The sequence below is a fragment of the Neovison vison genome, chromosome 6 (assembly GCF_020171115.1).
Source record: "Neovison vison isolate M4711 chromosome 6, ASM_NN_V1, whole genome shotgun sequence".
Taxonomy (NCBI): domain Eukaryota; kingdom Metazoa; phylum Chordata; class Mammalia; order Carnivora; family Mustelidae; genus Neogale; species Neogale vison.
The window spans coordinates 202,514,726-202,737,345 of NC_058096.1; the positions used below are offsets into that span (position 1 = coordinate 202,514,726).

The 222,620-nt window shown below is 45.2% G+C and overlaps 2 protein-coding genes across 7 annotated transcripts; both read left to right on the forward strand.

The window, feature by feature from the left end:
* Positions 1 to 24,062: 24,062 nt before the first annotated feature.
* On the forward strand, positions 24,063 to 60,406 carry RFT1 (RFT1 homolog). Of its 3 annotated transcripts, XM_044253389.1 has the most exons (13): positions 24,063 to 24,147; positions 28,226 to 28,311; positions 30,567 to 30,683; positions 31,789 to 31,978; positions 32,550 to 32,651; positions 35,724 to 35,861; positions 42,258 to 42,336; positions 46,018 to 46,068; positions 47,315 to 47,445; positions 48,602 to 48,746; positions 53,707 to 53,812; positions 59,381 to 59,630; positions 59,938 to 60,406. In XM_044253389.1, the coding sequence occupies exons 1-13, from the start codon at positions 24,085 to 24,087 to the stop codon at positions 60,103 to 60,105; spliced, it is 1,626 nt and encodes a 541-aa protein (XP_044109324.1). In that variant the 5' UTR covers positions 24,063 to 24,084; the 3' UTR covers positions 60,106 to 60,406. The 3 variants fall into 3 exon arrangements, with proteins under 3 accessions (XP_044109324.1, XP_044109325.1, XP_044109326.1); XM_044253390.1 differs by lacking the exons at positions 53,707 to 53,812; positions 59,381 to 59,630 and adding an exon at positions 59,238 to 59,380; XM_044253391.1 differs by lacking the exons at positions 53,707 to 53,812; positions 59,381 to 59,630 and adding an exon at positions 59,238 to 59,341.
* A 33,119-nt stretch (positions 60,407 to 93,525) lies between these two features.
* SFMBT1 (Scm like with four mbt domains 1) lies at positions 93,526 to 215,958 on the forward strand. Of its 4 annotated transcripts, none has more exons than XM_044253393.1 (23): positions 93,526 to 93,694; positions 103,997 to 104,069; positions 142,687 to 142,819; positions 161,818 to 161,972; positions 169,270 to 169,364; positions 176,164 to 176,404; positions 184,909 to 184,997; positions 187,379 to 187,625; positions 188,314 to 188,408; positions 189,107 to 189,208; positions 190,398 to 190,548; positions 192,757 to 192,839; positions 196,974 to 197,100; positions 198,319 to 198,432; positions 201,068 to 201,110; positions 202,569 to 202,633; positions 206,953 to 207,092; positions 207,812 to 207,921; positions 208,617 to 208,792; positions 212,607 to 212,785; positions 212,969 to 213,214; positions 214,096 to 214,224; positions 215,308 to 215,958. In XM_044253393.1, the coding sequence occupies exons 4-23, from the start codon at positions 161,945 to 161,947 to the stop codon at positions 215,446 to 215,448; spliced, it is 2,601 nt and encodes an 866-aa protein (XP_044109328.1). In that variant the 5' UTR covers positions 93,526 to 93,694; positions 103,997 to 104,069; positions 142,687 to 142,819; positions 161,818 to 161,944; the 3' UTR covers positions 215,449 to 215,958. The 4 variants fall into 4 exon arrangements, with proteins under 4 accessions (XP_044109328.1, XP_044109327.1, XP_044109331.1 ...); XM_044253392.1 differs by having other exon boundaries at positions 142,732 to 142,819; XM_044253396.1 differs by lacking the exon at positions 142,687 to 142,819.
* The last annotated feature ends 6,662 nt before the right edge of the window (positions 215,959 to 222,620 follow it).

Consider the following 222,620-nt stretch of genomic DNA (forward strand, 5'->3'; position numbering starts at 1 on the left):
TTCCTCCTTTGGATTTGCAGCCAAGGAAACAGGCCCATCACAGAGAGTGGTGGACAGTGTCCGGACCCCTACTCCTAGCACGCACCCAGGGCTCTTCCTCTCTGGGCTCCCTGCAGGGTATGCCCAGAGGAGGGCTGGCTTGATTGGTGCAGCTCCTACCCCATCCAAAGGCCATGAACGCTGGGGGCCCCCAGACCCCTCCACAGGAAGTCCAGGACTCAGCTAAACCACCCGGAACAGGCCTGAACCTTCCCCTGTCCCCGGGTCCACCTAACTGGGGGGCAGGATGGGGTTTTCCCCCCTCCCCTTGATCCCTGCCAGAAGTTGGTCCCTGCTCTGGCCTCTCTGCCCCTCCCTTTCTTGCTCCTCTGTATCATCATCCCTGTCCTTAAAGCTTTGGCTGCAGATGCCATCCTCATCACACCCAGAGTGCTAGCCTGGCCATGGTAGATTCACTCATGTTTCTCGAGCAGGAGGCCCACGTCAGCAGGGATGCTGTGCCTGGGCCATCGCTGGGGAATGGAGAAGCCAAGAGGGTTCTGTTGGAAGTTGGAAGGGCACTTGGGACATGGTCCAAACTGTGGCCCTATCTCAGGCCACAAAGATAGTCATGAGCAGGGATGGCAGCCTCGGGCACTGGGTAGGGGGCAAGTAAGTGCTGTGGCTTTGGGAGCAGTGCCACATGGTAGTAGAATGCTGGGCTAAGGGCTTGAGGGGCCAAGTTCACATCCTGGCTCTGACCTGGACCTGGACTTCACTGCCGATGAGCTTCCTCATCTGTGGAATGGAGATGATAAAAGTAATACTGGCTTGGTGGGCGGTTGGGCGGATAGGAGAGACCGAGCTCATGGGGTGCTAGGCGTGAGACTCAATCCAAGAGTTAGTGAGACCCAGCTAACAGTCCCCAAGTTCTGTCCTCCATGCATTGTGTTTGGTTGAAACTTGAGAAGTACTTGGGGGTAGGCCAGGGGAAGGTGCTTTCTGAGAGCATGGGGCACAGGGCTTTGCTGGGGCTCTCATGGGTTTGCAGCCCCTGGCTTGTCCCAGTCCTATACTGACCATGGCAGAACACCGGCCCACCTGAGTTCCCACCTCTGGGGAGGCTGGATGGATGTCGGTGCTGTCAGAGCCAGGAATAGAACGAAAGCTTTTCCCCGGCACAGAGACCCAAGGGAGCCCCCACCTCTTCCCCATCACCACTGGGCCTCTCCCATCCCTCCCCCACCCCACCCCACGCAACAGCACCCTCTGCTCTAATCCGCTAGGTCTCACACTAAGCTCTGACACCCGGGCTCGCCAGGCCCCTCGCCTCCTCGTGTACCCATGCCTCAGTTTCCTCCCGCAGCGGGCAGCTCACCCAGCCCAGCTTGGCTGGTGGGGTACGGGGGACAGGACCTGCGCGTGAGGGCGGCCCTCGCGGTGGGGAGGGTGCGGAAGAACGCCAGGCACACGGTCGTCCACCGTGCGACACACACACACACACACCCCATCCGCGCCCAGACCGCAGCGCGCGCCCCCGCAGGCATGTCTCGATGTTAGGGTACCGACTGGCCTCGGGCCCGGCCACGCCCCGCCCCGCCCCGCCCCGCCCCAGGGAAGCCTGTGGGAGCCGCGCCGGAGGCTCCGCCCCGCCCTGTGACGCACGCCGGGCTATAAAAGGGCCGGCTCTATTCCCGGGTCCGGCTGCCACCTGGAGGCTGTGGGCTGGCCCCGTCACCTCGGTCACGGCGCCACTTGGCGCCTTCGCCTCCTCGTCCTTCTTCGCAGCTGGATCTGTCCAGGAAAGTCCGTGAGACCTGAGTGCGCCCATTTGGTGGACGGCACAGCCAACGCCGTGGGAAAGAGGGTCGTCCAAGGCACCGCAGCCTGTCCCCTAGGAGGGAGCCTGTGAGAAGATCGTGAGGACAGGGGCTTGGACTGGGGATGAGAGATGGGGAAAGAGAGTCACAGAAATCTAGAAAAGTAATGACACGCTTTGGCTATTCTGATGAAAAATAAGGAATTAAGGAAAATAAAGACGAGTTTACAGAGGAAAGTAGAAGTCTCCTATAATTATCCCGATAATTTGATCTCCCCAGATAGATCTACTCTCCACACTGATTGTATCTTTAGAAACTGTTATGCTGGAGGCCACCATCCGGACAAACTTTCTAGAGAAGATGACAGAACACTCTGGGGCTTAGGACCCCTTAATAATTTTGCCCTGGGACCACCATGGGGGAGGGGGAGTGGTCCTAGGCTCCTGATCCAGGTTTCACCCAGGGTTTACCAATACCTCTGAGCGGGACTGTGAGCAGGGGCAGTGGGCAGTGCCCAAAGAGAAGTGGTTGGGCCAGTTGAACCAGCAGAGTGTGAGCAAGCGCCCGCATACTGGCATAGCCAGCACCCTCCATCCCAGGTCCTCCAGGGTATAAGAGGCCCCAGGGCACCAGGACACCCCTTGTCAACCCACTCACCTTCCCCCCACACGCTGCTCATCAAAACCCCTGCCTCTGCTCAAGCTGGGCTTTGTCCCTGGAATGCCATTCCGTCAAGCTCTCCACCATCTCACAAGGCCCCCTACAAAAAGTCCTCCTCCAGGGAGCCTCCCAGATGCCTGCCGCTCACCAAGGAGGTCCTCTGTTTCCCATAAGCCCTCCCTTCAAGGCTACCCCACCGGCGTGCACTGTCCAGAGCCTGTCCTGAGGCCCCAACCACGTGGCACAGAGGCTCTGGAGAAGGAAGAACTAGCAGGCAGCCTCCACACTAACTGGCTATGTGACCTTGAGCAACTCCCTTGGGGCTGCTCTGAGTGGGGGATTGAAATGTTGGGAGCAAAGGGCCCAGCCTGTGCCCAGGGCTAGAAACAGGCCGCTGGACTATCCGTGTCCAGCTCCCTCAGACTGTGAGCTCCCTTGGCTGAGACATGCCTCCACCCCAATGCCCAGCCAGTTGAAGGGGACAGAGGCAGAGGTTAGCCTCCCCGGGGAGCAGAGTCTCACCCTCAGACTGCTGCCCACCCCACCACCTTCACACGCCTGAGCCCTGTCTCTGCCCACAGGCTTCTGTGGGCAGAGGCTGTGGCCACCTTGGCCACAGCAGCTAGGCAGACAGCCAGGCTGCTGGGCAGCAGGAATGGTGAGGCCTTGGGGCAAGAAACACAGCCAGTTCCCAGACCAGCCCCTTGGGGCCTGTGAGCACTGGGCACTCATCCCAGAGCAGTGGAGGAAGGGGAGGAAGAAGCCTGGAATTTCTGGATAATGGGTGGCATTTGGGTCAAGGGCTGGGGTACACAGTCTAAGCCCTCAGGTGGGACCCTTTACACTCCCACTCTAGGCCAGTGGGGGTGAGGACTCAGGCCGGCTGAATACAGCTGCACCAGGGTTCCCAGGATGAGGACTGGAACCATAGCTTCAGGTACCGAATCCAGAATCACAGGAGCCGCCATGTGTGGGGGAGATCTGGGATCATGCTAGAGGGTCTTGCAAAGAAGATGAACTGACTTTCAACTTGGCCTCAGGTTTCACAACCTGGAAGCCTGGGAAGTTCATACTGATGTCTGCTCTAGTTCTACCATGTTGCAAAGCAGCCGTCCTGGCGTGTCCTCCGGGGTAGGGGTGTGCACACATGTGCACCGCTCCCAGCCTTGGGAGCATCGCTCCAGGGCAAGCCTGGAGGGGGTTGAGATTAGAACTCAGGAAAACATGAGTGGGTTTGAATGCCGGGCCTTAGGGGCTGCAGTGGGAGTGTTCTGGGGAATCTGACTTTGGGTTCTTGTGTATGCACGTAAGGGCCAGATGGTTTGGGGGGGGCGGTGGGGGGTAGTTGAAAGGAACAGAGTGGCAGAAAAGCCCAGCCTTCCCTCCTGTTCCTCAAGTCCCCTCCTTCCACATCATCCTTCTGAAAACCCTGGAATCTAGAGAAGAAGTCCCCAAGGAAGGCTCCATGTCCCCCCAAGGCTTTGGAGAAGGCATGTGGTGGCCAAACTTCAGTCACTGTCGGGAGTGCCATGTGTGCCTAGCACGGCCATGGTGCAAAGGAAGAAAAATAAACTTGTCCCCCCTGAGGCAGAAGCTTTGTTCCAGAAGATGGGGAGGGGAGAGATTCTTCATAGAGGCAGGGACAATCTGAGCCGTTCCAAATAGCCTCTTGTTGAACGCTTCCCTGCCAAGTAGGGGTGATGCCAACTTACAGGGGAGGCCGCTGCTTGAGGCCTCTTGGCAGGTTGGGGGCAGGGCCAGGTCCCCAGGTCTGTGTGAAGCTACAGCCTCCAGGCTTCCTGGAGGAAGAGCTGGTGACTTTAGAGGCAGGGGCATTGCATGGTTAAGCCTGGGTCCCAGGCAGCCACGTCCCCAGCTCAGTCCTCGGTGACCACCTGACCTCAGGCAGGTAGTTCAGCTTCTCTGAAATGTGATGGAATCATCATGAGAGACCTAGCTCTCCATGGTCACGAGGATGAACTGACCCAGTGAGGGACAGAGGAGGAGGACTTCTGCATCCCCTATCCCATCTGTCCCCTTCCTGGGTGTGCATGAGGGTCTCCGGGGAGCCCACATGGGAGTGCAGTTCTGAGGGGTATAGGAATCCTGTCCTGCCCTTCGGCCCAGCCACACTCTGCTCCCCCAACTTCCACAGAGAGCCCCCCTCATTGCTGTCTAATGGCCTGCACCTGGGTAGACCAGGCATTTTGATCCCATCCCACAGATGAGGAAACTGAGGCTCGGGTGAATCCTTGCTCTAGGCCATACAAGTTGCTGGAGGAGACTGAGGCAGGAGTCCAGGGCCTGGCTTGGCCACCTGGCCTGCAGAGGGTCCCTGGCCCCTTCCCCAGACAATAGATGGGTGCTGAGGTGGGGGCCGGCTCTGCTGCCCAGCCATGGGTTCCAACAGGGCCTCGGCCAAGACAGCTTCTCAGGAAACTGGAACAGGCCAGAGGTTTCCAAGACTGCTAGGGCCAGGCCCAGATGGCATCCTGGACTTTGGCCCATGTCTCCACCAGAAGAGGGGATGGAATCTAGCATGATTTAGGAGGCCAGACACCTGTTTTCCTCTGGCTGGCAGGGCTGCTCAGCGGGAGGCTCCCAGGGATGACTGCCCTCTAGAAACGCCTCTTCCCTTCCACACAGCTGCGGGGTTCCCAGCTCACAAGGCAGCCCGGGCCCCTGAGGCTGACCTCCTGAGACCAGGAGCAAGCATTAGTAGATGGACCTATCCTTACAGCTCCTGTTGGAGGGCAGTGGCCAAGCCCAGGGGGCCCTAGCAGGAGGTCGGGGTCCTCTAGGGTGATGGCGGCTGGTCTTCTTGCAGGGAACTCAGCCACTCCGCTCTGCGACCTTGGCCAAGGCACCTCCCCTCCTGGCTTCAACTCCCTTATCTATAAATGGGGCTTTTTGTACCCCTCAGAGACTCGGGGAGTGTGGACCAGAGAGAAGTCTAGCACAGTACCTGGGTCAGATGTGTCCTTCCTAGATCACTGCAACCTCCGTTATAGGATTTAATTTTGTTATTACTGGGGTATATGGGGGGATAGCCCAGGGAAGTTTCCTTTCCATTCCCTGAAGCCCTCTGCATAGAGTCCTAGGTTTTTAGAAGATTAATGCAAGCCATTTCTTCCAACTCCTCTAACAGTCTGTCATGGGAGACTAAGATCCCAACAAGCAGCGACTTGCCCAGGGTACCAGCAACAGACTTCAACTTTTAAGGCCAATTCCAGGAAACAGTGAGGAGGCCTGTGGGGCTTTCACAGGGTACCCCAAGTGTCAGTGGGGGCCTCCCGTTCCCAGTGCCTTGGACGCCATGCAGACAATGAGAAACGAAGGGGAAGGGGTTTTCCAGGTAGGCATGAGGGAGCACATCAGGAGGATAGAGTGTTTTAGCAGAGGACGCAGCAGAAGGGAAAGCCTAGAGGCAGGAGTGATGGCAATAAGCACCTTAAAATGAATAGCTCAATGAGGGCATGGCCTTCATCCATGCTGTCTGGCTTTCCTGGGACTGACAGAGCAGGGACCAGAGTGCCCTGCCCCATGCTGGTAACGGCCCAGGCCGGGTAGGGCTGGAGCCACAGGGGGGATTCCACCAGCCAAGAGGCCCAGCTTCCCTCCTCCGAGGCAGTGCCTGAGGCTGACCACAGCCTGCTCCTTGAATATAGGCTTTGGGCATGGGTCCAGGGAGCCTTCGTCAATCTTTGCCCTTCTGACCTTTGCTCTGGGAGCTCATGCTCAGCCCTTAGCAATGGGCGGCTGGGAACCTGACCCGCAGTTCGTGGGGCAGGGTGTGGGGGTGTGTAGGGGGTCTCCTGGGCCACCTCGAACACCTTTCCTCTCCTTCACTCTTGATTCATTCTTGATTTCACTCTTGATTCACTCTTGATTCTGAACCTTTGCCCCATGGTCTCAGACCCCCTGGGACCACTGTTCTGGTATGTGAGCTTCTAGGGGCCGGTAGGGTGAGACTTAGACCGTGTGTGTCTTTGTTCCTTCCCTAGCTGCAGGGTCACTCCCTTAAGGGCTGTGTCCTCTTCTCCTGGTCACTGCCAATGCCACCACACATGTGGCCCCACCCCCATGAGGGCCAAGTACACCATAGGCACTTAGCGAAGGCTGGCTTTCCTCTGGCGGCACCCCTGCACCCAGAGACCGTGCTCAGATGTGTTTGTCCACTGCACATTTCTCAGCTTCCCCAGCTCAGGGTCTGCCCTGGAGGCACCTTTCCTTCCAGCACCCCCAATGGGACTCAGGCCAGCATCTTCCTGCATGAGACCAAAGCCTAGGTGGCTGAGGGGAGGAGGAAGGGGGGACAGAAGGGAGGAGGACAAGGACAGACAGTCTACTGTGGGTCCGCAGCTCCCCAGCCCGCTCCATACTGTGGCTTCCCGCCGTGTCCAAGAGTGCCCTCGGTGCTCCCCATCGTCTTCCCCAGCTGCCTGGGCTCCCCAGAGCGGAGGTGGGTCTGGAGAGACCGTGGGCTCCTGACCCCTTGCACCCTGCACTCAGAGGTCAACCTTTTTGGGGGGCCTTCTCCCCAAAGAACTCAACCTTTCACCATATTAGGCAACAGCCAGCTGGTATGGGGCTTCCCGAGAACATCAAAATGAAATGTGACAATAGTTTCTGTTTGGGGCCCCAGTGCAGTGCCAGGAGAGAATGAGAAGTAGCCTGGGATAGCTGACTCTGTCCACAGTGCAGAGCTCAGCAGGCCCAGGGGACACAGGGCTCTGGGGAGCTCCCACTGGCCCCATCTTACAGGGTCCCCAGCCTTCAGGTTCGGAGCATCCCAAGGCCCCAGCTCCAGGGCCCGCCACCAGCCTGCATGCCTACCAGTCGGGTTCCCTGGGGTAGACTCTGGCCTCTGCAGAAGATGTGGAGCACATGAACTTGGCCTCAGATTAGAATAATAACAACAGAATAATAGAATAGAATAATAATAGAATAAGAGAATAATAATAATAACAGTAGTTCCAGCCCCCATGTATCAAGTGCCCATGACCTACCAGGCCCTGAGCTAACACTGGATGCTCTTTAAGTGACCAGCCTCTCACAAAGCCTTTAGTACCTAGATACCATCAGTACCCCCATTCCTCAGGAGGGGAAACTGAGGGCCAGGAAGACTGAGTGACATGCGCAGGACACAGCCAAGCTGAGCCTTACAGCCACTAGGCCAGGCTGCCCTAAAGCCACAGGAGTGAGAGTGGGACAGTTGGCCACTGGCCTGGGGGTGAACCAGACAAGAGATGGTGTGGAGGTACTGGCAGCTGGCCAGGGAAGGGCGGAGATCCCCCTCCAGAAGGCTTCTTCTCCAGCCACAAAGACTGGTGCAGATCTTGCCTACTTAGTCTCATGGGGCAGGTGTCCAAGGGGCCTCAGGGGGCCGGGAGAACAAGCACAGCACACTGGTCCAGGGCCTCCCCGTGGGCCCTGTGGGTCTGGCCACCACCCTCGGGGCCCACCAAGAGGGGCCATCCCGCCCAGCCCTGCCTGCTCTGATCCTGCAAGATTCTCCCCCCACAACTTGGGAAGCTGTGTGAGGGCACCCGAACCCGAGTGCCCCTCGAACACCCTGGGCCCAGAGAGGATGCCCGGGGTCTGCCAAACAGAGAAGGTGTGGGCCTGCATAGGGCCTCGCCGCCTGGGCCCTTCCCTGGATTATCTCTGGAATTTGCCTTAGAAAACTCTTGGTTGCAGCTGACTGGGGAGGGCAGAGCCAGGCCTGCCAGGCCTGCCCTTGTCACGGGACTCAGGGTCTCAGGCACACTATGGGGAAATACTGATGGCAATCGGACTTGTCACTTGCCCTCTGTTATTCTTTCCCGTTCTCTTCTCCCTACTCCCCTCTGGCTCTTGCAGATACACTGGTTAAGAGACCACGCATTCATATTTCCATCTCCACAAACGGGAACTACAAACTGACCTTGTGCTTAGTAATCAACAAGGAACCTGCAAACCTTTATTTAGTCCTACTCAGTGCAGAGAGTCGAGGAGAGGTGAAAAGAGGAGGGGGCATATTCTGCGTGGGCTAGGGCGCCCCACTCGGTGCTGGTGGCAGGTCTTACTAAATGATCACAGACCTTCTGGCTGAGCCTGGAGGGATACAGCTCAGAATCCTCCTTAACACAGTCTCAGGAAGCCATCAGGAACCAGTCACAATCAACATACCAAGTCGAAACTCATTGACCTTCCCTTCTTCAGCCCACCCCTTGCCAAGGATTGAGGCCAGGGTGAGGCCAGGGCTCCTGTGCAAAGCTATCCTTGTCCTGTCCCACCTTGCACTGCCTGTGCCCTGATTTCTTTGTCCTCATTCTGATGCCTAACACAGGACAGGGAGAGGGCAGACAGGATCGTCTGTCTTCGCATCTCAGGTTCCTGTGAGGCACTGATGGCCTGGTTAGGGACTTAGCCCCACAGTGGTGCAGAACCTTTAGACCAAAGATGTCTGGGTTGCTGATCCGAGCACCTTCAACAGCTGTCTCCATCTGGGAACCTGAGACCCTCCCCAGACACATGTCACATGTCTTCTCAGAGCTACCCTGGGGCCCAGGGAACACGGGTCCACTTGCCTGGCTTCCCGCCTCCCCCAGGACTTCACTGTGCATTCCCTCCCAGGTTGAGGACAAGATCCTGATCACTAACTTGCTTTTTGCAGTCATTCAAACACGTGAACTAGCACCTACTGAATGCCAGAGCCTGTGGCAGGGGCCAAGGGCTTCCTTGAGCGGAAACAGAAGGTCCCTGACTCAAGGAGCTTGAGGTCTGCAGGGGAAAGAGGTGTCTTCCAAGATGGTTTGTTGAGAAAGCATTAAGCTCAGGATCAGAGAGTTGGGATGTCAGTCCCAGCACTGCCACTCAGGCCTCAGTTTCCTTGTCTGTGACATGAGGATTATAGTCATAACCCAGTAACACTTGCCTCACAGACTTATTAAAGGATAAAAGATAATTTATTCCCTCTTTCAACATTGTTGAGCACTTACTAGATGCCAAGCCTTGCGTTCAACTCAAGGGATGTGATTGCTGTCTTAGAGCTGACAGAAGAAGGAAGAGCAGACAAATCACTAGGGAAAGACCACACAGAGGGAGCAGAACCCAGATGGGGGAAGCCTAGGTACTGGGAGAACCAGGAAAACCCCTAACTCCACCCAGAAAATCAAAGCAGCCTTCCTGGAGGAGGTGACTCCTGAAGGAGGAGAATGAATAGCCAGGCTTAGGGAGAAAGGTGTTCCAGGTGGAGGAAGCAGCTTGGGCAAAGGTTAAGCAGTGAAGATGGTGGACAGGAAAGTGCCTGGCAGTGGGCTTCGGCATTTGTTGAAAAAAAATGCAAGTCAGGAGAAGGGCCCAAACTGGGTGCTGGATGTGGGACAGATGAACTGGGTCGGGTGTGTCCAGGGAGCTGCATTATTTACTGCCCCAGCTATAAAATATTTACACGAGCTTCCTGATGATTTATGGTGTTTGCTTTCCTACCTCTGGGCTCCTGGCAGGTAAACCACGTGCCCCAGAGCTAAGCCCGGGAGGAGTCCTAAGGCGCTGGCGCAGAGCCCCTCACTGGGCTCGGAGGAGGGCTCTGCTCCCTTCAGCCAAGCTGTTCAGCAGCTCTGAATTCTAATGAAGCGTGAGCCCCACAGGCCTGAAGCCCTCACCTGAGTCCCCAGGGCAGAACCAAGAATCCAGGGTGACAGAGATCCAGGCTGCGGGGCAAGGCAGGCCCAGACAGTGGCCTGGAGCTCGCTGGCTATGTGGTCTTTCACAGGTTCTGGACCTTTCTCCCCCTGTGTCCTCCCCCTGTAAAATGGGGTAAATAGTGCAGTGTTTTGAGGACCCTGAGATCACATGGCACAGTATGTGAGCTGGGTGACAGGAAGCTTTAAATTCCTACATGTTTCGTTAAATGTCTGCAAAGGGTAATATTAGGACAACTTGTCTAATGTAGCGCACCTCAACTCTTATAAAGTGATTCAAAAGTGTCTTATGTGGGAAGTGGGTATACGTTGTAACCTGCTTGGGTTGAGAGCTGCGCCTGCAGAAGCCTTAGAAGGGCCTGACCTCTCTTTTCATGGGAGGGAGACCAGCCTCCTTTGCTCAATTCCTCTCTTGGATTCTTTCTAGAGGGCAGCCCAGTTTCCCATTCTTTTCTGCAAAGGAAGAAAGAACGAGCTCCAGACAGTGGGAGGTTAGTGGAATAAGGGGCTCAGGTGAACCTCTGTCCAGGCCAGGGTGATGCCTCCTCTTCCTCCAGGGAGAAGCAACAGGCAGAAGACAGAGCCCCCCGAGAGCAGGAATGGCTCCTGGCCATGGGGGCGGGAGGTCTAGGCCATGGCTGATGGGCTTTCAGGTTCTCGAAGATCAGGCTACAGGGAAAAGTGGGCACATGACCAGGTGGGCTCTAGTCTGGGACAGCAGAATGGGCAGGACATTAGCTGAGCAGGGATGCTGTAATCAGTAGATTCCTGAGATAGGCTCCTGGAGAATCATGATCCAGTCATGGATGTGGACCAGGGTCTCCTTCCGGGGCCCTCATGGACCAGCTTGATCAACCTCTCCACTGAGAAGACATGCACACTGAGGCCAAAGAGAGAAGGGATCAGAAGGCCACACCAGATCAGACTTGGGACAAGAACCCAGGGATATCATGCCCGTGTTCTAAGAGTCACAGATCTGTGGACTTCCAGAGAGCAAATGTCCTCAGGGACTACCTGGTCTGTCCCCCCATCACAGTGCACAAAAGAGGAAAGTGCACATCCTGAACCTGTTTGCCTTTCCCAGCTCTGATCTTTGTGGAAGGGGGCCAGTCTCTTCAGGCTGCCTTCCCTGCACTTTCTCTGTGGCTTGGTTTAGCCTCTGGAGTTACTGCAGGGGAAAGTGGACAGGGACAAGAAGAGAGACGCTTTGGGCATGTCTCCAGCTGTGGCTGCATCTTCTCCACAGCCTCAGCTCCCTCTGGACAGAGCCGATGAGGTTTTAGCTTCTTCTGGATGACAGGGATATTAGTCAGTAATACTTTAGTGAGAATCAGCTGATGAGTTCCTTAAGCTCACTGCACAAAGCAGAGAAGCTGGCACAGAGCTAGGGTGAGGAATGCAGATCTCCAAACGGAGAGGGGGCTGAGGAAGAACAGTCGGTTGTCCTAGGCACACCCTTTCATCCTGGACAAGTGGCCTTACCTCTCTGGGCTTCAGGGTCCAACAGGAAAAGAAAAGCCAACTAGGTATTTCAAATAGATGGAATTAAATGCAGGGAATCCATGACACAGGGGATGGAAGAGTGGAGATGTTATGGGGGAGAGGAAGCCCAGAGAGAAGGAGCCCAAAGAGAAGGACCAGCAGGAAGCCACCCCCTTCCCCAGGCTAAAGGGACAAAGGGTAAGGGGGTGGTATGCGTGTGCTACCCCCCTGGAGATCCCCTCCCCAGAGCTCCTCGGTCTGTTGGATTTTCCCCAGTAAGTTTCTCAACCAGGGTGTTTGTAGCAGCAACTTCCCCATTTTGCAGATACTTCCCTCCCTTGGCCTCAGCTCTAGGACACACCGCTCTCTGGAGAATGGCTGCCTCTTCTGCCCAGCTTGTCTGGACCTGGAGAGCCTGGGACCTGTGCCTCACCCCTACCATGTCCAGAGGGAATGCAGGGGGCCTACTAGGCTGAAATGCCAGGAACCTGTGGAGAGGGCTGAAGACTGGTGCCCTCTGAGCAGGGCCCTGGAAACCCAGAAAGTTGAAATCTCCATCCCACTGTCCAAACTTCAAACAGCAGCAGCCCCTTGGGATCTTGAGACCAATGCTCTATCAACCAGTGGACCCATAAGTATTTACTGAGCACCTACTGTGAGCTGGGCATCATCACGTCACCTTGGCTTTACCTGACTCCAGACCTGTGATGTGAGCATTCTGATATAAGCCCGTTTTACAGATAGGAAATGGAGCCTTGGAAGGGTCCTGGGTCCCTACACTAAGATGGGACTGTGCTAGTTTACGTTTATTCCCTCACAACCCTGAGGTATAGATGTGGAGAACACTTGGCATTCACCATTTCAACATCAAGTGTTTCAAGAATTCAAGAGTAACCCCAAAGGTCGGGGATTTTTCTGTCTTTTATAGCATGACTTGGAACCTTGCCTAGGTCAAAGCAGGTGTCGGGAGGCTGATTTGGAGGTTTAAGCAAAGCAAACCAGGCTGAGTTCCTCGGTAGCGCCCTGTGGGAAGGCATGAGGCATATCAGGCTCTGGGATCAGGTTACCCTCCCCCCCTCCCCACCATTACAGTTGCCTGACCTTGAGCTGGTCCCTTTATCTCCTCAGTTGTAAGATGAGATTTATAATGCTGACCTTTATGAGTTCTTGCGAAGACTATAATCGCACATGTAAAAGTCGCGATGCTCCTGGCACATAGTAGGGGCTGTGAGGTCAGTGATGTTGATTGTGGCCTTGTAGATGGCGAACCCATAAACATTCATGGCTATACGACAGGCCATGAGGCCTGAGTCAGAGGGAGCCCCAAGGTCAGGCAGGGTGATTCTAGGAGACCAGGGCAGTGAGGAGGGTCCATGCAAGTGAAATGTGAAGGTCAGACAGGCAGGAGGGGCTGAGGTGTGTGCTCAGGGGCTCAGGCCTTTGGGATCCCAAGACACCTGGGTACAAAGGGCAGCTCAGCCCCTTCCTGGGGGTATGACCTTGAACACGTTACTTCAATGGGTCCTCGCTTTCTTCTATAAATCAGAGGTCTCATCAGTGCCCATTTCCTAAAGTATGTGGGGGCGGGGAAGTGCCTGGGATATGCCTGGCCCATGCTAAGTGCTCAGCCAAGTCCATAGACACTGTTCTCCAACATCCGTGGTTACTAGCATTTTCATGGCAGCGGGACAGGAACTCCGGGGCGTGAGTAGACGCTGAGGGTCCTCCATGGTGCCAGCGATGTTTCCTGGGCCCTGAGCCCCACTTGCCTCTCAGCTTTGGCCTTCTCTGAGCGAGCATTCCTCTGGTTTCCCATCACTTCCCATCAGATTTGGGTAAGGGAGTGGCCAAGGCCTCCTGACCAGTGGCCTTCTGACAGTTTCATGGTCCCCTATGAGCTCGAGTAGGAAATGGGTCTGGATCCCCCGCTGGGAGTAGCTAGCCCCCTTGTCCTGGTCTCCACACTAATGTCGCTCTGCACAGATCTTCCCTGACACCCCTCCCCACCACTGAAGCAGGCCTCTGATCCCACCACCCGGCCTTCCAGGGTCTGGAGTTATCTCACCGACTGGGTTATTCGGTTGCGGTCCCCCTCTCCACCCTGGGAGGAATGCTTCTTGAGACAGAGTCTTATCTGTACCTTGGCCCCCAACGTGGTGTGTGGCCCTGAAGAGGTTCTTGGTAGACGTTGATGATGATGGTGATCATCATCATCATGAAGAGGGATGAAGAGGGACGACCAGGGAAAGCAGAAGGTGTGTCTCCGTGGGAGGCACAGAACCCTGGACAGAGACGAGAAGGCCTGAGTTCCCAGCCTTGTTCCTTTCCAGCTGTGTGACCCTGGGCCTGAGTCTCCCCACGCATACCATCAAGTCTTCGGGGAGAAGAGATCAGAGATCCTTTCGGGTTCCAACATTTTATGCCCCTGAGGGGTCCCCGCCAGGCTCCAGCTTGGAAGCTTCCTCTGCCAGGGGGGTAACAGGAAGTTCCAAATGCAGCCTCGTCTATCGTGAAATGTGTTCTTGGATTGACTATGTCTGAGCCATGAGTGACTAAGCCCAAAGAATTCTCCCTTTCCTCGGGGCCACCTTCCAGAGCATGAGGCTTGGGGCACCCCTTACATAAGAGCATGTGCGTGCACGCGCACACACACACACATATGCACACATACAAGTTCACACACGCACTCACACAATCTGCACACACAACTCTTACTTACACCTGCATATAAACACTCACGGTGACCTGTTCACACACACACGCCCCACAACACAGGTGAACACGCACCCACATATGTGATCTGTACATTCTTACTCAGGCACATTCACGCTCAAACATACACATGCCTAGAGGCTTACTCACAAATTCACCGGTACCTACACACACGTGCACACTCACACACACACACACACACACACACACGCTCGCATTCACTGTTACACATGCTTACTCATGCATCATGTACAAACTCATTCAGTCACACACACAGGCACATACTCATACACAGTCACACACATCCTCTGTTGCACAAACCCAACCCCCACCTGTCTGGCAGCTTGTCCTTCTAGACCCGCACAGACCTGGCCTCGTCTGGTGGCTGCGCCCTCCTCTTTTCCCTCTTGGTTCTATTTATTTTCTTAGTCATGATGAGCATATTTGGAGAAGGATCTATTTTCACCCTATCTGGAAACATATTTCCCCTTGGCCATGAGCTCTGCAGAACAGTGAAAAGGCTCTGGCTGCCGTGGTGTAGGCCAGGAGGGCTGAGGCAAAGCCAGGGTGGAGACCAGAGAGCCACAATGGCTGGAGGGCTTCCTGGGATGGTCTTACTGCCCACGCTGGGGCTGCACCTCTGAAGTTCTTTTGGGGTAGCTCTGAACTCAGGGCAGCTGCTCCCCACAGAGGCAACTGTGGCTGGGAGAGTCTGACATCCCTTTTTGCTTCTTCTGTCTGACCTGGGGGTGTCCCTTGATCCTTATCAACTTCTTTCTTTCTTCCTACTTTCCTTCCTTCCTTTCTCTTTCTTCCTTCCTTCCTTCCCTTAAGATTTTATTTATTTATTTACTTGACGGAGAGAGACAGAGCACAAGTGGGAGGAGAGATGGAGGGAGGAACCTCAAGCAGACTCTGCTGAGCACGAAGCTCAATGTGGGGCTCCATCCCAGGACCCTGAGATCATGACCTGAACCAAAGTCAGAGGCTTTACTGACTGAGGCACCCAGGCACCCCGTCAACCTCTCCTTTCTATGAGGGAGTCAAGCCTTCAGAGATTATCTTGTTCCTCACAGTTTTCAGATGAAAAAACAAAGAACATGAGTTATACTTAGTGAACATTTCCTCTGCCTCAACCTCTGTAAAGCCCTTTACATGCATCATTTCATTTCAGCCTTATAATCACCTAGAAAATGTGCTAGTATTCTCCCTTTCCACAGATAAGGAAACTGAGACTCAGAGTGCTCAGTCTGAGTGGCTCAGTAGATTGAATGTTGCACTCTTGATTTCATCTCTGGTCACAATCACAGGGTCATGAGATCGAGCCCCGCATTGGGCTCTGCACTCCGCAGGGAGTCTGCTTGAGATTCTCTCCCTCTCCTTCTGCCTGTCCCTCCTGCTCATGCCCTCTCTCTCTTTCTCTCAGATAAATAAATAAAATCTTAAAAAGAAACAAAAAAAGAAAGAAAGAGGGCACCTGGTTAGTTCAGTGGTTTAAGCCTCTGCCTTCAGGTCAGGTCATGATCTGAGGGTCCTGGGATCAAGCTCCACATGGGGCTCTCTGCTTGGCAGGGAGTCTGCTTTCCCCTCTCTCTCTGCCTGCCTCTCTTGCTTGTGATCTCTCTGTGTCAAATAAATAATTAAAATATTTTTTAAAAAAGAAAAACTGAGGTTCAGAGAGGTCAAGGAGCACGCAGAAGGCACACAGCAGTGGACGCAGAGCAAGGTCCTCCTATCTTCCTATTGCTCAGACCTCAGCAGAGCCCCACTGCTGCCAGCAGTCACCGCGCAGAGCTCCCTGGAGATGACCAGAGGTTATGTGGCTGGCCCTGGTTGGGTAGGAGTAGGTTTAAACTGAGAATCCCTGAGGGGGCATACTCAGGCAGTGCCTACCACTTGCAGTCAGCTTCCGGCTACATGGTATTGATCACACTGGTGTCAGGTGTGATGGGGCAGCCAATGGGCAGGGTAGCCCCTGGGAGGGTGCGTTACACAGACAGAGCCTCTGAAACTCGAGGCCCTTGTCCACTCTGTGCCTCCTCCCTTTTTTGGAGCAGTGTCCCTTCCCCCCCACACATGCTCCAATGTGACAGCCCTGGGAGGCTGGGCAAGGCAAGCTCTCGTGCTCCAAGCAGAGTCCCCAAGTTTGCCAGCACATAGTAGGTGCTCAGTAACTATTGGCTAAAATTAAAAAAGAATGTTAAAACGGGCAAAGGCTTTCAACAGACATGTGCCCCAAAAAAGACATGCAAATGGCCAATAGGCACACAAAAAGATGCTCAAGAACATTAGTCATTAGGGAAATGCAAATCGAAAGGACATACTGCTTCATAACTGCTAGCGTGACTATGATTAAAATACGGACAATAGTAAGTATTGGTGAGGATGGGGAGACATCGGAGCCCTTCTCTACTACCGGTGGAGACATAAAATAGTGCAGTCACTGTGAAAATCAGATTAACACGGAGTTAGCACAAACTCACACCCAGATACCTACCCAAAAGAATGGAAAACATGTATGTCCGCGCAAAAATCTTTATGCAAATGCTCATAGCAACAGTATCCATACCAGCCGAGAAGTGGAAACAACCCAGCTCTCCACCAGCAGCTAAGTGCATAAACAGAAAGTGGTCAAGCTACACGTAGGACAGAGTTCAGCCATAAAAATTACGAAGTACTGGACATTGCCCAACATGGACCATTCTTAAAAAACAAACAAAGAAACAAGCAAACAAACAAACCCACTATGTTAAGGGAAAGAATCCTGGTGCAAAAGACCTGGCTCTGTACAATTCCATTTATATGAACTTCCCAGCATCAGCAAATCCAAAGACACAAAGTTGATTCTTGGTATCCAGGAGCTGCGTAGAAGCAGGAAAGGCGAGAGCCTGCTAGTGAGTAGGGGGTTTCTTTAGGGAGTGATGAAAATGCTCTTGATGAACTCCTGGTTGACCCTGGCATAACTCTGGGCATACGCTAACACCCCCGACTTGTACGCTTTAGAATGGGGTGAATTTAATGGTCCAGAATTATTAAAATAAATTATATTTTAAAATATTTCAATATATAACAACAGAAACAACAACAAAGTCAAAAGAATCTCTACGGGGTAGGAGACGGAGGTCCAGAAAGATGGAATGCTTTGCCAGGGTCACAGGGAGAAATGAGGTCGGCCCTGCCGTTCATTGCGAATCCGGTGGAAATGTCGCTGACAGCGCCTGTGTGTGTCAGGCATGCTCATTCTGTGTGCCCAGCGGTGTGCAGAGCTCTGCACGCGTTACCTCATTTCATTCTCACCGTGACCCACGTGGTAGGAATTCTGGTTACCCCCGTTTTACAGATGAGGGTAGGAGACTCAGAGAAGTGAGCAAATGACTTCCCCAAAAGGCCTTTGACTTAGATCATTTCATCTCCAAGTGGTAGGGAAAAGGACCCTGGGAGACCCTTTGTTTGTAGTCTGTTTTGTTTTTTAACATGGCAACCGGCATCCTGAACACAACAAGAAAGACGGGGACGCAAGGAGGGGGCTACTGCTGCAGCCAACAGGCTGTTAGAGGGCAGGGAAGGGACGCTGGTCCCCAGCCTAGGATCCTGGCCTTCTGCTGCAAAGCAGCCTCCAAGAAACCAGCATAACAGAGTCTGGGACAACTCTCCATGCTGGACTGTTGTTCCAAAGAGCAGGACACAGCACCTTGCTCAGGCTAGGGGCCTCTGCTGGCTCCAGTCCAAATTCTTTGGGGTTTGGGATAAACAAGAACTGCCCCATTTCACCTCTGTGTGACATTTCTATGTTGCAGCCCTGGGTCCCAAGAGCTAGGCCCCAGGGGAGGTGCCTTCCCACTTAGCCCATGAAGAGCCCTGGGTGTCTGTGCCATGTCCAGGCCAGCTGTATGCCAGTGCAACTCCTCACCATGGATGGCTCAGCAGCAGCTTGTAGGAAACAGGAGGGGTGTGTGTGTGTGTGGCAGGGGGTCTGAGGCCCCACAGCTTGGGCTTAGTCTTGGCTCTGCTACCTGCTGGTGGTGTAACCCTAAGCAAATCACTTGACTTTCCTGAGCCTCGGTGGCCTCCTCTGTAAAACAGAGGTAATAACAGGTAAGACGATGACAGAACGAGTAGAAGTCCAGCTCGCAGGATGGAGGAGGGGATGACCCGAGGTGTCGCATGGGAAGCGGGGGCCTGATCCGACAACATTAACCATTAATTAACATTAACATAACCTTATGGGGGCTGTGGACCGCGACTCAGAAAGCCCGAAGGCTGAGTCCCAGAGTATACTCGCAGGCGTCCACGCCTTCATGTCTTCCCACATCGCGTGCTCTGCACGTGGCCACACAGTCATGCTTTTGTGTCCACACTCCCATATGAACTCACAAGCATGAGTCCGCTCATGCACACGGGCACACACCTCCTCGCCCAGACTTTATGTAACTGAAGGCAGCCCCTGGCAAGCAGGCCTGCTCACACCTGCGAGTGCATGCTCCCCTCACCATGCCCATTGAACACATGTCGCTGAATTTGTTTTCATTCACACATGCATGCCCACCCCCGTGAACTTGTTCTTCTGGGAGCCACCGGCCCAGCACGGGGGCCCAGGCCATTCATAGGACTCCACACTCCAGGGCAGTCAGAGCCAATGCCTGCGTCCTCTGACGGGCTCGGTCGGTTCCCTCCCATGAGCCCTCGCTGCTCCTGCTCCCTCAGCCCATCACAGCCCTGTGTTTGACCCAGGCCTCTTGCCCATTCAGGCACAGCCCCAAAACAGCCTCTGCAGGAAAGTTTTGCTGATGCCCCAGCCGGAAACATCTGTCCCCCCACTCCCCCGAATTCTCCAGGCCCATTTCTTCCATCCCAGCCTGCCTGGGATCACACTTGTGTTCTCCTGGAGAGGGACCCCAGGCTCTGAGAGCACAGTGATGGTGCCCCATTTGCCCTTGAGCTCCCTCCCAAGGCACAGCATGGGGTGGTGGCTTCGAAATCAGGATGACATTGAATTAAACCACACTGCATGCGTGACAGGTCACTCTCCTGTCTCTGCACAGGTGAGTGCCCAGAGGAGCTAGTAGAACCCTGGGCTTATGGCATCTCACCCTCAATGCATGGGCAGACCTGGGGTCCCCAGGGTGGCATGGTACACCCTTCCTGGCAAGGAATTTCCCCAAGGCCCTCACCCAGGCACTGCCTCCAACCCCTGCTACCCTGACCACTGACCCACAGCCCAGTCCTGACAGCAAGACCCCTTGCAGGCTGGACAAGCCTGGGACAGAGCTCAGAACTTGCTTTGCCAGCTTAAAGCAGACAGACTCTTTTCAGCTCATCGAAGGAAGCAGTTTTGTTTTGTTTTGTTTCATTTTTTAAAGATTTTATTTATTTATTTGAGAGAGAGAGAGGTAGGGAGAGAAAGCACAAGTGGGGAAGAAAGGGAGAAGCGGGCTCCCTGTGAGCAGGAAGCCCAGTGCAGGGCTCGATCCCAGGACCCTGCGATCATGACCCAGAGCCGAAGGCAGAGGCTTAATGACTGAGCCACACAGGCGCCCCAAGGGAAGCAGTTTGTACAGGGTGCCTGAAGAAGTGTCCTCAGGCAGTGCTTCTCAGAGCCCGGTCCACTGTATCAGAGCCACCCAGGGTGTTCGTTAATGCAAATTCCCAGGTCCATCCCAGCCTCTTGAATCAGAACTGCTGAGGTGGAGCCCAGGAATCAGCATTAACAAAAGACACTCTGGTTTAGTCCTAGTTGGGGTCTGAGAGCCACACTGCCAGGGGCAAATTCCAGCAGCACCATTTACTAGACCTTGGGCCAGTCTGTTACAGCATTGAGCCTCAGTTTCCTGCGTCTGTAAAATGGGGAGAACAAGGGTGCCTACACCACGGGGCTGCTGTGGGAATAAAATGAGATCATGAAAGCAAAATGCCTGATACTGAGCCTACATGGGCTCGGCAAATGTGAACTATTAGTGCTCTCACCTTCCCCCTGCCCCAGACCCCCTCCCCCACCGCCAGGACTTCTGAGGGAGAAGCAGAGCCTTGGGGTTCTCCTTCTGGGAGGGGTCCTGGGGGAGGTTCTTGGTGCAGCAGGAAGGCTTGGGAGGGCAGGGCCCTCACCCAAGACACCGGCCACCTACTGGCTGGTGCCTGGGACGGAGCCCAGCTCTGCTTCCTCCCAAGGCACATAGCTTCCTCCCTCCTTAGCAGCGCCTGGCAACCCGCCCCCCCCCACCCTGCTCTGCTTCTTGGGGAGACTAGCTGGCTTGGTGTCAGCCCTGGCACTCCCTCTAGCTTTGTAATGAAATAGCCTGCTTGGGTCAGCTTTCCTCTGCAGGGAGGCCACCTGGCACAGAGGGCAGGATGGAGGGGGGCAGCCTGGGGACACAGCTCCTTCAGTGACCACCATCTATAGTCTGGTATTCTCCAAACCAGATGACCCCTGGGGAAGAACCCGTCTTCCCTTTTTCCCTAGTGCTTCATCATTCACTTATCTCTGCATTCATTCATTCAATATCCAGATGTGTACTCCATGTCAGGCGCTGGGTCTCGACACTGATCACCAGGACTGACAACCTTTTTCTGTAAAAGGCCAGATAGGATGTATTTTCAGTTTTGGGGGCACACTATTCTGTTCTGATAGCACGACCGTAGTTGCAGACAGTATGCGGACAATGGGTGGACGGGGGTGTTCTCCGAGACCACTTTATTTCTGGACATTGGGATTTGAAGTTCGTATACTTTTCCTATGTCATCAAATATTTTTTCTTTTGATTTTTCCCGCAACCACTTGAAAATGTAAAAACCATTCTTAGTTTGAAGGCTGTGTACAAAACAGGCAATAGTCAGCAGACAGCAGTTCACCAGCCTTGAGCTTAGCCTTCTATACAAAACCCACAGATTGTGCCATACCCTGTGGGTACCAGTGCTCCTAGAAGAGGCAAGGCCTTTGGGGAGGCTTGGCATGGAGGTGAGGGAATCCTCTGAGCCCACTGGCGCTTGACCACTGCAGGCCTCCCAGCGTCCATCCCCTTGATGCCATGTATGTTCTCTGTGGTTCAGATATGGGGACTCTTAGGTCTCCTTTGGGACCAGAAGCTTTTTGAGGGCAGGAACATCTCCAAGCATTTAGGGTCAGAAAGCATCTGGGTTCAAATACCAGCTTGACTCTCCCCTTGCTGAATGACCTTGGGTGAGTCACTAACATCTCTGTGCTTCCTTGTGCTCATATGTAATACCCACCCCAAGAGCTGTTGAGGGAGGTAAAGGAGCTGAAACATACATGTACATTGCACACACGAGTGCCGTGCGTGCCACGAGTACCACGGAGTCGGTGGTCAGTGCTCACTGGCCCTCAGCAAGGTCCCTCCCACCACCACCCCAGTACCCAGTATGGCTCTGAGCAAAAAGTGCATGCTCAGTCTCTCCTTACTAAGTCCTAACCTCCAGAATGAGAGAAAAAGGTCCCCTGACTCTGTGCCCAAGAACCCCTCAGAGTCTGTATTCTGGACTCCCCTGAGGCTTTGCTCTTTGGACTTAGCCTGAGCATTTCCCTTTTGGCTTCTTTGCCCCCAGCAAAAAGATCTCCTCGTCTCTGCTAGGCCAGCCCACCAGGATGCCCAGGGTTAGGAGTATGTGGACATGAAGAGCTCTTCGTTGGTTCTGCTTCAGGGGCTAGCCATGGATAAGGCAGCTGCTTGGCTGGGGATAAAGGGAGCGGGAGCCTACCTCGTCTGCCAGCTCAAGCTCCATGGGGATGGGCAACCTGCCCAGGTCAAGCCCTTGGGCATCTCAGCCATTAGGCCAAATACATTAGGCTGACCCTTTGGCACTTTGCCCTCCTCTCTAGGTATAGTCCTGTCCCAGGTGGGTGCCTGATTTACCTTGCCCTCCAGAACAGCACGTCCCCTCCCCCTCCAAAAGCCTCTCTTACCTTATCTGGTTTCATATTTTTCATAGCACTTATCACTATGTGAAATTTTATTACCAGGATTGTTTCAATTGGTTTCCCTTCCACTAGATTTTAGGTTCCTGAAGAGCCAGACTTTTGTCTGCTTCCATTCTTGTGATTACCCTCACAGGACAGATAGATAGAAAATATCTCCTATTCAATAGATGAGCAGACGGAGGTTGCCAGGTTAGTGAGTAACAGAATGAGGATTCAGGGCCGGGTCTGTCTCATAGTCAAACACATTTTGAGCCTCTATCATTGGACACAGTTTGAGTAATTCGGCAAGATGGAGTGGGGGAGGAGAGGGGATCGGCCTTGAGCCCTGTGGTGTTTCCAGCAGCACTAGGCACGTGTAACAGGGCAGGAGGCGTTATGGAACTCCTAGGAGCCTTCCCCAATACTGCTGCAACACTCTTGCCTTCTTGAAGCTCATGGCTGTTTAGGCAGAGACACATATTCTAGACTCTTCACTGCAAAGCAGATTGTGCTAGAAGCTATAAAGGTCACAAAGTGCTTTCCAGGTGCTTAGGCTGCTGTAACAATATACAAAGGACTAGGTGGCTTAAATGACAGGCATTTATTTATTGCAGTTCTGGAGGCTGCAAAGTTCAAGATAAAGTGCTGGCTGGTTTGTAGATGGCTGCCTTCTTGCTGTATCCTCATATGGCAGAGAGAGAGCATTCCTTTCTCTCTTATGTCTTTTTATAAAGGCACTAACCCCATTCATGAAGGTACCACGCTCATAACCTATTACCTCCCAAAGGCTCCACCTCCAAGTACCATGACACTGGGGATTAGGGATTCAACGTATATTTGGGGAGGACACCAGCATTCACTCCATCGCAGGTCCTGACTGTAGTACTCAGGAAAGTCAGGACAGTGGGGTCTGGGAGAATGGGTGAGGGGCTGGATGCGCCATCAAGGAAGGCACTTTGGGCAGAGGGCAACAAGACGAAGTCTAATGAGATAAGGGCCTGTTTGAGGAATGGTAAGTGTTCCGAATGGCTAGGACCGGAGAGTGTTGGGAAAGGGCAGTGGTGGCGTGAGAGGTGGTTCAGAAAGTAGACTGTGGTCAACTCAGGGAAGGCCTAAAAGAGACTGGGAAAGTGGGCTTCCTAGGACTGCACAGTAGATAAGAACAAGGACAGAGCAGCCGATGCTGTGCGTTGTGCCTTATGTTTTACAAAGCGCTTCCCGCCCATTCCTCTGCTCTGTCCTCACAACGGGTAGCACGAAGGCAAAAGAGAGGGTTTTAGGATCTGAAGCCCAGAGTTGGCGCCACTCACATCTCGTCTTACTCATCTGACGACAGGGCCCAATTCTCAGCTCTTTAGGAAGGATGACACGCATGTGAAAATGCTGATTTAACTTCCGGTCCTTCAGTCCTTTCTGTGTAAAATAATGGTAATTCCTGTCCTGCCTAATTCTGGGGGTTGTGGTCCAGCTTTGTAAACCAAGACCAAAAGTCAAGAATCTTAATGAACAAGGCCGGGAAGTTAATATTTCTTAGCTGGGAGACTGAGAGCCTCAGGGACGGGACTTTGGCTACTTTAACAGTTTCACTTAACTCGGGACGGGAAGGGGCAGGAACAGAAACCTCACAAGCTCAGCCCAAAGACGAGAAGAAACGCGGCGCCGGCTCAGTGACGTCACTCAAGCCGGCCGCTTAATGGACCAAAACGTTTCGTGCTCCGCCTCCGCCGCCCCAAGATCACCAATCAAAGGGCGAGTCGCTCCGTGACGCTATCTCTTTGCGACGCGGCGGGTAGGCGGTGGCGTTTCCGGGTGACCGAGTCCGGGCGCCGAAGCTATGGGCAGCAGGGAGGTGCTGGGTCAGGCTGCCCGCCTGGCCTCCTCCGGTCTGCTCCTGCAGGTACTCTGTGCCCGGCCGGTCCGAGCTCCACCCGCAGCTGGGATGCGCGGGGAGGCGGCCCTGGGGCCCTTGTGAGCACGCCCCGGGGTACACCGAGTCCCGGTGTGGACGCCACTTACAGAAGGGTTGGACAAGAGGCGGTGGCGGCGGCGAAGGGGCCCCTGGGCCTGGAGCGCGGAGCGCTGGCTGGGAGACTGCAAACAAGTCACTTTCGTTCTGAGCATTGTCTCTCCCATATGGTAGTAGGAGACAGGTCGGGTGGCAGGTGGTCTAGAATATGATGCTTTTAAGGGAAGGGGTTCACTTTCTCCATGCCCCATCGCTGACCCTCGGACCCCTTTTCAGACGCTCTGACTCCCACCGAGTTGAGAGACAAAGTATGGCATACCTAAGAAAAAGATACCTGGTGTAGGAATCCTGGTTCTGCCTTGTGCTAGCTGCATGACCCAGGACAAAGGACTTTGGCCAAGACTCAGCTCCTCGTGGGAAAACTGGGGTCATACTAGTACCTAGCTCATAAATTTGCTACCAGGCTTGACTGGAGTCATAAAGATAATTGTACTTAATGCTCTTAGTATGCACTTCGTAAATATTGGCTGCATTTTCCCTCTGGCTATGTGACCTTGGATAAGTCACTTCCCCTTTTTGGCCCTAATTTTCATCATCTCTCGGATAAGGTACATGCCAGTTGGTCCAAATGGTCTCTAAAGATTCTTTTAACCTAGGAGCTGGTCATTCAAAGTCAAGGGGCTCAGTTTTTCCTGTGTTGCACTCTTGAGCCGTTTAGCCCTTACTCAGAAAAATCCTGAATCTGCCCTCCCCTTTATTTTAGAGGCAGCATTTCACTTGGATAACAGGAGAGAGAACCGGGCACACTTGAGCTCAAGTGTAATCCTTGTTACTTGGCAGATCCTGCCCTTGTGAAAAATTGCTTTACTTTGAGCATCAGTTTTCCTCATCTTAAATGAGAACAGTAATGCAGCCTCATAGGGTCATTAGCAAGATTAGATGGCATGACTGTTAAGTGCCTGGCTCATTATGAGTACTTAGTAAATGTTAGGTATTTTTATTATGGTAATAAGGATTTTAAAAATGGTCCTTATAGGGATGAAATGAAATAATCACATAAAGCATGTAGAAGAGTTCCTTGCACAAGATAAATGCTTAATAAACATTCACCTAACCCTAAAGTAGGTGAATCCTGAATTTACCAAGTCTTTTTTCTTCTATTTCACAACATAAATAACGGAGTTTGGTGTTTTAGCCATAATGCTGATTGTTCAATCTTTGATGATACCTTACCACCTGGATTGGCTTCATAAACAAACAAACCACATCTTAGCAGAAAATACAATGGACTAGGAGTCAGGTGCCTACCTGTAAAGTGAAGCTGGGTCATATGATTGTTTGTGACATTGAGTAAATCACTTTGCTCTGAGTCTTAACTTGCTTTCTGTGCATTTACCCAGTTGCTTTGAAGGGGCAAATGGGTACCAAATGTAAGAGCTTTTTTAAAGTTCTAAAGTCCTTGAGGGAGGTGGGTGGGGGACAGGCTAGATGGGTGACAGGTATTAAAGAAGGCACTTGTGATGAGCACTGGGTGTGGTGTGAACAGGATAAATCACTGAATTCTACTCCAGAAACCAATAATGCACTGTATATTAACTAAAATTAAAATATACATATATGATGCATGTAATAAATTCCTTTTAATGTGAAAAAATAAACTGTGAAGTCCTTTACAAAGTTAAATGAAGATTGTGTTGCTAATAAGGGCCACTATGTGGAGCAGATACTGTGTAGCATGAACAGCTTCAGAGCTTCATTAACTCAACTCTTCAACTAGGAGATAGGGATATAGCCTGAGACATTTTCTTAGACAATGATAACTTTTGACTCTTGTTAGCATAAATAGGTGTATGTCATTTTAAGAATACAGCCATAATTTAGGCTTCCTGAATGTTTTATAAAGTCTGTGTATGTTTAATCTCCTATGTGTGCAAATGTGCAAATACTTGAGGTAGGTTTGCGATTACACTATATTCTGCAAGAATTTGAGAGCTTATTCTCTGTCTTAATTCTGAGCTGATCATAGTGAAAGTATGAAGGTCTTTTATTTGTTTGTTTTTCAAAAATGCTTTCACCTTCACAATCTTATTTGATCCTTGTTCTCAACCCTATAAGATAGGTAGAGGAGTTAGGAGATGATGGGTTTAACAGCTAAGTGATGATTTGAGACTCGGAGCTGAGCGCTTTTTCCATTCAGCGCTCCATGAATTGGCCTCAAACGTCTAAAATTGAGTAAAGAATTTGATATATATATATATCTGCGTTTCCTAGGAGAGCTACAGAGCTTTCATCAGGTGTTCCCAAAAGGCCACCTTTGACTCCATAAAGGTTAAGACTGTGGTAGCTTGGCTTTGGAGACCTTGTTGCTCTATGACTTCAGTGTTACAGACACTATCAGTGTTAAACTGTACTCTCCATTTTTGGTCATATCTTTCCCCAGACATTTTCAAACGGTCATGGCCTATTGGCAAACTTTGATTGAAATCTTTCAAGGTGTAGCTGTTCAGGGGCGCTTAGGTGGCTCAGTCAGGTGAGCACCCAACTCTTGATTTCGGCTCAGGTCATGATCTCACAGTCATGAGACTGAGCTCCATGTCAGGCTTCACACTGTGTGTGGAGTCTGCTGAGGATTTTAAGATTCTCTCTGTCCCTCTCCCTCTGCTCCCTCCTCTTCCCTCCGCCCCCCCACAAAAGGGCACGTGCTCTCTCTCAAAAAAACAACCAGGGATGCCTGGGTGGCTCAGTCCATTAAGGGTCTGCATTCAGCTTGGGTCATGATCCCATGATCCCGGCATCAAGTCCAGCATCAGGCTCCCTGCTCAGTGGGGAGCCTGCTTCTCCTCCCTCTGTTGCTCCCCCTGCTTGTGTGCTCACTTGCTTTCTCTCTCTCTCGCTCGCTCTGTCAAATAAAATAAACAAAATATTTGTTAAAGAACTCAAATAACCAAAACCAAAAAACAACCAAACAAATTGCAGCTGTTCACACGTAACTCTGAGAGTGATTTGTCATTTGCTGGGGAGCGTACTTGAGTTCCACCTGCTGTGCTTCCTGGATGCAGAGGGGGCGCTGAGGTTTGCAGCTTGTCAGTATCCCCATTTAGCATCCCCACCTGGCATCCTGTTCTCTGTCTCCTGCAAGAATTCTTTGGTCAGGTAGTTTTCTTGAATTGACAGGTTTGAAATCTTGGTATATATCTTCTTCAATGGCGATAGCTGGACTCTTTCTCCCTTTCCCTATTTTATATTATCTTATTATTTACAGTTATCATTTAAAAGTTACCTCATTGTATGTCGGTGGTACTCAAAAATTTTTTCAAAGGATTTTATTTTGGGGGCGCCTGAGTGGCTCAGTGGGTTAAGCCTCTGCCTTCGGCTCAGGTCATGATCTCAGGGTCCTGGGATCGAGCCCCACATTAGGCTCTCTGCTCAGCAGGGAGGACCTGAGATCCCAGGAAAGTAGCAAAAATTTCCTCTCAGGAAAGTAGCAAAAATTTTTTCTTTTCTAATTGAGAATACAAGTTAAAAGAGACTAAAAGTCATTATCAGAATCCCCAGATATTACTAGGCAGAGAAGAAAGAGAAATTAGGCCCTGTGATTCCTAGAGATTCCACCGTACCCTGCAGGCTCCCACTTGCTAAGCATGTGCTATTTCTAAACAGGCTGGAGGGGGGGGCCAATGTGAAGCACTAACTAGAATTCTCTGTCTCCTGGAGCGCGTAACTTTGAACCGGAAGAAATTCACTGAATATGTCAAGGCCTCCCTCTTATCAATAAATTAGGGAGCCTTCCATGTGCCTTTGTGGGTTCTTGACCATTGCACAGGTGTGCTGAGGGACCCCAAGGAATGACATTTCAGCAGAAATGCACACAGGTGGCGCATTTCTGAGGGGGTCTCTGGCGAAGCTGCTGTCAGTACGTTATTAGGGAGAGCAGCCACATTGTTTTCATTTCACAAGTAAATGTTCCCAACATAATTTATTCTTGTGTATTTTCCCTCTTTTTCCGTAGGTGTTGTTTCGCGTGATCACCTTTGTCTTGAATGCGTTTGTCCTTCGCTTCCTGTCAAAGGAAATCGTTGGCATAGTGAACGTAAGGTAAGAAGGGATGAGCCCTGGCACTGCCCACAACCCACACCCCGAGTCAGGGCACCTTTGTGTCACCCTCGGATTTTAGAAGCACGGCCCTTTCCCAGAAGCGGAGTGTTCTAGCAGTGGGCTGAGGGAGAGCGTGCTGGGGTGGGGGAATGAGCAGGCGATGTTGCTTCTAATGGCCCCATGGAGTGTTTTCCATTAGCGGCCTCCAAATGCACATTTCTCTGCCAACTGTTCCGGTTTGGCTGCTCTGGGAACCCAGGAGAGGAGTGGGAGTAATTCCTTGCAAACCCTGTCTCAGGTATAATCCTGTGTTCTTGTCCTGCTGACAGCGAGGGAAGCAGGAAATCTACAGTGCTTGAGGATGTGCTTCATAACTGCAGGCCTGGAGCAGGCTGCCTTCCCTCCTCAGTAACTTTTATAATTGGAGAATGGAAGCTAGGGTGAGAGCTTGAGTCCCTGTCACGAGGCCCTCAGCGGCGGCTCTTAGAGAGCTGCCTTGCTTTGTCTTTAAGACTCCTTTTTTTTTTTTTTTTTTTTAATTCCTCTCCTTTCCGTTCAAGGGCACCCACACATATTCTGAATTCACAAATGACACGAAAGTATATGGAGTAATGTGAGTGCTCAGAATAGCTCAGCCTCTCAGGTGTAGCTTCATGTCCTGATAAATAAGACGGTATGTTCCAGACAGCATTTCACACTGAATACCCACCAAACAAGCTCCGGGCTCTGTTCTCAGAGCTTGCAGAAGGTTCTCAAACTTTGATGGGCAAAGGAATCATGTGGTTTACAGTAGGTGAGACTGAGGAGGGGCCCAGGAATCAGTATTTTGACAAGCTCCTCAGATAATTTTTTTAAAAAATATTTTATTTATTTATTTGACAGAGACAGAGATCACAAGTAGGCAGAGAGGCAGGCAGAGAGGCAGGCAGAGAGAGAGGGGGGGAAGCAGGCTCCCTGCCGAGCAGAGAGCCCAACGAGGGGCTCTATCCCAGGACCCTGAGATCATGACCCGAGCCGAAAGGCAGAGACTTAACCCACTGAGCCACCCAGGTGCCCCTCCTCAGATAATTGTAAGGTAAGGACCATACTTCAAGAAATACTATGAAAAGCAGGAAGAGGGGCGCCTGGCTGGCTCGTGGGTGGAGCATGTGACCCTTGATCTTGAGGTTGGAAGTTCGAGCACTATGTTAGGTGTAGAGATTACTTAAAAATAAAATCTTTTTTTTTTTTTTTTAATGTAAAAAATGTGGGCACCTGGGTGGCTGAGTCAGTTAAGGGTCTGCCTGTAGCTCAGGTCATGATCCTGGGATCCTGGCATGGAGCCTTGCCTGGGGCTCCCTGCTCAGTGGAAAGTCTGCTTCTCCCTCTGCCGCTCCCCTGACTCGTCTCTCTTCCTCTCAAATAAATAAATAAGATCTTTCAAAAATCTGTTTTAAAAAAAGTAGGAAGGAAGGGGACCCAATCTCCTCTTAGGTGCTCAGATTTGAAAACAGTTTGGGCCTCTCGCCATCTGGTTTCCTCCAGATTGACGGCCATGGTCTAGCCCGCCCCCTACTTACCATATGGTCCAGTCTCCTCATTGGCAGTGGTGGACGGAAGCCTTGGGTGGCCACATGATCCTTGGACAACCTCAGAGAGACCTTAGCCGTGGGCTGTCCCCACTCTAGCTTCATCAGCCACAGCCTGTTGATGAGGGAAAATCTCAGCTACCACTCACCCAGGTGCAGGAGGCTCTTCCTAGGTACTGCCCACCCAGCAAGTATGCAGATAAGCCTTGCTGACCTGGGTTGCGGTGACGTGTGTAACAAGTCTGTTGGCTGTCCTGAGAAAGCTTTTGGCGAGAGCTTCCGCTCAGTAGAGCCTCTGCTTCTCTTTTAAGAACTGATAGGTCACTGGTCTCAGTGTGACCAAGAGATCCGATTGCTGTGTGCGGTCATACCTTGTCCTTTTCTCCTTAGTGTCAGAGTCACACCTCTGCTATTTGCTCTGAAGCGGTAGGTTTTGGGGGCCACTGCAGCAGTGTCTATTCTGGCATAATGCTCTATAGGCACACTCTCAGGTGTCCCTTGTTCCGTCCCTAACTCTGCTGTTCGAGTGGATCAGGTTAGTATGGGGCCCCGCAGGAACTCACTGCCCTTCACATCACCACCAGTGACTTATACCCAAGACTTTTCCTTCCCGTCGCTGGCAAAATCTCAGAAATTCTCTCTGGAAAAAAAACAGAGTCATTATTGATTTCTGCTTTTCCTTTACAGGCTAACACTGCTTTACTCGACCACCATCTTCCTGGCCAGAGAGGCCTTCCGTAGAGCATGTCTGAGCGGGGGCCCCCAGCGAGACTGGGGCCAAACCTTTAACCTCTTGTGGCTAACGTGAGTTGTGGTTTGGCAGGAGACAGTGCGAAAGCAAGAGTCTTAAAGGTTAAACAGCAACATCTGCCCAAAGCTAAATTGTCTCCAGCTTTGGTTTAATGGGGGGTTTCTGGGGCCTGGGCATGGGGCAAGACGGAGAGAGTGTCCAATTGGAAAGAGTTTGTTGGCTGTTTTCTCTGTGGGTGGCCAAGAGCTCCGGGTGGGGGTTTCGGGGCCAGGTTTCTAGCCCCGTTTCTACCCTCTTGGGAGGTTGTTTCTGCCATTCCTGATGCCCATTCTGGGCCCCACTGGAACTGTGCTATCTTCTTCATTCGTAATCTTTGCTGCTGTAGTCTCTTCCAAGCTTTTAACAACCACTTAGTATTTTTTGAAAGCCTTTTAGGGCTTTCATTATATCTTTCTTCAATTTTGTTAGGTTGATTTCAGTTCTGAGCCTTTTAGAATAATCCTGAAGGTCAAATACATCAGCTAAAACTTGTAATGGCTTTTCTGCAGTTAGATCCCTGCAGAGAGGGCTGGTGCTGGCTACATGACTCCTTCTTGCCCCATGGAAATGACTGTCATGAGGCTGGGAGGTGTTTATTTTATTCAAGGCCTGACAGTTAACTACTCAGTCATATTGAAGTGCTCTGTGGTGTACGTGTGAAGGGACGCTGTGCATTGGACTGTTGCTTATTTGGGTGCAAGAACCAACTGGATACTGTCTTTTAGTCATTTGTGGTGCCAACAACAGGAACGTACTTTCCAGGAATTTTGCTTATCTCCTCAGCGTAATACACTTGATAGGAGTGTAGGTTTTGGCGTTAGATGGGGATCGGGTTCTGCTTCTGCCCTTGACTAACTGTCCATGACCTTGGCCAGATTACCCAGTGCTTGTCATCAGCCTTAGTTCCCTCATCACTTAAATGGGGATAATGACAGGATCATTGGGAGGTGTTGGAGACGTAAAGGGAGTGGATTGAGTACCTGGCGTATAGGAAGTGCCTTGATAAGTGGTAGCTATTTTTATGATTATATTTCCTTTCTGTTCGGTGCGGCTATTTTAATATATATTTATTTTTATACTTAGCATATTTAAAAAAAAAACATTTTTTCCCTTTTCTAGTGTTCCCCTGGGTGTGTTTTGGTCCTTGTTCCTGGGCTGGGTGTGGTTACGGTTGCTTGAAGTGCCCGATCCTAATGTCGTCTCCCACTATGGAACTGGAGTGGTGGTGTTTGGCCTTTCGGCTGTGGTAGAGCTTCTGGGAGAGCCCTTCTGGGTCTTGGCACAAGCACAGATGTTTGTCAGACTCAAGGTCAGTGTGCCTTCTGCTTTGATGGGAAGTGTGAAAAATAAGAGAAAGAGTGGTTTCTTAAAAATGTTTTCTAGGAGAGGATGATTTTTTTCAGATTTGCATCTAAAAATGAATTTGGAAAAAGATAACATGATTGGTTTAGTTCATTTCCTTGAAATTTGGCAGATGGGCTGGGCTGAAGTTTTACCTCTGCTATACTATTAATGCAAAATAGATTTACTAATAGGGAAGTTACTAGTTTAGATAAGAATTTAAGAGGACTGTAAAGGTTTTTCAGACTTTTCTAGTGATTCTGTACGTAATTGCATACTAACAGTAACTTTTCATCTTTCAAAATAGGTAATTTGATATGTACAAGAGAATATATAGCGTATGTGTGAATCTTAAAGCATGATAGTATACTGAAGATCCAACAAACCACCCAGCCCACTAGAGCGTTATGGGTGCTTTGTCTAACCCTGTGCCCCATCCTCACTGCCAGGGTGGCCACTGTCCCAGGCTCCTATTCGTCATTCCTGTGCGTCTTTAGCTTTTATTAATGTGAGGTGCCCCCTTTACCCTGTTCCTGCAGGTGATTGCTGAGAGCCTGTCCGTCATCCTCAAGAGTGTCCTGACAGCTTTTCTCGTGCTATGGTTGCCTCACTGGGGGCTGTACATTTTCTCTTTGGCCCAGGTAAGAGTTATAACTTTTCACCTTTGTATAATCTATGTTTCTCCATTTTATTTTTTTTCTTCTTGTTCCCATCACTGTGTGATTTACATTTGGAGTATTCATGCATGTGAGGCAGGCTGGGAGCTCTAAAAAGACAGCCTTGACAGTGCTTTTCCGTTGGCTATCCCTCCTGCTCCTGGCGTCCGCAGGGGCCTGGTGAGGTCCCTGCGCTAGACCTCGCTGTCAAACATAGCGACTCCTTTAGATGTTCTGTGGGCAAGCCCCTTCCAAACTCACCTTTGATTGTCTTATGGAGGAGGGGAGAAAGCAGCGAAGGGGTGGGGTGGGAGTCAAATTGCATATGTGTGATTTTTCCCTGGATTTCAATCAGATGTTTTCAGAATAGGAGGAAATTCTGCCAAGCCTGTTCAGAGCTTGAACTGTAATCTCACACAATGCAGAGCACAGGAGCCAAGTCCTGGCAGGCAGGCACACTCTCACTTCCAGCAGGCCCTGCCTCGTTGCCATCCCATGTTCTGGTTCTCGTTCATATCCGTAGCTCTAACGAAAGTACAACTGGAGTACGGTGTTCATTTTAAAAATGAAACCTACGATCACATAGGCACTGGAACAGCTTATAGTACAAAGCAGTTTGTAATTTTTCTTAATGTATAGGAAGATAAGTTAAAATTTTTAGTAGCGACTTATGTGAAAGTCTTCCCCGTATCTTAGCAAAAACTACAAATATTGTTGTGAAACGCAGAAAAAGTAGATTTCAAATCGGTGGTATAAGAATGAGAATTGCCTCCTAAAAGCAGTTTGCAAATAGTTGCAAATAGTTTCATATCTTAGAAGAGTTATTTGTGATAATTTTTGCCATGTTTTATTCGATCTGGGACTACAGTTTTCCACATTCATCATGTTTTTGATATCCTCTCCCTAATAGGACAGGAGGCCATGAAGATGCCCAGTTATTGGTTGACTCCTCTTGGGAAAGACACTTGTGTTAGGACTTTGTGATGCTCCCACCCAGGACACATCCTAGGTCAGCAAGGCCCATTCCCAGTTTACTTGCTTTCTTATTATAAGACTTGGGAGAGCTCTTCTCTGGCATTTTCTCTGTCAGTGTCTGTTGAGAGATCTAAGAGCCAACAGCACCTCATATCAGCAGGCGATCCCCACCATGGCTCTGGGATTCTTCTTTGTCCAACCCACTTCCAGGTTCTTCTTTAAACAGTCCCTTACCCCATGGCATCGTATGTCGAATAAAAGGGTCACTCTAGAATATATAAAGAATTCTTACAACTCATCAACAAAAAGGCACACTACCCAAAATGTAGGTAAAGGACCTCAATAAACATCTCTCCAAAGAAGATACCCAAATAGCCATAACCATATGAAAAGATGCTCCATATCATTAGTCAAATCAAACCCACAATGAGATACTACTTTGCACCCATTAGGGTGGCTGTTACCAAAAAATAAGAAAATAACAAGTGTCATTGTGGATATGCAGAAATTGGAGCCCTCACATATCGCTGGCGGGGATGTAACATGGTGCAGCCATTGTGGAAAACAGTTTGTCAGTTCCTCAAAAAGTTAAATGTAGAACTGACGTATTATGCCTAGCAATTCTGCCCCTAGGTATATCCCCAAAAGATTGAAAACGTGTTCAAAAAACTCGTACGCAGATACTCACAGCAGCGCTATTCACCACAGCCAAAAGGCCCGATGTCCATCATCTGATGAATGGATGAACAAAACGTGGCATACGTGCACAGCGGATTAGTCCTCAGCCATAAAAATGATAACGCGCATGGCACCATGAACTCGGAAACCATTATACTAAGTGGATGAAGCCAGGCACCAGGCCACCGATTGCACGCTTCCATTAATATGCGGTGTCCAGATAGGCGAGTCTGTAGAGACCAAGCAGATTTTCATTGCTGGGGTGTGGAGGACCGGAGTGTGATGGCTTAATGGGCACAGAATTTCCTTTTGGGGTGATGGAAATGTTCTGGAATAAAGTGGTGGTTGTACAACACTGTGAATGTACTAAAAGCCACTGAATGGTATGTTTTAAAATGGTTATAACACTCGGTGTTAGCCTATGTAAATTTTTCCTCCATCCAAATAGGGGAAGGATCACGTAGTTAGGATGTCCTACCTGAAGACTGCCCATGGACTGTCACTCTTTCCTCAGGTGCTGGTCTGTGGGAAGGTGCAGGGAGGTGGAGGAGGGAGTCCTGTTGTCACAGGGGCTGTTGCGTCTGGTGGCATGGCTCACAACAGAGCTGCTATGTCTTCTTACAAGGCATGAAGGGACAGTGGACTCTGCCTTTGGTACAGGAGCAGGCTTAGCATTTCCAGATTAAAAGCAGGACTGGAGGGCCCGTTCCCTTCCGAGCTAGTGTGCATTGCATTCACAGCATGGAGAGAAGGCAGAAGGGAGCCTGTGAAAGGGACTGTTTGGATACTCCTCCCAAACTGCAAACAAAACCCCAGGCTGCGGCTCCTGGCCCCAAGCCACCCTTTTGTCCTGGCTCTGTGGAGGGAAGGGTGGGCCCTCTTATCACCCCCCAACCCTGAGTCCCTCCCCCGTTCTGGAGTGGCTCTTGCCCTGCCCATGCACCCGGCTGAGAGGAGGGAGCTAAGAGCTCAGTTCTGCTTTGTAGTCCCCGTCACAGCTTATGGGTTTTGGGAAAGCCCCCGTCATCTAGGACGGGGGTCTCTGCATATAAGCACAGGACATGTGGGTCCTCGCAGGGTGCTGTCGAGGCAGGAGGGTCAATCCTTTGAGAACATGCCTGTCATTGCTGTGGTGCTGGCACTAGGGGATGTCTGTCAGGGAAATGATGTTCTGCCTGCCCAGAACTGTTCTCCCAGTCAGCTGCCGTGTTTGGAGTCCTTTCCCCAGAGATGCCGCAGTGAAGCTGGCTCTTCCCCGGAGTGGGAGGCACTGCTGACTGGAAGGCGCAGTTAATGAAGACAGTTCTCTTTATTGTTTGGCTTTTGAGGTCAGATTTCCAAGCAGATCTTAATTCTGCCTGTATTAAAAGCATGCCACTTAAATCCACTATTTTCTTTTTTCAGCTTTTATATACTACGGTTCTGGTGCTCTGCTATGTTATTTATTTCACAAAGTTATTGGGCTCTGCAGAATCAAACAAGCAACAGAGTCTTCCCATCTTCAGAATGACAGATCTGTTACCCAGTGTTACAAGAAGTAGAGTAAGTAATACACTCTATCTCTTATCATTTTAATCACAGATGCTGATTATCCTGGAAAGGAGGAAACTATTACTTTCTCACTGATTGCTGTCATCGTAAGGATGATTTCATAGCTCACATTTATTGAGTGCTTGCTGTGTGCTAGGGCAGGGTTTCTCAGCCTGAGCAGTACTGACATTTGGGGCTGGATAATTCCTTATTGTGGGGGATGGCCTGTGCATTATAGGATGTTTAGCAGCACCCTTGATCTTTACTCACTAAGTGCCAGTAGCTACCACCTCTCAGCTGTAATAACCAAAAATGTCTCCGTGGGGGACACATGACCCATGGGGGACAACACTGCCCCCCGTTTAGAACCATTGTGTAGCCACAGTGCTGAACGCTTTACCTGCCTTATGTTTAAAGTTTATACCGACTCTGTGAGGCTGACCTTATTATTTCTATTTTAGGGTTGAGGAACTGAGGTTTAGAGACTAACCCTCTGGCCAAGGGGAGGGTCAGAGTGAGGGCAGGAGCCTGGAGTGGCTTGAATGCCCACAGGGCATGGACTGTAACCACCACATGCATCTCTCTATTTGGCTGTGTCTTGGTTTTTCCCAGGACTGACTTGCAGCACAGGGAGTCCAGTGCACCGACAAAGCAGAGATGATCCCTGCATTGCTCCATTACCTAGAGCCGGGCCAGTCTTTCTGGTGACGCCCTTTCCCATTGAGGGAAATCCCATTGAGGATTCCAGGTGCTGAAGTGTAGGATCAAGGCATAACCTTTTTCTTCTGAACTCTTCAGCGCTCAGTCCATTTGACTTTTATTTCCTTACTCTGGTGGGGTCGTTGCTACTGTCTGCAGCCCCTGACTTGTGCACGTGACGTGACGGCTCACTGCCTCTGCCCAGTGCTCTGTGAATGGGGCTGACCCACTTTCCCTTTTTCCCATGCTTGTTTGCCGGCTCGGTGCGGTGCACGTAGCTGAGGTAAGGCTTCAGCCGGACTTCTCCTTATTCCTGTTTTGTGATTACTTAAGAAAGTAGGAAAGTATTTGAGGCATATATCTCAGAGCTTCTGGAATCCTGTTATACAGCTTTTCAAGAAAGACCAGATATTACGTAATAAAGAAAGATATGTTCTCATTTGTTAGATAAGAGTTCTCCGTTCTGATCAAACAGATCTCACCTTTAACCTAAATCACCGTGCAGTTTTGGGATACCACAGTGCCTCCTCTGTGGGCTTAGAGGGTATGGATTTGGGATCACTTTTGTCTGGTGCTGCTGCCACCTGCCCACAGAGCAAGTCTGAGTGTTCAGGAAAGTTCCCCTCCTGAGTTCTCCCCAGTGTTCATCTGTATCAGGCCTGGCCAGCTTTTCATACTGTTCTGGTCCCTGTGCCCAACAGTATTTTGGAAAGGAGCATTTAGTCCATTAATATAGGTAAGGGGACAGTGGGTAGTGAAAAGAGCTTTAGTGTATATTTAACCCGGTGGTGGGCTTATAGCTCCAAGCTGTGATAAGGTTTCCTTATCTGTCATGTGGGGATACTAAGAGTACCTCTCTTCTAAGGTGCTTGTGTGTGTAGGATGAAATGGGGCATGGCTGACACAAGTGGATGTCCATAAGTGACAGCTGATACATCACCCCTGTGCTGCTGCTGCTCTAGCAGGGATAGGTCCACTGGCATAGCCTAGCAAGGCAGTGTCTGATGGCATTGGGCTGGGAACTCAGTGGTTTAATCTGGCATTCTGTCCTGCAAGTTTCCAGGCTCCAACTGCTGGTACAGAAGCCTTGACTGTGAGAAGGGATGTGTATCTGTCTTAGACAGTGGCACCGTCCCTGCTGATAGATAGAACACAGCCCCATGCTGTGTTGGGGGATACAGACATGTAGGAAGGTGATTACTAGGCCTCGGGGAGTTTCTTGTGCATTTGGGGGGCAGTGAGTACAGATATAAAGCCTATAGGACTCTCTCCAAACCTCAGGGTCCTTATTTTTAAGGTGAAATTATTGGGTCTACATGACCCATGAGGCCCCTTTGAAGACTTAAGGAATTGTGAAGGTATTTGAACTTGCACAAAGCTGTTTACAGTAGCTACCATTGACTGCATGGTTACCATGTGCCTGATGCTATGCTGAGCACTTGACATGGACTTGTGTGTTGAGCCATCCTGGTAACCCTGTGAGGTACTGTCTCCATTTTGCCAGTGAGAAAACTGAGATTCAGAGGAGTCAAGTGACAAAACCAACATCACCCACCTGACTTGGGACCCACTTCTCTCTAACTTGTGTCTGTGGACTAGCCTTAGTCTGTGGTTCAATCTCTCTGCTCTGCAGTCTTCCAAAAGAAATTGGCTTATTGCCCAAAGTAGTTATTTGTAGTCTTAACGATTGGGAAGTTCAAGGTAGAACAATCCATGACTCAAGTTTATTTTTTGTAAAAGAGGAAGGAAGTGAATTGAATCTGAATGCACTGGATGACTTTCCCACCAGCGGTGTGCCCACTTTCACTCTCGGGAGCAGCTTTGTGCCCCGGGGGCTCCCTCAGACAGCTCCTCAAGCAGTTACACCCAAACCGCTTTGACCAAATGGGGAGATTTGTTTCTGTACTTGTAGAATTCCATCTTCTGTAGAGACTTACTTAGCCTTAACATAAATAAGTGATACCTCGAATTAATGGCTGCCTTTTCTTTTATATTCTTTGACACTTCTGAGTGATTTCATAGGAGAGATCTGCTAATATTTAAGTAAAGCCGAGGAATTTAACATAGCGAGCATGTATTAAGCAGTACTCTGTGGTAAGCACTGTTCCAGGTGTCCCGAGTAGGGGCCCTGCCCTCAGAGCTTGCCTTGTGGAAGGAGATAAGGTGTGGACTCAGCTAACCACTGCCAGACAGTGTGTGTGGAGTGTTAACAAAAGAGAAGCACAGACAAAGAATCTGAATTCCCTGGGGAACATTGAGGAAGGCTTCCTGGAAGAAGCTGCTTTTGAGCTGGGCCTCGACACGTGGCCAGGCAGAGGTGAATGCGAACGTGTGGTGGTGATGCGTGTGTGTGGCTGGAGGAGAAAGGACATTTGCTTGGGGCCGTTACATGCCCATCGCTGTGTTGGCATTGGGATTGCGGGGATGACCATGGAACTTAGGTTGGCTGGACAGTGGGGGTGAGGCGAGGAAACAAAAGTTGGAAGGAGGTTCTGGCCTGCTGGGCTAGGAGCAGTGGTGGTGGCCTTGGTGCCCTGGAGTGTGGGCTTGAGTCTAGGGCAGTAGAGCCTGATGAAAGGTTTGGGAACAGTGCTGTGATCCAGTTGCCTATGTTGAGGCGCTTACCATCTGCTTCACATTTATTGAGGGTCTTGTTTCTCTCATTCAGTCCTTAGACCAGCTCTAGGAGATGACTCCTTATCCCATTTTGTGGATGGGAAAATGGAGGCCTAGCAAAATTAAGTGTCTTGCCCATAGCTTTCGCACTCAGAAGTTGGGAGCTGCACCTTGAGCCTCAGTGTCTGAGCTCTATTCCAAAGGCCAGACCCTCCCAGGAGAAGGATGGGCTAGAGAAAAGTTTGGAGATGAAATAACTCACAAGGAGGCGGTGGCACTTGTCCAAACGAGAGTGATGAGGACAGTGGGTGGACATGGGAGTATGGACACAGCTGGGGCAGAGTCAATGGCCCCAGAGCAAGAGGGAGGGGAAGGGGTCCTGTGTGGGATGTGGAGGTGATACAGGGTAGGACACAGGACCATGGCTCTAGACCCCCGGCTGACTCTTGTCAGTGGAGGCACATGGCTACTGGACCGTCCTGAGGCTGAAGAGTTTGGGAAGGGGAACACTGACTTAGTCCATCCTGGGTCCCCAAGTTCTGACTGCAGACCTTCCCCCTAGGGCACTGCCCATCACCTTTTGCCATCCATGCCTCCGTTTCTCTACTAGTACAGCGAGGCAGTGGAATGGCTTGTTGATGAGAGGATCCCAGAGAAATGCGCAGCCATGAAGACCAGCTAAGCAGTAACAACCTAGCTCTTGTGAAATAGGCTTCTTTTGACCTCCCAAATGACAAATCCGTTCTAAAGAAAATGGTAAAAACCCAAAGAATATGCTTCTTCTTTCCTACTACTTAGCAGACACCTCGGAGAAGCAGACAATCTCTGATCACACTTCCTGCCTCTATGCCCTGAGCATTTGGGAGATAAGCACTTAGTGTGACCGTTCCTTCTAAACTGTGGGCCCATTTAAATTGAACCCATTAGGAGAATGGAATGCTCCCGTATGAGCTTTCAGGTTAGACACACTGTCAAGATTACACTCTGGTAAACCTTTTTTTTAGAGAGCTCCATCCATCACGTTCCCAAACCCATTCACAGCCTCTGGCAAGTGGGCGCCACGGGAACCCCATGGCCAGCTGTAACTGTACATTTTCTTGGAAGAGAGCACAGGCACTGCTGCACAGATCCTCCCCAGGGGACCACCTTGTGTTGGGGTGTAGAGTGCGACAGAGATAGAGGGTTAGAGGGTGCTGTCCTCCACTACCCTGGAGCAAAGGGCTGGATGGGTGCTGGGGATGATGCGGTTCACAGTGCCCCCTAGTGGTGGTAAATACTCTGGCGCTCTTTGTTCTGGGGAAAGGAGATGCCTAATTTTCTCCTACAGCAAGAGGGGAGATTTACCCCTGGACTAGAGCTCCCAGTGGCATCTGCTCCAGGTCCAGTGATGCTCTGAGGGCAGCATGGTTCGGGAGGATTCAGGCCCGTCTTCACAGTGTCTGGAAGAAAGGCTCTGAAATCAAGGGGTGAAGAGATTTGAAGGTGGAAAATGAACCTTGTTTTCAAGGGATTCTCTGGACTTACTCTGTCCTAACTGGTAGCCTCCAGCCACGTGTGGCTATAGAGCATTTGGGATTGAGATGGGCTGATGTGCAATGCAAGCACTGGATTTCAAAGTCTTAGTATGGAAAAAACGTGAAATGCCTTTAATACTTACTTATGTGTTGAAATGCTGGTGTTTGGGGTTAAATAAATATACTAAAATAATCTTACTAAAAAATTAAAATAATCTTACTTTTTTTTTTTTTTTTTTTACTGTTCACTGTGACTGCTAGAAAATTTTAGATCCTATGGGTAGCTTGCATTATATTAGCAGACAACAGTGCTCTATTCAGCGGGGTTTAGGCCGAGGTAAGGGGACCATGTGACTAGGACAGGTTCTACATCTATCCTTCAGCCAACTTCCATAGCTGTAACTGATCTCTTAGAGAGGTAAAATGGGCTTGGCCTTTGTGACTCAGCCCTTTCCTCCGAAAGAGCCCCCTGAAATTCTACCTTTCAAAGTCATCACTTTGAGTTAATAAGAATTTTTCAAAATGCAGGTGCTCTGAGATTAAAAACCCAACACCTAGATTAAACATTCTGAGATCCAAGGATGCCTCCGTGAGAGAGGAGGGGCCTTCCGAGGGGACTGCGGGAGATAGACAGAAGTCTCATTCGGCTGGGTGCCTTATTCCTCCGTTTTGTGGTCAGCAAGCTGCCTTTGAGATGGCCTCTCTCTTACAGGTTGACCTCTGCCCTTCTGAGTGTTTGCTTTCTTCTTACCCTCCTTGTCCTTAGGAAGTGGACAATTTGGGAAGAGCCATATCAGAGCTCTGGGCTTGTATTTTCTTTTCCTCTGTCACACCAGTTCTGAGCAGTTTGGCTGGCCTAGGAAGCCTGGTTTCCTTTTGAAACACACAAACAAAGCTCATATACTTTGTGTAAAGGGACCCTGAGTGGCTAAATATAGCATTAAATTAAATATAGCATTAAATGTAGTGGGGTGTATGGAGCAGAATTTGTTCTGCACCATGGCATGCTTCAGACATTTTTAAAGGCAAGAAATGACTCTGAGTTGTGTGTGTTAGATACGGCTGGCTTACCGTCTGGGCCACAAGGGGACAGCTCAGTTCCTTAGGGGTCTCAGATAATGACTCTTGGGCAGGATCCTTACATGGGCGCTGTTTCTACCTAGAGACTTTGTCTTTGTGTCAAGCAATGGAAACCCTTTGCCAGGGTTCATTGGTTCCCTTCTGTGTGCTTAGTATTTTTTTTTTAAAGATTTTATTTATTTATTTGACAGACAGAGATCACAAGCAGGTAGAGAGGCAGAGAGAGAGAGAGAGGAGGAAGCAGGCTTCCTGCTGAGCAGAGAGCCAGGTGTGGGACTCGATCCCAGGACCCTGAGATCATGACCTGAGCCGAAGGCAGAGGCTTAACCCTCTGAGCCACCCAGACGCCCCTGTGTGCTTAGTATTAAGTGAAAAATGAGTGGGAACTCTCCAAGTTGGGATTTAGGGAACAAGATGAGTTTGCCTCCCGTGGAGGCTTCTTGTACTCTAGACTTGGAGTGTCTGGGAGCTTTTTCTTTTGTTTTGTTTTCTCTTCTAGGCTTTTGTAAATTGGAATGAGGCTAAATTGACTTGGAGTTTTTTCAAACAGTCTTTCTTGAAGCAGATTTTGACAGAAGGTAAGTAAAAGTCACTCTAAGCAGTCAGGACACCATAGTATAAGGGAGGGGATTCCACAAAACTGCAGATTACCTAGACCCAGACTTCCTACTTTCTAGAGCCCCTGTGGGGAGAGGAATCTCAGAAATGGAAGCTTTTGAAATAGGGAGAGGGAAACAAACATTGATTCAGTTTGATAGTGAGGGACAGTGCTGTTGTATAACTTCTATGAGGTCCTACAGTAATGAGGAACAACTTACCTCTTCTTTCTTTCTTTTTTAAGATTTTAATTATTTATTTGAGAGAGAGAAAGTGAGAGAGAGCATGAGAGGGAAAAAGGTCAGAGGGAGAAGCAGAATCCTTGTGGAGCTGGGAGTCCGATGCGGGACTTGATCCCGAGACTCTGGGATCATGACCTGAGCGGGAGGCAGTTGCTTAACCTACTGAGCCACCCAGGTGCCCTGAACAACTTACTTTGAATCCAATTCTAATTCTCAAACGTTTTATCATTTGAAGAAGTGTATTATGAAGTTTTATATCAATTAGAGAAAATTTGGAAAATAAAGAAAATTATCCATAATCTCATTATCCTATTCTTTTTATACATTTCTTCTTTTTTTAAAGATTTTATTTTATTTATTTGACAGAGAGAGAAGGATCATAAGTAGGCAGTGAGGCAGGCAGAGAGAGAGGGGGAAGCAGGCTCCCCGCCAAGCAGAGAGGCCAATGTGGGGCTCGATCCCAGGATCCTGAGATCATGACCTGAGCCAAAGGCAGATGCTTAACCCACTGAGCCACCCAGGTGCCCCTACATTTCTTTTTTTGAACATCACTTTTAAGAACAGGATTCCCTCATTTATTTTCTTAAATAAGATTTACCTGTGTGGTGGTTTGGCCAGACTTCCAATATCTTAAGGCTTTCCAGTTCAACAGTGACAGAGCTCTCCACATGGAGGGCTGACATGGAGCTGAAAGTTCATCTAGTTTTTCTACATATGTGTATTGGTTTATTTGTGCCCAGCTTTAATTCAAAGAACGGGATTTGAAGCATCTAGAAGTGCATAAAGGTAGTGGTTTCTCTCCATATAAATTTCATATGTTTATGTCCATATATCTATTACCAAATATATTTTTAAACCTTTGCAAAAATTATTATTATTATTTTTTTTTTTTTTTTTTGAAGAGACCAAAGGGGAGGCCACATGTGCATGAGCTGCAGGACAGGGAAAGAGAATCTTAAGCAGGCTCCTCCCTGAGCACAGAGCCAGATGCAGGGCTCAGTCTCATGTCCCTGAGAGCAGGAGCTGAGCCAAAATCAAGGGTCAGTCCTTTAATTGATTGAGCCACCCAGGCGCCCCTCAATCATTATCTTTTTATTATAAAAATAGTATAACTTCATTATAAAAATTTTGGAAACTAGAAAAAAGTTCCCTACAATTCTAGTATTCTAATACAACCGTCATTATTATTACCTTATTATTTCCTTTTCTCCCCTCTCTATCTTTATTTTTCATTAATTATGCTTCCAAAGGAAAGGAACTCCCCTAAGCCTCACATGCCCCATCTGTGAGTTAAGAGATAGGACCAGGAGGGGTCTGAGGGCTCTTAAGCCTTGAGAGTGTTAGTTCTAGCCCAAGCCTGTAACATTGCCATTTCAAAGTGGAACTTTGGGGGAAACCAGGACCCCTGGGGGAAATAAGGGTCACAAGCCTTTGGAGAACTGAGTGAAGGTGCCTTAATTATATGTTTCTTGGGAGCAGGATCTGCCATTTACCACTGTCTCCCCAGTACCCTGCTGGAACTGGCATACAGTTGGTGTTCAACAAGTATCTTTTGATAAAGGTGTCTGTAGTGAAATTGTATGTTGTGATAGTTTATATTGTTAGAACAGGAAAATCAGTAGAGGGAATTTGGAAAGGTCATTTGCTTTATGCACTTTCTTTTCCTTCCAAAGTTTTAGGAGCAGTTTAAATGAGTTGAGGAGTGGACCCAGTCCAAGCAATGTCCCGAAATTGACTGTCTGGACCATAGTAGCTCGACGCAGCAGGTGTCAGTGAGCTAGGTCTCAATGTGGTGCCCATAGCTCACTCGCCCCGCGGCTGGACCCCTCCGGCCTGACTGGCAGAGGGCTGTTAGGAACCATCTCCAGCTCCATCACTGTAAAATATGGAAGTGACTGGACAAGAACCCTCCCCCCCACCCCCAAATTCTTCTTATGTAAAAACTACAATGCTAAAAAAAAAGTTGAAATCGTTCATTGTAATAGCAAAAATATAGATGCTTTTACCTTCTGCCCCCACATTTCCTGAACACTGTGTGCCAGGTGCTGAGAATACACAGATGAATGAATTATAGGCCACAGCCTCAAGGAGCTCATTCTCTCACTCAAGACTGAAGACTTTTGTGTGGTTAGTTATGAACCAGGGCTGTGAGGTCTGTACTTGGAAACATTAGTGTCTCTCAAGTGCCATTGCATTTCCTGGAGCTCTGCTAGGAAACCAGGGACAGAGAAATGAGGGAGATGTGTTTCCTGCCTCCAGGGAGCTTACAGAGTGTGGGAAGAGAGGCCAATTTTACCAGAGCACAGGGAGGTCCCTACAAAGAAGCCAGTCTAGGTAGCCAGCAGTGCTAAGAACAGAGGCTGGGAGCAGGAGGGGCTCCAGACCTGGAGGGGCTAAAACCTGATCAGGTAAAGCAGAGGATGACAATGTAATGCCAGGAGGTGAGGATGAGTTTGCTGAAGAAAGGCCAAAAAGATAGTCTGGGGTCAACTTATAAAAGGCCTTAAATGCAGAGTTAAGGAGCCTGGACTTTTTGTAAACACCAAAGAGCAATTTAAAGGTATGGAAGCAGGGGTTGCCTTAAGATCTGTATTGCTGAAACTGGGACTGTTAGCAGTGAGGATGGATCAGGGCAGGGCAGAGATGTGGACAGGAGCGAGTACCGTACTGTGAGCCATGCCCGAGAGGACCTGCAGAGGCAGTGCTAGGAGAGTGCAGGGAGGCTGGGACCGAAGGGAGACTTCGGAGAAGAGCCTCACTTCTTCTGGTCTCTGAAGATTGCTTTCCTTTTTGAGCAGGTTGCGAGGAGGTGAGAATTTGCCCATTAGGGCTGTGGTCACTCCAGAGCTCTGTCTCCACAGTGGGTTGTGTTTTCCACTAACAGATAATAAAATGTGTGGACGGTGCGGGAGGGGCTCTGGACTGGTGTCTTCACCTTGAAGGCATTAGCCTGTCTTATATTTGAATCATGAGCTTGGGCTCCAAAGCCTTTCCAGTCTCCATAGAGCTTTCTCCACCCAGGGAGGCAACTTGACACATTTGTGCATATGATCATGGACCTCTCATTTCACAGAACTTATACTTAAAATTTGGAACAATCATTTTCATTATTAACATTTTTTTAATTCTCCCTTCCCCGCTTTTTAAGTTATTAGACTGGTTTTATTGACTTTGTTTCGTTTTTAATTTAACTGGTTTGGATATTTGCTGTCAGTAAGTGCCCCACCACTTTCCCAGTTGTTACTATTTTGAAATTATTTGAAATCAACATTGGGACAAGGAAGATATCTTTAATTGATTATATAATTTTTCTCCTTTGAGAGTATCTGCCAGCTGGAGAGTTGCTAGACAATAAGAAAAAAGAAAACAAGAAAATTACGTCCTCTTAAAATGCTAATTATTTTACTTCTCTGTTTGTAGGCGAGCGATACGTAATGACGTTTTTGAACGTGTTAAATTTTGGTGATCAGGGTAAGATGAAATTTCTGTAGTGAATACCATTAGTAGATACTTTCTAATATTTTTTCCAGCAGTTTGACGCATTTAATGAAAAATAAGCCTGATGATGATAAAAGATGGAGACCGTAATAAAATGATGCCTAAAGATTGAAAATCACAGGTATCTGCAGATATCTACAGTGTACTGACTACCCGCTCTCGTGTGACTCGGGTGGCAGGTCCTCTTTAGAGGTCCCCTGGTTTCTGCAGAGCAGTGGTGCCCATTGGAGGGTTGGGGTGCTAAGAGAAAAGGGAGCTTCATTATCACAGTCACAGATCTGCCCTGTGTTTGTGCAGCTAGCTAGGTCTTGATATTTTCTTCTTATTTATTAAGGATTTTATGTATTTATATTAAAGATTTTATTTATTTATTTGAGAGAGAGACAGTGAGAGAGAGCACAAGCAAGGAGAAGGTCAGAGGGAGAAGCAGACTCCCCATGGAGCTGGGAGCCCGATGCGGGACTCCATCCCGGGACTCCGGGATCCTGACCTGAGCCGAAGGCAGTCGTCCAACTAACTGAGCCACCTAGGCGTCCCTTATGTATTTATTTTAGAGAGACATAAGCAGAGGGGAGGCAGAGGGAAAGGGAGAGAGAGAGCAAATCCTCAAGCAGACTCACATCTGAGTGTGGGGCTTGATCCCAGGACTCTCAGATCATGACCTGAGTTGAAGTCCCGACACTTAACCGACTGAACCACCCAGGTGCCCCTCTTCATATTTATTTTTAACTGTAATACTAAAATAGAGGAAAGAAACATTTTCAAAGTCAACTTTGCATTAATGATTTTTTAAAAGATTTAGTTATTTCTTAGAGAGAGTGAGGGGAGGGGCAGAAGGAGAGAATCCTCAAGCTGACTCCCTGCTGCGTGCAGAGCCTGATGCAGGGCTGGGTCCCCAGACCCTGAGATCGTGACCTGAGCCAAAACCAAGAGTTGGATGCCCAATGATTTTTATAAAGAGGTGCGGGTGACGGGAATGTTCGGTATTTGACTATATCAGTGTCCGTACCCTAGCGGTGATATTGGCCAATACTGTCACAAGATGTTACTGTTCCGGAAACTGGGTAATGGATCTGTTATGTTTTCAAACTTCATGTGAATCTATAATTATCTCAAACAGTTTAATTTAAAAAATTAAGTCAGAAAAAATGTTAATGGTGTTGTGAAATTCAAATAGAAAAACCAGAAGGATTGTTGTTTCTTCCTTTTTGTCTTCTAGGTGTATATGACATAGTGAATAATCTTGGCTCTCTAGTGGCCAGGTTAATTTTCCAGCCAATAGAGGAGAGTTTTTACATCTTCTTTGCTAAGGTGCTGGAGAGAGGAAAGGATGCCACACTTCAGAAGCAGGTAGTCTTGGTTCTAATGTCACTATCTCTCAGGTGAATTCTCCAGTGGCGGGATAAGCAGACTGAAATGTAGAGCAGTCAGTTTCCCTCTGTTTGAAATTTCCTTCTAGGTCTCATTCTTCCGTCTGAATGGAATGATGGCAGGACCCTGAGCTCACTTCTTTCACAGTCTCCTCCCTTTGCCCTGGCTGGCCCTTTCCTTCTTACCCTTACTCCTTCTCTATGACCTCATTCTTGATCCAGAACTTTCTGCAGCTGTCCCCAGTGTTGCACAGATCCCCCTTTCCATGGTCTAGGCTTAGCTGGAAGATTGAGATTGCCTCCTCCATCCTCAGATTCTCAAGATCCAAACATGAGCTGAGGATGCCAGGGCTGGAGCAAGGCTTGCATACAGTGTGGGGAAGAGAGGACCTGCTCATTTCATTTCGCTCACCACACCAGTTGGTTAAGCTTCTTAAAGACTGCGAAGTGCCCAGACTGCACTCTGACCGTGAGAACCTACCTACTCTGATTGGCAAATGCAGAAGAGATTTTAATCCAGGCGTATCTGGTTGTAGAAACTTCCCTTTTCTGAAACCGTTGAAAATGTCTGACTTATCTGAGAATTAAAAGGAAGCTAAGCTGGCCTCTTACATGTCTTAGAAGACACTTTGCAAAATACAATTTATGCACAGTATCTGGAAACAAACTAATCTGGTTCTCGGTTGATTTAGGAGTATTTTCCTCAGCATACTTCGACAAGAACATCAGGATTTGGAAACGTTTGTCAGGAGAAGCACTCTGACGAAGCAAGCCAGCTAGCAACCTAAAATTTAAGAATTTTTTAATTCTTTTTAAGAATTAAAATTTTTTCTCTCTATTTAAGAATAAATATCAGAGAGGAAAGTGAATGTTTCCTAAGCGACCTTTGAAAACGTACCCCAAATGAGCTGAAAACCACACCTCTCCCACACTACCTAAGGAGGAACAGATTGGCTTTTCCCCTTCATTTCCTTCGTGCTAATTGACGTGAAAACACACACAGGCTGCAGAGAAGCAGGGATGCCTCTCAGCAGTTGAAAGAGTGATCTGTGAGACAGCAGAGAGAGAAGGGCAAATGTAAAGTTTTTCTTTAGGTCATGATTCATCCAACTTCCTTCCCTCTCCCCTGGCCCCAGGAGGATGTTGCTGTGGCCGCCACGGTTTTGGAGTCGCTGCTCAAGCTGGCCCTGCTGACCGGCCTGACCATCACCATTTTTGGCTTTGCCTATTCTCAGCTGGCTTTGGATATCTATGGAGGGGCCATGCTTAGCTCTGGATCAGGTATGCACAAGAGTTTTGCCAGATTTGTTCTTATGTGCGAACAGAAAAGAGTCTTACGAAATTCAAAAACTTGGGTGCATACAGGTTGGTGTCTGTCGGTGTCCGTGCCTGGGCCTCTGAGACCATTGCCCTCACATGAGGTCAGAAACAGCTCAGTGCCGTCCGGGGCTTTAGCACTGTCTGTTTGGGCCGTCAGTCCCCCAACCTCACTTGGAGAAGTCATTATGAATCCTTGGCTTTCCTCCCAGGCCTAAAATGTGTTTTGCTGGGTACCTCCCTGCGCACCCTCTGGAGTGAGGGAAGAAGGCAGAGAGCAGGCTCTAATGAGTCTCTGCTTGATATTAAATATGTCTGAAGGTAGCAAATGCCGCATAAATCTCCAAGCCTGATGCATGAGCCTTTGAAGGGTAACTCAGAGCCATTTGCAGAGAATAAAATTGATCTCAGCAAGCAAAACGGGATATTTAATCCAGTGACTCTTGGTTTTTGAAGGACAAAAGTATGAATGTGTCTAACTTAGAAACTCCTGGTACCCTTGCCACTGAGCCTCTCATGGCACTTGCTAGGCCCTGGGGACTTCACCAGTTTCAAATGTGCTGGGCCATAGGCTGGCAGTCCGTTTGCAGTTTCATCTTGGGTTCAGCAAAAATGCTTTCAGTTCCTCGTGTCACTAGACAAGAACTCTGAAGACATCTTTCTGCTGCTCTGTCTCAACATAAAGGGCTTTTTCAAATGTCGTTTTACAAGTTCGCTGACATGTTTCGGTCTCCGCCATAATGGGCCCAGACTTTGGTATTAGAGGACGAAGGGCCGAGTTTCTACCCAAGAGCAAAGGTCATTCAGTTTGTAGAAACACCTGTTATGAAACCATGATGTGGTTGCAGCTGCCTGGGGCTCGTGCTGTGAGACCTGCGTTTCCATCAGGCGGGCAGGGAGGCTCACCAGGAAACCATCAGTAAGTCGTGTGCAGACACTGGGCACTCAACCGTTTTTGCAGCAGCACAGCCCCTCCAGAAAGGTGATCCCCAGGGAACAGCCTTCATTGTCACACAGTCACAGGACGTGGTCATGAGGAGAAGGCTGTCCCATCAGCACAGTGTTCACCTGGTGGCGTACTTAGTCATAGAAGGCCTAGAAGCAGACTGCTGTGACTGTGTGGGCCTTTGGTGCGAGTGAGAGGCTGGTACCAGTTTTCAGCATTGGCAGAAAGAGTTACCAGTTAAAAGGGTCAGTGGTAGTTGATTTTTAAGGTAGTAAATTCTGTTTCTAATGGCTTATGTCAGAGCCATTAATAATTTTAGACTCAACACAATGAGCACTGAACAAGGTATAGAGTTGTTGAATCACTGTATTGTACACCTGAAGCTAATACAGCACTGTAAGAAGAAGAAGAATTTTAGACTCAAAAAGATACTCTCTTGGTATCATCTTCTGAAAGAGGAAAGTCTTAAGAACGATCTGGTTTCTCAGTCTCTGGAAAGAATGTGCTGTCTGCGGGGCGCCTGGGTGGCTCAGTGGGTTAAGCCGCTGCCTTCGGCTCAGGTCATGATCTCAGGGTCCTGGGATCAAGCCCTACATCGGGCTCTCTGCTCAGCAGGGTGCCTGCTTCCCTCTCTCTCTCTCTCTGCCTGCCTCTCCATCTACTTGTGATTTCTCTCTGTCAAATAAATACATAAAATCTTAAAAAAAAAAAAAAAAGAATGTGCTGTCTGGTGAGCCAGGACCACTGTCACCTCTGGCCCAGGGCTCCATCATTGTCACTGTCCCAACAGGGTCTTCTAGCATTTGTCTCCTTATTATAGCTGCCTCACACTTTGACCAAACTTTGGGCTCTCTGTAACCCACAGTGGCTCCTGGTAGTCCATCCCCTCTGGGCCCCTGCTGGCTTCCTTCCCTCATCTCCACGCCACCCTGCATCTCCTTGCCCTGTTCCTAACTCCTCAGACTAGTGCTGTGGATCCAAACATCTTTCCTGTGCTGGAAAGATGAACGCTGGCGCTCTCCCCTGCTAGTCTTCATTCACCTAAATACTCCACGCAGCTTGGGGCACCTTGGGGGCTCAATCAGTGAAGCCTCTGACTCTTGATTTTGGCTCAAGTCATGATCTCAGGGTGGTGGGATTGAGCCCTGTGTGGGTCTCTGCACTCAGCATTGGGTCTTCTTGAGATTCTTTCCCTCTCCCTCTTCCTTCCCCTGCCTCGTGTGCTCGCTCTTTCTCTAAATAAATAAATAGAATCTTAAAACAAAACAAAACCAAAAAAAAATTTCATAAAACTTGACTGTCTCTAGCCTGAGTTTAATAAGAAAAGAATGGCAACTTTCTGTGGCTCAACCGAATCACCTGAGTTGTGTTTTTTTTTTAAGATTTTATATATTTATTTGGTAGAGAGAGAACACAAGCAGAGAGGCAGGGAGAGGGAGAGAGAGAAGCAGGCTCTCCGCTGAGCAGGGAGCCCGATTCGGGGCTCAATCCCAGGACTCTGGAATCATGACCCAAGCTAAAGACAGCCGCTTAACCAACTGAGCCACCCAGGTGCCCCCACCTGTGTTTTGAAAGTGAAACTTGCAACACTGCTGTCTTCAGTTGTCCCAGTTGCGTATCAGTCATTGTCCTCACCTGGGAAGTGGACTTACCTATGACCTGAACTGGCCTCTTTGAGCCCCTATCCCCCGTGCTGTCATCTCCATGTGTGGGACCTGGACGCTGCATCGGTGGGGACCAACATCTGGTGATCTGCAACCTTTCCTTTACCCAAGAAAGTTCTTTCGGGACTCTTTCCAGTCAACTGCCCATCCTCCATCTCAGAGGCAGCCACTCTTCTGATTTCTATCACCAGAATGGTACCGCTTTTAGAATTTTTTTCACTTGAGCGAGAGAGCAAGTCTGAGCAGGGGGAGGGGCAGAGGGAGAAGCAGACTCCATGCTCAGCTCAGAGCCCGTCATGGGGCTTGATCCCGTGACCCCAAGATCATAACCTGAGCCAAAACCAAGAGTCAGACACTTAACCGACTGAGCCACCCAGGCACCCCAGATTAGTGTTGCTTTTAAAAGGGAATTCCTTGTCCCAGATCCTTGTTCCAGTGAAATCATACACCATGGACACTTTGGTGTTTGGCTTCTTTCTCTCAAGATACATTTTTGGGGATTCATCCATATTTTTGCATGGATCAGTACTCTTTTCCTCTTGGATTCTTTCTCTGAGAGGTATTTCTTTATATGGATGCCCATAGTTTATTTATTCTTTCTCTTGTTGATGGTCAGTTTGGACTATTATAGGTAAAGCTTCTATGGACATTTTTGTACAAGTGCTTATGTGAACATGTACATTTATTTTTGTTGGTTGTATATTTAGGAGTGGGATTGCTGGGTCATAGGTTGTTTTTTTTTTTTTTTTTTTTAAAGATTTTATTTATTTGACAGAGAGAAATCACAAGTAGGCAGAGAGGCAGGCAGAGAGAGAGAGGGGAGAAAGCAGGTTCCCTGCGGAGCAGAGAGCCCGACATGGGGCTCGATCCCAGAACCCTGGGATCATGACCTGAGCCGAAGGCAGAGGCTTTAACCCACTGAGCCACCCAAGCGCCCCATAGGTTGTTTTGTTAGAAGTTACTTGGCTGCCTCTTGGTAATGGCCCTCCCAAAAGAGAGGACCCATTCCATTTTATTTTATTATTTTTTTTATTTGACAGAGAGAGATCACAAGTAGGCAGAGAGGCAGGCAGAGAGAGAGAGAGAGGAGGAAGCAGGCTCCCTGCTGAGCAGAGAGCCTGATGCGAGACTCGATCCCAGGACCCCGAGATCATGACCTGAGCCGAAGGCAGAGGCTTTAACCCACTGAGCCACCCAGGCACCCTGACCCATTCCATTTTTAAGGCTCCCAGTCTTTTGTTAGCAGAATTTTTCATCAGCTATAGGTCTGCATCACCATGTTTTAGAAGAAAATGTCATGGTTATTCTGATTCTCTCTGCAGATTTGTAGGTGTGTTCTGTCTCTAGTGTTTTGCTGCTCCCAAGTCCTGGGCTTCTCCCCATGGTATTGTCTTCAGGGCCCCTTTAGCCAAGTTCTCTTGCTATGCGGGGCCCTTGAGTACTCAAACCACCAGACCTCTTCATGCTAGTTTAAGAAGCAAGAAGATTGCTTCCTGGGCAGATAACATTTTGTTAAGCGAGACATTTGTAGATCTATTCCTTTTTTTTTTTTTTTAAAGATTTTATTTATTTATTTGAGAGAGAGCGCACACAGCAGGGGAGAGAGAGAGACAAGCTGCTTCCATGGTGAGCAGGGATCCCAATATGGGACTCGGTCCCAGGACCCCAAGACCATGACCTGAGCAGAAACCAAGAGTCAGACACTAAGCTGACTGAGCCACCCAGGCCCCCTGGAGGTTTATTCTTTTTTTTTTTTTTTTTTTTAAAGATTTTATTTATTTATTTGACAGAGAGAAATCACAAGTAGATGGAGAGGCAGGCAGAGAGAGAGAGGGAAGCAGGCTCCCTGCTGAGCAGAGAGCCTGATGTGGGACTCGATCCCAGGACCCTGAGATCATGACCTGAGCCGAAGGCAGCGGCTTAACCCACTGAGCCACCCAGGCGCCCCTGGAGGTTTATTCTTAATTGCCCTTTCATTGTTTTTTTTATTATTATTATTATTATTATTATTATTAACATGTATTATTTGCCCCAGGGGTACAGGTCTGTGAATCATCAGGCTTACACATTTCACAGTACACTCCATATCACATACCCTCCCCTAGAATTGCCCTTTCTTTTTCAACTGTTTATTTTAATCAGTGCCATGGAGTACTAGAAGTCCTTCCAGGATTAAGACCACAGGCTCAAGTGTGTGTCTGCCTATTGATGACACCAGCCGGGCTCCTGACCCAGCTCTGGTACATGCAGACCTCCTGTCTGCGCTCTAGAGTCTAGAGAGACTCAAGAGTCTCAGAGGGTTGTTTCCTTATAGGTCCTATTTTGCTGCGTTCCTACTGTCTCTATGTCCTCCTGCTTGCCATCAACGGAGTGACCGAGTGTTTCACATTTGCTGCCATGAGCAAAGAGGAGGTCGACAGGTAGGTACCCAGAAAGACCTGCCTTTAATCACGGCCTTGGGCCAAACTGAAGTAACTTGCCGGTCTTCTTTCCTTTCATCCTGAACATGCGTTCCCAGAAAGCCTTGTAGAGGTAGCGCCCCCTGCTGGTGTGGCACCGTTGCTGGGTGGCCAGTGCTGGCTCGGGAGCCATGCGGCGAGTTCTCCCCACGCAGGACTGGGGTGGCAGCTGCCCTTCACCTCCCTTCAGAGGAGGGAGAAACCTGGGCCCTGAAGGGCTGTGTTAGCCTAGGTTTGCAGCGACAGGCACAAGACAAGCTCCCCTCCTCTGCCTTCGTGCCCAGCGCCCCAGTGGGTTTTCATGGAGCTTCTTCAAGATATAGCATCCTACCCCCGAGAGTCTCCTAGGGCCTGGAGAAGCTCAGGCATCTGTGTCCTTTCTCCTCCAAGAAAGGCCCAAGTGCACATATACATTTTGCCACCATTTTTTCCTATCCGGTGATCCCACATCAGGACCTCTGCCCTGGTACGTCAGAGAGTGGTGCCTGACACTGCTTGTGTGCCTGTCACGGTCCCCTGTGGAGCTTGTTAGACGCGCGGATCCCTGTCCTCCCTTCCTCCACCCCATCTCCTAGCCACCTGCAGACCAGCAACCCCCTCAGGGATTCTTCGGGAACTGGCTTAGAGCTTCCGACCCACACCCAGGGCGTGTCCCAAACGCCAAAAGTGGCATGGAGGCGCCGCGGCTGGCAGATGAGGTTGAGGAGAAGGATAGAATTGACAGAGGAAAAGGAGAGGAACTGAAGGCAAAGACAGCAGAGGGGTGGCTAGAGGGAATCGGGCAGTCCTTGTTATCCCTTTGCCCCCTGACGCCTGGGTCTCCTGGGGGCTTTCGTGCCGTCTCTGTAAGGCCTTGAGTGCCTAGACCAGCTGTACTAGCACTGAAGGGCTTGGGCCAAGGAACCTCATCACAGCCCCAGGAGATTTCCGATGATAGGGCCTTAGAAACCTCGGGCCCAGACCAGCTTATCAGTAAAACCGCTCGGAGCCCTGTGACTCTCTACAGAGGCCGGTGGGCGTGACTGAGTGGAGCTTTCACAAAGCAGTAATGCCCCAGGTACGTGCGGGACGCACTGATGGATTTTACTTCCGTTTTATTTCATTTTTCAGACTGCCATGTCATGACTCATTCCCTGAGTCAGTTGATTTCCCTGCCCACTTTTAGCTCCCAGCCCATAGTTTTCAAATATTTGTCCAGATAGGGTTTTTACGTCAGAGAGTTAAATACATAGCTGGCAAACTACTTCGAGGCCATCCTTCCCACCCCTTATTTTTTTCATGGATGAAAAGGCCGATTAAGTTTGATTTTGAGATAATGTGTTTTTATTTAAAAGGTGCTTCAAACAGGAGATAATTTTTAGATACAATGTGAAATGTGCTAAAGGAGGCGCTGAGCCCTTGTGGAAAGAGCTCTGGACTAGGAATCTACCTCTTTGAAGGGAATTTTGAGGTAATAATTTCAGCGTTAGTGTGGAGGGGGAGAGTCAGCATTAAGCCTGCTTAAAATGTTAAAAATGGATCTTACAATCAAACCACGAGGGAATAAAGACCAGTGGCTAGTTGCTTTCTTTCCTCTTACATAGCATTGAACCAAAAGAAACAACTTTTTAAGTTAGTTGTAATAGGATTTTGATGATACGTAAACATCTGGAAAATTATTTTCATGATATGAGTAGTTAACATAGAGAAAAGACAGACCCAGAGCGCCTTCTAATGTACTTTTCATCTGCAATAATGCACTTCCCCGAAGAGTTAAATGTGACTTTAAACATGGTCTTCCTATGTGTATTAACCACAGTAGCCTAGGTCCTGTCTGGGCCCCTGGCCCAGCCCCCAGCTCTGGTCTGAGCACATGGCACCTGGGCTCGTCACAGACCCCAGCATTTTTTCATCTCTGTGAATTTAACCAGACTACCAAACTACCAGACTACCAAACTACCAGACTACCAAACTCTGGTAAGGATTTTTATGGTGGGATTGGGTGGCTTCATTAAAGGCCATCATTGATTTACATTTCAGATTCTGAATTGAAAAAAAAAAAATACCATATTGATCAAATGATGGGCTTTTACTTAACTTCAGGTCAATCCATGTTTTTCTAAATAAAAATAGGGCATTTGATTGGATGTGAAATATTAGAACATCCTTTGAATTCCAAGTTGCTTTTTTGTTAATAACTGCATAATATATATCGAATATGATTGACGGGTTTTTCAACCCGCCCCATTGAAGAATTTTTTCTGTTTTGTTAAGGATGTCTCAGTTTCTTTTGTTCATTTGGCAAGTGCTTTTTGAGCCTCTACTCTACTAGGCCTCATTTTAAGTCCCAGGAATATAGCAGTAAAAAGATAGATGAGATCCCTGCTCTCCTGGAGCTGACTTCGGAGAGGCAGACAGCAAACAAGTAAATAAATAAGGAAATACTGCACCGTATGGATAACTAAAACTAGGTTATGCAGTGAGAGTGGGGCTCTTTTAGGTTGGGAGGCCCCTCTGGGAAGATGGCAGTTGGGCTGAGGCTGGATGACCAAGCAGAGTCTGCCAGGCACAGAGGTCAGCGATGCAAAAGCCCAAGACTGTCTGATTTGCTGGCCTGTGAATGCGCACCTTGGAACTGGACTCTATAACTCAAGAAGTGAAGGGTGAGCGCGATCTTCTCACTTGGCGGTGAGAGACTGGCGCCTTCCCTTCCGTGGGTGCCGAGGCTGATGGATGGCGGGTCTTGATGTGTTCAGTCAGCACCCACTGGGGGGCACTTTGGTTGCTGCCATGGTCAACATCCTTGACCGGCCGTCTCTAGATAAGCCTGATTTTAATCCCAGTATCTTCTTGGGGCCATGGAAAAACTAAGCGTTGACTGTTTTATAAATAAATAATAACTGACTATTTATGTTAACCGAACCTTAAAAAATAGTCATTTTTGTCACTAATTTTGCATTGATTTTAAAAGTGACTTTTTTTTTTTAGTTTAATAAGCATTTATTCCTTTAGGTAAACAGGCTATACACACCAAATATATATGGTTTAGGATCTCTTTCTGAGTGGAAAGGAATTTAGGTCTCAAGAAGTTTTGAGCCTAAGTTTTCTGGAAATCATTTAACTGAGCTTAAGACCCCTGGAAAAAAAATACAAAAACTGGTTCAAGGAAACCAGCAATTAGATTTTGAAATCAAACTGCGGGTTGGGTCAGCAAACTTAGAATTGGGGCAGTTCCTCTTTTGTGTTTCCCACACACAAATTCACCCTGGGAAACAGAAACCTTGTCTACTGAAGATAAGATAGAAACACAGTGTGGTGCTATGCTTGACTTCAAGATGGGTGCCGCTGATGGGCCAGCAAGTTTATGGTGGAATGGTAAGGATTTTGAGGGGTTGAGCAACAATGAGAAAAGTGACTGTAGACAACACCTAAGGTTAGATCTGAAACTATAAACTGGTATTGACACCAACTACATTATTTTTCTCGGTAGCCTGTAGGAATGGATAGGGTGAACTCACCTTTTAAGTACTTTTAAGTAAAGCCAACCGTATTTTTTCCCCAAGGTGGCTTGTGGGTTCATAATGATCACAGACACCACAGATAAAGCATTGAAAATTCTGATCAAAGCCAACTTTAATTTTTTATCTTCACACTTAAAAGGTTATCTGATAGCCACCAATTTCTTAATCCTAATATTGGTTTCTAGCTTACAAATCTCAGGTAAATTCATCTGCTTTACCTCATGTTCAGTTTCCATCAGTTTTAATATACACCAGTATAAATATCATTACTGACTATTTTGTGTGAAATTCAGTATTCTACAGATCCCATGGAGTTGTGGGATAGAACCAGGAGCCTTTGTCTTTTATGTGAACTTCAGTGGTACTGTGGAAATCAAAGCAATTTTGCTTACCTTTATTTATTTTCATTTTTAAGAGAACCCTCTTGCAACAGGTTTATTCAATTTTTAAAAAGTGGTATTTTAATTGCACCTTTAAATTTCTTTTTTTCCTCAAGTGGATTATGCTTTTAAGGCTCTAGATTTGTGAGTTCTGGAAAGTTCCACAGCTGCAGAGCCCTATTCTAGTGAAAAACAGTGGACCCCATTATCAGCTCTTCCCAAATGGCCACACCAAAGAAGCCACACTGTTGAATTAGCATAAGTTAACTACTGATTTCATTCATTATTGACATTTTACTTGGAGCTGGGTGAGGATGACTTTGAAAGTTTGTGCATCTATAGTCCCCACTCCAAGGATTTGAGATGGTTTCTGGGGGGAAAAAAGACCATACATCTCTGTTCTTTTTTGGAAAAGAGGTCAGATAACTAACCCGTTTGGGATGGCCCCCACCCTCAGTGGCTTGTTATGAAGTTGGCTCTTCTGATCATTGATCAGTAGTTAGGGAAATACACACCTCCCCTGTTGGGGGATAGTGTGTGTGTGTGTGTGTGTGGTAGTAGTAGTAATAGTAGTAGTAGTAGTAGTAATAATAGTAGTAGTAGTAGTAGTAGTATCACCCCCTCTGATAAAGTGTATCTCCATAGCACCTTGGGCTTGGTCAGCCCAAGAACTAGTACCTGGGCATTCAGCAGACACAGTGGCTTTCTTACCACCTCCTCATTTTTGGAACCTGAGTGGCCTCCCTAACCTAGTAGACAGGGCTGGGGGACCTAACAGTTTGCTTCCCTCAACAACTGTGTACTGAGAATTGCCTGCTGCTCACTAAGCAGAAACCAGATGGTGGAAAATTTTGTGCATGGCTATACCACAAGCCTTTTGGAAGACTACAGCAGCTGTTTCGTCTTTGCTGAAACTCGGTTTCCCTTGGTGAGGACTGAAGGTAACTAAGCTAACTAAGTGGAAGGGTAGCGTAATCTATCCAGTGAGGAATCCAGAGAGCTCTGGACACAGAAAAGATGTATAAGAGTCTGAAGGTCACTGTCATGGTTCCGGCCTTACTCCCTGTGTGCATGTCATTTTGAAAGCGGGTTACTTACTTTAAGTGAGCTCCACAGGCCAAGGTTACAGGGTTTCTCCATTTCCCCAAGGGAAATGGTGTGCATTTCCCTAAATTGAGGGACCAGAGTCAGGTCACTCCTTAGGCAAATTGCCCAGCCTCCCTGTGCCTGGTTTCCTTGTCTCTGAAATGCTGCCAGATCTCACAGGGCAAGGGTCACATGTGTTCACTCATCAGCATAGGCCTGTGCTCCTGATAGGCTGTCACAGAGTTTGCGTTCACGTATAATTATTACCCGTGTCATATTCTTGTGCCTCACATTCAATACTTGGACTGATCAGGATTTTTATGTGTTTGGATCACAAAATGTCACTTAAACTAATCAGTTATCCTTAAAAACCGTAATACCTTGAGTTAGTTGTTCATTTCCTCACTCTTCTCCATACAGTGTTCACAGCTAAGAAAACCAGCTGGGTTACTGCTGCTCAGAGGTGCTCTCTGGGATTCCATGGTCACAGCCGCTCATTTTGGAGCAGGCTTGTTCGGGACAAGGTACCCACGCCCCCGCTTTGCCGCTCTCCCTCTCCCCAGGTACAATTTCACAATGCTGGCCCTCTCGTCTTCATTCCTGGGGTTATCCTACCTCCTGACCCGATGGTGCGGCAGCGTGGGCTTCATCTTGGCCAACTGCTTTAACATGGGCGTTCGCATCACACAGAGCCTTTGGTTCATCCACCGCTACTATGGAAGGAGCCCCCATAGGCCTCTGGCGGGCCTGTACCTGTCACCCGCCCTCCTCGGGGCATTTGCCCTCAGCGGTGGGATTACCAGTGTTTCTGAGGTGAGAGCCCCTGCAGGCCCCCACCCCATACTTTTGCAGTCTGCCCATTGTTCCCTGGCTCTGCTCTTCCTGGACCAGCTGGGCAAGTAGCTGCCTCCTCATCCCCCTTCCCCAAGCCTTGAAGACAGCATATCTTGATAGATGTGGCCAAACTGAGTCACCGGTGGGAACAGAGTTAGCCCCTGGGTATGCAGCCGTCACACCTTTTATCTGACTCCAGGCTGAAGCGGCTGGGCCTCTGCTCCCTGGGCTTGCCCCGATGTCCAGGCGGAGGGGCCCGAGTGGTGACGGTGGTATCTCTCCGCAGGTGTTCCTCTGCTGTGAGCAGGGCTGGCCAGCCAGGCTGGCACACATTGCTGTGGGGGCCTTCTGTCTGGGAGTGACACTTGGGACGGCGTTCCTCACAGAGACCAAGCTGATAAACTTCGTGAGGACTCAGTTCAGTGGGTCCAGACTGGCCGACAAAACCTCGTGACCTCAGAGGCATGGACACCTGTGGCACCTGGATCAGCTGTGGGGCGGTTTTGTGGGCAGAATGCATTAGCCGTGCAGGAGAGCCCTGCTGCGGGGTCTGCAGTGGGGGAGGACTGACCGCAGCGGGGGAGAACCGACCCCGGTGGGCAAGACGTCGGAGAGAAGCCCCAGCCTGAATGCCATCCGTTTGAAGCCTCAAACAGGAAGGAGGAGTTCCAGTTCTAAGAAGTTCTAAGGAGTTCCAGTTCTGGTCTAAGAAGACCAGAGACTCTTTAAAAATAGATACATTATTTTTGTCACCATTTTGTTCTCCTCAACATTTTTCTTTTTGGTTAATGTATTCCTTTTGGGCGTAATTGACCTAAGGAGCTCCGTAAGGCAACAAACTCTATCTTGGATATGATAGTTAACAATAATCTGGGCCAGAAAGAGAGAGGTAGCCATTTTACATGTCACAGGAACATGCCACCGTAAAAGCAGGAAGGAGACCTGATGTTGTGCACTGAATGAGACCAGAGGTGGCCCAGTTGTGGCTTCCCCCATGCAAACCCTGTGGTCTGGGTTTTAGAGAGGGAATGACATTTCTCAATGAGAAATCCAGGAAATGAACACAAAGTTTTTCAGGTTGCCTTTTCCAGAGTTAGCTAGGGAGAGTCTCTCACCTCATTGTCATTGTGCGCGCCCTTGACTGCGTGCCTTCCCAGAGCCGGTGCAGGTTGGCACCAGACCCCCGGCCTGCCACCTGACAGAGAAGGCTCTGAAGGAAGCAGAGATCTGGTGTGAGCTACCTCGGCCCCTGAAAGAAACACCACTCATGTGGGGATTGCACGGACGGCAGCCGACAGTGAAGTGGTGTATAATTTCCCCTCAAACAAAATGGGGTAATTGGTATATGGCAAGCCCTTCCCACTGACCCATTGCTTCCTGCACTGGTCAGTAGACCTGAATGCCAGCTTCAGGACCACTGAGGCAAGCCTGGGGGCCTGGCTCCAGCCAGCAGTGTGAGCCCAGGCCAAGGCCCACCTCCCTGCATCCTGCACCCAGCAGGCAGCGTCGTTGGGCATTGTTCTGAGGTGACAAGGCATCTTTCTTCTTTCGATAATGAATTCCTTTTGGGTGGGATTCACCTTTGCAGCTATGTGCACAGACAGTGGGATGATAACAGTTATCATCCGGGCCTGATGTCCCAAACTTGCTGTTTACACCCAGAGAGCAGGGCACCTTGCATCAGAGGGAGGTTTGGCCAGAATGCACACATTTAAATCCGCTGGCCAGGAGCCAGAGCCGAAGGGCCAAGGGTCAAGACCCATCAGCACACTGAGACTAGCCCCCAGGCACTGGGGCATTTTACATATTCAAAGGGAGAATGCTTCCCGCTAGTTGGAAAAATAGCTACACGTGGGGTATCATGACCAGTCAGAGACCCTCCAGAAGCATGGCCGTGGTTATGGTCTTATGAGGCTCGGTCAGGCTGCCTCAGGAGAACCGATTGATGGTGGGGAGCCCCGGGGTTGGTGGGGGCGGCCCACTGAGGCGGACCTCCCTCCCTCTCATGTAGTTTTGTCTCTTGATGCACAGAAGTGAGCCTTAGCCCTCACAAGTGAAAGATCCCCCCGGGGCTCCAAGCACCCCGGAATGGACCCCTTCTCAGGAGGAGACCCCCGGACCCAAAAACCAAGCCGAGTCCACTGGTCAGATGCAAACAGCACGAGGTTTATTGAGTAGACACAGGTACCTGCGGGCGGTCAAGTCTTAGGAGGACTCGCGCACCAGCCCTTAGTTCAGGGCCTTTTTATGGGGTTTGGGGAAGCGAAAGCATACGTACAGAAGCGGAAGCATGGTTACAAAGTTTTCATTGGCTGGTTTGAATGTAAAGGCATACTTGGCGCGCGGGAATACCCCTGATTGGTTCGCTCAGCATCCTTCATTTACATAGTGGGAAGTTACTTTCATTGGTCGTTAACAAAAGGGAAACAGACAGTATTGGCTAGATTTCAATCCTTCATTAGCATGTAGACTGACCATCGGCATTGGCCAGACTACAATCCCTTATTAGCATGTAGACTGACCATCGGCATTGGTCAGACTACAATCCCTTATTTGCATGTAGACTGACCTTTCAACATTCCTTGTAGTATCTTATCACTTTTTACAACATGGGAGGAATGTTTAAGGGAGTGGGAGAAGGGGGTGTTGGCTAAGCAAAGAGAAGGGGGAAGGAGGGGGAAAGGGAGGGAGAAAACCCTTTTCACAAGTTCCTTCCCTGCCGCCCTGGAGACCCACTGCCTCCCCCAGAACCCTGTTACCCACCCCATGCCCACTCCACCCCAGACCCCAAGCGTGGCCCTGCAACTACCTGCCTCAGAAGTGCTGGTGGTGAGTCAGAAATGTAGGTTCCCGGGACCCATTCCAGACCTTTGCAACCATTGTCTCTGGGGGCAGGGCTCTGGGATCAGCTTTTTTAGCGAACCAAGGTTGGCACAACCCATCGCCCTCACCTGCATCAGGGCCTGAGACCTGTTGTCCACTATGTCCGTCCTCTGCTCCAGGAAGAGTCGCTGTTGCCTGGACATTGCCAGCCCCCCAGCTCTCGGGAGCAGGCCCACTCAGGTTTCTGCTCTGCTCTGCTCTCCGGCGTGGAGAGAGGCTGTGCCTGACGGTGCCCGCCCGGCCTTGCCTTGTCCTAAGCCGTCCCACCGGTGCTTCTGTTCGCACGGGGCCGCTGTAGGCAGGAGCAGCTCCTCTTGAAAGATGGCCAGCTGGGCCAGCAGACTGGGGCTCCGTCCCACATCCTACTTCCCTGTTTATAGGAAAAGCCCCATGGGAAACGGGTGTTTACTTACCACTAGCACCTGCCCTCCTGGGCTGTCTGCCCGGAGGTAGCGGGCCCTCTGCACTTCACTGACCTCTGCCGCCACCCCCTGGCCGCCTCTGGGAAGTGCAGTTGGGCCTGAGCTCTGCCTCTGGAGCTCTCCCTTGCTGACTTCCCTTGAAGCCACACGGGTGCCCCAGGGAGCTTGCATACACGTGTGCTGAGCTGCCTTGCTTTCCCCAAAGGGCTTCTGGGGGGATTCACGCGTTTGGCTTTAAGTACCACTTAAGATATCATGAGGCTACTTCTCCATGGAAACAAGTCTGTAAAGCACATCCTTTTATGAAACGAAGAAGCTTTGATGGTGGAAATAGCGGCATTCCTTCTGTGCTGCTCTGGCCGCGCCTTCGAACTGGTAACTTCAGATTGGGCCTCTTGGGTCGCTCTGTAAGGGGCTGCTGCTGCCTTGCCAGTTCCTGCTCGCTCCTGGCTCGGAAGTGCTGTGCGCTCTGTCCCACTCCCGGCCACCCGCCAGCCTGATGCCGGCAGGGCACGCCCTCCTGCCTGCCTCCTTTCATCATAAGTTTGTGTTGCCAGTTTCGTGTCAGTCTCCTGATTTTAAAACAAATCAATTATTTTTGCGTCTCTTCCTTTCAAAGAAGAAAAAAAATTCCAAAAGAAAGGTAGGCCAATGGCTTGAGTACGTGAACCATCTTTATTCCTTATGGTAACTTTTCTCCGCACACGGATGCTGTGCCTGGGCTGTCGGTCCTGACTCACAGGGGGACCGTTGCCTGGCCTCTGTGAGGGAGCCTTCTGTGTCCGGGGCAGAAAGGCCTGGCAGCGCGCCCCTGTTCTTCCCTTACCGCCCTGAGGGCTGTTTCTTTTCGCTTAACTGTGCACTCCTCTCTCCTGTCTTCTCTGTCTGACCTGGACCTCATCTTTGTCTTTTTTTTTTTTTTTAATTAAGCAGCCATTCCTTGACATGTGAGTTCATATATCGGGTCAGTAGGGCAAGTGTGTTGTTTTAGTGTGATTTGGGGGGAGCCCACAGTACCTTTATCAGGTGCTGGACCTCTCTCTTTATCAGGTGCTGGACCATGTATTTACTTCGGACATTGGACTTGTGAGCTGATCAGATGCTATTGTTTTCTTCTGCCCTGCTTGCTGTGCCTGGGTGAGGGAGCTTTTAATGTCAGTGTTTCATTTGCTAATTAACTTTCAAAGGTAGGGGGGAAAGATGCTTTTTTGGAAGAGTTTGAGGGGAAGGAAGGACTTCTGTTGATTTGCACCATCTCTTTGACCCGTGACCATTGCATTATCAGTCTTGCTATTTAGTGTCAATTCCTTTTTAACCAGAATCATCTGGGTCCATCGCAGTAACGTTGGAAAACTGGGCTCCTAGTATCGTTCAGTGTCCTTTAGGGGCCTAATGAATAAGACTTATACTTTTTTTTTTAAGATTTTATTTATTTGTTTGGCAGAGAGAGATCACAAGTAGGCAGAGAGGCAGGCAGAGAGAGAGAGAAAGAGAGAGAGAGAGAGAGGAGGAACAGGCTCCCTGCTGAGCAGAGAGCCCGATGCGGGACTCGATCCCAGAACCCTGAGATCATGACGTGAGCCCAAGGCAGAGGCTTAACCCACTGAGCCACCCAGGTGCCCCAATAAATACTTCTTAGTGAACAGAAGTTGCTGCGTTCCCCTGTCCCAAAGTGCAGTCGGTTTTTTGCCCAGCAACTTCTCCATCATCCCTGGGCAGTGCGGCTTAGGTGGAAGGGGCTGGAGGTGAGGTGTAGGGAGTTCGGTCTTTCCCTCGTGACTACATCCTCCCCAGAGTCAGTGCACCAGCGCCCTCATGGAGACCCTGCTCCCAGCTTGTCAGAGCTCGTGCTGTACACGGTGCCCCGCCATTGAACACAGCCAGTGTACACATGCACAGAGTTGTGGTTGGCGAATTGGCACACTGTGTTGTTGCTGGGTCAGGTTCCTCAGGAGTTGAGGGCCCCTGGATGCTGCACCCGAGAGGCCCAATGAACACGGGGCCCTGGGAGCCAGGGAAGGAGGGAGCGGTGCCCGCGAAGCCACCTGGCTGAGAGGCTGGAGGCCTGGCGCGGGCACCAGGGCAGCTCCCGGGCCTCTCTGCTCTTTCCGGCCTCATGCTGGGGTGATTCTCGCCTCTCCTGGGGCCCAGACAGCCGGGTGGAGGGGTGCTTAGGCTGGTGGGCGGTGCAAGGAGTCATCCTCAGAACGGGGTGCTGCCTCAGGGCAGGGGCCTGGGCTTTGCCACTGATGAGACCTTCTCTTTCACCTTTTCTTTTGTCTCCAGCCCCCAGTCCTCTCAGCTTTAACCTCTGTTCCCAGTGCAAAACGCCTGCAGGACAAAGAGAGCTGGCGCACATTATCCCTATAGGGCTGAGTCCGTGGGTCAAGGTCATAAGTGAACCAGTGGCTGAGCCGCCCATGGGGCAGCTGAGCCCGGTTCAGTCCGCTCTCACCCCACCGCTCTGGGTGGGGGCCAGGCAGGGTGGTTCGTGCCATCCAGGGTTGCCCCTCAGCCTCAGGAGCTGCGTAAGGGCCCACGGTAGAACAGCTGACTTGCGAAGGAATCTTCTAAAGCCCCATTGGTTTGCCTCACCTCCTCCCTCCCTCCGGTGGATGTGTCCCACAGTTATGACCCTGTTGACCCCGCTGTGTCAGTGTTGCCCTGGCTGACAAATGCATTTGGCCGAGGCCACCTGGTTCACAGCGCTTGGTGGGAAAGGAGCCGAGAAAACCGGGGGGTGGGGGTGGGGGTCTCAGTCCTCGCATCTCATCCCTACCACCCTGTCACAAACCGGGGCCTTGAGGCAGGGTTCTGAGGCCGTCCGAGCCGGCAGCGAGCCGGGACAGATTAAGACATGACTGCATTAGTCACACCGGACGTGACAGCTGAGCAGCGTGTCTCTGGTTCGTGTCTGAGACCCTGACACCCTTTCCAGTGATGCGGAAGTAACAGCGTGTGGCTTCCACAAGCCTGTGTGGCAGGGAGAAGCTGTCCGGAGTGAAAGCATGACTCACTGAGGGCAGCACGGGTTTTGTTCCAGGCTCATCTACTCCTCGCTCACTTCTTTGCACCTGCTTTTGAAAAATCACAAAAAGTGACACAAGAGAATGACTTATGGGAGACCAAAGGGCCTCTCCCAGATGGCCTTTTCACTTCCACCCCATGCCCAGGCAAACTGTGGGACACCTCAGGTGACCCAGGCGCCTCCCTCCTTCCCATAGGTGTGCAGACCGCCCCCCCCCCCCCAGCTGGTTAAATCTCCCCAGTCTCGGACCACACTCCACGCTCTTATCCAGGCCTCCTCAGGGCCTAGCATGGCTGTTCGGGGCCGGGGGGCGGTGGGGGGGGCGGACGATGAAAACACAGGAAAAGCAAACCTCTGTAGCCATGACAAAAATGGGAATGTTTTTCTCCGCACATAATCTCAACCAAACTAGGGAATGTTGCGAAAATAGCTTTCTGTTTCCCCTAGGGCATTCACAGTTTTATGAACAAACCAGATGAGCAGAGTGCATTTTTATGTTCCTGAACTAGAGCCCAAGATTCCTTCTTCCCCGTGTAGGGCATGTGATCCCCGAGTAGTATCTCTCCAGCGACAAGAGGATGTCTTGCAGGCGTGCAGATGTCAGGCCGTGGGGGGCAACAGAAGGGACAGAGCCCCTTGCCATTTTTTCTTTTGTATCCTTGAGTGAAATCCGGCAGCACTCCGGCTCCCTGGCGGGGTGATGGCATCACGCCCAGGCACTCTGGCGACTTGGCCTTGCCTCCTCTCAGCTCTCCTGCAGCAAACCTGCAAACACAGGGCTGAGAGCCAGGCTCTGGGGGCAGGACCCCAGAGGTGTCCTGCCTGCGCCGTTTCTTCCATCTGCACGGTCACTGAGGGAACCCAATGGGGACTTCCGGCTTCGGAAGTGCTCAAGCAGGGTTTGGTTTTCTAAAGGGCATGGGCAACGCACACGTGCCGTCGGCTATACTGCAGCCTAGCTGTCCTTGCCTAACTCACTGGGTGACCTTGAACACGCCCCTCTTGCTCTGCCAGTTAGGGAGCACTGACCACGTGCCGGGTACTGGGCGACCACACACCTGATGAGCGTCAGTGGTTAGATCTTCACAGCAGCGCCGTCTGTTGTCCGCGTGTTGCAGGTGACGAAGCTGAGGCACAGGGAAGTCGCTTGATTTCACTGGGCCACCCACTAGGAAGAAGGTGGCGGAACTGGGGGGTCTGCCCAATTCCTGAGCCCTGCCCGCGGATCCCATCCTTCCTGATGCTAAGGCCTGGTGCCATCTGTGGTGGGAACGCCTGAGTGTGAGTGGGGAGTAGGGGCAGGCACTGTCCTGCTCCTGCTCTGCTCCCCCCCGCCCCCTGCTCCAGAAAGAGCAGTGCTGTCTTTTATTCATTTTGAAATTTGGCCATTAATTTAAGAATTTGCTTGAAAGAAGAGTTCTTTTTGTTAAAAAAAAAAAAAATGTGGGATGCCTGGGTGGCTCAGTTGGTTAAGCAGCTGCCTTTGGCTCAGGTCATGATCCCAGCATCCTGGGATCGAGTCCCACATCGGGCTCCTTGCTCGGCAGGGAGCCTGCTTCTCCCTCTGCCTCTGCCTGCCATTCTGTCTGCCTGTGCTCGCTCTCTCTCCCTCTCTCTCTCTGACAAATAAATAAAATCTTTAAAAAAAAAATGAAAAAACCCACTTTGAAATCTACAGGATTTGATGTTTTGAAGCACTTGCCTGACCTTCTCAGGCTCATTTCCCTACAACACCTGCCTCAGCCCCTCAGCCTTCATCCCATCTTAAAGAATCTGAGGTTGTCGCTTTGCCAGGCATCAGCATTAGCTCGAATAAGAAATATTCAAGAGAAATCAATCTTAACCAAAAAATGGTGTTGCGTTACAAAGAAAAAGCTCCCCTCGCTCAGTCTGTGGGTGTCCTTCACCCCAGGAGATGCCACCGAGGAGTGGGAAGGCGGCTGACTTTGGGAGTCCCAGGCCACTTCCTCACTTTGCAGGAGAGCTTGCCCGCTGTGCTCAGCTTTCTCTTCTGTCACTAGCCACCCTGCATGGCCCAGGGAAGGTGACAGAACAGAGGCAGGCCAGCAGAGGCAGCTCTGAGAGCCGTGGGAAACGGGCCTCAGCAAGGCTTCCTACACACCCCATGGGCTCACCTCTCTGCCTGCTTTCCCTTGTGCTCCGCATCCTTTCGCCAGGTTTACCCCCCCCAACACTCTTTTTACCCCCTCCATGCCCACCCCGGCCCCACTCTTCCACCCTGTGGACCCAACTCAGAGGCCTATTTCAGGCTGAGCTCGCAGAGGAGAGAGAAGCAAAGGCATTACACACTCGGGAGCTCACTGCTTTTCCTCGGCTCTGTCACCCACAAAAAGCATTCATACGGGGCGTGTGGCATGGGAAACCCAGTTCCCTGTCCCTTTCCTCGGTTCCTACGGGGGCTGACTCTAAGGGTGCCCTGGGGAGCCTGGATACTGTCCGACCTCCATCCCTCCCACCTTTCCTCACCTCCCCAGCTGCTCGGCCCTTGCCCTCCATCAGGCCCAGTTGCCCGTGCATTTGCCCTCCCAGGCCGCTCTGTCCCCATCCCACTCCTTTCCCTTTCTTCCAACAACCCTGTGCTCTTTCTCCCTTGAGAATTAGGAAGGCAGGTTGTGGTGGGGGCTCCTCCAGAGAGGGGCCTGGAGGCAGATCCAGCCCCACTTCAGACTGTGTGACCTTGAGCGAGGCACTTTCCCTCTGAGCCTCAGTCGATTCATCTGAAAATGGGCGCAAGAGCACGTGCCTCCTGGGGTGTAGCCAGAAATGAAGGGAGGCTGTAGGGCCCTGAGCAGGGGTGCCTAGCACCAGCCTCGTGTCTGCCCTGTGAGTAAAATGGTAAGTCTGCCCCACAGAGTTCATGAGGAACTGTAGCTCTGGGGACATCGGTTTCACCCCTGCCTGCTTCCCCCTCCCCATTCCCAGTCCACAGAAGTTACATGCATGTGGTTGAGAGTCTTTTCTTCCTCAAGCAGGAACATTTCTTTCCCCTTTCCTTGAAGGTGAAGCTACACTTGAAGAGGAAATGAAAGCTCCTCTTCAGCCCAGCTTGCCCTGAGGAGCTAGTGAGGGTGAGAACATGGGTTGGGACTGTGCAGAGCCAGGTCTTACACCCCCTAAATCTTGGCAGACGCTGGTGGCCAGGCCTGGGGAGGCAAAGCCACGGCTTCCGGAGGGGGCCTCCAGCGGCCAGCAAATGCCTCTCCCCGGCTCAGCCTGAGCGGCTTCCCAGAACAAGAGGGGATGCTTCGGAAGCTGGTTAAGTGATTTTCAGCAATTTCAGAAATAGCCTCCGCTCGTTTAGACTTCCCCACAGCCTTAGATTAAACCAGAAAGAAAAAGGGCCCCTGGTGATTAGAAGAAAGCGTGGCTTTGTCCTAGGCGGGCCAGCCGCTGTCCGCTGCTTCTGAAGGAGAGGGAGAGGCCTGAGTCGGTCCTGCCATGCGGGCGGGCAGGCAGCCTGCCACAGGCCCTGGCTCCCCATGGCCTCAGCTTTAGGCCCGGGGCCCTGGCACCCCTACACGGCGTCACTCACCAGTTTGCCACGTCCTCAGCTCGAACCCGCTTATCACAGCTGATGCAACACTTAGGGAGTTCTTCCTCCTCGCCCTAAACAAAAACAAGCATTGTCTCTGCAGTCAGCGTATCAGACTTAACCTCTGAACTCTCTGTTTGCTTCTGTTTTTCCTTCGCTGAATGGGGATGAGGGTGCCAGGTTCAGATCAACTAGCCTTCTCTTTCCAGAAGCAGCTGGGAGGAAGAAAAAGGCCAGTTCTTGGGGTACCTGGTGGGTGCCGTCTTGAGTGCTATTGTTAAGGTGGGGTTTCCTAAAAAGGGTCATGTGTCCACAGCTAGAACTCACAGATAGCTTGCAGAGAGCAGGCATATCTGGGCCAGGTGCTGATCTTTGGGGAAGGAGAAAGGCTGCTGACATTGAGTGTCTGGGGCATATCTCAGTGGTGGGGGTCTGTCAGGCCTTCTTCGTCCTCCTCTTCCTCCTCCTCAAAGAGCTGTGACCTGGGCGTGCCTGGTTCTGACCCACACAGCCCATTGCTCCAGGTTCCCCCATTCCCATCTGCCTCCATGGGCCACCCCTCCAGCCTCTGCCAGGGCTCCGGTCCCCTTTGCAGCCTGGGAGATGAGGTTTTGGCCCTGGAACCTGCTGTTGTTCCGGATAACCAACAGAGCCTGAGAGCCTGAGAATCCCATTCTAACTCCAGCCCTGCCTTTGTCTCTACGTAAGAGCCTAGGGGTTAACTTGACCTCTTTTCTATCTCCAGAAGATTCTCATCTCTGCTCCCTATTGCTCCAGCACCATCATGGGAGCCCAGAAAAAGTCACTGTACAGCAGTTCTTGGGGCTGGAGTGGAGAGCTGGAGAGCGGGTGTGCCTGTGCGTTCTGAGGCTCCCCCTCAGACGGGGGAGGTGGACCAGAGTCACACGTCTGCATGCACTGTCTTGCCTGATAACAAATGGTTTTATCTCCTGATACATAGTATCAGGAGTATGTATTTTATGTATGTATCAGTATGTATTTTATATACTTCTTAATATTAAATTGTAAATTATAAATTATCCTGTGTGCCTGTGTAGCTCAGGCGGTTAAGCGTTCGACTCTTGGTTTCGGCTCAGGCTCTGATCTCAGGGTCATGGGATCGAGCCCCATGTCAGGCTCTGAGCTCAGCAGGAAGTCTGCTTGTCCTTCTCCGTCTGCCCCTTCCCACCTTCTCTGAAATAAATAAATAAACAAATAAGTGAAATCTTAAAAAAAAAAAAACTGCCCCAGGCAGCCAGTGCCCTGCAGATGGTGTAAAAGGCCACATCCTGTCGCTGCCTCTTTCACCTTACATGTGGCACGCACACCGTGCCCTGCTCCTCCTGACCTCTGCGATGCCCATCCTTTTACCATGTGTCCGCACCTGAAGGTGGTCTCCGGCTTTTTGCTCTGTTGTAAACTGCACGGGAGTCGGGATCCTGACATGGAGACCTCTCCATACCGGACCCGCGTCTGCATTTTACCTGCGCACAAACCTGGGCAGCACACTTGCCGTATCAGAGCAGGTCACTGCCTCCCAGCAACAATCAGAGCCTTATCGGAGCCCGAGGAAGTCCGGGATGGAGAGAAGGCGACCCAGCTCGGGCTGAGCTCATGACTGACCGGCCAGCCTGGAGGCCTGGACTCAGGACCTGCTGGCCAGTGGGCCAAGCCCCTCCTTTCACAGGCCTCATGTCTGGAAAGGGTTTCACGTGATGCCAGGCACAGTAATGGTCAGCATTAACCAGGGTATCACAGCAGCCTGTCATTTGAGTCACTCGACCAACAGTCTTACTGCTGATGCCAGGAACAGCCAGCAATGAGGACATGAAGCTCCAGGCTCCGCTGCCTCCTTGGCCACAGCTGAAAGGCGAGTGTGCGTCTGTTGCAAAGAATGGCTTCCCGGAAAGTGTCAGGAAAGTCACTGATGCCCCAGGTCTCCTCTGATTAATCTGAATAATCAGCCTGACTGCACGGGGAACTTGGGGACAAAAGACACCAGTAAGGAGAAAGGAACGGAACAGCCTAGCCTCTCTGCCTGCTACTCCCCCTCTACCCTGGGGAAGACGTGCTCTCCGCGGGCTGGTTGCTGTGAGCCCTTGTTTCCCTGCCCAGAGGCATGGAGTGCATCCCATTAAGCTCCAAGCCCATTTTTGCAGCCTCTGTAGGTACTTAGAGAGCTGCCCAGTCCATAGGTTGAATGCCTGATCTTGAGAAAGTCACCCCAAGCTCTCGTGTTTTCGGCCACAGACCTGAGCACAGATCACCGCTACACTGTCTCCTGATTTCATGATTTACTCCCTCTTGAGCCTCAGCCTGAACTCTATCTAAATGCTACCTATTTTTTATTTTCAATTTTTCTTTTGATCAAAATAATCCGTGTCCAAAGTTTAAAAGTGGAGCAATATTACAAGGCTGGTAACCCAAAAGTGGCAGGATCCACCCCCCCCAACTCTGAGCTTCCCTCTCCCTGGCCCCTCCTTTCGGTCCTTCTGGCTGGTTCTTCTCTTTCCCTTCCCATTTCTAAATAATGTGCTTATATTGCTATTTCTTGATTTTTTTCCCCAGTTAGAACATAGACCTCATAGTATGGAGAAATGAGCAAACTTTATATACTTCCCTCCCATCCTTCCAAAGGCACAGTCTGGGGCAAATGGACAGTCAAGTGTTTATATGTTTTAAAACTACGTAAATATTGTTCTCTGCTAAACCAAATAGTATACTATTTCCTTTCCGCTACAATCCATTGTTTTTCCTCAAACTACTAATTATTATCTCTTTTCTTTCCATTTGCGACTGCCGCGTCTCCTCCCCCTCCTCCTCCTCCTTCACGCTCCACCCTACAAAGTCAGAAAACTCTGTGCAAACACCATAAAGACCTAAACCAGGAGAGAGCCCCCAGCCTGAGGCTGCTGCAGCCCCGAGAGGTGACAGCCATGTGAGCAGGACCACACGGAAGGTTTAATAGGACTGCACGTCCTATTAAGGACGTCCTATTAAGAGGGCAGAGGCAGTTCCTCCTGCTTGTCCTGAATGTTCCTTCCCCCATGCCCTTTCCATCCCTACTCCAGGTAGACCTGACCACAGGCTGGGCCACACTTTTCTCTGACCACCCTCTGGCTACCTGCCCTTAAACGTGCTCAACCAGGCCGAAACTGTGAAGAGTCATGGCTCCAGATCCAGTACTGAGTGTTCAGCACAAACGAAGTGACCTGCCTGGCCCTGGGAACAGCTGGCATCCGGGGTAGGAGGTGACCAATGACAGCCCAAGCCCCAGAGAAGGACTCAGTGCCCGTGAGGCTCCTGCCCAAGTTCCCTGCACGCCTCCAGGGTCACCAGCACCACCACCCCCCATCCCGGACAGGGCCATTCTTCCCCACTCCCAAGTCTCCTTCATCGGGGTGCTGAGCTCTGACCCCACTCCCAGTGAGCTCTGATCTTTGTTGCTCAGAGTTGGCTAAGGTCAGCTCTGGGGAAAGTGTGGAGGGCCCAGCCATCCAGTTGTTTCCACAGAGGCAACCCTCAGCCACGGTTGCCTGAGTCCCTAAAAGCACCACACACCCTTGAAGGGGACAGAGAGAGCCTCCTAAGTCCAGAGCTCTTGCCGGAAACCCCTGTGCCTCACATCAAAGAGGCCTGTGCATTGTCCGGGGCCACTGACGGCCACTGTCCGGCTTACCTCGGAGGCGACACACCAGAGTGCTGTCCATGTGGTTGTGCCAGTGCGAAGCCACATCTCAGGGGGTCTGCCCCTGGGCCGGGACCACCCCTGGGAGAAGCACCCCAGGAACAACGCCGGGACCAGGGAACCTCCTCGGCCTCAGCCATCAGGAAACAAGGAGTGAGCATCAGAGGCACTTGGGAAATTGAAGACACAGACATCCCTCCAAGCAGCTGCACGCTTTCTAAACAGACAACTCACCAGGATCTAATCTGCAACTCAGATTCAATTGGCTAAGTAGGGAAGAAGAAAGTGTGTGGTTGTCATGGCAACACCAAATTGCCCAGGACTGGTTGATCTCTAAGGTGGAGAAGGGAGGGGAACAGAGCCAAGCTTCTGTTTCACTGGCAGGGATGTTCTGGGGAACGGGGGCCAGGCTGGACCCACTGGCGTTCTTCCTGTCCCCCCAGCTCGGGACTGCGGGCCTGAGCTGCGTGCTGTGGGGCCGAGGGGGGCTGGCTGGTTTAGGGTCCGCACTTGGGGGCTGGGCTCAGGTGGCTTGGCGTCTGTGCATAGCAGCTTGGACTTGGAGCCCCCTGCTCCGCCTGACCCCAGTCCTGGGCCTTCCTGCCCATGCTTGTGCCCTTGGGCCTGCTCATGGAGGGCACAGCCCCCGAGTCCAGTCTGGATGATCGAGGAAACAGCAGCTTCATCAGAGAGCGCAAACCACGGCCTCACGGAAGAGGATATGGGGCCAATCCTTCCACTCAGCAGCACGCCAGGCTGCCAGTCTGGCCCTTCCTCCTCACCAAAAATGACATGGTGCCAGCCCAGTGGGTTGCCAGTGTGGACCATGCCAACCTGGGCCCAGGCCTGAGACCCACCTCATTGCTGCTCAACCTTTGACCATCCAGGGCCCCTAGGAGGAGGTCCTGGACCTCAGCAGGCCTCCAAGGCCCCGCTATGGCTGTGTATCATCTTTGGGGTTGCAGGGCCTGGCCATAGGAGGGGCTCCGTGGACACTCCGTGCAGGGATGAATGAGTGAATGCATGAGCGGACAGCTGGATGTGTGAGGACCGGGAGCAGAAGAGACGGGAGGCCAGGTTGGGGTGACTAGCTGGCGTGAAAGCCTCAAACTAAGCTGAGAGGGGACTGTATGTCAGGCTCCCCGTCCCCAAGTTCTGCCCTAGTCCTGGAGAAGCTCCCGTCTTCCAGAGGGACCACTGGGGTCCCTGGCAGATGTGGCCTTGTCACTTGATCCCCCCTCAGAGAGACCGAGACCCCAGGGACCATCCCCCAAAGCCTGGCTCACCTGGGCCCTGGTGGAGCCTCCCTGGGACCCTGCAGACATGATTGCTTTGCTACATGGCCTGTGGGTTCTCCCTCTTGTCCAATTAGTGCTAATTGGGAGCAGGAAGTTGAGGGGGTGGCTGGAGCTCTGATGTCCTGGGCAGAACCTTGAAGCTTCCTGCAACAGGCCCTTCCCCAGAGCTGCAGGGTCTCCTGTACGACCCCGGCAGGAAGGCTCTCAGCCGCTGCAGCTTGGGCTATCCTGGTCACTGCCTAGCCCAGGTGCCAGCTGCCCCCAGGGATGGGCACACCCACCTGGTCCACACTGCATCTTGTGTCTGGCAGGAGTCATGACTCTTCGTAGTTTCAGATGATGGAAATGAAGGGCAGGAGGTCTCAGGGCCTGGTGCGGAGGGACTGGGGTGGGGGGAGGGTCTCCTGAGGCTGAGGTCTCAGTCTCCACCCACGGCTCAGGAAAGGCAAGGAAAGACTTGCTTGTCTGCCCAGGCACACACTCTTGCCTCCCTGGAGAGGTGGGATTTCCCCTTATGTTCTCCTCCTCCCCCATGTCCCTTGCCCCCTTTCTCCTGGGGTTTGGGGCAGAGATGGGGGTGTCCAGAGGCAAAGCACCTTTTGGCTCAGGGCCCTACGCCAAGTTCTCAACTCCAGTGATACTTCCCCACTGACGGGCACTGGCCACAGCCTGATGTCAGAGGCTGCAGTCAGGGAAGGCCCCACTCCAGCTGGGCAGGGACACTCCCCATTCCAGAGCTAAGGCTCTCCTAAACCCTGGAGCATGTGCACTGACCGCCATCTGTGAGTGCTTTCATGCTGGGCACAGGCAGGCCTCCCTCGTGACAGACTCAGACCCCGTCGCCCTAGGACCACCCAGAGCCTCAGGCTGGGGGGCTCACATCTGGAAGCAGGGATCTCAGAGCTCCACGGTGCTCAGAGATTAAGAGTCCTGGGCGCTGGCTCCACGGACCAGCCTCAGTTTCAGCCCCTGTGCAACGGGCCTGTTCCTGTGCAGCAAGCAGGCACTTCAAGAAGGCAGAGAGGGGGAAGTGGGCTCCTCTGAGGCTCCGGAGCTGGGGAGAGGCCCATCCACCAGTGACCACTAGAGGGCGGAACTCTCCCATGTGTTTCCTCCAGAAGGCGAGTGAGCGGAGCAGGGCTGGAAGGAAACAATGGCCTAGTGGACCCCTGGATGTGGACGTCCTCTGCCGCAGGACTGCTGTTAGGTTCCAGCGGACACTGGGACACTGGCCAGGAGTCCACTTGTGCCCCAGACCCCACAAGACCTCCCTGCGCCTTCAGGCATTCACTTCCGGCCAGCCCAGTCCTGAGCCTGCCCCGTCCCTTTCCCTTCTTAGAACATCAGCAGGAGAGGCCCTCCAGCCTCCTCTGGGCATGTTAAGGAAACTGAGGCAGGCAAGGCAAGGACGTACCTGACTGCATCCTGTCAGTTGGGTTGGAGTAGACATTTCCTGAGAGGTGACCATGAGCCAGGCACCCACCATAACTCCTCGGGGCGTTGATATTGGAATCACCCTGCTTTTGCAGATGAGGAAACTGAGGCTCAGACAGGTCCCATAGCAAGGGTGGGAGACATAGCAATGTCTCGAGCAGAGACATCCTCCATCATCCTCCTCGAGCAGAACATCCTCCATGTTCTCCCGACGAGAACATGGGCATGCACGCAGGGCCTGGTGGCTGTGGCTGGAATAGGGTGCCAGGCTCCTGCCATCTGTCCTTGTCCGAGCCTGACCGACAGCGAGGCCAAGGACCGCTGTCTCTGGGGCCCGTGCTCTCCACGAGGATGCCCACCTTCTCTCCCGGGCAGGAGGAGCCGTGAAGAAGCTGCTTTATGCCTGAGCAGCGCCTCTCAGGTAGGGCCACTCGGTGATCTCAGGAAGTGGGTGCCCTTTAAGGGCACCGAGGGCAGGTTGCTGACCTCGTGAGGCCCTGCCTGCAGCCATGGAGATCAAAGACCTGCTTCTGGGCCCTTTGCTTGGCCTGGCTCTCCCAGCCAAGCTTGGAGCTCTCTGACGAGGGCAGGGGAGGGGTGATTCCTGTCTCAGACAACCCCACTTCTGCCCTGTGACAGAACGAGAAGGCCCCGGGCCCTAGAGCTGCTGCTGGGCATCATATCCCCGGTGAGAGCCCGAGCAGTTGGAGGCTGAGGCCGGCTCTCCCACTATTGCCAGGGAGCACCAGAGATCGAGGGTGTGCTGGAGGCCTGTTTGTGGAGCTGGTGCTGGGCTGAGGCCTGTAAGGCTCATGAACAAAGCTGATGTGAATAGACCCAGCTCAGCAGCTGGGTTGGAGTGCAGGGTCCGGGGTCCGATGGGAGAGGTAGCTCTGGAACCAGATCTTCCTCTGTAGCCCAGATGCGGGCCCCGGTGTGTTGAGACCTTCAACATCAAGCAGGCCTCTCAGGGAGAGTAGATGCACAGGCAGGTACAAATGAGGGACTTAGGGGAACCCTGCCCTCCAGCCATGTATCTGGGGAATAAAACCCCTCAGACTGCAGAGCGCACCCACATTAGTGCAAAGGTCCCCTCAGCAGCTCCAGGCTCCAATGGAACCACTGTACCCATTTTACAGATGGGTACCACTGTACCCATTTTACAGGACACCCAGCCTCAGGCCGCACCACCCTTTTGCCAACAGCTTCTTAACCAATCTCCCTGGCTTTAGTTTTCTCTTTTTCTTCCTTAGTTCCAGCTTTCAAAAAAAAAGTTTAAATTCTAAAAGTAATTATTTGGTTTTTATTATGTGAAAATACATGAACATACCTTCCTTTTTAAAAAGTAATACCAAAAAAATTAGGGGCACCTGGGTGGCTCAGCCACTTAAGCATCCAGTTCCTGGTTTCATTCAGGTCATCTCAGGATCTTGGGATCAACCCCTGCATCAGGCTCTGCACTCAGCATAGAGTCTGCTTGAGATTCTCTCTCTCTTCTCCCCCTCTGCCTCTCTCCCTGTTCACACACGCCTGCACCCACATGCATGCACTCTCCCTCCCTCTCTTTCTCTCTTTCTCTAAAATAAACAAATCTTTAAAAAAGAAACAAAAGAATTTTTAAATAATAAAACAAAATGTAATACAAAAAGATTAAATCAGAAGAGTCCCATGGCCTGTTCCCCACAAGTTCATGGTTTGCTAGAGTTAGTAGTTTAGTATTTCTCTGTAAAATGAGAATAATACTACTTGTACTACCCAGCCAATAGGTTTATTACATAAAAACAGGTAGTGCTCGTTAGTATGTGAGTTTCACATACATAGCTGATTTTTCCAATGTCCTATGAAGGTGCAATGATTGCAGGTCCACTGGTGCTGGGCCTGGGTGGTGCCGAGTGCCCTCGTCCTATAGGTAGCCCATCAGTAAGGGAGTCAGGCCCCGACTCCCTCTCTCCGTCCCCTCGTGTTGGCTTAAGACTCAATCCTTCTTCAAAAGTTCACATCTCGAACTACTTTTAGGGCTTATTTTCTCCTTTCTCCCCACCCCTCCACAATTAGATTTGTGTTGGGATGGAAGCAAATAGGGAGGTGGGAGAAGCCTGTGCCCCCACCCTGGATAAGGAGACTTATTGCACTAACACTAGGCCAAAACATTTCATTTCAATGTGAATTTTCATCATTACTAATGAATTTGCTCATCTTATTATTTATTTGTATGTATGTGTATAGGTTGGTGATTTAATATGCATATGTATTGTGATAATCAAGAAGATCAACATATCCATGACTTCACATAGTTACCTGTTTTGTGTGTGTTTGATGAGAACTTAGGATCCCCTTTCTCAGCAAAGTTCAAGTACACGATACAGTGTTGTTACCCACAGTTACCATATTGCAGATCAGCTCTCCACAATTCCTCGCATTGCTGAAACTATGTATATCTTCATCAATGTCTCCCACTCTATCCCTCCCCCCACCCAGACCCTGGTAACCATTCTACTCTTTGTTTCTGTGAGTTTGGCTATCTTAGATTTCACGTGTAAGTGAGATCATACAGTTTTTGTTTTTCTGCATCTGGTTTAATTCACTTGGCATAATGCCCTCCAGGTCCACCCACTTTGCCAATGGTGGGGTTTCCTCCTTTTTTATAGCTGAATAATAGTCCTCCGTGTGTGAGTGTGCATGTGTGCCTGTGCACGTACCACAATTTCTTTAACCACTTATCCACTGGTGTACACTTGGACTGCTTCCATGTCTGGCTATTATGAATAATGCTGCAATGAACCTGGGAGTACAGACATCTCTTTGAGATCTGGAATTCAATTTCTCTGGGTAGATGCTGAGAAGTAGCCTTGCGGGTCATGTGGTAGTTCTGTTTGTGTTCCCACCAACAGAGTGCTGGGGTTCTCTTGCCAATACTTGTTTCCTTCCTTTCTCCCTCCTTCCTTTCCTTCCTTCCCCTCTTCCTTTCTTTTTTCTCTTCCTTCCTTCCTTCCTTTCTTTTTTCTTCCTTCCTTTTTTCTTTCTTTCTCTTTCTCTCTCTTTCTTTCTTCTAATAGCCATCCTAATAGGTGTGCGGTGATATCTCATTGTGGTTTTGTGGTGATGGTGAGCATTTTAAAAAAAATTTTATTTATTTATTTATTTGACAGAAATCACAAGTAGGCAGAGAGGCAGGCAGAGAGAGAGGAAGGGAAGCAGGCTCCCCGCTGAGCAGAGAGCCCGACTCAGGGCTCGATCCCAGGACCCAGGGTCATGACCTGAGCCGAAGGCAGAGGCTTTAACCCACTGAGCCACCCAGGCGCCCCGATGGTGAGCATTTTTGCCTATGCCTGTTGGCCATTTGTCATCTGTATGTCTTCTCTGGAAAAATGTCTATTCAGTTCCTTTGTCCATTTCTTAATCAGGTTATTTTGTTGTTGTTGTTGCTTTTGTTTTTGCTGTAACGTTGTTCGAGTTCATTGTCAGTTGCAAGGTTTGCAAATATTTCCTCCCATTCCGTAGGTTGCCTTTTCGTTTTGCTAACTCATCTTTTCTTATTTAGCAACCACTTTTTTTTTTTAAGATTTTGTTTATTTGAGAAAGAGAGCGAGCGAGCGAGCGAGCGCATGCCAAAGAGCTCAAGCAGGGGGAGGGGCAGAGGGAGAGGAGAAGCAGACTCCCGTTGAGCGGGGAGCCCAGAGCCCAAGGGCAGATGCCCAACCAACTGAGCCACTCAGGTGCCCCTTTAGCGACCACTTGTATTTCCTCTTCTGTGAAGTCTGTTTATATCGTTGGTCCAACCCCATTACGCTTTTATCTGTTTCTTACTGACGCTGCGTTAGGGATTTTACTCCTTTGTTACATGTGTGCAAGTATTTTCTCTAGTCTCTCACTTGCGTTTTAACGTCGTTCATGGTGTCATTTGTCACACACACGTATACTCTTTCTAAAACATGTGCCTGACCTTGTCTCTGCCTTGCGCAAATTCCTGGCAGTCTCCCCAGAGGGTAGTGCATGCCTGCTGCCTGTCAGGGGAGCACAGGGACCGAGAGCCTACTCCCTGCTTCCTCCCTGCGCAGCCCTCCCTGAGCCTCGGAGTGCACAGCTGTAAAAGGGGCTAATGACAGTCCCCACTTCATGAGGCTGCCCTGGGAAGGTCACAGTCCCAATGAGCCCTGGGTACCATCATTGTCAGTATCATTGCCATTCCCCGCATCCGGGCCCTTTGTGATCAACCCCCCAAACCCCTCCCAGTCCTATCTCCTGCACCGGGGCCAGGGGAACTCCTCACTGTTCCCTGCACTTGCCCACATCGCCCATCCAGACCTTGTCTTCGCCTGTCTCATTCTTCTTCTCTGTCCCTCCCTGCCCCAGGCCTCTCATAATTTCTTAGTCTACCCTCCCTAAATTTCCATCCCCCTCCACTGGATGAGACCTGGCCCCTTCACCCCACCCCACTCCAGAACCCTTCCCACTTCTCTCCCTTTCCAGTGGTCCACCCCATGCCCTTGGTCCTCAGCTACTGTGATCTGGGGCCCAGCGGGTCTTCCCATTGATGGCGCTCTTCTCAGGGACGGAAGCTAGGTGCCTCTCACCCCTGTTAGCCTCCCCTGCTCCCTGGCCCACAGAGGATCTCACCGCGGCCTGCAGCCTATCCTGCTCTCCTATCTCCCCCAGAACCAAGGAGATACCTCTCACACTCAACTCACGTGGAAAGGCAGGGGCAGAGCTGGGAAGATCACCCAAAGGCCTGACCTCTGCCCAACTGCAGGGCACGTGCCCAGATTACAGAGTGGGAGACACCTGGCCCCACCCCCAAGGTCTTTGTGTCTACTGAGGCAGGAGCTGCCTGGTGGTGAGCCCTGTCCTGAAGCACAGCCTGCAGACTCCTGAACTTGGCTCCTTCCCTGAGTCCGGGAGACCCTGGAGATTGGGGTCAACTGTTTGACGGGCCCTCTCCTCTGGACTGGATCTGGACAACACCCCAGCCCCAAGTTCTCCCTGACACTGACAGCTGGGCTGGCTGAAGATGTGGCTGGCCTGGTCCTTGCTTGAGCCTAAAGTGACCCACTTGGGAAAGGTCAACCTTTCCTGGACCTCTGTCTCTGGAAGAGCGATCTCATTCTCTCGGCTTTACTTCCTGCCTCCAGAATATGGGGTGAAGGGGGACCTGGGGCAGGAGGTAGAGAGGTGATGGGCAGGTGGGTGCTTCGGGCAGCTGAAAGGTGGGGCCCAGGTCCTGGGAACTCTGTGTGGATTTTACTGTCCCCATGCTAGGTGCTGAGGGAGGCTGAAGTATCCTGGACCTATCTCAGGTGTTTCTGCAGACCCTCCCCGAGAGCATTGCCCTTCTTCTATGCCCTCCAGCAAAGAGCACTGGCGCTTTCTGGCCAGCCACCAGGGGCTCCAGGGCAAGAGAGGGCAAACCAAGAAAAGCCCATTCTTAGGAAGCCTGGGCTCACTTTCCTTTGCCCAAAGAAGTCTCTGAGTGGAAGAGGGTGTGTAGAGACGGGGAACAGCGTGGCGGGGTGAGGGGAAGGCCTCCTGCCTGGCTGAGGCACTTTGGGGGTTATGTTAGAGAATGTCTGGGCAGGTGATTTTTCTCAGCGCTTCTGCTTCACAATCTGTAAAGGGGGCAGCATGCTGCCTAAGTCCCAGGGCTGTGGTGAGAACCGAATGAGCCAGCGTGCAAACAGACCACCCACACGTATTGGGGGTGGAGCACAAGCCCTCACTCGTCCAAAATGGCCCAAGGTTTAGGTTTAGTGGATAGATGCCCAGTAATGGTGACTGGAATCCCAGGGTCAAACTGTCTGTGGGCCCATGCCTACAGGCACCCGTGCACACCTGTAAGTCCATGCCTTAGCTGGGGGGTTCTCCTGGGGTGTGGGTGTGTGTGCGTGTGTGCGTGTGTGTGTGTGTGTGTTTGTGTGGTCTGTTCCAACGAGCAGAAACCACGTCTTGGCACAGGTGTGGGGGTACGTCCCTGGGGATCATTTCTTCCACAGAATTGGTGCTCAGAAGGCAATAGGTAGGGGGGCAATCTGGGAAGGCTGGTGCTTGGGTGGAGGGAAGAGAGGACAGGCCGAGCTTGAGGAAAAACAGGGCAGAAAAAAACACAGACAGGTGACCCCGGAGAGGGTGCAGTGGCTGAGGTCTGTTGGGGTCCACCCTTGTGGCCTCCTGCCCCAGAGTGGGCCCACAGGAGTGGGTTGTGCTGAGCACCCCACCCCAGCAAGGTTGGCCACAGCAGGCCTTCATGCCCTACCCCAGCCGGGCAGTCTGAGGGCCTCACGAGAGCCCTGGGGCCCAGCCCTGAAAGGTGGCCCAGCTCACTAGAGGGCAGGATGTGGCCCACTGGCTGCGATCGGCCAGTGTGGCCGTGGGAAAAGCTTTGCAAGCCTCCGTGCTGTCCGCTCTACTTACCCGTTAACGAGATCAGTCACCAGCCGGTGAGCTAGGCGTTCGTTTGTGACTGATACCCGAACGAGGAGGATGAATCCCCAGCCAGGGTCCTGCAGGACGTGTTGGACGCAGGGAGTCCTAGCGTGCAGGTAGAGGCCCAGCCCACTTCTCCCCGCAGCTGCCCCGTGCCCAGGGCACACACTAGACATTTATTTCTCCTACTGAGGAATAACCTACATCTACATGCAGTAAAGAACAGTAATCATGACTGTACGACCTGACGAACAGACACCTGTCGTAACCGTGACCCTGAGCAAGGGTCACTGTTCTAGAAAAGTCCCTTGTGTCCCTTGCCAGAACCTACCCCAGAATTAACCACTATTCTGACCTCTATCATGAGAGGCTGTTTTTGCCTTTGTAGACTATCAGGTAAATGTAGTTATACGGTATGTTCTTTTTTTGGCCTGTCTTCTTCTGGTTAGCATAATGTTATTTAGATTCATCTTTGTTCTTGTCCGTGACATTTGTTCACTCCTTTTTACCACTGGGTAGTGTTGCATTGTACGGGCGTACCACCGTTTGTTGATGTATGCTTCTGCTGGCGGGCATTTGGGTGGTTTCCAGTTTTCGGCTATTGTGGATAAGAGCTCTGTGAATACTCTTGTGCAAGTCTGTGTGTGAGGACACATTTTTACGTCTGTGTTTTTATTTCTCCACCAATGAGTGGAGAAACTGGATCACAGGGTAAATGTGTGTTGGACTTTATAAGAAAACGCCAATAGCAATGTATGCAAATTTCAGTTGTTTCTCATCCTTGGACGTCCTTCTGCTCCAGACCCTCAGGAGCCTCAAAGACCCCACCTCCATGCCCTATCTGGAGATGAGCCTGCCTGTTAGGAGTGGCAGTCATCCTCCAGGGACCCAGAATCCTACTGCAATGAGGGGGGGGGGGTCTGGCTGATGTGGGCAGGTGCAGGCTGCTCCCTCTGGGAGGGAGAAAGGAAACTCACATTTGGTGATCACCAACCACAAATCAAGCACCCCATGAAGGCCTTAAGGTACATGCTTTTATCAAATCCTCTGGTTGCTGGGGTCCTGTTAGGAAGTGCACACAAGATATTTGCTGTTTGAAGACAGCCCGTCTTCCAGGCTCCCTGTCCCTAGCAGCCCTTCCCCTGCCACCATGTTGGATCTAGTCCATGACCCACCACAAAGGCGCTGAGAAGGTCTGTAGAACCTCTCTCCAACCTGTTCACCCCACCCCTTTGCACAGACAAAGAGCAAGGCCCTTAGAGAGAAGGTATTGTGCCCCTACACTTATAAGCAGAGCTGGGCGACGACTCAGGTTTCCTGCTTCCTTCTCAGGAGAGGAAATCAGGCTTCCTCCCTTGGAGAGAAGCTCTGTCTATACCCCCTGTCATGGAGCCAACCCTAGGGAGAGCGTCCCCCAGCTGAGAGCCCCTTTGGGGGTAGGGCATGTGAGGACTCAATCCAGCCTGCTCAGGCACACAGCAGGTGTCAAGGAGAGGAAGGATGGATGAGTGATTCAGTCTGGCTCTGCTGCTTGGAAACATGCTAGAAAACCCCTTCTCTGAAATAGTCACGAGTGTGTTCACAGCTCAGTCCCAGATCTTGGAGCTGAAAGAACCCCAGACATCTTTGAGCGCCGTGTTCTGCTTTCAACAGCCTGGGTGCTTCCAGCCGAATTTTAAGGATAAAGGAATTGATACCAAGATGTTAAGTGACTGCCTCAGGTTTTGCACTCCAGACCTGACTGGATGAGGACGGTGGAGAGTGGAAATTGGAGGCCTTAGGAGCCAGACCTGGCAGGAATAAAGAGCACACATCTCAGGAATTACAAAGTAAGTAATGAGAAAATTAGGATTCAATTGACCATACTTCATTTTGTACAAAGCCACTGGGTAAAGCAAGGTCCATTGGCATTTTTCCTGATTTTGTCTGTATTATGCAGAAATCTATTTCCTTCTAAATCCCTGATAAGCAGGGACTAAATTGGGGGCCTAGAGGTGGCATCATGTTTTTGGCTGGTAAGCCCCACTGGGTAACTGTGAGGCTTTTTTCATCAGGGAGATTAAGCTGCCCTGTTGCTATAAGGGGCATCAAACAAACATATTAAATGTTCTTGTTAACATTTTATGGATTCACACTGATATTCTAACAATCATTATATATAGGCTAACCTTAATAAAAAAGGAAAAATGGCAGCATGGGAAGGGGTGGGGAGTGGGACACAAGGTCGATGACAGGTGGGGACCTTGGTCTCCAGTTACAGCAAGCAGGCAGAGTATGGAGAGAGGACCCTGAACATCAGGGGGATTCAGGCTAAGTTTGCTCAAGCCCCACAGGTGGCTTTGAGGAGAGACTGGAGGGTCCAGGGTCATATCTCCCTTTACCTTTTCCTCTCCTGGTGGGCTTGAGCTGCCAACTCCTTTCCAAGGGTCCAAGAGTGAGCTCTCTTCACGAATCTCTCAACTTTGACCCTCCAGGAGGGCCATGACAGGCCTGGAGAATGCTTTATGGCTGAGCTGGCTCTGTTCCCAATTCCCTCCTGGCTCTTGGGCTTTAAGTAGCCAGAGATAGGAGTCCTTGGCCAGCACAGGGAGACTTGGTGTCCTGGTTTCAAATGCCAGCCCCTCAGTCCCAACCTGACCCCCAGGTCCTAGAGCTTGCTTCTCTGGGGTGAAGCCTGGGTGACTATCTTTTTTTTTTTTTTTTTAAATTTTCTTTTCAGCGTAACAGTAGTTGTTGTTTTTGCACCATACCCAGTGCTCCATGCAATCCGTGTCCTCCCCAATACCCACCACCTGGTTCCCCCAACCTCCCACCCCCCGCACCTTCAAAGACCTCAGATTGTTTTTCAGAGTCCATAGTCTCTCATAGTTCACCTCCCCTTCCAATTTCCCTCAACTCCCTTCTCTCTCCATCTCCCCATCTCCTCCATGCTATTTGTTATGCTCCACCATTAAGTGAAACCATATGATAATTGGCTCTCTCTGCTTGACTTATTTCACTCAGCATAATCTCTTCCAGTCCCATCCATGTTGCTACAAAAGTTGGGTATTCATCCTTTCTGATGGAGGCATAATACTCCATAGTGTGTATGGACCACATCTTCCTTATCCATTTGTCCGTTGAAGGGCATCTTGGTTCTTTCCACAGTTTGGCAACCGTGGCCATTGCTGCTATAAAACACTGGGGTACAGATGGCCCCTCTTTTCACTACATCTGTATCTTTGGGGTAAATACCCAGTAGTGCAATTGCAGGGTCATAGGGAAGCTCTATTTTTAATTTCTTGAGGAATCTCCACACTGTTCTCCAAAGTGGCTGCACCAACTTGCATTCCCACCATCCCCTTTCTCCACATCCCCTCCAACATATGTTGTTCCCTGTCTTGCTAATTTTGGCCATTCTAACTTGTCTAAGGTGGTATCTCAATGTGCTTTTAATTTGAATCTCCCTCATGGCTAGTGATGATGAACATTTTTTAATGTGGGTGACTACCTTTTCTGAAAGTGTTACCCAGAGCAAATATGGGTAGAGGACTGCAAGGAATGGGGACTAAATGCCCCATTAAAGACATACATGTTAAATATAACTGTGTGTATATGTTTATGTATTTAAATATATAAGTATGTGTGCATGTATATATACATATATTTTTGATATGTTTGACTGTTAACAAGGCATTTATTATATACTGAACATATTGAGCACATGCTATATATTATTATATAATCATCATATATTATATATTATATAATTCATTATATTTTTATTTACACATTACGTAGCTCACGTTACATATACATATTCTTTTAAAATTTCACATTAAATTTTATTATACATTATATTTTTCTAAAAATGTTATCTTACTAGTTATTAATTACTCATTATTTGTTCATAGTAGCCCTACACTGGAAAGAACCCAAATGCCTATCAAAAAGGGAATGGATAAGCAAATTGTGGTATATCCATACAAGGAATACTACTTGGCAAGAAAAAGGAACCAGCTACTATCACATGCAATAGCATGAAAACATTTCAAAATGATGCTATATAATAGAAGACAGGCGAAAGAGAGTGCCTACTATATCATTCCATTTATATAAGATTCTAGAACATGCAAACTCATATGTAGTTTAAAAAAGTAAACCAGGGGCGCCTGGGTGGCTCAGTGGGTTAAAGCCTCTGCCTTCAGCTCAGGTCATGATCCCAGGGTCGTGGGATCGATCCCTGCATCAGGCTCTCTGCTCGGCAGGGAGCCTGCTTCCTCCTCTCTTTCTGCCTTCCTCTATGCCTACTTGTGATCTCCCTATCTCTGTCAAATAAATAAATATAAAATCTTTAAATATATATATAAAAATATATATTGGGATATATATATATAACATATATATATGTTTTATAATGTCTGTGATATTTTGCTTAAATAGTATATATGTATAAAATAATAAAACGGAAGTAAACATACTGAAGGGTATGTATTCAAAATGTCACCAGTGTGAATACAATATTTTGAAGACCGGTAATATAAGGAGATGCTGGGGCACCTGGGTGGCTCAGTGGGTTAAAGCCTCTGCCTTTGGCTCAGATCATGATCCCAGGGTCCCCACATCAGGCTCTCTGCTCACCCGGGAGCCTGCATCCCCCCTCTCTCTACCTCCTGTCTGCTACTTGTGATCTCTCTCTCTGTCAAATAAGTAAATAAAATCTTAAAAAAAAATATATATATATATATAAAATATATATATATATATATATATGGAGCTGCTGAACTTCTATTCCTTGGGAATTCTGTATGATTGAAATAATATTATTTAACCTGAAATAGAGGGGTGGTTGATCAGTAGAGGGGAAAAAAAAAAAAGGAATCACCTGGGCACCTGGCTGGTTCAGTAGGTAGAACATGTGACTCTTGATCTCAGGGTCACAAGTTCAAGCTCCATGTTGGGCATGGACCCTACTTTAAAAAACTAAATAAAATAAAAAGAAATCATCTTCTGACACACTGAACAACATGGGTGAATCTCAAAAACAGACACAAAAAATTCATTCCATGATGAACTTTTAATTTTTATCTATCTACAGAGACAGAAATCAGATCAGCGGTTGCCTATGATCAGCACAGTCCGTGGAAGGGGATGAGAGGAACTTTCTGGGGTGATGGTACGTTCTGCGTCTTGATCATGCTGGTGGTTACCTCTGGCAGTGCTCAGAGAACTGTACACCTGTAAAATGGGTGCATTTTACTGTATGCAAATTATACCTAAACAAACAAACAAAAAGGAGTATTTTGAACAGCCTCACTATGGTGCCCACGCAATGCACCACATAGGTCGTATCCGACCCAAGGGTGACCAGTTTCCGTCCTCTGTGACAGTCACTATAGACTTTTCTCACAAATTTTTATTTTATTTTATTTATTTATTTGAGAGAGAGAATGAGCTGCACGAGGCAGAGGTAGTGGGAGAAGCAGACTTCCCGCTGAACAGGGAGCCTGATGCATGAATTGTCCCAGGACCCTGAGGTCATGCCCTGAGCTGAAGGCAGATGCTTGACTGAGTCACAAGGGCACCCCTACATTTTGTTTGAAGTAAGCTTTATGGGGTGCCTGGGTGGCTCAGTGGGTTAAAGCCTCTGCCTTCGGCTCAGGTCATGATCCCAGGGTCCCAGGATCGAGCCCCACGTCGGGCTCTCTGCTCAAAGGGGAGCCTGCTTCCTCCCCTCTCTCTGCCTGCCTCTCTGCCTACTTGTGATCTCTGTCTGTCAAATAAATAAATAAAATCTTTTAAAAAAATATGTTTTTTTATGTTCAGTGTGGGGCTTGAACTCATGACCCCGAGATCAAGAGTCACATGTTCTCCCTAAGCCAGCAAAGTGCTCTTCTCATACGATTTTTTAATTGAGGTCTTAGTCACATACCATAAATTGAACCCTTTTAAAATGTTCAATTTTGTCTTTTTTAGTTTATCGTAAAGTTGTGCACCATCACCATGTCTGATTTCAGAACACATTCCTGCCCCAAAGAGGAACCCCAGCCCTGTTGCCCTTGCACTGCTGAGTGTCCTTGTCACCTGTTCAGGACCTGTGAGCTCTTATTAACAGATTAAGAAGTTGAAGGTGCAAAAATACATGGCCGGGTAATATAAAATTGAGAACATTGTGTCCGTTCATTTATTTTTCCTCCATCAATTGAGAAAAGAGGGGTGTCGTGGCAGAGAGGGACCCTGAGAATGAATGGGGCATGGCTCTGGGCTTGTAGTACTCAAGGTTGGAAAATGGGGTCTGGGCCTGTGCCTTTCTCGAGACAGGCAGCTGGGGGAAAACAAGCTAAGTGGCTTAGGTAGACAGAGAAAGGAATGGAGAGATCGTGACAGGTCTCCTGGAGGAGTGGCTTTGGGACTGGACCAATTATTTCTCATATCTCTGTTGTTTACAGTTTGCAAAGAATATTTACAAACATTATGTCCTTGGATTCTTGGGCCCCAGGGAGACAGGTGGCTTCATGCCCATTTTACGGAGATGAGGGAACTAAGGCCCAGAGAGGTGAAGACTCCCATAAAGAAGGTTCTATAAAGAAGTGATGATTAAATCTGGACTTGACGGAAGCCTTTTCCATTCCAAAACAGGATAGGAGAGAGGGATGCCGGGTGGGGGGCATTTGCAGGAGCTGAGACCGAGGAGGTGGAGCAGGGCGGGTGCTGAGGGGGGGAAACACATGTCAGTGGCCTGTGCCCCCCAAGCAGCAGGACCAGCAAGTGGACCAGGCTTCTGTGACGTGAGCAGTGACTTGATGGTGGTAATCACTTGATCACTTGGGTAATTCGCCACGGGGAGTCATTATGGGACTTGTCTCCCTTGGGCTGGGTAAAGGGCGCTGCCTGCCCAGTGGCGGTAGGAGGACTACTGATGGCTGACAGCAGGGCCTGGCATTCTCTGGAATTATGTTTTTCTGGAGTTGAAAACAGCCCCTAGCCCTGGCCGAGGGCTCTACTGGTGCCTAGGGTCCAGGCCTGGCTCTCACGTTCTCATCCAGAACAAGGTCCTGGGCGGATACAGCATGGGAGAGAACAAGTCTGCCTGGGAGTAGCAGACAAGGGTTCGAGGGATAGGGCATTCATATGGGGTGGTTGAACACTCACCCCGTGGTCACTGAGGACGGGGGGTAAAACCTCTACCCAACAGAGCCAGTAGGAAATAGAGACAGCATTGAGAATGGCCCAGGCTCTCACGGTGTGCCAACCTCTGGTCTTAGATGCCACCAGTTGACCAGTGGACCCCTTCTCATCCACCCACTGCCTGCAGGGGAACTGCCCTCAGGGGAACTGATATCTTTCTGTGGGATTAGACGAGGTGATAGAACTCAAACAAATGACAAATACAGATTAAATTATAAAAAGGAATTGTGAAGGGACCCCTGAGGGGCTCTGGTTGGTTAAGCCTCTGCCTTCGGCTCAGGTCATGATCTCAGGGTCCTGGGATGGAGCCCTGCATCGGGTTCTCTGCTCAGCAGGAAGCCTGCTTCCCCCCCGCTCCCCTGCCTACTTGTGATCTCTTGCTTTGTCAAATAAATAAATAAAAATCTTTAAAGGAAAAAAAAAAGGAATTGTGAAGAAACAATTAGGAAGGAGGAAGGGAGGGAAGGAGGTTGAGAGAAAGAGAGAGAGAACCTGTTTATGTGGGATAAGTAGGGATGTCTTCTCTGAGCTTACCTTGCTAAACAGATACCAGAACAATGTGAAGGTACCAGCTGTGTGAATGTGGGTGGGGGAGGTGAGAGGAAGAGTGTTCCAGGCATTGGGAACAATGTGTGCAAGGGCCCTGTGATGGAAAGGACCTGGACATACTTATGGGGTGGAAAGGAGACAGACATAGCTGAACTTCGGCAAGCAAGGCAGATGAGCGGTTACTGGTAAGCGAGGAGGGTGGGCAGGGCCTGTCTCATAGGCCAAAGTAGGTCTTTTGGACATAGCAGTGGCAAAGCCCTGGGAGGCTTTGGAGCAGGGGGGGGTGCCATGACCAGAAGTCCGTTTTCTTCGTGCTCTTCTGTGCAGGACTCCCACCTGCATTTCCAAGCAGCAGGAACCGGCATACCTGGTTTGTGGCCTAGCTCTGCCTCTCACTAAGTGACCTGGAAGTTTCCAGTTTGCTCTTTGTCTACAGGGAACAGCACGATCTATCCTGAGGGATGGTGCAAGGGTGAAAGGAGATTTCATGCGTGTGCGCCCACACCCACACCTACACCCGCCAAGCACAAGGCTGACTCTCAAATGGTAAGTTTTAAATCTTCCTCCACTGTAAAGATTTCTTCAGATCTTCCTCTTCCTCAGGTGTCATGAAGTAGAGGCTGGAATCAACAAGGAACCTGATTTCTGAGTTTTAAAATATTCAAATAAATTGAAAGATAGTACATGTCCCAGTTGGGAAAATGACATATTATGGGATATTCTATTTAAATTAATTCATAGGTTTAATGCAACTTCATGCAAAAACCTCAGTTTTGCTTTAGAACTAAAAATATCAGTAACAACAACTGACATTTCTTGAGCATTTACTATGTGTCTAACATAGCTTGTCAGGCAGGTGTTACTTTTATCCTCATTTTATATATCCCCTAGACCTTGATGGGATAAGTAATTTGCCAGGGTCATGGGGCTGGATGGTTCTATCTTCTAGGAATTCTTAATTCTTCTAGGTTAACTAGGATGTGTATGGACACAGAAGCCGGTGTGTTTACCAAGTGGTATCTTGAATAACAGAAAACTCTGTGAATGGGAGGACAGCCCTGTTAGATGTTATAACCTATGCTAAAGAACCAATATTTAGATCCATATAGTATCTGCTCAAAGTGAGGTCTGTGAAAAGAAATGAAGAAACAGATTGACCTGAATCAAAAGCCTACTGTAAAAATAGATTTTACTAAACAAAGGGTAGGGAAAATTTATTTAATAAATGATGATGCACAAGCAATAAAAACTGATTGGTGCTGGGGGTGGGTTAAGCCCATATTTTATTCCACACAGGAAAATAAACTTGGGATGGATAATCATTAAAGAATTAAATATAAAATGAAATTTTAGAAAATTAGCGGAAAACAGACCATCAGATGGGTGGAAGAAAGCTCATTTTGTCAACATACAAGCAATAAAATCACAAAGGACTAGAATGACAGATTGAACATTAAAGTAAAACAAAAAAAAAAAAAGAAAAACAGACTGGGAAATATTTACCTCATCGATGACACAGGAATAATATTGATAATCTAAAAAATGCTTATTTGACGTTGGAGGAACTTTTAAGTCCCCAGCAGATGAATGGATATGAACAACCAGACAATAAATGATGAAAAAACATTCATTTTTAAAGTCATCTAAGGAAGACTAAAGTAACCTTGAACTACTGACATACTAGTAAAGTAGGAGGGGACAGAAGAGATGGTGCCCACTGCTTAGTGATGTCTATTATGCTCCTTACACTCATCGGTGGGAGGCAGCAGAGTGAGCCGGGTGGTGCTCGGGGAAGGTCCTGTGGCACTGTGAAGCAAGACTTCCCTGCCTTCCACCTGGCAACTGCCAGGAATTTGTCCCGAGTGCAGAATTAAAGGACATATTAGCAAACAGTGGTAAAGAACCCAAATATACCACATTGGGAGACTTGAGTAAATGTAGGAGGATCCCTGCACACCTTCAGAATGAATCATGTGAAGAGAAGAAAATGTGAAGTGATAGTAGCAAACACAAGAGAAAAATGCGTGGCTGGTTGCAACTTTGTAAAGACATGTATATAGGTGGAAGGTTTTATGGGTTCCCTAGTATTATGGATACTTTGTACATTTTTCTTGCTCTAGTTGTCATGTTGTCTTTTAAGTGATGGTTAAAAAAAATTTCAAATTCAGCCAGCAGCGTGACTTTGGGCAAGTTTGTCCGTAAAGTGGGGTATTTCTCAGCGCGTTTGGCACCTCTCGTTCTTGCGGTGGGGCCTCTCCTTCCTTAAAGGAAAGAGTCATCAGCGCCCAGTCGGAGACCTCCTCCCTGGGCCGGGGAGTCGGGGCACTCCTGGGTCTCGGCTGCTGGAGGACTCCCTTCCGGAGGCAACTTCCCATAGCAAGAGGGGAGGAGGAGGGTGTCCCACCGGCATCTGCACTCGCAAGGGAAGGGGCGAGCTGGGAGAACGTAACCGCTGTTGGGCACCTAGGGTTGCAAGGAATCCTTGCAGCCACCTTTGAACTTCCGTTCCGGCTCCGGGACCCCGGTTCTCCTGCCCGAATTCGGCAGCCGTCTTATGCCCCCTCGCTAGGGCCCCGAGCGGCAGGAAAACTCGGATTTACAGGGCGCCTCCTGCGGTGGCCTGAAGACACCCAGTGCGCCTGGGGGCCCGAGGCTGACTTCGCAGACACCGGGAACTTGGGTGCCCTTCCAGGTCTCGAAGGACGCATCAGATCCCCGACGTGGGCCAGGCGGGTGGACGCAGCCCTCTCTGGCTGCAACACGCGCCCATCTGGGCTCAGCAGCCGCTCGGTCCGTTCCTCCGCTCATGCCATCTTGCCCGAGGCGGTCACGTGCGGACGACAGCGGCGCGCTTCGCCCCAGCCCCGGGACCGACCCGTGGACGCCAGTGGGTTCCGTGCGGCTCTGTGCACACCCCGAGGTGAGGCGCGAGAGCCCTTCCCTCGTGGGTCGGGTAAGGGACAGGGCGGGCGTTGGGTCCCTGGAGCGCGTTTCCCTCTCGGGACCCGCCCGCACCCGGCCGCCTTGCCGTCGGGGGCCGGAGGCGCCGCCGCTTGCCCTGCGCCGCGGCCTCGGGGATGTCCGCGGCAAGTTGTGGCTCGGGGCACGAGGGGCGGGGGTGGCTGGCGGCGCCGAGCACCCCCTCCCCGACCCCTCACTGCCCGAACACCTCGCATTCCGCGCGGCCCCAGCGGGTCTGGAAGACTTGCGGGCCCGCTCGGGGAGGCCCGGCCCGGGGGCTCCCGGCCCGGGGGCGCCACGCGCGCGGCGCGAGGGGCGCGGGCTGCCGGGAGGAGCGCGGATGGGGGGGGCGCGGGCGCATGCGCCCTGCACCCGTGCCATATTGGAATGAGTCGGAGCGCGGAGCGCCGCCGCCGCCGCCGCCTCCGCCGGAGCGCGGGTGGAGGGGGGCGGGGAGAGCTGCCGGCCGCCCCGCTCCGCCGAGCCCAGCAGGAAGGAGGGCGCGAGCGGGCGAGCGCGGGTGGCGCGAGCGGAAAAAGCGCCCGCGCGGGGAAGCGAAAAGAAGGAAAGAAAGAAAGAAAACGAGCGCGAGAAGGGGAAAAGCCAGCGATCGAGCGAGGGCGCGCGCGAAAACTCCCGGCAGGTAAAAAAGCGGGGCCGCCAGCTGGGCCTTCCCGCGCGGCGGCCTGAAGGGGCGGCGGCGGCGCTGGGGCGGGGGACCGCGCGGCGCCCCCCTCGAGGGGGCCGCGCAACTTTGCCAACGAAAAACCGCCGGGAGCCGGCGGGCGGCGGGCGCGCGGGCTGAGGCGCCAACGGGCGGCGGCGGCACGTTGGGGGCGGGGGCGGGGCGGGGGGGGGTGCAGCGCGGCGCCCGCGCGCGCCCTCGCGCGCCCCCGCGGCCCCGCGCGCTGGCCGGGCGGGCTGCAGGAGCGCGCCTGGGCGCCTCGCCGCGGCGGCAAGCGGCGGCTGCGGCGGCCCGCGGCCCCGGGCGGGCGGCGCAGTGCGCGGCCGCCCCGGGGGCGTGAAAGGAAAGTGGCCGGGCGGCGGTACCGGCGGGCGCCCAAGTTCCCCGGCGCGCTGGGCCCGCCGCGCGCCCCTCCCGGCGCGTCCCGCGCTCCCGCCCGCCGAGCCCCCGCGGACCCGCCCCCCGGGCTCGCTCCGGGGCCGGGGCGCGAACCCGCAGCGGGGGTCGGGGGGCGCGCTGCCTGCGCGGCGGTCGGAACTTCGGGGGGCCGAGGTGGCCGCTGCGCTGTTGCAGAGCGTCTAGCGGCCGCCGCAACCGGTTGCTTCGGGCCAGCGTGGTGGAGTGCGCCGGGCCTCCCCGGAGCCGCGCGCGAGCGGGTAGTGGGCTCGCCCGGCACCCGCCGGCCGACCCCGGCCGGACCCGCTCGCTCGGGGCCCCGACTCGCGCTCGGGAGGGCCGCGACCGTTTCGATTTCTGTTCAAGTCTCGTTTTAAACCGTGAAGACGAGACGGTGGAGAGGCGAGCAGAGAGTCCTGTGAAGCAAGGCCTGCTCTGGTGGGGAGCAGAAACGCCTTGTGAGAACAGAAATAAATTCCCGCGGAAAGGATGTATGTTAAGTTTTAAGCGAGATGTCAGCTGTTCACTGGGATCGGAAACTGAGCCGCAAGGCACAGGTCACCTGCAAGTCTTGTTCTGTGCGGAGAGTTGGGTGGGACACCCCGGGCAGAGGCAAGATTTCTATTTAGTGGGGGTGATTCCCCGCGAGTTGGTCACCCAAAGCCTTGCTGGTGAATGGCCCCTAGCGATGTTTTCCTGAGTCCTACTTAGTGACATAGTTTTGAGAACCAAGTAACCATCAAAGAGATTTGAAAGGAAAGAAGATAGATTTTGCCAATCCCTGCATATACCTTTTCCTCCTGAACCACATTTTAAAGATGTCACACTTGATTGCATCGCAGGAAAAATACGTGCCTGAAAATGTAATTGATCATTTGCCAACTGTCTAGAAAGGGGGAAGATGAGTGTGTCTTTGTGAGTGCACTTTGGGGCCTGTTGGCCTGGTATTTTGAGGAGCGTGTTGAATCCTCCTCCGCCATGGGTAGATCCAGAGTTCATATTTGTTTATAAGGTCACAAAAGTAACGGCCCGGTGGAAACGGGAGTGGCTCAAGCTTAGGACAGTGCTACGGTTGTCATTGACTGGCTGCCTTATCTCCGTATGGTTCTTACCCTGAAGATTTAGTTTTCCTTATTTGCAAAATCAGAGAATGAATAGCTCATCTTTCTGCATGCTTTCAGATGTCAATTTGGCAACTTTTTAAAATGAGAGATTAAAAAAATCACAGTCTGTATTTTGACAGGTTCTACATAAAAGCGCTCACAATAAATATACATCTTAATTAAAATACATTTGGAAAAAAAAATCTTAGTTGCTACATCTAGTGTTATTTTGTGTCTCTTGTTTGAACAAAGACATTTACAAATGTATTTCAATGTGTTTTAAAAATTATGTATGTGTTTTTAATTGAGGTCTAATTTACAGGAAGAACTTACATGACCTGTATGTCCTAATAACCACACTCAGATCAGGATGCACGGCAGTTTCAGCCTCCCAAAGGGCTCCCTTTACATTGCTCTCATTCAGCAGGCACCTCTTCCCTCCCCAAGGTGACCACTTCTGGCACCACTGGTGAATTTTTTTTTTACATGACAGGGCCCTTTTAAGGGTGAGGGGCAATATTAAGCTGAAGGACAACAGGTGTGTAAACCTGGAGTTATGGTCATTTTTGCCATGACTCTAAATGCTTTTATAACAGTTTTTACACTTTTAACTACCTGGAATTGTGAGCTTCTTAGCCAGAAGGCTACTTGTCAGCTGAGGCAAGGCTTTGCAGATTTGGATCCATGGTTCTTGGGCATCCTTGTGGTCACAGACCCAGTACCGATGTGTTACTTCCCATTTTTGGAATACTGGTGTACTTCCAGACAGCAGGTTTGGAGGCTGGATCATGAACTTTCCCAACAAGTCAGTGTTTAAGGTGTTAGTAGATGAATCAGTTTCTTAAAGCCTAGAATTTGCTGAGAAAATTGAATGAAAATTGATTTTTTAAAGTTCAGTGAATTAAAGAATGTGGGCATAAAGCTTTAACAACCTTTTAAGTGACAGCAATTAACTTGATTTATATATGCAGAATATTTGCCTGGTTTATCAAGTCATTAAAACTCTAGTGGTGAAAGCAAAAACAAAAAGTAACTAAAAATTATGCCAGGTGTGGTTAGTTTTTTTTTTTTTTTAAATTTCAACATGGTTAGGATACCTTTTTATATTGGCCCTCTAGGAAGCTGGTTTTTTTATATTCTCCACTGAAGCAAGTACTTCCAACAATTTGCTTATTCTTCCCAAATACCTTTTAATGTAGTCCTATATGTTTTCTTGTTTCTGCTCCTGAAGGGGAGGAGTTAGAAGTTGTCATTGAATTCTTGGTAATTCTTCGCAATGGCCTGTGTTTTTTACTGCAAGGACACCTGTGTGATGCAGAGTTGGGAACAGTGTTAAGGCCTGTGGTAGGGATTTATGGGGGCATAGTCCGCAAAGTTCAAAGATTTTCTTTTGTGAAATGGTTTCTGCTGAATAATTCTGTTTTCTTTGATTAAGCCAGTCAGTTGATTAGCCAACAGCTAAGCTGGATTTGGTTATTCTACTCCCAAGATTCACAGCACCATTAGCTAAGATAGTAATCCATCAGTTAGTTAAAATTGATGCACTGGTTTTGTGTGTGTGTGTGCACGCGCGCACATCTTTTTAGATTCCTTAACTTTTGCATTGTCAGATATTTCACTTAAAATTTATTAAATTTTGAGAGATGCAACTAAAGATGCAACATGAGAAACAAAATGCATATAAAAGGGCATTATCTCTTTTGATATTTGTTTCTTTGAAAATTTTGATTTTTCTCTTTAAAATTCATTTTCCTGTCCATAACCTTGCTGGTTCTGTAGGGTATTTTTGCTTTCATGATGGTAACTAGACTGGGCTTAGCTACAGAATGAGGGTGTGGATGCAGACATCATTTGACTCTGAAGTCTATAGAACAGGTGACTGTCTAAACTTCATTGACCTTTCCATTAAAACTTCATGTTATGTTCATATTAAATAAATGAATACAATCCAGAAAGCAGACCATTGTGTAGGCAGGTATTTTGAATGTCAAAAAAAAATTTTTTTTTAAGATTTTATTTTATTTGACAGAGAGAGATCACAAGTAGGCAGAGAGGCAAGCAGAGCGAGAGAGAGAGAGAGAGAGAGAGAGAGGAGGAAGCAGGCTCCCCGCTGAGCAGAGAGCCTGATGCGGGGCTTGATCCCAGGACCCTGAGATCATGACCTGAGCCGAAGGCAGCGGCTTAACCCACTGAGCCACCCAGGCGCCCCATTGAATGTCAAAATTTTTATATTAAAGATTTTCTATCTTATGATTTCCTATAACTTTGTAATTGCAGGGTTGTTTTCTTTTAGTAGATAGTATTTATTATCTAACTGGGATGTTTTGTAATTGAAAAAAATATTTCTCGTTATGCATAGTTGTTAAATTGGATAAAAGTCTCTAGGGATTTTGGTTACTGGGGGAGATTTTGAACCATTAGGCTTTAGGGAGCATGATTTTGATATGACAGTTTCTTCAAGTGGTACTAGCCCCACTGGAAAATGATTTAAAATAAAAAGGATGTGGTCAGGTTCTTGCAAGTTCATATTTAAATTTTACAAAAGTGGGAGAGGGGATAAGAACAAAGACAAGTTAGTAGTAGAAAAACTATGATTTCACTGCAGAAGTTTTAACAAGTTTGAATGTAAACCTTTGCCTTTAACTCAGAGGCACCTGAAGATTTGTATCTGATTAATTTCTAGTCTCTTATCCAAGAGGATGTTTTTAACTTTATTCAGCTCTCTTAATCTTTTGATGACCACTCAAGGACATAATTAAAAAACAAAAGATGTAGCCTGTATGTTGTGCTACAAGATAATATGTTTCAAACTTTGCGGTTTCATAGTTGGTAACTTCAGAGTCAAGCATTTGGCTGTGCAGGGAGAGGCTACAAGGCGGCATTTCTCATAGTGTCCAGTGCTGCCTGCAGGTTCTGTTTTGACATTTCTCCTTAATTTAGAGATGGGTTACTTGCTACACTGATTGATTTGGGGTGGATAAGGCAGTTGAGATTACGTGTTTGGTCGGGGAGGACGTTTGGAGAAGGTCTTCGATGAGCGAGGGAAGGGAGTTTGTTGCAGTAGCAAGTGCAGGACAGTCACGTATTTGGAATGACAACAAGAGATGGGCGGAGAAATTGAGCTGTTATTAAAATACCTCAAGTTTTTCCTGCTGACATTCAATTTAGTGTTAACCAACAAGTATTTTGATTTGAATCCCAAACTATTAATTATTTTTACCCTGAATGGTTAAAAAAAAAAAAATTTGAGGGGCTGCTGTGTAATATCTGCTTGGTGGTAAGACTTCCTGTGAGTTGCTGGTAGTTTTTCATTCTTTTCACGTTAATTTGCTCCCCAGATTAGAGTGCTTTCTGGTCTCAGAGTTTTTGCTAGTGTTCTTTCTTATGGGTCATTTTTTTGTAAATCATACTTTCTCCATGTTGAAAATAATACATAGTAATTTGGGATCATAATTTTAAGATACCATTTTAGCTCATTTTTACTTGTGTCAAAATAAATAACATTCTTGGAATGAGATGGTGACAACACAGAATCACTTAGCATGTCACCTGTCTAGAACATAGTGAACAGTGAGGAATTATATGTAACATAAAATTTCACATTTTATTTATTTATTTATTTATTTATTTTTAAGATTTTATTTTATTTATTTGAGAGAGAGAGACAGTGAGAGAGAGCATGAGCGAGGAGAAGGTCAGAGGGAGAAGCAGACTCCCCATGGAGCTGGGAGCCTGATGTGGGACTCGATCCGGGGACTCCAGGATCACGCCCTGAGCCAGAGGCAGTCGTTTAACCAACTGCGCCACCCAGGCGTCCCTATTTTATTTATTTTAAAAAAAATTTTATTTGATAGAGAAAGAGAGATAGTTAGAGGTAGAATACAAGCAGGGGAGAGGGGGAGAAGCAGGCTCCCCACTGAGCAGGGAGCCCAGTGATGCAGGGCTTGATCTTAGGAGCCCGGGATCATGACCTGAGCTGAAGGCAGATGCTTAACCGACTGAGCCACCCAGGCATCCCAAAATGTCCCATTTTAAAAATGTACAACTCAGCAGCATTAACTACATTCACAGTGTTGTTCAGTTGCCACTGCTTTCCATTTCTAGAGTGTTTTCATCTTCCCAAACTGAAATTCCAAGGCCATGGACAGTAACCCCCCCCCCCCTTTCCTTCTGCCTGCCAGCCCCTGGCAGACAGCATTGTACTTCCCGTGTTATGACGGACAACTCTGGCTGCCTCAGGGTCGTGGAGTCCTGTGTATCTGGGTTCTGGTGAGTGGCTGTTTCACCATAATGTCCTCAGGGCTCGTCTGTACCGTAGCATGTGCATCAGAATTGCCTTGTGAAGAAATAAGTTTTTAAAAAGATTTTTGGCAGCAGGTGAAATAGAGGTCCCAGAACCCTGTGCAGGAGGGCTCTTTTCTCTCCCTTGGAAGAGTCTGGAGGCTGCCCGCAGAGCTGTGAGAACCAGGTGGCTCTTCCTTAGACGCAGTCCTGGCACACTTGGCTGTGGGGACGTCAGAGAGATGGAAGCGGCGTGGGCCAGCAGGGTGGGGGACGGGAGCAGGAGAGCAGGGTCGCTGCAGTCTGGAGTCTCACCTGGGTGGGGACGGAGAGACTTGTGTGTCCTGGGACTACATCTTCCCGGGTAATCACAGCTGTTCATCGTGTTGGTCCGGGTCGGAGCGTCTCCCCAGAACAGGGAGCCCAGAAAGTTTGTGCTCAGATCGTCAACAAGCCTTCCGCTCTGAGCGGCGTGAGTCGGCGGTGACTCATTCGCCAGCTGTCCCGGTGAGTTGAGGTTTTGCCATATTGAACATCTCACTTCTAGTTTCGTGGAAAACTAGTGAAGGTTTAAAGAGGCTCAATAACCTACATAATAATGATTTTACATAATTAATGCTTCAGATTTTAAGTTTATTGCATTGCTTTCACTTTGCATTTGTGTCATTCAGATAGCCAGTCTCAAGACCGGGAAGGCAGGTCTGACAGAGCTGAGGATTACGAGTGGAGCAGTCAGTAGTCCCAGAATGGCCAAAGATGTGGACGTTTTTTCTTTCATTATTTTTCTTTCACTATTTTTCTTTTCACTATTCTTATTTTGTAGTACCTGGCCTGTGTTCATGGAGTACGCATGGGGTGACTCTCCCGAATGCTGTCCGTTACTCGGGGAGGGCGGGTCCTTTGGGGGTACCTCTGGATTCCCACCCCATCACTATTTTCTTTTTTTTTTTTTAAAGATTTTATTTATTTATTTGACAGAGAGAAATCACAAGTAGGCAGAGAGGCAGGCAGAGAGAGAGAGAGGGAAGCAGGCTCCCTGCTGAGTAGAGAGCCCGATGCGGGACTCGATCCCAGGACTCTGAGATCATGACCTGAGCCGAAGGCAGCAGCTTAACCCACTGAGCCACCCAGGCGCCCCCGTCACTATCTTCTTGACGAGGCTGCTTTTGACTATTTTTCTTGAAACCCTTGAAAAATTGATAATGTTGTGAAGCCTGGGTTTTGTTTTTGTTTTTGTTTTTTGGTGCCTTAACTTCTCAATTCTTAAGGAAATCAGAGTGGTTAGTTGCTGCTTAGAATTAGGAAGGTTTTTCTGAATGTGTCCATTTCTTTGGTGATTGATACTCTCCCTAGCACACTAATGAGCACCTTTTACTCCATTCTCTCCCTAGTGTGTGTCATGCTCCTGAATTGTCAGTTAAATATTGTGAAGAGACCAGTTTATATATGAGTCAGTTTGTTAATTTTTAAAATAAGCATTGGGGTGTGTAAGTAAACTGTTAGATGAGACGTAATTTGTAAGTAAGCTCCCTGCCCAGTGTGGGGTTTGAACTCACAGCCCTGAGACCAGGCGACACAAGCTCTTCCAACTGACCCAGCAGCCGCCTCCATTTTGTTTCTTTTTTAAAGCTAATTTCCCAGCTCTCAAGCATGAGTTATATTTGCATTTAAAATATGCATAGTTATTATTATTTTTAATACAAGTAACATTTTACACAAATTGGAAAACAAACTTAGATCTCCTAGATGTTATCGGGGCCCTGTTTTCCTTATGGGGAGATAGAGGCTCCTGGGTGAACTGAGAGCCGCTTTCAATGACTTTTGCCAGACCCTGTTGCCTGTGGAGGCATGACAAGGGGCTGGGTAGGCCTGGCTCTGGCCTTCCCTGCTGGGGTGGGTGTCCCTTCTCTGCAGTGAGTGCTGGAGGAGAGGATTGCGTGACTCCTGCTGCCTCCTTAAGGCATTACAGGGTTCTGAAGACATTGTCCCAATCCTTTACTCTGATTTTGGCTTCCTGTTAACTTGTCTGAAAGGAGCTTTTTCCAGAACATCTCTACTAGTGAAATCTTAAGTTTTGGTGTGCTGTTCTTCTGTAGCTTCCTCGAGGGGCTTCTGTATTCCCCTGTCTTATCTTGGACCTCATTGTGATTTCCTTTTTCTCTCAGAGTTCCAGCCCCTTCAGACCTGGACCCATTGTCCAGTCTTTCACTCGCTTCCTAGCCAGTACCCTTAACCTTGCCCTGTTGTCCTTCTGCAACCTCTGCTTCGTAGACTACCACCCCCAAGCTGTCTGGCCTGTGCTCTCTCTGATCTTGGACACAGGCTATCTCGCATTTAGGGTCCCCTCTTGAAGTGGCCCTGTGCGTGCGTGGCCCCTGGGGTCCTGTCTTGAGGAAGAGCCTTTTCTTTTTGCCTTCCGTGACTTTTTCAGACCTTCTCTTGTTTCTCTGTTTACATCTGTCTTGTGGATTCATCCGTGTTCACCTTCCCCTAGCCCTTGTGCCTTCCTAACCCTTTCTGCTAAGCTTTATATCCACATGTCTGTTGCTGTCTGGATCTCCAGTTTGGTTGCCTCACTGGGCCCTCAAAAGACACCGGTCCCTGACAACCCATAGCCCCTCATTCTACCCTGAAGCTGCTGCTCCTTTAGCAGGCCTGTCTTCCCAGGTCTCTTTCTTGATGTTCCTCTTCAGTGATGGTGTTTGTTTTGTGTCCCCCACCGCTGGCAGCTCTCTTGTGGAACGCAGAGTCTTCTTGAATTACCAGCCTCCGACTTAGGAATATTCATGCAAATCTGACTCCTTTGCTTTGAGACATTTTTAAAGCTAAGGAACATTTTGTTCAAATGAATCTTTCTAGGAAGCGCAGTGTGTAACGTAAACACGAGTAGAGGTGTCCGGGAGAGGAAGGGAGTGAAGGGCCAGTGTCCGGTCCTGCCCTTAGCCAGCCTCCCAGTGCTGCCCTCCACCTCCTCCTCCTCGAGGCAGGTTTGGCATCTGGCCCCTGGACTCTGTGCGTGGAGCTCCTGCAGTTACTGCCAGTACTGTCCTGAGGGCACTCTGTGTATTTGAAAATCACTTTATCTGTTTTGCACCCCACCTCTTTCCCATTGGTTTTCCTTTGGAAAGTTTTAATTGTGACTGATAAATACAAAATTAGTGCCAGTGATGAATCTTGCCAAGGAAAAGGAAAGCCACTTTGGAAAGTGAAACTGGGTATTAAAAAGAGCCAGCTCCATTAAATGCTGAAAACTTCACAAGTACCCAAGGGCTCCTTTCAAAATTTAGTCTCTCCTGACTGTACCTTTCTGTCTTTAAAGCTGCATTTCAGTAACATGAACATTCAAGATAAGCTTCGTTTAATTTTATGTTTTTGTTTTGTCCCTTCACCAGTATAGCAGGTTTATTTAACCCATAATGTAACTAAAATATTTGCAGTGAAAAGTATAAGCCTGTTCTCTTGACTCCAAATGTCCCCCCGCCCCCGCCACAATCTTCCCTGCTCTCCAGTCCATCTGACAGACTGTGGCCAGAAGAACTTTGTCAACAAACGTGATTGTATAATGTAAAACTTCCACTGCCAGTAGGGTGAAGTCCAGACTCCTCAGGAAAGCAGGCAGAGCCGTCAAAGAGCTTCCCTTCAGTAACCGTCCCACTCACCTCCCTCTCTCTCGCTGACACCCTGCTCTTCATGCATCCTTTTCCCGGGAGGTCCCTTTGTCTAGAGTGTCCTTCCAGTAACACAGCACTTCCAAAATGTCAGTCTGCATGGACCACGTTCACACTTTTTTGCCATGTTTGATTACTATAATCATTCTTGTAATATTTAACAAATTGACTTTTAAAAATTGATCTTTTTAAAAAAGAAGATTTTATTTATTTATTTGAGAGAAAGTGCACACGGATGGAGGGGCAAAGGGAGGGGGAGAAGCAGAGTCCTTGCTGAGCAGGGAGCAAGACCACAACCATGCGGGCTCCAGCCCCGGACTCCCGAGATCATGACCTGAGCTGAAGACAGATGCTTAAGCAACTGAGCCACGCAGGCGCCCCTAAAAATTAGACTTTTAACTTAAAAGTATTATTACATTTAGAAATGAAAAATAGTGGGGCACCTGGGTGGCTCTGCGGTTAAAGCTTCTGCCTTCGGCTCAGGTCATGATCCCGGGGTCCTGGGATCGAGTCCCGCATCGGGCTCTCTGCTCGGCAGGGAGCCTGCTTCCTCCTCTCTCTGTCTGCCTCTCTGCCTACTTGTGATCTCTGTCTGTCAAATAAAGAAATTTAAAAAAAGCTTAAAAAAAAAGAAATAAAAAATAGTGAAATATAAATAATAGTAAATCTAATCAGTTTATGAAAATACAATTCTTCAATAAGTTTCTCAATAAAACCCTTTCCTTGTATTTAAAAAATTTTGAAACTGTGAACCTGATGATAGATGATATCAAAGAGTTGTTGATATTTTTTCTTTTTTCTCTTTTTTTTAGGTGTACTAATGGTGTTGTGATTACGTAGGAGAATGCCCTTTCTACGGGGGGACAGCAGCTGAAGAGTGTAGAGGTGAGGGGTCGTCATGTCTCTGACACTTCCAGGTAGCTCCGGAAGTACGTGTACATGCCCGTGTGCAGACACAGAGAAAGCTTTCAGTGCATTGTTAATCATTTCTTTAATCCAAGTAGAGAGTATTTGGAGTTTTTTCTCCATCTCTGAAAATTTTGATGAAAGCCTGTATTGGTTGGGGAGCATAAAAATGACTGCAAGAAAGTTGGTATTCAAAAAAGTCTTTAACCCCAGCTCACGATGGGTAACAGACGGACAGACAGACACACACACACACACACACATACATAGACACACACACAGATAAAGTTCTTTTTGAAAGATTATTAATTTTAAAGTTGGGCTACAGTTGACATACAGCATTGTATTGGTTTCAGGTGTACAGCACAATGGTTCAGTATTTGTATATATTGGGGGACGGCCTCCGCGGTAAGTCTGGTTAACATCCGTTACCATACACAGTTAACAAAAGCCTTTTTTCTCTTGTGATAAGAACTCTTTTATTCTCTTAGCAAATACGTGGTACAGTGTTACTACCTATAGTTGCCGTGCTGTATGTTAATCTCTAGGACTTAATTTTAAAACTAGAAGTTTGTGCTTTTGAAGTTCTTAATAAAATTGTATTTAACCAATACCTGTGAAATTGCAGTTGCAAGTTTTATGTGTTAACTTTTTTCCTCCGTTCCACCATAAAAATCCTACGTAATATACTTTAAAAGAAGGAGTCTTTGTAGCACCTACATTTTCTTGTGTCCCACTAGTGGCTTGGGTGTTGCCCAGAGGGGAGTGCGCTGAGGAAATCCCTGCTTGCCCTCTACAGGACTCTGATTCCGGTCTTGTGTGAGGTCTTCCTTCCTGGACTCCTCCAGGCCCTATTACCCTTTGCCCTGGGTGCTCGCTGGCATTGTACGTGCTCCACTCTTATAAATATCACAGCTATAATCATTTGTCCCGTGTTTCTCATCTCCACCAGGCTGTGAGCTCAAGGTCAGAGACCCTGTGTACAGTACCTTGCACACAACCTAGCGGAGAGTGGAGAGCGGAGCAGCTCTGGCTGATGAGGGCACAGAAGCGATATTGCCACACGGCGGTTTGTAATGTTCTTTCTCCTTGAAGATGGATTGTGTTCTAAACAAGAAGCTATTATGTTTAATCAGATTCCGTCTTGTCACTCCCAGGCTTCGAGGCTGCCAGTGACTTTCCACAGTCATTAGAATAAAATCCAAACTCCTTTTGTGGCCTATAATGCCCTTTGTGGTTTGTCCCCGTCCTCTCTGCCACTTTCCCACCACTTTCCCACAGCACAGCCTCGTGGGTTCCCTGTCCCTCCGAGCACACCACGCTTGTTACTGTTTGTTCCTTTTCACCAGAAGGGGTTCGGCTCAGGGATGAAACCTTCCTTCAACATCCTTACCTCCACTCCAGGAGCTACGTTCTCGTTAGTGTTTGGTTTTCTTTGTGGCACTTACCGCTATATGAAATTACCTTATTTCAGCTCATTTTAAAATTTAAATTAAAAAATTTCAATTTATAATATATGCTTTGAAGCCGTACTCTAGAGAATATGAAAATCTACTCTGAGGATGTTTTTCCTTATTGTTCCTTGTGACAGAACTGGACAATGCCCTGATGCCTTGTTCTTGTGTTTACTCTTATAAACTTCATGAAGACAGGAACTGGGTCTTTTTTTTTTTTAATTAAAGTTTTAATCTTAATTCCAGTGTAGTTAACAGTGTTATATTAGTTTCAGTTGTACAATAGAATGATTCAGCACGTCCATACAACACCTGGTGCTCATCACGCATGTCCTCCTTGATGCCCATCACCTGTTTGTTTCAACCATTTCGCTCCGCCTCCCACCTCCCCTCTGGTTACCGTCAGTTTGTTCTCTTGAGTTAAGAGTCTGTTTCATGGTTTACCTCTCTCTCTTTTTACCTTTGCTTGTTTCTTAAATTCCTCATTTGAGTGAAATCATACAGTATTTGTCTTTTTATGTCATAAAAATGACATAAAAATAGTCATTTTTATGCTCCCCAACCAATACAGGCTTTCATCAAAGTTTTCAGAGATGTAGAAAAAATTCCAAATACTCTCTACTTGGATTAAAAGAAATTTGTCAATTTCTCTGACTGACTTATTTAACTTAGCATAATATTCTCTAGCTCTATCCATGTTGCAAATGGCAAGATTTCCTTCTTTTTGCAGCTGAATAATATTCCACTGTTTATATACACCACATATTCTTTCTCCATTCGTCTGTCGATGGACACTTGAGCTGGCTTGCATTATTTAGCTCTTGTAAATAATGCTGCAGTAACATAGGGGTGCATATATCTGTTTCTTTTCTTTCTTTCTTATTATTTTTTTTAAAGATCATATTTGTTTATTTGACAGAGAGAGAAAGAGCAGGCACAAGCAGGGAGAGTGGGAGAGGGAGGAGCAGACTCCCTGATGAGCAGGGAGCCCGAGGTGGGGTCCATCCCAGGATTCCGGGATCATGACCTGAGCCCAAGGCAGACGTTTAACCAATGAGCCACCCAGGCGCCCTATGTGTTTCTGTTTCAATTAACGTTTTTGTATTTTTTGGGGTAAATACCCACTAGGGCAATTGCTGGATTGGAGGGTAGTTTTATTTTTAACATTTTGAGGAACTTCCATGCTGTCTTCCCACAGTGGCTGCACAAGTTAGCATTCCCACCAACAGGGTACGAGGAGAGACTGGGTCTGTCTTAATCAGCATGGTACGCCTGGTACTGAGAACAGAGCATGGCAAATACATATATGTTACATGGGGGTGTGAATAAACAACCAACTTGTAAATGATCTAAGGAGTAATTTTTTTTTAAGCCTGGACATTTTTGTACAGTATTACAGTTCAGTTCTGGATGTTCAGAAATTTTTTTATGAGGAGTCAATATTTTGTCATATTTTGCTGCTTGGAGTGTCTGTTTTAGTTAATCTTTTAGGTTAGCAACATTTCTTTCGTTTTCATTAGCATATTAACTTATGTCATTATTTTTGCCAAGGCACCTGCACATTTATACATCCTTAAGAAACACATTTCTGCTAGTAAAAATCCAGGTGAAGGGCATTAGCTCCAGGCATTTGCTTCACTTCTCATGGTGGTGGGTGCAGAGACGGCTGTCAGCAGCCCCGTTCTCTGTGCGTGTGGGGTGGGGCAACAGCGCTCGCCATTTGGTTTTCCCTGTGTGACTGGTACATGAGCCGCAGGCGGGGCTTCCGAATCAGACCCAGTGGATCCACTGTCCTCCCGCTGTTCATTGAGTCAGTGTTCTGGGGGTCCTGAGACCAGGGAAGGCATCCGCAGAGGTGGAAGAAGGTTGGACACGCTTACTTGGGCTTTGCCTGCAACCTCCCTCCCCAGTCCTGTTTGGAAATGGGGAAGTTTTGGAAATTTTGAAGCTATGGGGGGAACCCTCTAGTTTATGATTGAATTAACTTTTGGCTGGGGTGAGTTTAGGAAATTCGGACTCTTCAGTAATACTAAAGTTCTTTGTTGGTTTAGCAATAAGACAATCTTAGATGAAACTGTTTCTCATAAAATGTGATTGGAACGTAATAATAACATGAAATGTAACTGAACTTCAGTTATGGATTTATTAATATATTTGAATCATTTAAACTTTGGTTACAACAAAGGGAAACATTTAAGAGATTTATGCATCTTGGTTGGGGAAGCAAGAGCAATTTTTTTTCAGCATTATGTCTAGAAATTGAACATTTGTGGTTTTGAAGGAGGAGGGTAGAGTGGACCTCTCTAGATCTACCTTTGTTTAAATAAATTCCAAATATTTGCCACAAAGAATTTAGAGATAGGTAAGAAATGTAAAATTGCTATTAAGAGGCAACACTTTTCCTTCCACTGCTTTGATTTTGTCATAATCCTAGACTTAAATACTTACTGATTTTTTTGAAAATAGGGAGATGTGTACATAGTAAAATGTTTTTGAATTGTGCAAAAGAGTGTATTCCTTAACTGAGACCCCCAGTCCCTCAGTCCCTTCTGTAGGTCACTCTTATTGTTAGTTTCTTTTTTTTCCCAGAAAAATTCTATTTGTATAAAAACATATAGTTCCCCACCGACTTAAAAAAAACAATTGATGGTACTCTTCATTTTAAATACTTTAGATAGGGCGTCTGGGTGGCTCAGTGGGTTAAGCCTCTGCCTTTGGCTCAGGTCATGGTCTTGGGATCCTGGGAGTCTGGGTGGCTCAGTGGGTTAAGCCTCTGCCTTTGGCTCAGGTCATGGTCTTGGGATCCTGGGATCGAGGCCTGCATCGGGCTCTCTGCTCAGCAGGGAGCCTGCTTCCCGCCCCCGCCCCCCCCCCTTTACCTGCTTGTGATTTCTCTGTCAAATAAATAAATAAATAATTCTAAAGAAAAAATTAATAGAATACCTTAGCTATATCCAAGTACACAAAGCTTGGCCTCATTCTTTTAATGATTACCTAGGAGTCTATTGTATGGATGTACCTTTTTTTCTTTTCTTTTCTTTCTTTCTTTCCTTTTTTTTTTTTTGTAGGCTGGGGCTTGAACTCACAACCCTGAGATCAAGGGCCACATGTTCTACCTTAGTAGGTATGTGCCAGGCGCCCCCAGGGTGCAGCTTAATTTATTCAGTCGGTTTCCTGTTTGTATACATATTGGGTTATTTCCAGTCTTTTAATGCTACAACAGTATTGTGGAAATTATCCCGAATAACAACTGAATGTGCTTGGATTAAGATGAGCTGTGTAATACTTAAGGTTTTTTTCTGAGTTAGTGTATTTGTAGAGACCATTTTCCAACCACTTCCTGTCCCCCAAATGCAGAGAAGAAGCAAGTGGATGCAGTAGAGTCAGCGGACTTGGAGATTGAGTCACACAGAGGCCTTCTGCCTGCTGGCCACTCTCCGCCTTCCCCTGCAGGCAGCGTCTGCAGACGCCCCTGCACCAGTGAGGCATGGACCGGTCTTGAAGTCCCAGCCCTGAGTGCAGCCTGCCTGTTACAAATGTAGATAATTGGTTTTGTATTTTGGTTTTGAGAAAATTGTCGCATCATAGATTGACTAACAAGTTATATCACTTTCTGGATTTTTTTTTTTTGTGTTCTTTTGCTTGTTTGGCAGATATATAGCTAAATTAAAAAAAAATACCAGTTGTTTTTTTTTTTTTAAGATTTATTTATTTATTTGACAGAGGGATCACAAGTAGGCAGAGAGAGAGAGAGAGGGAAGCGGGCTCCCTACTGAGCAGAAAGCCCGATGTGGGACTCGATCCCTGGACCCTGAGATCATGACCTGAGCGGAAGGCAGCGGCTTAACCCACTGAGCCACCCAGGTGCCCTACCAGTTGATTTTTATTTGAGCTACTTGGTAAGGAATTTTAAACACGGTGCTGTGGGTCCAGTGCAGTGATTTCTGAGGAAACTGAATTTGGAATTGTGATGCATTCTGTAGTTGAACCCTACAGTGTTCTATATATCTCAGTAATCCGAGTTCTTACCTTTTTTTTTTTTCCCAAAGATTTTATTTATTTATTCGAGAGAGAGAGAGCACAAGTAGGCGGAGTGACAGTCAGAAGGAGAGGGAGAAGCAGGCTCTCTATTGAACAGGGAGCCCAATGTGGTGCCCAATCCCAGGACTCTGGGATCATGACCCGAGCCTAAGGCAGTCGCTTAACCGATTGAGCCACCCAGGTGCCCCTAGTTCTTACCTTTTATTAGAAGAACTTCAGAACACTGCTCAGAGCATATATTTGTGTCCCCATCAGTATCTCCTCTATGTGCTACTGTCACTTCTAAAATGCATGACAGTTGATGGTAGTATATTCTTTCTCTCTGTGGTCATCTGTTCCTACCCTGTGACCCTTGTCGTGTGCTCAGAGGACATGCATGCGAAGCCGGTGGTGGGCAGGTGTGCGCGAGTATCTGTGAGCACCAATGTTCTTTCCTGCAGGGTCCCTGAGCCACTGAGGGTGCTGCTGGCTGTGCCTGAGCCAAGTGTGTGTGCTCTGCTGGGCCCTTCTCTCTGCTGCTTATTTTGTGTTCTAGGGAGTAATTTTGACCAGTGGAGTCAGGCAAAAGCATGTGACTTGTATTCTTGGGCTTGTGGCAAAGAAGGTGTCATACAGTATCAGTCACTATGTCAGAAAGCAAGTTTTAAGGTTTGAGAAGGTGCTTTCAAGAAAGGGTATGAGAGGAAGTATAGAAATCAGCAGACAGGGTTAGTCAGGTAAGACCACAGGACAGCCTGGCATGTTGGACCATCCAGTGTTGAAAGAGCGGGTAGAAGAAGCAGTGGCTTGAAGGCATGTTTTCACTTGAAGAATGTGGAGTGTAAGGGATTGCCTGTGGGTAGTGCCTGGTGCATTTATACGGGACTCTGCTTTAATGACCTCTCAGATTCTTCCACTCCTTCTTGTTGAGAAAGGTGCTCCTGATTGGCTGGTTTGCGCACTAGGACGAGTCAGAGGGACTGACTTGAGACAGATGGTAGGCATTGAATTTCTTTCTCTTGTGGAAGCAGCAGTACCCTTCCCTGGGGGCAGCAGTGTTATTGCTGCATTAGAAAGTTGTATTTTTTTTTTTCAGTAATGAATTGGAGATATCATGATCTGATACCACAGAAATTCATTTAGCAAACGCCAGATAGCCATGAAGTGAAGCCCTGGTGCCAGGAGTTTGAGGAATGCAGAGTAGAGTGAGGTCTCTGCCCTGGAGAAGCTTCTAGTGCTGTGGTAAGACATGCCACAGAATACTCCCGTGTAAGTGCTGTCAGAAAGGTACAGAATGCCTACAGTGGAAGATATTTCTACAAGGGTGTGGGAAGGGTTATCTTGTAGGGTATTGTTTTAGGAAAGAATTTTTGTTGGACTTCAGGCAGTGAGTGATTGGTGAATACTTGTGTTGTTAGTGTAAGACTTTCTAATAAGCTAAATTATTGTTAATATTTTTTTAATGGAGAAAAGGTCTATTGTAAAATAAGAAGATACGCTGAACTTCTCCTTTGCACATCCCCTTCCAATCCTTTACCTTTAGTGCTCCTTCCTCCTAAAGCTGTTTAAAGCTGGTGGGGTTTCTACTAGCTCTTCTCTCTGAGAGCAGTAGAGGAAACAAGAGCTAGCTCTCATGATCCCTGGGCTGTTAACATCTGCAGCTTAGGCCCAGGTGGGGATCCACCTGGAGCTGCAGTGTGTAATAGTCAGGACACGGGGATGGAAGGAAAGTGCTCTATCTCTGGCCATGAGCATGCAGCTTGGCAAGATTAGAGTATATCCTAGGAGAGCCCCAGACTGTTCACGTTATCTGTTGAGCTCCCATATTTGCTGTTTAATTGCTGAGGGGGCTTGTTATGTTGAAGGCTTACATGCGAGTCATTTGCAGTTTTGATTTATGGTTCTCTGTTTCTGTGAATCTTTTGTTTCCAATACAGATTAACCTTAAACTTTTTTTTAAAAAAGATTTTATTTATTTATTTCTTTCACAGACAGAGATTACAAGTAGGCAGAGAGGCAGGCAGAGAGAGGAGGAAGCAGGCTCCCTGCTGAGCAGACAGCCTGATGCAGGGCTCGATCCCAAGACCGGGGATCATGACCAGAGCCGAAGGCAGAGGCTTAACCCACTGAGCCATCCAGGCGCCCCAACCTTAAACTTTTTATTGTTAATTTTTAAAATAGGCTAGTTTTGGTAGAATGGTAGCAAAGAGACCATTATTATGGTTATTATTATGACATTATTATGTCAGCCTACTGGAGAACTTTGGTAGGGTAGGTTGTAGAAGAAATGCAGTCCCCTTTTTTTAAAGCTCACTACTCTCCTATTCATACTTCTAAGCTGTTGTTTGAGAAGTAAATACTACCTTGACAGTTTGCCTTTTTTTTTTTTTTTTTTAAAAGTAGGCTCCATGCCCAATGTGGAGCCCAGCATGGGGCTTGAACTCTTGACTCTGATCAAGACCTGAGCTGAGTTCAAGAGTAGGATGCTTAATTGACTTAGCCACCCAGGTGCCTTGGCAATTTGCTATTTTATGTGGTGATATTTATAATGTTAATGGTCAGAAAGTTAATTTCTCATTAAGTAATTTTAATCTTCATGCTTTCTTAGAAGTGGTGAATTGCATTTGGGGGCAGAACTTTTTTCTGAAGGATTGCAAATATATCATCTCTCCAGACATCCTTTTTGGAGGTAGTCTTTCCCCCCAACAACACAGCCCAACAACAGAACAGCCAAGTCCATTTCTAAGTGCTAGAGTAATTGCTATAGAGCTCATGTACCAAAGCTGATCGTATTTCTTTTTCGGTTTTAACTAGTCTCACTTTTGTTTGTGGATGGTTCCTAACTCATTCCCGGTCTTGTGTAGAATAGACCCCATTAGCTGGGAGGCAGACGAGTGGAGATTGTCAGGGCTGCACACTGGTGGCAGCTGTCAGCAAAGCCCAGTATTACGTTGGGGCTGGACATCCAACATAAGGTTCTTTTGACTTACCAAAGTTATCAGAATTATCAAGAAAAACTTAAAAGTTTGTTCAGGATGCACACTCTTATGGAGATAAGGAAGTAAAAATATGTTTCAGAAATATTTCCATCTACCATTAAAATGTGTTCTGGTACTTGAAGAAGGACCAAGCCTCGTTTATATCTGGGCTTTATAACCTTCATCCCAAAACGGTGAGAAGGGGACTATTAGATTTCTTCTAGGTTTAAAATTCCTCATGGCTCTCTAGAAAATTTACATATGATAATTTTCCTCTTAGAAATATAGTTAATAGGAGCGCCTGGGTGGCTCAGTTGGTTAAGCGACTGCCTTTGGCTCAGGTCATGATCCCCGAGTCCTGGGATCACGTCCTGCATCGGGCTCCCAGCTCCACAGAGAGTCTGCTTCTCCCTTGACCTTACCCCTCTCATGCTCGCTCCCTCGCTCTCAAATAAATAAATAAATAAAATCTTAAAAAGAAAGAAATATAGTTAATAAAGTAATACTTTTTCTCTAATCGGATCAGCTAAATAGAAACCAAATTTATAGGTAATGTAAGTTCTATACTTCTATATTGCTTCTTTAATATTTCTATGAAAATATTAATATTTTTATAGCCCTGATATATGTTGCACGTTAGTTTTTCCCTATATTGATTATTACAGAATGTTAGTTTGCAATTATTTGGTTTTCTTTGGCTAAAGCCATTATATTCTCACTGGGTAGGAGTCTTATGAAAATTTCTATTGATATGAATTCCAGCAAGATTCAGGGACTGGCCCCAGACTCTAAGGCCATGTAGGAGTTCAGGGTCTCTTGAGGATTTGCTCAGCGTCCTCAGTGTCACCACGTGGTGCTTGCTAACATCTAGTTTTGTTTGGACTTCACTAGCCTCCTCACAGCTCCCCTTCCTTCTGCCCTTGCCCCTTCCAGTCTGCCCTTGACACGTGGGATCCTGTTTACAGATAAGTTATAGGATGTCCCTCCTCTGCTCAGAATCTACAGCTGAACTACCATCTTTCTTGTCTCCCACAAGGCTCGCATGGCCTGGCCTCCCCACCTCTCAGACTTCGGCCCCTTTCTCTAGCATGTAAGGGGTCTCCTTCCATGTTGTTCCCTCTGCCTGGAATGCCCTTCTGCAGATATCTGACAACTGGCTCCCTCCATTTCTTCGACTTTTTCCAAAAATCACCTCAGTGATTGGCCTGCGTATCTAAAATTTTTTAAAAAAGATTTATTTATTTATTTATTTATTTGACAGATGGATAGAGAGAAAGCACAGGTAGGCAGAGTGGCAGGCAGAGGGAGAGGGAGATGCAGGCTCCCCACCGAGCAGGGAGCCCATGTGGGGCTCAAGCCCAGGCCCCCAGGATCATGACTCAAGCTGAAGGTAGCAGCTCAACTGACTGAGCCACCTAGGCGCCCCAGTGTATCTAAAATTTTAGCCCTCTTCCAACATTTCACATCCCTGCCCCCTGCTTAGCTTTTTTTTTTTTTTTTCTTTCCTCCTTAGCATTATCTAACACTTGTATTTTGTTTATCTGTTTGTGTATTATTGCTCTCCTCCACTGGAATGTTAGTTCTCTGAAGAGAGGGATTTTTGTCTCTGCTGTTTATTGCTCTATCTCTAGCACTTAGAGCAGGGTCTGGCTGATGGTAGGTGCACAGTAAAAATTTGTTGAATGAGTGAATGAATGAATATTTCACAGCACAGAAGTAGCATAGATTCACCCTGGTCTGTGAGTTTTATAAATTCTGAATTTGGTAGACTGTCAGTGTTTAGTCGGGAAACCCCTCCAGGTGCTTCAGTCAAGAAGGGGTACAATTCAGGGCACCTGAGTGGCTCAGTTAAGCATCCCAACTCTTTTTTTTTTTTTCTAAGTTTTTAAAAAAGATTTTATTTATTTGACAGACAGAGATCACAAGTAGGCAGAGAGGTAGGCAGAGAGAGAGGGGGAAGCAGGTTCCCTGCTGAGCAGAGAGCCCGATGTGGGGCTTGATCCCAGGACCCTGAAATCATGACCTGTGCCAAAGGCAGAGGCTTTAACCCACTGAGCCACCCAGGCGCCCCAGCATCCCAACTCTTGATCTTAGCTTGGGTCTTGATCTCAGGGTAAAAAAAAAAAAAGAGGGGGGTATGATTCTAGGAATTAGATAGAAAAAGAAGGGCTGGAGGAGCAAATGGGGAATGTGATGTTCCTCAGAGCCCATACACCCCCATTTTGCCCCAGTGCTACTGGAGTTCCCTCCTGCCAGGGGTGCTGCTAGAGCCTTATGGGAGCCCAGCTGCCTGGGCTTGGGAATGTAGATTTCAAGCCAGATGATTCAGGGATGGTCTAGAAGGGAAGGTATAGGGCTAAGTACCGACATAAACTGTCTAGCACAGGGGATATTTATTTACTTCATTTGGGGAGATAAGCTTAGATATAGGACAAACTAAATTGAGTCATTTGTGCTGTGTTCCCAAATTAATAGCGCAGGGTGAGATCTGAGATTATGAGTGCAACATGAGCAAGCTAAGAATTAAATCCCAGCTTAGCCTAGGCACATCCACGTGTTGAACCACAGACTGAACTCAGCCTCTAGAAATGGAGCACGACAGGAAACATATCTTCACTGTGGCCGTGATCTCTTCGCGTGATTAAGTGCTCATTTCCGTGAGTTCAGTAAATCTGTTTTTAGGCCCAGTTGTGTCCCAGATTAGATCTCTGTCACCTAAAGGATCATACTGGCTTCTCCTAATCTGATTACAGAGTCGTTACTCAGAGTCCTGGTGTCATTTACAGGCCTAGGATGTGACAAGCTTGTATTTATGGTACCTCTGACCCGAGTGCTCCTTTCTCTGCTGCTGAGATCATCCCTGGCTCCCCACTCCCCCGGGATGAATCGCCAGCGTCTTGTCACTCCTCTTCTCCCTTCCTTTCTCTTCTGACTTTATGAACAAGGGTAGCAGAGTCTAAATATACTTGATTGCTAACCATATTCATGTTCAGTACTCATCAATATTTATGACATCGGTCTATCAATAATAAGCTTATTTTTATTAGGAATGATAGCTTTTTTAATCTCTCATGATGCAGAGGGAGAAAATAGTGGAAATGGTTGGAACTGGTAGGATCCCTATTCCCTTTGCCCTTTTCCTCACTTTCCTAAGCCCCAGTTAAGACTGGCCCAGGGATCTGGGTTGAGGGTATGTTTCTTGGATTTGAAGTGTGTCATTGATAGACAAAGAAACTACCTCCTCCATACTCCCTCACCCCCAACCCCACAAAATGAAATCCTATGCCATGATTATATTTCTAGATTTAGAATTCTGCTGTGATTTTTTTTTTTAAAGATCATTTATTTCACACACACAGAGAGATCATGTGTGAGCACAAGCAGGGGAAGGGGCAGAGGGAGAGGCAGAAGTAGACATCCACCTGAGCTGGGAGCCCACTATAGGGCTTGATCCCAGGATCCTGGGATCATGACCTAAGCTGAAGGCAGATGTTTAACCAGCTGAGCCACCCAGGTGCCCCTACGATTTATTTTTTATGAAATTCACATCCTTTTTTCCTTAAAAACTGAAATTTCAAGGGCTATTAATGTTAATAAGTCTTTTCAGAGAGTATTTTACCATGTTTTTGATGAATTAAATAATTTATGTTCAAGTACCAGCTTATTTCATTCATCAAGTTATTTTGGATTTCTGGATGCTATTTTTATTTAAGGATGATCCTGTGCTACTTGTAAACATAAATTAATGGATCTTTCATCCATCTCATTATGTTCATGGATTTCCTTGTAAGGATGTAAACAATCCCTTAAAATTGTACCTAGATGCAGTCCCTTAGTTTTCTAATAGGATTTAAAAATTATTTTCTTCATCTAAACAAACTGAAAATAAACTTCTATTATTTTTTATTTTCCCATATGCCTGAGTAATTTCTACAGCAAAAAAATTAACTGCCAGAGCAGCTTAGATTCTTCTGTTCTTTGTGCCCTGAATAAACGCTTATTATTTGCGTTTTTACTACTGACAGCCATAACATTTTATTTAATGCTATAAAGAAGGAATCCTTGAGAGGAGGAACTGTACTGGGGAAGGAAGGGGGATGGCCCCTGGTGTATTTGCCTTTTTAGTTTTCTGAAAGTCCCTTTCTGAATTTGAAACACCATGTTAGTGAGAAATACTACCTCATCAAAATTCTATGAGAAAAATATTGTTTGAATTTAAGCAAAAACCATTTATTTTTCTCTTCAGCATGCTTCCACTGCCTCTCTCTTTTAAATGATTTTATTTGTACCCTGAAGTTGCTCTGTTTTTGAGCCGTGGTTGTTGGAGGCTTTCCTAGGAAGGTGCTGGGCTGACAGGGCCTCAGCTGGGAGGCTGCGACCAGAGCAGGTGGGTGGGCGGTCCTGTTCTCCTGTGCCCTCAGATGCTCCCAAGAAGCTGATGTCTCAGGAAGACACCTTTAGAAACTGTTACACACTCATTTAAATTAACTCTCCAAATGGGGTGCAGTAGAGCCAGGAATATGTCTATGACTCAAAGACCCTTACTCTTAACTTCTTGTAGGTATTTGCTTTTATTTATTAACTTCTTATTTTGGGACATTTCAAACATATACCAATAAAGAGATAATAATGCAGTATACCTCCATATACAGATCACGCCACATTAACGTTCTGTTATTTTAGAGGTATTTTCTAATGAATTTAGGCATGAAAAGCTTGGATTTTATATATATATATATATATATATTTTTTTTTTTTTCTTGGCATTGTGTTTTAGGCATATTTTTCTCAGTTTACATTACAAGTTTAGTTGTGCCCGAGTAACTCTCAAGACTAGTTGTAATGCACTGAGTATGAGGTGGGCAGATTGCTGCTGGAGTGGTGCTCCACAAAGAGAAGTCGTACGCAGACTATTTCCGGTATTACTGGTAGGCTCAGCTTCGCCAGTGAGGTACTTCTTTTTCACTTACAGGGAACACAAATCTAAGTTATAAAACGGGTGGAAGCTAGATATAGTTTGGAAATGTTTTCTTTCCTTTTCTTTCTTTCCTCTTTTCTACTCTTCTCTTCCTGCTCTGTCCTTCCTCCACCCTCGATCTGTCTCTCCGTTCTGCCGTCTGTCCTACAGGTGTTCGTCTGCTCTGTGTGCACAACGCTGCAAGGTGGGAGCCTGCGCTGTGGGAGTGTTGGGGGTTGGCAGACCCGCCCGGACATAAATAGGATCTAGCATTGGCGACAAGGACTTGGCAGGTAGACTGAGCGATGTGGCCGAGAGTAAGATGGGGACGTGCTCAGTAAGGGAATGAGAAAAAAACTGCTGGTGATTTCAGATGTGCAGGTGAGAAACAGCTGTGGAGAGAGCACTTTGGGCAAAGGAGCAGGACTTGCAGAGGCCCTGAGGTAGAGAAGAGTCTGCAGGGAAGTAGGAACCCAGCAAGGGAGCATGTGTGGAGGGAGCCACAGTGGTCTAAGCAGGCAGTAGATCTTGCAGGTCTTGTAGATCTTGGGTAAGGGGTTTGGAGTTTATTATTTAGTAAGCTACTGAAAGGCTTTCAGGAGGATTGTGACAGTATCTGCTTTGCCTTTTAAAAGATATCTGTCTGGGGGCGCCTGGGTGGCTTAGTGGGTTAAGCTGCTGCCTTCGGCTCGGGTCATGATCTCGGGGTCCTGGGATCGAGTCCCACGTCGGGCTCTCTGCTCAGCAGGGAGCCTACTTCCCTCTCTCTCTCTCTCTGCCTGCCTCTCTGCCTGCTTATGATCTCTCTCTGTCAAATAAATAAAAATAAAAAACTTAAAAAAAAAAAGATATCTGTCTTCTATTAAAATTTTGAAAATTCTGGGGCACCTGGGTGGCTCAGTGGGTTAAATCCTCTGCCTTCAGCTCAGGTCATGATCCCGGGGTCCTGGGATCGAGCCCCACGTCGGGCTCTCTGCTCACCAGAGAGCCTGCTTCTCTTCCTCTCTCTCTGCCTCTCGCTCTGCCTGCTTGTGATCTCTGTCTGTTGAATAAATAAATAAATAATACAAAATTTTGAAAATTCTTAAAAAAAAAAAAAAGCTATCTGTCCACTCTGTGGAGAATGGATTTCTGGGAGTGAGAGGAAAGGCAGTTTGAAGGCTCCCACAGAAGTCTAGGCGGTTCAAATTAGAATGATGGCAGCGGGAATGGAGAGAAGTGGTTGATTTCAAACTACGTGGGGACAGTAGACTCAGTAGGATTTGTGGATGGCTGGGCTGATGGTTGGCATCTGGGCTTGGTTGGTTGTGTAGTACAGAAGTGGGGAAGCCAGGGAGCATTGAGTTGGGGAGCAAATTGGAGATCAGCTTTGGTTGTCTGTGGAACGTTGATGTGGAGATTCCGAATGAGTACTTGGACATACCTGTCTGCAGCTCAGGAAGTAAGTCTTCATTAATATTGGTAGTACTCATTGTCACGGATTGGCATGACATCACCTAGGAAGAGAATGTCGGATGCGTGTGGGGAGCAAAGAGAACTCAGCATTCGCTCCAGGGAAATCCCAGGTTTAGTTGATGTGGTTCTGGAGGAGTCAGCAGACAGAAGGACTGGATGGAGGGGAGGAAGGAGAACAGGAGAGCGTGTCACAGTTGCTGGGAGAAGAAAACACTTTGAGGATGAGGGACAGTGTCCTGAGTGGATGGGGGCCGAGACTGGCTTAGGTGTTCAGAAGGTCACAGTGGCCTAGCCAGCAGCCACTTTAGTGTGTTAAGATAGACGCTAGCCAGATTGGGGACGAAGTGAGCAGTAGGGTGGACCAGCCTCCAAGATGAGATGTCTTACTGTGAAAGGGGTAGAGAAGGGCTAGAGCGTGTTTGTGTGCTGCTCAGAGGGGATGGAGTACTGAAGGAAGCTCCTGGCACCCTCACAAGGGTCTGTGTAGGTATCTTTATTCTCTCCTGGCTCTTGCATTCTTCAGTTTTCTGAATGTGAGTAGACATCCAATTTGTATTAAAGAAACAAGGAAGCAGGAGTTTATTGCTACTTGTCGTCTGTCCGTGGAGCTGCATCTTCTTTAAGGAGTGGAGAGGGTTTAGAAATAGCACAAGATGTACACAGATGCTTACAAGAAGTCACACTCATTTTGTCAAGGGTATTGCTTTCGAAGTATTGTTGATATTTTTTGAAAAGTGGAGGTCTAAGCTGTAAGAGAAGGAAAGAGGCATGGGGATGCTTATTTCATGAGGTCCTCTAGGTGTGAATGCTGGAACTTTTCCCAAGTTGCTGTTTAAGTTCAGCCTTAAACTTGACAATTTAACATGTTGGTGTCCTTTCCCTCTACCTTTGAGGGGGTTTTGTTTATTAAGTGTGAATGGCTGAGGCTTGTGGGAGGGGCATGGGAGCTTGCTGTAAGCAGGTTAGACTGTGATCTCCTAAGACCATAGGGACTTTGTTTTGTTCACCACTTGGTAAGTGTGAATGAGTGAATGAATAAGTCAACTCTGAAAGTCAGCATCACTGGGGCGCCTCAGCGGCTCAGTCAGTTACGCAGCTGCCTTTGGCTCAGGTCATGATCCCAGCATCCTGGGATCCAGCCCCTCGTGGGGCTCCTTGCTCAGCAGGGAGTTTCCCTGTCCCTCTGTTCCTCTCTCTCTCTCTTTCTTGCTCTTTCTTGCTCTTGTTCTCTCTCAAGTAAATAAATAAAATCTTAAAAAAAAAGAAAAGCATCACTATATTAATAGTCATGGACAGTAAAATGATTCCCACATTTTCAGAATTTTCAAAGATGTCCTTTTTTGACCAAATTCTTATATAGAACATGCACATTAGAACACAGTAAGATACCTTGACATACTCACGAGATTTGCAGAAATGTTTAAATCACACAGTAGGAAATAGGTAGTGGTATATGGAACTTTCCTCACTGGTGCTGGGTGTGAGACGGTACAACCACTCTGTGAAATTCAGTCTGCTTTACAAGGTGTATGTGCTTGTCCCGACCTCCACTGGACTGTGGCAGGGAGGCCGGCTCTGCTTCCTTCCAGCCTGTGGCCGTGAGGGTCCTGGAGTCCAGAGAGGCCATGGAGTCTGATGGAGAGTGAGGAGTGTGAACTGCGAATTCTAGTACTTTTTCTCCCTTTGTCCTTTAATTTGTTAATGACTCTGTTCTGGATAATAGAATGCTCTGTATTTTCTCTTCTTTTGCTGATAAAGGTATGGCTCCAAAAAAGACAGCAGTCTAACTAAAGATGGAAACAGTTACATTGTCTTCGATGAAATGAGCCTTCCCTCACTGCATACCTGGTCATCTGAGGCAGAAAATTAACAGGCAAAAGATTGTAGATTTTATTTTCTCCCTTATTTTTATTTTATTTGTTATTATTTTTAGAGTGGGGAGGTGGGTAGAGGGAGAGGGAGAGAGAATCATCATTTTTTTTTTTTTTAAGATTTATTTATTTATTTGACAGGCGGAGATCACAAGGAGGCAGAGAGGCAGGCAGAGAGTTGGGGGGAAGCAGGCTTCTTGCTGAGCAGAGAGCCCAATGTGGGCCTGGATCCCAGGATCCTGAGACCATGACCTGAGCTGAAGGCAGAGGCTTAACCCACTGAGCCACCCAGAGACTCTTAAGCAGGCTCTATGCTCAGTGCAGGGCCTGATGGGGGCTCGATCTCACGACCCTGAGATGATGACCTGAGCTGAAATCAAGGGTCAGCTAAAACAGGCACCCCTCTGTGTTTAACTTCTTGAGAAATTGCCAAACTGTTTTTCCAAAGTGGTTTGTCATTTGACATCCTCACTGGCAGTGGGTGAGAGTGTCAGTTTCTCCACGTCTTTGTTGATACTTGTGAATGTCTGTCTGTCTTTTTTGTTTGTAGCCATGCTTGTGGCTTTATCTGGGGGAAATAGACATTAAAACACAGTGAAATGAAAAGGCAAAAAAAAAAAAAAAAAGACTGCACACAAAGAAGAACACAGTGAGATGCTGTTACACAGTCATCAGTTGTGCCAGTATTTAACAGCTGAGTGTAGAAAATGAGTACATGCAGGTCGGTTAGTTTTTTTTTTTTTTAAGATTTTTTATTTATTTATTTGACAGAGAGAGATCACAAGTAGGCAGAGAGGCAGGCAGAGAGAGAGAGAGAGAGAGGAAAGCAGGCTCTCCACTCAGCGGAGAGCCCGATGTGGGACTCGATCCCAGGACCCTGGGATCATGACCTGAGCCGAAGGCAGTGGCTTAACCCACTGAGCCACCCAGGCGCCCCAGGTCGGTTAGTTTTTATGACTCAAATGATTTTCGCTCTTTAAATGATTTTTATTGAGGTGAGGTTGCCTTAGTTTTTATGACTCAAATGATTTTCGCTCTTTAAATGATTTTTATTGAGGTGAGGTTGCCTTAGTTAAAAACAAACTCTGTTTTTAAGTAAACCCTACTCCCAGTGTGGGGCTCGAACTCCCCACCCCAAGATTAAGAGTCACATATTCTACCAAGTGAGCCAGCCAGGTGCCCCAGCTGTGTTTGCTATAGATTTTCATTTTGGGGTCCTCCACCTCCATAATTTCTCTCTACTCTATTGAAGTTCATGCCAGCTGTGTCTTTATTCATTCACTCACTCCATCAACACTCTTTGAAGGCCTGTCTGCTCAAGAGTCCAGTCCCAAGAGAGCCTAGGACGCCCCTGTCAGGTACTAGAACATCAGATTTTGTGATGTGGGAACAAAAAATGTAAAATGACTGTACAGTTAAAAGGTAGACTAGATGCGCTGTCGTTCTTGAGAGCTTTTTACCAAGGAACACCTGTTAACACCTGTGACAGCTCTTACCTGGGTTTCTTGTTACTGTTAAGTGATTCATTGGCTGGTGGTTCTAAAAACTTTCTGCAAAGGGTCTGATGTCTTTTCTGAATTGAGGCTTTAGAATGTGCAGTAAAGTGTCTAAGAGGAAATGGTAGCAGACGAGGAAATCCATTTTGGAAAAAGTTTGTGTGTAGAGATTGTGATTTTGAATTGCAGCTTGGTATGTGGAGAATGAGGTCAGGCTTTGGCTTTGGCTATCATTTAATGGTTCTGTAACCCTGGGAAAGTTAAAAACTTCTTGAAGCCTCATTTCCTTACCTGTGAAGTGGGAATATTTCAGAGGGCAGGAAGGGATGAGTAGTCACCTAGCATAGCCTTGAGGGTTCAGGTGTCCGCTCTCTTGCTCCTTCACCTCAAGACAGATTTTATAGAAAATAAGCTATGTTCCTTCCTGAAATAAAGATACAAATTAACTGATTATTATCTAATAGAAACAAAATTAGAACATTAGGGCAAAAGAAAAAAACACAAAAAAACCATAATAATATACCTAGTTATAAGCATTTCCTAGCATATGACAAAAATGGTGTGATTTTAAATTACTCTAAATTCTTACGAGTCACACTGGTTTTTTTTTTTTGTCAATTCTAGGTTCTTCTTTTTAAAGAAGATTGATTGATTGATTTATGAGAGAGAGATAGACACTGAGAGAGCACAAGCAGGGGGTGGGGAGAGGGAGAAGCAGGTTCCCTGCTGAGCAGGAAGCCTGATGTGGGGCTCTATCCCAGGACCCTGGCTGGGATCATGACCCAAGCCAAAGGCAGACACTTAACCAACTGAGCCACTGGGTGCTCCAATTCTAGATTCTTCTATTTCAAGGTATAAGTCATTAAAAATTCTTCCAGAAGGAGTGCCTGGATGGCTCAGTCGGTTGTGCATCCAAGTCTGGGTTTCATTTAGGGTTGTGGGATCAAGCTTTGCCTTGGGTTCTGTGCTTAGAGAAGAGGCTGCTTCTCTCTCACACTCTCCCTCACTGCCCCCCCCCCCACACCCTTTGCCCTGCCACCATGCACCCTTTCTTTCTCTCTAAAATAAATTCTTTTTTTTTTTTTTTTTTTGAGATTTTATTTGAGAGAGAGAGAGAGAGACAGAGATAGAGCACAAGCAGAGAAGAGAGGAAGAAGCAGGCCCCCCACTAACCAGGGAGCCAGGACTCCAGGATCATGACCCAAGCTGAAGGCAGATGCTTAACTGACTAGCCACTCAGGTGCCCCAAATAAAGTCTTTTAAAAAAATTCTTTGCAGAAGATTTTTAGAAGTCACGATTATATTCTAAAGTAAAATGTGTTTTTTTGCAAGAAATCTGAGAAAATGTTTCTGGTAAAAGGCAGAGGGAAATTATTGTAAGTTCATTTATTCCCCCTTTCTTTTGTTGAAAATCATTACTATGTCCTAGTTGAGAAAACATCTCTCTCTCTCTCTTTTTTTTTTTTTTTAAATGTAAGATGAGATGGATCAGGTCATGTTTTGTAACAAGTGAGGTTTGCATCCTGAGTTAATGACTCATTAAGGTTCCTGAATATCTGTTACAGTTTGAATGAATTGAAGAATCTGTGAGGGCTCTGTTGTCTGGATTCTTTTATCTGGAATAAAGTTTTTGCAAAGTGTTCAGTATATTGAAATTTTGAAACAGTGGAGGATGGAAAGATGAATTTAGCAGAATGCTTGCCTTAGATCAACTTCGAACAACTCAGTCATGTATGCCACTAAGAGTTGTACCATGACGCCATATTCTTCCCATTCTAGGTTGATTTATTACTCATGCCCCCTCTGTTAAAAGAGTTTATTTTTAGGTAAAGGATTGAAAAATGAATACTTTTATTATTTTGAGTACAAACTAACGCATCAGTTGTAACTAGGCATGTTTTATGAATGGGTCAGACTGTCTCCATCTCAGGCTCCGCACTGAGAGCTGTTGGAAGAATGTTTTCCACTGAACCAGTGAGTATTTTTGCCAGCATTATAATCAAATCCTATAGCAAGCTTCTAGATGATTTTTTAAGATTTTACTTTTAAGTCATCTCTACACCCAGCATGGGGTTCAAACTTAAAACCTCCAGATCAAAAGTCTCTCAGTCCCCCAACTGAGCCAGCCAGGCTCCCAGCAAGTTTCTAAATGATTTTGATTAGTTTTTTGGATGTTCTATTTATAAAAACATGATTTAGGATTTCGGGAGGATAGTATAAAATATTTAATTTCTTAATAGTATAACAATATGTTTTTGTTATTAGTCTCTTTAGCACTCAGTTTTGAGAGGTGTTAGCTTTTCAACTGTAAAGCAGGCGGAATACACTCTCATCAGTATATTTGGATTTATTATATTGATCGCTGAATTGAAATTGAGCTTGCAAAAACAAAAGTGTGCCTGTCACTTTCTTCAGTTCCAGCACCTTGAATAATATGGAGGATGGGCCCTCATTCTTGATCTTTGGGTTTATTGGTCAGTGTTTTCCTAGTTGCTAAGATGAACGAAGGATTCTGAGAACTGCGCCGTGTTGCTGTCCTTTTGAGTGCTGTTAAATCTTGTGCACTTGCTGCCCAGGTATCCAAATGCATACTCGCTTCCATTCATCGCATTCACTTTGAATTCACAGCCCTTGCGCCTGGTGCCCAGCGGAGCTTCCCAGTGGCTGCCGGTGGTCTTCGCACTGGCCACACCGGCGCCCTTTCATTTCTGAGTCTTCCCTCTCCCTTGAACGTCTTTTCCTGCTTGGCGTTGTTGGCGGCTCCCTCTTTGGGAGACGAAGCCTTCGTGCTTCTCACCTCCGGGCTTCCTTTCTGCATAGGGTACACAGAGCGAGTGGTCCCATGGCTGACAGAAGGCGTTCACCCTTCCTCCCGTACCGCTCCCTCCGCCCGAGCTTCGAGGCGCAGCTCCCCGCGCGCGGCGCACGGGCTCCTCACCTGCCGCGCGGCCGTGTGCGCATGCTCCGCCTGCAGGGTCTTCCGCCCGCGGTGGCGCCCCCATCCCGCGGGGAAGCGCCCCGCTCGCAGAGCTCCGCTCTTCCTCGCTGTCTGGCCGTTGACCTGATAACCTGTGGAGTCACCTGTGATTTTTGTCTTCCTCTTTGAAACGTCTCTCAGGCTCAGTCTGTCCCTGCCGCTCTGACGGCTGCTTGCCTGCGCCTAGAGCTTATCCCCGGGCTGGTCCGCACCTTCCTGCCGGTCGGGCTCTAGTCCTCGCTGGCCGATGCTTGCGCGTACGGCTGGTGACAGATACGCTGTGAAACGTAGTACGGCTCAGGCCTCTCCTGCCCGGTGCTTCTTGTGGCCTATAACTTTTGCACACTATTTCCGCTCTCCCGTGCGGCCTTATTCTGTACAGCGAGAGATTGAGCTCTCCCGCCACCTCCCATGCAAGCGTCACGCGGCTGATGCCAGCCCCACGCCGGCCTTGCTGGCCTCTGCACGCTGCTCGCACGGGTGGGAGTGCCTTCCACTCTCCCCTGGCTCTCCAAGGTTCTTTCCATCCTTCAAGATGAAGTTCCTGCTTCTATTTTGATGAAGCTGTTTGCAGCTACCTTGAGTCATAGTTCACGCTCTTTTCTCTGGGCAGCCAGTTTTCTAATGCCTTGCCTTTCAAAAATTCCACCCCCCCCCCCCCGTCCCCAGTTGTAAAATCCTTTAGGGCTTGGCGGGACTGAGCTTTGTAGCACACTTGGCCATCCCTGGGGTAGTGCCAGGAACACAAAGTTCAAGAGTGATGGAGGTCGGTTGTGAGAATCGTCAAGCAAGCATCGTCCACATGCTGGCTTCTAATTGTGTTGGTAGATACTGGGAAGTAATTCTAAAGATAAAGATACGGAATAGATGTTATAAGGTTTGTGGTCCTTGCCTAGGATGGTTTTAGCTCTTACCTGGTGTCCTTTTGTTGGTAGGGTATTGCAGATATTATGGGATTAAAATTCAGTGGGTTCAGTGGGGGAAGCTTTGTACAAATTACCGTATTTAAACATCTTGTTTTATGAGTTAGGTTCTACTTACACAGAGAAAGGCCCATTTGCCTCTTCCAGACTCCGCTACTGTAAAGCAAATACTGTGCCATAAATAAAATGTCATTAGATGGACATCCTGTATTTTGGTTGTACAAATAAAGTGAATGGCATCCTACTTTGAAACATGGCTCCACTTATCAACCCTTGTGTATTTTTCCTATTTACTTTGTGTAAAAAATTTTGAGCAAATTTCTTATATAATTTCCTTCCCCAAAAGCATTTCAGGAATAGAAAGGGCCTACCAGCTCCACAGAGGGTTGAATCAGGACCCACGAGCCATTCTCCCTTGGGTGGACGGCAGTGTGCAGTCACCTCCCAGCTGCCCCCTTTGATACCTGTCTTCCTCTGCCTTCCCCCGCTTGTGCTCCAGGCTGTAGGAGTGACTGAGAGCTAGAACAGTTTTCTGCTGCTTCTGCCCTTCCTGATGTGCCTTGTTGGTTTGTTTGGTAAGAATTAGAGAATCCATTGTTAGAGTTCAAAGGTTTCTTTTGTCCTGCTTGTTTAGTATTTATATTACTCTACCTTGTTACTAGCTTTTGTCTTCTTTTCCACTAGTTTGAGGCAAAGGGATGTTTTATCTTTATAGCTGCTACACAGTAGAGCCGTAGTCTAGGAACCACAAAATATTTGTTGAATGAAACACTCATGTGTTTAAAAGGCAAATTTATTCACAGAGTAAAGGATTATATTATCCAGCATCAAGCCCCCCCCCCTCAAATTCTCTGCAGATTAACAGCCTTATTGTTAAAAAAACCAGGGGTTCTTAAGCTTTTTGGTATTCCTTTTCCCCTTTTGGTAAACTAGTGAATCCTGTAGATCTGTTCTGAGATTAATGGTTTTAAGTGAATGCAATTCATAGGATTACAGAGGAAATTAGTTGTATGTATCTGTAACATCTGTAATGTAATATAAGAGTATCTCTTCTTTCTGTGGTGACATAGTTACAGTTACTGGTAATGTTGCTGTGATTGCTTGCCTACATTCATGTTTCAAGGTAGTCTTAAATTTCAGTTTGAGGTTAATGGAAACAGGAAATAACTTCCTTTCACACAAATTCATGGACCACTGTGTTCTCTTGATGGACCATAGGACTCCAGGTTAAGAACCTTGCTCCAAACAGGGAACAGGGGTGCCTGGCTGGCTCAATTGGAAAAGCATGCGACTCTTGATTCCTGGGTTGTGAGTTCGAGCCCCATATTGAGTTGTAGAGATTACTTAAAAATAAATAAATAAATAAATAAATAAATAAACTGTTGGGGGCGCCTGGGTGGCTCAGTGGGTTAAGCCGCTGCCTTCGGCTCAGGTCATGATCTCGGGGTCCTGGGATCGAGTCCCACGTCGGGCTCTCTGCTCAGCAGGGAGCCTGCTTCCTCCTCTCTCTCTCTCTCTCTCTGCCTACTTGTGATCTCTCTCTGTCAAATAAATAAATAAAATCTTTTAAAAATAAATAAATAAATAAATAAATAAATAAAATAAACTGTTAAAAGAGTGGGAATAAAAAAAACTAGGGAGGAAGGTGGGAGGACGTTTTAAGAAATTTACCTTATTTAGCAGTGTGGCTGATTCTCCTATCTTAAACAAGTCTGGGATAGGGGAGTGAATAAGATTATTATACATTGCTGAGAATGTTGATGGACAGAGACTTAGGGCTTAAATAGTTTCTGTTTTAAATTTTGGGCACTGTGGGAGTAAGGGACTCATAGCTCGAGTGCGTAGGATACAGAAAATCTTTTAAACATATGCATGTGGCGTCTTTCTTAATCATGTTTGGAAATAACAAAGATGGCATTTAGTGGAAAATCTCATGAATTTTGGAGTCTGAAAGAATTCTGAATAAGTTTGTTAATCTTGCTTGAGGCTTGGTTTCTTCACCTGTTCAGTTAAGACACTGTTTGTGTCAGAGGCCATGAAGATGAGTGAGCGCGTGTGCCAGTGCCCGGAGCTGCAGACCAGCGCCGGCTTCTCTGGGGAGCGAAGCGGCTCACCTCTGCTGACCCGGAAAGCAAGGGTATTGGTATAAAGGGATCTTTCATATCCATTTAGCCGGAAAAGCTGTTTGGTATTAGTAAGCCTACTTCTCAGGCTTACTGAAGTGCAGAACTTCCCAACTAGACACAATTTGCTTGGAGCAGCAGAGAGTGTTTTGAGAGCTTATAACCTGGAAGGCATTCTCAAACACGCCATCTCATTTCATCCTCAGAGCTACTCTGCATAAAAAGGCGGCATTCCCACTTTATAGATTGGGCTATTAAGACCTAGAAGGGTAAAACATCTTCTAGGGGCGTGAATTTGTATGCAGTGAACTGGAGTTTGAAGTTGGGGTTCCCGTGCGTAAACCCTGTTTCTGCTTCCGTGTTTTGTTACGCAGTGTTATTTCACAGTACTTCCCTAGTACTCTGGTGCAAGATGCCTTTCGTACTCTTCCTACAAGGGGAACACTGTTGGAAAGAATATGTATGTATGTATGAAGATTATTATGTTCACTTTGGAGAGACTATTTTTAAAACGTTTAAAAGATACTGAAGCTGTGGAAAACAGACCGAAGTTGTAAGAATAGGAGAGAACCATCCTGTCCCTCCGGCCTTTGGCAGTAGGTTGCCCCTCTGATGTGCATCTTTCCGGGATACCCAGGTGCGGGTGTCCTACAGTACGGACATCCCCCTGCACAGTGAGGACGGCATAGCCACAAGTACTCCTCAGACCACAGTCAGCTTTGACCAGTTGCTGAGGGGCAGCTCCCCTCTCCAGCCCTTACCGCCCTCCCGCGTCTGGTGGGAGCAGAAGGAACCAGTTAGGGATCATGCTTTGCATTGAATTGGCGAGTTTTCCTCAGCCTTTCTTTTGAATTTCATGGTCTTGGTGATCTTGATGTGTTTCAAAATTAGGCCTGTTTGTTTGTTTGTTTGGAAATATAGGCCAGTTATTTTGTAGAATATCCCTCAGTTTGGGTTTGTTTGATGTTTTCTCAAGAATAAACTCAGGTTGGGGCGCCTGGGTGGCTCAGTGGGTTAAGCCTCTGCCTTCGGCTCAGGTCATGATCTCAGGGCCCTGGGATCGAGCCCCGCGTCGGGCTTTCTGCTCAGCAGGGAGCCTGCTTCTCCCTCTCTCTCTCTGCCTGCCTCTCTGCCTACTTGTGGTCTCTGTCAAATAAATAAATAAAATCTTTAAAAAAAAATAAATTCAGGTTATGAATCTTTGGCAGGAATATCACAGAAATGGTGCTATGTCTCATTAGATCTTATTTGTAATTAATGAGTATTTTGTAATTAGTATTTTGTGGGTAGGTACTTCAAACCTATCCTATTCCTCATCAAGCTTTCAGTTTATTTATTATAAATTTATGTCTGTGTGGACTCATTTTTTCTGTTTTATTCAATGAGCTATAATTTTGTTATTCTCATTACTTTATATTGATGTGTAAATTTCCCCAAATTTGGCCAGTAGGAGCCCTGTCACGCTCACTTCTTTGTTCTTTTGATGTGTTTCTGTTATTCTCTGGAGCATTTTCTTGCTTTTTGGCACAAGCGTTCTAGGCCAGAGTTTCTTACCTCAGCACTGTCTGTGTTCATGCATGTGGTTGTTTATTTAGTGTCCAGTTATTTTGAAAAAATAACTACCAAATGTTACCCTTTTTTGTATCCTTAGTAATATATCGCTTGGAATGCATTTCTTTCTTTCTTTCTTTCTTTTTTTTTTTTTTAAAGATTTTGTTTATTTATTTGACAGAGATCACAAGTAGGCACAGAGGCCAGCAGAGAGAGAAGGAAGCAGGCTCCCCGCTGAGCAGAAAGCCTGATGTGGGGTTCGATCCCAGGAGCCTAAGATCATGACCTGAGCCTAAGGCAGAGGCTCAACCCACTGAGCCATCCAGGTGCCCTGGAATGAATTTCTGACACTACTGGGAAGGTGGCAGAGAACCTGCCATTCCCTTTTGTGCATTTCTTCTTTTTTTTTTTTTTAAAGATTTTATTTATTTATTTGACAGAGAGAGATCACAAGTAGACAGAGAGGCAGGCAGAGAGAGAGAGAGGAAAGCAGGCTCCCTGCTGAGCAGAGAGCCCGATGCGGGACTGGATCCCAGGACCCCGAGATCATGACCCGAGCCAAAGGCAGCGGCTCAACCCACTGAGCCACCCAGGTGCCCCATTTCTTCTTTTTTTCTACCTGAGGGAAAAAGAAGTCTTTTTGTCTCAGTGCCAAAAAGAAGTATTGTAATTGTGGAGGCCATTTCATTGTCAGAATAATCACTTAAACCACAACAAATAAAAAACATTTTTGGTTGAAACGAGAGTGGAAGAAGAAGTGTGCTCTTCATTTGCTGGCTTGGCCACCACATATGTAGTGAGTATTTCCTGGAGTCAGTCCCCAAGCAGGGCTCTTCGCAAAGCAGCAGGGTTACTGGGCAGACAAAACCCAGCATAGTCCCTGCAGTGCCCTCAGAGAGCTTTCAGTTAGAAAGTGGTTAGACTGGGTCACAGAAACCTGAGGGACAGTCATGAAATGTCCTAAGCTGCATTTCTTACATGTGAAATGACCCGTTCCGCTTTACAAATTGTTCTGACGGTAAAACGAGATCATTTAAGCAAAAGTCCTTTGTGAATTATAGATGTGTTCTATAAATGAAGTATTTCTTTACCGTCACTTCCTCATATATTTGTGGTCTTTTTAGAATTACTAAGGGGGAAAAAAAAAAGAATTACTAAGGAAGCATCGCCTGAATTAGCTTCCTGGCTCTTCTCCTCCACCCTGAGCGTCACTGCTCTGTATGTGCACTGCACCTACTTTCACGTCACTGAACCCTGCTCACAGACCTTGAGTGTGCCCATATTTCCTTCAGGTTGAAGTCCAGACTCGTGATAAGTAATACCTCTAGGCTCGCCCCAGCCTAACTTCCCAGTCTTGTCTTGTTACTTGTCCTGAAGCCCTTAAAGCAAACCAGGCCGGCCTGTCCCTGCACGTGACACACACACCGCACTCTCCCATTCCCGTGCCTTCACTCTTCTCCTTCGCCTGGAACTTCATCTTCCCCATTTTGCAAAATTACATTTTCATTCTGGACCTGGCTCTTAGCTGAGGCCTCCCTGTGCTTTACTCCCATCATGGGTACCGTCTCTCTGGAGTATTTAGTAGTCATCATCTGTCCTCTTATGTCATTGTGAGGTTTTCTCAACTGGCATTCCGGCCCTCAAAGTACGGGACCATATGCAGTATGTTTTTTTCCTGATCGATAGGCAAAGTGACCCGACTGCATTCATCTCTACTCCCAAGAATTTAGAAACAAAAAAAAACTCTGACTTTTCAGAAACACAAAAAAATCTGAATTTGCATTGAAAGAAAAAAAAATCATTACTCTGTACCAGTATTGCATTTTAGTAAGTCACAACACATTTGACTTAACTGTCCCTTGCTTCAGCAAAAGATGAACACCTTTGTGCTTTTGAGCACCTTGTTGTCTGGGAGACTTCAAACTGAGATGGTTGCAGCCTCTTTTATCCCTCCCCTTGACCCATTTTGGTACCAGGGATGGATTGTTTCAGCTTAGCAGATGCCTTCAGTGACTGGGTCAAGTCGGGTGTCCCAGGTGGTCCGAGTGAGGGAGCATGCTACTGAAAGCTGGAGGGACTCAAGATCCAGCATTTCTTTTTTGTATGTGAGTGATAAAGAAGTTTGTCTCAGAATCTCAGGAATCAGCCACTTGATTATCTTCCATAATTAAGAAAGAAAATCAAGATAAAACTACCTAAGTCATTAAAAGCAATTCACTAAAAAAAGAAGAAAGAAATGTCCTTGAGTGCTATGAAGGAAAAATGTCTGATGCTATGAGAGCTTAAAACAGGAGGAACCAGGGGCGCCTGGGTGGCTCAGTGGATTAAGCCGCTGCCTTCGGCTCAGGTCATGATCTCAGTGTCCTGGGATCGAGCCCCGCATCGGGCTCTTTCCTTGGCAGGAGCCTGCTTCTCTCTCTCTCTCTCTCTCTCTGCCTGACTCACCGCCTGCTTGTGATCTCCCTCTCTCTATCAAATAAATAAATAAAATCTTTAAAAAAAAAAAAAAACAGGAGGAACCATGAATTTCTATTTTATTACCCAAGTGTGACCTAGCAGTTGGTGATAGTGCTTCCTTTCAGTTAAAAATCCCCTATTATGACTTCAAAAGATGGATTTCCAATGATAGACCAGTTTTTTCTTACTGTTCTATTCAACATTCATTGTTAAAAGAATAGGTGTTTCAATAAAAGAATTGTCAGAAAAAAAAAAAAAGAATTGTCAGAAATTGGAAATATCCAGGTAACAGTGATGACCTTTTAGTCAGTACATACTTGTTAATATCATTGATTTTTCCAGAAAGGTATCTCAAATACAGACTGTGTTTTGGATATAGTAGAGTGTAGTTCTGGATATTCGTCGTGAGAATCCGCTCTCGTGGCGCAGAATGCAGCCCGTTGCAGTCGAGGAGCAGCACCATGAGTGTCATGGCGGTTTCGTGATGTCTCTTAGCATGCACTCGGTTTATTTCTGTGTTTAAGGCAGTTAACGGGGATACTGCTGCTGCTTTGTTGTAACCCCTAAGAAGGCTGATTTATCACTGTAGTTTTATTTCACGGTTTACTTTTTATTATGGCAGTGTTTAAACATGTACAGAAACAGAAAATCCCTTTACTTGGTTTCCACAGTTATCACCACATGGCTGGCTTATTTTGTATACACTTTCCTTTCTGATGGATAGACACAATTTTGTTTCCCTTACTGCATCATTTTATAGCAAATGTTGAGTATTATATCACTGTAAATTATTCAGTATTTATCTCTAAAATTATGATTTTTTTAACCACAATACCCTTTTATTGCATGTAAAAATCAGTTAATTTAAAAAATATTATTAAATATCCTGCTGGCATTATCACTATTTTAAGTTCTTCTCTGTTACAGTTTGATTTGTGGTATTGGCTGTTATGCAGAACTTATGGAGGTTTTTTCTTTTTAACTATGATATAAAAAGAATAGCTCTGTTTCTGGAATGAAAATGTAATATCATATTTTTATAAAATATTTTGGGCTAAGACCCCCCAAAAATGAACACACACATACAAACAACCAAGCACTGGAAATCTATCTATAAATAACAATCCTGATTAAATTATACTTGAATGATGATTTTTCTGTTGTTTGTGTACTTAATGACATATATCTTGGGGAAGAGAGGAAACTCTTTTGAAAATTCCTGTTTTAGGTTTAGCAAGCTGATGCTGACTAGGTGAGGAGTTTTTGTGAGCTCTTGAGCCCAGTGGCTATTGGGTTCTTGGTAGCTCAGTGGTCTTGAACTGTGGGGCTTAGAGCCCTTAGGACCTGCATCCAGGTTTTGCCCCAGTTATTGGGTACAGGCCATTTCAGCAGGTGCTTAAATGAGCACTTACTATATGCAAATTAAACTGGGGAAAATACCTTACAACTACTGAATGTGGAGTTAATTTGAAACAGTAATTCTCTTTTGTTATAATTCAGAAATAGCATAATACATAGTGCAAGTAATATTTGAGCCTTTCAAAGAATAAACTGGGTAATGACATGTAAAACTAGTAGTTTTAAACAGTTTAAAACAGGTAATGATCTTTTGTTCTATACCCATTTCCTTCCTTTGCTGGTGTAGTAGTGCGGTTCCCATATTAAAAGTGAGGAGCAGCTCACTGGGGGGCACAGAGTATGAGCTGCCACCCACTTTCTTTTGGATTCAGGATGTGTGAATGTGAGAGATTTTCTACTCAGGATGACCTGAGGATTTAATAAAAACTGAAATTTCTGGAACCTTGATATTTATATGCACCCGCTTAGGTGGTATAGAATCCCTCTCCCCATGTTGATACTGTTGAGTTTTAGTAAGTTGATACAAACATCTGTCACCAGAAATTAATTTTAGAACACTTCTATTCCCCTCCGCTCCTGCCCCATGACCTTGTGACTAGTTACCAATAACCCCTGTCTCTACCCTAGTGTCAGGCAACCACTGATGGCTTTTTTTTTTTTTTTTAAGATTTTATTATTATTATTTTTTAAAATGAGAGGTTCTTTTTTTTTTTAATTTTATTTATTTATTTGACAGAAATCACAAGTAGGCAGAGAGGCAGGCAAAGAGAGAGGAAAGGAAGCAGACTCCCTGCTGGGCAGAGAGCCCGATGCAGGGCTTGATCCCAGGACCCTGAAATCATGACCTGAGCCGAAGGCAGAGGCTTTAACCCACTGAGCCACCCAGGCGCCCCTAAGATTTTATTTTTTTAAGTAATCTCTCCACCCAACTTGGGGCTCGAATTCACAACCCTGAGATGAAGAATTGCATGCTCTGCTGACTGAGCCAGCCAGGTGCCCTATAAGCTTTTTTCTCTACAGTTTTGCCTTTTCTACAAATTTGTTGTAAATGGAATCATCACAGTATGTAGCCTTATCTGTCTGGCATATTTCATTTCATATGATGTTTTTGAAATTTGTCCCTGTTATTGCATGTATCAGTAGTTCACTCATTTTTATTGCTGAGAATTATCCTGTTGTTAGATACACCATACTTTGTTTATCCATTCACTAATTGATGGACATTTGGGTTGTTTCCTGCTCATAGCAGTGAACACTTGTGTAAACGTCTTTGTATGGTTATGTTTTCATCCCTCTTTGGTAGATACCCAAGAGTGGAGTTACTGGGTTGTGCGGTAACTATATTTAAACATACAGCTTCGAAGAAGAGCTTAAGGAACTGCCAAACTGTTTTCAGAGTGGCCGTACCATTTTCCATTTGCGCCAACACTGTGTGAGAGCTGCAGTCTCTTGTGAACCCTAGCTGTTTGCTAGTCTTTGACTTGACCCATTTTTGTTGGTATGTAATGATATTTCCTTGACGTTTTAATTTGCATTTTCTTAATGACTAATGAAGTATCTTTTCATGTGCTTATTTGCCATTCCTACGTCTTCTTTTTTAAAGTGTCTATTCATATCTTTTGCCTATTTAAAAAAATTAGATTGTTTAATGAGTTGTAAGAGTTTGGTGGGTTTTTTTTTTTTCTTTCTTAAAAAAGATTTATTTAGAGTGAGAGAGAGAGAAAGAAAAAACAAGAGTGGGGGAGGGGCAGAGGAAAGAGAGGGTGGTGGGGAGCCAACGCCCTGCTGAGCAGGGAGCCAGGACACAATGCGACCCAAGATCCTGACCTGAACCAAAACCAAGAGCTGGTGGCTTAACCGACTGAGCCACCCTGGCGCCCCTGTAAGAGTTTTTGTACATAAATCCTTTATCAGATAAATGTTTTGCAGATTTTTTCCTCCAGTTTGTGACTTGTTTTTTGCTTAATAGAATCTTTGAAAAGCAAAAAGGCTTAAACTTTGATACAGTTTATTGAATTTTTATTTATTGTTTGTGCCTTTTGGGGGGGGTCATAGTTAAAAAAAAATCTTTGCCAATCCTAGGTTGAAAAGATTTTCTTCTATTTTTTCCTAGATGTTTTATAATTCTAGCTTTTTTTTTTTTTTTGTACTGTTAGCTCTTACATTTAGGTTTATGATTCATTTTGAGTTTTTATGTATGGCATGAAGTAAAAGTTGAGATCACCAGGGTGACACTTATCCTGTTCTTCTGACTTCTGTATTGGATCTAGAAGTTCCATCCAATTCTGGTTTGATTTTTTTCCCCCAGGACTTTTTCATAGTTGGTGTTGTATTCGTCCATGGGGGGACACATAATGTTTCCAGTTGTCTTATTTTATTTATTTATTTTTTTAGATTTCATTTATTTGAGAGAGAGCTTGAGGAGGGGGAGCGACAGAGGAAGAGGGAGAGCTGACCACAGAGCCAGATGCAGGGCTCAATCCCAGGACCCCAGGACTCTCAAAGCATGACTTGCGCTGAAGTCAGACACTTAACCGATTGAGCCATCCATGTGCCCCTCAGGTTGTCTTTTGTTTTGCGATTGATGTAAGCTGCTATTGATGGTCAACACTTAGATCCATTAATTGATTTTATTAGAGAGTCTGTCATTCCCTCCTTTATTAGCTGGATTACTTTTGTTAAAAGAAACATCTTTTTCCTCTATTTTGTTATCCAGTGGTACAGTTGTGTTTGATCTCTTTAGTTACAAATGCAGTGACTCTACTAGCAAGTTGTTTGTGGTAGGTATTTTTTCTAATGCACCATTTCCCAGTTGAATTGGCAGACAGTTTCAACTAATTAGCAAATTGAGGTTTTTTTCCCTCTCTCTGCATTAATGTCTTCTGAACAAACCCTTCTGTTGGAAACTCTGCTTAAGAGTGTTCTTCTTGGCTTCTTCGTTTGTAGGCAAAGACTGTATGTATAGTCAATGATTGCTTTATAAGAGCAAATTACAATCTCGACTGTATTTTTTTCCAGTATAGTATTTTGTAATGAGCATAGAGTAATTGCTTTTTTCAGCTTTGATTTATGATGCTGCTGTCTCTTACACCACTTTATTGCAATGAAATGGTTTTCTGTTCTTTCCTTGATTTTAACTATAAATAAGAAAAGTTACAAAGTTGATGTAAATTCGATTATGCTTTTACTATTAATACTTTTCACTTTTTGTGTCTTAGTCGTTAACACCATTTTCACAATTCTTCCCAAATGGAATGATTTTTTTTTCTTTCTTTGGCTGTCATTGTATCTGTTTTAAACACTAATCTAATGTCACAATAACTTTGTAGCATGTTGTAAGTAGATGTACCTCGAATAAAAGGACCTGTATGGAGCAGATGCTCAGAATGGTCAGAGCTAAGTAGATGGAGTGGATGAGGGTGGAGAAGGTTTGTGTACTAACCGATCAACCTAGAATTAGTCCTCGGAGCTGTAGACATTTTGTGCCAGCACGTAGAGATCACGTGTTTTGTAGGTAACTGCTGTGAATGTAGCAGGCATTTCAGTAGTGCAGCAGAACAGCCAGTGTGTGTCATGTATTTACTAAGTCCACTTTAAAGTAATTTATTTTAAAATGGACTTTTATGTGTTACATAGTGCATCAGATGTAATGGCTATGTCACAAATAAAAAGTACTGCCTAAGTGGGACGCCTGGCCCGCTCAGTCATCAGAGCACGCAACTCTTGATCTAAGGGTTGTGAACCCAGGTTGGGTGTAGAGATTACTTAAAGAAAAACGTGGGGCTCCTGGGTGGCTCAGTGGGTTGGGCCTCTGCCTTCAGCTCAGGTCATGGTCTCAGGGTCCTGGGATCGAGCCCCGACCCCATGTCAGGCTCTCTGTTTTGTGGGGAACCTGCTTCCCCCTCTCTCCTGCTGCTCTGCCTACTTGTGATCTCTTTCTTTGTCAAATAAATAAATAAAATCTTTAAAAACAAAACAAACAAAAAAACTTAAAAAAATACTGCCAAAGATACCTATAATTAACTGTGTCTATTTAGCATATGGATTGAAGTGCAAAAACTGCAGGTTCTTTGGGTTTTTTTTTTTTTTTTTAAAGATTTTTATTTATTTATTTGACAGAGAGAAATCACAAGTAGATGGAGAGGCAGGCAGAGAGAGAGGGAAGCAGGCTCCCTGCTGAGCAGAGAGCCGGATGCGGGACTCGATTCCAGGACCCTGAGATCATGACCTGAGCCGAAGGCAGCGGCTTAACCCACTGAGCCACCCAGGCGCCCCGGTTCTTTGGGTTTTTAGTTGGAGTTTATAAATGTTAAGGCTTTTGCTTAGAAAAGAGTTTTTTGGTCTCTTTTCTTTATTTATGTGATATTTTATACATTGTTTATTTTTTTAAACTGGTAAGACATGGCACATTTTCAGAGTTGAGATGCTTTTCAATAATTATTTTAGTTTCTTGTCACTCCTTTAAATTAAAGGATGATTGGGCACCTGGGTGGCTCAGTTGGTTGGGCAACTGCCTTCAGCTCAGGTCACGATCCCAAGTCCTGGGGTCGGGTCCCACATCAGGCTCCCAGCTCCACGGGGAGTCTGCTTCTTCCTCTGACCTTCTTGCCTCTCATGCTCTCTCTCACTGTCTCTCTCTCAAATAAATAAATAAAATCTTCAAAAAAAATTAAAGGATGATTATGAGAAGTATTCAGAGTTGAGACTCAAATTCTGTTGGAATAGATGACAGAACCATCTCCATTTATTTTATTCTGCAGACCATAAACTGTGTGCTCACTGCAGCCAGGCAGGGGGCCAAGTCCTGGAGACTGAGGAAGGGCCTGCCCTGACATGCAGGTGGGCTGGAGGGCTCCTCCTCTGGAAGGTCTGCAAGGTGCTTTGGTCATTTCTGAGGAAGAGAATTGCATTCTGTGTGGGAATGTGTATTTAGTTACTTTGCCCTTTATGTTGTAGGGATGTGGATCTATCTATCTATTTTTCTTAGTTTCTTAGTTTCTCCTGAAAGGTACTTTGCTTTTGCAAAATGATTGGTAAAATTTTTTTTTTTTTTCCTGTAAAGGCAGTGCTCAGGCTTGGGAATCTGAAATTTTAAAAATCACAAACCAAGCTGCAGCCAACTTAGATCACCTGAGAATTGGCTCCTTTTCCTTCTGTGGCTTTTGTTTCCACCCAGCTCTCCATTTTGACAATTATAACCTCATATGCTTACTGAGGTCTGGCCAAAATAGCCAGCTTCTTCCCAGACTCTGGGACTAATCTTCACCCCAACAGAGATGCAGACATGAATTACTTAAGTATGGCAATAACCTGCTAGTGCAGCTTCAGGTTCAGTCTTACTGTTGAGTCTTTTTGACCTTGGTAATACAGTTTCTAATAACTGGACCTTTACTGTTTCCCCCAGTTATATAATGATTAAGTCAGTGCCTTGAACTCCTCAGTACCAGTGACTAGATTTTGTCCTTGAAACTTAATTTCCCCAATATTTATTCTGAGTTTCTACATAGGCCACCAGCCTGTTTGCTTATAATTGTTAATTACTCTGCACTCTGCATTATCTTGACCTGCACAGATTTTCCTTTCTCACACAAACAAATCTCTCAGCTTTAGAGTTAAGTTCTCATTCCTTTTTCTCTTTTTTCTAGACATTTATTATCTATTTGGAACTGGGACTAGAGAGAGAAAATAACCAAGACCCTGACTTAAAGAGTAGCTGTGGGTATCAGCATCAAAATTTCTAACCCCCTAGTTTTATTGAGATACAGTTGGCATATAACATTGTATTAGTCCCAGGTGTACAACATAGTGATTTGATATATGTTTATATTGCAAAATCATGACCACAGTAAGTTTAATTAATGTCTGTCACCCCACATATTTACCTTGGTAATACAGTTTCTGTAAATACAGTAAAACATTTTTGTTTCTTATGATGATAGCTTCTAAGATCTACTCTCCTAGCAGTTTTTAAATATACAATACAGTGTTGTTAATCTAGTTACTTGCTGTACATTACATCCCCAGGACTTCCTTATCTTGTAACTTCCTTAACTTGTAACTTCCTTAACTTGTACCTTTGATCACCTTTACCCATTTATCCACCACACCCCCTCCCCCACCTTGCCTCCCCATCTCTGGCAGCCACGAATCTGTCTGAATCTGAATCTATGAGTTTGATTTTTTTAGATTTCCCATATAAGTGAGATCGTATAGCATTTTTCTTTCACTTACATCCTTTAGCACACTGCTCTTACAGTCCATCCATGTTGCAAATGGCAGGATTTCCTTCCTTTTTATGGCTGGAGAATATTCTGTTGTAGATGTGTAACCACATTTTCTTTATCCATTGATCCATTGATGGATACATCGGTTGCTTCCATATCTCAGCTGTTGTGACTCATGTTGCAGTGGACTGTACCGTGCAGAGATCTTTCGTGGTAGTGATTTTGTTTCAGATACTTAGAAGTGGAATTGCTGGATTGTATGGTAGTTTTATTTTTCACTTTTTGAGGAACCTCCATACTTTTCAAAATGGCAGCTCCAGTTCATGTTCCCACCAACAGTACACAAAGGTTCCCTTTGCTGCACATGCTCACCAACACTTTTTCTTTCTTGTCTTCTTGGTACTAGCCATTCTAGCACATGTGAGGTGATATTTCCTTGTGGTTTTGATTTTCATTTCCCTAAAGATTTGTGATGTTGAGCCACCTGTTCATGTACCCATTGGCTATTATATGTCCTTTTGGGGAAGGCATCTCTGTAGTTCTGTGATTGGTTGACTTCAAAGGAACACTGTGAGAAAGGAAGAGTTCTTTGTTCCATCAAGCCTGATTACCAGGATCTCAGGCTCAAAGTCTAATTAACTGAGCAAACTTAGCTTTGAAATATCTTGCCTAGCCATGTGTAAGTAGCAAGCTATTTAAAGTGAAATCAAAATCATTTTAAGGCTTTAACTAAATCTTTTTGTGTTCTGTTGGAATACAGATAAACTGAACTGTGTTTCACAGGAAGACCAGGATGGTGAGGGAACTTCGAACCCGTCTTTGGAAGGACTGTTAGTTCTTTCGGCTGTGCGAAGGGCTCTTGTGTGAACGGGGGTGCAGACACATTGTGAGTGGGAAACACCTCTGGGTAGAAGCCTTTGGAATTTGGGGCAATTGAAGGATACACTTTATGGTGAAGCAGCTCAGAAGTGGAGCAGATTATCCCAGAAGGTGTTCCTGGGAGCTCTCTGTCACTGTGTCACTGATGTTGTTTGACAGGGAATGGACCACTTCCTCTTCAAGGATGCGTGGAGAAGAATGTGCTAGAGAAGCACGCTGGGTTAATGGAGAGGTGTTTCTTGTGGAAGTGTTGGGGCATGAGAATAGTGGGTAGAAAATCACAAAACTAGGAGGACCGCTGGACGAGGTGCCACCTGTTGAAGTGTCTCCCAACTTTTAGATCCACCAATCTCTGTTACTTAATTAAACAAAAAACGATATCTTTTTTCCTTTTTAAATCATCCAGGCAGTTGAGTTCATATATGTGAAAGTGCAGCACAGAGTGTAGTTCCTGATGGCACTAAGCAAATGTTTGAGAATGGGAGTGATAGGAGCATTAAAGCATTTATTTGAGGGGGAAGTGAGCAAAAGGAAAAATGTTAGTGTGTTAAAGTTCATCACTCCTCGTTGGAGTAAAGTAGAAAAGTTATTTTCTCCTTGTACTTGACCCCAGTCCATCAACATCCCTCTGAAACTGCAGGGTTGGCTGGGCAGCCCCATGGCACTGAGGTCTGTTTTGTAGGGTTATTCATTTGCTTCCCAGATGTCTCCATTTCCAAAAAGGCCCAGATTCCATGATATTTAGTTCCCACCATGGTATCTGTTAAAGTCAGGAAAACTTTCTTGACCAGACTGTTCATTACGGTGGCTCTTTGAAGTCTAACTAACTGGCAGTCTGAATTCGACATTTCTTTAAAGCTTCGGGTAAGAGTATCACTCTGCTGTTTGAATGGTTTATTGACTTTTTTCCCCTTAAAACATTGTTTTGAGAGGAATTTGAAGTAAGTGCATGACTTTTGGTAGTTATATTTGACATTAGGCCTCTGCAAGCTCCAGCTTTCCTGGTCAGTGAGGACCGAGGGTCGTGAGGGTTCAAACCCGATGCAGCTGAGCTCGTGCTTATCCGCACATGACCTTTGTGGAGGGATTTAATGTGAGCTTAGACGACTGAATTGACTTCCTTTTTTCCTTTATGCTTTAGTAGAGAATAGTATTGCATTTGTAATCTCACCACTTACAAGAAAATAATGAAGAGAAACACATAAATAGGGTGTGTGCTTTGAGTTACCTTGATGATGATGTTTTTCCCGAATGTGCGTTTTCACCAGCTAGCTCATTTATTTTCTCAACAGTTTAAACACAACAATTGAAATTAACAACTTCCTTCTGCCCTTGCCCCCATCGCACACTTTGGAATATAAATCAGAAAGGTTTTCATACACAGTGCTAGAAATTTTGCCCCTCTGAAAGAGACATCAGTAACTGTTCACTTGCATTGAGCCTACCTTGTGTTAATTTGCAAATAAAGTTTTGAATTCTTGTCAGCTAGCTTTGATGACTTCAGGCACCTGTCTCTGTTTCAGTTATAGTTTTAGCCAAGAAGGAAAAGTCGTTTTGTATTTTGTGAAAACTATTTTTTCTTCTATAATATGAAAATTAATTTAGCGTAGTCAGTATTATTAAGAATTGAAAATTATGTAGCTATTTTTGTACTACACACTAGAAAGTAGAATTGATAAGTGCTAATCTTGGAAAACTAGCAATCTTTATAGTACAGTATTTAAGTTTACTTAAATAATGATTTAATGGTAGGAAAAAACATAGTTTTTAGACAGAGAATAGGAAAGTGGAGTAGGAGGCATTGTTTTGTTGTTGTTTAAAAGGAGTAGATTTAACCAAAAGTTTCTGTGTATTTAACATAAGCACTTCTAGTTTTCAGAGGAAGTTCGCTGTGGATTAATTGTGTGGGTATTGCAGTCTGCAGAAACAAACAAGGAGCGGGGCTGAGTTCTGTACTGAACAGACAACAGGCTGCCTGGCAACCCGCTGAGCTCCAGAAGAGCAGGTAAGGAGACTGTTGGTCTGCCAGTTGGGGTTTTAAGGTTTTACATCTTAAATGTGAGTTTAATTAGTTTCCTAATTAGCGTAAGTTAGGTTCTTTTTTTTTACCCCCCCCTTATGCCTATTTAACTTTTTGCTCTGAATTATTTTACAGATGTAACATGTGTCCCAGCCTTTTTCTAGTAGTAACCAGAGGTTTACTCCTTTCCTGGAAGCATTTATTTTAAAAGTTACCGAAGAGTTGTTTTGTTTTCTAAGTAATTTGTTCTTTTTCTAAATAAGCTTACTCTTGTTCCTTGTATCACCATTATTAAATGTTCAGCGTGCTTCTTTACGTTTGTGGACAATGACATGCTGGCCCGGGGGGTTTTGCGCAGACTCAGGGTTTCCCCAGGGATGCCCCAGGGGGCAGCATCATTGCCCAGGAGTTGGGAGGCGTTCCTGAGGGACTGGTTTTTACCTGAACATGCTGTTTAGGTGCTTATAGTGATTTTGAGGGGTAGAGCCTAGCCAAAGGTCTTTTACATTTACAACTGATAGTCTGCTTCTTTTAGGGCCTTAAGCCTTAAAATATCCTAATGAATTAATTGTGCAGCACATGCGATTATAGTCTAGGAGTCTTTAAAGTCCGACATAAAGCTTTATAAAAATACCTGTGTGCTTAATACAGCAAAATAAAGTGGAAAAAACCCCAAAGTATCCTGCCTTAAGATGACACCTTGGGCTGAAGGCCTTGAGGAGATTGAGTAGAGTTTAAAGTTTGGTGACTAATGGGCAAAAGGCAGCCTCCCAGGGGTCTGGAGACAGTAGTCACTCCAGCTTGCCTGCCACTCTTCTCCAAACTCTGGGGGAAAGGAAGAAGCCTCTTCACTCGCCTGGGGACAAAGGCTTTGTTTATGTGCTTTCCTGCTGATTCTAAGGATTTTGTTGGTGGCTGCTTACCACACCGATTCTTTTTTAGCCCTTTGACCCCTCTCTAAACTCAGTGTCCTCCCATTGCATCAAATAATTATTAAAGAAGTGTACTTTAATTAAAGAAAAGTTACTGTATAACTTTGCTAGGAGGTGTTAGAAGGGTACTGGGTAAGAAAAATGAGGGTGTTTCAAGGACTGGGGCTGGGAATCATGGTTCTACTGAGAGGTTTGTTAAAGCAGTAAGAGCCACTATGCTTTGAGGCCTGCTGTGCTATAAACTTCTGTATGCATTAATTGATTGAATAAGCTAAAACTAACTTCATGCGAGAGGTACAGTTGTTAACACCTCCACTTTATAGATGATGACGCTGAGGCATAAACTGGTTATATAACTTGCCTGAGCCAGCCACGTACACCCCCAGTCTGGCTGCTGAGGCCACAGGCTTCCTTATCAGGACTGTCTAGTTATTTTTGATACAGTGTTGATCATTCATACACCTTGATTTTCTCCCCTTTAGAAGGCTAAGTTAACCCCTAAAAATTTTTATTTTGTGTGGTGCCATATTTTATGTAAATTATTTCATCTTCACAACAACCCCTCAATCTGTGTATGTTCCATATTTAACAGATAAGGAAGCTGAGCTAGCAAGCATGGGCCTGGGGAATTTTAACCAGGCCTTCTTCTGGTTCGTCTGGTCCACTCTCAGTTTCCCATTCCCCAGCTGTGAGTCGTCTTGTTTACTGTTCAGAGAAGCATGTGCTCAACCAGTGAAGACAAAGGCACAAAGTCAAAGAGACCTGAATTCCCTTCTGAGCACCTCTGCTGGTTTTGCTGAGTGATCTTTTTCAAGACATTTAGGGTGCTGAACTTTGTGTAGAGCAATTTTAGTTCTACTCATTATTTAGCTTCTGCTGTTTTTCATTTTCTTCAAGAGAATAGTCTGCTTTTAGCAAAATATAATTGGCTTTTATATTACTTCCAACAGTTCATGTACCAGAGAATTTGCAAATGTAATATCACGTCTAAGGCCACTAGGAATTTATAGGGAGAGAAAAGTGTGGAGTGTCAGATGAAGGTTTGTTTTTGTTTTGTTTTTTGTTTTTGTTATCCTGGCATGTGTGTGTATACTTGGTATCTCTTCTAATTGACCTGCCTCTCTGATTTCTAATGTTAGTTATCAGGGGGTTTTCAGACCTTCCCTCTTCCCTTCCCATTGGGCTTCCTTTTTGAGGGGGTGCCTGCAATGAAATGAGCACATTGGCAACCATTTGGGAGGTAAAGACAGTTAAGTAGCTTTCTAGGTTTGATTTGAACTTCTGGGACTTTTTGGTTTGCGGTCAGTTCCTTATCCTTGAGGTAAGAACTTAAAAAACATGTGGAGGTCTTTATTTTTGGGTTTCTGTTTATTCTGCCTACAGCTGAACTCTAATAGGGTTAAACTATATTAGTATCTCTGGTCTCTTGAAGATCTCTTTTAAGTATTAATCTATCCCACCACCAGACTTGCTTGTAGGGTAATGTAAATTTGATCAAGTGTCTGGTGGGAGTTTTGGGGCACTCTTACCAGATGTCCACATTACTGTCATGTGACTTGTTCTTCTTGGTCATGGTAATTGGAGGGAGAATAGGGGAACAAGGATATCAGAATTCATGAATGATTACAAGTATTCCATTATTTTGGTCCCAGCTCCGACTAACCCCTTTTTCACCTTTTGCAGTAGTTTTTTTTGGTGGGGGGGGTTGCAGAAAACAGATTTTAAATTTTGATTTAAATTTTCATTGACTACATCTCTGTATTTAGTGTATTCTTTAAACGTATTTCTTAACAAAATTAATGCCAAAGGGGCACTTTCCATTTCAGTTAGCATATGTGTTTTTTTTGGTGAAACATCAGAAATTCTCCAGTTTGCTTATAATAAATATGATTGCCTGCCAGTACTTTTCACATTAAATATTCTCTGGTATCCAAAAAAGAAGTATGTGTGTGTGTTTGGACATATAGCAAAAGCTGCTTGGTCTAGACGTACAATATATAAAATTATTTGATTATTAGTTTCAGTTAAACTTGCAAGTTTTATACTTTAAAAATAGTTTGTTCTACCAGAGTTTGGTTCAATAATCATTTGAATTTGTAGTTCACTAATTGAGCAGGAATTCATAAATACCTGCTATGTTTTAGGAGCAAGGACATTCATCTGATTTATTACTCTACCCTCCTGCCCAGCCCAGAGCCTAGCATGGAATAGGCGTTCAGTAATATTGGTTGAATGAAATGGTCTGCATGGAGTTTACATGCCAGTGTTATACCCACATCTGGCACTGGAAGTTTTTCAGGCCCCAAGAGAAGTAGAATATGTGGTCTGTATACATTTTAATGCAGTGTATTTGCTGACTGAGTTGTAGGAGGTATTATTGCAAGGTGAACATTGGGTTGGTATTAACAAGACTCAGGATATTTTGAAACTATCTTGCCTCTCTTACTGGGAATCAGGGTATATTTCCCAGAAGCTCCCAGCAGACTTTCTCTTCTCTTGTGGCCAGGACCGGATCACACAGCCACACAGAAGGCCCAGAATAGTTACCTGACAACAAGGATTCTGGTTGACTGGTTGAGTGGGTCCATTATATGGAACAGGGTTTGGCTGTGCTGAGCACATCTGGGGCTCAGGACATGGGGAAGAGGAGAAAGGACTGACCGGGCTACTAGGAGTGACCGTACCGAATTGGAGAGTTGAATGTGGACTGGGCTTAATTTCGTGCAGTGATATGAAGAAAGTGGTTTCTAGGTGTGTACAACAGTTGAAACAGTAAAGTGTCATAAATTAAAATTCTTTTTAAGATTTTACTTCTTTAGAGAGAGAGAGAGAGAGAAAGAGAGAACACAAGTGAGTGGGATGGGGGAAGGTAGAGGAAAAGGGGAAGTATACTTCCCACTGAGCAGGGAGCCCAACACAGGGCTTGATTGCAGGACCCCAAGATCATGACCTGAGCCAAAGGCAGACACTTAACTGAGCCACCCAGGTGCCCCTGAACTGTTATAAATTAAATAAATTCTTTTAAATCCTTTTCTTTAGAAACACTTAGAAATTAGTTTGATTATCATTAGAATAAGACCTTTAGGACATCTGGGTGGCTCAGTCGGTTAACCATATGCTTTTGGCTTAGGTCATGATCTTAGGGTCCTAGGATCAAGTCCCGCATCGGGCTCCTTGCTCATTGGAGTGCCTGCTTCTCCCTCTCCCACTCCCCCTGCTTGTACTCTCTATGTCAAATAAATAATTCTTTTAAAAAAATGATAAGGACCTTCTATTTCTTTTTACAAGTATTCAGTAACTCAGGGATACTTTTTAAAGATTTGAGAGAGAGAGCAAGGGTGGAGGGACAGAGGGATTGAGGAAGAGAGAATCTCAAGTTGACTCCCCGCTGAGGAGGGAGACCAAGATGGTGTTCGATCCCAGGACCCTGGGATCATGACCTGAGCCAAAGGGAGCTGCTTAACCAACTGAGCTACCCAGGCGCCCCCATTTTAATTAGGCTTTTATCCTTTCATATGAACTAATCTAGCATAAGGCCCTACTAAAATAGCATTGTAGAAGAAGCTCACAGATGGTAACACTTAGGTGCCATCTAGACTCCTGGTTACTCACCATTTTACTAGAACAATATAGAATCTTGAAGTTGAATAAATAATAAAGAGCTAGAATATAAAGATCAAATATAAAATATAAGTTAACTAGAATAATAAAGAACTAGAGTATAAATTATCTGGAGCCATCACTTTGTGGTATAAGCATACCTCACAGTTGTCCTTACCACCTGAGCTCTGAGAAAAACCTGGAAGTCTAGGGGAGTTCAGGGTCTGGAATCAGACTGGGGTTCAAATGCTGCCCTTGTTTGCTTACTAAATGAACTGACTGGGGGCGCCTGGGTGACTTAGTGGGTTAAAGCCTCTGCTTTCCACTCAGGTCATGATCTCAGGGTCCTGGGATCGAGCCCCACATCAGGCTCTCTGCTCAGCATGGAGCCTGCTTCCCCCTCTCTCTCTGCCTGCCTCTCTGCCTACTTATGAGCTCTGTCAAATAAATAAATAAATAAAATCTTTTTAAAAAAAAAACAAGTGGACTGGTTATTTAGCTTCTCTGAACCTCAGTTTTCTCATATGCAGAATGGGGGAATCATGTATGGGATAAGTAGAATGGTTAGGTTTAAATAAGATATAATTTGAAAATAGTTCACACTTGTGTTACGATTATCATATACTGTTGGGCAGTGCTTTATTTAGTATATAACTCAAAAAATGCTAGGCACATACGGAGTAGGTACTCAAGTATTCTTTTTTTTTTTTTTTTAGATAAATGGTAACAAGCATCTGTTGAGTAGGAATGAAGTTTCTGAACTGTCACTTGACGTGAAGAGGTGGAGAAATAGCTACTAGGAGATTTTAGAAGTTTCAGGGCTTCTCATAACTGAACATAGCCTATTCATCTAATCATTTTATAATATTACTGAAATGGGTACATTTTTGGCAGTGCTTATTGGTGAATAAAATAACTCCTTATTTAATCAGAATAAGACATATTGACTGTTTCAACATGTGCTCCTCTAACTGGCTCCTATAAGTAAAGCCCATAATCCATGAAAAATATGATAATATTTGAACTCTAAAAGATCTGCCACTTTTCTAAGGTAATATAAAGATACAGAGTTGATTTTTAAATGCTTATGTCATATCTTGGTACAGTGAAAAATAATTTCAAAACTATGATTTAGTGATCTTGTTGTCTGGTGTAGAGACAGTGCTTGGTACTCTGGTACTAATTAATTAGCAAATAGCTAAGGAAACAGGGCTCTGAAGTGGTTGTACTTACAGCTGTGAATCAAGGATTTATAAATTGGTTGGTGTGAGATTTCCAACTTCATTATAGTATGAATCAGTTTTTTAAAAATTATTTATGCTTGACATTTTTTAAAGACATGTAATAAAGAAGGTTGGAAAAATTGACCTTGAAGTTTTAATGGGAAGTTTATGGGTTTTGAAATTAGGATTTTAAACAATAAAACAGCATAAATTACTGAATTAGTGTGACGAAATGCCTTCATGGCAGATCAGTAAACCTAGAAAAAAAGGTGAAGTGTGAGAGCAGGACAGAAGCTGACAAGAAGGTTCCCAAGGTGTGAAATCAGGATGGAAGCCGTTCTAGCTCTTTTAAAGATTTTCTTTTAAGATTTTATTTATTTATTTGAGAGAGAGTCAGAGAGAGAGAGAGAGAGAGAAAACATGAGCAGGGGGAAGGGCAGAGGGAGAAACAGGCTCCCCACTGAGCAGCAGGGAGGCTGACACTGGGCTCGATCCCAGGACTCTGGGATTATGACCCACTGAGCCACCCAGATGCCCCTTGAAGAGTTTTTATTAGACTCGAATGCAGTATACCATTTGGAAATAGCTTATAAATGGGGAACACTATTCATATAAAGAGTGTAATAATTATACTTTTTTTTTGTGGTAAAAAGTTTTCCTGAAAACTCCAAAGAGCAAACCTTTATTAATGAAGAAATTAATCATATTGGTTGATTTTCTACTGATACCCCTGCTTTTTCTTCCTTAGACCTCTCCTCCTTCAGACTTTACCCCTAAGTGGCAATTTCATCCTATCTGTTTTGGAGGCCAAAAAACTGGAATCAGCCCAGACCCTGCTCTTTCTCTCACAGAAATTCATTATCGTATGAATATAGAAATTCATCCAGTTTCCCTGCTCCCCTTCTCAAAACCTTTCCAACCCTGGACCTGGCCACTAGCGCACTCGCCAGGATTGTTCTAGGATCTTGCTTATTGGTCTTCCGGCTTCTGCTTGTGCTCACTTAACAGTCTGTTCTCAAGTGATCCTTTTGAAAGATAGATCAGATTATGTCTCTTCTCTGTTCAAAATTCTCCAGTGGCTTCCTCAAAACCAAAATCTTTACAGCAACCTACACATTTGTATGTAATCTGGTGCCCGGTACTTTTGTGAGCTCATCTCCTGGCATCTTTGCCTTGATCATTCTGCTCCAACAGCAGTGGCCTCGAAAGTGCCACACGAGCTCCCACTTCAGGATCTTTGCACTTTCTGTCTGGAATGTTCTTCCCCAGATACCCACTTCTTATTTCCCTTAGGTTTTGGCTAATGTCACCTCGTCACGGAGGCCTCGGTTACTGTTTTGAAAGTGATAACTCCGCGATCCTTCCTTGCCTCATTTCCCCCCTTTTATCGTCGTTCAGCGCACTTTATACTTTATTATCTGCCTTCCCAGCCTAGACTGTAGGATCCATGAGGGCAGGTTTCCTTCACGCTGTTTACTTAGAACAGTCTATGGTGGATAATATGTGCTCAGTAAATATGTATTGACTAATTGCCGTTCCGTGGCAGTTCATCAGTATCACGACTGTTGACTCATAGAGCCTTCTTTAAACAAAATCGCTGATATTATCCACTAATGGAAGTTCCAAAAAGTGGTAGTACTAATTCTAAACACTCGTATTTAGTGGCAGGAAGTGCTGCCTTCTAGTTACCAGCTTCCCTTGAGGTCAGACGAGGTCCATGTGACTGAATTTTAACAGTAGAATGTGGGTGGAAGGCCTGGATCAAGGAAAGCTCCACGACTGACAGCACTACCCCTGATGGTTTGGGGAGCCTGTGTTCAAGAAGCAGAGCGGTGAGGTGGAAGGTGCTTGGCCCGATGAATTATCATGTGGAGGAGAGGTGCCTGCTCATCAGGAACACCTGCTGGCACTTTTGCTGTCTGAGAAATGTCTTGGATTAAGCAAGTGTGATTTGGAATTTATCAGTTGAAGCATAGCATTCCCTTAACTAACACAAACCAATGACAGCTACATTCTCCTTGTTCTGTTGCATATCCAAATGGTACCCAGATTTCTTGTCTCTTTTTTGTTCTTGCTTTCTGTATTTGAAAATGAAAATAGTGTTCTTTTAGAGATTTTATTTACTTAACTTAGAGCTCGGGGAGGGGTAGAAGGGGAGAGAAAGGAACAAGCAGACCCTGCGATAAGCGTTGGAGCCCAAGGTGGCGCTCCATCCCACACCCCCGAGACCATGGTGCGAGCTGAAACCAACCTTAAGACCAGGACCTGAGCCGAAACCAAGAGTCAGATGCTTAACTGACTGCACCTCCCAGGCGCCCCAAGAAATAATGTTATTTTAAAAGCACAGTTGTGTTCTTAATGCAGGTGACTTAATTTTTTTATAGCTTGATAAAAAATATTTTATATACTATAAAATTCATTCATTTAGAGTGTACAGCCGCGTGGAGTGTTTATAGTTGGTAGAGAATGTTATACTAGTTTCAGGTGTACAATCCAGTTGAACGATTTTTATTCAGAGTTGTAGGGCTGTTGTGACAATCTAAGTTTAGAATGTTTCAATGCCCCCATGAGAAACTGTATACAGTAGTAGTCCCTTCCCATTCTTCTTCTTCTTCTTTTTTTTTTTTTTTTTTAAAGGATTGTATTTATTTATTTGACAGGGAGAGAGATCACAAGAAGGCGGAGAGAGAAGGGAAAGCAAGCTCCCTGCTGAGCAGAGAGCCTGATATGGGGCTCGATCCCAGGACCCTGAGACTATGACCTGAGCCAAAGGCAGAGGCCCAACCTACTGAGCCACCCAGGCGCCCCAGAAAGAGAAGGAAGTAGGCTCCCCTGCTAAGCAGAGAGCACAATGCAGGGCTCGATTCTAGGACCCTGGGGTCATGACCTGAGCCAAAGGCAGAGGCTTTAAACCACTGAGCCACCCAGGCACCCCCCCTTCCCATTATTCTTTTCCTCTAGCTCTTGGCAGCCTCGCTAATCTACCTTCTGTCTCGATGGACTTGCCTGTTCTAGCCATTCTATAGAAATGGAAGCATTTAGTATGTGGCCTTTTTTTTTTTTTTCTTAAAAAAAAATTTTTTTTTTTTTAAAGATTTTATTTATTTATTTGACAGAGAGAGATCACAAGTAGGCAGAGAGGCAGGCAGACAGAGAGAGAGGAGGAAGCAGGCTCCCTGCTGAGCAGAGAGCCCGATGCGGGACTCGATCCCAGGACCCCGAGATCATGACCTGAGCCGAAGGCAGCGGCCCAACCCACTGAGCCACCTTTTTTTTTAGTTAAACTCGATTTAGTTAACATATACTGTATTATTAGTTACTGGGATAGAATTTAGTGACTCATCAGTTGCACATAACACCCAGTGCTGATTACATCACGTGCCCTCCTTAATGCCCGACACCCAGTTGTCCCTTCCCCCGACCCACCTCTCAATACGTGGCCGTTTATGTTTGACTTCTTTTACTTGGTATATTTTCAGTTACCTAACTTATAGCATGTATCAGTGCTTCATTCCTTTTGTGGCTGAATAATATTCCATTGTATTAGATGTATCACGTTTTACTTACCGTCCATCAGTTGATGGACATTTGGGGTGTTTCATACCTTTTGTCTCTTATGAGTCATGCCATGACCTTTCCTGTATGTGTTTTTTGGGTACATGGTTTAAGTACTCTTGGAAATACATCGAGGAGTGGAATTGCTAGGTCATATGGTGACTTGATGTTTAACATCCCGAAGAACTACCAGACTGTTTTTCACAGTGATTGCAACATTTTACATTTGCCACCAGCGTTGCCTTCATGTGTCGTCCTCCCCAGATGAGTCGGGTTGCTGGTAAATACCATAGTTCCATTAGGGCTGCAGGCATGTGGTGTTCCAGAGCAGTCTTGGAGTGGCAGTCGGCCTGCCTTCGCTCCTGCTGCCCTATCTTGCTTGCTCCCTTGCTTCTGAGGCCTCTGCTCCCCGGCCCCATGCCATTCTGGGAATACAGCTCGCAGCCTCCGCTGGCCTCCGCTGGCCTTCCCCTCGGCGTGGCATGCTGTCTCCTTCCACGTCTCCAGGTCTTTGTCCTTCTGCACTCACAGAGCTCTAGTACTTTTACAGGGCCCAACACATAGGTTTCTGGTAAATATTTGTTGAAAAAATGGAATAGATTTCCATTTTAATAAATACATTTGCGTTTTCTTAAAATAAAAATTTTTAAGTCACAGAAATACACATACGAATACGTTGTCATCCTAAAAAAATTTATCCAGTGCAGATAAAGCAAAAATTCCCTTTTGCTCTATACCTGAGTCTGTCTCATAAACGTTGATAGTGACTTGGATGTATTCTTCCAGACCATCTTAAGGGCTTCTGCACATACATATGTCTAGATGTAGAAATAGTTTTGTATGTGTTTGGCAATACATACATATACAGATACAGGCATACCCTGGAGACTGTGCCTTCAGTTCCAGACCACCCCAATAAAGTAAATATCAGAATAAAATGAGTTAAAGGAATTTTTTGGTTTCCTAGTATATATAAAAGTTATGGTTATAGTATTTTATAGTCTGGCAGGTATGCAGTAGCATTATATCTCCAAAAAACAATGCACGTACCTTACTTTAAAAATATTGCTAAAAAATAGGGGCACCTGGGCGGTTCAGTCATTAAGCATTTGCCTTTGGCTCAGGTCTTGATCTCAGGGTTCTGGGATTGATCCCTGCATCCGGCTCCCTGCTCCACGGGAAGACTGCTTCTCCCTCCCCCACTCTCCCTGCTTGTGTTCCCTCTCTTGCTGTCCCTCTCTGTCAATAAAAAAGTAAAGTCTTATGCTGAGTGAAATAAGTCAAGCAGAGAGAGTCAATTATCATATGGTTTCACTTATTTGTGGAGCATAACAAATAGCATGGAGGACAAGGGGCGTTAGAGAGGAGTAGGGAATTTGGGTAAATTGGAAGGGGAGGTGAACCATGAGAGACTATGGACTCTGAAAAACAGTCTGAGGGGTTTGAAGTGGCAGGGGGGTGGGAGGTTGGGGTACCAGGTGGTGGGTATTATAGAGGGCACGGCTTGCATGGAGCACTGGGTGTGGTGAAAAAATAATGAATACTGTTTTTCTGAAAATAAATAAATTGGAAAAAAAAAAGTAAAGTCTTTTTTAAAAAATTGCTAAAAAATGCTAACCCTTATCTGAGGTTTCAGCAAGTCATAATCACTGATCATAGGTCACCATAACAAATATAGTAACACAAAGTTTGTAATATTGCCAGAATTCCCAAAGTGTGACACAGAAATACAAAGTGAGTATATGTTCTTGGAAAAAGTGGTGCCAACAGACTTGCTTGACATAGGGTTGCCACAGACCGTCCATCTGTAAAAACTGCAATATCTGTGGAGCACAATGGAGTGAATTGCAGTTAAACAAGGAATGCCTGTATATGTAATAACTACTGTGTAGTCCCCAAACTGTGGAACACCCCACCCCCAACACAAGCTCCGTCCCTATGAAACTATCCTGTTCTTTCTAACCCTCGCATTAGGGCGGTGTCCTGACTTACTGATTGACGTTGACATCCTCATTTCTCCCTTAGTGTAGATGGTGTTCAAGCACACATTTAGGCCCTCACGTTGTACACATGGGGTGTTTCTCATGTATTCCCTGGAGGGGACAGCAGTTTCTTCTCTTTCTTTGAAAATGTATGCTACTTATTTCTTTATTTTCTTTGGGTATTTTTCTGAATCAGATATTGGAAATAGAATTGTGTAGTTGCAGAGAATCCAAGTTAAAATTTTTGATGGAATAAAATTTCTCTCTAAAGGGTTGCAGCCATTTGTGCTCTTCAGCTAGTAATGACAGCATCCATTTCTCTATATATTTTCACCTGTATTGGATATTACTAATCTTTTATTTTTGCCAACCTGAGTGAGAAATAACTCACTTAAGCCCTTGACATTGAACATATTTTCATGTTTATTGACCATTTGCATTTCTTCTCTAAAATTCCTATTCATACCTTTTTTCTCCATTAAGTTTGGCCTTTTTTTTCTTTATTGGTGCTTTCTGTGATTTATTGGTGCTTTCTGTGATTATGACGTTTAATCCATTGTGTATTATATATGCTGGAAATATTTTCTTCTAGTCTGTGGCTTGGTTTTTAAAGTTGTTTATGGTATCTTTCTTCCAATCAGAAGTTTTAAATGTTTTTAAATGTTCCATTTTATGGCCTCATTGCTTAAAGATATCTGTACTGTCCCAGGGTTTAAAACCATTTTCCCTTATGTTTTATTTTAATTTGTTTGGAGTCTTGTTTTTCATGGTTTGCTCTTTTAATTCACCTGGAGTTTATTTATGTGGCAGCATGAAGTAAGGATGCAGTGTTTTTCCTCTTAGAATGTATAGCCAGTTCAAGACTCTGTGTGTGTTCGTCCTTTCACAGTTGATATGGGATACCATTTTATTACCTGCTGTATCCTTGTATGCATACATCTGTTTATGCATACATTCTACTTTATTGATGTGTGTATATTTTCTTGCACTAGAACCATACTATCTTAGTATTCTGATAGAAGGAACTAGCTTCCTCACATATCATCTTTTACAAAAATGTGGCTGGGTTGTACATTTTCTCTTTTAGATACATTTTTAAATTAGCATTTTATTTTATTTCATACATTTTTAAAAGATTTATTTATTTATTTAGGGGAGAGAGAGAGAGCGTGTGCAGTAGTGGGAAGAGCAGAGAGAGAGAATCTCAAGCACACTTCCCGCTGAGTGTGGACCCCCCTCACCAACATGGGTCTCAATCACATAACCCTGAAATCATGACCTGAGCCAAAGCCAAGAGTTGGATGTTTAACCAACTGAGCCACCCTTAAATTAGCTTTATTTATTTATTTGTTTGTTTGTTTTTAAAAGATTTTATTTATTATTTGACAGAGAGATAGAGAGAGCACAAGTAGACAGAGGTAGGTAGAGGGGGAGGGAGAAGCAGGCTCTCCACTTAGCAGAGAGCCCAATGCAGGGCTCCATCCCAAGACCCTGGGATCATGACCTGAGCCAAAGGCAGACACTTAACTGACTGAGCCACCCAGGCGCCCCTTAAATGAGCATTTTAAAATAAAATACCTTCTTGGGATTTTGATTGGAAAGGAAAACATTTCTGGAAGGCGATTTTTAGTGGCCCTGTAGTATTATATTGTATGTTTATGCCAAATTTTACTTAAAAATTTCTCATGTTAGTTTAAAACATCCTTTTAAAATATTGGCTCATCATTTAGCATCTTAAATTGAGATATAAATAGAACATTGTATTAATCGAAGGTGTGCAACATAATGATTTAATATATGAATATATTGCAAAATGATGACGACAGTATGTTTTGGTAACATTCACCACCACATAGAGTTACAAAAACTTTTTTTCTTATGATGAGAACCTTTAAGATTTACTCTCTTTGCAACTTTCAAATACACGATACAGTGTTGTCAACTGTAGTCATCATGCTGCACTTTACATATTTGGGAGGTATTTATTTTATAACTGGCATTGGTACCTTTTGACCACCCTCACCCACCTTGCCCACCCCTCATCCCTGGCAACCACCAATCTGTTCTCTGCATCTGCGAGTTGGGGGGAGGGTTGGTTTTGATTTTTTTTTTTTTTTTTAATTCTTTGTGTGAGAGCATATAGCATTTGTCCTTCTCTGACTTATTTCACGCAGTATACTGCTCTCAAGGTCCATCCATTTTGTTGCAAACAGCAGGATTTTGTTCTTTTCTTGTGGCTGAAGAATATTTCATGTGTGTATGTGTATGTATACCACATTATTTATCCGTTCATCCCTTAAGTTGAACCCTTAAGTTGCTTCCACATCTTAGCTCTTGTAAATAATGCTGTAGTGAATAGGGGAATATAGATATCTTTTTGAGTTCATATTTTTGTTTTCTTCAAATAAATACCCCAAAGGGGAATTTCTGGATCATATGTTACTTGGAAGTTTAATTTTCTGAGGAACCCCCATGCTGTTTTCCATGGTGGCTGCAACCAATTCCCATATCCACCAACAATGCACATGAGGGTTCGCTTTTCCCACATCCTTGCCAACGTTTGTTATCTTATCTTTCTGATAATGGCGTTCTGACAAGTGTGTGGTGCTATATCATGATGGTTTTGATTTGTATTTTCCTGACAGTTAGTGACAATGATCACCTTTAAAAAATTCAGGGTATTCTTGAGCTCTGGGCTTTGTTTAAAACTTTTATTGGCTTTATAAATTCATTAGTACTGATTTGTTTAACTGAGATAGATGTGCCTTGTGTTGGGTTTACATAATCATAGAAAAGTAAAGTTAGGGTCAGATTTAATTTAGATGATATGAGTGGCTAAGATTGACTTTATTAGACTTAATTTATTTTTTAAAATTTCCCTAGTTAGACATGGAGCAGTGGGTTAAAAACTACAGCAATAAACAACTTAATGAAACAATGGAAGATTTCTATCCCTAATAATCAAATTACATGACATTTGACAGATGGAAGCAAAACGTTTAGTTTAGGTAGCCTGTCAGATAGGGTGTGTACGAGATCAGGGAGTAATGATTGACTGTTGTGGAGCGTGAAAAGCCAGTAGAAATCTACATCTGTTGGGGAATGAAAAAATAGTGACTCTACCACTAGCATTTGCTGTCAGGGGCATATGCTTTACAAATAGACCCAAAATGGAGCATCAAATTTGCTGAATTGTTTGCATTTACCATATTTAACAGCATACTTGAAATTAATCCTGGGCTTCCATCCGTTAAGTTGAGGGACAAGAGTGAAAATTTAAACATTTCAATGGGAATTTTCCTTTTAACTACCTGGTAAGTACTTCCTGAATTAAAGTATTTTCTTGTAACTACTATATGAACTGGATACAAACTTCTAGAGCCACTCTGAGTTTCTTTCCTTCTTCTAACTAATGCTTTAAAAGTTATTTATGTTGGACTTATTAAATGATTTTGGCGGAGGTTCTCTCCTACAGAAATCTCTCTTGGGTTGTTGTAACTTCTTCACATGATGCTCTTACTTAGTGTTTAGTCTTATCCTTGAAGGCAAAGTGCATTAACATGAAGCCGGCTAGTGGAGGCTTAGGGTGTGGACTGCAAGTGTAAGCCCAAACAAGATGAAGGCTGGTTGTTGTTCATATGGCTTTTAGGTCTTTTAAAAAAGCTGTTAAAACAGAAGTGTTCCATGGGTTTACACTGAAGTATCTCCAAACATGAAATAGTGAATTCAGTTTCATTTTATTCTACCTGGGTTTCATTTTCATTTTTGTTTTGTTTTGTGTGTAGGTGTGTTTGACCTCAAGGCTTATTTTGTACCGTTAGCTTTTAGTATATCTTATACTGGCTTCAGTATGTCTTCTTGGAGCACTTTTTAAGTATCTAGGCACTGTTTATTTCACTGAAATATTCTAAATAGGATGAGCAAGGTTCAGATAGTTCATGAGAACTTATTTAAACGAGTAACTCTAATGTGTTCTGGTAACCACAAGAGGAATTATAATACCAAAATCAATGATAAAATAAAGTAAAGCAATTTAATATGAATAGGAAATAAAGGAAATAAATGAAAAAGGAATTAAATTTCCATATTCTAGGCTCCCGGATTATTTTGCTGTTTTTTTCCCCTTCATTGCATAGAAAGACAGCAATAAAGAGATCTTACAGATGTTCCACAGCAAATGGCTTCATGAGTTTATTTCTCCTAATCCTATTAAGATGCTGAACTGATCATTCATTGGTTAAAATCTTAGTGATGCTGTAAGATTGAAAAAATAGGGATGCCTGGGTGCCTCAGTCGGTTAAGTGTCTGCCTTTATCTCTGGTCATGATCCCAGGGGCTCAGGTCATGATCCCAGGGTCCTGGGATCAAGTCCTGCATTGGGCTCTCTGCTCAGCGGGAAGTGTGCTTCTTTCTCTGCTTGTGTGTCTTCTCCCTCTCCCTCTCTTCTGACAAATAAATAAATAAAATCTTTAAAAAATACATCACAGCTTTAGTTCTCAGCTTCGTAAGACTTGTGGTTTTCCCAACTTTTCTTATTCTTGGCTTTTAAACTTCACTTATTTTATATATATATATTATGTGTGTGTGTGTGTGTGTGTGTGTGTGTAATCATTTTGCACTTGGTGGCTCTCTGCACAAAATATGCTGGTATATTCCAAGAGTTTATGAACAGAAGCAGTGGATGACATCTTCAAAGCCTAGTGAACCAACAGATATTTATGAAGTCTTGGCTTTGCTGCATCAGACCCCCAATGACGTGACAGGATGTCCTCTGTAGAGGTAATGCACTACGTTAGTGCCATAGGAACTTGAATCAGTCAACATTGTATAAAGGTAACATTAATTCAGCATTTACCGTGTAGTCAACTCCGTGCTTAGTGCTGTTCACAGATTGTCTTACCTACGTAGCAGTCCTCTGAAGTAGGTACAGTACTGCTATCCCTCTTTTAAAGGGGTGTCATTGGCACAAATGAGTTAAGTCATTTGTTAAAAGTCACAAACGTTGGGGCTCCTGGGTGCCTCAGTCGGTTGGGCATCTGACTTTGGCTCAGGTTTTGATCTTGGGGTCCTGGGATCGAGCCCCATGTCCGGTTCTGTGCTCAGCGCGGGGTCTGCTTGTCCCTCTCTCTCTCCCTCTGCCCCTCCCCGCTTTCTTTCTCAAATAAATAAATGTTTTACAAAAAGTCACAAATTTAGTCAAATAAAGAGTAGACATGGGATTTTAAAAAGTTAATACAAATAATGTCCTTCATTTGCTTTTTCCACTCAGCAGTATAGACAGTATTCCCTTGTGCTTTTTATGGATCTACCTAAATTTTTCTAACGATTGTGGAGTATTTCCTAGTATCGGTGTATCTTAATGTATGTGGTCATTCCATTCCCATTTGGTAGACGTATGGGTTGTCTCTGGTTTCTCACCATTAACGATAATACTGCCGCAAGCATCACTGTTATGAAGCCGCCCACACATGTGTTTTGTATGAAAGATTCTCACTACCAGAATCACTGCTCAAAGAATTTGTGTCTTTTAAATCTTTGTAAGTTAAAATTTTTCATTAAATTCTTCTCCAGAAAGGTAGTACCAGTCTGTACTCCGAAGTTCTCCCATTCGTCCACCTTCCTTGCCAATGATGGACTTTTTTAGTTTAAAAAAATTTTACCAGTCTGTGGGGCACCTGGGTGCTTAGTGGGCTAAGCCTCTGCCTCTGGCTCAGGTCATGATCTCAGGGTCCTGGGATTGAGCCCCACATCAGGCTCTCTGCTCAGCAGGGAGCCTGCTTCCTCCTCTCTCTCTGCCTGACTCTCTGCCTACTTGTGATTCTCTCTGTCAAATAAATAAATAAAACCTTTAAAAAAATAAATAAAATTTAAAAATTTTACCAGTCTGAAAAGGTGAAAAAGTCATATATAATTAAAAATTACTTTCCTCTTCCTAATGAGATTGAACACATTTTTATAAGCTTTAACTCTGATTTTTTTAATGTGGATCGGTTACCTATTTTGCCCATTTTTTCTTTTTTGTTGATTTATAGGAGCCTGTATATGGAAATGAACCCATTATATGTTGCTAATACTTTCACCAATCTCCATTGTCTTGTTTATTTTTAGTAAAATATAATTGACAAATAATATTCTGCTAGTTTCAGGTATACAACATAACAATTCAATATTTGTATACCTTGCAAAATGATCACCAAAATAAGTCTAGTTAATATCCACTGCCATACATAGTTTAAAAAAAAATCTGTTTTCTTATGATGAGAACTTCTAAGATACACTCTCTTACCTTTGAGTTTTATTTATGGTGTCTTTTGGCATGTAGAAGTTTTATGTTTGCCTGTTTTCTTTGCTGTCACTCCCTTATGCTTTCTCTATTTGGGTCCAGAGTGATCTTTTTTAAAACACAGATTTGATAATTTCCTTTCTATGCTTAAAGAAGCCCTCAGTGGCTTCCCATTGAGAGTCAGTAAAATACTTGCTTGAGGTCATGGGATATAGACATTTTGCTTGGTTTGAAACCTGGTTCTCTTACTTCCTTGCTGTAGAGCCCTGGGAAGGTCAAGTCCTTGACAGGATGGGGAGGAATTGCAAGTAGGAATGAAGTAGTTTTTTTCAAGGTAATGGAAATACTATAAAACTGGATATAGTGGTAGTTACACAGCTCTGTAAATTTACTCAAACCTGTGGAATTACATGCTTTTTAAAGTGGGAAATTATGGTATGTGATTATAATAAAGCTGTTTTAAAAAGTAAATGGGTTCTGGGTTGCCTGGGTGGCTCAGTTGGTTAAGCGGCTGCCTTTGGCTTAGGTCATGATCCCAGGGTCCTGGGATCGAGCCCTGCTTTGGACTGCCTGCTCACTGGAGAGACTGCTTCTCCCTCTCCCTCTGCCTATGTGTGCTTTCCTCTCTGTCAAATAAATAAAATCTTTTAAAAAATATAAATAAAAATAAATGGCTTCCAAGCTTATTTTGGAAAGGTTCCCTTTATAACTGTAACTGTAGACTAATGTAGTTGATACTTGTTGGTTCTGCATAATAGCCTAGATAAATGGAATGAAAAACTAGATAAAATAATACATCCTTAATCTTATTCATTGGATAAGACAGAGCATTGAAAGCTACCTTTTTCCGGGACGCCTGGGTGGCTCAGTTGCTTGGACGACTGCCTTCAGCTCAGGTCATGATCCCGGAGTCCCGAGATCGAGTGCCGCATCGGGCTCCCAGCTCCACGGGGAGTCTGTTTCTCTCTCTGACCTTCTCCTCACTCATGCTCTCTCTCACTGTCTCTCTCTCAAATAAATAAATAAAATCTTTAAAAAAAAAAAAAGAAAGAAAGCTACCTTTATCCTTCAGGAATTCTTTAGGAATCAGAGTTTTTGTGGGTAGGAGTCATGGTGCTAAGGGTTAAAGAGTGATTCTATATGAATCACGTGTTAGTGTGTTGTGATTTTTAGATATCAAGATCTTGATAGTGCTGTCTCTGCACATACAGATAGACACACACACTCTCACATTTACATACACCGTCTCCAAAATTAGGAAAGATCCCCATTTTTTCTCTCATCCCCTCTCTTCTGCCAGTGTGTGTCTGTTTCATGCACCCTCCCCACTCACTGGAGTGCCAGGTCTTATGAATGAGTAAACTACACTTGGGTTTCAGGCTTTTGTGTGTTCTTTTTGACTTTCCAGCACTTTCATTTGGACCTTTGGATGCCCACTGAGCTGATGCTTGAGACCTACGAGTAATCTTCAGATCAGAGCGGAACCATAAGGCCTTTCCTTTGCGTGGGGAGGAGACAGCCCATGTTCTGTGGAAATGAACGGGGAGCAGCAGCTGGATGCAGGTATTGGTTTTGCTGAAGAGAATTCCTTTTTCATAGTGCAGGATTCTCTTACTTACCTGTATTGTCCGACTTGTCTTTCTGCCACTCAACGGGAAGCTCTTTGAAGATGTGAGTTCTTTCTCTGTACCTAGCAGAGAACCTGGCACTAGGGGGTACTCATAATGTTTGCTGAAAAGGCAAGTAACATTTTTGAACAGATATCTTTAAAAAATTTAATTTTGATAGTTATTTTGAATGATTTTGAAATAATTACAGATTCATGAGAAGTTGCAAAGATGGAACTAACAGGTCCTTGTGTACCCCTCACCCTTTTCTACCATTAGTTACATCTCCTTAAGTGTAGAACAATATAAAAGCCAGGAAATTGACCTAGGTACAAAGTATATATAGTTCTCTGTCATTTTATCACATGTAGCTTCCCCTAACCATGACCTCAGTCAAGATACAGAACTGTTCCATTACCACAAAGAGTTCTTCTCTACTACACCCGCCATCCACTCCCTGCTTTCCCCCAACTTTCTCTTGCCCCAGGCACCTTGTTAGTCTCCTCTCCATCTCTGTGTCATTTCAAGAATGTTATATAAATAGGATTACATAGTATGTGGCTTTTTGAGATTTGCTTTTTTCACTCAAGATAATGCCCTTGAGAGCTACCCAAATTCATGCATGTTATCAGTAGTTCCCTTTTATTGCGCAGTAATATTCCATGGGTGTACTACAGTTTGATTAACTATTCATCTACTGTAGTACATTTTTGTTGCTTCCGGTTTTTAGCTATTACAAATAGAGCTGCTATGAGCAATCATGTACATTAAGATTTTATTTTTCTGGGGTAAATGCCCATGAGCACATTTAATAATGATAACATTATTAATAATGAAACAGCCCAACTGCTTTCCAGAGAGGCTGTACATTCTTACCAGCAATGGATTAGAGATCTGGTTTCTTCACATCCCCTCTGGCATTTGGTTTTCAATTTATTTTGATTTGTATATAGTGTTGTTGAATGTTATCTTTTTCTATGGCTGTTTAGTGGTTGCCCTAGGTATAACACAATCTATACATAACTTAGCATACTTTGCTGGTGTCATCATTTTATTAATTTGAGCCTGGTGTGGAAACTTTACCTCTACAGATTTTGAAAACCACATCAGACACTTAAAATTTTGCCTCACCTGTCGAACATAAAGTCAGAAGGAGGAGGAAAATGTATTATATTTTCCAATATTTGTACTCTTCAAATTGTCCCTTCCTGATTTCTTCCTTCCTGATTTTCTAAGATTCCTTCTGTCATTCCATTTCTATTTATGGAATTTTTTTTTTAGCCATTTTTTTTTTTAGGGTTGATCTGCTAGTGATAAAATATTTTACCTTCCTATGACAGTGCCTTAATTTCCCTATTTATTATTGAAGGATATTTTTGCTGGAAATGGAATTCTGGGTATAAAATTCTTTTCTCTCATCTCTTGAGAAGTCCTGTGCTTTCTGGCCTCCATGGTTTCGGATGAGAAATCTGCTGTCATTGAAACCCCCTCTCCTCCAGTCACCCTAAGAGAGGTGTAGTTTATCTTGCTGCTGTTAAGATTTTTTTTCTTTGTCTTTAGTTTTCAGAAGTTTGACTTTTGGTGTATCTTTGCACATAGTTCCTTGGGTTTATCTTGTTTGGAGTTTTCTTAGTTTCTTGAAATTATGGTTTTTGCCAAAATTGGAAAAATTTCACCTGTTATTTCTTCAAATACTTTTTCAGCCCTGTTCTCATTTTCTTTTTCTGGGATTCTGCTGGCAGTAGGGTTGGATCTTATATTGCTATTCCATACTATTTTCATTTTTTTCTTTTCTCTGTCTTTAGTCATTCTTCCCTCTGTCTTTCTTATTCTGCTAAGGGGCTTACTATGGAGTTTCCTTGTGGTTATTGTATTTTCAAAAACAACATTTCTATTTTGAGCTGAAGAGGGATGAGGGATGGGAATAGCCCCAACTTAAGCCACAACCCGGCTCCTATAACCAGGCCTCGGAGCTTGTCTTGAGTAGTTAACCTTTCAGTTTGTCGTGTGCCATCAGCTAATTTTGCAACTTTGAAATAGTTGATTTTCATCATTTTTAGCCAGTGATTTGCTACTTTTCTGGGAGACTGGGTTCACTGAAGTACTTACTCTGCCATTTAGGAAGTTGATCAGTGTTTTGTTTTAAATGTTATTGTTAATGCATGGATATAAAGTGCATGCATGTGTGTGCACACACATACACACACACGCACACACATACGCACGTATGTGATGAGTTTGATTCCATTGGTGTCATCCTTCGTTTGATGATCAGACTGCCCTGTTCTAGAGCAGTGAGTGATCTTTCAGATTGGTTCCTGTGTTCTTTTGGTGTGATGTCATGTGTCTTTGATAGTTCAGTCCTTGCTTTCTAGTGTAGTAAGAGTCCCAGGTACCTCTTGCACATTTTTGCCCCAAACTTAACAATCTACCATTTCTCAGGAAAACTGTGTTTTTTATTTTTGGACAGTGGATATAATATTTAGAGACCATAGTCTGGGTGCTGGGGTGCTCATTGATACTAGGTTGTCATTTCTTATAAGGCCTTTTCCATAGGCATAGCTAGAAACTACACATCTTTTGAAGAGAAAGGAATCAGATGGCTTCATTTTATAGTCACCGTTTTAATTTAAAGTTGCAGGGCTTTTACTTCTTTGATTTTATGCTTGTGTCTTTTTTTTTTTTTGGAATTGTGTTGTTTCATAATGATGTTAACATCATCACTTATTTACCCTGTAATATTTCTGTAATTTTTTCAATAATACCAACATTCCAAGTATAACAGATAACAGTGTGAGGTTTTAAATTTCTTTATGGTTTTTGCCTTAAAATATATTCCACTGGGGTTTGCAGTCAGACATTGTTTTTTTTTTTTTTTTTAAAGCTTTATTTATTTATTTATTTGACAGACAGAGATTACAAGAAGACAGAGAGGCAGGCAGAGAGAGGAGGAAGCAGACTCCCTGAGCAGAGAGCCCCATGAAGGGCTCGATCCCAGGACCCCGGGATCATGACTTGAGCCAAAGGCAGAGGCTTTAACCCACTGAGCCACCCAGGCGCCCCAAGATACTGTATTTTAATATGACATAAAGTAATCCTGTTTTCCTTGAGGTTATGTCACCAACAATTAGGTATTTTTGTTTCAGTTCATTTTTAGTTGGATTTTTTTCTTTTGATTTAAATATGGTTCTAAAATTTTATAAAGTATCTACATAGTGATGAAGTTAAAATTATGTATAACACCATTCCCATTTTCAATCTGATACTGTTTACCCTTTTTATTTTTCCCTATATATACAACTGGTTTTTATTATTTGACTCTTCTGTTGTTCATTTAAAAATTATAAACATGTATATATGTGAGTATACATATATACATATATATATGTATATACATAACATATATTCATATTGATATTCGTATTTCTTAGATACTGGAGATTGTCCCTCAGCAGTATGTAGTAATCTTTCTCCCCTTTTTACAGCTATATGGATATATATACCATATTTTATTAAGCCACTTCCTTACTGATGGACATTTGGGTTGTTTCCAATCTTGGTATTACAAATAGTGCTGCAATGAATAGCTTTGTACATATGTCTTTTTGTATTTTTGCCAGCATATCTTTGGGATAGAGTCCTAGAAGTGGGATTGCTGGATCAAAAGGTAAATACATATGTATTTTGCTAGATATTGCCAAGTTCTCTTTCACCAGGTTTGTGTCATTGTGCTTTACCTGCTTAAGCACAGCCTTACCATAGAGTATGTTGTCAAACTTTGGGATTTTATTTCCAATCTGATACCTTAGTGCTGTTCCAATTTACATTTCTTTTCTTTTTCTTTTTTTTATCTTTAAAGACTTTATTTGACAGAGAGACAGTGAGAGAGGGAATATAAGCAGGGGAGTGGGAGAGAGAGAAGCAGGCTTCCCACTGAGTGGGGCGGTGGGGGGTGGGGGGCGTTTGATCCTAGGACCCTGGGATCACCACCTGAGCTCAAGGGAAGGCAGACACTTAAGGACTGAGTCACCCAGGTGCCCCTCTAATTTACATTTCTTTTAAAATGAGTAAATTTCCACATGTTTCCATATGTTTAAGGATGATTTGCATTTCTTTTTGATAAATTCTCTCTTCATGTATTTTGGTCATTTTTCTACCAGATTATTAGTTCGTTTCTTCTTGGCTTATTAGTAGATTTTAATTTATGAGAGTTTAGTTTTATAATTCATTATTTATAATGTTGCTGTTGATCTTTTATTTGTAAGTTAGCATGCTGTTTGAGGGAGAAGGTTCCTCCTAAGGACCATGAGTGTTCAGCCTTATTTTTTTTTTTTTTTTTTAAGAAGAGAGCTTTTTTTTTTTTTTTTTTAAGATTTTATTTATTTATTTGAGAGAGAGAGACAGTGAGAGAGAGCACGAGCGAGGAGAAGGTCAGAGAGCGAAGCAGACTCCCCATGGAGCTGGGAGCCTGATGCGGGACTCGATCCCGGGACTCCAGGATCACGCCCTGAGCCGAAGGCAGTCGTCCAACCAACTGCGCCACCCAGGCGTCCCGAGTGTTCAGCCTTATTATGGTTTGAAAATGAAAATTGACTTTCTACTAACCCATACTTCCAGGATGCTCCCAATTTAGTCTTTGCTGGCTGGTTACATTTCTGGTGAAAAATTTCAAAAACAATTAAAAACAAATGGAAAATAATATAACAAACACACATGGATAAAAATGAATGGAAAACAATATAACAAACACTGGTGTTACCTACTGTGAAGAACTAATGTTATCATTGTCCAATATTTGTTCCCATTTTTTTCATCCTGTAAAATATTCTTAACACAGAGTCTGCCATTTTAACCATTTTGAAGTGTACAGTTCAGAGCATGAAGTACATTCACATTGTTGTACAACCATCACTATGGGGATCTCCAGCACTTTTTCATCCTCCCAGACTGAAGCTCTGTACCTGTTACACAACAGTAACTCCCCATCTCCCTTTCTCAGGCCTTGGGAGCCCCCATTTTCTTTTCTGTCTCTCTGGGTGTGGCTGCTTAGCTCTTGCATGGAAGTGGAATCATACAGGATCTGTCCTTTTGCAAGTGGCTTACTTAGCGTCGTGTCCATGTTCATCTGTGTTGTCATGTGTGCCAAGATTTCCTTCCTTTTTAAGGCTGAGTAATGTTCCATTTTATGTATGTACCACCTTTTATTTATCCGTTTATCTATTTATGGATATTTAGGTAGCTTCTACCTTTTGGCGCCTATGACTGTTACTGCTACGAACCTTTGTGTATAAACATCTGAGTCCCTGCTTTCAATTCTTTGTGTCCCCAGAAGTGGAATTGCTGGGTCATAGGGTGATTGTACTTTTAATTGTTTGAGAAACCACCATATAGTTTTCTACAGTGGCTGCACCATTTTCCATTCCCAGACCAGCAGTGCACAAAGATTCCAGTTTTTCACATCCTTGTCAACACTTGTTTTTTGCTTTTTTGGATAATGGTCATTCTAGGGGGTGTGAGGTGTGTCTCATTGTGGCTCTGATTTGCATTTATCTTATCATGTTAAACATGTTTTCATGTGTTGTTCCCCCCCCTTTTCTTTTTGAAAGAAAAATTTCAGCCTCTTTTGTACTTCCCTTCTAATACTGTTTTCTCTTCTCATCACCAAAGGTAGCACTGTTGGAAGTCGATGTATAGTATTCCCATCTTTGTTTTTTATACTCTTATTAATATGCATGCATTTATAAAGAGATACTGCGAAGTTTCCTTTGAAGTCTAAACTGTATCTTGTGCTTTTCATTCTGCACCTGCTGTTTTTATTCGATGTGGGGTTTTATTTGAGATTTATCTATGTCAAAACTAGTTCATTCATTTCATCTGCTATACAGTACTACTCTGCTGTAGAAGAACTGCCGTAATCTGTCTCTTCTCCTACTGATTGCTTTTGTCTGGTGCTGTTACACACAGTGCTGTGGTGAGCGTCCTTGTACTTGCCTCCTTGTGTTTGTCTGAAGCTCAGGCTCCCCTAGGGTGCACTCATTCAGCCCCTATTCATTGTGAACTCTAGTGGCAGGCAATGTTTTGGGCAATGGGGATACATCAGGAAACAAAACCCTGCTCTTAGAGAATTTATGTAAATTGGAATTATTGGATTCTGGAATATTTGAATCTTTGCCTACTCAACAAAAAATTTATTGAGTCTGCTGTGACAGAGATATAGGAGCGACCAACACAAAGTCCTGTCTGAAATAACAGAGTTTATTTTCTAATGGGGAGGATAAAAAGATGTATGGTGCACTGTCGAGTAGAGATGAATGCCTTTAAGATAATGAAACTAGAGTCTGGGTTTTCTGCATTAGATAAGTACTGATGGAAGGCCTTTCTGGAGAGAGGATGTTCGAGGGGAGGCTTGAATGAAATGAAGCTGGGAATGACACTGGGAAATGAGTCTTTGAGCTGAGCAAATAAATGCAGAGGAGACTTTGAGGAAAGAACATGATTAGAGAATAGTAAGAATCCCAGGGTCACTTGAGTGCAAGGAGCAAAGAGGCTGGTTGGGGATGAAGTGGCAAGGAAGGTAGCCAGAGGTCAGACCATGTTGGGCCTTTGCGCTCTCCCAAAGAGTTCAGATTTTTTTATAATTGGGATTAAAAGGTAAAATATATAGTGGTTAGGTCTTGGGCTAGAGAAAGAGAGCAATAGAAATTATGGGAAGTGGTTAGATTTGGGATATATTTTAAAGGTGGTACCTATAGAATTTTCTGATGGTTTTGATGTAAGATGTGAAAGAAAAGTTGGAAAGCAAGGATAACTCGACATTTTGGGGCTGAGCCAAAATACAGATTGGTGGTGTATTTTATTCATTTGGAGAGTACTAAAGAAGAATCAGGTTGAAAATTCAAGTTTGAAATGCCTGTTAGGTATGTCAAGTAGTTGGCATTAGATAGTAAATGGTAGTCCAGAGTGACTAATCGTTACACTCTCGCCAGCTTTATATAATGCGTTTGAGTGAGCTCCTGATGGATTCCAGCAGGAGACAACATGTAACACTTCCATGCTGTTGGGATTCATCGATAATCAATGCAGTATGGGAGCCCGCCATTTAAAAAGAGCACGTGAATATTTTGTGTGTGAAATCAATTAACTTGTTGTGAAGTAAATTGTGTAAGTTAGGGTTACTAAGTTTATGTTTTTATACCTTGAGTTTTCTTTAATTGGGGCTCATTTGTTTCCTTTTGTTTTGATTTTAATTCCAGATGCTGGATCTGGTGTGGAAGAAGTGGAATTAAGCTGGGAAGATTATCTAGAAGAGACCGGGTCCACTGCAGTTCCCTATGGATCGTTTAAACATGTAAGCAGTGATTGTATTTGTTTTACTGACTGTATCCCATTCCTTTGTCCCATGGTACCATTATTAGAGATTTTAGAGTTATTTTACGTTGGAGCACTTGAAAGGATTTGAGTGCTTTTTCCTCCTCCTGCCCCCTTCATTAAGAAAACTGGACATATTTTATTTCTTTTAATATGTTGTTTTTAAGTAATCTCTACACTCAGACTTGGGGCTTGAATTTACAATCCGGAGATCAAGAGTCTCATGCTCTACTCACTGAGCCAGCTAGGCCTCTCTGGACATATTCTAAAATCTTTTTCGGTTTTGAGTGTTTTCTGCCACTCAGTGCAGGACTTGTCTTTTTTTTTTTTTTTTTAAGATTTTATTTATTTATTTGACAGAAATCACAAGTAGGCAGAGAGGCAGGCAGAGAGAGAAGAAGGGAAGCAGTCACCCTCTGAGCAGAGAGCCTGATGCGAAGCTTGATCCCAGGACCCTGGGATCATGACCTGAGCCGATGGCAGAGGCTTAACCCACTGAGCCACCCAGGCATCCCATGGACTTGTCTTTTTGACTAGTCAAGAATATTGCTTTATTTTTGTCAAAAATTCATATTTTATTTGTAATTGAAGAACCTCTATAATTGAAGAAAATGGTTTATTTTCTTGCACTTCTTTTTTAAAAGATTTTATTTATTTATTTGACAGAGATCACAAGCAGGCAGAGAGGCAGACAGAGTTGTGGGGGGAAGCTGGCTCCCTGCCGAGTGGAGAGCCCGATGCGGGGCTTGATCCCAGGACCCTGAGACCATGACCTAAGCTGAAGGCAGAGGCTTAACCCACTGAACCACCCAGGGACCCCTCTTGCACTTTGTTTTATGACCACTCGCTTGCATATTGGGATTAATTTCAGTAACATTATTGCTCTCTCTCATGTTGAGCAGAAACCTGAGTAGTGTCATATAGTGGTCAGATTAGTGGCTATTGCAGCACAGTCTTGTGCCATAATAGCCCAGTTAAATTGTTAGTCCATTGACAACGTATTTGCCCTGTGTGATGCCTGAAGAAGGTAAGAAAATACTCCAAATTTTATTAATAGTTTATATGGAGATCTAGTTTTTTAACCTGTTCACTTACACTCCCTCTTAAAATATAGAATTCTTGATTCTGTTGATTTCATGTTTGTGTCAGTCTGTTTGGGCTGCCATCACACAATACTGTAGACTGGGTGGCTTAAACAACAGAAGTGTATTTTCTCACAGTTCTGGAGACTGGCAGTCTGAGATCAGGGTGCCATTATGATTCGGTTCTGGTGAGAACTCATTTCCTGGTTTGCTGGCAGCCGCCTCACCGTGTCCTTAGATGGCAGAGAGTGAGAGAGCAGCCCCTCTGGTGTCTCTTCGTATAGGGACATTGATCTTACCGGATCAGGTCTCCACTCCTAGGCCTCTTTTCCCTTTTACTACCTTCATAAAGGTGCTGTCTTCAAATGTAGTCACATTGGGAGTTGGGATTTGAAATACGGATTTTGGGGAGATATAACTCAGTCCAAAGCAGTGTTCAACAGGGCGGAGTTCCTTTGTTCTGGGGTTTGGGAAGGCAACAATGCCCACTCAGAGTTGTTTGACTTTGGGAAGTTGAACCTTATTCTTGAAAGTGTTTTTATAAGCTGAAGAGTCCTGCTATTTTCAGTTTGTTTTGTAAAAACTCAGTCATGATATTTTCCTTTCTATTTTTTTAAAATTTTTTTTAAGATTTTATTTATTTGACAGAGATCACAAGTAGGCAGAGAGGCAGGCAGAGAGAGAGGAGGAAGCAGGCTCCTTGCTGAGCAGAGAGCCCGATGCGGGGCTTGATCCCAGGACCCTGAGATCATGACCTGAGCTGAAGGCAGAGGCTTTAACCCACTGAGCCACCCAGGCGCCCCTTTCCTTTCTATTTTTTAGTTCATTTATGTCTTTCTAAAATTGATGTGGTGAGATTTATGTTTTTTAAGTAAAGATTTCATTTTATATTGACTAATCTCATAATCAATTTCAATATTTTTTTAACATAGAAAGCCTATTTGTGATCATGTAATATTTTTGAATTCTTGTTTTAAATGTTATTACTAATCTGATATGTATTTATACAAGCTTATTTATTTATACTAAAATGAAAATGGGGGCGCCTGAGTGGCTCAGTTGGTTAAGCGACTGCCTTTGGCTCAGGTCATGATTCTGGAGTCCCAGGATCGAGTCCCACATTGGACTCCCTGCTCAGCAGGGAGTCTGCTTCTCCGGCTGACCTCTCCCCTCTCATGCTTTCTTTCTCTCATTCTCTCTCTCTCTCTCAAATAAATAAAATCTTAAAAAAAAAAAAAAAAAAGTGAAAATGGAGGACAAACTTTCTGACCAAAATTCTGGGTCTTAAAAATGGTTCCACCTCTCCTCTTTGACAAAGCAACAAGGAGAATGAAAAATAGATGTGTCCTCTCTCATCATCAAATACAGAAAATATTTGTAAGCTTGAATCAGTATATTGTGAAGGGCTGCCAGGTACAATGAAAATCAAGCACTGGTATAGGAAGATGCTGGGGAAGCCGTGCTGGTGGATAGCTGATCATGGGCAAAGCTGGTAGAACTCCCATCTCCAGAACAATGGAGATGGATGTTTAAAACACTGGCAAGAGTTCTACAGGACCCAGTTTGGAATAAAGGAGGGTGGGAAGATAGGGCTGCAGAAGAAATTAGAGGCCAAACCACATTTGCAAGGAGGATGCATCTAAGATAGTAAAACAGTTTTCCTTATGGTACATGTATGGTACATGGAGGAAGCAGTACCAGTTTTGGGAAAGGCACTGAGCTTTATCTGGGTCTTCTGGAACAAAACCTTTAAGCTGCTAGGGGAGGGGATGCAAACCCTGTTAACCCCAGGATGCAGGTGAAATCCATTGCATCCTGGAGATAGGACAGAAGAAGTAAAAGCCTTTGTTCTTGGAAGGAGGGTAGGAATACAAGCTGGAGCAATTGAGGCCCCCTACAGTTGGGAGAGGGGTAAGAGTACTGAGAAGTTCCTATTCCTTTTTTTTTTTTTTTTTAGGATTTTATTTATTTATTTGACAGAGAGATCACAAGTAGGCAGAGAGGCAGGCAGAGAGAGGGTGAGAAGCAGGATTTCTGCTGAGCAGAGAGCCTGATGTGGGGCTCGATCCCCGGACCCTGGAATCATGACCTGAACTGAAGGCAGAGGCTTTAACCCACTGAGCCACCCAGGCACCCCGAAGTTCCTATTCCTAAGACTCAGGACACAGAACCTGACTGGGACTGAGGCTGAATCTCAGAGAATGTGCTTTCCTGCTTGTTTTCAACTATGAAGTGAGGAAATACTGGGTAACAAAGGTCTATTTGTAGGAGACAGACAAGAGTATAGAGAGAAGTGATCTCTGAGATGCAGTTACACAAAGAAGACCTATGTCTGAGAGTGGAGCAGCAAATACTGAGGGGGGGAAAGCCACCTGGCAAATGAGCCTATACCTTAAATAAAAAATGCTGATGTACCTTGGAGCCTATTGTATACTGTGAGTAACTAAACAACAACAAAACCCAAACCCCATTCCACTCCTTAACTACATTGACTTAACCCTTCTCCCTCAAATTTAAGGCCTAAAAAGAAACATGCCCATTTTCAGGCATTAATGTTATTTGCCTCAATCTCAATTATTCTACACATGATGTCTGGCTTTTAACCAAAAATTATGGGACACATGAAGAAGCAAGAGAAAAACAGCAAACTGTCAAGAGACAAAGCATTCAACAGAACCAGACTCATAACGTCCAGATGTTGGAACTATCAGATAGTTGGTTTTGTTTTGTTTTTTTTTTTTAAAGATTTTATTTATTTATTTGACAGAGATCACAAGTCGGCAGAGAGGCAGGCAGAGAGAGAGGGGAAAGTAGGCTCCCTGCCGAGTGGAGAGCCCTGTGCGGGGCTCGATCCCAGGACCCTGGGATCATGGCCCAGGCTGAAGGCAGAGGCTCAACCCAGTGAGCTGCCCAGGCACCCCTTTCAGACAGTTTTAAATAACTATGAGTAATAGTTTAAAGGCTGTAGTGGAATAGATGGACAACATGCGTGAATAGAAAAGGACTTTCAGTAGAGATGGACACTATTAGAGTCAAGTGGGAATCTAAGAAATGAAAAACGTAATAAGAGATGTTGAATGCCTGTGACAGGCTTATTGCAGACTTGGAGACCTCACAAATTAGGAATCCGTATACTTGAAGATAAGTCAATATAAATTGCCCAGACTTGAAATATAAAGAAAGGAAAGGTGGAAGAAGTCCAGACCAGAGCATCCAGTGCTGTAGACAGTATAAAAAAAAAGCTTAATCCTTGTGTAATTGGAATCTCAGGAGACAAGAAAGTGAGGAAAATATATTTGAAGAGCATAATTGACCACATAAGCAGAATAAAGGAGAAAAATCACATTATAACTCACTATATAGAGAAAAATATTTGATAAAATTCCTCATGCACTCATGATACAAAGAAAACTCTTAGCAAACTATAGATGGGAATATCTTGAATTTGTTGAAGGATATCTATAAAAAAAATCTATAGCAAACTTTATTAATAGTAATATGACGCATACCTTCTTTTAAATACAGAACAAGATGAAGGTTTTGTTAATATGACTTCTGTTTGATTTTGTGTTAGAGGTTCTGACTAGTACAACAAGAAAAACTATTAAAATGTATAAAAATTGGGAAGAAAGGAAAAAAGGTCATTATTTGCAGATATAAAATTAATGACCAACTTTAGCAAGATTGTTAGAAACAAGGTAGCATAAAAAATCTATTATGTTTCTAGGGTTACCTGGGTGGCTCAGTTTGTTGAGTGTCCGACTCTTGATTTCAACTCAGATCATGATCTCAGGGTTGTGAGATCAAGCCCCATGTTGGACTCCTCACTGGTGTGGAGCCTGCTTAAGACTCTCTCCCTCTCCCTCCACTTCCTCCCTCCCCCTCTCTCATATATGTATATGTATGTATGTATGTGTATATATACACACACATGGATATGCATATATATATATATATCCATTGTATATCTATTATATTTCTGTATACTGGGGACAAAGAAAAGTGGAAACTGAAAGATGTGATTTACAATAGCATAAAAACATTAAATGGCCAGGAATAAATCTTACAAAAATTTGTAAAGTAACTTCAAGCCATAAAATGAAGGAATATACATTGCTTATGTAATGGTAGATTCACTATTATAAAGATGTCAGTTCTCCCCAAATAGATCTGTAGATACACTGCAACCCATGTCAAATACCAAAAAAATTTAGGTAGACATTGACAATCTGATTTTTTTTTCTTTAAGATTTTATTTGAGAGAGAGAGAGAGAGAGAGCATGAGAGTGTGAACACAAGTGGGGAGGGAGCAGAGGGAGAGAGTGAAGCAGACTCCCTCTGAGCCAGGAGCCCAATGCAGGTCTCGATCCCAGGACCCTGGGATCATGACCTTAGCTGAAGGCAGACGTTGAACTGACTGAGCCACCCAGGAGCTCCTGTTTTCTGTTTCTGTCATTTTTCTCTGTATTTATTAATTGGTCTTTTATTACTCTAAGAATCTATCCCTTTATTGTTAATTATTTTTTACAGTATGGACTCATGGGTATTGTTTAAATCTATGGGTTATAACCCATTAATTTTACCATTTTATTGCTCACATTGTCCCTAATATGAACATTGGGAGATCTTTCTGGTTGGCTCCCATGTCCTTTCTAAATGCCCCCATCACTTTTGGAGCATTTCCTTACTTTCTGGCATCACAAGATATTCTAGGCACGTCATGTGTTTTTTCTGCTCCGGAAGTAGAATCACTCATTTCTCCATGGAGCCCATGTTCTTTTTCATTGGAGGATAGCATTTATAAATGAAGAATTTGTACACTAAGTTTGCTTATTGCTGATGAGTATCATTACTTAGAGTCCCTGTCAATTCACAGAGCTAGGAAATGCTTTAGCACCCACATCTGTGTCACATCTGTGTACTATGTGTACTATTCTCTGTCTGTCGTTTTGACCTCATTCAGACGCTCCCGATTCCAGCTAAGTGCCACCAGGATTGTGCTGATCTACTCTTTCCTTATTTTTACTTCTTTCTCCCACAGTGAGAAATGTGGCTCTCATTTCCCACAATATATGTATGTATTTAATCTTTGTTTACACATGAAATAGTTCAGAATTGCTCACCTTTGCCTTTGTGACCATATAATTTATCATCTGAATTAGGACACTTTGAGAGAGAAACAGGGCATTATTAATTATTATTCCAGGATAACAGGTATAAACATAGACTGTTTCAGGGAAACTGGGAGGTGTGGCCCCTACATATGGTATATATTATACTAATATATTATCATTATAGCTGTTTTTGTCCTTCCCCTTTTTTAGCCTCATAAATTTTTCTGAAGGATGGAGAAATCACTCTTGAAAACATAATGTGTTGAAGGTTACTAAAATGGTGAACATTCAGCGATTGATGTACTGAATAGAAAACATTTTCTGTAATCATAGTAGGCTGCTTTGGTGAAAATACTGAGTTCTATTAAAATTCCCTCAGCGTCGGCAGGAACAGAGCAGCGCGCTGTCCTCTGTTCTGTTTGGGTCACTGCTGTGAGTTAGAATTGGAGTTTTCTCAGGTTTCCCTTGAGAAGGTTTTATTTCATCTAGTGTTTCATAATTGTAAGTTTTAGAAAAGAATTTTGGCTAAAGAAATGCTCATTTGAGGTACCTCTCTGGTGGTTAATAACATTTCCCTGTTCAGGTGGACACACGTTTGCAGAATGGATTTGCTCCTGGAATGAAGCTGGAGGTGGCTGTGAAGACAGACCCTGAAAGCTACTGGGTCGCCACCGTCATCACCGCCTGTGAGCAGCTGCTGCTTCTCCGCTACGATGGCTACGGCCAGGACCGCAGGGCCGACTTCTGGTGTGACATCAGGAAGGCCGACCTCTACCCCATTGGGTGGTGTGAGCAGAATAAGAAGACCCTTGAAGCCCCGGAAGGTAATCAGATGCTTGCTCGCGAGACGGGATACGGTACTGCTGTGTGCGCAACCTTGAGGTTTTCCATCTTCCGCATGTGTAGGTTTTCCTAACTGTCTGGGGTTAGCATTTTGAATGAAAATGTTGATAAGGAATAATGCACATTTCCCTATCTTTAAAAATTATTTTGGAGGCTTCGTAAAGCCTTGGTTTTTTATGACACTCCTAGGAAGCATCAGTTGTGTATCATCCTGTAAAACTGTGAGGCTCTTTGAGTTTGGGACTTGTAGGTCTGTTTGTCTTGAAGTAGTTAGGCCAGATTGCTGTGCTGTTGATTCTCTTCTGATTTTATTGTCCTGCCTCTTCTCACCCCTCAGTGATCTGGGACCTGTGAGTTCTTAAAATGAGTCACCTGAAGTTCCCTTCCAGGAAAGACCCTTACTGGGAGTAGAATCCAAATTGAGCGGGGACAGAGACAGTAGGACAGGAGGAGGAGGAAGGTCATGTAAAGATGGAGAAAGGGAAAGAAGGTTTCAGGTTTAAGAAAATACCAGATCTTACATGATTTTCTTTCAGCTACTTACTTTGATGTAATTTCAGCTTTACAGATAAGTTGCAAAAATAGTATAGAAAATTCTTAGAGACTTTTTGCCATTTTCCCCTAAATGTTGATGTTTTACCAAGTTTATGTTCTCCATCCCTCTGCCTCTCATATACACACACGTGTGTGATTTTTCAATGAACCATTTGAGAGTCAGTTGTAGGCACAATGCCCTTTTATTCCTACCTTCATGTACTAATAAGGACATTCATTAGCATAATAAAATAACAAAATAAGGAAATTAACTTTGGTATAACACTGTGATTTAATCTGTAGATCTTATTTAGTTTTTTTGTTTGTTTTTTAAAGATTTTATTTATTTGTTTGACAGAGAGAGATCACAAGTAGGCAGAGAGGCAGGAAGAGAGAGAGAGGAGGAAGCAGGCTCCCTGCTGAGCAGAGAGCCCGATGTGGGACTCGATCCCAGGACTCTGAGATCATGACCTGAGCCGAAGGCAGCGGCTTAACCCATTGAGCCACCCAGGCGCCCGATCTTATTTAGTTTTACCCATAATGTTTTTAGAGTAAAAGAAAATCCCAGATCATATGTCGCATTCAGTTGTTATATCTCGTAAGATTCCTTTAATTTGGAATAGTTTCTTAGTCTTTGTCTTTCATGACTTTGACGTTTTTGAAAGTTAATGGGCCAATTTTCTCAATAATATTGGTTATGCCTTGTTTCTTTTCCTGGTCCAGGATTCAGTCCAGGATCATACATTGTATTTCATTGTCATGTCTTTTTAGTTTCCCTAAACTTTCTTTGTCTTTCTTGGTGTTTTTGATGTTTTTGAAGAGTACAATCCAATTATTCTTTTAGAACATCCCGCAGTTTGGATTTGTCTGATGTTTCCTCAGACTAAGATTGTGCACTTTTGGTAGGAAAAATGCAGAAGTGACTTTCTGTCCTTCTAGGGCATCAGTCATTATTAGGGCACACATACTGTTGGTTTGTCCTTAACTGGTGACATTCACTTGTATCACTTGATTAATTTTGTATATGCCAGGTTTTTCCACCATAAAATTACTTTCATATCCCTAAATTAAGTATCTTATAGGAAGATACTTTGAGATAATGTAAATATCTCATCACTCTTCAAACTTTTATCCACTATTTTTAGCACTGATTTATCATTTTTATCTAAAACAACTATTATTCTAATGTTTACCAAATAGTGTTTTCTAATTCTGCCTACATAATAGGCTTTCTACAAGAGAAAGAGCTTTCCTTTCCCCCCATTTACATACATACAATTGTGTATGTGTGTGAGGGTAGACTCATGATTCTTAGTTTACTCAGTGGGTTATAATCCCTCACTGTCATTATTTATTTTGAATTTGGCAAGTGGCCACCCCTTTAAGCTGGCTGATGCGTCCTTTGTTATGTTCCCATCATTTTTTGAGTAGTTCCTTATGTTTTAGCTCAAGAAACTCTTCCTGAAATCAGCTATTTCTTCAAGAAGTCCTGGCTTCTTTGGTGAAGAATGGTATTTTGAAATGAGGATTTAGGTGTTAGGGTCCTTGGGGGTCTGTGGGCTTCTTAGAAGCCTTTTTTTTTTTTTCTTTAAAGATTTATTTATTTATTTTGAGAGAGAGAGAACTGGGGGTTGGATGGGAAAGGGAGAAAGCTGAGCCCATAGCCTCATGTGGGGCACGATCCCAGGACCTTGAGATCAGGACCTGAGCTAAAACCAAGTGTTGGAGGCTTAACCGACTGAGCCACCCAGTAGCCTCTGGCTGCCATATTTTAAGTGCTTTGTGAAAAAACGTTTTAAGAGGAAGCTCTAGAGACATGAAGCTACTGGCCTACCATCTCATCATGAGAGTCTAGGAAAATGCATGCATCTAATTTAAATGATTTTAGTTGGATACAAGGTTATTATAATGAAAGAGTGAGTGGGAGAGCGTGGAGAGAATGGTGGAGTAAAATCATTCTAGAGAAACATAACCACAAAGGAGTTGAACATTGTGTCACCAAAAAAATTTCAAAGAACCAACTAAGAGAAAGTAGTAACAATGATAGAAACAGTGAGAAAAAGTATAAATAAAATTTATAAAAATTAAGAAATAAGATGGAAAAAAGGGAGATTTGAAAAGAGAAAAAGTAGAAATTAGACAAGAACTAGAAATAAAAAAATACTGGAAATGAAGACCAAGTTAATGTGAACTCAGGAACAAACCTACCATGGATAATAGCTGAAGAGAAATGGAGGATGAAAAGGAAGAAAAATTTTAAAATAAAAAAGAAATGAGGAAAGAAAAAAGACTCGGGGTAGAGTCCTTGAAGAAAACCATTACAGTGAAACAATAAAGTACTATCAACTTTCATTCAAGAAAACTTGACTAAAATACATATAGAAAGGGCTCACTTGCGCACAGGAAAATCGAGAACAGCTATATCAAGGTGTGTTCAAGTGACACTTGAACGGGTAATTTTTAAGATTTTATTTATTTACTTATTTATTAGAGAGAATGAGCAGGAGGGAGGGGCAGAGGGAGAAGCAGGCTCCCCACTGAGCAGGGAGCCGGATGTAAGATTCGATCCCAGGACTTTGAGATCATGACCTGAGCTGCATTGAAGGTAGACGCTTAACTGACTGAGCCACTGAGGTGCCCCTGACACTTGAACTTTAAAGTAAAATAAAATCCATTCGTTATTCAGGCAAAAGTCCCAAATTTCTTGAAAAGGAGGGGAAACAAGATTGTTATCAGACAAACAATAGTGCTTTTATGATAAAAGATATTAGGGTAACATAGTCCAGAAATTCACTAAAAGAGCCTATGAGATACGGGTTTTATGTCTCGCCACACTGAACTTCAGGTATAAAGGCTATAAATCGACTCTTAGGAAGATGTGAAGATTCAGGAACAGTGTTCCTGTGAACCCTTCCTAACACATCCATTGGGGAATGAGCTTCAGAAAACCGAGTGAATGAAGAAGAGACATTAGCATAATAACTGTGAATGAGACATTAAATATATGTGTAGCTGTAGAACTTGGAACTAAAGGAATGTTCCAGAGGAGACAGTGTAGTAGTATGTAATGGCTCCATGATCTGACAGTACAGATACAGTGTAACTGTAAACCTGTGAGGCTGCCGATAGGGGGTGGGGGAGGGCGTGTGCATTGTGGTAAACCTCACTTGCTGCCTTTTCAAAAAACTAGCTTTACTGCACAGTAGTTAAATAAATGACCTTTTATTATTTATTTTTTTAAACTAATTATCTTTTAAATGTTAATTGAGAGTAAGTGACAATTACCTGAAATGAGATGGTAAAGAAGAGGAGAAAAAAGAGGTTTTGGCTAATGTTAGTGCTGTTTAGAGAACAAAGAAATGGAAAATAGTCCAAGAATAGAACTAAAGTGTTATATGAAGGTACTAGTATATACTAAGTATATACAGAAGAACAAAAACACAAAACTTTCTAAATGCCAAAAGATAGATTTTAAAAAACATGTATGTTCAAATAAAATAGATCACATAGTGAGAGCCTGCACAGACACACACACACACACATCAGTAACTTATATTTAACAATATGACAAAATTGAGGGCATACCTTTTTTAAAAATTTTCTATTTTTTATTAACATATAATGTATTATTAGCCCCAGGGGTACAGGTATGTGAATCGCCAGGTTTACACACTTCACAGCATTCACCGTAGCACATACCTTCCCCAGTGTCCATAACCCAATCACCCTCTCCCTACCCCCACCCCCAGCAACCCTCAGTTTGTTTTATGAGATTAAGAGTCTCTTGTCTCTTGTCTCCCTCCTGATCCCATCTTGTTTCATTTTTTCCTTCGAGGGCATACCTTTTGATAACATCCGTAAACATTAATGGGCTTAGTCTTCTATTAAAAGTAAAAATAGGGCGCCTGGGTGGCTCAGTGGGTTAAGCCGCTGCGTTTGGCTCAGGTCCTGGTCCCAGGATCCCGGGATGGAGCCCCGCATCAGGCTCTCTGCTCAGCGGGGGGCCTGCTTCCCTTCCTTTCTCTCTGCCTGTCTCTCTGCCTACTTCTGATCTCTCTCTGTCAAATAAATAAATAAAATCTTTAAAAAAAAAAAGTAAAAATATAGTTCAGGTTCACTCAGAAAACAAAACGCACTTTTAAAAATTTAATTTATTTATTTGAGAGAGAGTGAGAGAAGGGTGAGGGACAGAAGGAGAGGAAGGCTTCCCACTGAGCTGGTAGCCACATGCAGGGCTCGACCCCAGGACCCCAGGATCATGACTTGAGCCAAAGGCAGACACTTAACCAGCTGAGCCACCCAGGCACCCCTGCAAAACCCACTCATGTGCTGTACAGGAGACCCACTTAATGGAGAGATTCTGCAAGGATTAAAATACAGGGATGGACAAAGATAAACAAAAATCAAATCAAATAGAAAAGAAAGTAGGAGTGTAAGTCTTGGTATTTCATAAAGATCAGAAAGCATTGTGAGATAAAAGGGAAACTTTATAATGATAAAAGCTGCAGTGCATGGTTAAAAAAAAGAAAGGTGACCATCTACATATAGTCATGGAGTGTTCTGGTTATCTTGTTTCTTGAAAAGAGAAAAATGTATGAAGAATGGAGGAGGAAGCATATGAATGTGTATATGTGAAGTTCATTTTTTTTGTTTGTTTTGTGAAGTTCATTTTTAAAAAATAAAAGGGTAAGTCTATTAAAAAGGTTTCCTGTGGGAGGAGGAGCCCCGGAGGCTCATTCAGTTAAGTGTCTGCCTTCTGCTCAGTTCATGTCAGGGTCCTGGGATCGAGTCCCTGCATTGGACTCCCTCCTCAGTGGGGAGCTGGCTTCTCCCTCTCCCTCTGCCCTTTTCCCCACTCACGCTCACATGCTCTCTCTCATCTGCTCTCTCAAATAAATAAATAAAATCTTTAAGGAAAAAAAAAGTTACTTGTGGGGAAGGAAGGAAGTGGAATGAAGTGGGGGCCAGGGATAGAAGCTAGGTTTTCTGAACGTACCTATTTTGTAAATTTGAATTTTGAACTATGTGTTTTATATAACTATAAAACAAAATTAAATTTTAAAGAAAATTTCTAAAAAATAAAAATAAAAGCAGCATAGAAATGTAACTGTGTATGGAGATTATGAAGTGACCATTCAGAGAATTATTTCATTGGCTTTCAGATATAGTAATTTAAATGTACATTCCTATTAGGGGTATACCATAATCACAAAAACAAAAGTAAGCTGTTTTTGGTCATCATTGTTAGTGGCAAAATTAATGTTATTTTGAAGTAATATGCAGGTATTGTGGGATCAAGTCATAATGAAATGTGTGAGAGCTAGGGCTTTTAGCAGGAAAGAAAGAAAACAGAAGTTGGATAAATGAAGTTAAGTAGAAACAATGTCTTCATGAATTTGTATTGGAGGTGTCAATATGAACTCCTAATATGGTTTATGTCTTTTAAAAAAGGGAAGATACTATTCTAGATACTGAAAAGGTCTAGAAATACAAACAGTATAAAGAATATTAAAAAATGAGCACCCTCGGCACCCTAATTATGACCTCTAAATACCATTTTACCTGAGTAAGTTATTGCTTCTTGGAGAAGGAGCTGATTCCTGGACAGGGGCAGGAAAGGTACAAGCTGAGCCTGGGACACCATTCATACCAAAAGTAGGAAAGATGTCACTAACTGTTTACTAGGGTCATGTGTCAAAAGAGATTCTTGTGGTTAAAGACAGGACAGTATAAGCATCAGTAAGACATTAGCTGCAGTGACCTGGAACATGTCATATGTGATATAGCCAATAGTTTCCCAGTGAGACTTGTAAACAGAACGCTCACTGATTGCCTTTGGAAGATACTAGGAAAGCCACTGATGATTTTGAAGGCTGGTAAATACAGGGAAGGATAAAGAGAATCAAACATATATCCTGGCTTTTTTCTGTGAACTACACCTCAGGGTAATGAACTAGTTGAAGAAGTGAAAGTTTTCTTTATAGAATATTTTCGTTAGTAAACAAAAAAAGGGATGATGGAAAAATCACCATTTTTAGTCTCTAATGAATCAGTGTATCTATGCAGTGACCATTAAAAGCTGCTAACACCACGGGGCACCTGGGTGGCTCAGTGGGTTAAAGCTTCTGCCTTCGGCTCAGGTCATGATCCCAGGGTCTTGGGATCGAGCCCTGCATCGGGCTCTCTGCTCAGCGGGAAGCTTGCTTCCCTTCCTCTCTCTCTGCCTGCCTCTCTGCCTGCTTGTGATCTCTCTCTCTGTCAAATAAATAAATAAATAAAATCTTAAAAAAAAAAAAGCTGCTAACACCACAAAAGGAGACAACCGGAGTGATTGTGTTTCTTGATGGACATGGTAGAAGGTTACAGCTCCACTCACAAACTGTTCTCGACAGTGCCCCCCTCCCAAAAAAGAGGTCTGAATTCGATCAAGCTTATAACCCTGAGTACTGATTTATAGAAAGTACAGAGGTTAATGGAGCAGCTGGTTACCCATGTACAGGGAGGCAACCAGTAAAAGCAGACTCAGAAGAACTCCAAACAGACAAAAGGCTCTCTCTCAAAGCAAATACGCTGCTAGAAAAAGAGAGAGAGTAGGGAGTTGGAGGGGGAGAAACAGCATATGGATTAAAACAGACTTGAACAGTATATCAGCCATGTGCAGTATATGTATCTCATTGGGATCCTGATTTGACCAAGCAAATTGGAAAAACTGTTTATCAGTCATTTGGGTAAATTTAAATTTTGGACTGGATTTTTTTTTATTGAAGAATTATTAATTTTTAAAGGTGTGATATTGTTGTATTTATATCAAAAGTTATTTTCTTTCAGAAATACATACTAGGGTGCCTGGGTGCCTCAGTGGGTTAAGTGTCCAGCTTGTGATTTCAGCTCGGGTCAAGGTCTCATGGGTCATGGGACTGAGCCCCATGTCACATTCTGCACTCAGTGGGGAGTCTGCTCGAGATTCTCTCTCTCTCTCTGCCTTTTCCCTTCTCATGTACTCTGTTTCTCAAATATATAAATAAAAATCTTTAGAAATACATACTGAGATTAAACTGGATGAAATTATATGATACAATTATGTGATGTTAGAAGTTGGCTCTTAAATAGTTTGTGGTTGAGTGGGGCAGACTGTGTGAGGGTATAGATCATCAGGGATTGGCAAAATAAAATACCTGTAGAGGACCAGACAGTAAATATTTTAGGCTTTACAGACCATGTGATCCTATAACAGCTACCTAATGTTACCTTTTAGTGTAAAGCAGCCCCAGACAGCGTGTAAACAAATGGAACTGTGTTCCAATAAAACTTTAATTATAAATAGACAATAGGCCAAAGTTAGCCCCCAGGTTGTAGTTTGCCAACCACCCCTGGAAAGACTGACCATGAAGTGACAGTTGTGAAAGCTGGGGTACCTGTCATCATTATACTATTTTCTCTACTTTTATATATATCTGAGGATTCCCATCATAAAAAAAAAAGAAAGTAGTTAATTTTTGGATAAAATTGGGTCCAGGGTGGTTCAGTTGGTTAAGCATCTGCCTTCAACTCTGGTCATGATGCTAAGGTCCTGGGATGGAGTCCCGCATTGGGCTCCTGCTCGGCGGGAGTCTGCTTCTCCCTCTCCTCCCTGCTTGTGCTCTCTGTCGCTCTCTCTCAAATAAATAAAATCTTTAAAACAAACAAACAAACACTGGGCCCAACTACCTGTTGCTGTATTCTCTTTGTTTTGTGTGTACCTCCTATTACACTAATGAGGAAGTATATCTATTGAGACGGGGATTTTTTTTAAGCTCTGAAAGAAGTAATGTGTTGGAGTCAGATATTAAAAGTACAAATGGATCTCTAAATCACTTTCAGTGGTTTAACTTCTCTGTATTTGGTTGAGTTTAGTTTCTCTGTGTTCTGTAGCTGACGTTATGAGTAATCACTCATTTATCTCCTCATCTAGGCATCAGAGATAAAGTGTCGGATTGGGATGAGTTTCTGCGGCAGACCCTGATGGGAGCGTGTAGCCCTCCTGTTCCACTTCTCGAAGGCGTGAGTATTATTGCTTGCAGAATCAGTGTGGAAAACTCTTCTCATCTTCAGTGATATTTCCTGTCCAAGGAATCTTAAAATTGGTTGCTCGTTTATCACTCTAACGCACATAAGCATTGTTACTACAGACCTAGACAATGGGTGTTGGTGGGTTTAAACTCATCCTCACAGCTTGCCAACTGGTGCCTTACTTAGTGCTTAAAATGTTCTGAATTTGTTGCTAACACATGAAAAATCTAGTTTTCCAGATTCTTTTATGAAATTGGAAAATGTGGCCTCTTGGGGCTCTCTGTCATCGAGCAGGTGCTGATTTCACTTCAGGAATTTTAACTCCCACCCCAGGTGACTTGAGACTCCCTTTTGTTTTGCTCAGAAGATAGCGGACCTGTTGTATTCTTACCATCTACCTGCCTTCAACAGCCTTTTAAATTAGTGTAGCTTTTAAGCTTGTTAGTGAATATAATATAGATTTCTTGTTTTTATGAAATCCGTTTATTGGTTGTGACATTTCTAAGTTCTATTTTGTCACTTTCTGTCATACCAGTTACATTCTTTGTGGCATATGTGAAATGCAATGTATGAACATTCCAATTTCTCTACATTTTTGCCAACACTTGTTACTCTCTTTGGGTTATAGCTATGCTACTGAATATGAAGCAGTTTCTCATTTTGAGTTGCATTTTCCTAATGACAAATGATGTTGAATATATTTTTCTGTACTGTTTGCCATTTGTATATCTTCTCTGGGGAAGTGTCTTTGCCCATTTTTTAAATGGGTGGTCTTTTTATTACAGAACTGTAAGAGCTCCTTATGTCTGGTAACAAGTCCAGGTCAGACACATGATTTTCAGAGTATTTTGTGGACTGTCTTTTCACTTTCTTAATGATACTGTTTGCAGCACAAAAGTTTGTTTTGATGTACTCCAGTTTATCTATTTTATTGTTCTTGTTGCTTATACTTTTGGTTTCTGATTAGGCTTTGTTAATGCAGGGTTACAAATATTTACTGCTATATTTTCTACATGTTTGATAGTTTTGACTCTTACATCTCATTCTGTGATCCGTTCACATTCCCCTTTAAAACTCTCAGCTGACCTTTATTTTTTTTCCTCTGACTCATTTCCTTATGCTTAGCCAGGTCCTGGCACACACTAAACAAACACTGAGTAAAATTTTAATGAATGAATGAAATCTTGAACAAATGATTTAATAGATATCCAGCTCTACATTGACCTTGATTCTGCCATCCTGATTTTTAGCTGTGAATGTGTTCCTCCATTTGTTCATGTTCTTTTGCATATATATGACTATGTAAGTGTTGCAGAGCCATTCTTATTAGCGAAAAAAAAGTAAGTTTGAATATTAAGAAATGGTTAAGTGAAGGCATTGGAATCAGCATTCCCTTTTATTCCTTATTCTAGCTTTTAAATAAAAAGATTATTTATTTGCGAGAGAGAGAGAGAGTGTGTGTGCATGAGTGAGGGGTAGAGGGAGAGGAAGAGGCAGACCCCTCTGAGCAGGGAACCCTGTGTGGGGTTGGATCCCAGGACTCCGGGATCTTGACCCGAGCCGAAGGCAGATGCTTAAACCGACTGAACCACCCAGGCATCCCTCTTGTAGCTTTTAATATGTATCTACAGAGTGATAATTAAACTTTTCTATTCCATCAGCATAATCAAAACACTCTGTTGATAGGAACATTGTTGCGAAATGAGTAAAAAATCAGAAACAGCTGAAGTGCCATGAGTAGATAAGTGGATAAATTGCTGCCCATTTAGAACACAGAATATCAGTAGAACGGTGTAAGAGAATGAAGAAGATTTATATGTGCTATAACAGAAAGATAGCCGTGATGTATTAAGTGGCAAACATGAATTGAAAGAGTATACAGTGTCCCTGTTTTTTTCAAAAAACATGAGAGAGACAGACACAGGTAGATGTTGACTAGTGTGTAGAAAACCCAGGTTCAGCGTGGGCGGTAGGCTGTTCACCGTGGTTCTTTCTCAGAGGTGGTATTGTGAGGGATTTTGACTTTTGCCATGTTCAATTTTTGTTTAATGGTGATCATATTTGCTTTTACAATCAGACTAAGTAATGATGATAATTTAAAATTTTTTACTAGATGAAACTCTACAACATAGTCCTAGAGACAGAGGTCTGTTAAAATAGTTTTATTGCATTATAAGTAGAATTTTCTTTAAGGTACACATTTTCATGTCATCTGGAAATAATACTGTAGAGACTTGTATGATATTAGGCCTTTCAGTGTCATGGCTTTGAGTGGGTAGAAATATAAAGGCTCGTTGAAGATCCTTTACAGCTTGACTTTTTAAAATACTGTGTGAGCTTCTCATAATCGTTTTCACCTCTTGTACCTACAGCTCCGCAACGGGAGGAATCCTTTAGATCTCATTGCTCCAGGCTCCAGGCTAGAATGTCAAGCTTTCCGGGACTCATTAAGCACTTGGATTGTTACTGTAGTAGAAAACATTGGGGGAAGGCTGAAGCTGCGTTATGAAGGACTTGAAAGTTCTGACAATTTCGAGCATTGGTTGTATTACTTGGACCCGTTTCTTCATCACGTTGGTTGGGCTGCTCAGCAGGGATATGAGCTTCAGCCCCCATCAGGTGAAGATGTCTATATAATATTTTTCTCTAACTATTACGTTAATGTTATGTTTTTACTAACATTGACAAGACTGAAAAATAGTATGATACTGAGTATTATAAAAGTGTAATAGACACTTTTAATAGACAGTAGTAATTGCAAAAAAAACCCTCACATATATAAGTGCCTAATTTTCTTTTGTTTTATTAATTTAGTAATTTGCCACACATCTTGATGTACCTTACGGACTCCTGCCCCAACTCATACTGACCCCTTACCAAAACTGATGGAAAATTTTCCAGGTAGCATTTAGCTAGGTACAGGAATAGGATAGGTCTTAGGATAGGTCTTGGTTCAGAGTGAATTGTTAACTAGAGGAAATGACAGTAATCTCAAAACCGGAGTTTCGGTTTAAAGCAGTCTGCACTTATGTGCTTCCCTTGGGGGCTTACGCGATTTTGTGGCCTGCAGCAGTCCTTCTGATCTTGCTGCGGGGATTTTGCCCAGGCTGACTACCCAGCTCTCAATAGAGGGGACAAAGTCCTGAAGTCAGGGTGCAGGTTGTATGAGTGCAGATTGTGTAAGTCCTCTGGAGCCTGTTCTTTTCCCCATGGAAAGTGACTTTTCTGTTTACGCGAATGCTTTCAGAACAGATAGAACGTGTGTACATTCTCCTCACTTAAAATGTCCTGTCTTGTTTTATAAAAGCCATCCGGCATCTGAAGAATGAAGCTGAGTGGCAGGAGATCTTGGCCAAAGTGAAAGAGGAGGAGGAGGAGCCATTACCATCATACTTATTTAAGGTAAAAACAAAACAGGACAGATTGGTGCCCACCTTCTCACAGCAGGGTCCGGCAGTCAGGGGAGGCGCAAAGTGGACCGTAACCCAGGGGGTCAGTGAGAATGCTGGGGTGTCTGAAGGAGGAAAGGTTTCAAGGCTGGAGTGTTGGGGATCCTGCTTTTCTTCTAAAAGTAGTCTACGTTTTCTCCCAACATTCTCTAAAACCATTTGAGTCTTTTCTTTTCCACTCTTTTTTTTTAAAAGATTTTATTTATTTATTTGACAGAGAGATCACAAGTGGGCAGAGAGGCAGGCGGGGACGGGGGGTGGGGAGCAGGCTCCCTGCTGAGTAGAGAGCCCAATGCGGGGCTCAACTCCCAGACCCGGAGATCATGACCTGGGTTGAAGGCAGAGGCTTAATCCCTGAGCCACCCAGGCGCCCCTTCTTTTCCACTCTTAACTACATAGCCCCAACTTGTTATAAAATAAACTTGTTTTCTTCCAGGTGGCTTTTGTGTACCAAATACAGGGAGTAGGAGTACTTCCTGTGTTTTTGTTTCTGAATAATTTTTTCCAGGAAAGAATATACAGGATTAAATTATTTACCAGGAACTGGACAGTTCTATTTTAATTAATTAAGAGTAGTATTCAGCTATATATGAGTATAAAGTGAATGTGAAAATACTGTATTTTTATTCCCTCTTGGTGTTTGCATTTCAGGACAAACAAGTTATTAGCACTCATTCATTCTCTGTAAATATGAAGTTGGAAGCTGTGGACCCCTGGTCTCCTTTTGAGATCTCTCCTGCTACAGTTGTTAAGGTAAAAGAGGGACAACTCTCTTGGTATGAATACCTGCAAGGGTGACTTGTTTAGGAAGGTGGTTAGAGTTTTGGTGTTCAGGCTCTGCTACTCTGAGCCATGTTTCTCCTCAGCAACGCTAGAATGACTTCTGTGCACATTTTGTATTTGTACTGTCCGATTCTCTGTGGCCCATTCCTTCTTCTGGGCCTGGTCATCCCAGCCAACCACAGCGTGGGCACCCGAGTAGTGGGGCGTGGTATGTGGGGCGGGCCTCGTGATGCATAACCAGAGGGCACTTATCCAGCAGGCAGGCCTCGGTGTCTGAGAGGTCTGGGCACAGGCAACAGTGTCAGTGTCCACCCAGGTACAGGGCTCATGCAGGTGGTCTGTGTCATGAGCTCTGTCCAGGATTGGTCCAGAATGGAGTCCGGAGTCCAGTCTTTTGGAAGGTTGACAAAAGTAAGGCTCCTATCGGGAGTAAGCACAGGAGATGCGCAGGTTGTCAGGCCCTGGTAACTCTGTGACTGGCCCGAGGCACAAGACAAGGGGTTAGTTCAGGATTGGAGCCCACTGACCCAGAGTAGAGCCAGAAGACAGGCGTGACTAGAGGAGCGGTCGCTTGGATGCCGACGTCTTGAGATTTAATATTTATTTATTTGGCCTTAGGAGAAGATTATTCTAAGAACAGGGAGGGATTCTGAACCTGCAGTGGGGTCAGAAGGCCCCTTCTGGAGACTGAAGGGCCGTGGGGTGGCAAGGAGCTGGAGTGGGTTAATCAAACCTTTTTGACATTTGAAACTAGGCTAGGACCCAGAAATCCGATGTACAAGTTGTGGTGGACTCCTCACTCGGCCTAAACTAAGTTTTGTTTGGAGCCCAAATTCTTAGATTTGAACCCAGGTTCTGATTCTTTCTTGCTGGGTAAAATGGGGCAAGTTGTTTAACCTCTTTTTAAATCCCATTTCCTTATTTTCAGAATGGGGTTGATAATGGTACCTACCTTAGTATGTTGTAAGGAGGATTGAAACTGAGTTAACGCATGAAAAGCATTTAATGAGAACAGCGCCTGTTGTGGTGCGTAGTGTTCTTTACACCCAGCGTGGCTGTGCAGTTTTGTAACATGCTTGTCCCCGCCAAGAAAGTGACACACACGTGTCCTTCATTTTAAAACCATTGTCCTGTGTTGTCTGTTCTATTGTATGCGCAGGTCTTTGATGAGAAGTACTTCCTGGTGGAAATGGATGATTTGCGACCAGAGAATCATGCCCGGCGATCTTTTGTGTGTCATGCTGACAGTTCTGGTATTTTCCCTGTGCAGTGGAGTCTGAAGAATGGTTTACACATCAGCCCCCCTCCTGGTAAGTAGTTGTTCTGTTCTGAATTGTTCATTACGGGCTTCTTTTTGAGAAGGATTTATCAGATGGCATCACCTGGATCTTTTTTGTGTTTGTGTGTCTCTCTCTCTTTCTCTTCCTTGTCCAAGCCTGTCCTTAACATTTTTGGGTCCCAAGACAAGTACAAATGAAGGCCTTGATTCCGTATATTTACATATTTGCAAGTTTTAAGTTAAGCTAAAAAACTATTAAATATTAAGTATGTTCTGTCCTCCGACCTTGACAAATATGTCTTCATAACAGCCTAGGGTTTCATGCGGGTTCCTAGTTTGCTCCCTTCTGTGTCTGTTGTGAGAGCGCAGAGGAGTGAGGGGAGGGCGTACAGGGAGTGTCGGGAGCTGGCATACGAGAAAATGCCTCAGGGCCAGAGCTGGAAGGTAGGAGGCACATGACTGTGATTTTTTGGTTTCTGGACATTCCTCCAGAGTGAGGCTCATCAGACTTCAGAGAAAGGTTTATGATTAAGAGCAGGACTCAGAGAAGCTGTAGATAGGAAAGCAGTAACTCATTTTCCTGGTGTTTGCAATTTTACAAAATATAATCTTTTTATATATTTTTTAGGATTCTATTTAGAGAGAGCATGTGAGTGGGGGCTGGGGTGGGGAGGGTCAGAGGGAGAGAGAGAATCTCAAGCAGGCTCCATGCCCAGTGCAGAGCCCACATGGAGCTTGATCTGACGACCTTGAGATCAAGAGTCAGATGCTTAACTGACTGAGTCACCCAGATGCCCCTGCAAAATATAATCATTGGTCCTTTAATCAAGGCTCTTAAATATGACGGTAGTTAACCTTGACTGAAATTTTTAATATTTTTTAACTGACGATATCTGGACATGTCAAATGTTAATCTGGCTTTTGTATTAGCACATCAAATTATTTGATTGGCAGTCTGTGTATCCTTTATTAGTAGACTTTTGGTGAACACAGCTTCACTTTCTAAATGCTGAATGCTGGAACACTGGGATAGAAGTACTTTTCTGTGTTAACAAGTCATAAATTCAGATCCTTTTGCTGTTTATTCAGCCTCCATTCATCCAACAAACATGTGTGGAATGTTTGCTATGAGCTAGGCATTGGGCTTCTCTGTGACTGGGGAGACAGAAGTGAGTACGACGGTTCCTTCAAGGAGCAAGTAGGAGAAAACAGTAATGGAGCCTCCCAGGTTCTCCCCTCAGTGAACAGAGAGTGGGCATGCCGGCCTGGAGGTGGTGGCAGGAGGGCACAAGCCTGCAGGAGGAAGTTCCTACTGTTCTAGAAGGCTGGATATCCAAGTTCTTTATCTTACCTGCTGCCTTTATGTGAAAAGGAAAAGCAATTATTAAAGGTATTGGAACTTTCAGCATTGTTACAGACTGCTCATCTGTCTATAAGAGGGAGGAAAGTAGATGATGTAACTGAAAATGGCAGCTAATGTAGTGTGAGGTATAGAGGTGGAGAACAGGGGGAGAGCGTGGTGCCAGTCTAAGTTGGGCAGAGGAGGGATTGCAGGGGATGGATGTCTGTCAGGTGGCGTAGTGTGGTAGCCCGCTCTGTGCCTGGGACGTTGTCCGCTCCGGGCGGCAGCCTGGGGGCCGGGTCTGAGAAGCCGCTACCAGGAACATTGGGGGACTGAAGCAGGCAGTTATGCTGGACTCTTGCTGAAATGAATTCATGATTAAGTTTTTAAGAGCATTGGGATTCTGTAAAACAGGAATCTGGAAACAGTGCTGAGAGATTGTGTCAGGAGTGGCGAAGATACATGAGGGCATAGCTTTGGGAGAGCAAAAAGATTATTTGGTGTCTCTTCCTTTAGAGCCCGACTTAGAATAGAATAGAGCCCGACTGGATTTATTAGAACAATTCAAATGCAGTCATAAGTGTCTTAAATTCTTTCGGTAAACTGCCAGCAGCTAATCACATAAAATAGTGTTGAAAATAAATGCATAGTTTGGAACTAGAAAGTTTAAAAAAATGTATCTGAAGAATTTTATTATATTGCTACGTTTAACCAGAGTTGCTCTGCTTTATAACATGAATGATGCTTTGGATTTATAGGTTGTTTTCCCTCCTCCCTAAAATGAGCCAAGTCCTCAGCTTAGCAAATGAGAAGTTCTGGATGGACACCTGGCAGAATTGAAGAGCCGGGCAGGCACATGTGGTGTGAATCTTTTTTTTTTTTTTTGTCCTTCCCTAGGCTACCCAGGCCAGGACTTTGATTGGGCCGACTACCTCAAACAGTGTGGTGCTGAAGCTGCTCCCCAGAGGTGCTTTCCTCCGGTGAGAACCCTGGCCCCTCATCACCGTTGTCATCTGCCCAGCACTGCTGTGCTTCCTGGGCTCCCTGGTTATTACTCAGTCCCCTCACTCAACCCAGATGAGCATCTTGTTGACTATAATAAAATGGTCCAAGGAAAATTCATTTACTGTGGAAGTTAATTTGTTAATTTAACTGGGTTTCAAAGTTTATCAGTTTTTTTAAATTTAGTTGAAATCATGTGCATTTTTTTAGTTCAGAATTATTTTTGGTAGTTCAAAAATATGAAAAAATGTTTAAATATTAAGTAGAAAGAAATCATTAAGCTTATTTAAAAATACTTCTGTGAAAGTATTACATGCATATGGTTTATAACACCAAAGAGCAGTCAAGGGCTTACAATGTAACAACAGCTCCCTGCCCTATCCCTCACTGTGGTCTCCCTTTCCAGGAGTTCTCACTCCTGTTGTTCTGATATTTGTACTTAAATCGTTTTCAGAATAGCACACTGTCATCTTTTGAGGCATTAATTTTAGACATGTCTGTTGGTTGTATCTTATGATGAATGAGCACTTAGCTATTTTATATCACCTTTCTCCTCTGTCTTACCCACCTTTTCCTCCTGTTAGAGTTCTCCTGTGGAGTTGAATCTGGATTGAATACTTACACTACTGTATGCATTCGTATATTATTCACAGTTGAGCACTGCATTATTTTATGATTTTCTTTTATTTGTCCTCAAGTTAATAATTGCCTTGTTTTTCATAACTTTTTTTTTTTTTTTAAGATTTATTTATTTATTTGAGAGAGAGTGGACATGAGCCAGGGGAGGGGCAGAGGGAAGAGAGAGATTGAGTATCCCTAAGCAGAATCCCTGCTGAGTACAGAGCCCGAGGCAGGGCTCAATCCCATGACCCTGAGATTGTGGCCGGAGCTGAAATCAGGAGTCAGATGCTTAACCAACTGACCCACCCAGGTGCCCTTTCGTAGCTTAATTTTCTTTGTTTCTATTGGTAGTTCTTAGCATACCTTCCAATAACTTCTTGAAACTGTTTCACAGTCCCATCTGGAAGTCTGTGATCTCCCCACCAACACACACCTTTATGAAACTTTTAGAGTTTATATAAGGAGTTGGGAGACACTAATAACATATGCAAACGTTCCTTTACCTGACTCTCAGATGGACTTTTAGTGGGTAAATTGAAAGTCAGCTAAATCCGGGAATCATCCTTTGATGCAAAGTCTATTTTAACTTAAGATGTATTAATATGCATTAATTTGATGACCTTTTTGGTAAGGCTTTTCCTTTGCATGTGGATTTTCACCAGGGTTGTAGTGCAGTGAGAACCCGGATACTGTGACGCAGCAGGAGTGCAACCTTCTTGTCAATTTGGGGTTACTTTTCCTTCCTCCTTCCTTTCACACTCCTCTTTCCTACACCAGTGGTTTTCCAGTGAGTGCTTCATGATTCTCGGCAGCAGCTCTCATTTTCTGTGGGTGTGTGGTTGCGGAAGGCAGCTGTCTCACTGACAGGAGCCCAGGAGGACCAAGAAAAGGCTGTGCAGCCAGCCACTTCTGCAGGTGTGTGAGGCTCTGTCCTGAGCACCTGCTGCTTTGGCTCCATCCGCCATGGGGTGGGCCGTGAAGCGAGATGACTGTGAAATCTGGGCCAGGGTTGCTGTCCTGTGTTTGGAGCAAATGCTCGAAGAGCTGCCCTGTATCATTTCCCAGAAGTCTCTTTGGTCCAACTAGACCTGTGTGTCTTTCCTAGTTACAGTTATTTCTTTGTATTTTAGGGTAGAAGGGTTAAAGTACAAGATATTCCATAGACACATTTTTTTTTTCCTCAAGTCCGTGACCACTTAGATAACCTTGAATAGAAACTTTGCCATTTCTAATATTTTTCTTTGAGACATCCCTTTTAGCAACCTCCATTCTCTCCTCCCCAGACAGGTTGCTCACTAGGCTTGCCATGAAACTGTAGTCCTGGGGACTGCCTTTCAGTGTCACTCAAGGGTTTGCCTCTCTCCTTTCTTAAGATTTAAGATTCCTGTTCTGTAAGTCTAACCCGCTGCCTTTCTTGTCTCATTCCCTTGTTTGGATGGAGCCCATTTCCCAGTAGCTTCCTGAAATGAGATACAAGAGAGGTAAATTTTTATAGACTTTGCATGTTTGAAAATGTCTTCATTCTATTGGAATTTTAGGTCAGAAGTTACTTTACCTGAGCATTTTTAAAATATCATTTAGTTGTTCTCTACCTTCCAGTGGAACTGTTGAGAAGTTGAAACCTGTCCTTATTCTTGATCTTTCATAGATGATCTGCCTTTCACTCTGTCCCTGGAAGCTTATGGGGTCTTTGCCACCACGTTTCCTAGCCAAGCCGCAGGTAGCCTGTTGGCCTGTTTTCATTCACTTGCTGGGTTCCCAGTGAACACATTCTCTCTAGAGATTTGTTCCTTTCTGTGCTGAGAAGTCCTCTTGTATCTCTTCTTTGATTTCCTTCCTTGGATTTTCTCTCTTTTTTTCTGGAATTTCTTTTGTTTGTATGTTGGCCCTTTGGATCAGACCTCTACTCTTCTTTCCCTTTCTCTTGTTTTCTGTTTCTTAGTCTTTTTGCTTTACTTGATGAAAAGATTTCCTAAACTTTATCTTTCAACCCTTTTTTAGAGTTTTTAAATTTTTATTACCACCTTTTTTATTTTCCCGAACTGTTTCTGGTCTCTGAATATTTATTTGTAATTGTAATAGCATACCATTCTTATTTTAAAGATGTGATAGTTTTTCTTATCACTCAGGGAATGTTAATTACTCCTGCCTTTTGGGAAATTTTCTTGTTGCATAAAAAGTTTTCTCCCCTTTGCTTGTTTTGTCTACTTTGGTCCCTAGCTTTCATGTTTTTAGATGTCTGCTAACGCTTGGTGATTTGCTCATATTTAAGAAGGGGGGGAACTAAAAGATAAAAGCCGGTTAGAAGCTCTGAGCATATGGGTGGGACTTGTCAACCTTGAACTTCTCTTTAGGGTGGGATCTGGCTGGCCATTTGTCGAGGATGCCTAAATCCGTATTTCTTCTTGGGTTTGTCATCTAACTTCATATTTCCCCATCTGCCGGGAGGGTAGAGGCAAGGGCTGGACCTCTCAGCATTCTGTGTGCAGAACCCTGTTTTGGGTACTGTGTGTATGCTCTCAGCAACTCACGTGCTCTCCTGTCCCGGGATATCTTGTCTCTGATCCTCTCTGGAGGATAAATCTCATCTTTTACAGGGGAAGGGATGGGATAGTTGCTCTGGGGTATGGAGTGGGAGAGCCAATGGTATGACCAAAATGGTTCTTAAATATCTTCAGCGAATCTTTTCACTGGACTATTTCTTCTCTACCTGCAGTTGCCTGGTACCTGGTGCTGCCTGTTCTTAGCCTGCGTCACTGCCCGCTTACATTCGCCCTTCTGTAGTCTACTGTGTTAGTTCTAGATGCTCTTCTAAATTTTAGCTTATATGTTATTATTGTCTCCTGTTACATCTGTCTTAGTAGGTTTATGTAAAAACAAAAACAAAAACAAAAATACCCCAAAAAGACAACACTTTAATTTTAGTGTGATGTCAGAAGGAAAAGAGAACAATCAAATATGTTTCAATTCTCCACTTTGACCCAGAAGTTGCAAATTTTTCAAACATATATTTTCCCTCATTCATAAGCATTATTTATCCTGACTGCCTTTTAGGACATACATAGAAGGAGGAACCAGGCAGCTTGCTGTGTGATAGAGCCCTGTATGGGAGGAGAAGCAAACCAACAGTGGGTGAGAGCCAGCTGGTTCAGGGCACAGAGCCTTAGGGACTTTATGTTATTGAAAACTCCTAATAACCCAGTGAGGTAAGTGTTCTCAGGGTCATCTGATAGATGAAGAAACTGAGGCAGAAGGCTTGAGCAAGGTCACACAGGTAGCAATAATGCGGGTTTACCCGATCTCAAGACTGTATACTGTTGATAGCACCAAGAGAGACCGACATTTTTGACTTTAAGAAACAAAACAAAGCAAAACAAATGTATAGCTTTGAAGTGCTACTGTAGGGTTAAATGTTACTTATGCCAAGTCTCTGAGATGAGCATGTGAGTTGGTACTGAGTATGTGTTTGGATTTGATCATCTATTTTTCAGTCCATTTCTGAGCATGAATTTAAGGAGAATATGAAGCTCGAGGCAGTGAACCCTCTTCTCCCCGAAGAAGTATGCATTGCCACCATTACTGCGGTGAGAGGCTCCTACCTGTGGCTCCAGCTGGAGGGTAAGCCATCCCTCTGAGAAGCCTCCTGCGGCCGTTGTTCTCTGCCCTGCCTGCCCACCCCTGTGATGTGGCTGTTAGGCTGCAGCAGTTAGCTAAGTAGGGGTCTTGCTCAGACACTCGTAATTTGCAGTGCGAGATTCTTTGCTAAAAACTTCTCTTCCTGTCATTGACTTTCAAACTTTAGGAAATGAATGTAAGTAAAAAGCCTTCACTGTGGAGTCTCCTGTTTTCTTGAAGGTTGTGTATGTTTTGATGTAACTAGAATATACGAGCATCAGCATTAACATGTAGCTCACTTAAGAGATGATATTTTGATTGCCCCTACCCAGTAGCAACAAAAATATGTAAAATAGAAGATATACTAAAAGTAATGTTCGGTGATTGGATGGGTTTGTGGATGGAAAGCCTTATGTGAGCATCAGCACTGCAGTACTGAAGACAGCTTGGGTTTCTTCCTTACGTCCTACCAAACAGACTTGGTACCTACTCTTTCCAGTTTGTAGAACAGGCATTTAATGCAGATGTCGGCGACGGGATTGAATCCAGACTATTGTACAACCCCTGCTGAGCAACGTCACTTGCTGAGTTGACCTCACTGGTTTGTTCCCAAGGACCAGAGCTAATGTTCTCATCGAGTAGAACTGTCACTGTTGCCTTTTGTTTTGCAGTTGTTTCATGGAATTGATTATATTTGTCAGCCATCTGAGTGATACTGATGGTAGTTCCACTTGCTTATTTGCTGCTCTGTATCTAGGGATCACTCTGTATGCCCACTACCCATTTTCTTTTCCTTTTTTAAAAATTTATTAATTTACTTGAGAGAGAGAGAAAGAGAGACAACATGAAGGAGGGGGAAGGGCAGAGGGACAGGAGAGGGAGAGAGAGAATCTCAAGCAGACTCCCTGCCGAGCACAGAGCCTGACGCAGGGCTTGATCCCAGGACCCTGAGATCATGACCTGAGCTGAAACCAGGAGTTGGTTGCTTAACTGATTGAGCCACCCAGGCGCCCTCATTTTCATATTTGTACCAGTATGCGTAGGGGATATTTACTTTTTTTGCTTAGTGTTTGTCACATATGTAAAAGTATGACTTCTGTGTAAAAGGAACTTGCTCAGGAGATTTTGTGTCTGCATTACTGCAACAGTAGAATATTGTCTAGGAAGTACTTTATGAAGAAGGCTGTTTAATGATCTAAAACTTTGTTTTAATCTAAACAGGTTCTAAGAAGCCCGTACCGGAATGTATTGTGAATGTGGAATCCATGGATATATTTCCTTTGGGCTGGTGTGAAACCAATGGCCATCCCCTCAGCGCCCCTCGCCGAGCACGAGGTAGCTGTCTATGTCTGGCCCAGGAGCTGATCCGTAAATAATGTTGTGTGGCTGCCACCATTAGGATGCATCTGGACAGTTGAGAGAAACAAAGCAGTGTTCTGGCTGTCTCTTCCTCATAGGAAATCTCTTACAGTGACAAGCATGGATTTTCTTAACGGTTTCTGCAGGGCAGGAATCTGGGTGCTCTGGACCCAAGCCCCTCATGAGCCTGTCTGTACTCAGCCAGTGACTGCAGCCATCTGAAGGCCCACAGTGGAGAGGGTCTGCTGCCATGTAGCTAGTTGCATTCCCTCATGGCTCTGGGCCTGAGGGCCTCAGTTCCTTGCTGGCTGTTGGTGGTAGGCTTCCCTCAGTTTCTGCCATGTGGGCCTCTTCAGAGGGGAGCCCACACATGGCAGTTGGCTTCCATCCGAGCTAGCCAGGAAGAGAGGAAGAGGGGTTGAGAGAGGTGGAAGCCAGAGTGTTTCTGTAACCTAACCTTAAAAGTGTCATCCCGCCCCACTCTCCCTTTTAAAAATGGCTTTATTGAAATATAATTTATATAACAAAAAATTTGATCATAGAATTCAGTGGTTTTTAATATATTCATGGAGTTGTGCAACTGTCACCACAGAACATTTGAAAACATTTGCATTGTCTCAAAAAGAAGCCCTGTACCCCTTGGCAGTTGCCTCTTTACCTCCTGCCCCCAGCCCCAGTCCCCTACTTCTCTTCTTTCTCCTGCTGTGTACGTCTGCCTGTGGGGTCATGCAACAGGCACTCGCGTGTGACGGGCTTCCTTTACTCTGCATCACGCCTCCAGAGTTCATCCGCGTGCTGTGTGTGTCGGCACTTCGCTCCTGTGTCTTTTTAGTGCCATTGCACTGTAGTGTTGGGCCCCATTTTTTTAATCCGTGTCTCAGTCGAGGGACATTTGGGTTGTCTCCATTCCTTAGTGGTTATGAAGAATGCTGCTGTAACATCTGTCTGCAGGTTTCTATGTGGACTTGTCTTTCCATCTCTCGAGTGTAGCTCTCTGTTTAACACTTGCAGGAACCGTTAGACTGTTCTGCACACGTCCATGGGATGAGGACTCCGCTTTCTTCACATCCTCCTGCACTGTTACTTTCTGAGTTTCTTTTTTTTTCTTTTTTCAAAGATTTTATTTTTTTGACAGACAGATCACAAGTAGCAGAGAGGCAGGCAGAGAGAGAGAGAGGAGGAAGCAGGCTCCCCACTGAGCAGAGCGCCCCATGCGGGGCTCTATCCCAGGACCCCAGGATCATGACCTGAGCCAAAGGCAGAGGCTTTAACCCACTGAGCTACCCAGGCGCCCCGTCTTTCTGAGTTTCTTGTTTGCTTGCTTGGTTTTTGGGTTTGTTGCTATTGTTTGTTGGGTGGTTTTTTGTTTGTTTGTTTTTTATAATAGTGCTGCTGGTAGGTGTAGGTACAGGGTGGTGTCTTACTCTGGTCCTCGTTTGCGTTTTCCTAGTCCTTAGCTTTGTTGAGCACCTTTTCATATGCTTACTGGGTATCGGTGTATCTTCTTTCAAGAAATGTCTCTTCAGGTCTTTTGCCCATTTTTTTTACTGGGTTTTTTGTTGTTATTGTTGCTGAGTTGTAGGATTTTGTTATATATTCTAGATAATAATGCCTTCCTTATCAGATATGTGATTTGCAAGTATTTTCTCCCATTCTGCGGGGTGCCTTTTCTCTCTCTTGATAGTGTTATCTGATGCACAGAAGTTTTAGAACTTGATGTAGTCCAATTTGTTTTTTCTTTTGTTGCCTCTGCTTTCAGGGTCATATCTAAGAAATAGTTGCCAAATCTGATGTCATGAAGATTTTCTCGTATGGTATCTTCTGAGAGTTTTATAGTTTTAGCCTTTATGTTTAGGCCTTTTAAAAAAAATTCGTTTATTTAAAAAAAATTTTTTTTTTAATTTAAAAAAATTTTTTAAAGATTGTATTTATTTGACAGGGGGAGAGTGGGAAGGGTTAGAGGGAGAGGGAAAAGCAGGTTCCCCTCTGAGCAGGGAGTCCAATATGAGGCTTGATCCCAGGACTCTGGGATCATGACCTGAGCTGAAGACAGATGCTTAACCAACTGAGCCATCTAGGCACTCCTTTAGGTCTTTTTTTAAGCTCTTTTTTTTTTTTTAGGGGTGGGACAGAGGGAGATGGATAGAGAGAATTTCAAGCACTCTTAACACCCAGGACAGAGTGCAACGTAGGGCTCTCTCTATCTCATGACCCTGAGATCGTCACCTGAGCTGAAAGCAAGAGTCAGCCACTTAACCACCTGAGCCACCCAGGTGTCCCTATGTTTAAGTCTTTGATCTGTTTAGTTAATTTTTGTGTTTTTGTATTAATTTCATTAATGTGAAATTTTCTTTTGAATATCTTTTCCTGTGTGAAAGTATTCATAGGAGTCGATGGATTCAAGAGCCTTGGTCTTTGTGTACAGGCTCCTCCTACCCAGAAAATGTGCCTCAGTCTGGATATTCAGCTATATCAGCACTTAATTCATAGTACTTACTAGTTAAATACACACATGACTGGGCTTTGTATATGTTAATGTTAGCTTAATATATATGTAACTTTTCCTCTGTTTATTTTTCTTGACATTTATAGTTTTGTTTTCTTCTTGCAGTACACAAACAGAGGAAAATTGCAGTGGTTCAACCAGAAAAACAGTAAGTAATATACTAGTATGTTTGAACAGTTGACATTTGAAAGTTAGAATATCTAGAAAAAGAAATCGCTATTTCAGAGAATGTATCTCATATGTTATTTTCTTGGGTGGAAGCATAATTCTGTAATTCAGCTTTTGCTAGGTTACATACTTTTCCTTACAGCATATGCATTTTCTGAAATGGCCTTATATACAAAGGGGTAAAATGCCTTCTCAAGATGTTCCCACCAGTTGAGTTTTCTTTGGCTTTTAGAGCCTGAAAGCATTTGCATAAGAGAGGAAATAGAATCTCTGTACTGTTATTTGTTAAGGAAGAGCAAAAATTAGAAATTAGGATATGATATGATTTCTCACAATGAAAGAAAATTTGGGGTGAAAGAGAAGGTGTGCTCAGGGGAACCTTTGTGCTCTGTCGGGACGCCCTGGATGGTGTACCTTCTGACACAGCTTTGAGAAGCACTTAATCAGTGATGCCTTAAAAATACATGTAATGTGTGTTTCTGAACACTGGGTTTTCAAGTCTGTGTTATTTTGCACAAGCTGCCATAACTAAACACTACTGACTTGGTGGCTGAAACAACAGAAATTTATTTTCTCCCAGTTCTGCAGGCTGGGAAGTCCGAAGTCAGAGTGCCAGCCCGATTGGGTTCCTGGCCGGGCTCTCTTCCTGCTGACTGCCAGCTTCTCTCGTCCTTACAGGGTAGGGCCAGCTGGCAGGGAGAGCCAGCCCCCCCTAGATCAGAGCCACGCCTTTATTTACCTCGCAAGAGCTCCGTCTCCAGACGCAGTTGGAGTGGGGCTTCAGTGGATGGATTCAGTCTGTAGCAGATTCTGTGTGACTTAGGGCTGCTTCTGCGCCTGTGTGAGTAGTAGATTGACATCAGAGCGAGGTGGAGAAGTTCCAGGTAGAGAGGTGAGACAGCAATGTCAACATCGGGCCTTGGAGTTCTCCTTGACTTAGTTGTTGAGACAGATCCAAGGTTTTATTCAGGAAGTATTCTAAAAAAGACAAGTTAGCCTTTTTCATTGATTGCTACATATAGAATAAGTTTCTGATTTTTAAAACCTAATTTGTCTTTGATTTTGAAACTGATAGAAGAAAACAGACCCTTATAAGAAATGTTTTTGTTCTTTGACTATTGAGAAAGATGAAAAATTTACTTATGGTTTGAGAATTCCAGAAGGAATTCTATAATTTGTTGCTCACATGAGTGAGAGAAAGTTGATTTGCATATGAAGTAATACAGCACTGTCTACAGACTGTCTGTTGGCTCATTAAACCATGTACATAGTTTCAAAAACCATTGTTAAAAATATAAAAGTGTGATCAGGGAAGCACCTTCTGTTATACAGTTTGCAATCTGCCGCATTTGCTTTCTTAGATTTGAAGGAAACTAACCGTCACACTTCACTGACCTTAAGGATTGTCTTACTGTTTTGTTGTGTTATCTTGACCCAGAATACCGTCCTCCAGGACTGTCCACGAGGGTCTGAAGAATCAGGAGCTGAACTCCACAGACTCAGGTATAAATAAGTGCATGCAGTCTTGTGGAAAAGAGAACCTTCTGGGTTTTTTAATGGACTGAATCTTAAACAGTACCTTTGATTTATAGGATGTAGCTTCACAGAGGGATCTCTTATGTTTAATAATTATCTCTAGGATGATATTTCTGCCCATATATAATTATTGACTATTCTCTCCTGATCACTTGTTGGGTGCCAAGGGCTCTGGAGGGGTCAGTATTTTCATCCCTAGTTAAGATGAAGAGCCAGGAGCTTTCCAGGCAGTGTAACTTCTTAAGCTAGATGGTTGACAGGTGGGTGTTTATTGTTCTTTAAACACTTTCTGTGGTGTACACATTATGTTACATATTTCACAATTTAAAAAAATAAAGCCCTGGAAAAACATTGTCCCAGAGACAATGCCTGACAAATGAATTAAGAATCCTCGTGGAGGCCAGAGCCCTTGTCAGGGCGGCTCTCCCTGGGACCGCTCTTGGCTCCACCTTTGCTGGTCGCGTGCTCAGCGTCTGGGTGAGCATGTAGCACAGGTTACACATTTGGACGGCGTTTAGTAAATGCCTAGAACAGAAAAGAAATCAAAGCTCCGAGAGGCCACACAGCTTTATGAGTAGATGGGTCAAAAAAGTAACTCAGCTCTTTCTCAAGTTCAAAACTCACACTTTCTTCTTTTCCACATACTGCCTTCTCATTGAGTCCCTCACGGGTGGAGGATCAGGGCCTTTTCAAAAAGGTGACGACCTTCATCGTAGTAACCAGCTGGCTATACTCGTTTACTGTCATTTACTTGTATGTCCCTATAGAACTTATCCCTGTATTTAAAAGGCATGAAGACAGTGGCATCACTGTTGATTCATGATATTAAAAGGAAAGTATTTAAACTTCCTCTGTTCAATAGGTGATTGGCATGTAACTGATAAAGAAGTTCCCTTCCATTTCTAGTTTTCTAGGAACTTTAGTCATAAACCCATGGTCACTTTGACCGGAGAATTTTTCCTTAGCATTGGATGATCATATGATTTTTCTAAGATTATTAATGTGGTGAATCTCAGTGATAGATTTTTTTCCTAAGGTTGAATCCTCCTTACATTGTCAGGATAACTCTTACTTGACCATAATATTATCTTTTGAGTACCCAGCAGAATAACATTACTAGTAAATATCTTTTTAAAAATTACCCATTTTTATTGAGATATAATTGACACAAAACATATTAGTTTCAGATGTATAACATAGTGATTTGATATTTGTATCTATTGCAAAATGGTCACCACACTAAGTCTGGTTAACATCTACCACCACATAATTACGTTTTTTTTCTTGTGATGAGAAGATCTGTTCTCTTAGCAATGTTCAGATGTACAGCACAGTAATATTACTGCTATACTCACTGCTGCACAGTACATCCCCAAGACTTCACTTAAAACTGGAGGTTTGTACCTTTTGACCGTCTTCACCCATTTCGCTCACTTCCTACCCCTGCCTCTGGCGACCACCAGCCTGTTCTCTGTATCTGTGAGTTGGGGTCTTGTTGTTTTTGTTGTTCAAATCCCACAAATGAGTGAGATCATATGATATTTGTCTTTCTCAGTCTGATTTATTCTACTTAGTGAGTGAACTCAGGGTCCATTCATGGTGTCACAAATGACAGGGATTTCTTTTTTTTTAGATGACTGAATAATATTCCATTCTTTATCCGTCTGTCTGTCCGTGGACACTCGGGTTGTTTCCATATCTTGACTATTGTAAATAATGCTGCAGTGAACATGGTGGGGGTGGGCGGCAGATACCTTTTCCAGTTAGTATTTTTGTTTCCTTCAGATAAATTCCCTGTGAAGTGGAATTACTGGATCACAAGGTAGTTCTCTTTTTGACTCCTTGAGGAACCCCCAGACTGTTCAGAGTGGCTGCACCTGTTTGCATTCCCACGGGCTCCCAGCGTTCTTTTCTCCACCTCTTCGTCAACACTTCCGATTTCCTGTCTTTTTGATAATAGCCGTCCTGACAGGTGTGAGGTGATAGCTCGTTGTGGTTTTGATTCGGTATCAAAGCGTAAGGTAAATTAAAAACATAAGGCAACTCTTTAATTTTGATGTATTACTGGCTATTCTAATGCCTACTAGAATTACAGAAGTGAGACACTAATGTTTCCCAGGTGACCTCAGCCATGTTCTTTTTGGTTTGTGTTTTGTTATCGTTCTGGTTACCTTGGAAACAGTCTGAGGCTGCTAGTTGCATGCAGGAGGGTCACTGGGGTATGCTTTTGGGGAACAGCCTCAGGGGCGGGGGGCAGGAATTGGGCAGAGGGAGAAGTTCAGTTGCAGTGCTGGTTGTAACAGAAGCTCCTTCCAGCCCACAAGGAAGCCTTTTAGCTGGTGTGGCCACTCAGAGTCATCCCTCGTTGAGGCACAGTGGCCACACAGGAGTACTCCCTCTTTGGGCAGTTGTTAGAAGTGGGCTGCCTCTCCCTGTCTACTCACAGAAGGTGGAACCTTGGGCAAGGAGTCTCTCTCTCTCCTGTGAGAGGGTAGGGCAAGGCTAATTCCAGGATAGTGTACAGCTGATACCTGTAAGCTGCCCGTACTGCCAGCAGTGGGGAGCATACGGGCCTTCGTCCCGAGGAGTGGGGTCTGGGTGGCGGAGTTGAGATGGAGAAGCGGGCACAGACATGCTGTCCTCTGTGCGGAGACTGCGTTCTTCGTTCCCGAGTGGACATTCCGTGCTTCAGGATCCCATCGGCAGTGGGCAGTGCACACGTTCCCTTTCCCAAAACAGTGTCCAGCAGCAGGGCTTCTTTCTGCTTTTGTGACTATGAATTTCATATATTTATTAGTGGAATTGCCAGCTACAATGAGGGAATGAGAAAATATATTGAAGTATAGCATTCACACAGAAAAGTTGAAGAGAGGGGTCTCTGTGCCCACGTAACACCCCATGGTGCTTAAAGGACTTAGAGATGTGTTTGTAGCTTACTTTCAGCCTTTGGAGGAGTCCCAGATGTGGGAGGGGGCCTACCTCATAGTACACTGCTGACGTGCTAGTTTGGTGGTTTTAAGGAGAAAGGGAGAAACTGTAGTTCTGGAAATGATTCATCACCACTGCCTAGAAACATTCCAGAATAGATTATTGAATAGTTGAGCATCAGGAATCATTGAATCATCATGGGTTCTCATGGGGAGCCTGGGCACGCAGTCAGGTAAGCATGTGACTTTTTTTTTTTTTTAAGATTTTATTTATTTATTTGACAGAGAGATAGAGACAGTGAAAGAGGGAACACAAGCGGGGGAAGAGGGAGAAGCAGGCTCCCCGCTGAGCAGGGAGCCTGAAGCGGGGCTTGATCCCAGTACCCTGGAATCCTGACCCGAGCTGAAGACAGACACTTAACAACTGAGCCACCCAGGTGCCCCAAGCACGTGACTCTTGATTTTGGCTCAGATCACGATCTCAGGGTCATGAGATCATGGATCATAAAAGCCCATATGGGGCTCTGCGTTGAGCGGGGAGTCTGCCTAAGATTCTCTCTCTCCCTCTTTCTCTGCCCCTTCCCGTTTGCATACGAGCACATGTGCTTGTTTTTTCTTTTTTTTATTTTTTTAAAGATTTTATTTATTTATTTGACAGAGAGAGATCACAAGTAGGCAGAGAGAGAGGAGGAAGCAGGCTCCCTGCTGAGCAGAGAGCCCGATGCGGGACTCGATCCCAGGACCCTGAGATCATGACCCGAGCCGAAGGCAGCGGCTTAACCCACTGAGCCACCCAGGCGCCCTCTTTTTATTTTTTTTTAAAGAATCATCATGGGTTCCTTTTTTTTTTAAATTCATTTTTTAAGAGAGTTTTCTTTTTAAAGATTTTATTCGTTTGAGAGAGAAAGCGCGTGGGTAGCTGGGGGAGGGGCAGAGGGACTCTCAAGCAGACTCTGCGCTGAGTGCAGAGCAACCCTGAGATCAGGACCTGAGCCAAAATCATGAGCCCAGTGCTCAGCCGACTGAGCCACCCGAGGCGCCCCATCATTATGGGTTCTTAAAGTCAATCCTTTAGAAGTGTGGGTCTCTGAAATAGAGTCGTGTTAACCCTGAAGTCAGTCTCCATGTGATTCAGGCTGTTGTTTGATTTGGGCAGCATGGCGAGCTCCGTAATAAGAGTTGTGGTAGGTCTCAGGTGTTTCAGGGGCACTCAGGCAACATCTTAAGCTTCAAAATATGTGATGTTTAACTTTATATAATGGTGGCTATGCTTGCCACCCCCCACCCCCCAGTCATCCACTTTGGAAACATGGAGTGGAAAATGACTGTTCTGAATATTTGTTTCTCTTCGTTTCCCAGTTATGATTAATGGAAAATACTGCTGTCCAAAGATATATTTCAACCACCGTTGCTTCTCAGGGCCGTATCTTAACAAAGGAAGAATCGCTGAGCTGCCTCAGTGTGTAGGGCCTGGGAACTGTGTTCTGGTCCTCAGAGAGGTAAGCTTCTCGCCCGGGGCAGAACAACTCACAGCAGCCCCCTAGACTCATCGGTGCAAAGATGCGCGCGCCTAACGTGTGACAGTGCTGGGTCTTCTCCGAAAGGATTCCCTTTCCTCCTGTATTGTTCAATGAACCAGTCCTTACTTTGGCTCCTGAGGGAGCATTCATTAGGCAGCTGAGCCCGATGCCCACCTCTGCTAGTGGAGAAAGGGCTTTTGTCAGAGGCTGCCTGAGTGTGGTGCGAGGAAGAGCGGGAGCGCAGTCGAGGAGCCGGGGGCCGCGTGGCGCTCGCGGGGGCCGTGAGAAAGCTGCCCACCTGCCGGGCTTGCCCAGCTGCCCAGCCTGACCGCCACGCGCTGTGCACCCGCTGTGAGGACTGCTGGCGCTTTCAGTCCGTGGCGGGACGGCGGGTCTGGGAGGCCGAGCTGCTGTGTCTGCCAGGACTTGCAGAGGATTCAGAAGCATATGCCAGAGTCGTTTTTATTTCATGCTGCCTATTTCGTCCTGACTGTGATGTGTTGAATGTCCAAGAGGGTCTGATTATTGTCTTAGCTATAACTTTGGTCAGCGGTTGTATCTTGAATATTATTATTGTTAGTACTGGTTAACAAATATTAGATTTAATCTCCTAAATGATATTCTGGGGGACAACAAGATTCTAATGGTCTGCTTTTCTTATTCCCAACCCATATTTCTGCTTTAAAAACGGAGCACAGGTCCTCACTTTACTTATCAATGCAGCCTACAAACCCAGTCGCGTCCTTCGGGAGCTGCAGCTGGACAAGGACTCCGTGTGGCATGGATGTGGGGAGGTCCTAAAAGCCAAGTGAGTAGCCTCCTCTGCCCTTCATTCTTACCCATCGGACAGGCCACAGAGCCCGATCCCCCTCCATGCATCATGTTAGAGTAGTTCTGTCCTCGTGGGCAGTGCTTCAGCTCTTGGTGGTGAGGGACCAGATTCATTTCGTTTTATAAGTTTCCGTCCTGTTGTGGGCCACTACTGTTACAAAATATGGTAAGAATGAGTTATAAGAAATAGATGTAAAATGCAAGAATAATTTGTTTTTAGATTTAAGAGCCATGAACTTACCTTTGCAAAGTACTGTGAAAGGCTATAAACATGGACTCTTGTATTCTGACCCTGTCAGCATGACCGTTGCCAGGTTAACCTGGTCCATGTCCACACTCTGAGGATCACTGCCCAAGGGTACAGGAAATACTTCGTTCTAGTCCCTTTTCTTTTAGTAGTTAGTGTAGAAGTTCCTATTTAGAAACCTTAAACTGAGGAACCAGAAAGCAAGACCCTCATCTGTTAATATAAAAACCTCAACATTTATCTGTTATAGCTTAGGTGATAAATTTAAGTGCAATATGCATACACTCATTTTTAGAATCCTCAAACTATAAAGGACATGTACTATTCTGAGAAGCGAAGACATTTTTCAGGCCTCTGAATGCACTTGACTTTCTGTGGTTAATCACTAGCCCAGTAAACATGGTCTCTGGCATCTTCCATGGCAGATACAAAGGAAAGAGTTACCGGGCTACTGTTGAAGTAGTGAAGACAGCAGATCGTGTGACTGAGTTCTGCCGGCAAACCTGCATCAAACTGGAGTGCTGTCCGAATCTGTTTGGCCCAAGGATGGTTCTGGACAAGTGTTCCGAGAACTGCTCAGTGCTTACAAAGACCAAATACAGTGAGTCCGGTTTTCCAGATTTGTTAACTCTCATGGCTGGCCACACTTTATATCTTGGAAAGTTTTTATTCTGTTGACATTTCAGCTATAACACAGGTATACAAACTGCTTCTGTAAAGGACCGGATAATGAATATTTTAGGTCGTCAGTCAAATGATCTCTGCTGCATATTCTTCTCTTTTTTTTTTTTTTTTTAAAGATTTTATTTATTTGACAGACAGCGAGAGAGGGAACACAAGCAGGGGGAGAGGGAGAAGCACGCTTCTTGCTGAGCAGGGAGTCCGACGTGGGGCTTAATTCCAGGACTCTGGGATCATGACCTGAGCTGAAGGCAGACACTTAGTCAATTAAACCACCCAGGCTTCCCTCTGTTTTGTTTTATTTTCACTTTTAAAGATGTAAAAGCCATTTTTAGCTTGAGGGCCATACTGAAACAGGCTATGGGTCAGATTTGGCCCGCAGGCCCGTTTGCTAACTTTCACGTAAATTAGCTTTTGCATCTGATGGGGATATGTGATTCATTCATGCAGTCTGTAAGTATTTATTATGTGTCCACTGTGTGCCACTGCTGTTCTAGTACTGGGATGCTGAAGTAAAGAAAAACAAATTCCTGTGCTCATTGGGTTTTCGTTTTAATGAGGGAGACAGATAGTAAATGAATAAAGAGAGACAGGTACTATGGAGAAAAGTGGGGCAAGATAAGTAAGCAAAGGAAGGGAGTGGGGAGTAAGGAAGGCTAGGATGGGGTGCTGTTCAGAGGTGGTTGGGGAGGTCTTCCTGCCAGGTAACAACCTGAAGGAAGCAAGAGAGCCAGCTGTGCAGACATCAGGGTGAACGTGCTCTGGGCAGGGGCCGCAAGAGCACAGCAGGAGCAGGAGGCTGCAGGAGCAGCAGAGAAGCCGCCGTGGCTGAGAGGCATCCGTGGTAGGAGAGGGGTACTTGCGGGCCTCCCTCAGAACCATCACAGCTACACCCGTTCCCTCTCATTGTTTATCTTCTCCCGTGTGAAACTGCCCACTGTGCATGCGCACACACACATGCACACATCATACAAGAGGAAATTTCCAGATCAGAGCCTTGTCAAGGCACTGTTGCCCAAAGACAAAATTCTGATCCTACCTTTCCTTAAATTTTACAAGCCCTGATGTCACTTGGGAGAATTAATGCAGAGGAAGATTTTTACCTTGTTAAATTCAAAGATTTCTTTTAGGGATCTCTAATCCTGTGCCCCTTAAACTTTATCATGCATGCAGACTAGCTAAGGATCTTGTTAAAATGAAAGTTATGATTCATCAGGTCTGTGGGTCCCTGCTTTTGCAGCGAGCTCCCAGACACTGTTGATGCTGCTGATCTGAGGTCATTTAGCATGATGAGCTTGCTAATCAGTCAGTGTCTGAATTGCAAAATCATAGAAGAGTCTAACCTTGTAATGTCTATTTTTTTTATTTGTTGGATTGTAAACTCCTTAAAGGCAGGGATTGGTGTTAGCTTATAGGGTCAGATTCAGCACTTTGTTTAGCAAATTGGAAGTATTAGTAGTTATGTGAAATATACTCTACATACTGTCTCTCAGTTAGAGCCTGTGGAGGATATGCAGATTTTATTACCTTTTTGTCTAAATCTATTTTTCTAAGTCATACAAACCTAGACTTTAGGAGAGAGTGTTTATGATTTTCCTTAGTTAGTAATCTAAGTGATATCAAATGGATTTATATTCTGTATAATCCATTTTTTGCAAAAAAAAATATTTTGTTTTTATGTTAATATAGAACTAGTGTATATATATTTAGAGCTAGGATATATATAGTTCATTTTTTGAATTATTTTTATATTCTAAAATTTATATGAAAATGTGCAAGATCTAGAATAGCCAAAACAATCCTGAGAAAGAATAAAGTTGGAGAACTTACTCTCTCTGCCTTCGAGTTTTACCATAAAGGTAGAATAATCAGTAAGTGAGGTGGATGAAATAGTCTCACAGAGTGATGGGACAGAGGTGAGGGGCCAGAAATACACCCAAATTTATGTGGTTAAATGATTTTCAATAAAGATGAAGAACTTAACAGGAAAAGGAAGTTCTTTCAACAAATGGCACTGGTACAATCGGATTTCCAAATTGAAAAAACAAAACCAGAACTCCTTGGCTTCTACCTCACTATGTATAAAAATTAATTCAAGGTATATCTTAGGCCTGAGGTAAAAGCTAAAACTGTAAAGCTCCTAGAAGAAAACAAAAAGGGTATCCTGAAGATCTTGGGGCAAGCAAAGATTTCTTAGAAAACAATGCACTAATGTAAAGGAAAAAAAATCACCAAAATTAAAAACTTATGCTCAGAGAATTTCTCTCCAATGTAGTAAATACACCTACAACTCCGTAATAAGAGAAACTTGGAAGCCAGAGAAAGCTGATAGTTGTACGACATTGTGAATATGCTGAATACCACTGAATGGTACATGGGAAAATGGTTAATTGTATGTTATGGGGACTTTTACCTCAATTTTTAAAAATTTAAAAATAAAAAGAAAATGTTCTGGAATCAGTTATGATTGTTGTAGACATCATATACTAAAAATCACTGGATATGTACACTTTAAAATGGTGGATTTTATATTGTGAATTATATCTCAAAGTAGAAAGAGAAAACCATTTTAAAAATGAATAAAAGGCTTGACAAAAAAAAGATAGGCACTTCACAAAAAAGATACATATGTGGCCAATAAGCACATGAAAACATGCTCAGTATCATTAGTCATCAGGGAAATGCAGATCTAAACTATAATGAGAAATTACTACATATCCACTAAATTGGCTAAAATGAAAAACATGGACAGTCCCACAAGCTGGCAGAGATGTTGACAACTAGATCTCTCACACAGTGCTGGTGGGAGTGTCAAATTATGCGACCCTTTAAGAAAACTCTTGGCAGTTTCTTTAAAAGTTAATCTACATCTGACGTATGATCCAGCAATCCCATCCCCAGGTATCTACACAAGGAAAATGAAAATATCCACTCTAAAAGCCTCGGACAAGAGTGTTCATTGCCAAATAGTAACAGCCAGAACCTGGGAACAGCCCAGGTGTTCAACAGGAGACTAAACTAGTGTGTTCTTCACAATGAGATGCTGTTCATCAGTAGAAGGGACTGAAGTATTCATACATACAGCAGCAGAGGTGAAACTCAGAATCCTACTGAGCAAAAGAAACCTTGTCCAAAAAGCATCTACCGATTGGGGTGCCGGGGTGGCTCAGTCATTAAGTGTCTGCCTTCGGCTCAGGTCATGATCCCAGGGTCCTGTGATCGAGCCCTACATCGTGCTCCCTGCTCAGCGGGAAGCCTGCTTCTCCCTCTCCCACTCCCCCTGCTTGTATTCCCTTTCTCGCTGTGTCTCTCTCTGTCAAATAAAAAAATAAAATCTTTTAAAAAAAAAAAAAAAAAAAAAAGCATCTACCAAATGTTCCATAGGTGAGGCAGAACTGATCAGTACTGGTGGAAGTTGGAATACAGTTGTGCTTGCTTCTGGTGAGGTGGACTGACTGGGAAGGGACCCTGGGAACTTTCTAGGTTGATGGAGATGTTCTACGTCTTGACAGAGGGACGGTTATGCATTTGTGCATAACAGGTTTGTGCATTTGTCAGTACTAATGGTACTATCCATTTAAGATCTGGACAGTTAAGATTGTTCCATGATTCAGAATTTAAACCTTCATCACATACAATGTACCTGTTCCCTGCTATGCTGGTCAAATCTCTTGTGGTATGAAGTGTACAGAAATTATGACCCTACTTCATTTTTCTCTGTCCTTCACATTTAGCACACTATTATGGAAAGAAGAAAAATAAAAGAATCGGGAGGCCACCTGGTGGGCACAGCAACTTAGCATGTGCCCTGAAAAAAGCCAGTAAGCGGAGGAAGAGGCGGAAAAATGTCTTTGTCCATAAGAAGAAACGCTCCTCTGCATCTGTTGATAACACCCCGGCGGGCTCGCCCCAGGTACGAGGTCTGTGGTGTGCCTGTCCGGCCGAGCAGCCAGGAGATCACGGCCGTACAGCACGGATGCAGAAGGGCCACCTGCGGGCCTGTCTGAGTCAGATCCCTGTCCCAGCAGAAGGTGGTCTTGGCCGGGAGCTGGTTTGTTGTGAATATCCATGAGACTTTTCTCTGCGTTTCCTCTAGGGAAGTGGGGGTGAAGATGAGGATGACCCAGATGAAGGGGACGACGATTCCCTGAGTGAGGGCAGTACGTCGGAGCAGCAGGACGAGCTACAAGAAGAGTCAGAAATGTCAGAAAAGAAGTCGTGCTCTTCCTCGCCCACCCAGAGTGAGATCTCTACGTCACTGCCTCCCGACAGACAACGCAGAAAAAGAGAGCTTCGCACTTTTTCATTTTCTGATGATGAGAATAAACCTCCTTCACCAAAGGTACCCATTTATAAAATACAGTGCCTTTTATTCCTCTCTCTAGAATTCCCCTCTGAGGGCGGGTTGTTAATGATGTGGGCATTCCGTTTATTTCAGTACAGGCTTCAGTTGAATTTCCTGGGTCTCTCTTAAAAGAATTCCAAATTTAGGGATTTACTTGCGTTGCAAGGATTATTTGGAGATCAACTACCTACCAGAAAGAAGGTCTTTTTGAGTAGCTGCTTACTTTAGGTTAAACATGCAATGAAACTTCCTTTTTTTTTTTCCTTAACTCTAGCCTGTCGTTTAGGGAGAACTCTTGTTTGATACTTTTGATAGATGGTTCTGTGGAGATAAGTTATTTATCCTTTTGATTCGGGTGAAGCTGTTTTGCTTGGTGTATAATATATACATATATGTGTGTTACATAACGCACACACTATAAGAGTGGCAGTTAAGTCACTGTTTCAAAACTGGGTTGCATTTTAAATATATTGCCTGAACTAAAGCAGCAAATGGTTTCTCCTAAAGATTTAGTTACGCCTTCTTTCTTCCGAAGTAGCATCCTGTTCACTGCAGCACCCTACAGACAGCAAGTCGAAATAGACCAGGGAACAAATGGGAGCCTGAAAAGCCATTTTTCTCTGTTAAATTGTCCAAATTATTTGTGCTGGAACTTTGAGATAAATTCTTCCCCACTGATGTTTCTTATTATAAAAGATCCACATTTCCTGGGTTCCTGGTGTGTGTGGACCTTGGCCATCTTTGCTGGGAGAAATCATGCCCTAAAACCTAACCCTCCAATCCTGTCTCCAAGGGTTTTGAATTTATAGAGAGACTTTTTTAGAATAAAGTAGCTCTGACACCGTTTGGTTTGCTTTGCTTTGTTGCGGGCAATGAAGGAAATAAGGATTGAAGTTGCCGAGAGGCTCCATCTGGACAGTAACCCCCTCAAGTGGAGCGTGGCGGATGTGGTCCGGTTCATCAGATCCACCGACTGTGCTCCGCTGGCGAGGATATTTCTAGACCAGGTAATTACAGAGACCTGTTTCCTTAGCAAAGGACTGTGGGTGTAGTAACGATTTGTTTACAAGTCTGAGGAAAAATGTTTCTCTGATACAAAAGAAATGTAGTTACCCTTTTAGGAGTCTAGAAGGAGGGTTGTAAGAGGTCATGGTTCCCACTTCCGCTACATTTGTACTGGATGATCACTGTGTTGCCATTTTTCCCAAGACTTTGTTTCCATCCCTCAAGTATTTGAGTGGCTTAAAATCAAGTATGCAGTTCTTAATCGTGCTCTTGTTTTCCAAAGTAATGATTTGCTTGTTTTTAAGAATAATTAACAACTGTAATATGTAATATGTGTGGGTCTACACTGATGATCGGTCTTAAGGCAAGTTTTCTGAAACAAATAGTCTGTGACCTTAAATACCTTTTTTTTTTTTTTTTTTTTTTTGATAACTGGGGAGATTCTGAACTGAACATCTTTGAAGAGCTCATCCGGCTTTTATGAATGTTACAGAGTAGGAAAACATTGACGTTTATAGTTAATTTTTTTTTTCAGATTTAGAAAGCATCCTCTAAAAAGATGTTTCTTTTGGTACATTCAGTAGCCAGTTACAAAGCTAGTTCATTCACTGAATTTCTGTAGAGCAAAGACTGTAGAATGGATTCCTTTTTTTAAAGATTTTATTTATTTGACAGAGAGAGAGGGCACAAGTAGGCAGGGAGGCAGGCAGAGAGAGAGGAGGTGGGGAAGCAGGCTCCCTGCTGAGCAGAGAGCCCGAGCCCAATGCAGGACTCGATCCCAGGACCCTGAGATCATGACCTGAGCCAAAGGTAGAGGCTTAACCCATTGAACCACCCAGGTGCCCCTGTAGAATGGATTTTTATACTGGGTAAAAGTTTATCCTTAATTTTGAAGATTCATTAGCATGGAGGACTGCAGGGGGCACTTGGAAGAAACTGTGTGATACTTGGGAAAAGGGAGAAAGTAAGGAAAGGAAAGCAGAGAGACTCAGATTTTGACACAAGCGAAAGGAAACAGGGGCTGTCTTTCCTGAGCTGCCATCCACATGCACATCATAGATAATGCGTATTTTGTGCTTTAACAGGAAATTGACGGGCAGGCCCTGTTGCTTCTTACCCTTCCCACTGTTCAAGAGTGCATGGATTTAAAATTGGGCCCCGCCATCAAACTCTGCCACCACATAGAGAGGATCAAGTTTGCTTTCTATGAGCAGTTTGCCAACTGAGAAGGACAACCAAAGTGAGCTGTGTCTTCACAGCACAAGTGCAGCAAATCCTTCTCACTGCTCTCCATGCTGCGCTGAGACAGCCCTGGGGCTCTGGGCCTTGCAGGGCTCGGCCTGCTCTCTTTGCACTTTCAGGGAAGGAGGACCCACACCGAGGAAGCAAAAACTGCATGGAAGGGGCTCCCCAGCCAGTGGGAATGTGGGCATCTCTTGGTCAGCAGATTGCAGTTTTAAAAAGAAGAAGGGTTGTGAAGAAAAGACTCGAGTCAGAAGAACGAACATTTCCAGTGGTGTGGCCTGAAAACGAAGAAGAACTCGGCGGCCGGAAAGCACCCTTATGGTTGTGTTCTTTTTGTTCTGTTCCTTCCCATTGTAGATTGAACTCTTTCCTGGAAAGAGAGGACATAGCTTTAAGTCAGCACTGATTTGGGACTGTGCCTAAGGCACCTCAGTGCTTCATTGTCATTGTGTTTTTAAGCTTTTTTAAATTAAAACAGTTCATTTTGGGGATGCTTACGTGGCTCTAGGGTTTTGAATGTACATTCATACTTTGATCCATTTTAAAATCTATTCTTAGGAGTTCCTTTGTTTACTACCTCTGTTGATGATTGAGCTTACAGCCATGTATAAGGTTTTTTGTATGATGCCATTTTTAAGCTACATCAACACTAAAACTATGACAGAAGCTGGAGGGGGAAAAAAAAAAAACCAACAAACCCAATACTGTTTGGGTTCTTAAAAATACCATGTGAGCACTTACATGAGTTCCTGGCCTGATCCGAGACCCGCGCTGTCATTGTTTCCCATTTGGGCCCAGTGTAGTGCTCCCTGTGAGGTGGTCTCTCAGAAATTGTGGTTATTTCTGTTTAGTTGGTGTCTCCCCATCAATCTGCAGACGGACTTCAGTGGCTCTTATTTTATGTTTACTTTCCTCCACGGTTGTCTGTTTCATTTTGAGAGTCCTCACTTTGGGTGCAAATCAGTAGGTGTTTCTTGGACCCGGTGGAAAACCCACTTCCCTTTCTTTTTCTGTGTCTCTAGGCAGAGAGTGAAGAAGCACAACAGAGAAAATATTTTGGGGGGCGATGCAGAGCATGGAGTTTCTGTAACAGTGTGTTCTCATGTCCTCAGTGGCCACATAAAGATGAAGAGGTGGTTAAGGATTCTGGAAACTTCTTTGCCTAGTCACATTTACATGTCCTCTTAGTGAAACCTTTAAATTGAGCGTAACCTAAAGCCTGAGGATTCCCACTCAACAGCTCAACAACTTGGTTCTCTTTTAGGTGTTTGTTTTGGCCCAGTTCAAGCTAACATTAAACTACAGGCAAATTTTCACTTAGGATTGTACTTGGAGCTACTATAGGACAGTAGCCGTGCTGTTCCAGCCGGGAGGGATGAGGAAAGACGCACACATAGATTGCCTCCTTTAAATGGTTTGCGTTGCTGAGTGTGTTGTTTGTTTGTTTGTTTTTTAATTATCCTAGTTACCTGCAAATTTATAACTTAATCACTCATCATCAAGATTTGAAAATGTTTTTTAAAACTACAAACTTGCTGAATTCTAACTAGCTATACAAATATAAGGTAATATTATTTCAAATTTAAACTGATTGTTGGTTTTTCCCTTTTCCTCCCCTCTCCTGCTCCCACCAGTGGACGGACCTTGGCAGACAGTCTGTAGTCTGCACACTCTCCTCCTTAGATGACTCACGAACCACCTTAACGCAAGCCCTTCAGCCAAACCGCATGTTAAAGCATCAGTTCTGTGCTTAGGTTATCACCAGATAGACCCGGAAAGAAGCTTCTTTTAAGTAAAAGTCAATATGTTTGAACTTAAAGACCCAGTTTTTTCAAATGTAAGGCTATGCCTGTGGAAGAGGAGCACATAGAAGATGCTTGGGAACAGTTAGTGTTAAGTACATGGTCTTGGGGCAGAGGGTGCATAACTTACATAAAGTTCCGCAGAGCTCAGCAGTTAAGGCACTAGGCAAAGGGAGTTCCTTGGAGAAGATCAGTGTTTGTTTTATGTAGGGAAATGAGTTTTACTTCCTGTGAGGGGGAGTTGACCAAATGCAACAGTGAATACGTTAAGTTGTCTCTCTTTTGCCTTCTCCAAAACCATAGTTAAAGGGGGTGGATCCTGGAAAGGTGAAACTCATGGCCCTGAGTAGTCTCTAATCTGGATATAGTCAGGGCTCAGCCGGCTCCTCTGTCTGTACCGCGATTATCCAAGCTCAGCTTTCTCCTAGACAGAAGCCAACTCTAAGTTGGGTTTCCCTTGATATTTCTTGCATTCTCATGGTGAGATGCAGTGTCTCAGGCAACTGCATTAAAGAATTACATACCCCCCCCACTCCCAGATATTAAATAAGGGAAGGTAATTGGGAATTTGGCACAGGGCATTTTTTTTTTTTAAGTACACAATTTAGACTCCCATTTCCCTCATAAAGCTGCTGGGACATGGCTGGACGACGGTGACAGTCTGATTACTCTGATTCTGAAACACATTTTAAACCTGATAATGACTCAACTCACCATGTTGGGGTAAAATGCTTGTATATTACACATGGGTACATGAACTTTGTTTCTTAAAGGTTGATACCCTCTTAAATTTAAAGATTTACATTGTGAGGGGCTGCATTTATCTGAATTGCAGCTGGCCCCACAGCCGCCTGAGGTCACAGAGTTTTCCATGATCCATTTTTTTATCCTGTTTTGACAAACTTGGAAACAGGTGAATGAACTATGTAAGCTTCCTGGACCTTGAAGTTGACCGGCTGCTATTAGCCTTTGTGTGTGTTAGGGAAACCTTTTATTGTACATGAAGATTTGCTGTAACATTTTGACTGTATTTTGTGGGCTTCTGGGAACTATGCTATTTTCCTTTGTAAACTGCCCTCATCCTTCTCAGTTGAAGGAGAGTTAAGGTGTCTAATGCAGGGGATATATTACTGGGGCTTTACCTGTGTCTGCCTTTCTTTGGTGATGTAAGTGGCTCCCAGCATCTATGTTGTGGATACATGAGGTCAGGGAAAGATACTTAGCAACTCCTGGAAGAGAGATGGGCTTCTTGGTAAATATTTCTTGAATTATGATAGAGTCAGACATGGAAAACCAGCTCAGAGCTTGGCCTTTCTATGCCTCTTTTCCTGGAAGTAAAGTTATTCTCACTGCGAGACAGAGGGCCTTGGACCAAAGTTTCCTGAGGACTTGAATATATTTTACTCACTCTCTTTTATTAATCCTGTTACTAATGTGGTACCGAAATACAGATTAAAAGCTTTAGGAGGACTTAGCTAGGGCAGGACTCAGAACCGTTCACCTCTCCCAAGCCAAAAAGTATTTCTGGAGGACACACAGAACATCAGGAAATTGTTAACAGTTGTTAAGAATTATCTAGATGGGAACTTTGGGAAAACTCACAGATATTTATATTTACTTGGCGCCTATCACCAAAGACTTGTATTGAAGACCCCGTTCACTGGTTTGATTGATGCCCACAGAAGCTCTGAAGGAGATGTTAGGAGCTTAGTCTCAACAGTGGAAACATGTACTAGGTTTGAATACTGGTCCTGTCTGTATACTAGGGATGGGGTGTGTGGGTGTGTGTGGGTGTGTGTAAGTTTAAAAGAGTTCTATGTTATCATTTGGCCTTAGGAAGATGAAGGAAAAGACATCACTAACAAGTGAAGTATAAACTTGGGAACCAGGGACCCCCCCCTTTTTAAAATTTGAATGTCTTTGGTCCTGGGTCCACTGTAAATAAGCGCATGTCATGGTCATGATGCTTTCTCAGAAACCCTGTAGAACAAAGTCTCCTGCAAAGCCAAAAAGAAGTCAGTCCCTTTCATGCAATTGTAATTCTTCCATGACTTGATTTACTTTACCATGTTCTATTAGTGAATTTTGATGACTCTCACCCTTTGTGTGAGAAGCACGTACTTTGAAAATTTGAATCTACCTAAGCAAGCCACCTATGGATGTGGAGTTTTGGCAGAAGAGTTCTAAACTCAAAGCCCAGTCCATAGATCTGGTTCTAAGCCTTCTTACTTGGGGTTTCCCTGTGCTTGTCCCAGACCACGGAGGTAGCCTTGCTTCTGAGGGCAGCCTGCAGGGTGAAGATATGAAGGTAGTGGGCAGTAAATGCCCTGGAGATTTTCTTTCTTCTGGTGTTTCAGAATGCTTAGATTTTTCACAAGAACCCACAAAACCAGCAGGGGGTAATGGAGAAATAGGCCTAAAACTCCATCCCCTTATGTCTTCTCTGACTTACCACACCATTTGGGTTTGTCCTGGTGCTACGGCCTCTCACAAGGCACGGTTGTAGAAGAGAATCTACAGCTTTGATGGACAGGTCCTCAACACTAGCAGTCAAGTGTGGACCCTGAGCTATTTAGGGACAAAGGATGATACTGCCTGGTGAGATGATGCCGCCATTGCCAGTGGGGGTGCCTAGTCTCCGGATGTGTGGAAACTCCGTCCAGAGGGGTTTCTACACGGTATAGTCAACCTAACTGCATGCCTAGCTTGGCAGAATGGAGGTGGGCAAATAGTGCTGGAAGGATGAAGGTAGGCTTTGGGGACAAATCAAATCACAAAGCAGATGATTGAAGGTCCTGTACAAAGTTTAGACAAAGCTTAAACTGGACAGTTTCATATCTCCTTTTGTAAGAAAGCTCTAGGGAAGTGTAGTTTGAATGCTTCGAGATTTTTAAGCTTTCATTTATTTTCCTTTTTTTCTTTTCTTTCTTTCTTTCTTTTTTTTTTTTTTTTTTTTTTTGGTTGAATATTCTCTAAAGACAATCAGAGGCCTGCTAGGGTGGGACTTCTGGCTGGTTCCAGCACTGTCCTTGGGCCTATTTCTGATACTAACTTGTTGGAACTGATGCACTTTGTTTATGCTAGCCTTTTTTTTTTTTTTTTTTTTTTAAAGCTGCTTGTTTGGAACAAAATGAAATGCATATTGCATTGTGTCCTTCCTGCTTGCTGTTTTTCTCTTAATTTAAAAGTTATGCTATGAGGGTAAAGTATAATTAAGGAGAAATATGCACAAGAATACCTATAAAATAACTCCCATCCAGTTTGATGGGTATAACTTAAAGGGATTAAAAAAAACTATTTTGGATGAATATTCTGCGTGGGTTTTTTTTTTTTTTTTTGTAAATAAGAGTGTATAAGAACTTGTGGTATATTATAACAGTTTTAAGTGGTTGTAAGAATTAAAACACGTCTTAAGCTATGTTTAACTTCATTTGACAGCAAAGAAGACATCTTGGCCAGAGTAAATCCTTCAAAACTCAATCCAGTGGGGCCTCAGAATCATCTCTGAAAGGAGAAGAAAGTTCTTTCTACTTGAGTAAAATTTACATTTCCAGAATTCTCCCCCCTCTCCTGCTGTCCGATCTTTATCCTCTGGATTTGGGTACTTTTTAACTGTAGTTCAGGAAAGGTAGGAGGAGCAGAATTTCCCCATAGCACCTTTGCTCCTAGCTTTGGGGAATCTGCCCCTGATCTCGGAAGAGTGCCTCTCCTTTGTCTACATTTGCCTTGGTACAGCAGCAACAGGCCTTAAGGATCCTTCCACATCTGGGTGTGCAGAGCAGTGCTCCGTCAAAAACTTCATTCTTCAGCTCTGTGTGCAACTTTCCTTAAGCTGCCTGTATCTTCAATCAATTAACGGTCTTCTTATACCAGCCCACAGTCTCTCCTGCATTAAGTACTCGTTCTCTTATCTGGTTCCCTCTGAACATGGACTGTAACTGTTGAGTATCCCCATAAGAGACCTTCTTAGACTTAAAGACGGTAACACAATTTTCCCTGGCCTATTTATTTTCTTAACCTGATTTTCTGTATTTTCCCATGGTCAATACTTGTGGAGAGTTTTAAATTTTATAAATTAAAATTCAGTTTAATTTAAAAAGTGTTGCCATGTTCTCTGTGCCAGGCACTATGTTGGATTCAAGGGTGAATAAAAACCAGTACTCACACTCAGGTGTGGGAGCGAGATGTGTACTACCGTCTATTGGAGCAGTTGGAGAAGTTCTAATGGAGCAGTAGACACAAGGTCACGTGGAAGCCGTACAGGGAGAGGGAGGTTAGACGGGCCTCCAGCACGAGTAGCAGTTCATTCCGCAGGGAAAGGGAAGAGTGGTACATGCCGCTGGAATGCCATTTAAGACAGAGGAGCTGTGAAATGCATCCTAAGAGAAGGGCTAAAGAATTGGCTCTAAGGAGCCAATAGCACTTTTGTTCTCTGGATAATCCGGTTAATTCCTGTTAACCCAGAAAGCTTCTGTAAGCTTTTAGCCCATTGGAATTCCGTGGTGGCTATCTTTTAGGGAAAATTTCCCTAAATACAGTTTTTCTTGTCCTACAAATGTAGCCCAGTGTCTACTGGAGTGAATACCCTGTGTATACATACGGTCATTAAGTGGATGCAGCAGGAAGGCTAGGGACTGGAGAGCACCAGCAAGAGGTGTCTGGAGAAAAGCCAGAGGGGCTTGGGAAGTTCCATGAGACAATAGGGACTAGAGACCCCCGTAGAGGGGGAGAGCTGGTTCCAAAGGGTCAAGGGTGGGAGTAAACAGGTATGTGTGGAGGGAGATTCTGCCGATTACCAACAATTTGGCTTTAGGAACCATGTTCAAAATTAACAAGACGGGGATATGTTGACATGTTTTCAGTATAAACCTTGTATACTAATAAACGACAGCGGTTGGATTAAAATGACCATTTACATAATGTTTAGGGAAGAAAAAAAGTCACCTCGGGCCTGATTGGCGAAGATAAGCTTTTGGCCACAATATTCGTACTAACAAGGAAAGCAGAAGGACGCCAAACGTCTGGATGGAAAGGAATATGCCTGTGTGCAGAGTCTCGGTTTATTTTCCTCACCGCCTCCTTCAGGATAATCTAGGCTGCTGACTGAAAATGCAGATGATTCCGCTCTGTCTCCGAACTACTGAATCGGAATCTGAGGGTGGAATCCAGGAGTATTTTTAATAAATTATGCAGGGTGTGAGGGCTTCATCTTGGAAAGGAAAAGAATTTAGCCGCAGATGGTTCCCCGGCTCCTGCCTTTCCTACGTGGAGCTCGGCGAGGGGAGGGTAGAGGAGGAGAAGGGGGTACCTCAGGATCACCGACATTCTAGCAGCCGCGCTCACCTGCCCGG

Excerpts from the sequence above, each read along its gene's own strand:
- RFT1 (XM_044253389.1), top strand. The coding sequence starts at position 24,085 with ATGGGCAGCAGGGAGGTGCTGGGTCAGGCTGCCCGCCTGGCCTCCTCC. Across the intron at positions 28,312-30,566 it reads GTTGGCATAGTGAACGTAAG|GCTAACACTGCTTTACTCGA; the intron begins GTAAGAAGGGAT and ends TTTCCTTTACAG. Across the intron at positions 48,747-53,706 it reads CATGCTTAGCTCTGGATCAG|GTCCTATTTTGCTGCGTTCC; the intron begins GTATGCACAAGA and ends GTTTCCTTATAG.
- SFMBT1 (XM_044253393.1), top strand. The coding sequence starts at position 161,945 with ATGAACGGGGAGCAGCAGCTGGATGCAG. Across the intron at positions 176,405-184,908 it reads GACCCTTGAAGCCCCGGAAG|GCATCAGAGATAAAGTGTCG; the intron begins GTAATCAGATGC and ends CTCCTCATCTAG. Across the intron at positions 207,922-208,616 it reads GGGGAGGTCCTAAAAGCCAA|ATACAAAGGAAAGAGTTACC; the intron begins GTGAGTAGCCTC and ends CTTCCATGGCAG.